The sequence below is a fragment of the Strix aluco genome, chromosome 2 (assembly GCF_031877795.1).
Source record: "Strix aluco isolate bStrAlu1 chromosome 2, bStrAlu1.hap1, whole genome shotgun sequence".
In the NCBI taxonomy this organism is placed as follows: domain Eukaryota; kingdom Metazoa; phylum Chordata; class Aves; order Strigiformes; family Strigidae; genus Strix; species Strix aluco.
Window position 1 is genome coordinate 36,218,632 of NC_133932.1, and position 220,684 is coordinate 36,439,315.

General features: G+C 39.3%; 3 protein-coding genes and 1 long non-coding RNA gene across 8 annotated transcripts; 2 read left to right on the forward strand and 2 right to left on the reverse strand.

Moving 5' to 3' along the window:
* Positions 1-10,014: 10,014 nt before the first annotated feature.
* Positions 10,015-73,453, forward strand: SIM2 (SIM bHLH transcription factor 2). Of its 2 annotated transcripts, XM_074814340.1 has the most exons (12): positions 10,015-11,814; positions 12,018-12,200; positions 21,245-21,327; positions 24,294-24,383; positions 30,720-30,828; positions 46,256-46,341; positions 48,562-48,761; positions 52,803-52,909; positions 58,523-58,670; positions 60,555-60,723; positions 61,887-62,295; positions 69,104-73,453. In XM_074814340.1, the coding sequence occupies exons 2-12, from the start codon at positions 12,026-12,028 to the stop codon at positions 69,829-69,831; spliced, it is 2,304 nt and encodes a 767-aa protein (XP_074670441.1). In that variant the 5' UTR covers positions 10,015-11,814; positions 12,018-12,025; the 3' UTR covers positions 69,832-73,453. The 2 variants fall into 2 exon arrangements, with proteins under 2 accessions (XP_074670441.1, XP_074670440.1); XM_074814339.1 differs by having other exon boundaries at positions 10,015-12,200.
* LOC141919217 (uncharacterized) lies at positions 12,017-12,285 on the reverse strand. The gene is made up of 2 exons (XR_012621893.1): positions 12,173-12,285; positions 12,017-12,056 (listed from the first exon to the last, which is right to left on the reverse strand). It is a non-coding gene; the product is annotated as an uncharacterized LOC141919217 (long non-coding RNA).
* A 48-nt stretch (positions 73,454-73,501) lies between the features above and the next one.
* HLCS (holocarboxylase synthetase) lies at positions 73,502-199,756 on the reverse strand. Of its 4 annotated transcripts, none has more exons than XM_074814334.1 (11): positions 199,526-199,756; positions 195,851-196,003; positions 190,180-190,342; positions 186,514-187,463; positions 183,006-183,188; positions 155,125-155,396; positions 86,670-86,737; positions 85,518-85,678; positions 82,321-82,435; positions 78,416-78,629; positions 73,502-77,900 (listed from the first exon to the last, which is right to left on the reverse strand). In XM_074814334.1, exons 1-11 carry the CDS (start codon positions 199,754-199,756, stop codon positions 77,732-77,734), a joined length of 2,679 nt encoding a protein of 892 aa, XP_074670435.1. In that variant the 3' UTR covers positions 73,502-77,731. The 4 variants fall into 4 exon arrangements, with proteins under 4 accessions (XP_074670435.1, XP_074670436.1, XP_074670437.1 ...); XM_074814335.1 differs by lacking the exon at positions 199,526-199,756 and adding an exon at positions 199,139-199,275; XM_074814336.1 differs by lacking the exon at positions 199,526-199,756 and adding an exon at positions 199,144-199,273.
* Positions 199,757-205,305: 5,549 nt separating this feature from the next.
* Positions 205,306-211,876, forward strand: RIPPLY3 (ripply transcriptional repressor 3). The gene is made up of 4 exons (XM_074814341.1): positions 205,306-205,883; positions 206,756-206,825; positions 210,272-210,339; positions 211,560-211,876. The coding sequence occupies exons 1-4, from the start codon at positions 205,765-205,767 to the stop codon at positions 211,702-211,704; spliced, it is 402 nt and encodes a 133-aa protein (XP_074670442.1). The 5' UTR covers positions 205,306-205,764; the 3' UTR covers positions 211,705-211,876.
* The last annotated feature ends 8,808 nt before the right edge of the window (positions 211,877-220,684 follow it).

Here is a 220,684-nt window from a genome sequence, read left to right on the forward strand (position 1 = left end):
TCTAGCTGATTCTCTCAGGCATTCATGATAAATAGTATTCTCTGTGTTCTTCATGCTCTTATTTCCCCTCACTTTGCTTTTATATGTCTTGGTTTAAAGTCTGTTCTGCTGACCTGCCTGAAATCCCATACGTTTATGGAATTAGAGTACAAACTTCCTCAGCGATGGGTCTCTAACAGTCAGTAAAGCACTGAGCAGGCAGTTAGGAGAATATTTATCTCATATTAATTGCACAAATATTCAGCTCAGTCTAAGATCCCCTCTGGTTTTTTTTGAACTATCTAGTCCACACTGCATGTGTTCAGAGGTTTAGAGACATTGGTGTAATCAATCCCACTGTGAGTATTTGCACTGTCCGATACTTGCAATCTATTCAGGGTAAACAGTTGTCTGCCAATCCCCAATGCAGGAAGGTTTCCCAAGATATGCTAATAGCATGTCTCCAGTGCTGGACAAACCCTGAAGTAGAGAAAGCTTGGAAAAAAATAAATACAGAAAAGGCTCTGAGTTCAAAAGGGAGGAAAGAGGAGAAAAGCACATTCAGAATTTGACTTTTATACTGGGTAGCAGGAGGTGAAGAAATAAAAGCCTCTCTGAAACCACTCAGGTGATAAAAGGAGTGTTTGGAGACAACAGTATGTACCAGTTTCTGTTGATAGAGGGTATCTGCTGTTTTCTCCTCTCAGAAAAGAAGTACATTGCATTTCTGGAAATGCAAGAAAATTCTGCACAGGTTTGGGGGAAAGAAGGAGTGGAGGGCAGATGTCTTTCTTTCCATTGCAGCATGTTGGCCACCATTTAGGAGACCTAAGCCCAAGAATCTTATCCGGCTAAGGTTGGTTTTATGGAGACAGCTATATAAGAACAGATGATCTCAGGAATTTTCAGAAATTCCTAATAAGTAACACCAGAAAACAGTGGAATAATTTACATATTGCTCCATAAAAACAGATTTCTCTTGCATTTTTTAGATAGGAAAATATCAAAAAAATTACTTTTGAGACATAAAGCTAGGTGTTATGGCTTCTCATAAATAATCCAAATCCTAGCATTATTTCCAAACTCAGTGTTAGCTACTCAAACCCAAAGAGAATGCATAAAAAAAGCTGAGCAGTGGAACATGTAAGCTAGCCACAGGGAGATGCTGAGGGAGTGGGCTGGTTCTTACAGCCTTCTTCCTACCTCAGACTTAGACATCTTCCTCATCATGAGGTTCCCTGACTGGGATTTTCTTCTAACATTTTCATTTGGTTGGTTTGTTTGTTTGGATTTGAAGTTTTAAGAGAAAAAGCAAAAGAAAACACTGTTTAAGCTGTAAGACTGGAGGCAGGCAGCAGTCTTCCTCATCTTTCTGCCATACCACAGAGTTGTCCCGAATTCATGAAATAAGGGGAAAGTTCAATTGCCTTTGAGAAAGTTCAAACTTTTATCTCCAGCTTTTCAACAACAGCAGGATATAAATGGGGCTGAGACTTGCAGTCCCTCCTGTTCACAGCAGGCTGCTCTGCCTAGAAAAACTACAGGAAAGGAAAAAAGGAATGTGATCCTATCCTGCTTGACAGGGCAGTTGTCTGGGAGAGGGAGTCCTGCACCTCATCCTATTCCAAAGACTTTTAATGCATTTATGTGCAATGTCTGTTGCCAAATAATATACATTTAAAACAAACAAACAAAAAACTCTTTGAAAAGTCATCAGAGGTTTGTCCCTTCGCCAGCAAATCTTGATTCTTCTATGCGCAATAAAGTCAATTCAGTAGGAGAGTACCCCACACACACTCAAGTGGACAATGGTCTGATACTTCAAATGTACTCTTCATAGACAAGTTTATTGGGTTTGCAATGGCAAGGTTTTGGTAGCAGGGGGGCTATAGGGGTGATTTCTGTGAGAAGCTGCTAGAAGCTTCTCCTATGTCCAATAGAGCCAATGACAGTGGGCTCCAAGATGGACCCATGGCTGGCCAGGGCTGACCCCATCAGCAACAGTGGTAGCACCTCTGTGATAACATGTTTAAGAAGGGTGGGGGGGAAACCTGCACAACATCAATTACAGCAAGAGAGAGGAGTGAGAACATGTGAGAGAAACAGCCCTGCAAACACTGAGGTCAGTGAAGGAGGAGGGGACGAGGTGCTCCAGGCGCCAGCGCAGAAGTTCCCCTGCAGCCCGTGCTGAAGACCATGGTGAGGCAGGCTGTGCCCCTGCACCCATGGAGGTTAACAGTGGAGAAGATCTCCACCTGCATCCCATGGAGGATCTCACACCGGAGCAGGTGGATGGAGCTGGAGGAGGCTGTGACCTCGCTGGAGCAGGTTTGCTGGCAGGACCTGTGGACCCATGGAGAGAGGATCCCACCCTGGAACAGGTTTGCTGACAGGACTTATGACCCTGTGGGGTACCCATGATGGAGCAATCTGTTCCTGAAGGACTGCACCCTGTAGAAGGGACCCACGCTGGAGCAGTTCATGAAGAACTGCAGCCTGTGGGAAGGACCCATGTTGGAGAAGTTCATGGACAACTGTCTCCCATGAGAGAGACCCCACACTGGAGCAGGGGAAGAGTGTGAGGAGTCCTCCCCCTGAGGTGCAAGGAGCAGGAAAGACAACATGATGAACTGACCGCAACCCCCATTCCCCATCCCCCTGTGCTACCGGTGGGGAGGAGGTAGAGAAATCAGGAGTAAAGTTGAGCCCAGGAAGAAGGGAGGGGTGGGGGGAAAGTGTTTTAAGATTTAATTTTTATTTCTCATTATCCTACTCTGATTTGATTGGTAATAAATTAATTTTCCCCCAAGTTGAGTCTGTTTTGCCCATGATGGTAACTGCTGAGTGATCTCTCTCTGATCTTATCTCGACCCACGAGATCTTTCGTTATATTTTCTCTCCCCTCTCCAGCTGAGGAGGGGAGTGATAGAGCGGCTTTGGTGGGCACCTGGCATCCAGCCAGGGTCAGCCCACCACAACAAGAGGCTTGTGGTTGAATCCCTTTAGGTAAAGGAGGGAACTGAGTCTGGATATTCACCATGATATCTGACTGATCTATCTTGTGTATGAAATGAGGACATCTCCTGTTGATCATGGAGAGGACAAAGTTTTCAGCACATTTTCACCGTGTATTCATTGACTGTGTTGGGCACAGATGGAAGGTGAGAAGCAGAGAAATATGTGCTTCTTAGGTCTGCATTAGGTACCACGCCAGTGAGGCTGAGGTGTGACTGGGGATGCATTTGGAGAGCTGAAATGATGAGAAATGAGCTTTAGATATATTCATAATTAGCCAGCAACTGAACAGAGGTGCTCAGCATTCCCATTTTAGATTTCAGCATCTGCATTCTTCCTGAGTCCCTTTCTGGATCTGACCTTGAGCTCCAAAACTGAGAGCATATTCAAATGGCATCCAGTGACTGAAGTGTCTAATTCTTTGGTATTGGTGGGTCTTGGGGATCAAATTTCAGGATGAGTGTCTAAAGGTCAAACAGATCATTTTAGAGGGCAGTATCTTCTGAGTATCTTTCTGATGTTAACAGAGACTGAACTTAGGTCATCTTTGTTCGGTTAAGATTGAACATATCCCAAGTTCCCATAACAAAAGCATGGAAACCTTGATAATATGAACCCTGACAAAAGGAAGAAGGCATGAGAAGTCGTAGCCAAAGCTGGAAACAATAATGAGAAATAGCAGCAAGTTCCTATACTGAGAGTAGCTCCGCTTTCAGATACGTTTGCTGACTGACTAGCAGTTTAGATACAAAACCTGCTGGTGTGAGTTTGTCGAGGGGTCAGTTATCAATACAAGCAAAAGCCTTGTTTGCCCATGCAGGGAGTTTTTGAAATGTTTCAATGGCAAATGTAATTGCATTGTGGCAATTACTATCCAAATGACATAACTTTTCAATCTCACTGCTACTGGGGAAGTTCATGGTGACCAGAAGAAAATGACTGGCTGTTTTTATATTGGAAAGACATGAGCAGAGGCAAGGGATACCTCTTGCATTCTGCCTTAAGTGAGGTCAGCTCATGTGGGCTCCTTACACACTTGCAAAGCCTTGACTCCACAAGCATGAAGGATGGGAGCCTTGCAATCCAATTCAAACCAGACACCATGGTATAAGGTTGTTCTCTGCTCTGCCCTTTGGACCAAAAGGCATCACATCCATTGAAACCACACACCAGTTCCCCAAGAGCTGAGCTTGTGAATCCTCACTTTTCCCATGTCCATGCTTCCTAATCAGCTTGACCACACTAGCAAGGAGACAGACCCCCCTCTTCCCACTCTTCTCAGTGCCTTGTTGTGCCTTGCTACGGCTACACTGCTATGAGTATTCCACATTGTTTTAAGCTCGTGGCTTGGAGAGTTGGCTGATTCATTTGCAGGGCTGAGGTCTTAAGTTCACAAAAGTGATCTTCACTAGAACCTTTGCTTCCCCTTTCCATCCCCTCTCCCTTGCAATAATGCGCCAGTCCCATGTGAATAGATTATTCTTGACTTAAATTTCTCTGACTGTACATGATAAAATACTTGTTTAGAAATAAGCTACTACATGTGTTACAAAGCATTCAATGGACAAATGCAAAAATATTGAATCAGGATGTTACAAAAAAATCAAAGGTACAGCAGTTAATGAAAGCACATACATTTGCTTATGAATGTGCTTAGAACATAGTAAAACATCACATAATTATGTACAAATAGCACTTTCCATTAATCATTTCAAAATCATGACTAAAGTATTTATAAACTTTACCATAAAGTATTACCAAAGTTCTTCTGACAGCCATTATATAATATATTGAATGCCAAGCAGCATAAAATACCACCAAAAAACAGAGATATGTTTTTGCATCAGAATTCCTCTATTCCTCACAGATCCATTACTCATCTCCACTAGATTAGTCACACTATTCATATAAGCTGAGGACCACTGAGAAAACAAGTTCAAGTCACTGAACATAACTTTAAAAAAGTAAATAAAAATACTTACATTGACTTTCATAATGTTCAAAGGGTTTCAAACAGATAGAGCAAAAATGCTCCACTGTGTGCTTTTCCTACTAGGTTTTTCCTATTTCTTCAGCCTAGAAGCTTCCTCTCTATGATTGATACATTCCCTCTCCTGTTCCCAAGGACAGCTTTCACCTTTTAAACTATCTACTGTAGTTAAAAGAAATATTGTTTGCAGCTTATATTAGCAGCAGCAAATGTTTGGTCATGAAAGTTCAGGCATCATAATTAACATCAATTATCTGAGTTTTATGAAAACACTTTCAGAAAATTCATCAAATTCCAGGTCTGATTGGGGGAAAGAAAAAAAAAAAAAAAAAAAAAAAAAAAGGTGGCCTTAACAAAATAACTTTATTCTTCTTAGAAAACTGAAATTGAAAACCTGACCCAAATATGAGCATTCGGTGTTTTTAACTTAGACATATTTTTTGCAAATGTCATCCATTTGGACCAGTCCATCAACTCTGACAGCTTGTGCAGTGTGGCATGCCTATATTATCACTGTACCTTATGTAAAGGCGCATTATGTACACCATGTACTTTATTCTACAACATGTACAGAAAAAAAAACAAAACAAAACAAAACAAAACAAAACCCAAAAAACAACACATCAAATTTAGTAGTTCTAAGGGAAAAAAAACACCCTCATTTATTTTTAAGCAGCAGGTATTTTTCTGGATAGTTAGCTCAAGCCACTTTTGCTAAATTCTAAAACCGCTATCTGAGTAACAAGAAAGAGCGCTGAGTTTCCCTTCCCTCCACTCTGATTAGAAATGGGATCCACACCCCAGCTGGATATTTCCAGTTCATGCCCACTAGAAATAATTTTCTGTCCGATTGCCAAACGTTGTCCCATGTGGCCAGCAAAGGTTGGACAATAGCAGTAATACAGCTTCAAGTAAAGAGCTGAAAACGATCCCTTGCAACCGGAGGCCTCAATTCTGCATAGTTTAATAATTCTAGCACCATGATTTAACTTCCTTTTTCCCTTTGAAGTATTCAGTGCAAATTAATCGTATTGTCAATGCTAACGTTGCCTACCTTACTTATTTGTAAGGACATGTTCAAGTGGCATACTAGAAGGTTGATCCTGTGGTCTATACTTAACTAGTAATCCTCATGCACACTAGTAACCCCATTGAATATCAATATAAGATTGCGGTGCCAGGGAAAGTTAAACAAATCCTGAGGAATCTGTTTTATTAGCATTTATAGGATTTGTGTGTGTGAGCGTGTGTGTGTATACATCCACACTTGGGAACAGTAGTTACAGGAAAAAAAAATATAAGGGATTCCTCCGGGGACGATAAGCGCTGCTAGTTCTTGAGCTCATACCAACGCTGATGTTGCAGCCTGTAAATGTTAAAATACCTGATGATATTTTCTTTCCTGAGGAACTTGGTGGTATTTCTCACAGTTAATACATTAGCCAAGCACATCAGACAAAAGTTAAGACCCGCACTGTGCTTGGCCCCACAGCCCTGTGCTCCTCAGCCTGCACCCGCCTGCCGTCGCGTGGGCTGTACGAGCGGGCGAGATGGAGGGATGCAGGAAAACGACACGAACGTGAGAGACCGAACCCACGGCCCTGCAAAGGTGTCTGCCGCAAGAGCTGACCGGCCGGCACCGGGGCCGCTTTCACGGACACGGGTGGGCGGCAAGCCCCGGCCTGCCTCCTGCCCCTGCCCGGGTCCTTCTCCCCCGCCACCGACCCCCCCGAAACCGCCACCGAGGCGCCCCTGGAAACCCCCCCGGTTCCCCGCCGCGGCCGGGAGGGGAGGGGTCGCGGGGCGCCGGAGGGGTTCCCGCGTGTGCCGGGAACCACTCCGCCTGCGAGACTCTATTTGCGTCTCCTTCGGGATTACCGAGGGGAAAAAAAAAAAAAAAAAAAAAGCTTTAAACCCCCCTCGTTCTGAGCTTCTCCTTCGTCAACTCCTTCCCCGGCATCTCGTCTCCGCGCCCGGCATAAAAGAAGCCCCTCGGGCTTACCCCCAGCGCCATGCGGACACGCGTGGGCTGCGCGCCCCGCAGCCTCCGCCACACGCCTCCCTCCGCGGCAGGCCGCGGGGAAATGCCCCGCGGTCGCCCACCCGCGTAACACCACCACCACCCCCCCCACGCCGTGGTGCGCGCAAGGACTCGGCGCCTCCGCGTAAACCCCGGCGCCTCCCGGCGCGCTGCAGCCGAGACACGCGTGACTCGCGGGGGGAGCCGCTGGTAGAGTTTGTGCGTGGGGTGGCAGAGTTGTCTGTCTGGGGTTTTTTTTCACCACACGTTTTCCTCTTTATTTCCCATTTTTAGTTTAAACCCTCGGGGATAAAAAAAAAGGCGAAATATTCCCCTGCAGTGGGGCTCACCTGAGAAAGAAACGCTCTCCCTTTGTGTCCCACTCGGAGAAGAGTTTCCCCCTCGCACCAAGGAAAAATGTTATTTAACAACAGCGCTTGTTGCGTGCGCCCGATTTGTGACTCAACAATAACGTTTCAGTGAAAATATGATCTGAATATTTAAATAATTAATTGTTTCATTTATTCTCCTAATTTATTTTCGTCCCCGGAGTGGAATTTCTTATTAAAACGGAGGGAGGGAAGCCCTTCCCCGAAGGTCCCTGCAGCCACCTCGGACTCACCGAGTTGGATATTGCGAATCCACCTCGATAGGTTTGGGCCACCCTTGTAGCAACGTGATTTTTCTTTTTTTCTGTCGGGATTATGTTGCAAACATTCGCAAGCCTGCCCTTTCTCCAAACCACCGTAATTTGTTAGAAACGTAACGTGTTCCCCTCTTTCCTTCGAGACACAATCACTCGTCCCCATATATTGTTTACAGGACACAGAAATGTCCCGTACAGTTTCCTTCCCGGGATTAGCGATAGCGGAGCTTGTTGTATGCGACCCGTTAGGACCTGACTTGAAATACAGCTACTTTTCCGCATATATATATATTTATATACTTATGTATATATTTTTCCCCCGTATAATTTTTTTTTTACCTCTGCTAATGAGTCCAGTTTCAGCGGCGGGCGGAGGTTGCATTGAATTTTGAGAATTTCCCCGAAAGGCTGCAGTTTCTTTTCGACTGGTGGGTTGAGTTTTGGGTTTTTTTTCTAGATTAATTTTGGTTTGTTTTGCTCGGCGAAAAGTCCCAGCCAGAGCATGCTTCCGTAAAAAGAAAAACATAGCGGCGGTTTTAATCGCCGACTACATCTGCCGTCCCCAAGCCTGCGCCAAGTGTCCCCTTGCGAGGGGTACCCCTGCGAGAGGGGTGCGGGGCTGCTCCTATTTTGCGGGTAAAAAGGGTAAAACGGGTCACACCGCCGGGGCTCCCCTGCGCGACCGTTTCGCTCAGGTTTCCTTGACCTGGAAGGCAGCTCTAGCCTAAATCCCACCCAGGGCGGCGGGGCAGAGCCTGTTCCCGGTCCCCGCCGCCCTCTCTGCAAAAGCCGCTCTCCCCCCGTCGCGCCAGCCGAGGGACGGACGCGGCACCGGGCACCTGAGCCGGGAGCGGAGCGGATTTGGGACGGGACGGGGCAAGAGGCCGTGCGGGCAAGGGCCCGGGGCCCGTCGGGGCGCCGCTTCCCGCCCCCCCCCCCCCCCCCCCCCCAGCCCCTCTCCTTGCCCCGCGTTTCAATCAGCAGATGCAGAAGGTGTCCCAGCCTCCCCCCTCGCCACCCCCCACCTCCCCCGGGCCCGGTGAGGGAACCGGCTTCCCCGGGCGGCGCGTCCCCGCGGGGGCGGCCCGGGAGGGGTGAGACGGGGCAGCGGTGCCGGCGCGGGGGTCCGCGCAAGTCCCGCCCGCGGAGACGGGGCCTCCGCCGGCGACGGGGAGGTTAAAGAGCGTGGCCTTTCCCTCGACAACGCCGGGCCGGGCCCTTTCTGGTGTAATAGGATAATTACAGAGGGGCGGGCGAGCTTAAGCAAACACACTCGCCCGCCGGCCAGGCCTCTCCCGGGGATTAATAGTAAGGACCGGGGCATTGTGTTTTGCAAACGGCAATCCCATCCCCCTCGGCGCCCTCCCCGCGTCCGCGGCTGTAGAGCCACGTCTCGCCGGGCTCTGCCCGCCGCCCTGCCTGGTCCCTCCTCTTCTTCGCGCCGACGGTTTTCTCCTCACTGCTTTAACCGCCGGCTGCAGCCCAGCTCCCCCCGCACGGCCGGGAGGCTGCTGGAGCCACGCGTGTCCCTGCGCAGCCGGCCCGCGGGCGGCTTTTTGCAAGGGGCCCTGGACGGGGCCGGTTCCCCGTGGGAGCGGGTGTATGTACGTGCGCGCGTGTGTCCCCACGCCTGTGCCCCTCGCAGCAGCGCGCAGGGCTCCCCTCGGGCCGGGGCCGCCCCAAAGCCAGGCTTGTCACGGCGCGGTCCTGCCCGGGCCGGGGTTAATCCTGTCGCTCGGGTCATGGCGCGGGCGGGAAGGGGGGACCTGGGCACCCCTCGTGTTTTAGCGGCCGCTGTGACAACCTCTGCAAAGGTGCCCCCCCCCCCCCCCGCCCCCTCCCCGAGCCCTACGGCTACAACCCCGTGAGCGCCGCGTAGCCCGTCTGTGCCCACGCCGCAGTGCGTGGGGCCGCCTCCGGGTCTCCGCCGCCTGGAGGCGAGGGGGGGGCGGGGGGGGCGGGGGGGGTGGGCCCGCGGGGAATTTCTTCACCTGCCCCCAGAGAGCCGGTTCGGCTGCTCCGGGGGTTAAGCCCCGGTCACCGGCGGCCCGCCGGGCAGCGGAGACTCACGTCGGGGGCTGCTGAGCAGCAGCGGCCGGTGCGGCACCGGCGGGGGGGGTCTGCGGGGCCGCGGGGTCCCTGGGCAGCGCCCGCCGCCTCCCCCCGGGCTCGGCCCCGCGCTTTCCCTCTCCCCGCACGCCGCAGTGCGAGGGGCCACGCATATACGTGCCGGTGCGGACACGTATATATACATACATACGCACCCGTGTAATGTATATACGACATATATATAATGTGTATATACAGTATAAATGTGTGCTGTGTGTGCATAGGATACACGCACACATATGTCTGCGTGTGCACAGGTACATTTTGCCCCTTCTACCCAGCGCCAAAACAACGGGGGAAGGTGCTCGGGTGACTTAATGGCGGTGCCGTGGGTCTGGTGAAGGAGGGCCCGCGCGTGTCGCCGCCCCACGCATGCCCGTGTCCCGGCCCCCGCCGGCTGCCGGCGGGTGCAGGGTGGGGGTGCGAGTCGCCCCCCCCCGCCGGCGCCGCGGGGTCACGGCCGGTGCAGCAAGCGCGTACGTGAGCGACAGCAGGTTACGGGGCAAGGGGGCCGCGGGTCCCCGCCGGCGCTCCGCGGTCGCTTAGGGGGCCGGGGGGAGCGGGCTCGGGCTGCCACGGCAAACGGCCCCCGCCCCCGGGTCCTCCCGCCCCGGCCTCCCCGTCCCATCGCCAGTGCTAATCGCGGCTCTTTTCTGGCTCCTCTGTATTTGGGTCCCTCGGAGGGCGCTGCGCGGGAGGACACGTCACGGATACATTATCCCCTCCCCTCCTGAGGCTCTCCTGGCTTGCTGCAGCCTTTGCTAAAGAATTATCCGAGGGGTCCACTTCAGAGCTCCTTCTGCCCCTGGAAAAAAAAAAAAAAGGGGGGGGGGGAGAAAAAAAAAAAAAAAGCGGAGATATCGGTGCTCTTAGACGAGGAGCGTGGCGGCTAGGATTTCCGACAGGAGGGGAATTTTACCTTCGATCCTTGCCGTATGGTGAGGATCGCTGCTCCTTGCGGGAGGTGAATGTAGCAAGCCCTCCCTTTGCCTTTGAAAAGCATGTCTATGCGAAAGAGCCACCGCTTTGCTCTTTAAATACGTGACAAATTAAAAAAAAAAAAAAAAAAAAAAAGAAGAAAAAGGAAAGAAAAAGAAACAATTCCCGATCTTGCAAATTCTTTTTCTTTAAAAGGAAGGGGGTGGGGGGGGAACCCAATAAATAAATCCGACAAAATCAATCCCGCGCCTTTGCCAGCGCTCGGACTTGTTTGGAAAGAGACAACGCTGAAGTGGCACTGGTCCCGAGGAAAACGGATCCTTTAATTTGACTCCGCATGAGAACCACATTTGGAGCTGGGCGCAGCGGCCGGAGCGGCGGGAGCAGCCCCGCGGCCGGCAGCCCCCCGGGCCCGCAGCCCCGCCGCCCGCCCAGCCCCGCCGGGCTCGGCGCCCCCCGCGCCCCGGCGCTGAGGCGGCCCCTCCTCGGGGCCGGGGGAAAGCGTCTCTCTGCCGCAAGACCAGCCGCCGCCCGCCGGGAGGGAAGCGCCTGAAGGAAATGCGAGCTTGGGATCTCGGAGCACCCCAGCCATCAGCTCCCTCCGCACCGGCTTTGACTCTCGTTTAGCGGGGGGCTGCCCTGCCGGCTCCCCGTCTCCTCGGCATCTCGGGCTGCGGGACCAGAGCAGTTTGCACTTCGTTAAACGAGCAGCGCGGTCTTTCCTTTCCTTTTCTTTTTTTCTTTTTTTTAAATTTTCTTTTGAAGAGACAAAGTATCCAAAAATGGTTCAGCCTGCTTAGCCCAATGATTTCTTGCGTGGACGCTCTATTTTTAATATTTTTTTATTATTATTTTTGGACGGGGAAGGATTGAGCAGAAGAAATCCTTCAGCGAAGGGAGCCCGGTGATTTGCTCCCCGTTGAGGAGAAGATCCGATCCCAGCTGCAGGCAGAAGACGGTGGTTCGTGTAGGTCTTTCAGTCTCGGTTTCGAAGCGCTAGATACGGCAGGGTCAGAGCAGCACTGCCTTCTCCCGAGCGGCTCGCCTGTCGTGGTCGTGGCTCAGAGATCGCCTCCCCCCTCCTCGCACCATTTCTGCTGGTGTTGTTTTTGTTTGGTTGGTTTGCCTTTTTTTCCCTCCCCTTTCCCCCTTTTTTTTCTCCCCTTTTAATTTTTATTATTATTATTATTTTATTTGATTTGGGTGAATTCCTTCCCTCCCTTCCTTAAACGAAAATACTAGCTCTGAAGCCGAAATCCATGCCCCCTGCAATTCGGAAGAATCGGGTCTAATATGCCAGTGTCATCTTCGCCTTGCAGTAGTCGCGATGAAGGAAAAATCCAAGAACGCGGCAAAGACTAGACGGGAAAAAGAAAATGGAGAATTCTACGAACTGGCCAAACTCCTGCCCCTGCCCTCGGCCATCACCTCCCAGCTGGACAAGGCGTCCATCATCCGCCTCACCACCAGCTACCTGAAAATGCGAGCCGTCTTCCCCGAAGGTAACGGGGGTCCCCGGGAGGGGCCGTTCGCCTCCCGCCCGGCCCGCACAGGGGGGACGGGGCAGCGCTGCGGCCCGAAAGGTGGAGGGGGGGGGGGCACATACTCCGAGACGACCCCGCGTCGCCTCGAGGTCCTGGGAGGGGGGGGTGGGGGTGCTTGCAGGGTTCTCAGCACCGGGTGGCAACCGAGGGGCGAGCGCGGGAGAAGCCGCCGGGGGTGGAAAGGAGCCGGCTTGCCTGGGAAGAGGAGGCAGCGCGGCGCTGCCCAAAGCCAAGGCTTGCCGCGGGGGGAGAGGGGGGGGGGGCGTGCGGAGGGCGGGCTGCAAGCTGCAGCTCTGGACCTGTGTGGCCTAGACCCGAAAACAGCTCGCCGCGGCTGCACATAGGAAAGCGAGCCCCCCCCCCCCCCCCCCCCCCCCCGAGCCACTCCGGGGGTACGGACTGCGCGGGGACCCCGGCCGGCGGCGGCGGGGCAGAGCCGTCCTGTTAATGGCCACCCCTTTTCTGTCTGCTCCGTCTGCTCGGGGGGACCGTCCCGAAGAGAGCGGGCTCCCCTGTGCCCGGCATCTGCGGCCCTGGGAGGCAGGCGCCCCGGCCCCCGGGGGAGGCCCCTCGGCACGGCCTCGGGGAAAAAAAAAAAAATAGTGTGGGTGTTGTTATTATTTTGGTTTGGTTGGAGATTTCTGGAGGTAGGGAAGGAGGCTGGGAAATAAGGCGCGGCGGCTTCTCAGCGAGGCCCCTCCGCCGTCTCCTGGGGCCGGGGAGAGCGGGGAGGGCCGCTCCGAGCCCACCCCGCCCCCGAACGGGGCCGGCACCCCGCTGCTCCCCGGCCGGGGCCGTGCGGGGCGGCTAGCGCCGGTGGCTCCTGCAGCCTCTCCGGGGAGACACGCAGCAACAGGCCTGACACCCATCTCTCCTTCCCCAGGGGTTTGGTAAAAAAAACCAAACCTCCCCCCACACACCCCACTGTCAGCCTCGCACCTACACCCCGAGCGCCGAAAGGGCGCCGGATGGGGGCCGCTTGGGGCGAGAGGAGGCGGCGGGGCGCACCCGTGGGGAGCCCTCGGCTGCCCGCCCTTTGCGCACCGCCGCTGGGAGCCGGTGGGAGAGGTGAAGCGAAGCGCTGGTTAGTGTCTGCGAGCGGCTGAATAAAGCCCAGCTCCCCGCTTTTGTCATTTGTTTGTGCCTCTCTGGACGGGGCGGCGGGTGAAGGAATTAGCAAATTCCGGAGTGGAAGGTCTGCTCTCCGTCGCGGTTTCTAAGGAGCTTTATTAAAAGGCTGCAAATTAAAAATAAATAAATAAATAAAAATAAGGGGAAAGGGGGTGCTGGAAAAAAACCCATTCCCAGACCCAGAAAAGCTTACCGTTATGGGCATCTAATTCGGTAATTTCGAGAGCAAGTACTAGCAGTGCTACAGACAGCCAGGGCTCCTTGAGCGTGCGCTCCCGAAAGGCGCCGGGTTAGAGGAGCAAGGGGACGCGGGGAGCGGCTCCGCTGTAATTTTCAGCCATTATCCCCCATCGGGAAATTTCCCGATGAGAAATAGAGCGTCGTAATTTCGGGGGGCCGCTCGCCGGCCCTGGCTGGGGAGCATGCCCCCGGATGGCTTTGGTTTAGGGAGGGAAGAAAAGTGGCACGTTTCGAGATGCTGCAGGATGTACCCCTGCTTTTCCAGCCCTACTGATCCTCAAGAGCAACAAGACGGCCGCGAGAGCAGGTTTATACCCTCAGCTCGGGTGTGTTTTATGTGTCTGTCTTCCTTAAACAGGCCGGGCGTGCGCTTCCGCACACTCTGCTTATTAAGAGCAACGTTTAAATGCATACAGCGAATTCCTGATCTTTCATCGTCTTAAGTACGGATGGAAATACATTTAAAACCAAAGCTATGCATCCAGGGATGACAGGCCGGGGGAATAACCGCCTCCGGTCCCCGAGCTCTGCGTTTAATGCCTGGGAGGGTGGAGGGCAGAGGGGGGAGCCGGGGAGAGGCGGCCGCGGGCAGTGCCCGCTCCCCCGCCGGCTGCAGGAGGGCGTTTGGTGCCGGGCGAGGGGGTGCTGCTTCCCTTTCCCTCGGGATTTGTCTGCGGAAGGAGGGGAGGGGGGGTCCTCTCCCCACCCCATACCCGCCTGGTGATTTCCAGCTGACCTTACTGGGAGTGGAAGGCGGGGAAGCCCAACAGCCCCGTAGGGCTGCCTGGCACGGCATCTTAAAATCTGGGGCAGCAAGACCTGGGGAAAGAGCCCCTTGGAGCACGCTGGACCCGATGGGGGGGACCCACATCCGAGGTTCTGGGGCTTGTAATAAGGGTGGGCACGTAACAGGCTCCCTCGCCCCGGCGGCCTCTGTTTGCGGGGCGGGGAGCCCCGCCGCCCGCGCTCCCCCGGGGGTCGGCCCCGAAGCGGCTGACGCCGCTGGTCCAGCGCCCCGGGCCGCCCCGGCCGGCACCCCCGTAGGGGCATCACCCCCATAAGGCTCAAGGGAGTTTACTTCTTCCAGCCCGCGGTGGCGAGGGGGGGACACACAGGCCTGAGACGCCTCCAGCGTGCGTGCTAGGCCCGGGGTAGCTGCAGCCAGCGTGATCTGAAGCGTCGTCCAGCTTCCCAACTGGCTTCCAGCTCTGTCTAGACTGGAAGGGGAGAGAGAGAGAGAGAGAGAGGGCTGTGTTTTTAAAAACTCCAGTGGATGTCTCCCCCCCCCCTCCCCCCCGCCCCCGCTTTATTTCCAGAGCGAGCTGACACGTAGTTTAGGCAAAGTTTAAGACCATCACCGAAGGTGTCTGATCCCAGCGCTTCGACAGGGCTTGTAAGGGGGTTAGGACAGGTCTCCCCCTGCTCACCCCGGCTTGGGTTTTCCCGAAGATGCACATTTTGGACTGAACTCACAGATCCCCCCGCGGAGGCGCCCGATCAGGCTTCAAGAAGTGAGAGTGAAAGGAGATTTATATTTCAACTCCTTTCTTCCCTCAAAGTGCAAGCACTGGAAGGCACAATTTCGTGCTCCGATATCACAGATTTTGCCGTGCGGTTTCGCTCTGACCTTCAGATTCATGAATTAAAGTCCAGGAGACAGCAACCTACAGCCTCCCCCGCGCCCCCGCTCTGTAAGATCGTCTTCTCTTGTGTTTTGAGTTTTTGCCAAGGCATTTATTACTGTAGAACAAAAAACCACCACGGGACTTCTTCTGTCTTGACTGTCAGTATTTTTTTTTTCCTGAAAATGTGCTAATGAAAGAAAGAGACGCGAGAATAAATTGTATTTAAAAACCGCCATTCTCTGCCTCCCGGTTATGGCAGGCTGGTTAAATTGTGACTCTCTCCCTCCTCCATCCCCGGCGCAGTTTCCAAAACTGCCTATAAAACTGTGCATTTATGGATGTTTAAACCGGATAGGAACGAACTTATCAATAAGTGACCCAAAAGATAATGTGAGCTATACAAAATAATCTGAATAAAGTGACTGAGCGGTAGATCTTAGACCTCTTCCTTATTCCGAGACGCAGACAATAGAAATTACTAGGAGCATACAGAGTTTTCGGTCCCGATTTAAACCTGGCCGTGAATGTATATTTTAAGAAATCCAAGGCGAATTTACAGCTATTTAATTTTCATACGCGCTCGGAAGAGCTTCATTAGTGAATGAAATAAATAAATAAAGCCCGAGCCGACGGCGCGACTTATCCCCCTCATCAAAACCTCGTGCCTCTATTGTACTAACCGCTAATAGTGGCATTAAAGGTCTTACTAAAACAGAAGTGCCATTAGGGCTTCCCTGGAGCTGCGCGGCCGCTGCCAGGCGGCGGGAGCCGGCAGCCGTGCGGTGCGGGGACGGGCGGCGGCGGCGGGGTGGCTCCGGCCTCTCCCGCCCCGCGGGGAGGGAGGGGGACACAGAGGGGGTCACTGCAGTGGTAGCTGTGGCTCTGCCCGGCACCTCGCTGTTTGGCGTGCCCCCGATTTCGGGCCTGTTGACGTGATCTGGTGTTTCTGGCTCGCTGGGAAGAGCCGGGTTTGAGTTTGTCCGGGCGTCCTGGAGGACGTCTTTGCTGGGTTTTTTTGTTTGGTTGGGTTTTTTTTTGATTGTTTGTTTGTTTTTTGTTGTTTGTTTTTTTTTTTTTTCCCCTGGGACTTGGCCTTTTCCTTTTTTCCTTTTTCTTTTATTTTTCAAAAAACAAAAACAAAAACAAAACCCAAACAACCTAAAGCCTTGCTCTTTACGCCCGTCGCTCCCATCGCCCAGCCCTCGGCTGCCTTTCCAGCCGGTGACGCCGAAGCCCGCAGGGAGGAGGCGGGAGGCCCGGCACATCCCTAGCCAAGTTAAGCTAACGCAGCCCTGCTCTTTCCCAAAGCGACCCCGGCGTGGGAGCCTCCCCCGCCGAGGAGAGGTTACCCCGCCGGAGCCGGGGGCTCCCCGGCGGCTCCAGACCCGGACCGGCCCCCCGGAGCCGCTTGTCAAGCGGAGTGCGCTCCTCTGCGCCGTCGGGGCTGAGATACCTCGCTCCCCGCTGCCGAGGGGGCTTAGGGCAAGGTGCCAGCTTTGCCCCGCGCCCAGTGCCCCGCTGTCTCCCCCACCTCACGGGCTGAGAGGCCACCCCCCTCCTCATCCAACCCGAGGCCTCGCTTCAACGAGGGAGCCAAAGCCAGGCGGAGGGCAGGGTCTACCTCCGACCCGTCCCTGGCGGGCACCGGGGCTGGCAGCTGGTCGCCCCCCTCCCGGGAATTTCTCTGCTGCTCTCCCGGCCGAGGGAGGCACAACCACGCTGGGGAAAGAAAATCCCCCAGGAGAGGCAGCGCTGAAAATCCCGGCGCTTGTAGTTGACCCAGGTTCCTTGTGAAAGGTGGCGATTGAATAACGCGGGGGGGACGGAGCGCTCCGGGGGAGCCGGGGAACAATACAGTAGACACAAAGGAAATACTCCAAGTTACAGAGCAATCCGATACTTAACATCGCTAAGTAATTCTTTTAGCAGAATCCCAAGCAGAAAAGCTACCGGGCTTTCAGATGTGTGTGCGCACGAATTTATATATTTGGAGAGCAAAGGTGGGAGTTGTTCCCAAATATTTCTAGATCTTATTACAGTTTAACTCACCCCCCGCTCCCTGGAAACTGGGAAATGGTACAAAGTGAATGTTGAGGTACTTTGAAAAACAGCCAGAGATGTCAAAATCGGGGGTGGGGGGTGGGGGGTGTGCGACGACGGACGGCCGTGCCCGGGTTTGTCGAAGGGAGGGGGACGCGTTCGTATGAGCACCCCCAGGTCTTTCAGTAGCACGTACTGTGGGGTGTCCGTGCAAAACCCCCACTCTGTCCCTGGGACGAGTTGTGGGAGCCGAACGTGCCGCCAGGTGCCCGGAGGGGCTGGCGGGCACAACGGCGATCAGGGCATCCCGCTGTGCCCGTCCCGCCTCCCTCCCGCGCACGGTCCCTGTCTCGGTCCCGCTGGGGACGGGACCAGCGGTCGTTAGAGGCGGGCGGAGAAGGACATCTCACCCATGTTTGCCGCCGGCGGGACGCCAGGAAAGAGGAGGTTGCGCCTGGGACCGGCGAGCCGCCCTCGCCGCAGGCAGCGCGTGGCCCTGCCAGCTCCTGCCCGCCGGGCAGGGCTCTGCCGCGGAGCCCGGCTCCGGTTCGCCCGGCTTTACGCTACCGGCAGCGCCCGGAGCCGCCCCGACCCGCTGGCTTTGGCGATCCCCTACCCTCCAGCACGGCAACGGGGCTGCGCTTGGGGGACAGGCCTCTCCCACGGGTGTCCCCAGCATTCGCAGGGAGGATGCGCCAGCTGCCAGCTCGCAGGGAAATCGCTCTCTGGGTCGGGCTCGCAGGTTAATTCGTGCTGCAATGGGGCAGTTTTAAACGTTTCCTACGAAATGACCCCTCCGGCACCGCAGCGGCGTCGGAGACCCGGCAGCCTCTCCCGCCGGAGACCCCTGCCCGGCCTGGGCCACCCCAGCAAACCCCCAGCGGGTCTGAGCGGCGGTGTCGGCTGCTCCGCTGGACTCGCTCCAGCCCAGGGAGTGAAAATGGGCGTTATTTACTGGCAGGGCAGGAGCAGCTCGGCGGAGTCTATTGCATCCATATGTTTACAGGACGTACGCCGCGCGTTTGCAAATCTCTCGGAAGACAAGTTAACGGGCGTTAGTCCTTTATCTGAACGTCAGGTTTTATTCGTTTCGTTTCCACCTTGAAAGCGATCTGCTGGTGGATTAAATGATAAAATCAACGGCTTTAAAATAAGCTTAGACGAATGCCAGGCTGATCCACCAAACGCGTTTACGTTTGATGCGTGTTCGCAACTGCAACTCCGATTTAAAATTTCAAAGGGAACAAATCCGCGCAAGTGACTTTTTTAGTTCGGGTTAGGAAAGAACCTTAAAAATAGTGGCGATTTCAGGGATGCTGTGAAGGCGTCCCTGGCCAGCTGTGACGGACAGGACGGAGCAGATTGCCACGCACGGGTGCGGCAAAGGCATGGTTCGTTCTTGAAGAGCTTCTTCGTGAGTGGCTCAAAGAGTAAATCTGCTTCGTCCTGCGGGAAGTTAGGGCTCGTTTCAGGACAGTTTTCACACCGCTATGCGCAACCCCCTTTGCGGAGTTACGATCCCGTGTTTCGAGGTTTGCAATTAGTAAACCGAAATAAGGGCAAGCCGCGCAGCAGCAGGACCTACTCTGTCGTTTGCGTTTGCTACCGTCTCGGGAAAGGGACTGCAGGATGTCTCTGAGGTCCTCAAACTTCCCGCCCCGGGGGAAGCGGCGTTTCAGCAGACAGAGCCTTTTGGCGGCTCCCTGGAAGTTTAGGAGCCTTCTCCAAACTGCGAATTTGGGAAACGGCGGTAGAAAAGTGCGACTTTTCGTTCGGCTCTTCAGAGCAAGTTTCCCACCGCGCGGCCGGGCGCCCCTGTCCGCGGCGGGAGGGGAGGTTCCTTCCCCTGCCCGCAAGAAAGCGCAGCCGCACGCCGGCACTTCTGCGGCTCCGTTTGGAGAGACCCGCCGGCGCGACCGACCCGGTGTGGGGAGACAGACGCCTCCTCTTGGGACTGGCCTTGGGTGCTGCCACTGCCTTGCGACGCCGGGAAGGAGGCGCCAGGGCCGGCCGAGGTCCCCGGGGTACCCCGCGGTTGCCCAGGGGGAGCGGGGCGCGGGGCCAGGCACCGCTGCTGACACCGGGGCACCGGGAGGAGAAACTCGGGGGGAGGCACGGCGGGCAGCCGCGCTTCGCCGCGCGTCCTCTCCGCCGCTCCCCCTTCCTCCAGTGGGAGATCCTGTTCCCCCCCAAGGGCGGGGAGAAAGGCTCCCATCGTTTTCAGGCCAGGGGTACCTGCGGACACCCGGCCAAAGGACACGCGGATCCGGGGGGGCTTCAGGGGGGGCGGTTAGAAACACGCTCAGAGCCGGAGCTCGGGGCCGGGCTCTCTGCCTGGGTGCCAGCTACTTCTCCCTCCCGGAACGGAGCCGAGCGGGGCTCCCGCCACAGCGGCCTTCGCCCCGGCCAGCTGGCGGCGGGAAGTTTCTTTGAAAGCAGCCGGTCGGTGAGAGGGCACCGGAGGAAAACGCGGCACTCGGTTTCACGGCTGCACATCGGTTTGCGACGACACTGAAGGCTGCCCGGGCTGAAGGGCGCAGGGCTGTGAGCATCCATCGCTCGCGTGGGCGCCCACGCGAAACGCCACAGACGGGACCCCCGGGGCCCCCGGCCGCAGCGAGCCAGGGCGCTTGTGGGGTCGGCGGCGCCGCGGCCGGCAGCCAGCACCGCCGGGCCGGCAGCACCGAGCGTCCCCGCCTTCCTCCGCCACCGGCCCCTCCGCAGCGCTTCTCGGCTGCTGTTGCCCCGAGGGCTGTCCTTTCTCTCCAAAAAGGGGGCATTAAATGGGTGCGGTCCCGTTCCCCTCCCGCGCCCCCCCCCCCCCCCCCCCCATCTGTGCGCTCTTGCGGGCAATGGCACTCTGCAGAGTCTGCCATCAGGTGTCGACGGGAGTCTCCAGCTCCTCGGCTGGCGCCGGTAGTGGTCTCAGCTCCACCGGGGAGCTGGTGCAAGCCCTCTTTTCATGGAGGAAATGAAAAACAAACAAACAAACCAACCCCAGACCACCACCACCCCCAGCCCACAGCTCCATCAATAACTTTTCGCTGCCACCGCGGCAGCGCCGGGCGCACGGGCTCCCCCCAGCCCGCCGGGCAGCGCTATGGCGGAGCGGCGGGGCCGAGCCGGGCCTGTCGGGTGAGCGGGGCCGGGGCTCGGCCGGGGCCGGGCCGGCCGCGGGCAGGGGCTGGGGAGGGGGAGTGAGGGGGGCAAATCTGTGCAATCGCGCCGGCAAACTGCTCGGTCCAGTCCGTGCGCAGGGGAAGAGGCCGTCGGGGCGGTTTCTCCCCGGCTGAGCCCCGCTCCTCTTTAACCTCCTCAGCCCCCTCCCCGGCCGGGACCCGCCTTGGCCAGCGCAGGGGTCGTCGGCACCGGCACCCCCGGCGGCAGGGGCGGGGGGACGGCGGGGCGGGGGGCAGCGCCGGGCAGGACCGCGGCGGGTGTCGGGGGCCGTTCTGCTGCACCTCCCGCGGGGAGCACGCGTGGTCGGGGCAGTAAATTGACGGCAGGCGAGTGCCCCGCAGCTCCTTGTGCCTTCCGTGTGGGGACACCCCCGCCTTCCGACCCCCGGGCTGTGCCTGGCCAGGCTGCGGGCAGGCCGGGTGCTCCGCGACGGGCGGCTCGTCCCTCGGGTCCTCAGTAGTGGGGCCAGCCTGCCCCTGCCCTCGGCCTGGCCGCGGGGGACGGGGGACGGACACGGTGCTGCCGGCATCGAGGGGAAGCGGCTGGGGCAGGCGCCTCCGGGGGGGCGGGCGGCTCTCCGGGGAGGCAGAAGGCGCGTCCGAGGGGGTGCCCCTCGCCGGTACCTCCAGAAAAAGAGCGATTCCCTTCCCACGCGTGTGTGTAGGAGGGATTCAACCTTTCCCACTTCCCGAGCCCCCACGTCGCGGCCCGACCCCCCGGGGGAGGGGGGGGGGGACGGGCCCGGCTCCTCTTCCCGCTCTAACCAGCTCCTTGGTTCCCTTGCAGGTCTGGGCGACGCCTGGGGACAGCCGAGCAGGATAGGGCCCTTGGATAACGTGGCCAAGGAGCTCGGATCCCATTTGCTTCAGGTAGTGGACGCCTTCCTCCTCTCGTACGCGCTGCGCACCGGGAACCTGGTGCTGCGGTGTGATCAGCCTCCTGCCTCTCCTCCTCCTCCTCTACCCGCACCGCCAGAGGAGCCTGGGTGAAACCTTCCTCTTACCCCCGAGCCTCACACCGGCTGGGAGGGGAGAAAAACCGAGACACCAACCGCTTCAGTTATTTTTTTTTTTTTTTTTTTTTCACCTTTGAGACTAGTAGGAGTAACAGTTTACCACGGCACTAATCGGCTCCCTGTGCACGCCAAGCGTCTCCCAGCCGTAAAAGCGATAATCAGACACCCCAGAGCTGCTGGGGATGTCCCACAGGCACCCCCCGGCGAGCGGCACCGGGGGGCGCCTTCGGGCTGGAGGGGTACCGGGCATCGGGGATCCCCGTTCTCCGCCCGTGACTCGGGAGGGGAAACCTGCGAGGGAGCGCGGGGCTCCCGAGGCGGGGGCGAGCATCTGGATTAGATCTCCCCTGGACGTTAGCACCTGAAAATACCGTTGTTCACAATCCCGTGGATCTGCTCTGGAATTCCTCCGAATTCCCCCCGCGTAGGGGGAGTTTAGGAAGTCGTAGCTGGGCGTGTGTGCCAGCCGGAGGGGAGGAAAAAAAAAACACCTCAACCCGCGTTTAGCTCCATTTTTTTATATGTGAACTTAATACAGCAAGGGTTTTTCTCCCCCGTTTTTAAAGACCTAGTAAACCGTAATCGTTTAACGGCCGTTTTTATTGTGGGAGGTTAATTCCTGGTCACAGAGCTGGAGCTGTTTTAACGGTTCGCTCGGGTGGGGATAAAAACCTCAACAGAAACCCTGTCGGGACTGTGCGGCCGCTTCCCCCCGCCGAGCCGCCGGCAGGGCTCGCCCGCCTCTGGCCCCGACAGGCCTCCGGGGGCGAGCCCCGGCCCTTGGGCCGCCCCGCGCCCCGGCCGTTGCGCCCCCCCCCGCCCTCGCCTCGCGCGCCCGCCTCGCGCCCCGGCCGTTGGGCCCCGGCCGCGTGCAGGCCCCTCACGGAGGTGCCGCCGCTCCCGGCCCCGGCGAGCGGCGCAGGCCGGGAAGGCGCGGGGTGGCGGGGCGGGCGGGCTGCGAGGGCTCCGGCCGCCGAAATGCCGGGCTCGGCCGCCCCCTTGTTACTCCCGCGGCCCTACGAAGCGCCATCCGCCTCCCTGAAGCCCAAAAGAGAGCGTGCTTTCGGAGGAGTGATTTGAAGCAGGCGTTACCGACCGCGCACAGGAAATGGAAATCGATAAAGTTCAAAATTATCTCATGTGGAGGTGTTTCTAGTCTTGAAAATTTTGTTCATAGAGGCGATGTCCTATCAGCTGTTTCAGAATCACTAATCTCCCTAGAAAATACTTACCTAGTTATACCACAAAAAACATTGTTGTTACACTTGCTCCTCCTCCCTGTTAGCTATTTCACATTTTGTCTGGCATTAAAAGAACTTAAGTAACATTATATGCTAATCGCCTGTAATACTCATTTTACAGTTCGGTTATTTCTGAATTAGGAGTGCTTAACATTTTAATAAACCCACATTTACTGTAAACTCTTTTTAAAGGGTTCTCAGACTGAAACTGTACATGCAAAGTTTCAGCTTCAATATGCTTTTCTGTGTAGGAAACATATAATGCAGTAATGGAAGCACTGACACGGTTTTAGTTATGATGCTACGTAGAGCAATTGCAAGATGACAGTATTTAAAAGCAAAGTTATGGCTAAGGGTGCAATAATTTATTTCCCATTATAATACTTCTACAAAATTTGATTTATGTTCCAAAAAAGGAAAAAAGTAAAGGCAAAGAGTAATCTGGTTTCAATTACATGCTGTAGAATCGTTAGTAGGCCAGAGAATAATTTGGAATATTTTCTTATTGGGGCAGCACTGTAAGAACATGAAGCATACAGGATTTTATTGCTTCTCTCTTGGTTCAGTAACTCAAAAGATGAATTAAAATAGGCGCTTGTTTTATCTGTGTACTGTAAAAATTATTTTTCTCTTCCAAATGTATTTTCCAATGATGTTTCCAATGATGTATGTCTTGATTGAAGCTTCCTAAATTGGTTAGACATAATGGATACTTTTTGACTGAAAATATCAGATACTTTTGAAAAAAATGCCTCAGGTTGGGCACTGAAGAATCAAGGTACTCCCAAACCGATAGTTTGTGTGTCCAAATCCTGGCCAGTTTTGGCTAACCTGTACCATTTGCAGCATATTATTTTTTCTTGTATGAATTGCATATGACTAAATTAATCTTCAGTTTTTACGCACACAAGTAATATTTCCCTTCCAGTCAATATCCCGTCAATAAGAATTTGTAGGATTGGATCTGAAGTTTGCACTGTGTATTACTGTTAGTCGAGATTCACACACTGTAGGGATACAGCTTAATGGGCATAAATATCTCTCTTCAAGTGTGATAAAGTTTTGAATGCTGATTTATTTTACTTTCTTTTTCTAAGTTTGCGTGGTTACATAGCAGACAGTCCTCTCTTCAGAAAGACATTATTAAAAATATAGTCAAAGACCTTTAAAGCATTGCTTACGGTATCATTAAATATATTGCAAATAGCGGTAAGCTGTGTCTGCCAATTATGCCATAAAAAATGGCTTGCATAGTACTAGACTTTCCCCTAAGTACCACATAGCTCAGGATTTGTACTAAGTGCTGAAATAACCAGAATCAACAGGAGAATGTTAACTTGAAGTGAAGTAGTAAAGCTAGCATCTGTAGGGGAATGAATTGGATTTCACAAAGTGTACGTGTGTCGTGGAGTTTGTAGGAACAACATCGGATGAAGGTTTCTGTTCTTTAAATTTTGCTGCTATTTGCTGCTGTTGAAGTTGGATAGCGATCTTCCTCCAAATGACTTTAAATTTTTTTTCACTATAAATGGTTTAAACAGAGTGCTTGCTTTTTACCCTACATTTTTCTCTTTTTCAGACTTTGGATGGCTTTGTTTTCGTGGTAGCATCAGACGGCAAAATAATGTACATCTCAGAAACAGCATCTGTACATCTTGGCTTATCTCAGGTATGAGTGATTTATTCTATCCATCTGTTAAATACAGATACTGGAGTTGGAACCTAACACTGGTGTCTTGCCATGTATATAATGTCATTGGTTTTTAGGGGTATTTGAAGCTTTGACTGACAAATGGCCTTACTTAAATATTCAAGTTTCCTTTACTTACAACCACATCGTGACTGTCTTTATATCTTTTCTCATTCATTGTATTTTACTCCTCATTACCTTTAAGAAGGGTAATAAATAATATGATATTGCAAATTGCAGATATATACAGAGCTTGAAACCCAAACCTGTTGCCCGTGTGGTAATGCTATACGTCTGAAATAAAGTTTAGAATTCACGTCTATATGTTTTAGATTGTGTAAGATATTGAGACTTGCTATGAAATAGAGAGGAAATCTGATGTGGAACATGAGTTTTATGGTAAATGTGCTTTAGGAAAAAAAGGGGGGCAGATTTATGAGTGTTCACATGGAATTCAGGGTAGTTTTTCCTGAGTTTTTCCAGCTCAGTGGTCTTTTCAGTAAAGCATTTTATATGGTTGTGATAGAACTCATAAAACTCAGTTTACTACTGTTCTGCACAAGAAGTATAAGGGGTTTTTATTGTTTTTTTTCTTAGAAGGACATTTCTAATTTTTTGCCTTCTTGGGATAGGCACAAGGGCAAATAGCCTGAATTTATTGCAGAGTGCAAGTTTCCATGCCTTTGTGCATAAATGTATTACACAAAGTCATTGGTAGCACCTGACCTAAAGCCTGCCAAAGTCCAGTAGAAAGACTCCTAATTAATTTCACTGAGCCATGGATGAGGCTTGCAAGAAACAGAAGTATTTCTTCAGAGCCAGTTACAGCTCAGACACTTGTCAGAGTTAAATAAAGTGAAATAAAGACTTAATAGCAGAGGGAAGAAGAACGAGGAGATCAAGGTGAGAGAGAGCAGGACGTTCTAAAAATGTCTGGGGAATATGTCCTGGGCTATTCCAATAAACAGAGAAGGGGCTGAGCTGTGGGGATGATATGTGTGGTTTAACTTTGGTGGCAACTAATATTTTTCATTGAAAAACTATGAAGTTCTTTGTATGTGTGTTTATAACAGTGATATTAGAAATAGTAGTTGTGAGAAAAATAGAAAAAATAGAAAAATCGAAAAAGCACGTATATAATCTCATAAACACTTCTGAATCTGAAGGCAACTACAATCTCTGGTTTTGTACTCTCTTTTAGAAAAAGCAATTTTGAGAGTCAATACTCTGTGTGGATACTTTTTTTCTGCCAACTTTTAAAAACGTGTCCAGGGAACATTCTTAGTTCAAGCTGTTTGTTCAACTGAGTCTGCTACCGCATAGTATTAGTTGTTTCATAACATTTAATGCACCTTCAAATTACTTCCAATATTGCTTTGTTTTAGAATAAACTTTCCTAGAGAATGGCCATAATTTCTACTCTGAATCGACGGTCTTATTAAAAGTTTTTCTCACACTAACTTTTTGAAAAGATCCACCACAGTGCTGACTGCTTAAATAGATTCATTTAGTCAGTACAATTATTCCAAAGCACTGAGTGTTCCCATCTGTCCTTGCTGAAGTAGACTTTAATTGTCTCGTGCTGCTTGCTGTTTGATAAGTGCTAACTGATCTTCCAGGTTTTGTCCAGAAATTATTTCTTTCTTTTCTTTCTTTTTGAGGAATATCAAGTCATCAGATCTTGTAGGTCTCAGTAGTATCCAGTCATCTGGTGAAATTAAAGAACCACGGGATCAGTAGGGCACCAAATAGACTTTGTCACGTTCAAGGAGAGGGGACGGAAACTGTCATACAGGCTTTAGTCATATTTAGCCCTCACGGCCATCTGCACAGTCTGAATTCCATGTGCATTGCACATTAAGTATCTATAAACCCTTAGTGCAAGAGGTGTCGAGGAAAACCAGAGGATTTGGTCATATTGCTTATTGAAGTCAATTTAATAAGCAAAATCACAAATATTTCACTTTAGCAGAGATCTGTAAATGAATGGGCTGTATCCTTGAACTCCCCAGAAAGCTATAGGTTGGAGGGACAGAGGGATGTGAAATTTAAGGGCATGTTTTAGACTATCAAAACATTAAGTGCTCCAGCAATTTCACAGTGCACAGTTTTTTATTTATAAATAGAACCCCCAGCTAAACAAGGCAGTGATTTTTCCCCCTCTTTCCTCATACTGTTTTATCATCTAATCTGTTCTTGCTATTTCTCAATGTTCTATTTTTGAAGGGACAATTTTGCTTTAAGTAGTACTGGCATTAATACTAGGCTGCTCCTACGTACTAGGATATTAATACATTAACACTAGGATATTCCTGTAAGCTTCCCAGGGCTCTAAAGGAGTTCTTGTTCCTACTTTGCTGGAAATCACTGGGAGTTTTGCCACTGACATCAACAAGAATGAGATTGGTCTGTAGAAGCAAATTCTGCAAGTCTCCCTCACCAAGTCATAATCCCACACTATATTTTCAACAAGTGCTCTTACAGAGCCCCAGCCAATACAAGCTGAGACCAGAGTGATGATGATTGTAGAAAATCTTTTAAAGTGTTCATAGAAAGGCCTTTTTATTAAATAATTTGACAATTAACTAGTCCACACATCAATTTCCAGTTAAAGTGCGATTTGTTTAAAAATATATTTTTAAACGAAATAAAAAGTCCATTTAAAAATATTTTGCAGGATATTCTTGGAGACCTGCTATAGTAGCCTTTATCTTCTAGTTGATCTTGCATTTAACTTAAGCAGAAAGAAATTAGAGCTTCTGAATAACCCTTCACTGGCTGGTGTAGTTAAGCTAGTTTAAGATTTAAAAACAACAGAAAGGATTGTGTTTTAGCATCACTTCATTCACTTCTGTCTGCAGCATCAGAGAATCAGAAACAATATTTCTGAAAAGGCTACATCTTCATTTGTGGACCTACCACTTAATTTGTGGCTTTGGATTTTGATCTGCCTTTGCTCTCAACTGTAACAGTAAATATTGTAAATACTGATGGTTAGGACCCCATCCTCCATCTAATTTCGATTGGCCTCAGACCAGTGTTGAACTGACTTGTACGAGCTGAGAGATCCAATTCCCTGTCTCTTCTTGTCCATGGATAACAAATAGGTTTGAAATCCCCAAATATTTTTTCCCCTTAGAGTCCAAAGACACAAAATGGAGAGGAAAATCCTCCTAGGAAACAATGGTGAAAGATATATATTTTTTAAAAATTTGAAAGTCTGGAGCTTATTCCAGCCATTTTCTGGGTCCATGAGGGAGCCAGGCTTATCTTTGACTTTTGATAAGTCTTGAAATATTTAACCACAAACATCTGAACTTTTCCAAGGGTTTATTTTACTTTCATCAAATAAGTATATGAAAGGCAAAATATGTAATTATTTGCTCTAGAATCCATCTACTTAGTCCTCTGTGTTTATTATGAATCGTTTCTTGGCAGGAAAAAAATGTGCAGCTGAGTTACACATAAAAAAGCTCTTAGTAGGAAACAGCGATATTGGGTAGTAAGCAGGTATTTACAGATATTAAAAAGCTGCATCAAGGAAGCTGGTTTAATAAGCCTGAGGCATGGGACTTTAGAAGGTTTATGAATTGAACCATATAATTTATTTTTTTAAGTTTTCAGTGTTTCATTGTAGGCTTTAAAATAGCATGCATGCACTATGCGTAGCAGGAGACTGTGGTCAGTTTCAAAATTATGTATACATATTTTGGTTATTTGACTCTCACATAGCCCCCATCTCTTTGCTGACGGCTTTATGTTTCCACTTGCATTTTTACAGTCAATTTTGGTTTCAGTGTTGTATGTTCGCCTCCCGCTGATTTTGCTGGGGTTGCAGATGCATACATCAGAGTAGAAAATATTCCTATGTGTATAACGAGAAAAACTAGTCATTAGTTTGACAAAGCACTTTAGTTTTCAAATTTTAGATATAAACTCTGGGATACAAATTACAGTTTGGATAAGACTGTGACCTTGGGTCCAGTCGTGTGAATCCTGTGAAAAAACGTGTATTTCTGTGAGTAATCTTTTTGAAATAGGCAGTGACTTTTGGAAAAGCAAGAGATACCCATGAGTTATACTTTGTAAGAGAGTAGATGCGTGTTGATGCGGTTATGATTATGCTCAGTAATAGCAGAGATGCAACAAGATCTTTTGGATTACTACAGTTGATGTTGCTAATCAGGTTGATTGGTGGTGTTTTGTAAGAAGGTCTTTATATTGAAGGGAGAGACTGTTTGCACATAGCCACCCATGAATGATTCTTGGGGGGAAGCTGTATTCTCTGATACAATCATTTTAATTTCAAAGGCAAAACATACTCTTCAGCGAAATCACTATTAGTATCATAAGTGATACTCCTTTTGGTTTGAACACTGACCACAGCTGTGAATTTTTTGCAATGATTATTTTTTTCATGTTCTGCTTTACTAAGCATATAGGCCAATGAAATGCCCATTACCATATGAATTATTAGAATTTTTAAAAAATCAGTTTTATGTGTCTGTTGGTGACTGATAGCTATGGACATTTACAATATGTTTTTCCTCATGTATTAAAAACAAACAGAAGCATTGAGAAGCATGACTCACAGTGAGATTGTATATTCTCCTTCCTCCCCTGCCACTAAATCTTGAATATGGGGTCCCCACCTGTTGCAATCCTGAAAAGTAACAGCCAGTGCTTTTAAAGGAGAACTTTTAGAGAAAATTATATAAATGAAGCAACGTAGATAACCCTTCCCTTCCCTTCCCTTCCCTTCCCTTCCCTTCCCTTCCCTTCCCTTCCCTTCCCTTCCCTTCCCTTCCCTTCCCTTCCCTTCCCTTCCCTTCCCTTCCCTTCCCTTCCCTTCCCTTCCCTTCCCTTCCCTTCCCTTCCCTTCCCTTCCCTTCCCTTCCCTTCCCTTCCCTTCCCTTCCCTTCCCTTCCCTTCCCTTCCCTTCCCTTCCCTTCCCTTCCCTTCCCTTCCCTTCCCTTCTTCCTTCATCTCTGTCTCTTTCTTCACCTCTTTCTCTCTGCCATTCTTTCTCTCTCTCCATCTCTCCTTTCATTTTTTTCTTTTTTTCCCTCTCTTTTTTTCCTTATTCAGTGGAATTTTATTGTGGTTAGAATATAAAATCAGTGTTGGTGTTTTTGTTTTTGCAGGGAGGGGCTGTTGGAAAGAAGCAGTGGGGAATAGATGGCTAGGAAAAAAAGTTAGTTTGCATAGTCTTGGGAAGAGACATTCCATGAATAATGCAGAAAATGGAATGATGAGAAACATTTTCAGAAAAACATTGCTTTGTGGGGTAGACAACTTCATTTATTCCAAAGAAAAGGCAACTCATACATCTTAGCAAATCAGTAGGATTGGCTCAGAATAATAGGTTAAATTACTTCACCTCTCAGCTGTCTCTGATCTTGGGGGCCCAAGGCACATCAGGCCACACCGAACAATTGGGCAGCCTGACACTAATTTAAAACACAGGCTCAAAGTATTGGTTCACTCCTTAAATCAATTACTGCATCTATCTGGAGACTTTTGTTGGTGAGTTTTATACGTGGCAAATAGAGTTAGCAAAAAGGACATACGGTGCACGCCATTCATTTTTTTGTGCAACAGTTATTATGGGTACAACAGTGGGAAAGACAGAAATACATTCTTGTGCGAGCAAAGTTCAAGTGAGAAGAGGGAATACAGATATTTAAGACAGATCTAGTCTTTACTGTGCATATTTACTTAAAGCAGCAAAGGCTCAGTCCAGTGCCCATGAAAATCTATGGAAGTCTGCCTTTTGAATTCACTGGCTACTGTTCTGAGCCCTTCACACTGCTGTGGATTGAGTGTGGTGGATCGTCTTTGAAAAGACACAAAGAAATTGTGTAAGTCTAGTGGTTTGGCTCTGAAGGCTCAGCTGCCAGCTGAATGCAGGTGATAGTTTCTGGGAACCTGTAGAAACATTATTTATTTGGATATCTGGCTTCTTGAGAGACATTAACAGAGTTCACAGAGATTTTATCCCATTTGGTGGCAATCTAACATTTCTACAGCTGCTCTAGTTTATCACTTCATTTGCCAGCTCTCTCTGATAGCAGCTCTTCTGTATCTGGATCATCACGGGAAATTCCCACAAAAGCCACTATCACTGCTGAAGAAGGAATTAATTCAGTTTAATGGGTGTTAATTTGGAACACAATTTTGATACATTCAACTTATGTTTTAAAAATGGTGTGTAGTTACCCAGATGCAGTGTATGCAGGTTACTTAAGAGCACTTTTGGGATAGGAAAAAAAATACCCAGCTGCACCACTTCATGTGTTACATGTCTCTTCACAGGTGGAGCTTACTGGTAACAGCATTTATGAATACATACATCCCTCCGATCACGATGAGATGACAGCTGTTCTTACTGCTCACCAGCCTCTTCATCCTCACCTCTTACAAGGTACTTGTGTGATCTGTGATCAAACTACCACTGAAAATTAAAAACAGTAACAGCCCTAGGCTGAAATGTGACAAGTTCATATTTATCCGATATGAAGCTAGGTATGTGAATGGAGGAGGAGCATGAACTTGAAACTGTGACCCAGAATTTTGGTTTGTTGTATTAAAGGGAATAGGGTATCCTAGATTAAATAATGCTTTTCATGCCATGGAGTCCATGCAGTTTTAAACAGATTTTTAGATTTTGCCCAGTGGCCATTTCTTTCATCTCTTATTTTGTCATCACTGCTGAGGTTGCAGGAATGTTGCAGTGGTCTAGCTGTGCACAGCTGCAGCTATGCGGTCTTAGCAGAAAAAAAAAAACCCCAAACAATACATTAGGAAATTGGGAGATAGGAGGACACTTCTAATGTTTTAAAAACACCTGTTAAAATTGAAGGTTGGACAAAAAGCCAGATGGAATACCCTCTGCTGTAGGAAGGGCAAAAATGGGTTTTCTAAATGACCTAGATTTAGAAACTCTCCTAAAAAAAGTGAACTCTCCAGGAAAATAATGGCTTCTTGCCTTGATACCGGGTCACTGATTCACCAAACCTCTCCACACATCCTGTTCAGGTGCTGCAGATGATTCACCCACACATACCCATACAGCATGATGCTAAACTGGATGGAGTGTCAGGGAAGACAGCAGAACTCTTATTGATTATGTGAACACCTGGATCAGACTGTCCACCCTGGCTGTGCTCAGCCAGCACACATAAATATTAACATAATCCTCTCTGTATTAAGCTGTTACTTTAGTGTTGTAACTATAACTAACACAGACTTGCTCATATTTATGCTATCTTTTTCAGTAACTTTTGTTTCCTTGGAGCCAATTCTTTGTACTTTAAAATATCAGAAATAGTCTGACTCCTTTGTATACATGTGCGTTCACATATATTTCATAATTGCTTAATCAGTTGGAGCTCACATCCTGCTAGTGTTTACTGGCTTTCTTAAGGCACAGCTCCTAAAAGCATGAGGAGTTTTGGTCTCACACAATTCTGTTCAGGATCCGGCATTTTTTTTGCAGTTTTGGTGCCTGTGCATTTTCTGTACTTGGTGATCTCACCACAGTTCTGACTGCTGTGATTCCATCAGCGCAGAACCATGTACCATTTTGCATACAAGGAAGTTTAATGTGCCTGGAACCGTCGGTGCTGCTCTGAGTGGTGTGAATGGAAGAATTATCTTAGCCTCCTTCTCTCTTCTTCCTCTCCAAACAGGTTGTCTTGTGTACCCCTTGGTGTCTTGAAAAACAAACTTATATTTCTTGGACTCTTCTGTTTCTATTTGTCACTTGACCATTACATGGTTTGCTCATTCCTCTGGCAGGGATTTTTTTTTTTAAATGTTGATATTTTTTAAAAACACAACTTTTTTTTCCTTTTTTCTACCTTGCTGATAAGCAGAGGGGATACCTCTGGTGTAAATCCATGACTTTTCATGCAGGTCTGCTGGTATCCAGAACTGATAGTAAGACGTTTTTATACCCTCTGTCTTGCCATAGCAGTAGTCTCCTGGTTTTGTCACAGTATTTTTTTTTTTTAAATTTTTTAGTTGGAGATTTTTTACAAACAAAGTCATGGGCAACTGGTTGGAATTAATTTCTATGTCAAATGCAAATAAGCCCACAGCTCTTCCTGTTCTCTGTTTAGTGTTGTGACTGGTTTACTAGAAGCAGTGAGACAGCACACTAGTACTGCAGTTCTGGAAGGTGGTGGGGTTTTTTGTTCAGAACTAGGTACTGCCCATTTCTTGCTTATGTTTGGATGTCTCTGGATGCTTATCTTGCCTAGTAGCATTTGTTTTCTGAAACAATCATGTCTCTCTCATTTTAGCAACTTATGGTCAAATTCTTTATTTCCTTAACAAATTATCATCACTGCTAAGTGTAATTCTATTCTGTTTGTGTTTGAAAAGATTTTACACACAGCTGAAACTGTTAATTTCAGTTTACTTGCAACTGTTTCAGTGTGAAATTCTGCTGATGGTATAATTAGCCCCACATATAACCCTTATTCTCTGTAGCTTTCTTTACCTCATTCTAATTAGATGCAGTTTGTTATTAGCATCAAGCTCTGGTTTCTCAATAGTGCAAATGTAAAGAAAAATTTACTTTGAAATGCGACCTATTTACGTATGTTTTGGTTTGTGTAAAATTTTGTGTAGCAGAGGAAATTGATAAAAACATCGAAAAAACAGGATCTTATTTGGATTCCTAGACTTGGAGAAGATAAAGGAGTTAAGCTGTGTTCTGGTTTGCATAGGGATTATTTTATGCAAATCTTACTTCTGTGTGTCTCTTCCCCATACAATGCATGGAGGGGGTATATTAAAATATCCAGAATCCATAGCTAAATCTTTTTAAAATTAACAGAGTGACCAAGTATTTATTTGCATTTGTCTTCCCTGTGCCTTTTTCTGCAGTGTATACATTTTATACATATATATCTTGAGGTATAACCTGAAACTACCTGGCCTACAGAAATCAAAGCAGGTTTTTTAGTTTTCTTCAGTGAAGCTCTGAACCTATTTAATAAATGACAGGAATGAAGAAACTTCTGTCTGTATCTTAGTAGAAATTTTGAATATTTAAATAAAACATGGAGTTCTACAAATAACTTGGGCCAGAGGGAAATTGAGTGAAAGTGGCTTTATTTTCTAATAAAAAGGAAAACAGACTTTTCAAAGAGCATTTTTTGTCATTTCAGTTTGATTTTTATCTCTTTTAATCTTTTAAAACATGCCTGAATCATCAAGTCACTGGGTCAAATAAAAACTTTCCTTTTATTACTTTATTACGTTATAGAACTCTCCAATCAGTGGTATTACTCAGGAGTAAAATCAATATTGCACTGCAGACAGACATTTATAACACAAATTTACAGCTTGGCTCATGAAACTTTGCTTGTTCAAGATGTGTTCTTCAGCTAATTCTCAGCTATGTATATACATTTTTAGTTCAGTTGCTGTTTCAGCAGTTGTAGCTGGATAAGATCTGTTATGATAGAAATAAAATCACAAATGTGAACATACATATCTATATTTTGTGGTATTCTGTTACTGGTATTGAATAACCCAGAGTACAGATTGGTTTTGACCTCCAGTTTTACAGTCTTTGTAAATTTTGATGCTATCCTTTTATTTATTTCTTCATTTGCTTTTAATCTTTCTCATTGTCCTTCATTATTCTCTTCAAACCTTCCCTTGTATTTTCAGTGCTTCATCAGTTCCATAGAAGCTTTTCTGAAAGACCAAACACCATGAGAAAGGTAGAAGCCTTCCAGCTGTTGAGCTCTAGAAATCTTATTTGCATGAGTTTTATTTCTCAGGGAAATGCAAATTATTGGTAACTGCATAAAATCAGACATAGTGTGGATTTCTTTATATCATGCTCACTGTCACATTGTTTTTCTTCAGATAACTCAGCCTAATACTCAAAAAATGATATATTAGTTTAAAAGGCATAAGTCTTCTTAAATTATAAATTTAAAATATTTTTAAGTTTGTCCTGGACTTCCTAATGTTTCAGGTACAACAAGGCAGATCTTCAAACATAGATGGTAGATACTTTGTTTTTTTTAAAAGACAGTGAAAATTCTTGAATAATCACATGCTTCCAGGAGCTGGGACTTCACAGCAATATTAAATGTAGTAAAATTTGGGAAAATGGATGTTGGTGAATTAGTTGTTTTGCCATCACTCTTTAGATAAGCCTAATGTGGCATTATAGCAAGTTATGGTAAGGAAAGATTTTGGGACAGGAAACTGGAAGGCAACAACACTGAGAAGCATTTAAATGTCATAAAGGACAAACAGCTTGTTTTGTTGTGAAGCTGTGGCAAAAAGGGGTCATGGAAAATCCTTGTTCATGTAAGCAGCGGAATAGTGAACAGGAATAGCAAGGATGAATAATTGTATTCTTTATACAGCATTAGTGAAACGGACACTGGCTTTTTCTGTATAATCCTGTTGTCCACTTCAAAAAAAAAAAAAAAAAAAAAAAAGGCAAATGGCAGAAAGTACAGAACAGAGACATGAAAATGATTGAAGGACTGGAAAGACTTACAGTGAGAGATGAAAGAACACCATCTGTTTGGTTTATCAAAAAGAAGATTGGGAGGTGACTTGATTACTGTGTGTACATACTTCCAAGGGTAGAAAATACTAGGAACTAAAAGGACTATTTTAGAAGAAAAAAAACATATCAAGGACCAATGTCTGTGAAGTGAAACCACAAAAGCTCAGATTAGAATAATGCATACATTTAGAACTAGGAGTTTGATTAACCACAGGAACAAAATACTGAGGGAAGCCGTGGTTTCTTCCTCTTTTGAAGTCTTCAGATCAAGGCTGTATGCCTTTATAGGAGATACGCTTTAGGCAAACAGAAGTTACTGAGCTCAGCACAGGAGTAACTGACTGAAGTTTAATGAACTGCAATGTGCAGGTTACACCTAAGATCTATTGCTCCTTTCTGGCCTTTAAAGTCTACAAGCTATGACTCAATGAAAGCCATAAGCCCCATGATCTGTGGAGGCTTTGGAGAATTTCAGCTTTAACTTACAAAGTCTTTAAGCTGCCTTTTTACTTGCATGAACAGCACTGAAAATGTAAAGCAATATGTACTGATCCCTTGCTATGACAGAAGTCAACAGCTGGACTCTCTTTCTGAGTGTAGGTGGGGTGGGCAGAAAGAATAATCTCTCTCATATACACATTAAAAGTAGGGTATGCCTCAGCGAATCACCTCACATGACTCTTTAGGCCAACTTTGCACCAGTTGTAACAAAATTAATCCATTATACTGGGATTAATCCATTACTGGGGCGGGTTAGCAGAAAAAGAAAAAAGAATAATTTGATATCTTTTCAAATGATGTGTACTGGCTGTGCTGAGATCTCATATGACTTCACTGGCCCTTCATACCTTTCCAAATATTGCTTAATGTATTTTTAGTCTGCAGCATTTTAGTGTGTTCTGGCTTAGTTTTGTACCTGTGAAGCCTTACACCTCAGTTTTACACTTCCTGTACCACCTCTATCTGTTGCATAGGCTGGTACCAGGATTCCTGGGCCTCCATCCTAAGATATGCAGTACTTACCTAACAGGAATATGGGAACTGTTTCATGGTGTAGGGCTCAGAAACTAATTTCTTAGGATGTAGAGAAGTGGTTTTGATGCACGTTGTCTTTCCTTGAGCACTTACAGCTCTCACAGCTTTTCTTTTGTGTTTCTTCAAGTAGTGGAACTAACAAACTGCATCCATTGGATGAGATTCTCCTTCTGGGGCAGAAGGCAGTCACCCAGCAGGGCAGCTGGGGTCCAAAATGTGGGGATGATGAGATAACAGTAGTTTCTGAATCCTGGAAGACAGCAAGTTTGTGTTTATGGCTGACTGTAGAGACTCGGTGCTTGCTGCATATCTCCCTTGCTTAGCACAGGAGGCCTAGTAGATTGTGGTTGTGGTGCCACGTAAAATTCTGCCTAGCCAATGATAGCTCCAGAACTTCATGGAGACATGTAAGGAGTCTGTCCCTTTCCTCACCTCACATACAGCATAAAACTAAATGTCTGTCAGGCTAGTAAGTCTAAGCTGCTACACCTCAGCGGCAAAGCATTTTGGTACTAGCATGATGGGAGGTACAGTGCTGCAGAGGCTTGTGAAGCGACTGTTACAAAGTCCAGAGGTGATAAGCATTTTGAATGCATCTGAAATAATGGCTGGCTTTCAGGGACTGAATGTTGAGGACTGCACCAGGATTATTGACTACACTCATCTCCCCCTAGCATGCTCTGTAGAGGAAAGAACACATGGACACAAGCTGGGATGCACATGCTATGATAAATCGGGACCTTAAACCCTCAAATGATGTTGCTGTCAAAACTGTGTCTGTACCACCCATTTCTGCAGAAGGTTTTCTTTAACAGTTAGCAGCATAGAGTGGTAGGCTTGTAGCAGGATGGTAACACTTACTAAACCACCTGGAGGTTTTGGGGAAATGCTGTACCTCCTGATCCATGTCTGTAAGAATAAAGAAAGAAATTTTTGTGTGAAATATCAGGGTAGTGCAAGCTGGATATGACTAGCCAGTTCATCTGTCATCATTGCAGCTGAACACAAGCAAGTGAGCGAGCGAAATGAGAGACACTTGCAATGCAAGCTAACTGAGACGAGCAATTAAGCAGTGCTGAGAGGGATTCAGCATTGCGTACTGCTCTTCCATGTGTGTATTTGGAGTCAGACATTGTGTGTCTTTTATTGGTTTCATATGCTTTTTCTGGGATTTTAATCCCTTAAAATGTCTATAGCTTCCTAACTTTTGTGGACTTGCACACCAAGGCATGGTGCACTGAAAGCAGTTTATTACCATTTCCCAGAACAGACAGAGGGAAAAAGGAATCCTGTAGATACTGTAGACATTCCAGTTGCCTGTTAATGACTGGATAATTCTTATATGATTAGTTATAAGCCTAATGTAAGTTACACAAGGAATGTGGAACACATTGTGTCAGGCTTTCTCCACTCTGGTTGACGTTTTAAGGTCACCGTTTTAGTAAGCTAAGAAGTAAATGCCAGTGCCTACTTTTCATCTCAAGGAAGGACATCTTCCCTACATACATTTTGTTCAATATTAAAAGAAGGGAATAGAAAATTGTACATCTGTAAAGATCCTTTCCATACTAAGTTTTAAAGAAATTTTTCTAGTAGTACATATGAAAAAGACAAATGTTGACAGGAATTTTTGTTTTAATTGATTTAAAACTGTTCTATAGGAGAACTGTTATTGAAAGATAATGGTTTAACACGATGATCCTGTTATCACTGTTTTTTAGTGTTACTTTGAACTTGAGAAACCTAGAAAATATTATTATTTTGGATGTACAAAAGTGGAAAAGAGGGCAGACTGCTGGCACCCCATTAAAAATATTTTTTTTATTGGTAATTAACAGTAAAATATACCAAAGAGAGTGTCTTAGACTGCAAAAGCTGTTATTTTCCTTTCTGCCTAGTGCCCTGTTGAGTTTCTTTTCTAAGAAATTTTGGAAGCATCACTTACAGAAGCAAAGGAAAATTTGGGCAAATGCTAGCAAACAACTGAGTTTGGATGAAGGAATGATAATAGAGACAAGTTACCCTCTGCAGCACTGACAGGATTCTGAATACGGTCAGGACACAGAACAAACTGTCCAAATGGGGAGGAAATTTTGGCAGCTTGTGCAAGCTTGGAACTCCAGGGCAGAAGCTAACAACAGAACTGACTGCTTTCCTACCACAGCAAGAGCATTATCAGGGCAAACCAAGTTAGCCCACAAATTTCAGTTTTCAACTTAGTATGTGCATAGGAACTTGCTCTCTATATATAATTTGCAATTTTGCCACGTGAGGCCCCTTTTCACACTGGCCCTGTTGGTCAGTCCTGGATTCCCAGCTTCAGGGACTACCTTAAAACTGTGTGTGCTATTGTGCAAGCATCTCTTTTGTATGTGCCCGACAGTCTTTTACCCCTTTTTTATTCTAGAAGTTGGTGTCACCCTCATTCAGAATTAAGGGATAGAAGTTGTGGCATTCTCCCTCCTGTGTCTCACAAAAGCTATAGCCTTGCTACGCTCACAAGAGACTAGCCAAGATATTCACATGCTCTTCTAGCCAGCAATGTGCTGTGTGGGACCCAGATGCTTTGCAGATTACACAAGAATAAGAGTAGAACATGTGCGACTTTATAGTATAGAGGAGGTAAGATGAAAATAACCAACTGAAAGGGCAAAAATATGCAGAGTGTTTGGGGGATGGGCAGTAAAGTGTTATCCAGACATGAACTTGTGGTATCCGTGTTTCCACCCTGTAAAACAGTCCAGCAGGGACATGGAGCGCAGCTTATCACACATGAGTGCCTTGTCTCCAGAGGAGTGTGCTAGCTTGAGGCAGGCACGTGTCTCTGCAGAAGTCGGACAGGAGGGAAGGTAGAAGCAGGTGACCACATGCACAGTGCTTTGGCCTAAATGTGCCCTTTGAGAATAGTTTTCATCTCCTACACTACAGATGAAATTTGACATTGCACCCGAGCTGCCATGCAGAGCGAACATGAATCATTAGATGTGTCAAGAGCTCCCAATTTTAATGCTGCTTTATATCTTTTGTAGTGACAGATGAGATGTACATTCTTAAAACAGCACATGGTGCAGCAGTGTGCAGTTTGCATGCTGATGTATATGAATTTACAAGGTGATTCTGCAACAAAACCATGCCACATTTTGCTAATGTCAAAATCTGGGAGCTTTGGGAAAGATCTATAGAATAGTAGCTTTTACCTTAGAGAAAATAAAGGCATGAGGGGTAAAGCTGTGGAAAAAACTATGATGATCTTTTTTCTCAGTCCACTGTGCAAGCAGCATGCAAACCACAGAATTTTGTGACTGTTTCCTTTCAAAAGAGATGAAAGATGGAGTGGAAAGCAAAGATGGATTTCATAGTTGCACCCCCAGGGATGGACAATTCTGGCTTCCATAAAGCTAACCATAATTTCACAGAAATGCTTGGAGAATCCTCTTTGGCAGTCATGTGCAATATGAGTGAACGAATGCACAAATTCTTTATCCAAAATAGCAAGTCTCATTTTCTTTGCCATGACATTTATTCTGTTTGTGAGAGTAAGAAAATACAAATCTGTAAAATGTAAACAGGCTATTTTATTCTTGGCTAGTGCTTGCAGAGAAACTGTACTGTATGATATACTAAGCTAAGAAAAGGGATTAATGGAGAAGGTATACTTGGTAGAAATGGTACTCAGTGTGGAGAGAAAGAAATACATCTCCTGTATGTCCATAGACAGCAACGATTTCCTATGTTCTCATCCACAGGTTGCTGTGTTTCAGCTCTGTGAGGATGTTAGCATACAGATAAGGTTGGGCTGGGATTTGAATGAAGCCATTTACTCTCTGCATCAGTTATAGCTTTTACTGGATCTGCTCAACTCCGTTGTAGTAGTGATTCAGGGAGGGAGCCTCTGTAAGATGATCAGGCAATATAGTAATATATTAGTAGAATAGAAAAACTTCTCTGAATCTGATAAGGGAAACATGGAGTTTGGCTAAAAAATAAACAGTGATGCATTTGAAATGGACATCTTGGACATGGATATGGACTCTGACTTGCAGTGCCTCCTCCTATAAAACTCATTATAAATGATACCTCAATTTTATTAAAATAACTGCTAGTAGACATATTGAAAAAGTCAAGATCTCAGTAACCTCAGTTACACCCTTCCAAAGAAGAGCAGCAGAAAAGATAAAGAAATCTTCTGAAAGTGTATAAACCTTTTAATCACAACTAGTATTTGATTTGCATCAGTTTTCACTTCCAACTATTACCAATCACCTAGTCAGGGAAAAATGGAAAAATTGAATTCCAGGATAAAAACAGAATCTCACAGGTCATTCTTAAAAAGATTTCAATAACATTTTGTGGAGCAGTGGGGAGCGGATAATCACTTTCAAATGTTAAACATTGATACAGGGCAAACAAAATCAGAAATTTACCATCATAAGAAAATCCAAGTTAGAACAAATATTGGAAGTGGCTGGAATAGAAGAATAGATCTGCAATCATGTTGCACATAACTGGATAAAGAAAAACACTATACCAAAAATGGGAGGTAAACATTTAGAAAGTACCCTAAAGATCTGCTTTTCATCTCTAATTCCTGTAGCAGATAAACACAACATCATTAAGTTCTGGGAAACGTTAAAAGCTGTGCTAAGATGGTTGGTGTGCTTTTCAGGAAGCTATCATCAGAGCCTTTCAAGATACTTAGCAATTTAGAAGTGGGGGTGGAGGTTCTTTTTAACCATAGCAGCTATTAAGACATTTTAATGACTCATCTTCTGAAAAAAAGCTTGAACAGAACAATGTACAAACTTTGAAAACTATTCAACTCACTTATGAAAAGAAGGATCATTTTCCCAATTATTTTAAAACAAGTCACATTCACGTAAAGAGGGAAAATAGATGCTGACGTAGAAAGTAGAGGGGAAGATGGGAAAAGCAAACTCATGCTGCAATACTTCTACCCGTAAAGGAAAACTGTGTTAAAACCTTTCATAGCGATACACAACTGTTTGTCAGAATTACAGATGTCTATGGCAAATGCTAGAATGCAATTACACAGATAAATTTCTTCATATGTGGTGGACTTGCTGCAATAGTAGGTATTTGAAAGAAATGGTGCTAAGTAAGAGATAGAACAACAGTGAAATTTAGCATGAGTTGCAGCAAAATTTGCCATCTCCATGTGGTGACTGCTCTTTTGAAACCTCAAGTGGCTGGGAGAGGAGTGGCTGGAGAGCAGCCCTGCAGAAAGGGATCTGGGGGTGCTGGTTGATGCTGAGTATGGCCCTGGCAGCCAAGAGGGCAAACTACATGCTGGGGTGCATCAAACACAGTATAGCCAGCTGGTAAAAAGAGGTGATTATTCCACTGCATTCTGCATTGATGTAGCCTCACCTCGAGTACTGTGTGCAGTTCTGGGCCTCACAATTTAAGATGGATGTGAAGCTCTTTGAATGTGTCCAGAGGAGGGCAACAAAGTTGGTGAAGGGGCTGGAGGGCATGTCCTGTGGGGAGCGGTTAAGGACTTCGGGCTTATCTAGTTTGGAGAAAAGGAGGCTGAGGGGTGACCTCATTGCTCTCTACAGCTTCCTAAGGAGGGGAAGCAGAGAGGGAGGTGCCGATCTCTTCTCCTTGGGATCCAGTGACAGGACAAAGCTGCACCAGGGGATGTTCAGACTTGACATTAGGAAGCATTTCTTTACCGAGAGGGTGTTCAAACCCTGGAACGGGCCTCCTAGAGAGGTGGTTGATGTCCCGAGCCTGTCAGTGTTTAAGAGGCAGTTGGACAATGCCCTTAACAACATGCTTTAACTTTTGGTCAGTCCTGAATTGGTCAGGCAGTTGGACTAGATGGTCATTGTAGCTCCCTTCCAACTGAACTGTTCTGTTCTGTTCTGTTCTGTTCTATTCTATTCTATTCTATTCTATTCTATTCTATTCTATTCTATTCTATTCTATTCTATCCTATTCTATCCTATTCTATTCTATTCTATTCTATTCTATTCTATTCTATTCTATTCTATTCTATTCTATTCTATTCTATTCTATTCTATTCTATTCTATCCTATTCTATTCTATTCTATTCTATTCTATTCTATTCTATTCTACCCAGCTTGTTAGTTTTCCAGTTTTTCAGCTTGCTTCTGGAAGCTGTAGTCAGTGGGGCAATATAATATATAATACCTCCTACAGTGACAAATGTGAGTTTATACATGAGAGATTATTTTACTTCAATCTAAAATATCCCCAATATAAGAAATAGATATAGTTTATACATAGATTTTTAACATTTTCTTAATGCTTAAAGGAAAGTTGTTGACATCACTTACAGTGATGCATTTATATAGTTAACAGTTCAGAATAATTAAATACAGTGGTTAAACTTTGGTATTAGATGGGATGAATATTCTCTAATAATTAAGAAGGCTATTTTCCTTCAGTGTTGTTTATATTCTGGTTCAGTCATAACATTCTACTATTCATTATTCTCTCAAGTTTCATATATATGTGCTTAACCCAGAGTTCTCTCAGCTTTAAGAACTGTTAGCACTCGATTGGTTTCCTCTCTGATTGAAACCTCTTTTACTTTCTTGATAGTCTAAGATTCTTTCTAGTATTTATATGTGCTGTGCTTACATGTGTGCTTGAAAGAATACTAATGATATCAATAATTACATCACTAGGTCTAGATGTTTTGTGTTGTTATATTTTTGCAGTTTTTCAGAACTTAATTCTGATTGATTCATTAAATCATTCAAGTCTTAAGAATAATTGGTTACATACACCTCTTTCTTAAGATGGAGTGTTTATTTTACATTTACTGTTTTTCTGTCTTCCCTAATTTGAGACTTTTGCCACATCCCTGGACATCTCCAGTCATTCTGCTTTTACAGCATGTGCTGACTATTTATGTTATGGGCTTTTTTCTTGCTTTATAACAGAGCTTTCATGCCTACTATCTCCTCACAATTTTGTTATTAACCTCTGCAGCAGGACAGTCAATTTGTAATCACTTTTCTCCCAGATCATCTGATTTCTCCTATTTGAATATTCAGCATCTCTCTCTTTCTTGCTAAACCTTTAAGTACCTCATTTACTTTCTACATTCTCTTAATCAGAGTACACCATCTTAATTGCATCAGGTACACCCTGGATGTGATATTTTAAGTTTTGCATTATATTGATGGATGTGTTAACATGCAGCGGGATACCAGGGCTCTTTGTTTCCCAATCAGCTTTACAATTACAAATTTACTTTAGTTCTTTTTGGCTTTGCTACCCCCTTCTGCTACTTTCAAGGGTACTGGGGAGTCACACTCGCAAAGGTATCAATTAATATGAATACTAACTCACACTGTTCACAGTCTTGCACATCCAGGTTCTTTATGTGAGGGTTTTGGTTTTACTGTTCCTTTATATTTTGCAGTCTCTTGATCCAGACTGGAGATGGTTTTATTCCCAGTAGGCATGCACAAACACACATATGTAAACAGAGCCCACCGATGACAGATCAACACGGACAGAAGAACACTGCTTTTACAGGCACCACATACGCACTAATAGCGCTTAATAAGCACGAACAACATGAACGGCTTGGTCCCGCTTTTCTTTGCCAGTGAGTCAGTCTCAGAACTTGCTGGCAGATGTTATACTCACACACACACTCACAAGAATCTCTCTCTGTTGGCTTTTGTATTCTTCAGCTCCAATCCTGCAAACAAGAAGCCGGATGCCATGTAGCACCTGCACATTATTCACTGGGCACCTCGACACAACCATCAGCCTTAACCTGCCATGCATCAATCCCAGCTGGCTGGTTAAAAATGCTGTCGCAGTCTGCATCCACCTGTACTATGGGACATGCTGCATTACTAAATAACTATGTTAACAGTTGTTATGGCCCCAGTCCATCCAGGAATGGTCAGGCTCTCCTTTTCTCCTTTAGACACATTCTGCTTTTCTGCCCCGAAAATGGCAACTCTCACAGCGACACTGGGCTCCCCCCCCCAAACACAATCACTCTTAATACACACAGGAGGAGGAACGCTTATCATCATGTGTACACCACTTTGGCCTCTTCAGGTAAAAAGGCAGTATGTCACTCAGGGCCCAGATTCTGGTTGGCCACATAGACCATCTCTCCTTTGCTTACTTAAGTCATCTTATTATGTGCTGGCTCAAGCCTCAAAAATGGAAGCTCCCAGAGGAGTCCCCAGTTACCTCATGGGTAACTCTTCCCTTTTTAGATTGCAGGCATGAGATGTAACCGATTTAAGAGACTAGTGTTTGTTGGTTCGGCAACACACTACTAAAACCCGAATAATTCAATGATCGATAATTAATAAACACATATCATTAAATTACAGTTATATAATTTTGTACTTGATTACACACAATGAGAAAGCTATAAGGACTGGTGTTCCAGGGTAGATTGCTTACAATCTACCATTGTGAAATCAGGGAGACAAGATCTCTTGTTAAATAATGAAATAATTACCAATTTTAAATAATAAAGGAAAAATGATATCTTACAGTCTGGGTACTACTCTAGTTTTATAGACACCTAAAGACCACACTGTACATCATAACCTATTCCGGGTGGAGTAGTGAAGTTAGAGCTGAGCGTTTCTGTAGCAGTGCGCTAGTCTGTAGTAACATTTCCAAATGAAACAGCAAATAGAAGGCTAACGAATAAGGTGCCTGGAAGGAGCTTCTTACTGAAAAAGACTCTTTTAGGTCTTGTGGCAGGACATTTGAGAAGTTTGAGGCATTACTTCCAATTCCACTAATCATCTCTTTTTATAGAAGAACGTAAGTCATTAAAATTGCTAGCAACTCAGTCCATGGCCGAAGATGGTCTTCGTCCCCTCATTACTCTGTGTTAATTACTTTTCTCCCTTGGCACCCTTGAAGGGATAAAGTCACCTTTATTTTGTGTGCATGGGACTGTGGCAGAAAGAGAGCAAGCTTTAGTGTTAGGTCACACAGAAAATCTATATCGAAGCCATGAATTGCACCGATGTTCCCGACTCCCAGATCCATTCTTTACTCATGAGATCATGCTTCAGCATTAGTAATCTGTGCTGTATGGCTTCCTCCCACCAAATTGTATACATTTGTATTTAAAACTCTATAGTAGATGTGCCAGTTCATTTAAGTGCCTGTTTTCCCCCATACGGATCTAATTTGCATTAGGAAGATAAATGGAAAATTCAAATACCCATGAAGGCTGATACTAGTTGAGATGCACTACATATTGCATTTCTTTTCCCTCCACACTAAATCCTTTTTCTGTAGTTGTATCTTCAGACCTTTAAACTCAGAACTTAATATAGAGAGTTTATTGGTTTCCAGGTAGTGGTCTGAGGCTCAAACCACTGCAGGTGTGTGGCTAAGGGGTGTTAATGGGGTGATGGATGCACAAAAATTGGGAACACAACTCAACAGTTAAATCAAATTAAAGAAAGACTTCAGCAGAATACAGTGGACTTCGGATCAAACTCTGTGGGGAGTTAGGAGATAATACACATTGCAACAAATCTGAAACCCCCTCTGCTTCCCTGATTTTCCTATTTACAGATGTGCCAAATGAGTTACCTTTTCCCAATATAGTTGTGTTCTGCCAAATGGCAACTTTCAGTAAAAAAATATCAGAACTATTAATGATGTCTGAACTGTTATTGAGAATAATTAACATTAAAGAGAATAGTAGCTTATTCTTAGCAGAAAACGTGTGTACCTGGGCAATATTTAACTTTAAAACATTTCTGGAGGTTATCCATGAAGGTATTTGTTTAAAAAACATCTACCAATATGGTTTTGGAAGTCAGTGAAACAGGTTGCATATGGAGGTCAGAAGTTCACTAGTCTGGGCATGACTAGCTATGTACACTCAAATTATTACAAAACCTATGAAAGTTCTTGTTTCTCATTCTGCTATTATTTTGGAGAGTACCTTCATTTACCTACACTCCAAAGGAGGTGTCTCCTTCCCTTTGCCAGTATGGGCTGGTACCTAGCTGTTCAGAAACAAGGTGATTGCCTTGTGAAGGGTGGCAAAAAAGGGAATTTGGAGACCTAGTCATGCTGACTTGTCCAACTTTCAAGGTGAAATAAATCCTGAGGGCAGAGATTGAATGGGAAAGTAGAATGGCTGGCTTCTATTGCTGCCTGAGGCTGAGACATAAACTCATCTGTCAAATCATGAGAGGCAATGTTATGGGCAGTTTTGAAATCTTCAGTAATAAATAAGCAGTGTGGTTTATGCTTTCAGAATATGAAATTGAGAGATCATTCTTCCTGAGAATGAAGTGTGTCCTAGCCAAGAGGAATGCAGGATTGACATGCAGTGGCTACAAGGTAATGTACATGAGCTTTCCCCTCACTCCAAGTATTCAACAAGTGACAGGTTTATTTATATAGTTTTTTTTACATCTGTATAGCTGAAAACAAAGTCTGTGGTGGAAAGAATCTGAACAGATGCAAAAAATGCCACTACTGATTGCAAATTACCTTAATAATGCAAGTCTAAACTCTCTCACAGTGAGTTGGAGTTTGCTTTGTGGCATAGTCCCACATCCTGATCTTCCAGGTTAGGGCACTGGTTGGAGCACACCCGTGTAGGTGCAAGGAAAGTGCACAGCCAGGTCTTATTTCCCTGTGGAACTGGAAGCAGGTGAGGCAGGGACCCAGACACAGGAACTTGGAAGTCTTCCCGCATTCCTCTGCCGCAGTGTTACTGTGCTCCAGCTGAGCAGCCATCCAGTTGCACAATTCACCTCATTGGCCTGACCAGAATTACCTCAACATTAATGAGACCGTAATGTTATCCTAAACAAACACTAATATCAACTCAGGGTTGAATTGTACTAAACAACCAAGTTTATTTATAAATCTTATCGCTTGTATTAATTTTCTATTTATTACGTGAAATCAGAAACCACAGCAAATGCTGAGATTCTATAATAACACCTGCCATTCAGGCAGTTCCTATTTTCAGCTTTACAGTTTGCATTTGATGCTCTTTGAGCTACACAGTATAATTCTATCACTTAAGCATCAAGAGAGAAGGGTACTTCACATACGGTCTGGTGAGGATGCATTTTGTTTGAGTCACTCAAAACCAAAAAGTAAAGCATACAAGAGAAGCAGAGCTCTTTTAAGGAATGTGTAAAAGGTCCAGATAGATATCTGTCTATTTACACTGCTGTCTACCTGGTTAGACTGATAATTCTTCATTATGTGGACCCCTGTTTGCTCAGCTGCTTCCCAGCAAAAAATGATTCTGTCCCAAAGCTGAATCTGAAATCAGGTAAAAGAGTAGAGCTTGCAGTAGTGGTATCTCTGTATGGTTTTTATTTTCCCCGTTTATGACTCCTAATCAGGGGGATCACCTTCTTTCTTCTTTTGCTCACTATTAAACGTTTATGCAGTGAAACATTTAAGAATGTATTCATCTAGAGAGATGTTGGCCTAAATTCCCTTTCTTTGTACTTAGAGTCAGGACTTAATTTCAAAAATATCACTTGAGTAGCTGAAGCACAGAAAAAACTCATGAATCAAATAGTATAGAAATTAGTAGGATCTGCTGATAGATCTTAAATAAGTTTTGCTTACTTCTGTACTTTTGCTAAACATACTAATCACATGGTGATTGAAGAGGAGGGAGGAAGGTTATACAGGAGGAGCCTATTTATAGGTGACTGTTTAGTAGGTTGTCCAGGAGTACTAAATACAGTGGAAATTATTTTCTTTCCATTGGACACAGTTAAAAGTCAAACAGAACCAGAAATTAAGCTGAAGGCTGTATAGTATGCCTGCTGTTTGGACTAGAAATTTGGTTAGGAGCACAAATTATTTCCAAACACCAGCACTACATTAAATAAATCTTATGTCATGGAAAAGTCCCCAGGTTACAATTTTCCCCCCTCTTTAGCTGACATTGTGAACTTTTACAGTCTAACACTGAAGTTACCACTCCTGTGATTAGGGATTGTATCTGGAGATTTAGGAATCTGGTCTCAAGACCCTGGGCTTGGTCACATGTCAAATGAATGCCATCTGAACTTGATTGGAGAACTTAAAACTCATTTCTAGTGAATTTACATATATAGCAATTAATCATTATAAATACAATGCATTAAACTGTCTGTTTTTCATCAGAATAATAACTCATTAAAATGCAAATGTTTATATATACCTGTGTGCGTGTGAGACAGTCATTTAAAAAAGCATCTTCCAGATTTTTTGACTAATGAATAGGAATTCTGGCTGTGTCTACAAGATATCTATATCAAGGAAAGTTTGAAGTATTAACTAGAAAGCAGTTTAGATAGTCCCAAAGAGCATGTGCTTTAATACTGAATTAATTGTGTTAGCAGTAAAACAAAAAAACTGCATTTACTGTGTTTTAATCTCCATTTATAAATTAACTGCACTTCTGAAGCCTTAACAGACTATGCAATATTTAAATATTACAAGGGTGTATTGCTTTATAACCTCACTGAAACTGGGTGGTCAGCTGACTTGCAGCCTCTTCCATTGCTATCAGATATTGAATGTGTTTTCTTCTCATGCCAGGTGATCCATTGCAGTGGCTACTTGAAGATACGGCAGTATATGCTAGATATGTCTTTGTATGATTCCTGTTACCAAATCGTTGGACTGGTGGCTGTAGGTCAATCTTTACCTCCCAGTGCAATCACTGAGATCAAACTTCACAGTAACATGTTTATGTTCAGAGCAAGTTTGGACTTAAAATTAATATTCCTAGATTCCAGGTAAGCAGCTATTTCACTTCTGGCATAAAATGTTTTCAAAGTCAAGTAGTATCATAAGCTACAGTGGTTTCCAAACAGATCAATATATCCATGAAAACACAAAGCATTCCAAAATAGATCTGGAACACAAAGACCATGTGGGTCTTCAAAGCCCTTCAGGTAGCTGGATAGATCATACTTTGTCTTGAATGTCAACATATAAGAGTCTGTACAATTTAACCTATAGTTACCTACAGCTTCAGAGAGTCAACTAAAGCCTTGTTGCTGTGAGTAATAGGCAGATGAGCAGTAATACATTTTTACCTTAGAGGACATAAATTTTAACATACAAAGGTAGTGAAAGGAATAAGGATGTACCATCATCCATAATTTAAAAAACCCCACAACTGAAATGTGGAGGTCAAATGACTTACTGGGGTCATCCGGAAATCTTTTTACAGAGTAAGAAAACAAAGAGTCACATCCCACTCAGATGAGGGAGACAAGTGACTCAGATTCGCAAATCCCCAATGGAGCGGACAACAAGTCTCCAAGTCCATTTATTAACTACCCACAATGTACTAATTGAACACACGATAATTGGCTAAGTATGTAGCAAGTTGTGGCAAGCAACTTGCTTTCTCAGGCCGTTTTTCTTAGTTTCTCACAGGCCTGGTTTCTTGTCTCTCACACAAAGTCTTCTGCATTTTAGTGTAATGTGTTAACAATGAAACCAACCCTACTAATGGGGTAGTTAGTATGAAAACTAATTCAACAGGCTACTACATGAAAACACAGCTTTTTTAAACAAAACTTAGGAAAATGGCTGTTGCTGAGGAAAGAGAACCCTGCCTCCACTCTCAGCCGATACAGCTCACATATCAGCTGAGAAGAGCACAAAACCAGAACCATAGTAGTTGTGAAATGATTCATTCCTCTCTTTCTGAAACATAGTATCTTTTAGTATACAATGATACTTTGTACAGTGCAGTTCAAGATACCTTGAGGGGAAAAGCTCAATTCCCAGACTGTATAACAGATTTGACTATTGACAAGATGATCATTCCTCGAAAATTCCTGCATGTGGAGCAGTCTGTCACATACTCTCTCATTTCCCTGGCATCCTGGATTTGCAAGAAGCAGAAATTATATTCATGTGTAACAGCAAAAAAGAGTCTGTATCCAAGACAGCGGGGAAGTTTGCATGGCAGGTCAGCCATGCAAGAACATGCTCTTTCTCCATGCTAAGTCAGTGAGATAGTGGGCCATCAGCTGCTAAAATACAAAGACCTAGCTGTTTCTGGAATATTTCTTCTTCTTTTTTTTTTCTTTTTTTTTTTTTTTTGGCATGCTTTACTTAATGTAACAGCTACAAAGAAGCACAAGGGGTTCAGCAACATGTCTTTGCATGTGGAAAAAAAGGAAATGATGTGCCTAAGAGGAACTGCCGGGAGACATAAATGTCTTCAGAGGAGACAGTATAACCAGAGGTGTTGACAGGAGCACAGATAGAACCAGCACTGTTGCATAGCTGTGTTTACCAAAGAGCAGATGGGTGTCATCCACACACAGGACAATCAGCAGTATTAAGCATTACCAAAGCCCTTTGCTCTCCCAGCTGAGCAAACCAAATTACATTTGCTCAGAGCAGCGACATATTAGGAATAAGGCAAAACTGTTTTCAGGCTTGCTTCTGGTATCCATACAAGGAAAAGGGTTGCTAGATCTTCGGAGGTAACAGTCACAGCAGACAGGCAAGTATTAAAGCCAGACGAAGGAGCAGTGAAATAAGCCTTTCTGGACACTTGATACAATGTAAAACATGCAAGAGTTCGTTTATCAAGATCACTGGAAAAAGGAGACAGTTACTTCTCTCCAAAGTGATCTGCTGCTTCTGGTTTTCATGCTGCATCCTATTTATTCATTGCTACTTTAGAGAACTCTAGAGGGCAGAACTGATCATTGGGGCAAGCCGTTTCCTTCTGTGTGCCCTGTGACACTCAAAGAACAATCTTTTGAGCCCGGGCTCCCTACAGTGGCTTATTGAGGAGTTGGGTTTATGTTAAGTCAAGCAGGTCAGTTTATTTCCAGAATCAAACTTTTCAAAAGTTTGGGTGTCCTTGTAACTGTTAATGATGTTTTTTCGGCCCATGGGAAGACCAGCTTCAAAGCGAGGCTGCACCTCCAGAAAAATTAACACCTGGCTTAGGTTTGCAGCATTTTGTTTGGTTTTGGATTAGCTGTTTCTGTACTTGCCAAGTGAGCAGGATGAAACTGCCACTCTTGTTTTAATTGCACTGAAGTCAGAAGGAGCACTGAAACCTGAACAGGACCTTTCACCAGTATTTCACCATACTGATAGGCCTAAGGGAGAATTTGGGCCCCTAGAATTGTAAGCCAGGAGAGACAGTGCACACTGCAGAGGAGAAACACAAGCATATATCCACATATTCTCTTGCAGAATGACAGCACATATGCTCACTCCACATTGGCAGTCCCTTACTGAGGCAAAGGTGTGCCAGAGTTTCCCAGATGAAGCATAGCTAGGGGAGGAATGCATGTATTTGTACTGTATTTATAATAAACCAGACTGTGAAACCTCCTTTTTTTTTTTTTTTTTTCCCAATTTCCTTCAGAAGAATCCCACGCTCCAACACTCTCTCTCAAGTAGAATGTAAAGTCCCTAGTCTCTGTGGGGTCCATATGATTGCTCAGCGTTAGGGTAAGAGTAAAGAAGATGCATAATAGTTACAAAAGAAAAAGAATAAATCAAAGTTTACATTATCTGCAGCCCCCAATGAAACATTGCTGGACACCCCTGTATTAATTTCTGTAGATACTACTGTGTTATTCTCTAATACAGCATATCCTCATTAGTGTTTAAGTTCAGATCAGAAGCATCCTTTTGAAGGGAATGTTCTGACTGTCCCCACTCAATGCACTGCAGTTCATGTCATGAAGAGGCCTTAAGCATGTGAACCGGATTCTTTCTGGATGAATCTAAACTGGAAGACAACCTCCAAGAGCATGTCTAAGGCACTCCAACTATTACAAAGCTTTCAGTCCACAGGCCTAAACTACAGCTAGTCCCAAGTAAAAGTCCTGAAATTAAAATATGCACGTGCATCTGCTGCTGCAGAAGTAGATCCTCAGCAGTAACAATCTCGCTCTATGGGTTGCCTGCTAATGGAGTGTTTTGCTTGTTAATGTAGACATGCCTTTGTATGGTACCTCTGTTCTGCCTTTTTAGGCGAAGAAAGTCCAGGCCAGCATAAAACACCCCCAGCAACACTAGGTAAACAAGCCATATTATGGCTGAGTTGCACAATGTACTTTAAGGAATTTTGTTCTCAAACAACAGTGCTAAATAAACAAAAGTCCATTTTGAACCATGAAGTTTGACTCTTCAGGTCTGACCCAGTGTAAGTCTGACCAGTGTAGACTGGTTCTTTAACATTTGCAGAGATGCTGCTCTTTCAAATTTGTTCCATTTTTCTGCTTCTCATCATGTGAGGACGTTTTTCTGAAGTCTAGCTTCAGTCTTCCTTTTCTTAGCTTGTGACCTTCCTAGCTCCTTGTCTTTCCACATTCTCAGCTGGAATAAGCTCCTGCTTACTTCTTCTGTTAGGTGTTAGCCTGAATTTATTTATAGACCATGATCAGAGCTTCTATGGACTGACATACATGCTACACTTGTATGTTTGCAAAAGCAAATGAAAAAGTGTCAGCAATCCACAAGAGTAGTTTTATTGTTTCATGAACGGCTCCTCAACTGAATCTTTGTGCAAAGGATCATGCATGGCAGTGGCAAAAGCCCAAAGTGGAAATAAGTAAAAGAACCCTTTTTCCTGCCTGTGTGTAAGGCTGGCCAGGGAATAGCTGCACCTTGCTTTGGCTGGGTTGAGAGAGTTTATTTTCTTATAAAGATGAGGATTCTGTTTCCAAAACTAACATTTTGTCCTGCAGTTTTTAGCACCTGATTTATTGGCACAATCAAATGTTAGGTTAATGAAACTGAATATTCCTAGAGATTTTGCTTATTATGGAATCTTCCTTTTCCAGGGTGACTGAATTAACTGGATATGAGCCCCAAGATCTGATAGAAAAAACCCTCTACCACCATGTTCATGGCTGTGATGTGTTCCATTTACGATATGCTCATCATCTGTGTAAGTAAAAAGAATGCTAGACTGAAATTTATTAAGTAGAGTGAGAAGTTTTGCAGACAACAGGCACTGTGCTGGAAAGTAGAGAAAGCTTTCCAAATCTTGACTGGAGCTAGATTTTCAAAAGTGCTTGGCTATCTCTTAAGGAAACCATTAGTTCTGCAAATAAGCTAGATACTCAATATACTGTGGTTCTGAAAAAAAAAAAAATCTGGCCACTTTTATCATTCTACTTAAAGGATCTAGGCTCTTTCAAAAATTTGGACTTGAATCTGGGTGGTGAACTCTTGACGGAAACAACCAAAAGAGCGAGTGAGTGAGAGGGGAAAACCTGAACTTTACTAGCCTCTGTTGTTAAAAGAAAAATTATGCAACAGCTCCCCATTCCTCTGAAATATGTTAGTAATAATCATCCCATGTTTGAAGTGAATACAAACCCAAAAAATCCTTAGATGGATGTTCATTAATAGCATGTGGATGAGGTTTGGAGAATGGCGTGTCAGGAAAAAAAAATTACACATTTAATAATTCCCCATCTGCCAACAGAGACACTAATCATATCTTCAAACATCTGGATTTGGGAAGTAGTTCATTCAGTAGCACATTAATTTGAGAAGCAAATTGCGGGAATAGCTGAACTCTGGATTTGGCTCAGTCTGCTGCAGCCCATACGATGCAAAGATGACATCCAAAAACCAATGTCAGTGGATTTTTTTCCAGATTGCTCCTGTGGGCTGAAGGCAGCCAGAGTCAAATCCTTCTCTTAGGCTTCCTGAAGGAGAAAGTAGTCAGTTCTTCACCTTAATATGTGCTGTTCATAAGGATCTGGAATATAAAGGAGGATGTACTTGTACTTGGCAAGTCAGTGCTGAAATTCCAAGTGCCGAATTCTGTTGATGGCAGTGTGTGCTACACCTGGGAAAGCAGAAACTGATCTTTACAGCAAATTCATATTTACCAAAACACCACTGAATACTCTGGGTCATTGTAAACTAAAAACTAGAATGACCAGAGTACACGGTAATGTTCTGTTGGGGTCATCCTCTTTGTAGTGTTAACATCTGGATGTGACTGTTGACTTGTACAAAATATCACTCATTATTTTCACAAGACTATTTGAAATACCTGGGTCAACCAGTATAGAGATGATTCCATTATAGCCACAATCAACTCTGGAAAACAGTTTTCCATTTTAGAGCAGAATGATGGATAATTCTGTATGCACGGTAGAAGACTTGTACTTTGGCTGCTAGTTTGAATTCTGTGTATGACTGGAGTTTAAAATAGAGACACATCATGTTTACTGAATTAACACCCCCCACCTCCTCCCACAAGGGAAAAAAACCCTCAACCAAACAGAATAACTAAAAGCTGTTCTCTAGATACTGTATCTGAATTACAAAGATAAATTATTGTAAAGTTTAAAAAGAGAAAAAAAATGCGAGACATATGCATAGAAATTTGTGAAAGTCTCAAAGCAAATAAATGCCAAGAAGCAAAAAACATTGGCTCATGCTTGGGCAACAGTGGGAATGGTGCAGAATCACAGTCAGAATACCAAGTAACAGGAATTATTAAAACAGATGTAAAGTGTACAAACTTCCTCTGGGGAGCACTGTTATAACTCCCCCACCACCCATCAGTAAACGTCTTAGGAACATGAACAGTAAAAGGTTGGCAAGTTTGACGCAGCATTCTATAAAGCAATTTGATGATTAAGTGTCATCTGATGAAGAAATCTGGAGAGAAACGTCTTACACCTAATAAGGGTATTAAGAAAAAAGAAAAAGAAAAGAGGGGAAAAAAAGAAGGCAACCCTAAATTAGGGTAACAAATTGCTTTTTCAAAGAGGAAAAAACCCAATTCCCAAACTGAAGACCTAAAGCAACTGAACTTTAAGTTAGGCAGCACAGAGAACAAAACAAAGGAAACAGTGAGGGGAACAAGTTAGAAGGGGCATAACAAGAACATCAGACTATGAGGAAAATGTAGATGTGAATATTTGCCTAAGGTGTGCTGGCAGCAAACAGTGTTTCCTGTTTTAAACATTTGATTAGCTTCCAGCTATATGAAAAAGCTTTGGCTTTTGAACTAGTGTTATTTATTTCTGTAGCACCATCAATATACACAGTGTTTGCTCTGCAACTGGGGAAATGTGGCCACACAAATAATGAGTCCCTGCTTAAGGATCTTGCATTCTAAAAGATGGGATAGAGAAGCTGTTCCAGTACAGACAAAATATTCCTCTGTTCCAGTATAGACAAAATATTTTTCTGGTCTCAGAGAAATCACTGCATTTGTACCATAGCCTCTCTGTGAGGAGGATTTTGTGCATCCCACATGTTCTAACATCATTGCTCTTCCCACATAAACTTTTACAAGAGCCACATCTCTGTGCCTTAGCAAGGCAAGTCCCAGCCCCAGCTGATGTCATCACCAAACTCTTCTGCTGCTTCCTGGAAGTCAACCTATGTATTTATAGAACCTATCTTATAGCAGAGCACAGTTTACACTGTCCATGGCACTGAGTCTACTTTTGCTCACCCAGCAATCAAACCTTCCAGCAGAGCTGCACTATTTTTTAAGAGGGCAAAAGAACTGTAGACTCTGCTAGGGCACCATTCACTGACCACGCCGCTTGAGGGCTGGACCGATGACATGTCAGGTTGTGTGCACCATGGAAGCTAAAACAGTAACTGCTGCAACTGAGGAACCAAGAAGTCCATTTCTCTTGATATCCTTAAGTGCAGGCTAGGAACTCCCAGCCACATGCCTGTGAGCCTGCTGGAGCCTTTCAAAATAGCCATCTGTGACAGACCAGAAGGACCAGCCCAGCCAGCCCAGTGCCTTTTTCAGCTTGCCTGCTAAACCAGGAGGGAACCACAACAGCGGAACACCCAGTTACAAATGGCACATCTAAGAGCCAAGGCTAAAGCCACTGAATCCTCCCCGTTTGATTGCAGCGGAGGCCACCAAGAAGTTTGAGCCTGCACAGATTGTCTTGGTAATGGATTTACCTCACTCCCATTTCTGAGGTTTCCCAATCAGCATCAAACAGGGTAATTTAACACAGAGCCAAATGGAAACTGACCTCATTTACTGTATCGGAAGTGCAGCTACTGTCCCCTAGCCAAGGTCAGACTTTCCCCAGATTGCTAAAAATGCAGGAGACACGGAGTCCTCCACATCCCAGGAGAAATATTGGTTTATCCATATAATTAGGAAGGAAAGTTGAACACTGTAGTCCTCAGTGGTTTTCACATCTTTTAAAATACTGTCCTAACTGGAGAGCTAAAACAGGGATTTCAAAAAAATCAGTGAGAGAGAGAGAAAATCACAACTAGTCCAAAAGCACCCGGAAGAACTTTGTTATAGCTAGAGATCCAGTACAGCATTAATTTCTCTGTTGGAAGACTAAGTAGTAAGGCATTTTGAGTTCAAGGAAAACCTGACCATCAAACTAGCATGAAGACTTAGCTCTGAAAAGCCTAGACCACATTACAAAAAATATCTGTTAGATGATCTAGGCCAAAATGTAAGCATCATTTCCTAGAACTGGGCCATTTGGATTATAGAACACCACAAAACACAGTGATTCCATGGCATATAGCTGATTGTTAACAAATATTTTTAGAACAGACTTATTTGGCATTGTTATACCGAATCTTTGAGTAACAGCTACAAGACTTTTACCTTAGAGCAATATATTGCACTTAAAGAGTACACATGCCTTTATATTTTGTAGGTGTGTTTACACACTTACACACATATTCCTTATGATTTTCTTAAATATCTGTATACATACACACCTCCACCCCGTAGACTATTCCATGTAGAAATGTAGGCGTGATAAAGGACACCAGTAAGCATGAGGCAAAAACCTGCTATCTAAGAGAGACTTCAAACTCTAAATACCAGTGACTTGGTGTCAGCGAGGATGGGTTTTTGAATGTCCTACAAGATCTTGTTATTTATCTTGTTGCTTTCTGAACAAATGGATACCATATCCTGCAATGGAAGGAGAACTGACACTTCCAGAAAGAATGTCAATAGCCATTTTGTAAGAGCCTGATTTTCTTAGGGAGATTAAGTGGATTTGAAGAAAAGTTGAAATATGCTGTGACATGTGCAGATGGATAGGAGGGTAAGAAGTCCAGAGAGATGACCTATATGCTACAGACTTAAGAGGACCTTTTAGCAAGAACAAAACTCTTGCTCTTCTATTTCTGTCAGTCTTACATTGGGCTATTCACATTATTCACATTATTGCGGTCTATGATTACTATTGAAATTACAAACCCCTACTTCCTCAAGTAACAACTGAAGAAAAAAAAGCCAACCCCAGTGATGACTGATAGCCATATAGTTAATTACCAAACAGTAAAGAACTCCCCAGAGATTATGCGCTCTTTAGTTCCCAATTTAATATTGGATGCCCTCCCTGTCAGAAAAATCTGCTATGAACACTAATTATAAGGTCATATATTTTCACCTCAGGAGGTCATTTGCTTTATTAGAGTTGGCTGAAAGAGAAAGTTGTTGTTTAATTTCATGATTATGTATCTGCTTCTCCACCAAGAATGTACAATGAGAGAACAAAATTACAGTGAGCTTTGCTACCAAGTTCAGTCTAGTACTAGCCCTATATTTGCAAGCAGTAATTCCATTTCTTAATCATGTATTATATGAAGGAATTGCTGCTATTGGTTACTTTTTTTTGGACACAGTTTGTGTAGCAAGCTCAGTTCCTTATTTCCTAATTTAAAAAAAAACCAAACCCCTGATTGTGTAGAAGAGTAAGAAGATGGAGTTTCCTAGAGGAATACTCCAGGATTACACAAGAGAAGAACCACCTTTGAAGGCTGGCCATTATCTTCTAGTGAATCATTAGATAAATGCCTGGCACTGAACCAGAAATATTTGTGGCTAGATTAAATATTTAGAGATTCTGCACAACTCCTATTATAGCATAGCCTTATGCCAAAACGTCTTTGTTCACAGAGAATCCAAACTGATGTACAGAGGATTACATTTCCAGTGAAATCTATCAGATAACGGATTCACCTCTCTGTTCGTATTTGTGTGCTTAAGAACCAAACAGCATTTTAATTTTATCCTTTTAAATCAACCTTCAAAATGTAGAGCTTACAGAGTAAAAATCATCATAGCATAAAATACATTGCAAAATTCACAATAATCTGTCAAGCTACGAATGTCTAAAGTGCTTCCAAATATACTGGAAAAATTCAAGCTAGTTGTGTCCTCTTCAAAATATTTTTGATGCCTCGAACTTTTATTTTTCAGTTAGAAGATTAGAAACGGTAAGTGTTTTTGCAGAATGTAAGCATAAGAGAGCAGGGTGAACTGGAAAAGAAGGAAGACAAACCTTAATAGTTTGCAACATACTATTTGTAAACAGTAATGTGACCTTGTGAAACAATGTAAAGGAGCAGGACAGATACCTTTGCAGGGGAGCTATTTAAAGTTTGCTGGGAGAAGGAGGAGGTCTAAGGGAGGGGAAGAAGGGTGAAAAGTCCCTTCCTTGCAAATAAATCTCTCCAGGAAATGGTCACAAGTCCAGGCGATGTGAAATGCTTTTTTAAATTGTATTTACAGTGTTGGTGAAAGGCCAAGTCACAACCAAGTACTATCGATTACTGTCCAAGCATGGAGGCTGGGTTTGGGTACAGAGCTACGCTACTATCGTGCATAACAGCCGTTCATCACGGCCTCACTGCATAGTGAGTGTCAATTATGTCCTTACGTAAGTCAAAATACTTTGTACCATTACGTGTTATCAGTAATAGATTCATTTAATGTGTTATCAGTAGTTGATTCATTACTAATTAAATCCCTTAAGTTTGCTTTACCAGTATTGCTTTTCCAGTATTGTTCTGTGCTTGCATGTTACAGCCACTTTTCTCTCCTCATATCCTCCCTCTTTTAGTCACATTGAGCTAAAAAGAGCTACTATTCCTGATGATACCTTGTACACCGTATGTTTGAATGTAATACCACTGGCAGACATTTGTGTTAGACCTGGACCCCAGTCCTGTAATTGGCATCAGAACTGCGCTGGGGCTGCCCAGACACAGTGAAAGCTACTGCTACCCAGCAGAGGTCACAGTGTCAGTTTGGGAGACAGGGACATGGTAGGAAGCATGACTTTTCAGGTGAATCACCAAGAACTCCCTCAGTTGTCTTGGGCTGCACGGATACTGAGGGAAAAACTACACTCTCACAATGGCAAGTAGCTCCCCCTGAGCTGGTGAACATACAGTGGTTTTGACCTGCAGTTTATGAATTCTAGTTCAAGTCATGAAGGTGTTACAAAATTCCTATCTCATCTAAACCTGAGAGAGACAGAAATCTATATTGACTAAGAGGGATAAGTGATAGTGAAAAAGACCGTGACTGAAAAGACTATCTGTGAGGGAAAAGAAAAAAAAGGGATAGTGGGCATCCCTTGTGTTGAATAGTGTAAAAAAGCAGGGACTATATGCTCTTTTCTTTTATCTAAACTGGTCCATTTCCTATCTGGTTTGAAAGTAAAATGTGTTTGCATAATGTGTGTGGTAGGATCGTGTGTGTTTGCGTATTACAATGTTGTGATACCTGCCTTTGGGGAGTTAAAGTGTATGAGTTGAGAAACCATAGGGTGTTTCTTTAAATTACTTGAAGTAGGTACTCAGCCCTAGACACACTGGCTAGTGCTGCCCTCATCCCTGTACGGATGTGAGAGGCAGCAGCATGAGGTAAAGACTGAGCCATGCAACCTGCTTGCAAACCATGAGCTGGGGCAAGTGATTTGAGTTAAAGAAGGACACTGTGCCAGGGATATAACAGCATATTCTTGAGTTGAATTTACTTCCAGGTTATTCACCTTCAAAAACTGATGAAAATGAGTTCTAGATAGAAATTGAGAGAGAAGTAGGTTTTTTTTCTAATTATCCTTTCAAAAATATGCTCCACTGTTGCTACTGTCAAAACCGGGGGAGACCATTTAATCACCAGAACTGTATCAATTAATGCTTCAAAATACGATGCATAGTCTGCTCTTGATTTGTTTTTTAGCCTCTTTTGTACAAAAATCTGTCCTGTCTGTAGGGCAGATAAAACTGAACAGAACAGAGCAGAAATGAGAGTCTAGAGACTGTCAGAAAAACAACATTGCAGCTTCTGTGGTGTAGTTACAAGCACATTGCGCTGACAGGAGGGGAACATCTCTCTTTTTCCTTTCCTCAGGACTAACTGGGAGAGCCAGGGCAGAGACCAAGTCCTGATTGAGGATGAGACAGATTAATTGATCTGTGTCTTTCTATCAGCTGACATGGCTGTGAGTCCAAACTGCAGGGTGCCACAGATGGCTGAGAAGAAGTTGGCACAGCTTAGGTTCAGAGAGTGGGGACACTTCAAAGATGTTAACACGGTTCCGAGTAGAATGTTTGTGACAGAGTTGCGCGGGGATGGGGTCAGACCATAAGAATCACTGCCTGCTGCCATCCCAGACTTGCACTGCAGACTCAGTGAAAACCTTGGAAGAATGAAAATGAAAACATTGTGAAAGCTAACATGTATTTTCAAAGGAGCTATTTTGGATTTGTGTGGTATGTTTGAGTATGTAATTTATTGGACTGTTCTTTTGCAGAGATATTGAGTATAAGGAACTTCAGTTGTCACTGGACCAGGTTACCATTTCTAAGTCACAATTTTCATGCAGAAACTCAGTATCTACCTCACAGGAAACAAGGAAAATTGTAAAACCCAAAAGTAATAAAATGAAGGCAAAACTCAGAACAACGCCTTACCCACAACAGGTAACTTTTTCAGCAATATTTACTTACCAACTGTTGTTGTAGATTGCTTGGGAGAGGACAGAGATCATCCAGAACTGAACTTATTATAAAACTGGCCATAGTATGCTCTGGTGCAGGAACTCCCTTGTAGGCTGGAACATAATTAGACCTGTTTGTTCTGGGGGTGGACAGCACAAGTAGTACAAACCAACTCCAGCGAGTGATGCAAACACAAAAACTTTTGGATATGGAGTATGCAAAGTACTTAAAAAAAAAAAAATGTGCTTTCTTGGTAAAAAGAAGAAAAACATGTACTAAGAATAACTGTTGTGAAAATTTGCACTGGTGTACAATGCATCTCACTCACTGGTGATATGCAGGGTTCTTAATGTCACATTGGTATTAGTGGTTTACTATGCTGAAGAATGTGTCATAAGGATGAATCCTAGCAAACAGAGCATTGGAGTGGGATTTGGAATAACTCTCACTGTCACTGGGTGGGCTAGAACCAGGTGTGAAAGGAAACTATGAAGATTGTCCATAAAACCGGGTTGGTGAGACTGACACCCACCGTGAGACATTCTGAAACTTTGCAACGAATATTGTTGGAAGGGGCTATTATTGCCTTAAAACAGTAGTGAATGTGGCTAGCACATACACTGCATTTAAAACAGTGAGAGCCCAAAAAGCATTTGGAATCTGGGGAGGAAGGTAGGAGCGAGGGGGAAGAGAAAATCATTGTGATAGAAGCTGATGCAAAGGACAGATTTTGTCTTCCTGACATTCTAAAGCTTGACATGCTAACATATGCTAAATCATATTCATGGTCTGCTACTCCATTTATCTGTGACTTCCAGTGCTTTGCAACAACATTCTGCCCTCTAGTATTTACAACTGTCTACACTTACTAGCTAAAATCCAACTGGCAAAATTATCAGATAAACCCATAACGTTAGGACGACAAAATAGTTCTTTGTTCCCATGTTAAGTGAAGTTATCATGAAGACAGGGAGCTTTAAATGCACTGGTAAGCCAGTCCCATTAGCCAGTGAGACTGCAGTTCAAGGAGGCCCAGCTCTGGGTGCCTGTATGATATGTTATGCAGTTTCATATAAAAGTTAGTCATTTAACTCTCTTCCCTTCCTTTTTTTTTTTTTTTTTTTTTTTTTTCTTCTTTCCCCCAGCAATACAGCTCATTCCAAACAGACAAACTGGAATGCAGCCAGGTGGGGAACTGGCGATCCAGCCCTGCAGTGAACGCTGCCACCATTCAAGAACAAAACTTCCATTCAGAAAACAGTGAACTTTTATATGCCCCATCATATAGCTTGCCTTTCTCTTACCATTATGGACACTTCCCTGTAGATTCTCATGTCTTCAGTAGCAAAAAGCAAATGCTGCCTTCAAAGTTTGGGCAGTCTCAAGGAGCACCTTGTGAAGTGGCTCGATTTTTCTTGAGTACACTGCAGACAAATGGAGAATGCCAGTGGCATTATGCCAACTCCTTGGTACCCAACAGCCAGTCACCATCCAAAAATCTTCCTGATCAGCCAGTGAACATCATTCGACACAATCTTGCACAGAGTTATGAAGGTGGGTATCATTTTAAAAAAAGAAAAAAAGCAAAGCAAAGGTGTCTAGAAAAGATTTGTAATTGTAGTTTGAAAACAGAAATTACGAGATGTTTAGGAAATACAGAAAACAAGAAACAGTGAAGGGTAAAAACCACTATATTTATAGTATTTACATGTTCATCCCTCTTCCCATTACCATCAACACTTGATTAGGAATATTATCAAAGCATCAGCTGCAAAAATGTATTCACCAGAATCACTTTTAGAACAGAGCAGAGATACCACCTCCTTTAACACTGGCACAGTTTACCTTCATGTTTTGCACTATCAGAGTTACTTAGTGCAATTGCTCAGGTAAGTAATTGCTGAAGTCAGAAAGAAACAAATGTACTTCAGCTCACATACAGAAATTAAAATAAACATGTTCTATTTCCATAAAAATTGAAGGTTGTCCTTCTAAGCATGAAGTCATTCTGAATGGCTTTACCTTACAGTTACTACAGTGAATGAGTAAATGAAATGCACCGTCTTCTGTTTTATTTGAAAATGCCTTCAGTGCTCCTCCCCAGTCAGCTGCATTATCTCTCTATACAGATGGTCAGCTCAAATACTTTGAAGGAAGCACTGAAGACATTGACTTCTCTGAGGTGGCGATCTATAAGAAATAACCATGCTAAACTATAGAGTAACTAAATGTAAACAAGCTCAGGATACACTCTAATCCTTAGATCCCATATATGTTACATCTATCTACATATACCATTTTGATTAGTTAAAAATTACTGATGAGGACTGACTGGTTGACAGACTGTTATACAATTAGATGGAAACATTCCTTTCTTTTAGCTTCATTGAGGATGGGACAGAGGAAGCAGTAGTGAAAATTTAAAATTAAAAATAGCTAGAAAAGACAGGCTCAGGATTCTTGAATACCAGAAACAAGCATTTATTCACTTAGGGACTTGACATCAGATATCCTAGATCTGAAGGGAATATCTGCAGATGTTAAAAGCTGAGCTTGCTACATCAGGCAGAAGATGGTACCAGACATCAAATGTGTCTCCCACAGAGGAGTAAATAACTTCTGCCCAGGGTTTTGTCCTTCACAGGATCGTTTGACCTCACCCAGCTGATTGACCTCACCCAGCTGACTGTAGCATTTTATTTTACTGTTCTGTGTTTAGGTTGAAAATGAGCAAGACTGAAGCACTTCTCACAGCTTAGTGCAGGTTAAATGCTTTTTCTGAGTTCATGCTCCTCTTAATGTGCTGGCTTCCTTTTGTTGCTGTTGTGAACGGGGTGTGAAAGGAGTAGCTTTAGACCAAAAATAAGAAATGGTTTTGTCCTTACTAAAGATGCTGTATCTTTGTGGAAAAGAAAAAAAAAAAAGCTAGATCTTTTGAGGATAAGTATAAAGATTGAAGTAAACCCTGCAGATCCCCAGTAAGTCTGCAGGAACAAAGCTGTTCTAGGCATACAGAAGTCAGCCCAGCTTTTCTTCTCTGCTTCCAGACTAACAGATGCCATGAGACTGATCAAGAAAGTAGATCCACCCCTTGCTGGTCAGAGGGTGCCATCAGATACACTGAGAGTGGATGTGGAAAGAACAGTCTGTTCAGAAAACAGTCTGTAAAATTGATTGTGGCCATAACATTTGCCAACAAAGCCCAATGAGCATAGCAGCAGACAAGCAATTTACCATCAGTCGGTTGATATGGGCAGATAACTCCAAGTAAATATATTAAGTCAGAAGGATTCCACAGGAATAGTGTTAAATATGTTAGGATAGAAAAAAGCCCAACAAAAAACTGCAAGCAACTGCTGGTATTTTTCAATTTCATCATGCATGCATACCTTCACCACTTCCTCATGAACAGGAAAGTGGAGCTGTGATACCAGTGGTTCTTACTTCTGGTTCTACTTCTGCTTAACATTTTGTTGTTTAAGTTGGAATATATTGGTTCTCTTTTGAGCACAGATATATTTTAATGGATGTTTAGCTATTGGGCATTTGATGAAAACTGACTTGGTACAATTAATTCTCTGCAAAAGCATTTACAATTGTACTATTTAGGAAGGAAAAAAGAATATGGTGGAACTCAGACCTGGTCAGAGATCATTGCTTGAGTTTACACACAGTGTTATAAGAGGGGAAAGAAAAATGGAGCCTCCACTGCAAAAAGGATTTATATCTAATTGTTCCAGAGTTTGTTTCCTCCTGAGGCAGAATTAGCCCTCTTGTACTTTTGCTGAGGTTGGTGGCAGAAGAGAAATCTGAAACTTTGGAAGCAGCTTTTTGCTTTGAATTGAATGGGGCATCTGATCTTCCTTACGTTGTCAACTGCTGCTTTTTCCAGCGGTTCACTGAAAAACTGACAGCCAGTAAGCTTCAAAGCAGAGAGGATCTGCTTAGCGTCATTATCTTCAATCCAAAGGCAATGCCAAATATGACATCTGGCAACCGGGTTGGATGGAAGGGCTATTCCACATCACATCCATAGAAACATCTGCCAAAAATGCCGTAGGCCAGAGACATTTTTCTCTATGGAAAATAGCTTCTTTTGGAGAGATCAGAGATTTTAAGATGATCGTGCCAAGCCATCAAAGCTCTGGAAAAGCACGTAGCAGATAAAACTGCCTGCCAATCAGATGCTGCCGCCTCAGAATCTGGTTTTGAAGCTTCTTCCACTTTTTTCCAGCTGACCTAGTCAGCAGAAAAGAAACTCACTTCAGAGAAGGCAACTGTATTTGGAGTCAGGGAAGTTTTCTTTTTACACTTGAATGGATACATTACTACTGTGGGTATCGCAGTACCCACTTCTCCTTAAGTTATGCTGTTGGCCAGTCTGTACTTAGTGCCACTAATCACACCAAAACTCAGGAAATTATGAAAATACTAAGAAGATCTGTGAAAAAGCTCTGGTTTATCTTCCATCCCCAAACAAACTCCCCAGGTTTCCAGGGACTACTGGAAGAAATACATGACATCTTTTGTGAAAAGTGTGTTCCACTAGAGACAAAGAGGGCTTGAAGATCATGTTGCCGTACTATTGTTTTTGGAGGGAGAATAATGGAGAACATAGTAATTACAACATCAGCTGATGCCTCAGATTGTTTGCAATCAGGGTTCAGATCAGGACACAGCACAGATATTGAGCTAATCTAAAAGATGTCTTTTTCATGGACATGGACAGTATTAAGACCTGTTGTGTCTTTGCCTTGTTTGACATGGAGGAAAATCAGCACACCTTTGTGACACAGGAGCGTGTGACCTGAGCAGTACAGGTCTGCTCATTGGTCTCAGCAAAACTCAGTGACTCAGCAATTGCTCCTCTAGTCTGAAGGCCCTCTTGTACAAAGGATCAGGAAACATACTGAAACATCACGGGCTACATGTCAACATTCAAGTGGTGGCATATTGTCTTTTCAAAACATAGAGTAACTGTCAGGAGTACACTCTTCTGAAATTAGTGTAGATCAGAGAGCCTGAGAAAAAACGTGCAAGACAAAGCATGCATGAAGAGGGTTTCAGTTCTGTCCTAAAAACAGACAAGGCTTTTTACAGACAGGATGTAAAACTCTGCTGATAAGGCCTACATACCTTTTGCACGAAGATGAGTGCTGAGTACCAGACTTTCTTTGCTTTAACCTGGTTCCAGGATGCCTTTCTTTCATTTTTACTGAAATAGATAGGGGCAATGGGAGAACAAGGAGCAGCTCTACCTACTAACGTCTTGGTACAGAAAGGCATGTTTGTGAATGAAATACCTTCTCTGCAAGCATCTTTCCCAACTGAGCACCATCTGATCTTTGACTGCACTATTTAAAGGTGAGGAGGGAATGCTCCTTGCTTCAGCACTGTTTGACAGGGAAAAGGTCGCTCTAGTATACTGTAACTATGAATAGACACGATATGTGTTAAACAAAGACCACTACCTGCTAGAGTAGCCTTCCCGTTCCCACTCGGATGGTTGGATGCTGAAATCTGAGCAGCCTGCCAGGTGATGGGGCTCTTATCTCTAGGTTTTCCCTCCACTTGCCCAAGCTGCACCCCGTGTGCCAGTGGGAAAGCAGAGCTACTTGGCAAGAATTACAGAGACATGATGCCTGAAGGACTGAGTTGACTGTTGCAGTTGTAGGCTGCTGTGAATGGAGGTGGTATAAGTAAGCATAAAGGGCCTTCTAGAAAGCTGCTGTCACTCTGGTATGATATAAACCTTGGGTGTGCAGTGTATCTACCTCACTTGGCACAGCTGAGTTGCTCTGGCAGAAGAGTGGTCTGGAAAGCACCCCAAATTAATGCACTGGCTTCGACGACTGTAAAGCATTTTCAGGGCTGGAGCAGTGCAGAACGCATGGGGTCCCCGTGCACCTGCTGAGGCAGGTACGCTGGCAACTGCCCACACGTCACATGGGTGGAAGCAATCCTGGGGTGCTGCCCTTCTACAGCAATACAAAGCAGCTGGTCAGCTTTCTATTAACTTCTGTATGAAAAACTCCCCAGGAGGAGTCTGTCCCAGGGCATCCTTGGGTTTCTGTCTGCAAAGGAAGACAAAAGCAGATTTAAGTCTAGCTCCAGTAACTGTTCTGAATGTCAGCGGACAAAAACAACTGTGCTCTGTTGCACTGCAGACATGACTTGCTTAACTGTCTGGTCTAACTCCATGAATGTGCTGACAACTTTAATGGAAGCCTGCAAACAATTAACCAGACGCTTACCTTCTTCCTCTGCAAAAGAGATGAAACTCATGTTTGAGAAACAGCATATAACAAAATGGATATCCTGTAAATCTCCCAAGTATGCAAATTACTTCTTGGTACCAAGAAGGAAGCCACCAGCCCAGCAGAATTTGAGATTACAGAAATAAAGATAACAAGACAGGGGTCAACTGTTTGCCATGATGCTTCAGCTTCTTACCAGTGTGGGCTCTAAAAATGGAAACAGACAATCTTTTGTCAGAGATTAGAGGACAGTCATGAAGTAACAATACTCCATGCTGCAGTAAGAGCACAAACGCATCGCTCCTGTGGATGTCTTAAGTGGGAAAAACACTAAAAGCAGTACACCAGATTAGTTAAACCATATTAGTTATGTGTCAGTAGCTCTTAGCATGTATACTTATTTCATAGTAAAAATGCCAAACACGAAGTTAAAATTATAGTAGTATAATTACACTGGTAAAATTTCCAAGTATCAAATCAAAATGGCTGAATCCCATTTTGATTTGTGATCTAAGAGGGCCATTTTTCAACAGCTGATGAGAATTCATTTTACTTAGGATTGCATATACTTCTTGGTACAAAATATATACCTGGAAATTAAAAAGAGTAACTTGAAAGGTTGTTGTTTCTGGGAGGGTGGTGGGTTGATCAAGAAGAAATTGGATCCAGATTCCTGTTTAAATTCTGGTGTTAATTATGTGGTGCAACTCCCTCTGAAATTAATGAAGCTCTGCATATAAAAAAAGGTACAATTGAGCCATTTCTGCTTCCTCTGTTATACATGAAGGCTTTGCCAGTCTACTATAGCACAGGGAATATTTAATTATTAGTGGGTACAGTTACATCAGCAACCACTACAGGGAAACTCCAAAACTTTTAAGATGTTGAATAAAATTTTGAGAAGAACAGAAAATCCCTTTTGTAAAAGGCACTTCAGTGTCCAGGGCTTTCAGTGAGCATAACACCAAATAGAGTTTAGGTTTAATTTGAGAAATTTGCTAAGTGCCTCATTTAACCTTTAACATAAAACTTTCAAATATGCCTTGGAGGAACAGTGTAACTGTCAAACTGTTCATCCTACCATTTGTACACCATTTGTACATAAAGGAAAAGCTGAGCAAGCAGAGCAGAAAATGATAAAAACAACTCAAATTGTTTAAGGGTTCAGCTACCATGCAGAAACTTAAGAGAAAACATAAGATTACTCAATATATTTTAGAGGAAAAGCCTGAATAGAAATCCTAGGTTCATAATCTCTTGAAAATTTAAGAATCTAGCTTCTGATCTTCCACGCACATCCAGCTTAGTACTTCTGCATTCAAACAAACAGTCTCAGTGTGTGTTGTAAATTACAATTATACATACAGCTTTATTACATGATAGTTCCTTAAAAGCAGAGATACAGCATTACTCAAGAAGTATTTATGTTGCTTTTCAATAGATGTCTTTAACATCTGACGCTAGTTTTTCAGAGAGAAAAAGCAAAGCCTTTAACGTGACACAATCTAGATATTACGTATATCACAAGTAGGTATCACAAATTAGATACTGACATGTCAGTATCTAATACTACACAGTCTCTTCTTTCCTTACAGGGGCAAGTGTCCAATACATTTCCACAGTGACAGGAAGAATAAATTGTTTTATTCTAATCATTGAATCATCGATATGTAATAAATATTACCCATCCTTTGGTAAATAATTTGATATATCTCTGAAAAGAGGTAACTTAAGGTCAATGTTTTTGATAGCAGGTCACATTTCCAAATATTTCTTTGGTTTAATTTCCCCCGATTTAACTACATCAGTAATGACTGATTTATAATTATTCAGTCAAACAAATGGGCATTTCACATGGAAAACCTTTCCAGAATTGTTCAATGCTGTTGGCCCTTCTGAAGGGGTTGGTTTGTTTTTACTTTTCAGCACTGTCTTAAAGAGACTTCTCCAAAGCCACTGAGGCAAATGGGAACGTCTCCAGTGTCTTCACTGGGACTCGGATCTGGCCCAAGCCAAATGCGTGTTAGAGTTCCGTCATAAAAAGTGTTAGAGTCTATTACATGAGCTCACTGTCAGTAATTAACATGTTTTCTCTTTCCCGCAAGTGCCCATATCAAACAGAAGATACAGCCAAGATGCTCTATCTGACAACTTTACAAGCTGCACAGCACCCATGCCAGGCAGCAGATACAAAGAAGAGATTTATGATTCTGGCATCACAAAACCCAACAAAATAGAAACCAGGATTCAGGCACCTCACCAACTCATTAAAGAAGAAAACAAGTTAGCTTTTAACAGAGACCTACAAGAAAAAATCAGTATTAATGAAAGTTCTTTTTCAAACTCAATAGCTAACTCCTTGCTGCCAAAATCAGAATGTTTCCAGTCTAAAACTATAGGACAATTAAGTCATCTCCTGCCAATGCCCTCAGTGTATGAGCAAACAAGAAGGATTTGTGTGAAAGAACCCAAATATGGGCATATTAGTCACCATGCTACAAATCTAGATGAACTGGACAGCGATGAAAGAATGGCTGTAAAGCTTGATCATGACTCCGAAAGTGAACGTGTGATGGATGTGAGACCCTCTGGACAAGTTCCATTTGTGCTTCTAAATTATCACCATGTTTTAGCCAAACATGGTACCTTTCAAACTTCATCATGTACAGCGACAGGACACGTAGGAGAAAACTACGGATATAATTCTGAGGAAGTAAATACCTTTATTTACAAAAACCAAAGCCCCTCCTCAGCTTCTTCTCCAGAAACCCACAAAGAATCTGCACTACCCCATTATATTGGAACTTCTGTAATAATAGCCAATGGAAGGTGACGTTAATAGAGGAGTATTTACATTTAATTAAGAAGCCAAACTGTAATGATTTTCAAAAAGCATGAGAAAACATGGTTACATTTACTGAGCATAGCTGAAGGTCAATGAGGGACAGACTCATGTGTTCCTGGCAAGCCATGTGTAACAGGACCTTCAAGGTCAGGAAAAAACCCTACATCTAGCTTCCGTGCTTCATTGTCACAGATTAAGCTCTGGTGCCAGTGAGAAGACATGTTACAGATCTTATTTTTGTTATTTTATAGTGTGCAACGACATTAAATGATAGGTGTTATATGCAGAGATTTATATGAAGAACATTTTTTTCCTTAACCCCTCCTTCTCAAAATACATTCAAGATTTTTTTATCATTATAAACTATGCACTCTAGTTTAGGTATGTTTGACAAACTGTGTGAAACCTTACATCAACTCTCCGCCCACATGTTAAACACCCTGACAAATTAACTTTGTTTAAAAAGTGGTGATTTTTAGTATCCGTAATACAGCTGTACTAACTAAGCAGAACTCAGTTTGGGAAAAGCTTATTTATTAATTATCCAAAAGTTTTTAAACTAAATAAATCAAATCTAAATTTGATTTATTTAACATAGATTTCAGTGTTCTCAGATGGTTACCACCACCATTTATCTTGACAAGGAACGATATGACAAATTAATACATACAAAGATATGTATTAAAGGGTTACAGGTCTTGTCATGGCAAATTGGGACAAATCACGTAGCAGGGACTACAGACTATACCCCTTAAAAGGTTGTAATAAGAAAAAGAAACTTCTAAAACGTGTGTTTCACCAAGTATTCTGGGAGAATGCTGTGCAGATTTTCAAACCAGCTAGTCAAAAATACATCTTAATAATAGCACCAGAAATGTTTTCTTTATAGTCAAGGGAATAATGAACATTTATGCTTTATTTTAAACTTACCAGTAGACTTCTGAAGTTTGAAAGGTTCAGCTTTTAACACACTGAACTTCCTTAAGCATAAATCTCATTGTCAACACAAAGGTAAGATTAATATTTGACTCATTCGTGCACTTCACAAATAATGTCAGTGGACAACCCGAATACGGAAAGTCGAAAGTCATTGCACAACCACAAAACCCAAAGTTGCACTTGAAGTAAAGCAGAGTTTGAGTACATCGGGGTTTGGAACGGATTGCTTTGCACACATCTCAATTTGGGCTGATCAACTGTAGCAAGCGAAAAGCATACAGCACACATTTACCTTTTGTCCAGACTATTAGGAACAGATTTCCCCCCCTTTTTTTACTTCTTTGTAAAGTTTATGAATGAGGAGATGTCCGGATCTGTGTGTGTTTAATTGACACAGCCAGTCCACTTTGCTTTTCAACCACTTCCCCAAACATTGTGAGCTCTTGATAAAACAACAAATGACTCCCTAAATAACAGCTGTAAATACCAACAGTATCCAAGTCAGCTATACGTAGCTATATTTCTTTGCCTAATTCAAGGCTAACTTACACTTTAAAAACTTTCTCTATCAGACTCTCTCTAAAGAGACCTTTGCTGAAGAAAATGCTTACCTGGCTTGTGCAATATTGAAAAACACTTGCTCATGGATTGCACCTTGTCAGATAAAAATGTAACAAAATACACACTTTTAAAAATTATGTGTTTTCCATCTTCTATATGCAGCAATAATATTCAGTCACCTCCTTGTATGTATGAATATTTATTGCTATGAGTACACAGAAATACTTTTAAAATGTATGTTTGAAAACAATTTTCAGTGTTTTTATTGCTTCTTATTAAAAGGTTAACAGAGAAGGCTTTATGATGAAGTTAAATTGATGTTCACTTGGAAGCTCATGGTTGTCTGACCTTTTCATTTGCTAGAAAAGCATGAAAAATATCTTTTGTGATAAATATAACAAAAAATACCTAATCAGCCATTACCAGAATACTGATTTAAAAAACCCCAGCAGAACCAAACCATCATATTCACTCACTCAGTATGACTGTGCTCCCTGGTTCGTCTAACGCTCGAGAAGCCAGCAAGCCTACAGAAATGTCATGAGTGAATGTTACTGTCATTCTGACTTTATAAACTGAAGTGATGAGACACAAGTTGGCTCTGGTTAAAAGCCTTCACGAAGAGACAGCGTTACTAATTAACGGGCCCAACTCTTTAAAAGATACAATTATGCCAAGACTTGTATGTTAATTTCGTTAAATTCAAACTACGCTCTCTAAAGGAGTAACTGTCACTCTTTGCATCATTAAAAAGAAACCTGACGCACAACTCTCATACCACCCTTTTCTCTATACCTCATTAGTGGCACTGCTGCACACAAAGTCAGTCTGGTGTATTTTCTGTTCTTGTAAGTACTTCTCACTATAAAAACATGTTTTCAGGAACGTACAAATTAGGCTTTGGTTAAAAAAAGCGCCATTGATATTTTTCAGAAAATACCACAAAATATTTTTCCAGCGTCTACCTTGTTATTCACACTTCCAGGCTTTATGCAATGAGCCTGAGCAGAGGAGGTGTTCCATCATTTTCCTGCAGATGTTTTACAGTATGTGATATTCAGGTACATGAACTTTCCCTGTTAGGCAATAATGAATCAATTATGCATTCACATATGATAATAGAAGGTAGGTTTCAGAAAAGACCTGTGATTAAAAAAGCAAACGTCTGAAACATTTTTCCTGCCATTCCAAAATAGAAACAGCAATTGCATGTTCACATCTGGAACGTGAGTAAATTACACTGAGAGAAAAATAGGACTTTTAGTCCGTTAAACTACAGATGTTCATAGTACACTCGTACTGCACAATGCGGCACAGCCACTGACAGTGGCAATGTTTTTAATAATTGGAAAAAATTATGTCACAGGAGTGGAGTGTGAATTGGAATATATTATGAAAAATAACCTCATTTCTCTCTACCGTACCTGTTTGAGCCGCTATAGATACCTTTGTCATGCAACTTGATAGGATTTCAACTCTTAGGGGAGTTCAGACCTGGCAAGTAAACAATACGGAGAATGAGAGAGAGAAAGAGAGGGAGAGAGGGAATATTCTACCAAAATGTAAAGTTTGAAATGTTAATCTCATACTGAGGCCTCAAAGTTTTTATCCTATTACTAGAAACACCACAGTGTAAATAAGGTGACAAGGGAACAGACTTCTCTCCAGGTCGCAGTAGCCCTGTAATCTGAAAAATGGTATTGAAGTAATTTAATGAAATTAAGCACAGTGGACAGTAGATGTAAAATCAGAGAATGTATCACTGAGAAAGTGCAATTGAATGGGAAACCTGTCCAATTATCAGTATTTCTCTAAAAATCACAAAACAGGAGGACACCAAGTATTTTTTCAACATTTCAGTCATACTTCAAAAACACCACAGAGAAAATTTCATTATTCCATTTTTTCCTGAAGATTAGATTTTGCTTTTTTTATATGATGCAGATAAAAGCTATTTGGCAAACGTAGGTGAAAAAAGCACGCAAAACAAACAACCTATTAATGCTCAGAATTATATATGTATTCCCTAAAAATGTAAAGCATTTTTGCTTATTTATTATGTAAAACAAAACTGTTAAAAAGTTAATAAAATCCTGTAGCCAAAGGAAAAGTGAGTTGGATTTCTTTTTTACTACAAAAGACAGGGTTTCACAAAGAATAATGTTGCATATTTGAAAATTTATTTCAATTGTAGTATGTACTATATTTGACAGTTAATGCACTATAAAATACAAGGATTTTTGTTTTATTTATTCTATTTTAGCCACACTGCATTTTAAACGAAGACTCTCAGAGAACTGAAAATAACACAGAATCACTAATGAAACGCGCTAATGCAAGATGCTCAAACACGACATCAGTTTACAATTCTTCCCTGCAGTTCTTTTTTCCCAGCTGTGCGTGACGTGACCGCAGCCTGCGGCACGCCAGCATTTTCTGACCTCTGTTCTTTCCTCAGTCCAGATTTAATTTCTTTGGTGTCTGATCAGCGCGGTGCATCACGGCAGTAACTTATGCATGCAAATGCTTTTATCAACTAGTTACCCCCAGGAATCAGCTCTTTGTGGCACAAATGTTTTTCATGACAGATGTTAAGCTGTACTTCATTTTTTTCTTTAAATATATCTACTGTATATTCCAATGTAGTTGCAGAGAGTGAATTTTTAGACTGCTGATGTCTTGTAGCAAAGAAATAAAAAAATGTTGTACGATGAAGCAGCAGCACAAAGGATTAAATGCTTAAATATTATTTCTAGATAATAGCCCTTGAAGTAGATTATATTTGTTGGATATATTTTAAAAAAATGCTCTGAAGTCTTATAAAACCTTTTACTAGAAGTGAGATGTACTGCTTGAACTCTTAAACGATAAGTACATTACTACTTTTTCAAATCTTTGGAAACAGCATTGGTGCTGACTGGACACAACCCGCCTACTCTTTCTGAACACAGACACGTGCCAGCACACCCGGCCCGCTCGGCAGAATTTTTCCTATCAATAAACAATCTCCACAAATATTTTCACAATGTGTAATGAGAAATGTTATAACAGAGTCCAGGAGGAAAAAAAAATGAAGTCACAGAAATACGGACACCGTAATAAATGTTTTTGAAAGCACTTCATCAAGAAAATAGTTTAAGATATGACATCAGCCTCACAGTGAAAGAGGTGTTTTACTAATCGGGACAGTTGAATGAAATTAAACATTTTCAGTGCATTACTTCTGGATCTGGAGTTGTCTGATTCTCTCTGTACCTATGTCCAGAGACACTCTATGCCACACTTGTCTCCTAGACCAAGAACAATAACAATGATTTTCATACAAAACTGTTGTGGCTTTCTGGGTGTGCCAAGTTTGGCATAAAAAGAGTAAGACCACCAGCTGTGCCCCCCATCTGCCCTCAGGTGAGTGTGGTACAGGAAGGGTCACTGGCCGCCTTGGCAGGACCACCTGCGAGTCAGAAGGACCTTACGCAGCTGCTCACTATACAACCGCAATTTTCTTTGCGCTGTTCTTTGGTTCTTCTGAAGGAAAAGTTGGGTTTGTAACAAACGCTTCACCCAACTCAAGGCTGTTTCCTCAAGACAACAGGTAGTTTTATATGCACAGAACAGGCCCCTAGAAAGTAGAGGCAAGTTGGTACATTCTCACGGCCCCCACCTATGCTCCAGCACACCCACACGTGGTTAGTTCTCATTTGCAGAAAGGAAGTTCAACGCTAAGTTTCTTTCCAATGCAAAAATTTTCAGGATAATCTTACAACTCAAGGTGAGAACAGAACAAGCTTTTCATTAAGAAGGCTATGATGAAATCCAAAAGGAACAATAGCAGCCAGGAAGCGTTGCAGCATTTTACTATTAAAAATTCCATCTGCCTGCTGCTCAGATGCTGTGGTAACGTAGCTGAGTGAAGGTCTGCAGGTCCAGTCTGCCCCTCACACAGGAACATGCGTTATCATTCCTTTACAGTACTTGGCCCTAGCAAAGGGAGAGCATGTTTTAAGGAAGCAATTCAAGTCAAAACCTGATGCATGACCTGGTCATTAAAAGAAATCTACAGGCACTCATCAGTCTAACCGGAATATGAGCGAAATCAAACGTGCTTCCTATAGGCACACCCTGCAGAGAGAGTGTTTTAGCTACAAATATCAGCTTGAGGTACAGATCTCAAGTTTTGTAAAACTCTGTGGTTGGAAAAACAGTACCAGAGCTACGCTTTCCACAGCTGACCTGCAGCAGCACACGTTGCTCGTAAGCTGCTTGAAGGAGAAAGTAGAAAAGAAGTGAAGATGCACAAGGAAGATGTGAGTGTGCATATGCACACACACGTTTTTTTATACATGCATATATAAATGGTTTCTTATTTTTATTTAAACTTTATTAACTGAGACTCAAGTTTCATTTGATTATAATATCCATCAACATTTGATTCTGCAATAAAGGTAGTTGCCAAAAATTAAGAGCCCAAAGCAGTTTTGAAAGCATCTGGTGAGAAAAAGCAAAAACTGGTGTTCATGTGTATCACCTTAACTAAGCCAATTAACAGCTGTCTACACTCCACTATAGAGTTCTATGAAATATTGATGTGCAGTTTCATATGATGCGACTCACGGGGGAAAAGAAAACAGCAGGCTACGGACAACCAGGCACACAGACAAATCTACTGTGATATGGAGCATAAAATCCTAAATGTAATAGGGACAACTTAATTTCTAGCACTTGGTGCCAAACCACCTAAACCCTAATATGTGAGGATTACTCTAAATTACCATTACAGACTAGTTTCCTTGTTTTAAGAGTTCTTGGCTTTGTAACTGAAACAATCTACTAACATGTTCAGATTGTTTATGAGGTGAACTTTAACCTAAAAACCCCATTTCTGGCTAGTAGACAGAAGTCCTTTGTGGAAACCAATTTGCCTGATCCACCTTCAGTAGGGACGAGGTAATGTAATAAGCAGTGCTGCCTACTTGAGGAAATGAAGCTGGCCACATTGCACCTATGACAAACTTTTCATTTGCAGAGAACTGTTTGAAGTGCTGTGGTGGCCCAGCCTCCCGGTGCAAATTTGCCTTGCCCGGGAGAAAAACCCGACAAGCTGCCATTGCACGGAAGCCCCCACGTGCCTGTTTCATGATGCTTTCCAATCATGACCAGGCTGTTACACCTAACCTGGCACTGTGCCGCCAGCCCCCAAAGCGGCTGCTTTCAGGTCAGTGCGTGTTAAACCTCTCACTTTTAATGGTTAGTGGCAAACCAGATGCCCTGCTTTGGGAAAGGGGGTGACAACAGAAACAATGGAGGAGAATTGGGACACGGGCTAACTGCACGCTTTGTCGTTTTTACTGTAGTAGTTGTTTATGGCAGGGATTTTAAGAGCTGGGCATTTTCTCTAATTAACTTCATTGCTTAACTTCATTGCTATTACAACAGAATTACTATTAAATTCTAAACTACTTAGGACTTCCCTCTCCTGACGTGGGATTCTACAGTAACTTGGATAAGAAGACTGCAACGAGGTGATACACTACTCCAGTGGGCTATTCTTACGGGGGCTAGAGACTCTTGGAAGATCACGACTCAAAGGAAATACGAGATGATTTACTCAGATTCAATTGACTAAGAAGAGCAGAGTACAAATAATTTGGATGACCAGCCACAGTTCTTAAGTGCTGATGGAAAACTCTTCTAAAACTCAAGGCAGCCATGAGAGAGTTGCAGACCTGAGACCAAAGCACAGGATGGTAAATGGTTGTACAGGCCCACATGGAGGAGAATGAAATCAGCAAGGCTCTACACTTAGACCCAAATTTAAACACAGCAGTAATCCCAGTAATTCAGAAATATAGGATGAGCTCTTCCAGCTGTTTCCACTGAAGACAATGCACTAACCAGAATTTAGTTTAAAAGAACATAGTAAAAATGTAAATATTGTACTGCACTGTGCTAAAGTACAATAAAACCGTTAGGTTAATGGTTGGACTAGATGATCGTCAAGGTCTTTTCCAACCTAGACGATTCTGTGATTCTGTGTAAAAACACAGAGACACAAAAAGGAAATATTTAGCCACTTCAGCTTCTCAAAGAGAGTGTAAATGAAGAGAAGGTTCTGTTCACTGCCAAGTATTCCTTCGCAATCAGGCTCCTTCTAAAGAACAGATGCTTATAAAGAATGGCAACCTAATGTGTTTTAAAGTTAATATGAAAGAATATAAAGGCCTTCAGCAACCTTGAAGTTATCCATGTCAAAGTACAAATATATCAGAAAATCAGAAGAAAAAAAAATAAAAATCAAGCTATCAACTACCCTTCCCACCTTTAAGCAAGTTTAGCTGTTTGGTGCCAAACACTGAAGAGCCTCCCTTTGCACTCTGAGCTCTGAGGACTATTAATGCTTTGGGACTATGAGGTTTCTCAGCATGTCAAAAGAGTTGCCGTCTGGGTGCACAGACTCTACACCCTTGCCTTCTTCATGAACTTGAAGGAATCCATAATCATCTATCCCAACTATCCATGCGATCGGGCCCTCCTCACTGTGGAGACGGACTTGCTTACCGCTGCAAACAAAGAGAACCAGATGGTTAGGAATGAATTGGTGGACGCTGCACAAACAATTAAAAATAGCTTAGAGGACTAATGTCTAGCGGGATATTTTTACTTCCCACTTCGCTGGTTCATTACAGAGAATCATCTTTAGCGGCATTTTTTACCTTCTTTAATTTCTTACTGTGGAATTAACAGAGTTGGAGTTAATCCAAACAGTCTATTTTTTTAATAAAAGACATGAGTACAGCAGCTTCATCACTAGCTAAACAAATCATTCCCAATTCCCTTTGTTTTGAGATGATACATGTCAAACACCTAGAAGCATTTTTTAACTCATGCTAGTCCATTGATTTTACTATGTGCTATTTTAACTTGCCCTTAAAAAATTACATCCTACTTGGGAGTATATTTTAATTAAGTTACTAGTATTGAAGTCAATCTAGTAGAAAAAGTAGGAAAAGACAAAATATCCATGAGTTCTCTCTAATTTTCTTAAAAGAAAGTTTGAGATGAACTTTATACTTACCTGTGTATCCAGTACTTGTAGTAACGGGGAAGAACTCCGTTGGGCCCTTTCTCCTGAAAAATATCTATAAGCCTCTCTAGCACAGTCACAGTTCTTGCAATAAGACAGTCTGCAGTTAAAGGCTTCAGCTTTGTCCCCTCTTCCTTATTAAATTTTGTGATGAGATCATTGATGCATATGGTGGGGTTGCTGTTATTCACATTAAATCCAAAGCCTGAAGAAGACAAACCAAAAGAAGAGGACAGGATCTGTAAATACGAACACTTGGCTACCACCAGAAAGTCAGTACTTTATTCAGCTACCTGATACAATTATCTCTAAGGATGTTTCCAGTAGCTGTTTTCCTTCAGTCTCTTACACCTTTAAATCTTTCTACTTGTGTAATTACAAATCTCAGTCCAGATTTTACTTGTTCCTTCCCCTTAAAATGCCTCCTCAGAATTGTAGAAGCAAATCCAGTGCAGTCTTTCAACAACACACCATCCTATCAATGAGGGTTAGGAAGATGTAAGTGGTAACTTGCACACTGGTTACAATAACATTAAAATCTCAGGAAGCTGACAGGTCATTAGCTAATTGAGAGTAAATCATCGACCATACACTAAGATGGGAGTTTTACCTTTCAGTCTAAAATTTAATTAAGAGACCTTTCTGTTTACTACAGTTAGCTGACGGCATTTTCTGAAAATTAAGCCTTTTTACTCAGCTGATAAGCCTTGTTTGGCTAGCTCTGAAAAGCCCAGAAGACTTAACTTTGCTGCATAAGACTCCAGTTTGTTTAATCTATCTTCCCACAGCATATCCTTTAGAAGCCTCAAGTCTCTTGCTGAGATTTCTCCAGCTAGAATAACGTTGGCAGAATGCCTTTCTTATTTAAATATGGCTCTCGGGGCCTTTTTTTTAGCCTGCTGAAACAGGCTTTGAGAGATGTAAAGAAATATATTGTATTACCTGTTTATTTTTTTCTCCTAATAATTTTGATTTTTCTTTCCTCAGACATTTGGGATAAAACCCCTGTCAATCAGGTTTAGACATGATACACTGCCATCTGCAAGAAGGTCCAGATGCACTGTTTGCTATTCCAGATGCATTAATTTGCTATTAATGAGACTATTCATAAATGGAAATAATTTGTATTAACTATGAGGAGAAGGATCTCTTCAGTGAAAAGGAGTTTTTGACTTTTAACTAGTCAGAGAATGCATGCAAAGAAAGCTACAGCGATACAAGTGCTGATACACTGATCCTATGGAAATGAGGCAAAATGTATTATTGGAAAGAAACAAAGGAAAATTAACTGGAAAATATAATGTGCCATGCCAGTAAATCCCAACTCAGCTGTTTAAACTCAAATACAGCACAAGTGAAGAGAGAGTGACTGTGGCTGTTAAGGTGTGATTGGTCCTGTCAGGGTGCATAATAGGGCCTTGGAGTCCACCTGCAGGCTCAGGGTGCCCAGGCTTGTTTGTATGGAAATCGCTACTGCACAATCCAAAAACTGCCACAGATACAAGAGACATACTGAGATGACAAGCTCAGCTGAGGCAGAAGCACCTGGGGATAAAAGTATTGGCAAAAATGTAGCCAGCTAATTTGAAAAATATCAGGTGCTCAGGACTCTGAGGGCAATCTCTGCATTGCCCACATAAGAAGAGTGAAAAATAAACATTTATGCACTGATCTTGCAGTGTGCTGACGTGGCTAATACATCTTCCAGTTCTAGAGCGAGCCCTGGCTTTGGCATCTGTGCACTGTTCGGACATGCCTTAGCTGCACACAGAGGCAGATGGAGCTCTTGGAGGTCAAGCACATTGGCTCTCCCTTGCATTCCACTTGTGTTTGGCTACCTATGTCTGTTCTGAGTCTGGCCCTTACATTAATGAAGCATACTCTTCTGCAGAACTCTCCTTCCAAAAGTCTCGCAACAATTAAGTTCTTTAAAAAGAAAAAAAAAAAAAATTTTAAAAACATGTTTGAAAGTATGTTCATGAACTTTGTCACCTGTGAGGCCTTGAGCATGTGGTACAGGTGAAAAGGCAGGTTTGTCTTTTGCCGTATTCTTCTGAATTACTTCTCAGAGCAGTGAAGCCAGGTAGATAATCTTTGATTTTGATCATTACCCCCATATATGGGATACTCTTCATGAGTGTCATGTAAACAGTGAGGTCTAGGTAAGGAATCTGCATGACTGTAGAAAGGGGACGATGCATCTGGCTTACCTTTCCTGTTGTGGAAGTTTGATTTCATTGCTTCTACTAATACGAGAAGTTAAATATCATGAGTCACCCCTACTACTCTCAGTGACATACATCACTGAATGATGGAAAAAATCCTTTGACTAGTATGTGGCAAGTAAGTTTAAGTCTCAGAAGCTTCCAGGTGAAAGAAAGTTGATGAAACGTACATCTTTGTATACACCTCAGACCTATCACCACCAAGATGACTCTGACAGACCTCAGAGAGAAGGCATACAGGAAGTTTCCATTTGAATTTGAATGTTTTGGTGTTTAGGGTAAGAAACACAAGGTCCAAACCAAATATGTAATGTCCAAAGAGATATCTGATAAGATGAACTATTTTTTGAGCCATTTTTTTGTGTTAACTTTTCTTGTGTTAACCAGAACAGGCTCTGCAAAAACATATGGAAGCAGTCAATGCTGATGTGACACAGAGAGACTTTTTAAGTGTCTCAGTGCAACTTCCATTCTGTACATGTAGATTATTTACAAAATGAGGAAATAACAATTGAACAGAAAATTCAATGGCTGGGCGTGTTTTACAGAAGGAGGTGATGACTACTTCAATTGTTTTGCTTGTTTGCGCCTTAAAATTTGCAGGACCTTGACAGAAACAGTATCAGGCCCACACTCTCTTTGCAAGATACTTCACTTATCTACTGTGCTACATTAAAATATAAACCAAATATTATCATCATCATCTTTAACCTTTCAGACTTGCTAAGGAACTTTCATTTAGAGTTTTAGACATATCGAAGATAATTATTTTTGGAACCAGAACCTAGAGCTTTGCTGGAAGGTTTCTAAGCATGTCTGACAGATCTGTGCTGCTGCTGGTTAAGGGAAGAATTTCCCTTAACAAATAGCAGGATGATTATCAGACCTGAAATGATAAAAACACCTCATACTTATTTGTGCACCTAAATGTCTTTCCCTGTTACAGCACTGGGACTTGCTGGAAAATACATGTACAGTCTTTTTCAGATTGACTGTGCTACCTTTATGGAACCAGTTTTCCAGGTACTGTTTGTCTTCACAATGAACAGATTGTCACTCTTTGCTCTCTGACCTAGCCTTCCCAACTACTTTGCAAATTTTACTTTCTGAGAGAACTAAAGAAAGTATCAATTAATCAAATAATTACTTCACTGCTGCTTCAACACCAATATTCCAGTTTCTATAAAGGTATCAACAGAAACAAGTTATGCGTATATTTTAGAAGGATAAAAGGAGAAATTAAAACATTACTATGTGTATTTAGCTCTTTTTCTCCTGATTTAAAAGGCATGTTCTTTATTTAACTATTTGTAATGCTGGGAAAAAAAAAAAAGGAAATTGAAAAATATGGATACATTTTTCAGTATATTCTAATTCTGCAATAGACCAAGGAGGACATTTTCCCTCTCCCCTATAATGCTCTTTCTTTGAACTCCACTACATCAGCCCAGATGCTTGCATTTACGTTTTCCTTGTCAAGCACATGGAATTATTAAGAAGAATGAAAACATTTACTTCTCGTGCTTCCTTTTGATTTAACATTGTGCTTTATTTCCTAATGCCTGATGTCATTATTTGTTCTTGTCCTTATCATTTGAACTCATAAAGACATTAATAACACATTTCTTCATAAAAAAAACACTACAGAAAAGCTTGAAAATAGACATTTACCAATAAGTATATGAAATGTTGTTTCAATAAGTGTAGAGGTTACCAGAACTCCACCAAGCTTCATAAGATCGCTGTAGTAAATATCATTTGGCCATTTTACTCGCAGATCAATACCCTAAAGAAACAAAAACATACATTTAGAAATACTTTGCTATTCAATACTGATTATAAGAACATGCTTATTCCTTACTCCATATTCTATATTTTCTGTACCGCTTTGCCACACCAAATGTGATACTGTCAACTTCTCTTCATAATGAGAACCTATTTGAGTGCTCCACAAATGTTACTGAAAAAGTCATAGTAACATGATTACATGATTTACTAAGGAGGTTGGCAGCTATCAAAGAAAAGTGTCTATTAAAAAAAAAAATTATGGCAGATAATAAAGGCTTAGAGCAACCAAATGGAGGACTAAAGATACTAGAGATTTTCAGTATCAAAATTGTGAGGTTTCATAGAATTAATTTCCTTCATTCATGAGTGCCTATTAAAGATGTAAAGGATCTATCCAAGAAAGATACAAACTGTGGCAGCCACTGTGGCTCACTACTGATAAACAATCAGGGTAAGCCCACAGTAACATCAACACTGTATTTGAGAATCCTTGCAGAAACCAGACAAGGAGACAATGACATCTTGAATTTCAGAAAGGAAATTTAGCAGACAGGAGAAATTCCAGTTCACAACTATGTAAATACTTCAGTAATGTCCTAAATATATTCACGTTTTCGGCAGCTACGCTCAAGCAACACCATGGAGTTGGAAACACAAACTGTGCTGTGTGACACCATTCCAGTGCAATAGAGAAGTTTTTGTTGAAACCACAGAACTGAACTGAACTTTGCACTGGCTACTTAAACACAAAAAGAAAGCAAATGTGCTTCCTGCAGTTTGAAAAACTGCATATGACTCTATCCCCAGAGGCAAATTATGGGAGGTGCTCCAGGACTACAAGAGTCGCATTCCCTCCTATTGTAGATTATGAAATCCCTTTACAGGATGTGTGAAAACTGCACCTGGGTCCATGTCTACTTTCCTGACAGATTTAAAGGCCAGAGAGGAGTCCATTACACATACAGTGACAGGAAATACTACCTGATTTTGCTATCAAAGCATTCTAAGAGACAGTATCACCAATTCATATTCATTACGGAAAACAACTTGACTCTTCACACTGGGAAAAGATTTATAGAAGACTCCTGAGACATGCGAAGTATAACACAGTTAAACAGTATTATCAGTGTTGAGATCTTCCCAAGAGCTATTCAAGTAGATCTTACTTAAGGAAAACATACACCTGTAAGACACCAAACACTAGCTCTGCAACTGAAGTGACAGCAAGCATGAAGAACAACCAAGTCAACTGGGTATTCTCATGATGTAAATTACACAGCAGAGACTTTGCCACAAAATGGAGTTAACAAGGTACTGCACAACTATCCGTGTGTCAAAGAAATGATGGGTGTCATGTAATATGCTGGAAATGGAGCAGGTTCTTATCTTCAATTACTAGGGAGAGATGTCTGCTGTTCTTAGAATGGGAAAGCAAAGCATTCTCTTGATATAAGGCCCATTTGCATTTGCAGCACTAATATCTGACAGTAAAACTTCCAACTGAGTGGTCAGATTTTCTCTGTGAGGACCCAGAACAAAGGCCTCAGTTGCTGCCTCCTTAGCATAGTCATCATTTGTGACAATCCTAAAAATAATGACTGGTTGATAAACTGAGACACAGGCATATCAGATTTTGAATGGAAATCCTGAAATGGGCAAAGTGTGCTAAAGTATTATTAAGATTCTGACATACACCCACAGCGGTATGGAAATTTGGAGGAGAGAATGAAACCTCATCTATAGATTAGCCCATTCTTTGCAGCTACTGCAGTTTGCATGGCACAGATGTTCATCTGACATAAAGCAAAGCCCTATGTTACCGAAGTCTGAAGGGGAAATTAAAGCAATGAGTTTACGATAAATCTTTGAACTTCCTTGCTTTAATGTATTTGAGTCCAGACCCTTAATGTTTGCTTCACCCACTGTCTAGGGTGGATGTACTATCAAAGAGATTCAGTAGCTTTGTCTTGGTCATAGCAAGCTATGTATTGTACGTGTGCTATGTACAATACATGTATTATTGATACATGCTATTTTTATATTCATATTTAGTACTTCAGTCACCTTTTTCCTCTTGAATGGAATAAAATAAAAAATGCAACAGTATACCAGGGTAGGCATACAGAAGCAAAACCACCTCCATTCATAAATTAACTCCTTTCCCAGTCTGACTCATATTTTATAAAACTAACTCTTGTCCCTCCTATTTTAAATGGTTAAATTATTCACTCTAGCCAAATATTTTATATTGCAAATTTTAGCCTGAAGCATTTTGGTTTTATAGTCAAGTTATGAAGCACTGAAGTTAGAAGGTTTTAATAGAAAGGCTGACAGACCCTAAACTACAGCAAAGCTACTGGGTGCCACTATAATAAAGTTCATGTGTAAATGTGTATAAGTCATTGATTTTCTGTAATATAGGAAACATATGCTTTAGTTAACTACTTCTGTAAAATACCAAAGTTTTATAGTTAGCAAATATTAGGAAATGGTAACATTAAAAAGGAGATATATGAGGTGATGAAGAAGACTGGTTCTTCATTTTAATACTGATGACAGGACACTTGATTCCCTCTTGAGAGCAATACTCCTAAGTTCTTGCTTTAGAAATCAGTTTTCAACCTTAAACAAGGGTTGGAAAAATCCTTTAAAAGGGATAAAGTGACCACTGAAACAGCACCAACAAAAAAAGCAGAAAAGGATTTGTCAATTTTATTCATTTTTCCCTCCTCCCTCTTCTCTAACTCCTTCAAAATCAAAACAAATTAACTCAATTGTTAGACAAACAAAATTGACGTTTTCTTTACTGCCAAAGACTGAGTCTTAAATTTCATAAGATTATGAGTGAAATGAGTGTAGTATACTTAATCAGCTCAGTAAAAGACAGTATTCATCATATGTATAGTAGACTTCTTAAAACATATAAATAATCAAGCACGTATGAAGGCTAGGTTTACCACTATATTAGTGCTGAAGAACTATATTATGCATTCAGTCATTCTACACATAGAAGACATAGTTAAAATCTGAATTTAGTGAAAATGGAAACAGGAATTTTGAGATAAATTAGAATGACATACCTCATATCCCGGTATTGATCTAACTGACTCTACCACTGCCAAGGACACCAGGTGTTGAATAAAAGGAATTCTCTGGCCTAGGTTGGAATGTAGAGGAATGGCGATATGTAAAGTGGATAGTGCACAGCCAACAGGACTGAGCCAAACATTTCCACCACGACCTGGGGAGGGAGAGAAAAAAACCTTAACTTCAGCTCAAGAAAAAAATATTTATAAAAAAGATCAGTTTGTTAATGTGGACAACTACAAAAGAAAAAGGTTCAATAGTGTCCATCCAAGAATCTACTATAAGTCCTGTAATGGAGTTTCTAAACTAATTTTGAAAGAAAAATGGTTTAAGTGCAAAGTTTTTTCTTTAAAAAAAACAGCGGGTTGTTCAATGGGCATGCTGCTTCTCAATTTCCTAGAATGTCCTAAATGACTTGCTTTCAGGATTTTCCTGGTATCTGGTAACATACACAGTTCAAAAAATCTTACTTTGTTTAAGTGAAGAAGTATTTGTGAAAATGGTCTGTGTGCATCTAAAATTCATCCACACTGTGAATCAACTTGACACAAGCTAGATCTGTGCTGAAAGCCAGGTAATCATCTTCATGTAGATCTGTGCTCAGAAGAGCTTATTAGTGTTCTACTAATGAAATGAATGTGGCTTTTAAATCAGCGCTAGCACCTTCCTGGGAAAGACACAGAACTTGCTTATACTTATCTGTAAAAGATTGTGAAAGTCCACATGACAGTTCAGGCACGTCTTGCAGACTCAAGAAACCTCTATCTCAGAGCAAGTCAAGACCCAGCCTTGTTCCAGTTCAGTCAAAAAGAAGTTCTGATTTGGAAGTCTGACTTGTATTACACTACATGTAGTGATGGCAGTTTCCATGACTGGGGAGACTTTTTGGCAGAAACTAGAAGACCTCTAAATCATTTCTGCAAAAGCCACCAAACATCCTGAAAATGTTTATTTTGGTCTCTATTAACTTAGGTTTTGAGTTTAAATCCACAGTTCAAGCAGGAGGAGAAGAGGACACAATTATTCTACAGATTGTATTATAAACAATACTCATAATGTTTCTTTAAGGCAGCTAGGTGACATTAGAATGTCCTGTTTCATATGTTTAATACACATTTATTAGCACTAGAAGGAAACTTACTCACCTTTCCCTTGTGTTTGTCGAACAGCAATTGCTATTAAACCCATCTCCTCAGGCAACTCGAACATTAACCTGCCAATTAGGAAAAAAAACCCCATGCTTATCAGCTGGAACACTAGGCTACATTCATGAAAATCTAGGCTTAAATATCAGGTAATATTTTACATTAACATTGCACTACCATTTATCCATTTTCAGTTAACATTTATTCTTGACCAAAAAGCATTAGAATATTAAAAAAAGATTAACTGAAAAATGATAATGTAAAACATTACTGTATCTATTACACTGGAAAAAGTTATAGTCATAGTTCATTTAAGGTGCCTTCTGATAACATACGTTTTGCATTTCTTCACATTTTCTTGAAGTGCTTACTTTTTGCGTGTCACTATCTTCAGTAAGTGACAACTAGCAATTCTACACATTTGTTTCTACTTACAGCAAATTTTTGTTCATACTACAGAATATAAGAGCAGCAGTTTCTGATTATTTAGAAAACCAATATGGTGGCAATAAAGCAGTTTAAAAGATACACTATCCCCTGAGAACTAATTATGATTTAACTACAGTAAATAAATCTACACCTTCTGAGAACTCTAGAGAACACTGGCTTATTTTAGGCTTGTGTTCTGCTTTTAGAATAGTTTCACTTAAAAGAATACTAACTTTCCTCTGGGGATAAGTAGAAAGTGCACTTTAACACCACCAAATGAGTCAATGCTAGATGTAAAGAAAGAAGAAAAAACCCCACTTTGAGAACTTCGTTCAAGCCACTTTAAAACAGATCTGAACTGTACTACAATCCTCCTCCATTTCACATATTCAGAAAGAGTTCTTTAACAGATAAAACAGATATTCAAGATGTTGCCAGCAAGGTAAACCAAGAAAGTGATATATAGCCTACAAATTTGCTTCTAACATGGGCACAAATATCAAGTTGTTCATTCATATAAAAGCAATCTTGTCTTGGAGATAAATGCAGTCCAAATCAGCAAAAAGCACAGTTCAAAATTATTTCCTCTGAATTTCAGATACGTATGGAAGGCGTTTCAAGTTCTACAATCAAGCAAGTATCCACAGGCAGCAAGGACCAGCTGCAAGCAAAAATGTCCCCCCCATCGCCCACAGACACATGCCTTTAGGCAGGTGACAAGCGAAGGAACTCTCATCCCTCCTGCTTCACAGGCTGAAAAGCTGGGCTTCAGTAACTCTTGGAGCTCTAGTGGTAGCAAAATGGAAGTAGGATTCCCAAGGTTTCAGAATATCTTTCAAATGGCTGACTTGCTTTCATGATGGTCAAAATGGGAGGTTATTGGAGGGCCCAAGAAAGTCTGAACCACAAATGTATTTGCTAATTAGAAATATTTGAACCCAAACTGACAGAAGCTGTAACAGGCTCCACAATGTTTTCCTACATTACTCCTGAATCAGTGAGACATTATCGAAGAGCAATAGCCAGAAGATCTCTTTGCCAGTCCCCTTCCAGTTCATGTGAAATACAGCTCGGTAATTCTTTCCTTTAGACCCTATGGATTACACATGAATCAGGCTCGCTTATCTACCAGCAACCTTAAACATTAAAAATATACCTCTTCTTATGCTGGGACCTAGGGGAAAACCCTCCGTAGCTCATGAGGCTTCAGCCCTGTCTTCTGGGAACAGCATGATTTCAGTTACACCACCAAGTTCATGGTTTTGCAACATGAAAATCTAATTTAAATTTGGAAGCACAGTTAGAAAGAGATTACAGGCTTTGTCGAAATACACTGATTTTTGTTACTTCTCCATTCACATATTTGTTTTTAAATAGGAAAAAAAAAAAAAGTCATGTGCTGCCTTGATGGGAGGAAAATAATCAGAGCAGGAAAAAAGTTAATTATGAATCCAAAACACAGGCTTCTAGAACAAAGAGATATGATTAACAGAACATATGAATGTAGCTATTAGAGGCTTGGCAGCAGGTAACAACATATTAAATGCAGAGACTGAGTTTGTACTTTTAAGGGTCATGAAGAAATTCTTTAATGGACACAACATGGGGAAGTTGTTAATACCCAGACTGATACAGCAAGAGACAGATAGATTTATTTTTACTGCTTCCTGAGATTGTGCTGGAATTACCATGAAGCCTATGATAATAAATAACCCCACACAACTGCCCCCCCAAACTTCGGAGCTTTGTAAATTGTGTGTGCTTGTTAGCTTTTTTCTGGGAGAAACAACTTGGATTTTCCCTACCAGAAAGAATAACTGTACGTGCACTTTTTTACATATTGACTTCCCTTCTTTTCTTTCAACTTAATCAGTTGCAGATTTAACGATTTCATTTTTCTGCAGAGTGACTTAATCACAGTGCTCACCACATTTTCCCCATGAAATTTCTTCCTTCAAGAAATTCTCTGTTCTTTTTCATGCCCTTTAACTAACTTGCTCTACATATTAAGTCAAAAGACCACACTGAGATACAAGAGTAGGGAAACATGAAACATCTGAAGACATATTTACTCATCAGGAAGAATATCAGATGCCACCTACACGACCATAGAAGATGATACTAGAATTTTATGTAAATTTTTCTTTTCTGCTTTGAACATTTTTGTGGTATTTTCCAAAACGTGAGCAAGGCACTTTTGGTATTCAAGAATATTAAACCAGCTGAAATATTAAGAGAGAGATTCTAGCACAATTTTTTATACAAATACCCTCCCCCTGCCCTGAAGTGCATACTATGAATGCTGTCAAGAATAATAAAAAATACTTAATTGTTTTATAGAAATTTCAAGTCTAAGAAGGACTCTGTCTTCATGGCTAGTCAACACAATGACTTTTCTTCCTACGTGAACATAAAATGGGAATTGAAACCACAAAAACTATGTTTGAATAATGTTAATGGCCTGACAACTATAAATTTCATTGATGTTGTGGGTTTAAGATTGAAACTCTCATTAATGCATCCTGCTGTGTTACAGTATTGCAGAGGTATTACAACAGGCAGCATTACATTCCAGATGTTAAAATACCTGGGCACAAGAGGGTAAGTTATGAACAGATTTCTCCCTTCACTTCAAGTTCCTTGTCTGAAAATCTCACTCTCAAATAGCTTGTTTATAGAGTATTATAAAAGCAACATAAAAAAAAATATCAATTTTTAGTCAAATGGAAAGGAACACACCTTTTGACCAGTTTCTTGTATTATTTTGGACAAAAAGGTGCCCTGAACGCTTGCTTTACTACTTTCTATCTACTGTTTCTGTCCATTCTGTCCAATTCGGAAGTGAGCAGTGTGCCTACTAATATTTTTCCTAAACTCTCCTCCATCTCCTTTTCATAGCCCTCAACTACATGATGCTGTGTGTGGTTCCAAGCTCTGTGTGCTGAACAGCCTGCCAGAGGGCGTGCTGGCCAAGCAGAACAGGTAACTCTTGAGTCCATGCTGCAGACTCCTTGCTGCCAGCACTGATCTGGGTTGCTCTCCCCTACCCGGAAGCCTGTTTTTATGAGAAGGTGAGTACCTGAAGGAGCTCAAAGATACAGAGCTCTTCTGTAAAACAGGCAGTACACTGATTGAGAGCTGGTGGGCCACGATCAGGGGAGAAGCCACCAAGAACAACATCATGGTGGGAGTCTTACAGACCACTTAATCAGAAGGAGGAAGTGGAAAAAGTATTTTTTGAGAAACTTGAGAACATCTGCAGATCACAGACTCTGATTCCTATGGGAGATCCCCCTCTCCCAATATCTGCTAAAAGGCAAACAAAGTGGGATACAAGCAGTCCAGCTGACTTGTGGTTGATGCTATGGACAAGCTCTTAACACAAATATCAGATGATCAACTGGAGTGACTGACTCGATCTGCTACAAACAAGGGAGAGATGACTGTGGAGGTGGTAATCTGTGGCAGCTTTGGCCATAGCAACCACGAACATGCTCAGGATCCTGAGAGGAACGATGAGGGCAAGTAAAAGAGTACAAAACCTGGATTTCACAAGAGCAGAATTCAGTTTATTCAGGGACCTGATAGATGGGATCTTAGGAGAAGCAGCTCTGAAGGGCAAGGTAGCTCAACGGACCTGGTCTTTAAAGACAAGCTCCCAGACAAAATAATGGTCCATCACAATACTGAGAAAAGTAAGTAGATGAACAGGGAGTCTGGTTTGGCTAAAAAGGGAATTCATGACCGTAGAAAGAATGTCCAAAAGAGATGAAAGCAAGGAGAAATGCTGCAAAGGAGAAATGCAGAAACATTGTCCAGACAAGTAAGGATGGTATTAGGAAAGCTGACGCTCAACAATAGTAGATATTGGCATGGAACATAGCAACAAGAACTTCTACTGCTACATGATAAGAATAAACAAGGAAAACATGGGCTCGCAGCTGAGGCAAAAGCACACCGGACACACCTAAGGCTGAGTTACTCAATGCTCTTTGCCCCAGTCTTCACCAACAAGGTCTCCCAGGCCTTTACACATACAGACAAGGCAGAGAGGAAATACCAACAGTAGAAAAGAGTTGATCTCATGAATCTCTTGAGAAATCTTGACTCATATAAAACCATGAGAGCAGATGGGATGCATCTGAGAGTGCTGAGAGAGCCAGCTGATGGCACATCAAGGCTGTTTTTTATCATCATGGTCATGGAGACCAGGGAAGTCCCAGATGAATGGAGAAGGGCAAATGTTGCAACCATCTCCAAGATGGTCTTCCACAGCACCCCTGTAATCCAAGTTTGGCCACTGTGGTCTAGATGGATGTACTATCAGATGAGTAAAAAGTGTCTCGATTCTGGGACTGAAAAGTAATGTTTGTACTCTATCTGTAGGCTGGACACAACTGCAGTTCCTCAGGGGTTTATCCTGAGACCTATCCTATTTAATATCTTAGTATCTTTACCATTGATCTGTAGGAGGAAATGGCATGCACATTAATCACATTTGTGAATAACACTCACCTATGAAGATAACTAAGCATTGGAATAGGATGCACAGAGAGGCTGTGGAGCATTTCCATCCTTGGAAGTTTTGAAGACCTGACTGGAAAAAGCCCTGAGCAAGCTGGTCTGAATTCGTTGTTGACCCTGCTTAAAAGAAGGAGGTTGGACTAGAGACCTTAAAGGATCTCTTCCAATCTGACTGATTCTTTGACTCCAGGAAATGTACAGTAACTTGGTATCTCTGCTGTGTCTGGCTGTCCTTTAAATTTGGTTGAAATCAGTCAGAAACTAGCCATTAGCTACTAATTAGTAGATTAACAATTTAGCACAAAGGTGGTTCACTGGAATCCCCTATCCCAAGTAGGATTCTAGATTAAAGTAATTTTCACACTCTCTTACTGGTCTAAATATTTAATTTTATCCATCTTCCACTTCCCATGCAGTATTTTATACATTACCAGGTGCAATATGCAGGCTCCCAAAAGACTGACTCCCACAGTTGGGACAGGTAGAACACCACCTAAACTGTTAATCCTCCTGAGGCTTATTTAAATGATAGGAATCTTACTGCTCTGCACTGTTATAACTTTGCCTATATTCAGCAGGCAAAATATGTGCCAGAATACACTATTACATGAAAGCACTCTTCTGTTCTATTGCAAAAATTCACAGTTTCTTTCACTTTATAGTGGGTTTCCCTATAGCAATGTTAGTACAGAAAGGACCATTTAGTGTCAAATTCTATTTGAACTCCTTAGATACATGAGTGAGAAAAAGCATTAAGGGATTGTCCCAGACTTGTGGAAAACTAAAAAAGTTCTGAAATCTTGGACTACTGGTTTCTTGTACCTTACTTCAATAAATACTACAAAAAAAAAGATTGTCCTATATTAGTCATGACGTTTTCACCAAGGAATAATCTATTAATACTATGAATAACATAGGTTAGCAACTTATATATACTTTTGCTAGTTGGTTAGTCTTTGAGAGCAGTGCACTAATAACAATACAGTTTCAGCAAAACTATCGTATATAGGAAGACTGTAAGCAGGGAAAAGGCATGTGAGTTATTTTTCAGCTGGATCAATGCTCTAATCTGGCTCACCATAAATGAACACTGCTGTTGGCAAAAGGGAAGCAACAGTAAAAGAGGCCAGTGGATAGAAGGGAAGACTAAATCACCTCTTTCTTACCACCCAGGTACTTATGCTTGATTTAAATTACCATATTATGGCCTCAGAATAGTGCATGCTTTGCCTGTGGAATTGCTTTGAGAATCAGGCCTGCTGAACAAGCAGGGTAAAACTCTGCCATTAAATGCTCATTTTTTCTGCTCACTGCGCTTTTCAGCTGGTAATTTTGTTGTCTCTCTACTTTCATACCAGATACTTTATAATTAGTCCTTTGTATATGTTTATAGGCTTTTCCTCTTAAAAAAAGAAAAAGAGAATTTTAAAACACAGTACCATACAGCCAAAGGTGTCAGGAAACATACCCAAATAAGAAAGGACTCCAAAAAATTGGTTTGCCAACAAAATGCCAGTAAAATTTGAAACCTGGGTTCAGACACACTGGTAATGTTCCAAAACTGAAAACTTAAAGAACTTCTTTATTCAGTAAATCAGGTTCTCTGTGAATATCATCAAGACCACAAACTTACAGTAAAGGAGGGAGTTTCCAAGGGAGATGTGAGGAGAGTTTAGGAGTTTAAGTTGTTTCAATTTTTAATTTGAAAAGCAAAAACCTCTACTGTTTTGAACAATTTATTTAATTTTTTTCTTATAATAAGTAATCTTTTCAATTCATGACCTTTCTTTATTTGAAAAAGCTACCTGAAGCATACTGAAAAGTTAACATAGGACAAATGGAAATGAAACAGATTTCATTAAAAAATGAACTCCAGTGCCAAGATTTAAGAAACAGAATAGTTACTGGAATGCAGTGAAACATATTTATCATAACATGTTAAGAATAGAATCTTCGGAGTGGAATAAAAAGTTATAAACATATTGATCAAACCCAGATCTAACCACTCTTGTCCAAAGTAAAGCACAGTATGGATGCTATAAAAAATTCAAAATATATAGATCAATGCAGTCTGTAGTGATGTCACTTTTAGCAGTGATTTCATCACACTTCATTAGATTCACAAGGTTGAGAAGTGGGCCCATGTGAACCTCATGAGGTTCAACAAGGCCAGGTGCAGGACCGGGGCGATGCTCATTATCAGTACAGGCTGATGGATGAAGGGATTGAGAGCAGCCCTGCAGAGAAGGACTTGGGGGTACTGGCGGTACCCCACCTGCAGTGCTGTGTCCAGCTCTGGGGCACCCAACATAAGAAGGACATGGACCTGCTCGAGCAGGTCCAGAAGAGGCCACGAAGATGATCAGGGGGCTGGAGCACCTCCCTTATGAGGACAGGCTGAGAGAGTTGGGGTTGTTCAGTATGGAGAAGAGAAGGATCCGGGGAGACCTTACAGCACCTTCCAGTACTTAAAGGGGGCTACAGGAAAGGTGGAGAGGGACTCTTTTATCAGGGAGTGTAGGGATAGGATGAAAGATAATGGTTTTAAACTGACAGAGGGTAGATTTAGATTAGATATAAAGAGGACATTTTTTACAATGATGGTGTTAAGCACTGGAACAGGTTGACCAAAGAGGTGGTAGTTGCCCCATCCCTGGAAACATTCAAGGCCAGGTTGGATGGGGCTCTGAGCAACCTGATCTAGTTGAAGATATCCCTGCTCATTGCAGGGGGGTTGGACTAGATGACCTTTAAAGGTCCCTTCCAACCCGAACTATTCTATGATTCTGTAAGAGTGTGCAAGTTTGGTCACTGTCTGAGAGGGAAACCTTAAAGTAACCCATACAGTATGGCAAGAAACAATAGCATTTCAGTAAGGCAGCAAATCTATTTTAAATCAACACTGGATTCACTAACTTACGGTGCGAGACATTGCAAACATTAGGATCTCAAAAGTAATCCATCGTGACTCTGAATTCATACAATATTACTTGAAGTCACCTCTCAGATAAAATAGGAAACCAAGAACTTTTTGCATATGCAGCGATTTTAACTTGATACTCTGGCCAATTTCTTGTCTGGATAATTACATTTCCTTACAAAAATTTCTCTGCAATTTACTAAGACAGCACTTAATTTCCTGTCTTAAATCATACAGGGTGTTAAATAGTTGCCACGTTTCACCAGAGAAGTGATGAAGTTATTCCCAGGTAGCCACTCAAACAGTTAGGGTTAATATAGAAGAAAAGACACTGGACAGATCACCTGAATTAAAGCAAGCATGAAAAAGAATTCTATGTGAGCAGGCACTAGCTGCCCTCCCAGATCCTTCACAGAGGTTTCCATTGCAAACCGGGAAGAAGTAAAGCATTTCAACAAAAACCCATCCATTCCTTGCTAAGCAACTGTAGAAGACCTAAAAAATTAGCAGTTACACTTATTTTCCTTAAATTCATAATTTTTCCTTTATCCTTTTAATATTGGAGTTTCATCAAACCCAATCATACTTCAAATCACAGGTAATTTATAGTTAAGAGAATATTCTAAAAGCTTTTGAATTTTCTTCTGTGATTTGCTTCTTTCTTTTATTTTATGCCTGCAACATATATTGTGCTTCAAATTTAGGCCCTGGTGGTTTATGATAATGGTAATGTGGTTGTTGCTATTAACCTAAGGATGTAGTAAATTTCAAGTCTTCCTAATGCAATGCTAACTGAAAAATAAATTTATTTCTTCTCCTCTTTCTACAGGTACACTCAATAGTTTTCCTACAAGAAAACAAGAGGTAGCATGTTTTTACACTGTTTGACATTTCTTGCGGTCTGTAGATTAGACTTTACCTTTGGGAGACCTGTCAGTTTAACGTTCTTTCTGAAAAATATTTTTAATGTGAAAAAGAAGTAACTAAAATTTCATGTAAATTTCTTTGTTACCACTGTTTTCCTTGGCCAAAAGCATCTGAGTCTCAATTTTAAAATTTCCATGTGTCTCTCACCATTTAATTTAAAAATACACACATAACTTGCAAGTTCTGAACACTTGTTCATACTCTTATTTCTATGATATGGGGTACACTGTACAATGTATGTTACAAGCATCGTCATGAAGACAGTAATTTGACACATTACTTGGCATTAAATAAAATCTTCATAATTTTGCCCAGGTGTTACAACTATTATAAAACAACTATGGTTTCATAAACTGGCAGGTAAAGCACAATCATTTCACTTGCATGTCTTTTTTTCCATTAAGCACTGTGAAATATGAAATGTTTGAAAAAAGCATTACTAACACATTTTTTCTGTGCAAAAGCAATCAAAAGCACTGTATACCTTCTATGTCAATAAGTCCAGAATTTAACTGCAAAACTCCCACAGACAAAAACGTCAGGTTTTTTCTTCTTTTCTATTAAAAAACCCTAGCTGTGTAGCATCAAGAAATTTCTTAAGTATAATGTAAGAGATTAATGCAAAAGGATAAATTTAATGCAAACCTGAGAAATAAGGTATTTTTTTGTTTAAGAAAAAGTGTTCCAGTGAGAGCCATTTTAAAAAGAAATTCTTAGAAAAGGGCAATTTAGCTCTGAAATTTTAGTTATCATTTGAAATACTTTGTTTAGCAAGTAAAGTTTATAATATTATTATTTTTTAAAAGGCATTATTAGACCTGATCAGATTTTCCCACACACATGACTTTTCCTAGAAAATTCAGATTCAGAAAAGCCATTATTCTCCTAGAGAAGGAGGAATTAATTTGTCTGAAACAATGTAATTTTTCCTTTAAAACACTTAACACTTCCTTGAGGTACTTTCAGCCTAGTCAAACATGTAAATTGCTTCAAATATATGGAAATGCTAAAGTTTTGAATTATTTAAATTTTGAAATGTATCTACCCATGGTACCACAACTGGGCTTTCAACTGCCTCAGTTTCCCCTGAAGCCTCAGGTTCCATTAAGGAGCTACATTTGCCATCCATCTTGCGGTTCCTCTTTGTCAAGCCATGTGATGCTTCGCAGGGGATGCACTTTTGGATGAGGAGTCTGGCCTACCAGCCTGAGTATCAACATGGGCTATCCTAACTAGAACCTTCACGAGGCATGAAAGTCCTGTATGCACTTCTAATTCATTGTTGAGCTGACCTGAAATGAAGCATTGAGCTGGCTTATAAATCCTGAACATGACACTTCAACATCCCTAAATAGAATTCCTCTGCAATTTCTTGTTCCCTGTGTGAAGAAAAAACTGACAATACTTCAGCTTTTTTTCTGATTTCAAGTTGCAGATCATGTTAAGAGATAGTAATCCAGAAAAATTATTGCTTTTTTGAAATGGTGAATAAAAAAAGGAAATAAACACAATAGCTGAACTCAGCTGGCTCTGTATTCATGTGTCTAATAATTAAAACACAAAAATGCTCTCATCAAGTACTGGAGTCTTATACTAGTTGCTTCCTCACAGTGCCAACAGAAACCACAAGATTTCTAAATTCAGTATTAAAGCATACAGCACTTTTCTCATGCAAGAGCCAACATCCAAAAACATATAAATAAAGAACAGAAAAGTTCTGTTTCCAAATATGTTGTTAAATATTTTTAAACCTCCTACTGTTAGACTGTGCCAACTTGAAGGCAGACTCCAATAGTTAATTTCATGGGTGATTAAGAATGGATTTCAAAATAAGGAAGTCACTTTATGCTGGCCACAGCATCCTCTGTAGACTCCAGAAACAGTCGTCATAATGTAGACTCTAACCGCAGACTCAACACAAAATGTAGCTGATGTTCAAATCCTGAAACAGTGAATTCTCTTCGTCAGGGTGGGTAGAAGAAAACACAAAGGTCCCCATGTAGCCTCAATCCTTCAAGTTCTTCAAACGCAAGAAAAGTAGTAACTTCCTACTTCTGTAAAGTTCAAAGGAATGCCCAGTTTAAAACAATAAAATATGTACAAATACCTCTTACCATGAGAGGTGGATGAATGGGTAAAGCCTCGAAGTGGAGAGAGCTGACATCCAAGTGGAAAGGGCTGCACAACCATCCTGCATTATGTATCCAGATCATGCCTGCTGCTTAAGCAGCAATTGCTAGAGGGCAAGAAACCTTACAGGTCCCCAGGTAAATCTATACTTGGATCTTGGCATCTTGCCACTTCTCTGAGCAATGACCACTGACATTTGCACATAGTGGATGATGAAGTTTGAATATACCAAATATTGTCAAAGAAAACATGCCTTTCATTCTTGCATTATCCTAGTAAACTCATGAATTACTTGCGAACACTGACAAATACAACATCAAATTCTAACTGTATGTAACTATAAACAGTATTTCAACTTTCTTGTATGAAAACCTTAAAGAAAACTGTAAGATGGCTCACCGCCTGCCATTTCTCCCTCTCCTCCATCTCTGCTGCAGCGTCACTCTGCTGCAGTTTCTCAACAGTCAGGATCTGGTCACAAGTGCTGTTGTCCATTACTAGCTTTCAGTGGACGTGTGATGACGTGACATTCTTGCTTTTGCTCGTCAGATATGTAATCAGCGCTCACAGAGTAATAGTTGAAATCTGTCATAAATAATTTCTGAAACTCCTGACAGACCTCTGGGTCCTCCTTCACCTAATTTTTTTGGTGCATTCTTTAGCTGTAATGTGAAAGAAAATACAGGCATAGAAAAGAAACTTTCTCATTCAGCTTTACTGGTACATTTCTACAAAACAGGTGTTCAGTAGACCCTGACACTTGAATTGAGTTGTACTAAATCTTAGTCAGGTGTGAAGCCTTAGCAGAGGTGTTCTGGGCTAGTAAGTGAATGAGCTGAACCATTCGGATCCCATGCAATAGAAGCAAGCATCAAAGAGAAGGAGGAAGACTTGGAGGATTAGTTATACGATACCATGACTCTTAGCAGTACTTAACACTAAGCAAGCTGAAATTGTGAGACAGACATGGTGGTATTTTATTTTAAATGAAACAGTAAGTTTCATCCAAGGTTAGGGTGGTCTGTAGTAAATAATTCCTTTGGCTCCAGAGAAGGAGAAAAATTGACTGGGTAGAATGTCTTAAATGGGAAGCATCAGCACAGACATACATATGGTACTATGCAAAACCACTCAGAGTTAGTCAGAAATTAATAAAATGAATAAAAGTGTGGAAGAAAAATAGCAGTTGTTAGCACATTTGTAGAAAGTAAAAATCCACCCCACCAGCAGAAGGCTATCTCCCCCTGCCCAGATTTGTAATCACGGCAAAATGAGCCACAGCTGCATGGAAACAAGCTGAAACCCTACTCGAACAACAGGTCGATGCTGACAGCTACAGTCTAAGTCTAAGATACAATTTTACATGACAGTCACAGAGGAAGGAACCTCAAGTGCTGTCTAAGTCTTTATCCCTTCCCTCTTCTTTGTCTGGTAACACTTTCTCTAGACTATTCATAAAAACTTACAGCAGTGGAGAAACAACAGATTACTTAAACAAACTACCTTTCTTTAGAAATTTTAAAGGAAAAATTACTGCATCTGCATTTCTGCATTTAAATGCTGTTCCATACCCACTGTAATGGTCCTGTAATGGACCACTGTCTTGAGTAAAGGTTTCTTTACACCAATCTTTTCTTCTTCTGATGAAAGAAACATAGTTCTTTTATACCCCACTCTCACCATCTAAGGAGTCATGTTTCCTAGACCCTGAACTATTCCCTTTTCTCTGCTTTGTACTGTGCCCAGCAAATCCACACCTTTTGAAGCCTGGTGCTGAAAACTGGACCAATAACTCCAGTTGTTAAGCACTCCCAGTGTTGACTAGAACTGGAAGGGTTACTTTGTACATTTTATGTGTAGCACATTTTTAAACAATTTTGTATGAAGTTCAGTGTCAGTCCTCGCCTCCTTTGTTACAACAGTAAGGTTTTTTTGAAAACCTATATTCAATTGCTGACTAAAACTTCCAGAACCCCTCTTGAAAACTGATATCCAACCACCCTATCTTCATTTAATGATTTGCATCTGATTATTACTCTGTATCGCACTGATCCCTGCCTCCTATTTATTTCAGGCCATTCTTTGATTCATCAAAATTGTTTTAGAGTTTGAAACCTATTGTCCTACAACCTTACAGGTCCTCCCTACAGAGTTTAGTTTTTGATAAGTATACTCTCAATTCTGTCATCCAAAATATTAATGAAAATGACTGAGTTGTGCTGAAGCATTGGCAGATATGAAGCCTCAGCAGTCTGGCCTAATAAGTGAATCAGCAGAACCACTAAAGTCACATGCAACAAAAACAAGTATGGAAATTGCTTAAGTAAAATCAGAAAAACACAAGGAATCTTCTCAAACACATATATCTGATAATGCTGAAGCTCCAAGCAGGGAAATCAGTAACTGTAATCTTCAACATCCCTTTAGATGCCATCCACTTTGCCTGAAGCAGATTAAACTAACCCATGACTAAGAAAGGAACAACTACAAATACAGTAGAAATGGAAACAAGCAAGTCAATTAAATAGGTCTTTGTGCTATAGTTAAAACAAGAGCCTTAGCTGTAGCACCTTAAATTCCTTTATTCCATGAAAAAGTAAAAAGAAATTGCATAACTAGTATATTGGCCCAGATAAAGTGAATTTAGGGAACTACTTTTCACTCTGAGTGCTAATGGTAAATATAGCATTCCTAGGCAAAGCATTTGGATTTTGGGAAAAGTCAGAGCTATTTCCCAAGCCCAAGAAGATCTAATGCAACAGGTAACCCTATTCGGTAAATGATCATGGATTTTGGATAAAACAAGATCCAACGGGTCATAACCTGCTTTAAGAGTTGGAAGATCTTTGGTAATGCACACTCCACATGGGTCTTAGGTTTAAGAAGGGTGTTTAAACACTTAGATGTGATTGATACTAAGGAGTTAAGCATCTAAAAGGAAGAAAAAATGATCACCTTTCCCTTTCTCCACTAACAGAATTTTAACAAGAAACTCTTCATAGAATTAATAAAGTTGCAGTTGTAACTGTCAGCTGTTTGCAGCTGTCTGTCTCCTGCACCTTCACAATATATTTAGTGTTGAATACAACTGAGAAAGAATAAGGTGAGGAAACACTTTTCCTTTTAGGTGTTTTTTTAAAAAGTGGCTTTTTCAACAAGTACTCCATAAATAATTTAGACTTTTTAAACATGGACATAAGACTAACATAACAACACTATGTTTCTATCCATCCAGAATAAACTTGTAAAATTCATCTTCTTATCACCCTTGTTTTCTTTTATGGGGTAACTTTTCTACTGCAGCAAACATAAGCTCCTTGTGTTCACTTTTGAGACCCTTTTCACTATCATTCAATCTAACATCCCACAGTCATCCTGTCTCTGTAGGTCTTATTTTCATTCACAGTTTGTAAGCTCTGGGTCAGGAACCATCATTTTGTGTTTGTATAACTTTTAGCCTCTGAGCCATCACTAGGGTGGCTCAAATGATTCAACAAGAGAAATTCAAATGGGGCTGGAGTTTACACACTGTTGGCTGACAAGGACAAGTACAGGTAAAATACAAGGCACAGACAGCAGTGGCACATCTTTTATCTTTGCCATATCTTAACCATCCACCACAGGGAAATTATTCTCCCTCACATATAAAATTCCCACTAGAATTAGCAGAAGAGACAGAAAGAACTGACTTTTGAGACCAGTAATTGAATTGACTATTACCCAACATATGGGTTCTTATCATGCACATAAACACACAGGTTTTCTGGAATTCTAGGGGCATTTCCCATGTATAGAGACTAAACTGTTTCAGGTATCGAGTTGCAGAAGTGCTACATTAATTCCATGGCTATACATCAGAATGTAAGCAGAGCCTGAAGTTTACTAACAGGCAAGATATATGCTAAGTGCTCAACTCAGGCAGAATACTTTTACACATCAGATACTCTTATGCAGCAAAAAATGGAACATTCATTCCAAAATCAAATGCAGACATGATCAAATAGACCTGTCAATAGGCAGGGCAGACCCTATTTCTCTGGTGAGGTTTTTCGTTCGACAGATCCTGAAAGCTGAGACATGCAGCAATGCAAGCCAAATACAACAAAATGAGCGTAACTCTCAAACTGAAAGTATGAAGCATATATTTACAGTGGGACAATACCTGGAAATTCTCAGTGGTTTAGCAACAACGAAAGATGAAAAGATGGTTTTTTTTAATAAACCAAAATCTTTGCATCTAATGCAGCAACTGAATGGTTGGATATTGTCAAGTTACATTTGCTTATTGCCTATTAATGTGTTTTTATTTTTAAATAAATTATGTATATGATTATCCATTTTTAAAAACTGCTATAAAATCTTTTTAATAGTAAAAAAATTCTTCCCTCAAGTTATATGTTTCAAGTGATAAAAGTTACATTAGCTATTCCGGTATCAGATAAAGCAATGTGGCTTCCAAAATCATTAAATACATTGTCTAGTTCTCAATTTTAAATGCTTTTTTAAAACTCTACTGTCAAAAAACTTCTTGGAAGTTAATATAAAATACATGTTTGATTATTTATTTATTTATTTGATTATTTATCACTCCATCCCTCCTCTGACATGAACATTTATTTTTGCTATTGAAGAGTTCCTATAATTCAATTTCCTTGTATTCATTAGCTTTTAGGATACTTCCACAAAGAAAAGATGACTGAATTTTAGAAAGGACATGATAAAATATGAAATGTGACAGCAGAAGAACACTTTACTTATTAAGCAAAACTCACTACAACTTAAGCAGTTCTTTCCAGGTGGAACAGACACTGTGAGGAGTAAATCCAAACAGTGCTTATAATATCCTATAGGCATACATAAACACACAAAAATTAACTCATTCCAGCAACTGAACAAAAACGTTTGCAGTCAAAATTAAGTTACTCCCTTAGCCCTTCTTTTGTTGCCAGTGCACATGCACATCAATAAAATTCTACAGGCCTTTTCTACTGAAAATTTTTTCATAATCCAGTTAAACAGCATTCACTGTAAATTGAAGGACTTGAAAGAAGTAATACAGAATTATAGATGTGCCTTCCCATATGAACGCAAAGTTATTTGCATGGCTGACTAACATCTCTGGACTATATTTTGATGGTTTTGGTTGTCTTGCAACTCAGTGAAAACATTATCTGCAAGGCACTTTGCCATGAGGCCTCATGAAATGCAGCTGTTCGCATGGCTGCTTCTTTCCCAGACAAACTGGGATTAAGTTTCTGTTGCCACAAAAGCTCTGCAGTCCTGACAAGCATTCTCCTACCCCAGTGTTAGGGCTGTGCATTGGGCTATCATATGAGGATGGCATCAGCATGGCAGAGTTCAGTTTAGACATCACTTACATAAGCAAATAATATATATATAAAATTAATTATTTTTTTAAAAATCACAGAAAAGAAACAAGAAACTGAATAGGATAAGTGATCAGTATCAGTCCACACTTAATAAGAAAAACTTTATGTCACTTACAGTGGGGGGGAAAATGACATGGAAATTTTGATTAAAGTCCCTCTCTTCTAATAGTTTTGAATATTCAAGATTGCATGCAAGGAATGGTTAAAACTTTGGTTTCAATCTACTATTATTAGATAAAATCAATTTGATTTGTCTAGACAGTCACTACTTGCTATTAAATCCTACTTTGACAGTATGGGATCTTCCCATAAACAATTTTTCATGTATGCCTTTGTAGGACCCAAAGCAAAATCATACTTTTTGTGGTTCTGTTTCCCCATGTTAGTATGCACTTAACCACTATTTATCAACAGTGTCCCCAAGAGATCTTGGAAAGCTAGATGATAACTATTGGCAAAGCATTTCAAAACCCACAGATAGATGATGCTATAAAAGCACAAAAAGCCTACTAGCGCCTTTCTGAAAAATGATACAGTTAGTGACTTAGACACATTAGGCACTACTGTTCTACTACTCTGTGTTATAATTCTGCATAAGTAATGTTATGAAGAGCTTTGTATGTTCCCCCATGTCCCTCATTTGGAGGAACTTGAAGGACGTGCTTTGTTCAGGCTCTGAACTTCTGAGTTTGCGCATGCCTATGCATATTATTTCTTATCCCATGGATGACACATATCAGTAACATGTACTTCTGAAAATCAGACACTATAGCATGATGGTCTAAGATTGAGCTGTAACTGTCATGTTTATTACATACCCCATGGTTGGGGATGAAAGCACTTTGGTGTCAAGAGAAACAATTCAAATAGTGAACTGCAAAAATACTGTAGGAAAAGGTTTTATGTAAAACCTCTTATTCTCCCACATCCACAGACATCGTGCCAGAAATACGACATTGTTGCACGCATTCAAATGTGCTGTACCTTTGCCTTAGAGTATAGTGAATGTCTGACAGCAGTTCTAACCATAAACTCATCTGCTGCTACGCATTGGAAAGCACTGTTGAAACAGCTTCAGAGCACTCACAAATTACCATGTCTAGTTCTAGGCCTCTGTATAGTAGTCATCTGGACTTTCATTATCCATCCACCTACTGAATGTCAAGGCCAACTAATATTTCACTAGTCATGCAACAGATGCACAGGAAAACCACAGCACTTCTTATGTCCAATAATCCAAGGCAAGACACACAGGAAATATTAGAAGGCTCTCGGACTCCTGGAGGTGGTGTCTATACAACATCCAGATCTCATATCCATGCAGTAGAGATCCAAGATTGACTACAGCAAAACAGCTTAAGCAAAACTATACATTAAACAATATGAAAGCTCAAAAGAAATTACTGACTCTGTCATGCCTTCCCACCTTTAAATGCATATGGTTCTTTGGTAGCTAATCAAATGTTCAATTATTTTCTTCAAGCTGAAAAATCAAATCAGTGAATTTCCACGACACTTTTTCCTTTTTTAAATATGCATTTGATACTTATCAAATCAAGTTCAAAAGAATTATTTTGACTTCTCTTTGTAATGATCACAGAATCACAGAATCATCTAGGTTGGAAAAGACCTTGAAGATCATCCAGTCCAACCATTGACCTAACACTGACAGTTCCCAACTACACCATATCCCTCAGCGCTAAGTCAACCTTACTCTTAAACACCTCCAGGGATGGGGACTCCACCACCTCCCTGGGCAGCCCATTCCAATGCCTAACAACCTATTCTGTAAAAAAATGCTTCCTAATATCCAGTCTAAACCTTCCCTGGTGTAATTTGAGGCCATTCCCTCTTGTCCTATCGCTTGTTACTTGGTTAAAGAGGCTCATCCCCATCTCTCTGCAGCCTCCTTTCAGGTAGTTGTAGAGGGCGATAAGGTGTCCCCTCAGTCTCCTCTTCTCCAGACTAAACAACCCCAGTTCCCTCAGTCGCTCCTCGTACGACATGTGCTCCAGACCCTTCACCAGCTTCGTTACCCTTCTTTGGACACGCTCAAGTGATTCAATGTCCTTTTTGTAGTGAGGGACCCAAAACTGAACACAGTCATCGAGGTGCGGCCTCACCAGTGCTGAGTACAGGGGCAAGATCACTTCCCTGTCCCTGCTGGCCACACTGTTTCTGATGCAAGCCAGGATGCCATTGGCCTTCCTGGCCACCTGGGCACACTGCTGGCTCATGTTCAGCCAGCTGTTAATCAACACCCCCAGGTCCCTCTCTGACTGGCAAATGAGATGCAAATACATCTGCAACCACCCTAGATATTTCAAGTGCATTCCAAGACACACAACTCAGTCCCAATATATTAATGCAAAAAACATGTATGTCTACTGCAAAAAATGCTTAAATTTAACTCCAGTCTGTGAAATTAACACACACAATTGAACAGAGGTTCACCTCTGTGCACAGCTGTAAGACTCTTCTAGTCGAAGTTTTAATTATTTGTGAATCTTGGGCATAATATAGCACAAATATCCTTTGAAGTCATCACTGGATGTTCCATCCTGAATGCTTGTCTGGCTCCACTTCTGCTTAAGGAATACCCTCCTTCATTTTAGAAATGTAGGCATCTCACTATTTAAGAGAATAAATTGTGAAATTTGCACATTCAGCACCTTAATTTTTAAAGGTACATTTTTTGGTGTGTATTTAAAAACATGAAAACACTGAAATTCAGAAACTAGGAAACAAAGCTCAGTGGGAAACATCATACTTCTACTCATTATATGAAATCACCTCAGCAACAAACTACAGCAACTGTTTGTCAGCAAAACACGGTGTTACCTTGCTCTTCACAGCAAGGAATTTGGAAAATATTTTCCAACTGAAAACTGCAAGAGAAGTTCAGGCAGAAAGTAATTACCCTCTCTCACTTATGAAGGAGGCCTTATTATGCAACTCATTCTACAGTAAAATTGGTCTCTGTCTCAAAGAGACTAGAGTTTAAGAGTAAGATGAGAAGATAGAACAAGAATAAGACGATGGGCAACAACACTGACAAGGATTAATTTTTTTTTCTGAAAGACTTCAAGGCTAGAAGAGGCCTCCCAAGACCTTGAGAGGGAAGAGTGGTCAAAACCTCAACACCATGTCCAATCTGAATACTCAAAATATTACATGTACATTTAGGCTCATAAGATGTACTTTGAAAATACTTTTTTTCCTTCTCCTTTCCTTTTTTTGGTGGACTGGTTAAACCATACAACGTTCACCATAATTAAGGAAACTATACTGCCTCAGGGATTGATATCCTCTTTATCTTACCACTTTCCATTCAATCTAGGCTTCAGTTCATAGGCTTGACATCTGAAATCCAGTCTTTCATCAAGAATTATTACCCTAATCTAACTGTCCTAGTTTACAATGACAGTTACAAAAAGAGAGCAAACAAAATGCACATAATTATTGTAAGACTCATGTAGATGCAATTAAGTTAAAAGTAGGACTTAAAATGTAAAGATTTACAAGGTTTCTTAGTTCAGCAGTGAAATTATTGTTTTCAGTTCTACCTACATCTTCCCATCCTTGTCTTTCAGAATTTGAACTTATAAAAACATACCGTTAGACAAAACGGCAACTGGAAAGGAAAAACAAACCCCAGAAGATAACTGTCATCCTACAAATAACAAGCTGACCGGCTTCACAAAGAGCCCAGCATTCATACTTCTCAGGAAGACAGCAGACATTCTTGTCGAAAATCCTTACTCAGCACATACACGGACTCTTCTGAGCTGTACAAAGCCATCAGAACAACGTATGCATCATGATAAACATACAGTAAGACTTCCAACATGTTTTTCCTCTGTGAAAATGGATGGTCTCTTTTTGCCATGACACAGCATTATGTTAATGCCTTAATGGCCAGCCACCTTTTGTAATTAGACACTGCTTCAGTAGTGATGGCAGATAGACAGTTATTTGTTTAAATTTTAAGAGCACAGGCACCTACAAACATTGCTGAAAAAGAAATACTGAATAACATGTCCCGGCACACTTCTAATCTACTTGATTTTACAAATCATTAAAAAGTAAAAAGGAAAATCCTTACTCTTTGAATGCTATGGATTCAATCCTATGTACAAACTTAAAAACAAGAAGTTGCATTTATTTGCATTTATATAATAATTTTTTATAGAAGTAATTCTTGCTTTTAGCGGCATTAAAAGTCCTATTTTCAACAGATGCAAATTAGATGGAAAAAAAAGTACAAAAATGGTACATACACTAAACTCTACTTCATCTACACATCTTCAGAAGTCTCTTTGGGCCAGGTTTTTCCCACCAAAGCAAAGATCTTATAAAATGGGCTTCTGGCAATCACCTGTCTTTTTTTTTTGTCAAAGACTCTTTTGTTCATATTGTAATTTCACTTCATTATGAATGTAACCAATTTCTTAGAAAGTTATTTCTGATACAGTTAAGACATACACTAGTACATATACAACTACCTGCACTGGAAATGTATTAAAAGGTTCTTTTAATTTAAACTATGCATAAAGTAGTTGGATGAACACTAATGCAGGCAGCTGTCCTAAAATTCCAAGGCTTTAAGTAAAAAAAAAGCTTCTACAAGCGTAACAGTCCTTTTTATTTCACCTGCGCATAACACTGCTATGTTTTTACACATGGTATGGTACACCATATATGCATCAATCTCAGAAATTAATCTAGAGAGTAATCAAGCAACGCAAACACTGAAACAACTTTTTCTTACACAGGTAGAAAATAGCTGTCAGACAGCTACACTTTTGCAAGATAACTATTTTAGCAATAATAAATATTTTTTGTATTCTGAGACTTTGTTAACATTAAAGCAGCAACACTGGAGAAATTACTTAGCTCATCTCAGCTCAAGTACTCATTTTCATCCTGAATGTTACTGTAAACAGTCACCATTTATACCTTCAAATTAAAGAGTCTTCTCAGCAGAAGAGAAAGTCAAAAAAATGCTCCCATTGTGTTTGTATGCATATACCCCTATGTATGTATGTATGGTTATTTCCAAATATAAAAATAAAAAAGGAATCATACATTTTAAACTCTGAAATATGTATTAAATAATAACTCCATATTTTCAGTTCATTCTTCCCATAGAGCAATACATGTCCTTGGTATTAATTCCCTTAAATTCCCGTCACTGTTAAACAACAAAAATATACAGTTAACCCGCTGACATTTCACTTATTAGTTGCTTCACATCCTAGTGAGTTTAAATTTTCACTATAATCTTTTCTATCTTGAAGTTTAAATAAATTGTACTATCAACGTCTTGCAAGTCTTCTTGTTTTAATGAGTTACTTCAACAACTATCTCAATCACTTAAAATAGGGAATTTTGAGAAACAAAGAAATAGTACTATTCTTCAGGGAAAAAAAAAAAAATCACACTATTAATCCTGCTCCTTATTAAATTAAGCTTACAAGTAGTTAGTTTCTTTTAGCTTAGTGTTTACATCACCTTCCCATGCTATAACAAACAAACAATAACTTCCTGGGATCTTTTCTTCCCATATTCAAAATTCCTCATATATTTCAAATAAAAAGAAGGGAAGGTTGAAACGGTTATAGAACTGAAAAGTCTTACACAACCTTATTAACAAGTTCTCTGCACACCTACAGAAACAGTAGTGATTTCAGTTTCCTCCTTCCCCTGATTTTCCTGTTAATCATCTGCAACTGCCTGAAATTGTACTATTAGAAAGCAAGATACTTTTCCACGTAAGCAGTATAATGACATCTTTAATTAAAAAACTGACACTCTTTCACTTTAAGATGGGGCCTCAGCTTTTCACTTCCCTTTTTTATTGGTAATGAGGTTTCATCATTACAGTATCATGTATGTCAGTTTTCAGTTTTTGAACACTAAGATGGAAAAGAAGTGAACGCATAAAACACTGAAAATGCCGCCCCCCTTCTCTCCCCTCTCGGTATTAATCAAAATCTTCCCAGTGGAGGAGGACCATCAAGTGAAATAATCAATATAAACTAAAAGATATAGATCCTTGGGATGTGGCTTAAGCATAACTTTGTTTGTTTTACTTATATTTTTATTTCAACTACTGATTGACACTGAAAAGGGCAAACAAGCAGCTTCATTGGTTCAAGTGGTAAGTTTTTTTGAAACTTTATTGTTGCTGATATTCTGGCATTTGCTGTGTTTTTCTTTAAAAATTTTTGTCTGTTAATGGACCTCTTTACTTGGAGTTGCTCCTACAGCAACAAGCTAGTCACTTTGGGCTCCTTGTTCATGCGCTCCTCATTCTACAAAATACTTTACATATGTAGACATCTAGCATTGTAATGTATATACAAAAATTAATAACTCAAGAATTTGACTTCTAAAATAAGTCATCAGCTCGCATGTTACATCCTGAGCTCTATATTACAGCTAATGGCCTCCAAGGCAGCCATACCACTCTCAGAAACTTCCCTCCAACAACTCAGAGACGTGCATTATACATCATTGGTGGTTAAGCAGTCAAATATCACAAGATCTGCTGATGAGAACAAAGAATGCATTGCAAAGCATCACTGCCCTCTGCTTTTATTTTTGCAGACTAGCAAATCTTCTACAAAATAAATAAAGTCTGGGGCAATGCCTCCCAGATCAGAATCAAGCCATAGGAAGTCCATGAATTTTCATCTTCTTCAGTACTACGATGAAAAATATTTTCCCCGCAAAAACCACAGAGCATTCTATGAAGAAGAAATCCCTACATCCTTCAAAAAAATAAAATTTCACTCTACTGATGGTAGTTTCCAAGAACAGATCATGCCTTGCCTTCCTTGCCTCTAGGAACCAAGTACATGTTTTCAAAAAAAACATTTGGGATCGGTTCTTGGGTGCTTTTTAGGCTGGCAGTGCATGAGGAAGGGACATGACCTCCTCCGCTCTGTGGCAGGTTAAGCAGTCTGATTGAACATTGCTGCTAATTAAGAGCTCTTGTTGTTTGGCAGGACCACCAGAGTACCTTCTGCACTTGTTCATGACAACAGCACCTCTTTCAGAAATTAACTCTTGATGAGTGCAGACAGGGGGCCCAGCTGGTTCTCCCAAATCCTCCAACTATATAAATGAAGCGTAATAAGAACACTGGTGACTACCGAGGGAAGAAAGGCTATTCGTGACCTCTTTTTAAAAAACAGAGTATACTTTTACATTGACTTAATTTTCTACATTGGGGGTGGATAATGCAGCTGGGAACTGTGTGAACAGAACTAAAAAAATCACAGGAGGTGATAGTGAATAATTTTGTAAGAAATATTTTATTAGGCAAGCTAAAATATAATTTTGTTCACAGCTTTCACAATCAATAAATACTATTCAGTAATCAGGCTACAAAAAGAAAGTTTCACAACAAAAGCTGAAGATGAAAAAGGAAAAGATTTTGTGAAAAAAGCATGTTATTAAAACTGAGTTGATATTTAATTTCTAAATCTTTAGGATGCATTCAGAAGTGCAGCTTTGTAATATTCAAAAGGGACGTTCCACACGTATAGTGTGTTACCCTATAAAACACATATAGAACTAAATCCTCCACAAAATACAACCCACTCCCATTCAATGTTAATATTACAGCATACAGTGTCAACAGACAAATTACTGGCATGTCTGCTGACATTTCCGCAGGTTAGCATGATTTTGCCCATCTGAAGAGGCGCTCCCTGAAGACATGGCATGAAACACACTAGAAGAGCAATGGCAGGAAGCTCACCGTTATCTTTGCTGTACTTGCTCTGCATGGGATTTCAGACTTCAGGACAGCTCGCTTCATAATACATCCAAATCAAATTCATAAGGTGAAGTCTACAGATTGACTTCCATATAAAACAAGCATGGATACCAAGCTGATAATTAAGTAACAGAAGTACTGTCTATTAATATGCTAAGATGCCACAGTCACAAAACAGTGATTTTTTTTGTTCCTTTGTATTGTTTCAAAATCTGATCTTTGTACAAAGTTCCTACATGTCTGTCAGCTTTAACTTGGTTAAGAGCTGAAGCTTATGGAAATGTAAGAATAATTATTAATATTTTAAAATATTTATATCAGTATAGCCTATTATATCAAGTAGCTATTAGAAATAATTACATACAGAAATAATTACATATGCAAAGTGCTGGACACTATCAGTCAGATATGACAAAAGAATGTGAAAAGCTATGATGACTGGAAACAATCACTTGCCTCAGTTAAAAAAATGCATTTTAAAACAATTCAGTCTTTGTATTTCTCTTCTCCTCCCTGCCCCCTACCTTGGGTTACATCTTGTATGAAGCCTTAATTTCAAGGTAGCTGATGTTAGAAAAATTGAGAGTGAGCAATATATATTTGCTAACTTTAAAAAAAAGTGAGAATAAGAACAATAGGAAAATGCTTTCATAAAGTGCCTAAGGAAAGGCATCTTTACATGTGTTTAACTGGCATGAAAAATACCACTAGAAACAAATATTTGGACACATATACATAAGATGTGAACTGTACAGGTTTTGTGTGACTGCAAAGTTTGTAATATGCATCCTTAATTATTATTTGCTTTTTTCCTTCTGACATTTTTTCTCCTTCAGAAAAGTAACCAAACATTCAAACTAAACTAAGATTAAGGATACCTCAGCAGTCAGCACAGTTGGAGACCATTCAGATTAATCACAATATTTTAGCCGTGGTAAGATGTTACTGCAAACCTCACACTGTGGTGGTATGTGTGTATTTTTTAAGGTGCCTCACCTTCTGAAACCCTGCAAATATGTACATTAGTTTAAAAAATCAAAACAGCAACCATGACAGGTCCATAGGTTAGTCAGAAAAACACAACCCGAAAGTCCAAATACTAAGTACTCCATACCTATTTGTTCTGAATTATTAGTGAATGTACAGAGCTAGTACCAACATAATTTCTGTTGTTTATATGCTGGTAAAAAATAGGAGAGAACTGACTCTCTTTTTATAATTGCATAGTTTCAACAGTCGTCTTCCAGCTTTTTCTAAATTTTTCTTATCTGTGGAACTGAGCATTGTGGAGCCACAGGAGGAGAAAAGCTGGAGGGCAAAGAGCAAGTACCTATGAATCAGCTGATTCGGAAAGGAAAAACATGAGCCGTTGTTAAGAGCTGCATCTATGGCAGAGGTGTACGGAAGTACAGTAAGTTTTCACTGGCTATTTTTAACTGTGAAATACAGCACGAAGAATGGAAGCAGCCTATGATGGTCATCTTTCAGTACAAGGTTTTCCACTGGATTAAGTAAGTATTCTCTCTCACATTCATATCCCAAACTAAACTCTAACGGACAATGTTTGAGGGCAGCAATAGAAGATGGCACGGAAGATTTTTACTTTAGTTTCTCAATAAACCTCCTTAGCTTACAGGATGGATAGTAATTATTATTAGTCCTGAGTAACTGTAGTTTAAGATCGCACATAAACTACCTTTTAACAAGTAACTCCCATTCACACCCTTTCCACTTTTCCACCACAGCTTTAGAAAATGTTTCCTATTCATATGACTCCTGTTCTGTCAAGTTATCTCTCCACCTTTTCTGAATCAGGGCAAAGGGGGAAGGGAAAGCTGCATACTGAATCTCAGGCCTTCAGTTAGGATCATAATTACGTGTTGTAGTGGGCTTCAGATTTCCTCAAACAAACCCTTTTTCCAAAATCACCAATTGGTAAGTGCTCAAAGGCAACACAGCCTCAATTAAAGGTATCTTTAAGCCATCTGTTAGTTTTGGGAAGAAGGCGATTCAAGTCTCCCCATACAACCAGTAATTCTTTTTGCGATGGGAAACAGCTGCATCCAGGCTACATGAAGGTATATTCCACAACCTGGAACTGTTAAAAGAGCGAGCAGACTTCAAACACAATTTCTGAACAAATATAAGAGGCAGGGAATTGTGAAAGGAAAAATTCAGAATCTGGCTAGAGTGGCAGACATGGAAAGCACAGCCCAGGGCTCAAGGAGGGGATTGAAAAATGCCTCTTATTCCACAAAGCATTCCAGACAGAACTATGGCACTCTGTATCATGCCGTATGTTAGAGCATTGTACTGTACACTTGGCACATACGCTACTTTACACAGTCAAAACACTAAGTAATAATTACAGCCTCAGTTAGTTCATTAATGAATTTCTACCAGAATGGATGGCCTTCAAAACAAATGCAAAACCAATGGCTCTTAATAGCAAGTGGGCAAATTTAATGATGATAACTGCATATATACTTTAAAAATTATCTCTCTAAAATTCAGGGAGGTTTTTTTTTTAATAATCTCTCGGAGAAAAAAATAAAAGACACTCTGAGGGAAAATTTTCATACTGAATCTTGTTGCACAGTGGTAACACCATAGTTAAAGGATTAGGTTCTGGTCTGACTGATTAAAGGTTCATTTCTTCTGGAAGGAGAAACTTAGTTACTTCCCACATCAGAAGGACCTCCCTGAGGCAGCATTTTGTCTTCAACTTTCATGTAAACATCCACCAAGAGCTACGCTAAACTGTGCTACATGCTGTAGAATAATTCTTTCAAACCGGGTCATAATACCTGCTGAGTCAGTAACATGAGAGACGATGCCATGTCAGAGCAAAGCTTCAGCTAGGTTAGCATCCCAACCACAACAGTGACCCAAAGCACAGCCAGTGCAGAATAACTGACCAGAGCAAGCACAAAGCCATACCCTTCCAGCACAGACTCCCTGCTTTTAACAATTCGCAGCTCAGAGGCTTCCTGAGCCAAAGGCAGTACCTTTCCATATAACAGCCCTCAATGGATTTCTTTTCTATGAACTCATCTTTGCAGACATTTTATTTGCATTTAAGGAATGACTTTTACATCTTTATATACTCTGTCATCGGAAAAGGTATACTTTATATGCATGCATTGCTCATTACTTATCTTTCATCTCTCGTTTGAAGCTGGTTTCTTTCACACACTGACAGTCCATTTCTCTTAAGTCACACTCCTAAATGCTGTCAGAACATTTAGCTGGGAGATGTGACAGAAATCTTAAAATCAAACAGAAAAATTAAATGGCTTTATTCTCCAGACGGAGGAAGTGATTAAACCTTGGATAAGACAGCTATCACCAGTTGGTGCCCTTGTGGGAGATCACAGTACAGGCTAATCTCAGAAGACCAGTGGTGGTGTACAAAATCCTGCTTTATGAATAAGCATTTTTTCTTATGATAACATGCCATTATTATACATAGTATAATTGTTTTATTCAATTATGTTTACCTAAAGAGACTCTAAGTTGCAAAAGAAAAGAGAGTTAAAGATGGAATGAATTAAAAGTTGAGAGAAAGCTGCTCAACAGCCAATACCACAGACACTTAGAACCCTTAATCTGCAGAGCACCAGCTGCCATCACCCAGGCACAGGAAGGGACACAGGATCAAGGGGACCAATGCTAAGAAGTTCAAGAACAGATGGTCTAACAAGAGATACTACCTTTCTTTGCATGCTGTACCTAACTTAAAACACTTAGGCCGTCACAACTAAGAACCATAACAATATTACAAATTATTTTTCTATACTATGCTTAATTTCTCTTCGAGACACCTTGGTTTTCTTTAGGCTAAGTCACATCTCTTCATACTATATGTAGATCCCTGAAGATACCATCATGGTCAACATGTAGCCAATCAGCTTGTGCAATCTTCCTTTGGTTTGAACTCATCCAACCTAATCACTGTATTGTTTTCTGAACATCTCCAAGTTTGTTTTCATCTTTTTCCACTCATGATTATTCAGACTGTACATAACAGTCCAGGAACATTTTTGCTAAAAAGGCACAGACAGGGAATATGGCCGATCAGCAAAGATTGGATTAGTTCTATTGCACAATTTAGTCCTCCAAAAAATGAGAGAACCATATCTCCACAATGTCCTCTCAAGTTCTACATACAGCAATGATGCTGCATTTCTTTCACAAAATTACTTGACCCCAGATTTCCTTGTTATGGCGACTCTTCCCTTAGTATAATACAAACCAAATAGATATACTAGGTTGAAATGCTCCATGCTTTTCGTGGCATTTTCAGAGAGTCAGTCCAGAACAGTATTTTCTATTTAAAGAATTTTCTTTACTTCTTTCTCAAATGAATCCACAAGTATATTTTCTAAAACAAAGTACTCAAAGATTCACACTACTGACTTCAATGTTAGTCAATATTACTGAAATTTCCTGTAAATACAAATGAATATTTAAAATCAAAGCATTCAGTTGTGGGTTTTGGCTTGTCACTCTCAATTTTTATTATTTAATTGATGTCACTGAGCATGTTATGAGAAATAAAGGAGGGAAAAAAGCCCCAAACTCAGAGGACTGCTTAGGTCTGCTTAATGTTTCTGTTTGCTTTTGGTTTATACAAAGAAATGAAGATTCAATATTAGTAGATTCCCAAAACAATAAAAGGGGAGTTCCCAAACCTTTTCTTTTCAAGAATGAGGACACATACTACTAACTTAACAATTCATTCTACATCTTACCGTGCACGAGCAGTCTTGCCATCACAAATGAGCTAACCAACCTGCCATCGCTGTTCTCTGTATTTATGCAGGTGTATATAAATATCAATTCCAGTAAGATGTGTTTAATGAATTTCTAACATCAAGGAGCATCCTAAGAGGTGGCCAAGAAGTACTGTGTGTGTATTTACAAGTTGTATTCAAGTGTAAACCTTTCATACTGAGTTTCACAGCCAAAACCTGTAACTTCTATTGATGTGAGGTACAGCTCCAAATAATTTCTTAAACAAAAAAAAAATTATTCCTTTCTCCAAAATATCAAGGCATGAATCAGTCATAAATAAGACTTATCTTCTCGCCTGCAGACAATAATTTTTTATTTTTGTACTCAAATGGAATACTTCAGTTAAAGGCATTTGAAAGTTTTCTAATCTGCACTGCTAGCCTTCTGGCAGAGTCTGTTACTGAAACAAATTGATAGCAAAAAGTAATTTTTGTCATATTAATACTTACTTAGTTGTATTTTCTAAAGGTTGGATGATAACATTAGATTGCCCAATTTCACATTATGATCTCTCACATTATCAAACTGAAGGATTTTGCAATAGTAGAGGACTTTTTTATTAAAGTATTGCATTAGAAATCTACTACAATACTCTCAAGCAAACCAAGTTTTATAGCCGATTCATTGTTTTAACAAAGAAACATGACCTTAAACTGATGGTAGACTTATATGTACTTGTGGTGAATCACCTTTAAATGATAAATAGAAATATGCAAGTCAAGAAAAAAAGGAGAATTTATTTACTCTGTTTTGGTTTTTGTACAGACAGATTCTTAATTCAAAAATTCTTAAAATCAGGTCTTAGTAAGTCATTTCCATTAGTGTCCCTGAATGCATTATTTGCTGTTTAAGTTTCACTCATATTTCTGGAAGTATCACACCATGAATTTTGCTAGCACTTCTACATAGAAAGAACATAGTTTGGAGTAACACTAAAAACCAAGCAAGAGACACCACCGTGACTTGACTTGCAGCACTGTACCTTTTATATATTGACACAACTTCCCCATTTAATATCGCAAGACCTTTTCTGCTATATATTTTGATGCAAAACTTGTTATTCTCAATTCACACTAAAAAAAGTTAGATGTTTTGGGCTAACAATTCCACTTTAAAATTTTATTTTTTTTTAACAAATGCTAATTTAGAATGTTTTTTCACATAACAGTATTTATATTTATAAGCAATGAGAGCTTTGTCAAATCTGAATTACAGTCCTAACTTTATCATTAACATTTTGTGCCATTTTGGGATTGACACTGTGTTCAACAGACTCCAGTGATGGAACTTGGTGTTTTACAGGCTAACCCTCACTATGGCTGCACTCAAACCTGCAGTTGTCAACCTCTGCAAAACAAGTTATGTATTAACTGTGGACTTTTTATTCTGTGAAATGCTAAACTGCAAAAATAATTCTCAGTGATAAATACCATTTTCCATATTTGTGTCCTGTGCTACAGAAGTGTAAAGACAAAGGCTTTGATTCCCCACTACAAACACTGCACCTGAGGTTTCGCCTTACCTGTTTTATCAATACATGAGCTCGGGCAGGATCTTTGTTACTCTATGTGCTCCCCAGTTATCAGTGGGCTTTCTGTCACCAATGTCTCAGAAAACTAGCCAATTAATTACCCTGTAAAAATCACAAAAGATGATGATCTGAAATGATTTTAAGCCTGAATTTATTTTTTCTTTTTATATTAACCTATTATTGGGTTAAGCAGCTTACACTTTCAGATCAAATATTACCAGGTGAATAAGGTCACTACATTCATTCCTGACAGTCCAAACACCTACATTCAAATTATACGTATACATAGTTGGAATCATAAAGTTCTGCATAAGGCACATTTTCTGAAAGAAAACCATCAAACAACAGACCTTTCTTGGATAAAGAAAGCCCTGGTACAGCCCACAGATCATGAAAGAAATATAAAGCATCACCTTATTCTGAAGCTAGAAGAGACCCACAGATTCAGTGCCAAATTTGACCCCTGGTGTGTGTATCATTGTACAGTAATATTCACAATGACTAAACTGATTTGGCATATATGGTGGGAGGGGTTTAAGGACCTTTAATCATCTCTGACCTTAAGAAAAAGATGTATGTGGATGAAGCTCAATTCACTATAACAGGAAAAAAAAAAGGAGAAAACAAAAATGGAGCACATCTGAACTCCATAAAAGACTTCACTACTCTTTCAGGGAGCAATGCAGTCAAATTTAGATATTTATAGGCTTTTGGGGACAAATTTTACCTGAAACAGTTTCAACTCTTGCAAACCAAATGTGAATCCAAATTTTTTTCTTGTAAAATAGTTATACGTACATTGCACTCATGAAAGTTAAAGTAGAAAAGGTGAAAATACAAACTGTAAAATGTTTAATTTCCTGGTATTTAATTGTGATGGTTTAATGAATCTACAAGTCATAAGTGAATTATAATTAAAACTTCTCTTGCATTTTAATATAAAATAGACAGTATGTATTTTTAAGCTAATTCACACAGTAAAGAACAATCCGTTTTTGTGCTTGACTTCTTGAAATCATACAAAAATACTATGTTGTTAAATACCAAAAAGCTATTACCACCCCATCAGAGACATTTGCTTTCAAATGAAAAGAATAATTTCACCAAGTTGCAGCTGCAAGTCAGTTACACTTTCTCAATATTTGTAATACTTTCTTTTATTAGATGTCCTTATCCTGCTCTTGCTACAATACTTTACCATTCAAGTCCCCTGCTCTTTTGTGTAGCTCCAAATAAAACATACCATTTATTCATAATGGTCCAACACCAGCATATCCCACAATGAAGGGGTTTTTCCACGTGTATTTATTTCCAGTTTTAGCAACTCTGAAATTTCTATAAATATGCAGTCAAATAAGAGAAAAAATACAAGACATCAAATTATATTACGCTGTGTTCCTGATTGCTCTTACTGTGCAGTTACGATGGTGGTTAAAAGAAGACAGGAATTTTTGTTATACCGCAGGTTTTCAAAGTATAGTTGTGCCATTTGCAAGCTGCAATTGGTTAATGAAGCTAAATTTAATTAGCTCTACTTCCTTGCAGATCCCATCAAACGCCACTATTTGATGTATTCTGTAAGATAGCCAGCTGTAGGAGACTTGGTCAAGTGTCACAATGAAAAGGCATCTATACTTATTTCTGGGAACTGAAATGAGCTGTTTTAAGTGGAGCTTTTCTTCCATTTTGTGAAGCTGCACTGCTCTGACCTTCCCAAAATCAATCCTTTGCGGATTAACATGTAAAGCAGTGTCGAATTAATTTCAGAAAGCGAATATGAGATCAGCCTGGGATCATACAAAACATCTAACTCCTAAATACACTAATGCTTCTAGCCGCTCAATGAGAAGCTGTCAATAAAAAGAGGGAGGGGGTAGTTAGAAGGATTTGAAGCGTGGAACAATCTATCAGGCTAGTTAGAGCTTTGCCTACTTCTGTGGCATGGCTAATGCATTCCTCTAGAAGTTAATCCTATTTCTAAAGACCCTCCCGTGAGGAGCACATAGGCCGTGCCGAATGAGAACTAAAATGCATTAAAATTCTCAACAACGTCACCAAAAGGCACACTAGTAGATTCTGAGAGTTGACAATAAGATGGTTCATTAAAAGTGCAAGGTCTTAAAGAACCGACTTTTGTTACAATATGTTGGATAGAAAACATTCAACACATCTTTTCTGATGCACCTGCAAACAGCATCATCTCTTAAAAACTGTTAAAAATTCAAATAAATAAAAGTAAATTTCTATTAACACTACCACTGCAAATAGAAATTGTCAGTTTCCATGACAGTGCAAATCCACTACAAAAGAAGACAGTCAAGCCTCCTTTAAGCAAATATTTATGTACAAAACTTACTTAGTATCATTACAATAAACATGCAAATAAATTTAGGTATGCTTGCTTGTGCTTCAAAAAGAAATAAAAGTTAATTATCAAGTTACTACCTGAAAACGTGGTGCTTCTAATACACCAGTGATGAGTTTTACAAATGCCAATAACATTGCCAAATGCAAGTTCAGTCTGTAGGCCATGATGCAGAGTTAGACAGTTTTCAGAATTTTTAACTGAATATTGTATTTAAGTCAGCAATTTAAGCATCCATGAGCAATAAAGCAAGAAAACCTCTGAACAGGCTAAATATCATCTGGATACCTCCTGCTCTGCAGGTAGCAACATTAAAAGTCTGAAAGGTCAAAACCAGAATCCTTATTCATCAGTAGAGGCAGAGAATTAAAAAAGATAGGGACCAAGAAAAAAATAGATGTAGTTCATATTATGAGTCAAATTTTCTTAGTAATTATGAGAGGATAGTGGAACCATATTATTTGAATATAGATTAGGTTAGTCTTCATGAAACAAAATTATCCATTTCCAGATGAAGAGTATACCAAAACGCAATACAAACTTGTTTACTGTTGCTGTCTTCAGGTTGAAGTGTGATTGGGAGAACCAAAAAGCAAATGCTTTGCCTTCTGTATACCTAGAAGCTTTTGGTGTTAATAATAGGAGCAGGTTAAGAAGTGTGCAGTAGTGTCACCAAAACTGGATTAAGCAGGTAATTTGATAAAAAGCACACTATGCACAAAACATTTTACAAAACTGCATTAAAAACATCTATTTTCTATTAGTTTCTACTCCTCAAAGCTTAGAAAGTGAAACACATGCCTGTCACTCCTAATTAAAGACTACGTATCTCATAAAACTTAACACTAACAGCGAACTATACTTCACAGACTAGTTCTTGATTATCAGATCCCAGAACAAATATTACAGTAAGAAAGATTCCATTCATCTGTAACCTGATAAAATCTGATACAGGATAAAGGAAGAAAACCCCATAGAGCTAAGAGTCATTTCCACAAACTCATTTGTGTTCCTCTCATCATTACATATATGCTGTCTAGCACAGTGATTAAAATGTGCCGAGATTTTGCTAGCACAACCAATCAAGAGTTATGGTATGTCTATCTCCTGGACTCCTTCAATCCAGAAAAGGAATGGAATTCAGTTTTTTAGGCCAAAAGACTCTGGCAAAAAGAATTTTATGACTGAGATCATACTTCATCTAGCTGGTTTTTAGTCAACACTATTCATTAAAATGCCTTGCCGACATCTAGGTGTAAACAAACTCAGAATATAACATGCAAGACAAGTGAGCAATTCAGCAGCGAGCAATTCTCACTCTAAGCAGGGGGAAATGATTTGCACCACCACATTTTGCTAAGTTGTCACACAACTAACTTTTGGTTGGGTCTGCTTTTGTGATATAACCCTGAAATCAGCACACAAACACCATCTTGAAGATACTTTAAGAGAAGGTGGAAAATCCAAACTAATATTTTCCACTATTTCTGACTACAACTGACCTACTTAAAGATGAAGAAAAAAGGTTTTAATGCATTTTTCCCCCTCAACAAAAATGATGTCCATTTAGTCTTTCAAAAAGGGAACTGAAGGGCTAGTGAAAGATTGCAATGTTGTCATTAAAATGTTTCACTAAAGTCACAGGAAATGAACCAAACTCATAGTTTCCACAGTACAATAGACTGGCACAAATTCGCCTAAGCTTAATGGGATAAAGTCTCTGCTCAGAGAAATAACTGAATCATGAGAAACAGCTACAAAAAAGTCCATTAAGAACAATTAAGTAAAAAGTGAAAACTAAATTAAAAGTTAATTTAGTACTCAGTGTTGCAATTAAAACCTAAGGACTGACTTCTCACTGAAAATCCTATAGCTGAATAGCTCTTAACACACACTTCCATCCAGAAAATAAGGTAATGGCTTTCTCATATTACTCAGAGCAACAGGGCTTAAAAAAAGTTATAAAAGTGACACAATGCTGGTAATTTTTAACAACTCTATTACAGAATCATACAGACAATTTAGTGAAGGCAATCTAAACAATATAGTGTAATTCCACTTCAACTCACCACTTTTTGTGCTGTAAGTATATTTGTGGCAGTATTTATGTTCATGTAGGTTTATAAATATTTATGCAGAAACTTAATGTGTCTCAGTCTTCCAGAATTATCAGATTCCATCCTTAATATTTTGTCAACAGAATTCTGAAAAAGTATTATTGACCAGCAGTAGATGGAAGCAATAAATGTAACTAATTTGTACAGCATAGCAAACACGCATTGGTTTTACTTAAAATAGTCCTAAAAAAGGAAGTTGGTAAGAATTTGGCTCTGCAAAACCTTTTATATCAATTTCTTTCCATAAAAGGTACAAAGCTGGAAACTAACATGTATGAGATGTAAATATATTTGTGAAACAATACTGTGAGAAAACCTACACAAATCTGCATAAAGAAAAGATGTAATAGTATTCTTCAGGACAGCACTGAAGCCGCACAATAGAACTCCTAGTACGAAAGAAAGCTTAAGTGAGAAGATTATAATTGAAGATTAGGAGCCTTTTATTCTGGAGTTTGAAATAAAGAGAAAGAAAAAGGAACAGAAACTATATCTTCTAATAAAACAGTGTTTAATCTGACCTTGATTTTTTTAAGGGAGAGGCAAAGAAGTAGGAAGGGGAACAGTATTTTGAATCACACATATTAAGATGTGCGTTACCATCATGCACTTGTGTTAAGTCTGAGATTACACCAAAACTACGCCATGTCCTTGGAAATACAGCTCATGGGAAATGCCTTATTTTCTCATAACCTAAAAGACACACACAACATGTGAAAATGTTCTTGTAGTTATAAAATAAGTTTGTGCTGCAGAAAAGTCAGTGACTTTGTACAACTGGACTGAAAATCAGATTTTGCAGGGAATGTTCCTGCTGCTTGGGAACCTGACAGTGCTTCCAGTTGCTAGACAATGTAATTTTATGTCCTAACTGTAAATTAGGGAGTGAAATTAAATTCCATTAGGAATGAAAAGGTTATGTTGCTCTACTGTAAGTAAAGACTACACTGATCAACAATATATAGTGGATCTAGAAGATACTGTCCACAGTAATGCACCATGGAAAAAGTCATGTATGTACAGAAAGACTCTAATCTTTTATAGCAAATGTTTTTGAGGTAATGCTATTGTCAAACAAAAAGATATATATAGAGAGATATAGAAATCCAACATAATTTTTTTTCACATTTATAATACTTCAGGGAAATTTAAGTTTATACTTAAAAAAGTATGTAGATGATGATACAATAATTTTCAAGACTCACCTTCCTGCATTGACTGCTATTTTGCCCTTACTTTCCCATACTAGAATATCAATTATTATCAGGTTATGAAGATAAGCCACTTATAGAAAACAAACTGCCACTATCACTATAAAGAAGAGGGTCATCACATCCTAGAAAGGGTAGCTATTGAACTGCTTTTGGTAAAAGCATGCTCACAATTACAAAAGATATCAGATGAGCCCATATGAAGGCACTTTGTTTATGCCATGCCTAGCAGAAATGTTACTGATTTCTGTTGCATTTTGATAGCTGCATACCAGAGCCTGTTCACATGTAAACCTGAAAGTTCTCTAAAGGGCAATGTAACTAGTCCAGACTCTGAATACCTTCCTGTAGGGTTCTTCCATAACCAGCTCTGAAAATCTCCCAAAGGCAGAAACCCTGGTGCTTATCCCTCAGTTGGCTCTAAGCATGACAATGGACTGCTTCTTCCCAAAGATATCCACACAGCTATGGTAAGGTGATATTATCAGAAAGACAGGTTCTATGCAAAATATCCAGCAATACGCAGCTGCCAACACACACAGCCATTTGTGCATGCACGCTGTGCCAGAAGAAGTTATTCTACTGCCTTTACTGCCCAAAACCTGCCCAGGCAGTTATTAGCCACCATGACTCTAACACAGGGTAGGTGTGTTAGAATGCATATAAGTGTTTTCACGCACCTAAGTGTATGAATTTTACAAGATACTGAGCATCTGAGCCACTCACAATGCCTAAAAGAATGCACATGCTTAAGCATTTTGGTGTATGGGAACAGTTACAAGTATGTGTTTATTATAATATAGCTAAGTGATTTTCATAATTCTTTCTGTTTAGTGTTCTTCAGTTCAAATCTAATATCAAAATACTAACATTGTCTAAATGCTCATTTTAAGGTCTGCAGCAAACACAGCACAGGAGGACCTGCTTAGACTTTTATTCCAAGTCATTTCAAGACAGACAGATGTTCAACAAGATCCAGAAAATGCTGCTTGATGGATTGAAAAGCATTTCTCTAAGTGGATTAAAAGACTACAAGAGTCAAGATGTTTCTATTTGTGCTCCACACAATTATGTTCTTTAAAGAGACTGTGTTAGAACTGTTACCATGGTGTCTATATTCTAAGGTTACATCTTGACAAGTATGTCATTAAAAAAACAGCAGACACTTCAGTGAGAATCTGCTCCTGATCACCAGTTAAGTTGTTTTAGAGAGATTGTTCTGACCATGTGTTTAGCACATTCAATTCTTACCTACTTTAAACAACAATCATGAAAGTCTTTTTTCCACACAATAGCATAAACCATATTAAAATGGTATCAGATTTTTACTGCTTGGCCACGCTGCTTTTTAATAATTGAGTACCAACAAACAGCTTCAGCAAAATGCATCCAATTCATCAAGAGCCGGACACTTTCACTGACTTAAATCCATCCTATAACTCCAGCTCTTACAACAGAACAAAAAAACCTGTTTGGTTTAGCACCCAATCCTGTAAAACAGCAAATTCTTCCAAGGGGACGACAATTAGTCTGTATCTGCAGAGGCTTCAGCAGCAAAAGCGTGCTCTGCATGTACCTCATAGTCCTTCTGTCAAAGCTGCACATGCAGACTCATTGTTCTTTGTCATATGCTGAAGACTACAATAGAGTGAAGGACAAGACAGAGCTGGGCAAACCCTCCACCCATAATAGCACTGCATATGCCAAGAGAGGAGTCTACAAGTGAACCAGGGTCCACTGAAGGCTTCCCCTTGACTATGAAAGGCCAGCATGTGCCTACTTCAAGTTAGCATGCTAAGAAAGGACACTGTTTTGTTTCCTTGACTCAACAGGCATTCAATTCACCTGCTAAATCATGTGAAAATGTAAGAGAACTACTGTGCCTTTACTACGATACTTGCTCTCTGTTAGCTAACAACTTATGGTTAAGTTTTTAGCAGTAACAATACCAATGACGATAGTGGACTTTGCTGTGTCTTTAATGTTCATCTGCTAGAGAGATTTTCTGTTTAACACATTAAAAGTGGGTAAAGAAACAATTTATATTATTTTATTTAATTCTATAAAATACTGTGTTTCACTTAAGGGAATTAGTGCCTTAAGCAATAAACAGAAGTATGCAATAAATGGCATATGTGGGATCTATTAACCTAAGTGCTTGACTCTACCGTCTAAATAATTCCCTTTTAGAGTTTCAGATTTAAAATTTTATATATAAATGATTGCTAAGAAAGTTTATTTATTAAAAAAAAAAGGGATTAAAACAGACTGTGTTGTTGCTGAGGATTTAGTGGTGATGCTGGTCTAACTTGTGATCCCCTGAAAGCACATTTTCCCACCCTCAGAAAAATTACTGGTAGTATGAGATGGTGTCACCAGATTAATTGCCAGATAAAGCAGGAACCCGTTTTAATCTCCTGCACAATCTGTTTCTAGCTCATGTGGGCAAGGCAGCTTGAAGGCCTTTCTAACTTACCCTCTCTCTCCTTCTGTGTTGCTACCATGTTTTGCTGTGCTGAGAACTTGCTGCCTGCCTGCTTGATCCAGCATGTCAGGCTGATCTAAACTGGATGCATGGTTCCATCTTTCTCCCACCTCCTTCCAGCATTGCCCTGGAATAGAAAAACTACCCAAAGAAGATCAGCCAACAGTGAATCATGAAGTTTGGGTTTGACAGACCTTTAGTCTGGGGGAGAGACAGGTGAGGAACTGGCAAAATAGCACACCTCCCTCTTATTCACAACCCACTCTCCAAAGAGACAAGGAAACTGGTGCCTCTAGTCACCTGGGGATGGAATCAGGAACCTTGTATTGGACACTGACTGTAAGAGATCCCATAAGTCACCATTAAGCCTGCTGTTTATCCTGTAAGTCAGCATTATTTCTTATCCACTGTTACAGTTAAGAGAGCGCACAAGTAGGGATATAAAGTTTACAATGATTTTGTCCTGTATTACATTTAATACCATCCAGACATAGTTAGCAATTCACATTAGAACATTACAGAATTGCAGCAATGGCTTACAGTAATCAGGACGATACTGATCTCCTTGATTATAGAATCACAGAATCATCTAGGTTGGAAAAGACCTTGAAGATCATCTAGTCCAACCATTAAATCACCTAGTCCAACCATTAAAATGAGAATAAATTCCCAGTCCATTAAATATTTTATTACCTTTCCCATAGCTTGTATATCTCTCTGTATAAAATGTAATACATAATATACATCTAACAACTATTACATCAAACATTAATTCTTTAGCTAAGAGCAGCATCCTCAATTATATGCAGAAAATGAATTGTTCACTTTTTGTCCTTTTCTTCCCATAAATGCCTTAATGGATAAGAAAGTATTTTTCTGCACCCCAAAAAAAATCAAATGAGCAGGGATTATACCAACAAACATCAATGTTAATTCAAAAATGGATTAACAATTGCAGATTTGAAGTACATTAGCATTGATCTCCAGCATGAAAAGTTGTGATCAATAAACTAATCTGTAAATTTGATTGAGTAAATCCTGTTTACTGAAGTATTCTATAAGCATAATTTACAAACACAATAAGATGAAAATCCTGCTCTTACTAAAAAAAAAATCCAGAAATATCATATCTGTGTTTAGACAGAAATGGAAAAACAAGATTTTCTCATTCAAGATTCTCACTCCTGCAGATACCAAAACTTCACTGGCAGAGTGCTGACAATATACAAATCAAGAAATGTCATCTCAATGCTACAGAAATGGGACTGACACACAGTGAGCTTGGCCAGTGAAACAAGGAATACGTAACAGGGCAATAACCTCTTCTATTGTGGTGTGGTTTTTTTGTTTTGTTTTGGATTGGGGTTTTTTTTTTTAAGAACTTGATCATATACAAAGTTTGTACTGCTTTACAACTATACTGCTAGACAGGAAAGGGAAATAGGAAAAAATTGGTGGAAATATATCCTCATACTATATAACTATATTTATTCTAGGAATTGTATCAATACAACTACACTGGTTAAAAAAAATAAATCATACCTCTGACTGACAGGTTTAAATAGTACAAAATTCTTTAGACCAAACCTGAGTATTGAATGTGAGACTTTAAACTGAGTAGGTAAGCACTGCTAATTGACAATAATTGAAGCATGAAAAAGACAAGTAGTGAGATATGGTATTTAACTGAAAAAAGAAAAGAAGTAAGGAGCTTTAATTAAGAATAAAGTGAACTTTTTTCTAGTTGTACGGTATCAACGTTTTACTGGGAAGTTAAAAGGCATACAAACTTTCATCTTCATCTGCAATTCTAAGTTTTGTGATAGGTCAAGTTAAAATGGTTGCACTTCAAAACTTATAAAATAGCCTTAGTGAAGACAGGTAACTGATGAGCACTAATGTAAGAAAATTTAGGACAACTCAATGCACTTCACACAAATGGAGAATTCTTTCCAATTCTTTTGTTCTCAATTATACAGAATTCTTCTGACCAATTCAGAGTTTACACTATGTCCCCAAATAACCTGCCAACTACAAGAGGTTAAATGTTAAAAAGTTCAGGTTTCATTAAAAATGTAGAAACAACTGTACCCTCCTTTAGACCCTTACAGAATATAATTTTCACATTATGATTTTTAGAACTGCTACTTTATTATAACAACTAAGCACAAATACAGCAGTGTGTTTACTGAATTTTCTTACATGCCATTTTTTAAAAGTTTAACCAAATTTTGGGTTAATTTTTAAAGACAAAAAAGCCTCATGGCTGGCACACTCAGTTTTAAATGGAATTCAAGTAACTGAGTTTTAGTGTCTTCTCAAAGATTGGTAACAGAAACTGGATTTGAATCTAACTAATGGATGCTGTTATAACTCTCTGAAACAATCTCCCCAAATCTCTGACAGAATGTAAGATATTTTAAAGTCCCATTTTTCCTCCCAGCAAAACTAGAACATATGAGAATAACTAAGAATTAGTAAGATCAACAGAGGTCAAAACTAAATAAAACGAATGGTAATTTTTACACATTGAAAGAGCTGTTTTCTCACAGAAGTGTAATTTTAGAGAAATTTGCAAGTCAACTGCAATCATGAACATTTTGTCAAACTATATAATGAATGCTACTGTTTTCCATACAGCCCACATGAAACCATGAAATTCTATACATTCAGTCAGACTTTCTACTCTGTACACTCAAAATTGCTGGTTATTCCCTCTACAGGGTTTCCTTTTTTTTTTTTTCTTTTTTTAGAAAAGCAGCATATAAATTCGAAAAAAAATTAGGTTTTCTCCCAAAAAACCTTGTCTTTAGCCATAATACTATACACTGCTTATTGATGTACTTCATCCTCTCCCAACTCTTGAAATTAACATCTTTTATTTTTAACTTTGGAGGAAAAGAAAGTTCAGGTTATTAGTTCATGTCACCTGATTTGATGTATTTGTAAATCTATAAAGGAAAGTTGATGCAATAGGACTGAGCCCATCTTCATCCCAAAGAGCTTTGCAACAAGAAAATGTTTCTGAAGAATAAATACATGTTTTCTCCAAGTAGCTTATCTGGTTTTCCTTACGCAGACCATTTGGCTATAAGAACGTGTAAATGTGCTGGTACACTGATGCCTTCACCAGGATGTACTACAGTGTTACCAACACCTCCGATTTGATAAAAAGCCTTGCAATATTTTTTAAACTTCAGTAACTCAGAATAAAACCCAATGTCCAGGGCTCAACATGTTGCTTATCAGACAAATAAGAATAGGAATAACTTTAAAGCCATCCTAAACTTAGTCTGTGTTTTGGCTTTGGTTTGTGGGGTTTTTTTGGCTGTTCCTTATTGCCAAAATTCCTAAGTGAAGTCATGAATTGTACAAGTATAGTTCAAGATTGACTAGGTGGGTAATTTTTTTGCCCTTGAGAATCATAAGGAAAAAACTGACCCACGACTATCAGGCCTTCCCAGGAACTGCATCAACATTACACATTACCTAAACAAGTGCTTAAATGACAGAGAAGAGAGAAGGGAGCAAAACATAAAGGGAAAAAGGGAAAACTAGCATTATCCCAAAATGAAGTGGTTTAATAATATGTACATCACTAAAGTAGCTCCTGTCAGATAGTGCAGAATAGTTAGCACAGTACAATGTGTAAAGTAAATGCTCAAAAGCTACAGCTGAAACAGATTTAGCACTTGTTAACTGTAGGCTGAACACTGTCATTATTTTAAGATAAACAGACAGGACAACTGATGGGTTTTCCTTAAAATAAGAAACGTGTTACATTCATCTTCAATGTCCACAGAAACTAGACATGGGGAAAAAAAATGTAATGGCCCTGGTGGAATCTTTAGTGATCTACACCATGTTCACAGATTATGTTCTCAATGTTTTTCAGGCTGCACAATGAGCTGTCTGAGAGCATGAATGATTTCAGATGACTTATCTGTAATCTAAAAAATAAAGCTTAAATATAAAAAAAATCTGATTCTCATTCAGGTTCAATGGAGGAAAAGTTGAATGGATGAATATTTGATCTAAAGGATATCTAGAGGATTTTATGTATTTGTTCACATCAAGAAAAAAATGTGCAATTTTTGAATTACAATCTGGTACATATATGGACTGTGATCACTTATTGATAGAATCTATCAAATGAGTTTAATATTCGAAGGGAGAAGGGAGAAGGGAGAAGGGAGAAGGGAAAAGGGAAAAGGGAAAAGGGAAAAGGGAAAAGGGAAAAGGGAAAAGGGAAAAGGGAAAAGGGAAAAGGGAAAAGGGAAAAGGGAAAAGGGAAAAGGGAAAAGGGAAAAGGGAAAAGGGAAAAGGGAAAAGGGAAAAGGGAAAAGGGAAAAGGGAAAAGGGAAAAGGGAAAAGGATATTTCTGTGTGTTGTTCATTCTTTTAAAATCTGATGATCTCTACAGAAGACTGACATTTAGAATGAGTTCCATTACAAAGTCACAGGTGCCAAGGACACTCAAATGAATGCGAAATACCAACTGCAAAACAGTTTCCCAATAATTCCTATGAGTAAGTCTGAATTTACTGAGGATTTAGTCTCCTATACCCCCTGGGCACATCCATACATCTTTCTCCCTTAAAGGCTACATCTAAAAGCTAAGAAGCACTACATAAACATCACACTGAATTCAAACCTGGCAAAAAATCATTGGTGTTTTCACAATAAAAATATTTCTAGTCTTATTTTAGGTATAAAGTTTTTTACTTGACAATTTTGATTAAATTTAGATTAGCCTACTTCAAAACAGAAGGCTGACAAAACCAAGCAAGTAAAAAGCGAGGCTTTTTCCAATGAAACAATGAAAAAATTGTTTCAGAAGCTGAACTGCACATATCATTTACCTATAGAGTACTAACTCTACTGCTTATTCTGAAAAGATATTTTAATTACAAAGGAGAGACATTGGAAATTACTTACGTGCAGCTCCTCCCTTTCATAACTCTAAGCATCAATGAAAGGATCTTCACCACATAAAAAAAAGAAGTGGTTTGCAGAAGTGCCTCTGTGTATCAGCTGGTTTTCATATCCATGTTCTGTATTTTTACATTTGTCTATATAAACAATGAACAAATGTCTCTCTTGCGATAAATCAAGTATGTTTCTTTTTGGCATCTTGAGAGAAAACCTGTTTCATTACTATCCACATGATTTCAGGTCCACATAAAGAATAGGAAATAACCTGGTTTTGATTTCGTCCTTGGAAGGAAAACAGGACTTGAGAGATTATTCAAGTTCTTTAAAAAAGTAACAGTACATCTGCACAGTCATTACAGAAACTGAGCTTAGAAAATTTTCTTGTGGAAAATGAGCTTTTGTAAAAAACACCACACTGGAACATTCTTGAGAATGGTGTTGCTAGCAGAAAATAAGTAACATATTCTTGTACTCTTGTCTTAATTTGTTACATGAACAAAGACTACAGGAAGGGAAGGTGTAAAAAGTTCCTTGATTTTTTTTTTTTTTTTTTTCAATCCAGAAACCCATAACACAAGCTGAAAAGTAAAGGACTATCATTAATGACAACCCTATATATTTCCTTGGATGGAAAAGGCAACAAGACCCCAGACTCTTTCTCCATCTGGTAGAAATCACCATGTATTGTGGGTCTGTGAGTCCCAAATCTTTTTCTGTAGCTGTCTAAAAAGTCTCTCTCTACTAATATTGCTGCTCCTTATAACCATAGAAAAGCATGGTCACAATAATACTTCTTAGTAATATAGCTTCGATATGAACAAGACTAGTGCCTCGATAACTTTGATAATGTTGATCTAAGCATTAAGTTAACATACAGGTAAGCTAGCAAAAGACACTTGGGCATATCTCTGTAATAACGCAGTCCTGCACCTCAAGTTATATTCCACAATTTAACCACAGCACCATCAGGGGATGTGACACTTCATAAGAATCCCCTTTCCTAAAATTCCTCCCTCCCTTACTCTCAGGAAGGGAGGTTTACAATCCTATACAGCCTGTACCTATGGTATTATCCAAATGACGTAGCTAAAATCCATTTTATTCAGACAAACTCCAATTGATGCATAATGCAGTCTTCATTTGACAGGTTTGAAAAGACACAGGGGATGTTGTAGAAAGCTCCTGTACTTTGTAAAGGCTAGCAGCTGCTTTGGGAGCTAGCAAACATTTCCAAAAAGATTCTTCACTTTGGAAGAGGGGCTATTCCTCTGTCAGTGACTTATCTCCAATGAAGTCCACATGGAAACAACTGGAGTGGAAACTTTACTGGCAGCTTTGCACAGCTCTCCCCCAGTTGCATTTTCCATATTACATTTTATAAAATAGGAGTTAAAGAATAACTTTCAAATTGTAGTTTATTTAAAAAAATGAAGCCATCAGAGCTATGAAGGCTGGCAACCAACACAAGGTTAAAGCTGAACCTTTACCCTTGCAGACTGTCATAACAATTTCTTTGAAAGGAGTGCTATATGAACTGAACAAGCAGACAGGTTTTTGTGTTCTCACATAAATGGAAACTATGTCATATAAAAGAACTTTAATGGGCAAATGACACTGGCTTTTTCTGCAGCGGAGTTTAAGATTTTATTCCTTTCATTTTTCCTTTTTTCCACTTGAAACACACATTCTATCATGCATATGAGCAGCACAAATGGACATATGCTATCAAAAGTTTCAACTGCACACAGTATTTCATATTCTATTTTTTCACCATCCACTGCATTTTGTCTAGTGTTAGTGGATGTATCGGTACTGTACTGCGTTTTTTAAGACTTCACAGGGAAAAACTATTTCATTACTCCACATTTGGTGAAAAAACTTTACTCTTTACAAAAGAAATGTTGTAGAATTTATTAAAACAAAAGTGCCAATAAGATTTTACTTTAATACCTGAGGGAGAAATATGATCATCTGCACCAATAAGAAAAAGATGCATGCACTAGGTGCTCCACTAATTACAACTGCTTTGGTGGGCAATATCATTGGTGAAACAGATGTTAGGGACCTATTAACAAAAGTTTTTCAAACATCTGCTTACAATTTTAAGGCAATTGTAAATACAGCACAGAAGGTCAATTGGGCTCATTAAGGTCTATGTGCAAATCTACTGCTGCAGGTTTCTTTTTAGCTAATACTGATTTTTTTTAACACAGGAAATAGAGTTTAATAGCAACTTGTGTCAATTTTGATTGTGATTTCATACAACAACAAACAACAATCGCATGCCCTATGCTTCACCAAATAACCCATTTTCCTTCCTCTTTTTCCTTTCTACCTACAGCACACTGCCATGGTTCTATGAGGTGAAGCACAAGGTAAAGGAAAGGCTATAAATTGGGCAATTATATAGAAATGATTGATTTTACTTTTAAAACACCAATTATGAATCTTGTGAGGAAATCTTCATTTGTTGGACCAAAGACAAATGAGTTTTGATTACAATGCATGGTTACAATATGCAAATTATCCTTAACAACTGGAGTCAGTAGTCCCTTTAAGTATCAGAACAAGAACACAGATGTTCAGTAGGTCTAAAACATGTTATTGATTAGAAATACTCTTCATCAGTTTTTCTCAAACTGGAACAACCCAGTAACACTGTTTTCTGCTAACTGCCTCAAGACATAACACCCTGACCCTAGTCCCAGGAACACCAGTAAGGAGCTACACTGTTTCCATTGCAGCTGTTAATCAGTGCTCCAAAATTCAGGAATGCTAACTTGCCCAGGAGTTTTCAAGATTGGTTCATTGAGAAGACATCCAGTGAACTTGCTATCTTGAGTTATGGCCTGAACTAACCAGGTGACTTTGCACTAAACCAGATCTGTAATAGTTGGATGTTCTGTGAAAAGGGCCCAAAGGTGAATAGCAACCTGCAGCTGAAAGGCTTCCTGAACCAATTCAGCTACATTCCCAAGAACCTGTTTTCTTCCGGGAACTATACCGGTAATACGCGGGAAAAAAATCTTTGTAATATACAAACCTTAAAGATTTTAACATAGAGAAGACATTTATGAAAAGGAGGAAAAATGCTGTGATGTAGAGACCAGTCACTATTAAAATCACAGCCTGCATCCTTATAATAAAGTTCATAAGTGTCATGGAAAGTGCTGATCTATTAAAAAGCAAAATTAATTCCTTTGAAAAAACTTTTATAAGCAATTTAAAAAGACAATTCTATTACTACCAGTTATAATTCACTACAGGAAAATTAATGATTCTACAGTTAAATTGCATTTGAAAGCTTCAGAATTTTTTGGCTTGCACCAAATGTGAGGAAGATTCTACTTTAAGTACTTTGCTGCACATTTTCCAGCAAACCCAGCTTAGGAAATAAACACTAATCACCACCTTCTACTATCAGTAGTACTAGTACACAGCTGAAATCATTAAAAATAAATTAAGTATAATATAGATGAAAGTATTCAATTTGTAAAAGTTCTTTATATCTGCAACCTTGAGGCTGTGCTCATATAGATCTGAAAAAGTAATATGAGTCCTTCTTGTCCAAACAACAGCTAAATCTGAAAGCAAACATCAGAGCTTTCAGAAAACATTCCCATCAATAAAGACTTGTCTTTACTCAGCTTGGCCCAATATTGCCTGCTTTAAAAACTTATCACCCTATCCATCTTCTCTGTGACTTACTAGAAAGGATATTTTCAATGTCTTACAAAATTTTTTCCAAGTCATTTTTCCTTCAGCTGGCATTTAGAAGAATCTAAATGGACTGCGGATTTCTTTATTTCATGTAGAGGAAGTGGGTAGCTTAATTTTGTAGGGCTGAGGAGTGTGGAGATTGCACTGATAATCTGTAAACTAAGCTTTTTGATTCCTGTGTTTTTTACTTTCAAGTTAAATTTAGCTGAGCAGAATGTCCTTAATTATATACTTAAGACTAAGTAGGTAATAGAGTTAACATTATTCTTTGTTTTTAAAAATCCACAACCCCATTGTGGCAATTCCAGAGACTCCAGGTACATTTCATACCAGAAAGAGAAAAGTTTAGTGACATAAATTACCCCACCTCCAACCTTTCACTCAGAATTCAAACCATTTAAAAAATGGCTTGGATTCACAGTGTAAAGCTAATCTTAGTGGCCTAACCTGCTTTTACTGAACTGATCAGGTATTTTTCTTGCCTGGGGAAGTGCAGAAGGAGGGAGAACAGAGGGAAAAGAATAACATTTCCTAATAAAAACAGAACTAGGGGCACCTACACATAAAGACTTAGAAGAGAAGCTATCATTACTACTTCCACCAACTTTTTAAATTTCCCATTTCAATACTGATTCAACTTCACCTATGCAACTGAAAATGGGATGCCAAAGAAGGTAAAATCCTTACATTTTACTAGGGCTTAAATGAAAAATGTGTCCCTTCATTATGCCACTTATATTCATTGGATATTATTCAGGACCACTTAATTAAAAAAAGCATATATTTCCACATCAAATCCCAGAAATCCTAAAGAAACTGGGTGTGGGAAATGCAAGGATCTAACTAGCAAAAAACCAGCACAAAGGTAACACTGATGATTAAAGTATTTGCTTTAGCTGAGGAGGACATAAAAGATGAAGTTGTACAAAGACTATTAAGTATTCACCAGCTCACTGCAAATTACACTAAACACTTGGTAAAGAAACATTTGGCAGATGTCAGCAGTATGTAAGCCAAACATGTTCCTTACATTGAAGGATAATGTAACTACAGAGAGGGTTTGTTTTGGAACGATTTCTATAACACAAAAATAATCTGGCCTCGTCTCCTGGCAAGGCTGGATTTACCAAGGAAGAAACAAGAGAGAACCATGACTACTTATGTGACAAATCCACATTTCTGCCATTTACATATTTAATATCACTCCTGAAATAAGATATCATACACAAATTTGGATAATAAAACATTTAGTTTTAAAAAAGACTGCAATAGATCTTTAAAAACTCAAATATTTATGTAACCTCTTGTTTTAACAAATGTAGTATATACACTACTGCATACACACAACTACTTTCTAAAGTTAAAATCTTCCATACTTTGGATTTTGCTATTCCACTATTACCTTTTGCAGGTTTGAAACTGCATTCCTAAGTGTGATTTACAAAGTTAAAACAGAACCTAAACCCAGTGAAATCTGTGGGATTTTCTTTGCCTCTCAATCTCCAAGTAGAAAAAAGTTTTTGCAGAAGCACATAGGTTCACCCATCCAGTTATTAGAAAGGGCAACTTGAACATTTAATGTTAAAATTAATGTACTGTTAGGTTCCACTTTAGGAAAACTATGCTTAAAGACAAGACAGAAAGGAAGGCATCTGTTTATAATTAGGAAAGATATCCTTGGCATTACTGACCAGGCTGTCAGTAACTATCATTGCTAGGTAGAGCTTTTAGATTTCTTTTGCGGTGTATGAATTTCCTAGAATCAAGTCACATCCATACAGCTGATGCAGACAGTATTCCAAGACTTCATGTGCACTGCAAGCTAAGAACAGCAATTGAGATTCATGTGGGATTCCCAAACTTCCTTTCCCTAGTGAGCTCAAGTATCTGTAAATAATTAGAAGGGCAGCAAAGCACAATACTCGAGCTAACTCAGGTTAGGAATCCAGGCTTAACCAGGTACAATAGTGTTGCATACGCTGGTTTGAAACTAGTTCAGAGAATCTATACAAGCTTCATATCCAGACTGACTTCACTGTACACCTACCTTATGCCAGATAAAGCATTCCCTCAGGTTGATATTTTGACTAGGAAAGTTAGCATGAATCTTTTTATTTGCTCTTCTCTTTTTCTTATAAATGTGTTTGAAACCTCTGGTTCTTCCCCCCCCCCCCCTTCTCTCCTCTAATGTCAGTAGGGCACCATTTGCATCAGCATACATTTAATATGAACTAAATCAACAGATTTTAAAATAGAGGGTCCACCATAAAGGAATAATACATATTTGCTCTGTTTCAAATTTTTGAAATAAAGTGACTGAATTTTAAAATTGCTATGTTATCTGCTACTGTCACCTACACAGCTACCAGGTTTCATGCAGCTTACTGAGACATTTAAAGAAAATGCTATAGACTTTTATCATCATAACACTGTTATTTTAAAATAGCATGGCTCTAATCCCAGTAAACAAATCATCTTGACAGCTCTGGTCCTCTGCTTATTATATGGTTGCAAGAGTGGCAGCTTCTTGAATAAAACTTCACAACTATGAGTTATCTGGAAATAATGTAAGGCAAAGCTCTACTGTTATACACAATCCTTTGCACCAACTCACAAACATGAGAGATGCAAATGACAGCTAAAACTACAGTGCTGGAACAATCACACACATTTGTGAATGCTGGAGAAAAGGGCTTTCCCCCACATACACAATGCATACAGTCCCTCATTTCCATCTCCCATATAGAGCAGAGAGTCCTTCACCCTCACATCTATTAGATGTCTGTTCAAGATCTAGTTCAAGTTTCCCAAAAAAACTCATCTGAGAACAAGATAACCGAGCTCTCAACAGCTGAAAATTTTACTCTTGTTGAGGTTGACAAAACTCAAGCAGGTGAAAGTCTCTGTAGCTAATCAGTTGAACGCCCAGCCAGGAATACAAACACTTGCAGAAGCTCATGCAAAGACTAGCCGTTCAAACAACTGAACTGAAATTACAGCCCAGAAATCTCTGTTGGGAAAGAATCATCAAGGAGACACAACATCTTCCAAACAGAACACAACCTTCTGCTGCAAAACACACTTAATTTAAGATAATGAAAACAGAATTTTAACTACAGCAGTCTGAACTGGGAGTGCAGCTAGCTGTTCATTACACCTCTTGAAATGGCTGATCATCTACCATCTTAGCGAACCTGAATTTCTCAGCATTAGCTCTTCTCACACACAACTTCGTCAGTGTCAGTTCTATGTATGTACCCACAAAAAAGGCATGCTGGTTGTATCTGACAGTTAAAAGACTTTTCTGTTCAGTTAGCTGCATTTTCCCAGAGAACTAGACAGGTGGTTTCTTTGACAATCTGCAATTTTTTCACTGGGCAGTACTTCAGAATGGTGGCCCTAATCTGTGACATTCATTCCGAAAAAGGACATGTAGTGTTCATGTCACCGTAAATGAGCAAGAGCTATCACACATCAACATTTAAATTATCTATCGGGAGTAGAAGTGCCTGAAAAGGAAATATTGCATCTCTAGCAAAACAAACCAATGAACCACCCACATGAACCGGCACAGTGCAAATGAAACAGTGGTCTATAGTTATCCAGTCACCTAACCACAGTAAGGAAATATTGTTTCCTCCGAGGAATTATTTCTCAAGGTCTCTGTTTAAGCACTTCATACTTCCATAATTCTGTCATAAGTACTTGGCAGAAGCTGTAATACAAACATAACGAATGGCAACCCTTACCAGACTACAAACTATAGTCTCTGAAACTTGGGCCTCTAGAGACATCTATTTTATGTAGCAGTTTCGTATGTGTAGAGATGTATCCAAGTGGAGCTGGAAGCTACACTTGCCAGAAGTACAGTAGCTGCTGACTATATTCCTAATTCTAGGCATCCCTGCTATTTGACCACATTTCAGGGGATATTGTGACAAGGTATAAAAATTTCAGGCAGCATTTCACAATGCCCAGAGAGTTTCCTGGAAGACCTGTTACCCTTTTCCTCAGTAGTATGTCCAAGGTGTTGTCTTGCCTGACTTGATGCATGAGGTATTCAGGGGATAATTTCTGACCACTATTTTAAAGCTGATGAAACCTGACCTACTGATGTTCTACATTTAAAAAGATACTTGGAATGACCAAAGATACATTTATAATATACTTTGAGAAAGCTTCATTTATTGCTGGCAAAACCATGCAGAAGGACTGCAGAAACAGTTCCAGTAGCAGTAGTTTTTTGCAACACTGCCGTGTAAGTAAATTAGAACCTGTTACCAAAAAACCCACTTCAGTTACGTGGGGACTAGGTCAAAGGGTGCAGTTTGTATTCCTAGCTGAGCTTCCAAAGCTTTCTTCTTGCTCATGCTTCTGTTGTGCATGACACAAGTATTTTATTTATATCAACAGAGCCTCTATCCTTTTGTAGTCACTTAAGTGCAGCTAATTACATACATTACAAATCAAAAATGACCTGTTTTACATCCTTTCTGTGCTATTTTGTAGGATCCACAGTACTGCAGGTCTGGAGAGTACTGTGTCCTATTAAGAAAAACTCAATATAACCCATTTTTCACCACCCTCTGCAGAGCTCTTCCCTTCACATTCACATAAACTTTTGGTTTCCAGAGGGACCGCATCTCTTATGGCATTCCTATTCAACACATGCAGCATAACAACATAAATACAATTTAGAAAGATGCTTATTGACCATTGCATTAAAATGTAAAAGGATGTACCGTTGGCATTCTACTTTTTCATTTCTGTGATATGATACTATGCAAGAAATAGATTTTCTTTCCACAAGCATTTATGCTCAGGATTATTTTGCAACTTCTATTCAACGTTCTGTAATACACATACAGCTACAAAATCTCCCACAAAGAAGGCAACTTGTCTGATATCACTTAGAATCTGAGAAGCAAGTTTCATTTTAGTTATTTTTTTAGCTAATTTTGAAAATGAAACCTGACAATTCAAATCCTCCTAAGTGTTGAAATGAAATGTTGTTTTAGTCATTCTCTCAATTACGTTCTGTCAACACAACAAGAAAGAGCTCCCACAAAAATTTTTCAATTTTAGCCCATCATAAACCTTGTGAACCAAAGATGCATGGAGTTATGAGAACTGAAGGATGAGGAACAAATTAAATTTTTTCTTAAATATGTTATAATCCAACTTTCCAGTAAAGTTGTCATTTGTCCCTGAAAACACACAGCGTAATAGTCGCATGTTAAAAAAGGGCTTAGGAAGATTCTTGAAAAGTATTCTAGCTAGTTTCCAGAACAGGACTAAACCTGCCCAAATCCCAAGCATAAAGAAATTGGAGTACAAATTTTTTATCAACTTACTCATATAAATGTATGAAAGGGTGCCTTAAAACATCACAAAACCACTTCATGAGATTAAAATTTGCCATATAAAGGACTAGAAGTAGATACTTGCTTCCTTTCAGAAGTCTTCACATGCTTACGTTATTAAAGCTCACAACTGCAAATAAATTCCATATACTCAAGTGTATATGAGTACATTTTAAACCAAAACTCTTCTATCAGGTGTATTCATTAAAAATATAATATCTACAAAATGAAAAGAAATATATTTAAATATGAAGCACATGGAAAAAAAAGAAGAAATTACTCAAGAAAGGACTGTTAAATTCCCACATAAGGTCAAATTTTAGTTAGAGTCTGTAGTCTTGAGCCTGCTGGAAACAACTGTAGATCTAAAGAGAAAAACAAAGTTGGAAAATGGCACAAATATGACGGGTAAATTTAAGCCCCACTCCTGTACCAAGTTCTACTTTATAAGTATTCTTAAAATCACACAAAGCCTCAACAAAGAGTTATGTGATTCTACATGCAAGTAAAAACATGAGCAAGTCAGTCTCGAAGCAGCAGCAAGAATACTGGAGAGAAAATATTATACAAAGTACTTTGTGGCTAGAACTATTTCTGGCCTTAATTTATGAGTTCACTTCCACACAGAACTGTTGTGCCACCTTAAAATCAAGGCTTTAAATTAGGATATGCAGCTAGATGGGGGGAGAAAAAGGGGGCAAGACAAGGGGATTCTAATTTCAGAAACAAACAAAAAAATGCAAAGCCAACTGGATTGATCACAGTCACCAAAGAAAGAAGCTGCTCTCCAAGGAGGACAGGATAAGGGCCTCTTGTTAGAGGATCAGATCAGTTATGCCATTTACTTATACAAGCTGCACAAGACTGACAAATGGTAGACTGGACTTGTGAATGATCAAAAGAACTAAGGACATGGATATAGTGAAGAGCAAAACAAAACATAAATATGTCATCATTTCCTTCAGGTAGTGACAAAATTTTGAGTTGACAGAGATGAACAAGTAGCAGAGAATTTATTTTCCAGCATAGATCATACTCACCTATTAGGTATGGTGAGTATGACATGGCAGAAGAGAAGCCATACAGAGAAGAAGAGAAGTTTAAGGACAGAAACAGGTTCTAGTCAGTAGATTTTGACAAAAGACTGAAATGGTTATATACTCATCATTACGGATTGACTGAATCTGAAAGAGAAAAATCTGTAGTAGAAGCAAATAAGGTATCCTGAGAATTTCTTGATTCTGCTTGAAACACAAAACCTTAATGTGAGCATCTGCCATACAGCTGGTGCTTTAAAACAGACGTAGGTAAAATCAGAATGGACATAAAACTAGCTCACATTTTCTGAAACCAAATCCAACTCAAATTACTGGCAAATAATGCAGACACCACACATATTCTAGTAACACGAATATCAGTGTTTCAAAACCACCCTTCAGAATGTGTTCACACAGAAAAAAACCTACATGTAAATGTAACTAATGCTAGGAAGACCTAATACACTATGTAATATGGTCCAGTGCAGAAATCTACACACAAATGGCATACACACCAATAATCACCTACTTAGGAAAAACCACATCTAGGGATCATATTCCTGCCCTTCTTGTAATGAGGTGGGTATGAGCCACTGCATAAGATGGAGAGATGGTTAATGTATTTTGAAACCTGAAAACCAGAACGAAGCACCTCAGATTTACTAGAACACATAAAACTGAAAACACAGACTAGGCAAATACTTCTGCCTTACAGCTAGTTCCCTTGATGATATTAATATCACACAATAAAAAAAGACCTTTAGAAATACTGAAGTACATGACAGATTGAAAACAAAACAATCAAAGGTTGTGACTTTTTTTTAAATCAAAGTACAGTTTATAATACACAACCTTCATAATTTAGCTTTTTTAATTGTTACGTGGTTGAAGCTTGTAAAGACATTCACAACATGATTTTTTGGAATTTGATGTTTAATGATTCTGTTAAATACAGGAAAAAGACACCCTAGTTTACTGAAGAGCAGTTCATTTCTGTCACCTAGCGTTGTACTGGATGTGACTGCCAGCTGACTCCACAGCACCAGCTAGAACGGGCAAGCAGTCCCTGCAGTCTAGCCTGAAAAGCTGCCTGGCATCTCTTCTGCGAAGTCCAGAGTAGGGTGTCTGGAGCACTGTTGTAAAAACAAACAAACAAAAAAACCCCAAACCAACAAAAAACAACCCCAACTTTCTCTTCAACCAAATTAATATGTGAAGTCTCCTGTGTCAGCGTCCATTAGAGTGTAACACAAACACATGCATAAAATGTTCATCTGAATGATCTCACAGTATAAAAAAAAGTGAAAAAGAAATTATATCATAGCTTGACTCTTGGTGTTATTTTTTATATTTTATTCATCTCTGATCTAGTACTTTATAATCTGAATTTAGCTTAGGCTCTCCTTGTATAGTTACCATCACTGTAAAAAAAATTTCCCTATTTCCAAGAAGGTTTTGATAGGTACTAGATAAATGCAGTTGCAGATCTAGCCAAGTAATTAAGAGAACCTGGTTCCAGATTCAGTAAATTTAAGCTCCATTTCTACATTTCTTGTTTTAACACCATCTAAAGATTTTTGTTTTAAATAACTGAATAAAGTGTGTGTTTAAAGTATGGGAAGAATTCTGCTGAGTATTTTAATTAAAAAGCTATAACCCTCCATCACTAGAAAGCCTTCCTGACAGGAGGTAAAGAACAGTTAAATAAAAGGAAAATTTACATCCGAAATCTTGAAAAATCTAGGGTTACCACACTTCATGAGCCATGTCTAATTTGTATGTGGCACATCTGGTATAATAGATATGATATACAAGCAGGCAAATATTTGAAGTAATAAGTGTTTCCCAGTGTTAAAATAAACAGCACTTCAGATTTTTGCTCAGCAATTTTTCCTCGGTGGGAGAGGAAGCTGGGAAGGAAGGCTACTTATCTACTTATCTACTGTTACACTCTACCACTTATGAATTATCACTTACTCACCGGCATTTTTGGTTTCAAATCCAAGTAGAAAGCATTCCATTTCACTTGGTTCATGTTCACAATATTTCACTGCTTAACTTGGCAAAACATCGAAGTAGAACATTTTCACCCGTCTTAACCTCTCCTGTTGGCACACCAGTTTATTAAGCTAATGCCTTATAGCAAATTACCATTTTCCCTCTAAACCAATATAATTCTGTTGTCATGAACACCCTGTATTACAGCTTCAGCCAACTGGAGAGTATTTACTCCTTCACAGGTAAAGGGCTACAGTTTCTATCCAGTTGTTCCTCAGTACTAGTTAAATTAATTTCTCACTGACTAAATATTATCTGTTCTGATGACCACTAAATGATGAAACCTCCAAAAAGTATATTAGATAAAAAACAGGTTATCTGGTAGAATCCTAATGTTCCAATTATCTGCACTCCCCAAAACACCATAACTTCTATGTCCATGCCCTGTTGAAATAAAACCCAGAAGAGTCTGGAACAGTAATATACCCTCAGCATGGAGCTAATGATGACCTGCAGACATTCTCCCAGAGTAAATTATGTTATAGCTAACAAGTAACAGGACTTGCTTATTGATCAACCTGGACTTCATAAAAAAAATCTTCAATTTTACTTCAAGTTTACTTATTCTTCCTCCTTCCTTCTACCCTCCTCCCAAAAATCTGACTGACTTGTATCTAAAATCTCCAGATCGAATGGTTTCTTGGTTCCCTTTACTAGCTGGTTTCCATAGAATTCTGGGTTGAATTTGCTGGTCAGTCTTGCAGAATAGTATCAATTAGCATTCGGTATACAATGTGTTACACCTATTCCTGCAGATGTCCCAGAAAGACATTTATGGCTATCTCTTCTTGTCTACTCCTATTCCTTCAGGAAAAAAAAAAAAAAAAAGAATTTCTGCAACCCATAGCTGAAAACAGTTCAATTTCATGAGTTCATTCTTTCCTTGTGGTTTTACTTTTTTTGAATTAGTGTTGTTAGTGAAAGAGAAGGTGGAATAGTGCTGAATTTCATACTTGATACTACTCTTTAGTCATCCTGTGAAAACAGTCAGAAGTTTCAATCCATTCTCTAGCGTAATAACATCTTAACTGGTTTTAGGAAGAACAAGCAGATGAAAAATAACAGAGAAGGTAGCATGCAAATTCCTGATGACACACATGAGAAATATGTGTAATTTACACATTTCAAGTCAGCTGACACTTACAGAAAAAGGGAAGGGGAGATTTCAAGTATTACTCACTCTTTTCAAAGTATTTAGTCATTACAACTTACTCATTTCCAAACCATATTCAGAACTGCAGGATTTAAAGCAGACCAATGAAGAGTTTTAAGACAACAAACTATAGGAAAAGTTAAATTCAATACAGTTTACCAAAACAAGTTTTTTTCCAGCATATACCAAGTCAAGATCTGAGTTCCTAACTGAAATAAGATTGATTTCTCCTAATTTATTTTTTATCAGCCAGCAACTATCAGAATTATTACAACATGAAATCACATTTGTAAAAAAAGACAGACATGAGGCCTGCCATTTCTAGTTTTAATAATTGATACTAATTAATTAAATTATAGTAACAGTGAGTTATATCTTATCCATCTCAAACAAGAAATCAAACCAACAGCTAAAAAATAAGGAAATAAAAATTACTGATAACAGCAAAATACTGAAAACGTGTGAGGAAATTACTAGAAATAGAAATAAACATAATATAAGCAGAAATCTTTTTATTATCCCCAAAAGATAAGCATGAATTTGCAATCCTTATCTATTACAGAGGTTAACAAATAGAATAAATTTGCCTAGAAGATTTTAATATGGTTTGTATACCTAAAGTTATAACTGCTTAGATAAGCTACTAGATCAAACTAAGACCATGTTTTAATACCATTTATGGTGCTGTGAAGGCCATGTTTGGCTGTTAAGGAAAGTAATTCCTCATCTTGCTTCATCAGAAGGGTTATAATACCCCTCAGAACATGGCATGCAGTGAAATACCTATGACAATATACTCTATAATCAATTTCCAGCTCTGTGGCTACAGGACATGGCTCTGGAAATCTGAGTTAATCAAAACAAACTTCAATTTCTAGGGACAAGATTAGCATAGTCAGTTAAATCTACTAGCAAAGGTGATATTCAGTGCCTGAATGTAGTTTTCTAGGCTCAATGTTTCCATATAGTATGCATTTCAACCAGCTACACCAAGAATCTTTAATTGCCATTACTTCTTAAAAGCAAGAAGCCTCTTGCGATAAGGATTCTTTCCTGCTTGAGGCTTCATAGCACGCTGGCACTGTGACATGCAAGGGCATCTTCCGTCTGTCAGCACGCTGTCAGTATTCTGATGGAGAAAACATGCCCCAGAAGAAGAAATCTCCACTTAGTTCCAAAGAAAACCACATAAACGTAACAACTGAATGGTAGCAGAATGCTGATGCTAAAATAGAAACAAAACAACAGGCAAATAAGCTGGAGTTACAGCACTCTACTGACTTTCCAACACCTTCTCATTAAAAATTCTGTGGTGCCTGCTACCACAAGAAATACCCAAGCCACTCACAGCTGCTTTTCAAAAACCTTGGCAAAAGGTGGTTATTTCACTTTTCTTTTTTCAAAGGGATGGATAAATTGTGATGGAAAATATTAAACATCTCACAAGCATCGATCCTTGCTAACCTGACATGGTCTACCAACTTAGAATTATTCTCTATCACATAAATTCTACATGACATAACTACCACACGTTTTAAATGTACATTAAAGCAGGTGGCCACCAGGAATTTCTTTTATATCTCACATCTGGTACCATACTCCATATAAAGTATACATGTTATCTTTTGCTAATAAATCAAGACTTGAGTGAGAACTCTTTATCTAATTTCCAGTCTTGAATCTTAAAAGCTGTAAGATAATAGTCTTTCTTTTTTTCTGCACCTGTGGACAGTATTTTAAACTATTTTCTTCTTTCAGAGAAGCCTGACAGATGGCTTATTGAGATCACATAAGCATTCTTCTGTATTACTTCATAAATGTATGATCTTGACAAAACTTCTGTTTCAGAAGCTAGTAGCACAAACAGAGCTTGGAGGAAAAAGGTTAAAAAAACCTTAAGAAAATAGATAGAAAAATGTTTCCTTCTCTTAGGAGAAGCATCTGTAGGATGAGCATCTGCATTCAACAAAGAAAGAAAATGTTTTTTGGTACAAGGTCACTACTTCATCAGAGACAATGCCAGTGATAAAGAGTTCTACAACAGCTTGTAAGTCTGTTTGATACCCCTGATACCTGCATTTACACGAGTATATCAAACAACTATTCATTCTGAGGGCATCAAGTCCTGGTTTACTCCAGTGAAGAGTGAAATATTATTTTTAGCCACTAAAGCATTATCTGCATGTTATTCCTTCAGTGTTCATAGATCTCAGTTTCACTGCAACAGTCATATTGTGCAATACACATCCTTAAAAGGAAGCTGGTTGAGTAGCAACTAGTTTGCAAGACCAAATTAGTTTCTCCTTTAGATATATGAGAAAATCAAGTCTTAGGTTTAAACAAAGCAACTGATTATATGGGTGAAATATGTTAGCTGAAAGATGATGCAGCTGTATAAAAATATGTTGTTCTCTTTCACTAAGCCCACAGTCCATCTAGGTCTACCAATTAAGTTTTAGGGGTTTAGAAACGGCTGAATGAAGTTGCATTTTGAAACTTTAACTGCCTATCCAAGGATTTGAGTAGAGATAGTAAATTAATGGATGGAAAACATGCAGTCAGGTAGAATGAATTCTGAAGCTTTTCTACTGTCATGTAACATGCAGTTTAATGAATTACACAATATCCAAAAAGTACAATATAGTATGCAGTAAGTCACATTTTTAAAAGCATGAAATGAAAGAAATTTGTGGGATTCTAATTAGATATTAAAAAGTTATGATGATGGTAGGAAAGATTAAAAGGATGACTAAAAACAAGCAAGCAAAGCAGGTCATCATAATTTGCAAATTCAGTTATGACTGTAATCAAAATTATTATTTAGCCTCAACAAAATAAAATGTTCCCTTTTCTTCATACACCCCAATTTTCAAACAAAAACGAGAAATGGAATCACCACATGCTTAAGTGGAGTTGTTACCAGTCTTTATGACTTCGGAAGTCATCAAACCCAAACACTTGTAAATTATCTTTCAGTAGATAATTTGCCATTTAAACAAGGGAGTATTGGGCTTTTGATCAGTAATTCGTTTGCTAAGCACTCTGACAACATGTAGATTTTTCCCCAATTAACACTGCAATCTTACACTAAGTTTAGCGTATTTGCTAAAAAAATATTCAGTAAATACAGATAAGATTTGTTTCCCCCAAATGCCATACTTTTATTTCCTCTTTCCTGTGTCTCAGTCTCCATCTCCCTACTTTTTTTACCTCTTGTTTTCTCTTCAGTATGCCTCTTCATTTTCCTCTGTGAATGGGCAGACTGACAATCCATTCAAACACAGATCAAATAAAAAACATCTATAGGACAGTTTATAGTTGTGTTCTGCAACTGCTTAATGTAATATGCCATAAAAGCTTTGTGTTTGCAAAGAATCCTTTAAAATGCTTTTGGGTTTTTTACATAAGATAGTATCATCAGTAAAAACAGTGTCAGTTCAAGTTTACAAAAAACATTTGGGAGTTCATCCACATTTAACAGTTAAATAACAAGAACAATGCCAGTAAATTCTTTTGAAAGCAACATGAGGTACAGCATTTTATAGCAATCCTGGGGATCACAAAACTGCAGTGGGGGAACCTCGGGGTTTTTTGGGTTTTGTTTTTGGGTTTGGTTTTTTTTTTTTTTTTTTACACACCATTCTACAGGCCATGACATTTTAGGCTAAATGATATGAGGTGTGATAAATGCAAGCCTTCGTTTGAATACAAACAGATTCTTAAAATATTTTAACTAGGAGTATAAGTGAAAATAAATTAGGCCAGTGGGATTTATGTAAAGAATTCAGATTCTGTGGGATTTTCTTAGTTTACTGCTGAAGTTAGAAATTACACAAGCTTTGAAAGTTCTTTGGCTCTGGAAACAATCAGGCAATTATTATGAAATTAAATCACTATCTTCTGACTGGCAGTATAAGAACTAACAAAAACCAGTGTATTTATTCTTAACACCATCAGAACAGGTGCTGTCTAAACTTCCCTAAAGAGACATGCTGTAAGTTTCTGAGCTCCTATCTTAACTCATACTGTTGTAAATCCAACCGCTTTCTCTTCTTTTTTTCTAAGAAGGGCAAAGAGAGAGAGATGTGCAAAATTAAAACTGAGAGCCATGATCTAACTTAGAGTTTCTAAGAAATCTGATTACACTCTTCTCCCTGTGTAGTCACAATGAGAAACTGGCATCTCCAGAGAATAATTCGGATTTTATGAGACTACATTTAGGTGTAGTTCAGCGTTCAGATCTTTATTGTAGTTTCAAATAAAAGTAGCTAAAGTCAAAATCTAGCACACAGCATGTTTTTCTCTATGGCTGACAACAGTGATTCTGCCCATCACCCTCCTAAAATGATCAGACAAAAATTACTCTATAGATGTAATTCCAAAGCTGAGGTAGGCCCTATGCATCACTCATCACTTAAAGCAAGTGTAATGACCAGAGGAGTTGCCAAAGCAATACATACTGGGCTCCACTTCTTCTCCAGAATTCCCATTTTCTGAAAAAATAGTGAGTTTGCCTGGAACTTGCATGTGCTGAATATCTCCAGCAATCTCCCTCATAGGTCAAGTGTAAGAAACATGTGCAGTGCCCAGCCAAGTGAATTCTTTATTAGTTCCTAAACCAGGGTTTCCTCAGCCACATATCTGAGCAATCCGTTAATCAAACACATTATCAAGTCACTTAGATACCTAACTGTTATTCTGTTTTATTTGAACACAACATCTTCAATTTATTCTTTTATTAGTCTGATAATGATAACAATTACAATAAAAAGGTATGGGGGAGAAATGCAGACCCATGACTTGTCCAAGCCCTGAGCTACTCAGTGAGGTTAACTAGGGAGGCAGGGAGGTTGTTTCATCTGACCACATTACCAACACACCTAGTTTTGCTATACCTTACCCTTCCCTTTTTACGTCAATGGGTCATGTCCTACACCCACTCATGCCGGTCTTTGAGCTTTTTAACTTATTAAAGCACATGACTTCATTAGAGGCTATATTCTGATCTGAGTTTGGAATGGTGGAAATAAGGTGCCAGGTCTCCCAGCACACAGAAAGCTATTTGATGAACACAAGGATAGCTCTACCTGATACAGGTTTGTACTGACACCACAGAACTGACTTAACAATATGCTACAAAATGATGACTGGAAAAGCATGAAAATCTCCTTCTGAATGAGGTGCAAACATTAATCTGTAAGTGCTTCTGGGTAGTTTAACCTTAAGCAAGACTTCTTTTTACTAAACAAAAGTTAAAATTCAAAGGTAGAATTGACAGTCACAGAGTTAGAAAATGAATAGCAATATATATATGTAATGTTGTAATTAGTATTATAAATATATATAACAATATATTATATTATGATATATTGTATTCTATTACATATATTATGTTATATACTTTAAGTTAATCCTCTTAAAAAAAATGATTTATAACTTCAGCATTCCATTTTTTCATCTTAATATGAAAAGTCTGTTTAAAACGCGTGCATGAAAACAGCACTGTGTAAAACAAAACAGAAATATGTTACTGAAACCCTTCCATTTCCATTCTCTAGCTCTCATTTTAACTGTGCAGTCTTACAGGGTTTCCTCTCACATTTAACAAATGATGAGTGCTCCAAGGCTACGTATATAGTCATACGACAATGCGAATTGTTCAGGAACTTCCAGCAGCAGGGTAATACAATATACTGTAAGAGTTCAACGTGGGTTAATTGCTCTGCAAAACGGGTATCTTTTTTTTATGACTCAATCCCCTTTGGGAACGCCAAACCTCCTCCTGCACTGACTGAAACTGCAAGCGGGGGGCCCACTTCATTAACAGGAAGAAAATCTACTAATTTTACATAACAAAAAAATAAAGAGAAACATATTTTGCCTTCAATTCCATGAAAAATCAGACACACAAGGTGCGTGACAGGAAAATAGGGACCTAATTGTTTAGCGCCCTCAAGAACTGTTCACAACAGGTGGAAAGAAAGGCACGGAAAATTGACGCAAAGGAGATGACAAATCCTAATACAGAAATCTTTCAGCAAGCATGTAATGAAAAATGGTATTGCAGAGAAGAGTCTGGGAATGGCACAGAACCAAATCAGTGCCAAAAACTTCCGAATTCCTCCCTTTCTACAGGCAAGGAAGGGAACAGACTCTTGGCTATATTACAAAAATTCCTGCATGATCTTTTGTTATCAGGCTGAAGGACAGATTTCTCTAACACTGGATGATGCAAAACACTACCAATAAGTGAATGGAAGAATAAAGTATGAAATATACATTTAAAAATAAAGTGGCAAAAACTACTGTTGAAATTAATTTGATTTAAGGGAAACAAACATATTCTGTTATTTGAGCTAACCTTTATCACCAAAGGAAGGCACAAAATATTGAATATAAAAAACCCCTTGAAGAAAGCAAGCATGGAAGCAGCTATTCCAACGCACTAACTTTCTTCTTTTGAGAATAAAAAGTCTTCAAACCCTATAAATACTAAAAAAATGAAGTTTAAAAGTTAGTAACCCCAATAATGTAAAGAGCAAAGGAAGAGGATATTATATCAAGGCTAAGTTAAATGGGGGTGATGTAGATTAAAAGCATAAAATTCCTTAAAGAGCAGATCTATCGCCACTTGTATCTAACTTTACTTTTTAGGTTAGACCTTCATCAAGCAAAGCATTCCTATGTCACACTACATTTTAATAAACAAACAAAACCAAGGGACTTAAGCTTTTAAAAGCAATATGAACTATTGTGAGAGCTCTCCGCACAAAGAAGTATCCAAACTGATAAAATATTTTTGGTCATGTAGCTGTAGAAAATATTATGTATAAAATACATATACCATTTAAATGCAACTGACCAATTTGTCAGCACACGTTTTTTAAATGTCCAAGAGCAATGCCTACTTCCTGAGAGAAAGGCATCTTTTGTGCCCACCACAGTATCTTCCAGCAATCCAGCATGCATTCTTGAGGGAGAAGGGTGTAGGGGGTTAATTTTTACAAATTTAATGTTGGTGATAAAACATCTATTTATAGCAGACTATTAACATACTGGGATAGTCTCACCATGCTAAAAGACAAAGATTACTCTTGGAAGATTTGGTACTCCAACAACCCATACATCTTCAAGACAGGAAACCACAAGGTCAGTGACGCAGCTTGCGGTTGGTTTTGACTATTACAGCAAAATGGCTTCCTCCACCCACCTGAGCCTAGATTATGAGACACAGCTAGCTAAAATAGTATTAAAAGCAGTAAACAATTTTTACAGCTTTTAAGAAAATAGTTGATCAAGTTGAGCCAACAGTTGTAAGAAGAGTAATTCTGGCTTGTAGTTACAGTCCTAGTAGAATTCTGAGGCAAGCATCTGAGATGGGAGGCTTTAAACAGGTACACATGATGATGGAATGAAAACAAGCACTGTGACTGTATGGCATATTTTGCAAAGGCTACATTAATGCCAAGTTTCTATCTTCAAATGACATTTCAACCCACTCCCCACAACTTATTTGATTTTAACTTGCTTTTTAAAAACTGTGGTTTAAACAGAGAATAAGGGAGATCACCGAGGTGCACGGAACGACTAAACACGAGGCCACTGTGTTTACATAGAGAAAAATATCGCAAGGTTTTGAAAAAAAACATTTAAAAAAATCACTGAGTACAAAATACAGTCTGTCAATCTCAACTTGTTTGCTTGTGCCTCTGAAGTGCCATTTCAAGCTCCTTCAACTGTATGCAGCTACTCTTCGCTAACTCATACCTGCATTAGCACTAAAATTCACCATTTTTGTGCCAGACTCTTCCTAACAACGGCACTTCGTGCTTCTTAAATATTGGGGAAAAAGGATCCACAATGGCATTTCATATAGAATATATCACATACTGGCTTAATCATGTATAAATCAAAACTTCTGCCAACTAAAACATTAAAACAGGATATAAGGTGCCAGTAAAGAATAAAACTGAAATGTGTATCTAATTAATTTATTTTTTAATGAAATGCTTGTGAAACCATTCCAGTCAATTAAAGTGTGCTAGAAATATTTCTTTATCAATCTCAAGTCTTGTGAGTCTAATAAGTATGTCTCCACAATATAACATTTGTATCACTGTACCAGATGCATCCTCAAAAATAATGATTTCATCTTAAATCATGCAATCCCAGGCATGCTCTGAGGAGAGGAGACAGAAAAACAAGAACTGTTTCTGGCAAGGATAATCTGTTCAGGTAGCATTAGGATACATATCATCAAAGTTTCTGAAATGAAACTTTCAGAAATAATTTCCTTTCAGAGAAAAAACAAGGGAGCCTGTAATCTCTGGTAAGGATTTTAAATTTTATCTTAAGAAGTAAAAATGGAAATGCTTTTAAAAATAGCCTCAAATGATTCAAATTAAAAGCTTTTAACACGAAACCATAAAAGCAATATTGGTCATTTAAAACTATATGACACTTAAACAAATCTTTATTTTACCATTAGACTAATGCCATTTAATTTTAGATACCTACGGGTGAATTCACACTTCCAATTGGTTACCTTAGGACACATAAATGTACACCAGTGATAATACAGTGGGTATGCTAATATGCAAACCACCAAGACCTGCCATCTGGAGAGCTAATGAACAATCAAGGGATCCCAAATTAAACTACAGAATTTTCCCTTAGAATCTTTAGGACAACACTGTCAAGTTCAATCTATTCACTTAGCCTCCAGAATCAATTTTTCAAACTTTATGACATGTCTAATAGTTTCCACCTGTTTCTCTTGCTTGACTTTTGACTGGCACATTACCAGCCAGGGTGGAAATGCAGACAAAGACCCCTATTAGGCTCCGGCTGTTTCTCTACTGTGAGGTTGCTCAGCCATTAAATTAGTTCCAGCCCACTTTCTCCTTCCACTTCTTAATTTTTGGGGGGTATGAAGGTTTGGGGAAGTGGAAAGGAAGAGAGACAGAAGTTTGACATTCAGTTGGTGGGAAAAGTATAAGAAAAATCTGAAGTCACGAAAGTTAAATGCTGAATTTATTTATAATTTACTAACTAAATTTACAACTAATCACACTAGCTCAGTTCTTGAGGTGTCTGTATCATATTTTCAATCATCACAAACTTAGTAAAATTTGAGAGACCCTAAGAGAGTCTGTCATATAACAAGTGCTTATTGCAATATATGATTACATAAACATGGTATTGCATTTTTTTTCTGGGAATCATGAATGATCAATAAGTACGTGTTTTTTGTTCAAGCAAAGAAAATCTTTTTTCCTGAGATATGCTTTCCTTTCATTAAAAATTGGCAATTAGAAAAAAGTGTCATGCACTCATCTTAACAAATTCGTAGTGGTTCATTTGGAAGTACCTTACAAACCTGACAACTTTTTTCTTCAATAAAAGTTACCAAATATGTATTTGCATCACTTTCTAGTGATTTATGAAATGCTGTCATCTGTGATGTTTCAAGGTACTTTGCTGAATTGCAAATCACATGGACTACATTATTCTACCATCCATGACAACAAAGTATTTACAGTAACATCAACTATAATACTTAAGACAAATATTTTAACTTACTAAAACCAAGGTCATACTGTAAGATAAATTTAATTGTTCAAATTATAATCTGACTAGGATCATCTTCCCAGTAACTATTTAAGACTAGGACTTCCAGTTTACATCTTACCTGAAAACTGACTACTCGAGCTGCATCATGATGGGGAAAATCTTGAAGACCTACATCTGTAAACATTTGGACTACTTAATGTAAAAAAGCAACCCGAGTGCTGACCACTCTGCTGGTACAGCACTTTAAAGATAAGAGAGTAAAGGTTCCACAGTCATTGAAAAACCAAGACCACTTCTCTTAGCTCCCCTGCCTTTCGTGGTAATATAATCATATATAAATTGGCCAGACATGATTCTATTTAGCTTGTGATATCGAAGTAAATTCACAAAAGTCTGAATTATATACTTCATCTTACTGAGATGTATGAATAATGTTACCGAGAACCACCACTAAAAACAACTGTCAAAGAAAGGTCTTGACCTATTAAATTATCACTTTGTCCATTTCTTCACAGTACTTCTGCTTTCAATCCATCCGGCTTAACATGCTGTGAATACTAAAAATTAAGTAGCAAATGCTAAAAATGCTTCTATAAAATAACTCTTTCCTGTGTGGCCTCTTATCAAACTAGCATGTCTGTCTATGTCCAAAAGCCACTGCAAAATCAGTTGCAGGATGAGGATGTAGATCTGGGGGAAGGGGAGTGGTAGAATTACACAGCAACATTTTTTTAATGTGCACATGAGCATATATGCACACACAGAAAATAGTTTGGAATTAAAAGAAATTTGTATTTGATTCCAACTATTTCTAAATTGCAATATTTTAGCACAAATTATCATTTGTAAATTCTACCAGTGTCAGCTGTAAGACTACAAACTGATTTACTTTAGTACTGTTATGATGAATCCTCATCTCCAGATTTTGTATGCATATATTCTAAAACAAATCATCTTTATTACTTGCAAGAAGGCATATTCTGTAACTTATATTGGTCCCACAGTTTAGGATCTCTAGCTGAGAACTAAAGCTATTATTGCTGGCTAACTAATCAGTTACAATAACATTCAAGATGATTTAACTGATGATGTTGATTTAAAAAAAAAAAATCCAAAACAAAATTCCTGATCTTATTTTCAACAGTAACAGTAAAATTCATCTGCAATTTCTGCAGATAAATTAACACTGATACTCAAAAGTAGCTGCCAAGAAAAGTTATAGCTGCAGGTAGAAATACACAGAGAATAATCTGTCCTGAAGAGCAACAACTTCCCAGAGACAGTTTTTTCCATCAGACTGTTTCATGAAACATAACAGTAGAGTCTTTGTACATAGACTCCAACCTAAGATTTAGTAACTGTGATTTTCATATCGCTTAATCCCATTCAAAACTCTAATGAGCTACCTTCTCAAAGGTATCCCACAACTCATTCACAAGGGTCATCTATGTGATGATGAAAGAATGTCTAGCATAACCCTAATCAATGTTTAAAAAAACCTCCAAACAAACCACTAAAGAGCATTTTTGTGAAATATTCAGTAAAAGGAACAAGAGAAAACAGTAATGTTAAAATTAAGGCCACAATCTACTTGGTATTACTTTTGTCAAATAACTAGCTTAGAAAATAACTTGTACTGGAAAATGCATATGATCTCCTAAATATCTATATTTAATACCTTAAACTGTCCTGTGGCGACGTTCATACTTCGCAAGAGGAATAATGATTAAACTCCACTGCCAAGTAAAAAGTTGTCACACTCACATTTTCTCACCCTTTATGGTTTAGCATTTTATAAATTATCAGTTAATATTCCATGAACACAAAGATCTCTATTTTGTGTCCTATCTAGAAGCTTTTTTTTTTTTTTTTACTTTGGCTAGCTTGTAGGCAACAAATAAACCAAAGAGAAAAAAGCTTCTTTCTGAACACTGTGTGTTACTATAATTGTGAATTCCAGATCAGAAAGTTTATTTGGTATGGTCTAGATCACTATCTTACCCATCTAGAAGATTCATTGTTGTTGTGGTAACTTCAGCAAAAAGAAGAATCTTTCCAAGCTTCTTTGATTGAAGATTCTGTTGATATGTCTTCAGGCTGAAATGTTCTGATGAGAAGCTTCCCATCTCAGTGATGACTGGCATGAGAGATGGAGTTATCTCCATTTTTGATTCAGAGGATGAAACAAATTTAAGAGACACCTTGCTGGATGCTCTTAATCCTTCAGCATCTACATTTCCCTCAAGCCATTTCAGAAAAGAAAGATGAATTTCCTGTGGGCAAGGAAAATAACATAAGGCATAGAAATATGGACGATCACATGTGAACACATACAAACATTCTTCCAAGAACATTTTTATTCAAGCAATCATCTTCTATTTCAAAATATGAAAATTAACTCAATTTCCTCTTCAAAGGTCAACTTCTGCAGCTTGTTCTAATCCAGCCTGGCCTGACTACTTGGTACTGCCTTCCTAGACTTGAGATTTAGATCCTTTGTAGATACTGAAGCATGAAGTGCACACATTCGTATTATGTAGGTTTTTCAACATGCTAAGTTTCTTTGCTGGAAGTCCTTCAGTCCATTGCCAAGGCTTGATTTGAAGGATAAAGCACCAGCTACCAAAAACATTTACTGGTTTCTCAGCAGTATACCTGCTAAAAGGGCTCATATCTTCAGCTAAGGGAAGCTTTGCTACTATTAGCTTAAATATAGGCAAAAGTGGCTGTTAATTAGCTAGCTAAAAGAGGAGCACGTAACTCAAGCATGCACACAACTAAGAAAATTCTACCAGTGTATAAAATGCAGTTGTATGCAGTCAATGGCACAGCTAACACATATTTCTGTGCAAAAGATTTCAATGTGAAATATACATGTACATACATATATAATTTTATATATCTACACATCAAAACTTTGATTTTTCTCTCAATTTTTTTAGGTTATTTAGAAATACTTGGAATACTTCGAAATACCTAAATTTTTGAATGTGAAATGAAGAGATGAATTACTGGGACTATTACCTGTCTGGTTACACCCTGAAACAACTGTTACACATTCACAGAACTCTTTCTGGAAATATCTGATTTTGAGATATTTGATACAAAACGTTTGCCATGTGTTTAGAAATCGTAAGTTAACAGCCCATGAACACAGATGCTGGGACTTCTTTTTGCTAAGTGTAGCTTAAATTCTGACGAGCTCTCCTTCTAGAGTCAAAATGGTCTTTTATATGATGTATGATATAAGAAACCACAAAAATTGTGGTTTCTATTCTACTGAAAAAGATGTCCTAGCAATTCTTGCCCTCAAATTTTTAAAGAGAAAGATATTTGACTTTCAAATTAAAAAATTCTAACCAAATATATGCCACCCCTTCCCTTGACTGCCATATCTGGAAACCAGAATATGAGTGTTTCCTGCATGAGTGCTTAAGACAGGACTAAGCTCTCTTGCCCTTGAACAAAATGTCTCTGAGCTCCAGCCCAACTCTTTAAAACCCACAAACCACAATTAAGAGCAAACTTCTTATAAATAGTTATCTATCCAAGGAATTACAACCATTTTCCAAATCCCACTGTTGTATCTTAAGAAGGAATGAGAAAAGTGGTCCTGTTCCTAACACCTTTCTATAGATTTTCCATCCTCAGAAACTACACATTCTCAAGTTTCACATGGACACTGCTACTTGTGTGACATTCTTTGTATGCTGAATGTCAGCAGACGTACTGGTTTGCAGCCTTGTAGTATGGGTAGCAGACCATAACACCAAGAAAGGAATAGTCTCTTTCCAAATGCAATCAGCGACTAGCTTCTAAGCCCCAGGACAATCTAAGAGTGACTTGGTAGCTAAATTTTAGTTACAGAGAAATTACTTCTCATTTCTTGGTTTTCTAAAGCTCCAGCTGAACTCTGTGCATCTAGCTTCTTGGATAAAATATGCTTTAAATATTTTTTCCTTTTTTTTCCTTGCATATGCATCGTAAATGATGATGTGGCATTAAGGGTTTTACGAGCACTTCTTTGACTTGATGATCTGCATGAAGCGCTTGTATTTTCACTTAATGTAATATCACAGCTTTGACAGACTGCTGCTAAATTCTTTACACACTATCCTACTTGTTTTACACGCAGAGTAACTTATTAGTGGTAAGTGATATTTAGAAAAATTATAGCTCTCATTCTTGTCAGGGAGTATATGGAAAAACTGTGCTTAATCAGAAAGTGCATTTTCCTATTGCTTTCCAAACACAGTAATTCACTTCGTATAACTGAGTGTGCAAGTCCTAGACACAAAAACATAATTTTAACTCACATAAGGATGGGTTTACAGACTTACAGAAACAGAAGTTAAAAAATAAAGGTGCTTGAAGCATTATTACATTCTAAACAAACAATGAAAGTGCTTGATACTGTGCATCAGAAAGTCTGGTGTACTTTTGCCACAGAAATAGCATGTATTTATGTGTGATGTTACATTATTACAAATATGCCACACAATTCCTACTATTTATCCTCTTGAGTATATACTTTCAGGTGATCTTCCCCCCATAGTTTGTAGGTTTACTTCTTGATTTAATTTTCTTGTTTCTAAACACATACTGAACCATTTAAGAATTGTTACATGTGTATAATTATAAAGCTAATTTTTCCCATAATGTAGACATGTTTGAGCTGATCAAAAATATAAACATGAGTAATACATAATCTAGAACAGCATTTGATTTTTAAAAATTCCTAAAAAATACATTTTTACATTAACATAGAAAAGTTTCATGTACTGTCCAAGTACACACTTGAAAAATTAACTTTCACTGTAAGAACCTCCTTCACACAAGGTTACAGAAACATGGATGCTGAACCAATGCATTTTGATCCCCACAATTATACTGGCACACAGTACATTCTTCTATAATTAAATAAACATATATAAGAAGTCAGGGTTAATATCTGCTTCAACTCCATTTAAAAGGAATACAATCATGTCAGAGCCTGAGCTGTGCAATTTGTTCCTAAATTCAGGATTCAGCTTTGAATTCAAAAATCTATTGCCAGCCGCGTCCGCCGTTCTGCAGCAACCTCTGGTGGCCGTTTAAATGAAAAGGTTGGTTCAGGAACTGTCTAGCCTTCCACACCTCTGGAACCAGATCAGGTGTGTCAAGCAAGGCACCCAACACAAAGGGAATACCCAAACTCTTGGCCACTGCCTACCCTGACCATTATCAAAACCCCAAACCATGCAGGTACAAACTTTAAATGAGTATGCAATGAAAAAAAGCTGTAGCTGTTACACATTTAGGCACCAACAACAATATCTGCAGCTACTTACACATACAGTCATACTAAAATCTGTGTTTTGTATATTATCAGTAACACTGTAAGTATAATAACTACACTTGTTTTAGGGTGGCACAAATATATTCTGAAGTTGTTACTCATCATTACTGCACCAGTTTTGGACAGAAGAACTGAAGTCAAGCCAAATTTAATTTCCTATAAAACTGTTGATTTTTTAAGATCACATTTTATATGTACATTCTCTAAAGCAAAGATATTGCTTTCTTTCTTAAAGTAAGAATGAAATTTGACATGTCAACCAAACAGCTTGGTGACAAGAGAGCTAATCAGCTTTTCACAGTTAAAATAATCAACTACAAGTTTAATATTTATAATGAGAAAATTTTTCTACCCATATTTTAAATGGTAAAAGCACTACATTTTTTCAATGCATTGTAAAAAACAATCACCAAAAGCAGAAAAGCAATATACCAACAGGAACTACCCACCACTTCTCACTACAAATCCTCCCACAGCACTCCAAAGCACAACTTAAATCCTCCCAGACAGAAGCATGGAGAGATACAGAATTTCAAAGCAGTGACGGCCTCACTGATTTGGTACCCAGGGACAAACAGATCAACCATCAGAATTTTGACTGTCAGACTGAAAGCGTCACTGAATAAGAAGTTGTTCTGAGTGGGTAGGGAGATGCAGTGGATGTTAATTCACAAAATTCATAGAAAGAGAGAGTTAAGCAACTGCATACTGCATACCCTCAGCTCCTCCACTCATCAGCACAAAGGTTTATTTAGGGGCCACCGTATCAAGGATTGCAAACACTGCAAGTTGTTGAACTGAAGTTTACATGGTAATTGTAACGTAAAGGAAGAGTAAAAGCTGTATTTTGCTTATGATTTAACATCTGCTTTCTATGATTTTAAGAGTTTGGTCAGGTGTGTGAAGAAACTGCTATGTAACGGAAGTTTTCTTTTGCTGTTTAAATTTCTTTTTATTTTCGTAATCATTAGTTTCAGATTTTCCTAACGCTTACTTAGTGGTTGAGATTGAAAAAAAAGGAGGAAAATGGGAGACATAGGAGACAAAAACCAGCTACATATGGACCCTTCTCTGTTGTAGTATAAAATAACAGAAAATTACAGCTCCTGATGGAGAAGATTTTATTTGCACCTGGGCTCTATCAACCAATGAGACTTACGCACAAAGCACATAAACTTTCATTTATAATGATTCAAAATAATCCCAAATCCAAGACTTTATTCTTACATTGTATTTTTATATATAATTCTGATGTATTTTCTTATTTTTATACGTATGTTCATATACACCCACATATATATGGAAGTATCTCTCTCACTGGGCATATCTGGGAGCTGCTCTTTTCTACCAAGCTCTGACGATAGGTCTTAAACCTATCAATGGAATTCTTTGTTAAGACAAAATTCAGTCACAGACTAAATTCATTTGGTTTCTATTAAAAACATTGAGGTGAAACTAAATGAAAGTTAAAATACAATGCCATAAAACAAACAAACATTATACATCAGTCAGCTCTCTCCTTTCTTGGAAGGAAAAATGAGACAATTTTAACTACTGATGCTCTACCTGATGACTCAATATTGTGACTGTAACATAATACTCTATTTTAGCTGTTTCTTGTTGAGTAAGTGAGGCCAGGTATTCACTTTCTGGATACATAGCTAGAACATGATTTAACAATTTTTCTCCTTCCTTTGCATAAAATGTAATAATTCCCTATAAACTACCTCTATTTTTGCTTCACTGTACTTTAAAGAAGTTTGCAGTTGATGCATGGATTCATATATTATCAGGTGATGTACTGATTAGATCACATACATATAAGTGTTTATTAACTGCTAACAAGTGAAGATTACACAGGCATAAAGCACTTTTAGAGGAGCACATGAATAGCCCATTTGGAGCATAACCACATTTATAGACATCATGCCTTCAATATGGCTAACCTGCTTTTTTTTTTCTGAATTGACTGTTTTCAAATGAGTGTTATTCAGTTCAGGTATGATCTCAAATGTATATATTTCATATGAATTCTATAATAGCACTAATAGAAAATAACATATTTTAATAAAGAGTGCATGGCATGTGGAATCAGATTTCAACCTTTGAATATAAAGATACACACACAAATACATATACACAAAAAAAATATATCCTCCCTGTATTACACAGCTTTACTCAACAGCCCTACAAGTTTAAAGGTGTTAAATTAGCCACTGGAGAGCTTCCATTGCATCTCTTGAATCCAATAGAAACAAACTCAAGTCCAACATGGTAGTAAGCAGTAGGCTGGTGCCAGCAAAAAAAACACATCTATAGTGGCAACTCCAGCCCCGAACGCTAGTGACTTAGGAGGCCAGCAGCTGAAGTCAGCTATTAGCACAAGAGGGCAAGGTTTTGGCAGACATTTCTGACTAATGAGGCACACAAAATGCTTTTCTGATGCTGCCTGTGTTTTTACTTCCTGTAATAATGCCATACTTGGAGATCTGAAGCACATGACAGTTTCATAACACAACCATAGGCCCATTTTAAAATCATGTTCTTACATAGTCAATATATAAAAATGCTTAAAAGAAAAGAATAAATATTAAATGGCACCCAAACCCGTAAATATTCTGTAAATATACAGAAGGTGCAGAAAAAATGTGCAGTTATATACTATCCTTATTGCTTTCAAACCCTAGCATGTATATATTACCTTTTACTGAGGCTTTGTAAAACATTTTATAAATACTAAATTTAGTACCACAATCACTCATATAAAGGTATTACTTTCTTGTACAAGGTGGGGAAACTCAGTACAATATCTTTCTTTTTAGGAAAAGATTGAAGAAAGGAAAAAGAACCACAAACTTGATAGATCAGATGAGGAAAGAAGATAATCTCTTAGCAATCACAGCTTTGACAGAGGAACCAAAGAGGATGAAGAATAGGCCTCCTGTAACCTCTTTCACAGAAATACTCAAAGATGGGAGAAAGGTTGCTCTTTTCTCCCAAGAAAAACAATACTGGCAATTAAGTCGTAGTAGCCATCTTCTACTAGTTCAGCAGGATTTAGGAAAGCTGTAGATAGCAGATGTATTATTTGTGCTTATGTGCTATAAAGCCAGTGTCTTTAACCAGACAACCAGGTTAAGAGACTTCATTAGATAGTCATAATCATTATTTCAATACTGTTCAGATATCATAAATATGTAATAACATTACCAAACTACACATCAGTGCCCGAAGATGGATTTTATAACAACTGAAACAAAAAGAATAAGCAGAACTTTAAAACACAAAGGCTATTAAAACAACACATTCAAAATCTGATTTGAAATATATGAGTACTCAAATTCATTTTCAGAAATCATAGATAAAACTTTTCTTTTAATACTAACTGCTTATAGTTAATTTTGAAGTTCAGTCCTTGTTGAAGGAAATAGATAAAAATTGAGTAAGCTAGATAGTTTCCCTCCACAGCCCCACTGGCTGATTTTAATCTAGCTTCAGATTACTTATAACATTTTCATTTGTTTTGCATATTTTACTAATAGAAAGACATATTTTAGCTGATGTCACTCCTCTAGGCTGAGTCAGGGGAGAATATGTGCATCTATCTTACTCTATTCAGCACGCAGAAGGCCATTGTTTTCATGACTGGTGTTTTAGTTCATAGTACAAAAACTTTAGGAAGGAGAGAAATCCCCAGTTCTCCACTCCCTCCTTTCCCCATCCCCCAAAGAACTTCATAAAGATTTTATTGTAGTACAACCAAGTTGCATTCTCATTTCATGTTCTCGTGAACTTCTGTAGTCACTTGGCTGGTATTTGCTATGCATTCTCGGGATACTACATAACTAGGAAATCTGTTTCAGTTTATTAATAATCTTTTTATATTACCTAAACCCAGATACAGTTCAAAACATGAATTGATTGCATAAAATATGGAAGGGCATTTAGAAGATGGCAGGGTTTGGTAACTTTTTTAATTCACAACCAACTGGATTTTTAGGAGTCTCTAGTGGTTTGGGTAGTTACTTTAGTCTGCGATATACTTTCTCAAGAGAGGCAGAAAAAGCTAATAATTTCAGAAAGATCATTCCAGAGACCAAGTTCCTTATTTTTGTCTCCACACTTCAGTGTGTTTTTAAAAACAAGTATTGCATTACATGAACAGTTACAGAGTGCATCATCTCAGCAGTATGGAGAGTAGAAAGTTACATATAGAAGTGGGTCCGTTTTGCCAACTGGTCTGTGGAATACCTAGTCCAAAAAAGGGAAAGATTTTTAAGAAAGTGTTGCAAAGTACCCTTCTCCTTTTTACTGCAGTTACATTTCTTTGAACATGAAGCATCTTGGATTTCAACCCATTGCCAGTCTACATGTCTAGCAACTGCTCATAAATCTGTGCCTAAATTTGAATTTAAAATTAGATTTAGCTTTAAAAAGCACCGTACGTAGGCAGAAAATTAATTTATTCAACGTGCAGCAGTTCATTCTAAACACAGGCAGCAGGGCCCAGGTCAGAATTCACTAACTAATGAAAAATATATCAGATGTTACCTTCTGTAGAGAAAAGAATTCTGTCAAGAAGGTTAAAAATAAGATAAAAAGCAATCAACTAGCAATGAAAAGGAAAAGGGGTCTTCATGTCAAGTTCTACATCAGTTTCTGTTGTGTTTAGCACAGTGTTACACTTAGGTATTAGGTTGCTAGAAGGCACATGCTATCATTCAGTCATGCGAAACAAATACAGGAAATGAGTCAATCACATTTTTTCTTTATTGTTATATGCAAAGAAAGTATCAAAAATTCTTAAAAGGATAGAACAATTAAAAAAAAAAAAAAGAAGAGTGAACACATACTGCCCTAGGCAGAACACATTTGTTTTGATTTCTCAGTTTTGATAAAAGTTCTACCATTCACGGTCCCTGCCTATGTAACAGGCTCCGCAGCCGCAGGACAAGGCTCACTGCAGAAGGCCCCGGTGCACTGTCCTCACCACCAACCACAGCTGAGCTGAGGAACAAGGAGGACAGCAGGAGAAATGCTGTAAGGTGCATCCCAGCTTTTGCTTTTTTTACTCAGCTGCAACAGAACAGTCTGGAAGCAATCTTCCCAGCAGCTGCTCTCATCAACAAACTGTTTATTGTAAGAAAGTGGCTGGGTCAAAGGCTAAACGTCATCCAGAACTGAAAGCATATCTTTTAAAAAAAAACCTCTGAAGCCGCCCATGCATACGAAAAAAGCACATTACATACGAAAGAGAACCATATTCCAATTCTGAAAGGCCAAAAGTCTACTTAAACAAAAACTCCTTAATTTGATGAAGCAGTATTTTATAACGTTGCACTAATTTACTGTGGCTCGTGCTGACTTTGAGACCTGTGCAAGGTTTCTAATAAAAACAGAAGTTATTTAAAATTAAATCTGTGTTTTATGTCAAAAAAAAATAGGTTTGTATTAAAAAATATTCTAAAACACTTTATTGACACTGAATAAGTTTGCTCCATATTCACATACAACAACAAAAAATGAGTACTCCTCATACATTAAAAATGCACCATCAACATGTTACACACGTTGAAAAAACAGGTTTAGGTTCAGTATCAGTTTAAAAAATGTCAGGTTTTATGATGCAGGTAGCAAAGGAAGACGCCATACTAAATGCATGTGTATTAAACGCTTTGCAAGCACTTGTCGAGTTAGTTTCAAAACTTGTTTGAAAACTTTTGAATGCAACAGCCCATATTCAGATGTCAAACACTCTTCCAGAATTCCCAGCTCTGTCAAGAATCACTAGAGGACTGAATTTAACCAGGTTTTAAACCAGACATACTTTAAAAAAAAATTGTAATCACATGTTACCATATAACTACATTTAAGCATATGAACACACACAAAAAAGAAAGGAACAAAGAATGTATGCATCAAAACCCCCTCGTACTTAGTATAATTTAGTAACATTCATAACCAAGTTTTAAACTAAAGGATACTAAAAATTACACGACGGAATCTCATTTAGTAATCCATAGCTTTTAATCTCAGAAGTTAAACAGTATATGACCACCTATGCAAGGTAAACTGGTATCATAACATAGCACAGTAATTGGGGTACGTTTGCTGCAACAGACTATAAAGCTGACTTTGAGGGTAAAAGATCAATAAGAACAAGGTCTACCTTTGACATAACATCACTACATAACACTTCACAAAAATGAGTGTTGCAATGAAAGGGCTGATAAATCAGAGGACTAGTTAGGTGTTGATTTATCCTACCAGAAAAAGGCATGATAAATTACAGTTTGACTATTTAATTCCTCATGACACCTACTTTGTTACAAAACTGTTGTTATTTTTTTTGAAGTATATAGTAAATTGAGCATACGTGCAACTGTGCTAAAAATAAGTATAGAGAAACCAGGCAGAAGGAAAAAGACATTCCACTTCTGCACTAAAATCTGAACATTATGCATATTAAAGTATTTTTTTAAAATAATAATTAAAATCATGTTTAGAAGAATAAACTAAGATATAAATCTAACCCTAAACACTGTACACATTTCTTTTAAATTACTCTCAAAAGTATTCTGTATTGACTAGAAAAAAAAATACAGAAGAATTTTGTTCTCAGCTAATAGGGCAATAAATTAGATGCAATATATTCAGCTGGTAAAACTGGCTCTGTTAAACAGCTATCACATAATAGTATTTTTATTTGGTACTAAAACTTTTTTTTAAAACTGAGGATAAAATTGTTGAAAATCTTGGAATTAGTAGTAGAATGAGTTAAGTAAATAAAACCTAAGAAAATATTTTTTCTTAGCACTGATAATACACAATTCTTAGTTTAAGGTTTTCCATCAGGTTTGTTTTGCCTTTCAACAGGTTTATATACATAAGATGTGAGTAAATTTAGTGTTCATGAACGTGAAACACTAGAACAGGAGCCAAAGATTCTCCTCTTAGCACTGCAAAGATGCATGAAACTTGAATGAGAAGATTTCAGCTGTACCTATTTTTGCCTCTTCTGAGCAAGAACTCCCAATTCTGTCACTCTGTAGGGGTTTTTGAGCTAAAGAAATGTCTGTGAAATATTAGGGTGAAACCACAACACATTTTCACATGTACCATAACTCAGAGATTACAATACAGTTATGTCCCTAAAGTTGCACAGCTAATGTTCAACATGTATCATATATTTTATAATCCTTCCTAAAACATATTCAGGTTGACATTACAGTTTATAAACAACAAAAAAACATCTTAGAAAATAAAAGTTTCTTGGAAATTATATGCTATAATGGCAAGAACAGGCTTGGTATGTTATTTTATAGTATACCTACTCCAAAAAAACATTAGCATGACAGCATGGATTGTTTAAAAAGAAAGCAAGCCAATGATTTTCATTTAGCGGAGTCTAATCAAAAAAGTTAAGCTTCATGCTTTGAAAATACGTTATACACATATACAGCAATGTAAAATTTAGATATCAAATTGAGAACTCTGAAGAAAGCCTCAGTAATATTAATTTTATCACAAATTAATAAGTTTTTCTTACAGAACAGGGGAAAATACCATCTTCACACCCATGTACTGTAGTGCTAGGTTGTAGAAATGAATGATACAAGCTACATTTACAGTTATCCGAGCCACACATTTTCTAACGCATTGTAATTCTTCTCTCCCCTTTTCAGCCCTTTCAGATTTAACACTTACTTTCTTCTGCTGAGACTGAAACCTTGTTCAGAACAAAAAAGGTAAATTTTTCTCCTCAAAGGAAAAACAAGATAGTAAGCAAATCATACACTATAGCTGTAAGGGTCGTGATACACAGGTCGCTTCAAGAACTAACTTCAGAGTCAACCTTCTTAGAGAGCAGCCATCTGAAAGCACTGCTGCAATTGTCAGAGATAAATGGGGGAAAACAACCCCAAATTTAATTTGTCCTTCAAAGGTGAATATACAACATACTTAACCCTCACAGGAACAAGGCCAAATGTTTATCTAGACATACCCTTTAACTACTCCAGGGCTGAGTTTCCTTCAGTCAAGTCATACGCACCACTAGCTCCTGCTCCAAAACACCATGTTTGGTATACAGAACTTACAGTATTGCAGACATTGCAGCAGGAATCAAAGCTCTTGACCGAAATTCAGGGGTTTATGGGAAACAAGGCACTTGAAGAACTAAACAAGAACAGACTCAAGACCGACGCAGTGTATGAGAAGTCATCAACAGAAGCACATACAGTCAGGAGCATTTTTGACAATGGCACATTCTTTATGCTGAGGGACTTTGGATTCCCTTGACTCGTCTCTGAGGATAACCACCTGTTTCTGTGCTTAGGGATATTTGCGCTCTATTACTGTTAAAAGAGTTGAGGGAAAACCCAATCTGTCATACAAAATTTCGCAATATTTGTTAATGCAAAATGGTAACACTTCATGTAGCCCAAGGAGAACTCATTTAATAAAATCACTTTAGACTTTTCACATTAAAATTTATTATTAACCCAGGTAAGAAAACGTCTTAGGGAGCAGCGGTCTGACAGGGACAACAAAATACAACCTTATGGAAATATTTGTTGAAAACTACATAAACAGTAAATGCTTGCTGCGTAAGGACACTAATGGTAGTCTGTTGAAAAGGTTAGTGACTGCAGTGCAAGCCTCAAACTTCTGACAAGGTGTAAAAGCTTTTAAGTGGAGTAACAGTAGAGCTTAACGTAATTTTTCATTCCAGCTCAGCAGCCAGTGAGTGAAAGGGGATTCCAGCTCCCAAGGCATATGGCTGTTATTGTGCATTTCCTAGCTCCTGACTGACCACAGAAAGTGGTAGAATTGAAACTTTTGAACCCTGCTGTAATACTAGGAAGAAAAATAGACAAGATCTAGGCAAGGGAATCTTACAGAAATGAGGACTAAGACTACAACATCCTACCCAGACTACACTTCTAAAGTCAAGAACCTGACCAGAATGAAGCAAAATTTTTGAAAGACTGAAAAACCAGCTCTGGACATACCCACTCCAAAGATGAACTTTTAACTGATTAAATATGAACACCTTTGTTGAAGGCCCTTAGTTATTAGTCCCAAACTAGAGGGTTAACTTCTAAAAACAAATTGTCTTGAGGGAAAAAGTTTCAGGGATTACTTCAATCAGTACTAAAATGCAAAAAATTGTTTAAAAATGCATGTCCAGAATAGTTCCACACAAACTAATGAACTCAAGCTACAAAGTCTGTATACTCAGTCTGTGACACCTAGTGATTAATTCATCCTTGGTTAAATAGGGACAATTTGGGTCTCTGTTTCTTGAATGTAATAGCCTGGGAAAAAGGAGACTGAGAGCAAAGCAATTATTATTTAATTTTGAGTTTAAAGTTTGATGTGTACTTTCAGTTTGTCAAGCTAGTGTAATTACACAAAATCAGGAACGTGACAGTGGCTGCAAAAATAATGTTCTACCAGCAAATTATCATATGCTTCTAAGAAGAGACATCCTTGAACAGATGGAGAAATTGTTTCGTATGGAGCAATAAGGAGAGCAATAATTGTAGAAGGTTTATTGTAGTTCAAAAATGTCTAATTTGCTGTTCCTGGACTGCTAATTGGAGACCATCATTGGACAGAGTGGATAGTGTAGGATAGAAAAAAGCTTGAAAATATTTGAAGAAGACTGAAGTCCACTCCCACCTCCACAAGGAAACGGTTGCTGCAGAGATAATAAAAGCATATCCTCATCATTGCTAGCTATTCATACATATCATTTCACTGAAACACCAAATTAAACATTGTTGCTTCCCAGATGTTGCCTATGGCTAAAACAAGTAGAAGGAAAAGCTTCCCATAATTGCAAGAGCTGATGAACTTCTCTTTCAAATGACAAAATAACACTTAGGATAAAGGGGCAGCTCTTGTCAAAAGCCACTACTACTCCAGTGATATGAATACAAGGACGAAGCAGCACTCATATGAATATAATAACCCCCTTTAAAATTGTACCTTTTCTCCAACAGTGGCCAGCAGCAGATGCACAAGAGAAGAACACAGCAAGCATAAGGTAACTATCTCCTTTTCTAGCAGTCTACATCATAAGGATTTGTGAGCCAAAGAGCATATAGCTCACAGCTCCAATGGAGTATTCTCCCATGAAAGACAAGTTATCTTTTGAACTCTGTTCAAAACTTTCCTGATATCACCTACACTCATTTAAAATAATGACGGAAGTATTCTAAAGACAAAAGTACAGCTTTAAATGTTTTCAGGTATTTCTGAGAAAACCTCAGGAATTCAAACAAGCGGCTCAAATATTTATGGTAATTTGCAGCTCATACTGCTGATGGTAACTTGGGGAAAGTGTCCTTCTCCCTATAGGAAGCAAAAAATAAGAATAAGCATTTGCTTTCAGATACTGTATTTTCTTTTCCATCAGCTAATACATTGTACTAATATACCAACATGTAAAATGCAGTCAAAAAATGGAAAAACTATTTAGATAACTTTTATCTCTGCAGCTCCTATTCCTGTCAGGTAGCTGTGGTACATGAACTAATCATAATACCAACAACTCCATTTTGGAAAGAAAAAAAGTACATATTCCAGACCAGAAAAATGCATGAATAATTGCTTATTTCATGTAATGAGTTGTAACGTCAAAACATGTCATATGTAATTCTTTATTTAAATCTTGACAATTATGCATCAAAATGAAAATATTTTTCCTTATCTTGCAAAAGAATTTCAGAAACACCTCCCAAAATTAATTTGCATTAATTTTGACTACATGGAAATGTTGAGACATGCTCCCACAAAGTAGTTCTCTCCACCTTAAAATTCAGAGGATCTTAAGATGTTTTTCATCCCTAAAAGTTGTCTTTATACAATAGATAGAGAGGATCCAGGCACAGATCTTTAAAGCAGAGATGGTGATAGGCTTTCTCCGACTGAACATTGCTCTTCCTTTCAAATAATTTTTATAATGACAGTGTAACTTACTCCACTGAAGTTATGACCTACTTAATCAGTTGAAAGGTAAGTCAAAAAAAGATGACCAATTACTGTGTTGCAAGTGTAAGATCAAAAAAGATATGACAAAGAGAAAAAAGGAAACATACACATACTATTCAGTAATACACTGAATAAATAATTTAGTAAAATAATTTTATCCATAACCTCCCTTCATATTTGGATCCTAGTAAATAAAAATCACCTTATCTTTATTTAGATTCTCTCACTGAAGTTGTTAAAACATGGTATTCACTTTATAGTAACCCTATATTGAAGGGCAAGAAGCTGAGCAAAAAAAAACCACCTAGATGTGGGTTGTTTGTCCAAAGAATGTTTCGAGAATCGGCAGTCTCTGCACCCACTTCTAAAGACTTAAGTTATTAAATGATCTACTGTTCTGTCTTCAAGTCTTAGTTAAAAGAAGTAGGGACAAACTGTACTAGTCTCCTCAACACTGATCCTGATAAGGCTTGGCTTTAACAATTATTTTAATTACACATTTATTCAGTTTTTACAAATTAAGAAGGATATTTTGAAGTGTTTTCAGAAGTAGTACTTAAAATATTTCTTAAATAAATTCAACAGTATAATTGAGTACACACTTGACAAACAATACACACTAGATAAGAAAAGTGATTCTCAATAAAAACAAGCTGTAAAAATCAAATGTTGTCCCATATCTTACATCCTAGTGAAATGATCAGTGCAAAGTAGCACAGATTTTTATAGCTAAAATTATTAGATACGCATTATAATAACTAGCAGCTGTAGGGAATGCTGGAAAATGCAGTAATACAAGTTGTTTTCTACACGGTCAAGTCTTGCTCCTTACCTCTACCTCTTCAGATGTTGCCCCATTTCCCTCTCTCCTCCTCTCACACTGTGTCCGTCTTCTCTTTCATCTGGTATCAAACTAGATCCACTAGCTCTTCCTCCTGAGGTTTTTCTCTCTCAAGAAGTTCTTACCCTCATCAGTCAAGGAGCATGCTCCAATTTACACACTAGATGAATAACTCCCATCTCAACTCTTCTCAGGGCTGGAGTTCTTCTCCAGGGCCAGTTGTCTTCTCTGGGCCTGTGTCACTTTCATAATTTCTACTATATCATGCATTTATCAAGGAAGGGATAAAAAAGATTTGGCTTAATTTCTAAAACTTGAGGTTGCCAATATGGCTAATAAAGTAGGATTATATACATATTTTTAAAACATATACATATTAACACACATATACACTTAAACAAGTCTGTATATATAATTACATACAGACATAGTGACATACAGAGCTTTATCACTGTTGTAGATCCTCTAGTGTTTGCACAAGAAAATGCTGGCACAGACAAAACAGTGACCAGCTGAAATTCTTAAAATTAAATCATGGAATCCTGTGAAGCACAGCTCTGTATAATCTAACTGTAAGAATACAGGTTGCCCCTATGCACTTAAATCACACAGCACTTTTACAGAGGATACTTTTACTAGCAGAAGAAAAATACATGTACCATGAAAACAGACAGAACAAGATTTATTCTGATTTTTTTTTCTTCTGAGAAAGCCTTGCTTCAATATTCATGTAAATCCTGTGTAATTAGTGTCACCACAATTGCCAAGTAACCGAGTACAGTGATTTCCTAAACTGGAACACATTCCACTTGTTGTGAAAACCAACTACAACCCAAATAAAAAGGCTTTCACATAAAAGTTGTAGAAGAAACTACAGCAAACTTTCTGACTTAAGCTAACAGCTGTTCTTTAATCGGCTTTTCACTATAAGAACTGGATAATGTCAGCCTGATAGTCACATGCCAAATTCCATTCCCACTGCACCTGGAATTTCAGGATTTCCTCAACATGACAGAAACCCCAAATCATTTCTTAAAATGAACCGTTAAATAATAAATACTACAGAATCTCTAAGTCAGTCCCTTCCCTATCAACTGCTGACACAAGTCAAACTTGATAACTCTTTCTGCAGTCTTCATCATCTTCGATGACAAACTCTGAGAATACCAGAGAGTCTTTTAAATCAATGGTAACTCTAATTACAGTCCCATCTTAATTTTCCAGAATAAATTCAGCTTGATAAACTTAAATAATAAACTTTGTGTTATGGGCAATTTTTTTCTGATGACATTATTGTGTAACTGAATTGTCAAAGAATTGTTAAGAGTCAAATAAATATATTCAGAATACCTCAATGTGGTAAACGTACTGTTTCAAAAACAGCTGAAGTTTGCAGTTTTATATTGCTCTTCAAAACAGATAAGGAGACACTTCTATTTCCTCTTGGTTATGTATTTTTATTCAACTTTTCCCTTTAATTAAAATATATAATCTTATATCATCTAGCCATAATTTGTTTAAAAGTAAAGAAACAAAAGAAGCACTAATTAAATTGTTAGATAACTATTGTAATGATTTCTCATTGTGGAAATGTATCGTCATTTCTGAGCAATGGTAACATGATAGCATCTCACAGGACTTCAGCTGATGCCAAGCCTGTTCTCATTTTCCCAGTCTCACTTACATAAATTAGCTACAGGCCCCACTGACAGTCAGAGAATCTCAAGTTTTTTGTTTGGAAATACTCCACTTTTGTCAGATCTTTACCAGTGAGGTCATAGTAAACGAATTGATGCCAAATTGCCACGGATCTCCAGAGCGTTTGTCACAAGTTATGGATTCTTGCTATCTAAAATCACCCATCTGCTCAAAGGCAGTACCCTGAACCCTGACTCCAAAAGGTTTATCAGTTACAACTTTTGAGTGCTGAAACAAAATCTAAGACCAGCCACTTTAATTACAGCCTTCACATTAAGATAGAATGTGTACCTGTGTTAGACACATAGCCAACATGAATTTGGATTAGTCTGACACTGTGAATTTTACTTTTTTTATTTAGATTCCTATTGCAAACTCCAAGATAAACTGAAACTAAGCAAACTCAGCCTCATACACTGGCTAGCAATGCTCTGTGCTAAATACCTATACTCAAGAAAGGGTACTCAACCCTGAATGCTATTCTCTGTCATTTCAGAAGTGAAAAGTTAGCAGAAGACATGAACATGAAGTTCACAAATGTTTTAAATATACATTACATAAGCCGTTCTGACAGGATAATAAAATTTTCCATTCTCTACAGTACAGAAAGAATATGCCTACTGAAGAAAGTGGTTGTGAAGTATCATGCACACTGACCTGAAGCAAGCCTTGAAACATGATAGAATACACTTCAATGAGTGGCACTTTGGTCAGATGCCAGCACATAATAATTTCATATCAGAGTTAACTCTACAATAAGATTAAATGCTACTCAGTACAAAAGGCATTAACTTTTAGTTCTCACAGCTGCATAAAGACCCTTTTTATGGAGATTGCCATAAACAAGATATTTTCTTTCATGCCTCAAAGCTTCTTGCATTTTCCAAATGATCGTCAAAAAACATTTATTGAATCAATATATAGCCAAAAAGTTGTTTACAAACCATAATGCAACATAAGTATGCTATTCATTATTACATGCCTACAAATGCTATTCATGGGTGTTTAACATAAACAGCATGCTTGCTGCTATCATGCAAGAAGGAAAACATATTTTTAACTAGAGAAGTGTAATATAAAGGGAACCTTTGCCAGATTTCTCTTTCCCTCTCCCACAAATATACGGTAAATATTCCCTGAGGATAAACAAGAGAAAAGCAAAAGGCAGCTTTAGCAACCACCTAGAATTGCTGGCTCCACATGTGGAGTCCCCTTCATCTCCCATCAAGATTTCATAATTGAAAATGTTTTACTCTATTTTGACACTACATACCATCGATCCCTGTGGAACTTAAAATGCCATTTTAAAATTAAGAAAATATTATACAGGGCAGTCGCTGCAAACATGCAACGATATTTTAATGCAAATCTATATACAACACAATATGTATAAAATGTTTTCCATCTCTTGTTTTTTGCTTTCCTGCGTGTTCTCTAAATCCAGTTCATAAGTGACCCCTAGTGGTAAGACACCTTCCCCTCACTAAAGGAGCTGTATAAAAAGCCACAACTGCATCCAGCTTTTGAGAGCAATAGAGATTCATGGTGATTTTAACATAATGCCAACACTAATACAGCTCAGGTGGGCAGGGACACTGATCAATACTGGAGTCTTATAGTGATGGTGAATGCACTGAAAATACCTGCAGCATGCCAGTCGTTCTTCAATAAACAGCTCCACGGAGAAGTCTGAAGAAACTTTTATCAGTGAACGAATTAATAGATAATTTAGCTTTCTAATACTTACAAGAATCATCATGAACAAAGCTCAACTATCAATCAGATCCTGAGCCTCAACTACTGAGTTAGCACTCAGGAAAAACATTCTCTATTGAACACTAATTTTATCTCAAAAGTTAGTAAAAAACCTTTTATAGTTTCATAGTCATTTTGCATTATGAGATTGGTTAAAAAAAGCAAAGCCAGGAAAGCCTAGTTGCCTGGAACCGAGTCTCATAGTTGTAAGCTGTAATAGCCATCATCTTTTTCTCCATGCCTTCTATGTACAGTCACTATTACTATTTCTGATATCAAGCACACCTCCTCTTCTCTCTCTCTCTCCTTTCTCAACAGGGCCAGCTAAGTGCTTCTCAGCAGCGTAGGCAAAAGTTAAGAATAAAACAACTTTTCAAGGCAAGATGTCAATTTAATGACCGTCACTGATCCAAGCAAGCTCTTTGTATTTAAAGAGAGACAGGAAAAGACACTCTTTTCAGCCTCTGGAGAGGGAGGACTGCTCCTGTTTCTAAGCAGTGAGGCCAGCAAGGCTTCGGTCAACAGTAGAGACCTAAAAATTCAGAAAGCATTGCTCTTCCCTGAGCAACTCCCTTATTTGAGGGTGGGGAGGTGTTATGAGAGGAAGGAGCCAGTTCAATACCACATTGATGTTCTTCCTGTGAGAGCAGTGTGCTGCTTCCCTTGTCATGCTCTCATCACCTCTTTCAGCTGTGGGGAAGAACACAGGTGTCAGGCAGCAAACCTATAGTTATCTGTTAGTGTTCGTGTCATTGCAGCTCCCCATAAGAACACCTACGCAGTTATACATAGAGCTGGTATCACTCACCACATCTACCCTCTATCTCCAAGCTCCCATACCTCAACCACCCATGACACCCTTTTTCTCCCTTCACAGCATTGCACTCAGTCTCTCACAAGTTCTGCCTCTTTACTACCGCTTGCCCTGTCAGCTGGGAGGGGAGCAGAAGAGGGTGGGTGTTTCTGTCAGAGCAGTGCTTAGGCAGACTGGCAGTCCCACTAGCACCTCTTTATTGCCAGGCAATACTGACAGGCTGCCTTGGCATATAACTAGCTTCAAAAAGCATCCTGCCCTGGACTGTGTGTTATAAAATTTGCTACAGAAACTCAACTTCTTTTAAGCCTTTACCTCTAACAAATACTTGGAACCCAAAAGTTTAAAAATTTTACTGAAGAACTGGCAGATCTATTAGGAAACTACACTGATACGGGTATGCAGAATAATAGAATACTGAGGAGAAAGAAAGACATGCTAAAATATACAGTACTTATTCCACCTGACTACAACATGACTGTATGAAAAGTTGTACAAAAGCTGTCCACTAAGGTACAAGAGGAAGTATCACTGAGAAACAAGAACCAGTATCGTGGTTCCTATCCGCAGATTTCATTCTCTTCCCCTTTCTATCCATCCTCTTCATGCTGCACCTACCTTCAAGTCCTGTAGTACATCCTCCTCTGTATGCTAGAGAGGGTAAGGACATAAACAGAGGAGCATCCCTCCTCTCAGTTACTCTATTATGTTATGACAGATTAAGAAATTACCCTGCGCTTGGGAAACCACACTAACTGACCATAATCATTCTCTTAGCCATTCGCAAGTAAGAAGTAAAAACACATCTTAAATCTCTGCAGTTATTCCACCATGCCACTGATTTCTCTCTTCTTATGCCCAGCACTACCATGGAGCTGGTGCCCAAAGCGCCCCACACAGCCCAGAGAATTTAGCTAGCAAACTTCTCGCCTCTGGAAGTGGGCACAAACCAGGATTCTGCAGTGGCTCACAGCTCAGTCAGGGTGGCGTTGGCTCTCAGAAGAATAGCTTTCTGCTTTCCTCTGACCAAGAGAGCTCTGAACTGTCAAAGCCAGAGACAGTCCCTATGTACCTTCATGACTTTTGAGTGCTGATGGAGAAAGAAAAAAAAAAAACACCAAACCCCAAAACAAACCAAAAAAGGAGCTAATGACTATTAAATAACTACCACTTCTTAGAGAGCCATTCCTTTCAGAACCACACACTTAAACCCCAGCAAACAGTAGAGGCTATTATTAGAATCCAGACATTGATACAAAGAGCTTTTCAATGAATGACAACAACATTGAAATAGTTTTGGTTTAGACTGGTGTGACCCCTCTGGGTTTGCAAGTTTTGTTATAAAGAAACAAAAGTTAATTTGAGGAGGGGAAGGGGAAGAACACAAAAAAAACAAAAGCAATCCCACCCTCCTTGTACACACATGCAACTCAAAGCCTTGCAAGCCAACAAATGACTTCGAATTTATTATGGAAAAAGCCCTAAACACATGGAGTGAAATAACAAATATTTTTTAATTCATAGTACTTTTTTATCAGTCCTTGGGTTAATTTTTACAGATAAACTCTTCAGAAAGTGACTTAAGAGCAAAAGCATACTACCTGTCAGAACCCAAATGGTTTGCCAAAAGCACTGCATTGCCTAACCAGCCTAGTAGAAGCACAGCTTTTAACAGCAAAAAAGACTTCCAAATATGGCACATATTAAATCCATTTCCCAAAAAGTATAAGGAGTTTCAGAAAATACCCATTTTTACTGGTACAGATGCATTTACACTGCTGTATCTACTTTTTTTTTTTCCTGAAACAACTTTGCCATAAAAGACATTTTCATTCAAGAGACAAACTGGCAAAGCTTTCAAAGACAGACAAAGACTTCTGGCAACAACGCACTGTTCATTTGAAGTAATACATATAATACGTTAACAAAAGTAAAAAATGTTAGACATGAGCTATTTATCAGTGATCAACAGAATCCTTTCAGATCTCTCACATGGCATGCTTTTTATTCAACATTTTTCTCAGCTCTCTGGTTACTTCAAGCTAGAGCAAAAAGCAAGTTTGCTTTCTGGAATAAATACTTCCAAAGAGCTCTTGCTTTTTGTCCTACTGACTAAAAAGGCAGCAATGATGCTTACACTTTGAGGATGATAGGAGAAAATAAGCAAGTCTACTATTTTGTATATTAAATATTTTTGGTTCACTTTTAAGCACAAAGACTTGAATAAAAATAAGGCTTTGGAATTTCAGTATAACTGTCCATGATTTTAGCACTGAAAATTTTTAGAAGACTCTGAAGTTTCACAGTGGAAACTCAAGTTCTACAATACACATTAATATGCATGGAAACATTTCAGAAACAATTGCCTTAAAATGCACCCTGAAATCTAGGTTCATTATAGTGTTAGCTGAGAGTTCAAATTTCCCATCCTCAAAGAAAGATTTATTCAGGATAAAGTAACTTCATACTCTCTTTGCTGACATAATGGACTTGGAATTTAAAAGCAGCCGATGCCATCACAGAACCAAAACTGCAGCTCAAGACATGTAAATTTGGTCTGACTGAATTCTGACTGTGCTGTAGTGTACTGAGTTATTCAAATACACAAAGTTGTCTTTGCACTGCATTACTCTTGTGAGTGCCGTATTCTGTATCTCAAAGTGTTTTTCAAAGTAAAGTTTGAAATTCACAAGGTACATTTGATAGTACTTTTTAATTATTCTTTCTTCCTCCAATAAACAATTTAAAACACCCCAACTTCAAGCTTCAGCCAATATGCTTGCATTAACTGTTTGCTATTCTGGGAGTATGTACTGTTCAAAAAAATATGATGGTTACTAGCTGAGCTGCAGAAATAAAGACTGAATACATTTCACGATTTGGCTGCCATCCATTTGGAAGATACTGAAAAAAGTGACTCAGCCTAACACAGCCTGAGGAGTTAGTAGACAAGTTTAAGAGGCTTCAGATCAGCAAATCTGTGGGTGTAATATGCATCCTAATGGAAATAATCACTATTCTGACAAATCTCTCTCATTCTTCAAGGAGTGAATTATTCTTTTGAAACTAGAAGATGTTATGCTGAAACTCTTGGCAATAAAATACAATCCTAATATTTATGTCTGAAAAATTATCCTTTAAGATGGCAATGTGAAAGAGTAAATATTTGAGCGTTTAAAGGCAAAGCTGCAGAAAAAATCAGATCTCTATGCTTGAAGCTGCCACTGAACATATGGGTGCCAGACAACAGGCTTACAGTGAACACCATTTGTTTCAACACTTGGAGTTCACTCTGCACCACAGTGACACAGAATTTTCTTTTTACAGCAGTGTACAAGTCTACAATTTGCTTAACTTTTTTACACCAGATCAAGGAAAGAGGAAAAGAAAAAGGTGCTGCATTTCAATATCAATACTTGTCTCTAAAATTACATTTAACACCAACAAGTTGTGCAGATTTAACTAAACTTTTAACCAGCAAGTAACCTGCCTTTCATATTACATTACTCTTGGTTCAAACACTGCCTTCATTGTTGTTGTAGCACTGTATCAATATAATATGGATTTTTCCCAGTTAACTGAATTTAAAAATGTCCATATGTGTGTATCTGAAGCAAACCATACTTGCAAGCCTTAGTGCAAAAAGTCTTGTGATGAAAGAGTTGCCTTAAATGCTGTTACTTTCCAGGCCCCCTACCTTATACCCTATTTACAAGAAAGGAGTAAGAAGTGCACGCTGTCACAACAATCATTCAACACCAACAGCAGCAAGCACTAGCTGAGGATTGACTAGAACAATTCTACATGGTAAGACCTAGACCTCTTAACAGATGGACATTATCATCCATTATTCAGATACTAGAGCTTTTATTTGATTTCGTAGTCATAACATTACCAGAATTTGAATCTCAGACTGGTAGAGCCCGTGGACATTCTAAGAAAAAGCCAGGTGAACAAAAGAAACACAGAAAGAAAAAAAAAAAAATTGAAACGGAAAATCCCCAAGATATGGGAATCAATCACAGCAGTAACATTATTTGAGAACTGCAATACACAAGAAAAATTTAATGAATCATATGTTCTTGTTTGACATCTCAATCTGGTATTTTAACTTTCTACTGACAATATAGTAATCTAAATATTGTTACCCCAACAGTGGTAACAACGCAATCTAGTTTCCGCTGTTTAGAAAGATATTCAACAGCTAAAATGGAGGCTGTACTAAATAAGCACGGAATCTCAATTCATGCTATCTCCAACTTGAATATAGCACAGCTGGAAATCTCTGCCTGTTTTAGAACAGTATTAGCAGTATAAATCTAGTCTGGCTAAGCCATATGCAGTCAATACATCACTTTTTTAAAAGCTTGACCATCCTGTTCCTAATGTAGTTTTCTTGAGTGATAAAATTAAATTCTGTAATTTTTGACATAACTACTGTCAAGGTTTAAATATTTCCTCCCAAGTCTCCTACATTCCACCCTAAACTAAAATTTTCTTTTCACATGCCAAAGGCAAAATGTGCATTACAAAGTTCGTAACTCCTCATGAAATATTAACATCTGCCTTTCCAAATCTTTTTTCAAAGAAAAATACAATATATTTAAATTTAATTATGTGTAAGTTAATTATACCTTTGCTTATTTTTTCATACACTGATTTTCAGAAAGCTAATGTCAGTTCTGCTCATATTTTATTGGCTTTTTTAAATACATGTAGTAAGACCATGATTTTAAGATCAATGATAACCATATAAACTGGAAACTAAAACTTCAAAATGTGAATCCTAAGGAGGAAAAAAAAAAAAAAAGTTTCTAATCCACCCCTCAGAAACATCTAAAAACTACATTGCAAAAGGCACCATCCAAGACCCAGAGAGTAGACAGGGAGATCTGAAAGTGTTAATAATCAAGTTTATATCAATCAGCATTAATAGATTTGATGCTATTATTAACAGCATCACAACAATGACATAAGACGACACAGATTGTTCAGGAATTGTAGGCAGAGGAAAATACAAGAGAAGCTATTTATTCATATAATAAAGTTGAGAAAGTTTTATTTATGTTCACAATGTAGTGGAAAATAGGTCTGATGAAAGTTCTGAAGTGATAAAGGAGGAAACTGGATGGGCAAGAGAAACCAAGAAAATAACACAGAATGGGGCACAGCTCTACTGTAAATTGAAGCTTACAATGAGAAAGAAAAACTAACCAAACTAGCACTTTGTATTTAAAGAATTTTGAAATGATAAAAAATCTACATTCTTTCTTAATGGAGTAGAAAAATGCAGAGCAAAATCAATTATTATTTCTTCCATATAAGCAAAAGGAGCTTGTAGTTTCTAAAATTAATTAGAAAAATCTAACAAGGTTAGTCTACCATCTGTTTTTAAACATAATGGTACAGATGCAATCTCCATTTTGGGGGTGAGAAATCATTAGTGAACTGCCAACTCTTAGAAATAAGAAGAGTGTTTGCCATTCTTCCACTTTTAGAACTACTAACAGGACACTGAGCTTGCAAGATCATCAGCTGACTCATTATGACTTTCTTATTACAGGGAAGCATAAGAAAATAATCTCAAAATCAGTTGTTGTCAATAAGCATTACTTGAATAATCTCTCAGGGAAGGAATATACTATCCAATACATCCATTCCCAGTGACCTGTACTGGACAAGCCCCCCATACAAATAGTAATAAAAAACCAAGGAAGTTCCAAGGGTACTAGAGCTTGCAAGACAGTTTCCTCCATTTCCAGTACTACTCACTCACTCTGATTTTAAATAAGTTTAAGTATTTCCTCAAATTATTTACCTGTCAGGTAAATTTCTGGTATCTCCTTGCTCTCTAGGAAAGCAAGAAGACCTGTGTAGAACGTGATGTACAGAGGAGAACAGATAACTTGCTAGAAAGCTGAACTACGACATACTCCTTATTTTATTATGCTATCTCTTCATTATTAACTGTAGTTTTTATACATAAGTCGCAACTTTCTTTCACACAATATTCTGGAAGCATGTCATGGCTAAATCGAAAGACAGTGAAACAATGACTACACATACCAGCACAGAAAAACTACCTTTAAAAAAAAAAAAAATTAAAAAAACCCAAAACCTGAGGAAAAACAACTTTTAAAAAAAACAGTTTTAGTATAAAGTTTAACTATACAGTATACACTGCAAAAATATCTTTAATAGATGGCCTGCAACCCTGTAATATGCCACTAGATGGCAAGTTTGGATAGAAATTAGTAACATTTTTATTCATGGCTTGATTAAAAATTCTAAGTGCATAGGAAGGAAACAATCATGAAAAAAGAGAGTGAAGGAGGACAACAAACAAAGGAAGAGTTCAACAAACTTCAAGTCTTCTGTACAGAGCACATTTAATATTAGTAAAAGAAGCTAAATGGGTTTTAGTTTTGTTTACACATCTGCCACACAAATTGATAATCAATTCTTATGAATTTACTGCTCACAGACAGGGAAGAACTTTTTATTTGGTCACAGACAGCAGCACTGACCATAGCAACCACGAGAATCCAAGATCTGGAGGAAGGCTGAGAAGGGAAGCAGCAGAGTCAGATCTTAGAAAAGCAGACTTCACCTTATGCAAGGAACTGCTAGTTAGGATTCCTTGGAAAACAACCACAAAGGGGTTAAGGGTACACAACATCTATAAGAGGATGAAGAAGCTGAGTTCATTCAGTTTCACAAAGAGGAGGCTAAGGAGTGATTTCATAACAACCTGTAACTACTTAAGAGAGTTAAAAGAATGACAGAGGCAAGCACTTCATAATGCCAGACAATATAATAAAGCATCAACAGCCATTAATTGCAGCTTGAGGGGTTCAGACTGGACATCAGGGGGGGAAAAAAAAATTTAAAAAAAAAAAAATCACTAGAATGGTACAGCAGCACTGGAATAGGTTGCACAGACAGGTTCTAGCCTGCACCCTTGAAGGTTTTCAAGATTCAACCAGACAAGGGCATGGCTGACCCGATCTAGTGTTAGCAACAGCCCCGCTTCAAGCAGAAGGCTGGAGAGAAGCATTTCCAAAAGTATTTTCACCATTGTAAAGCAGAGATAGATACGGCAGAGTTTGCACACATGAAAGGGCAGTCATTCAAGGGGAATACTAAAAAGCTCTCTGCATTTTGCCTAATTTTGATCAACTGTTACATGCAACGCGAGTTGCTGTTTGAGGGCATTACTTAATGCACCAGTAAAAGTTTTGGCGTTATCTTCAGAGACACAGAAAACAAATGCAGATTTGAATTTATAGATACATCTACTAATAGTGTTTTAGTCAGTTTGGCTGGATCTGCTACTGATGTGCCTGCCATACAATGAGGTCATATACCACATATTCCCAATCTATAAATTGTGCAATGCTTATCACACCCACCTTCCAGATTAATGAACAGTGTTTTGAAAAGTACAATCTAAATCTAAAATATCATCCAAGTTATTTAAAAACATTCACAGCTGTAATACATCACTTCTTGTCTGATTGATCCTGTAGCCAAAAAAGTACAATGGTATATATGATACTGCTGGAAACAGGCATCCAAGGAGGAGCTTCTATAGCTGAGTTCCCCTAAAGACAGACACCTCATTTCTGTGTTGATGTAAGGGTGGTACAGAAAAGCAGCAGGAATCAGACAAGCGTGCTAAGAGCAAGTACTGACAGCACTAACCTGGGTAGCCTGTATTGATTTTTAATCACCTACTGCTTCACCCCTTCAGTTCAATATAATACAGTTCTCATGTTTTTGAAGTCATGTTTAAACAATGAAGTTAAAATTACTGCTTCATATGCTCTTTACAATTCTTCATAGCAATGTCTCAAATTGAGAAGTCCAGAATAGTCAGCTGACTATTTGAATTACAAGAAACTGTTTGATTTCCAAGAAATATTGTAACATTCTCAGGAATAAATCTCTCCATTTGTAATCACACGCTCTTCCTTACTCACTCATGTCTTGGTCTGCCAAGTTTTGGTCTGCCACACCATTCTTCATAATTTGGGTTTGATCTTTTGTTGCCAGCCTATACAGAACTTTCTACCTTGTCTTAAAAGAAAAACAAATCCTGTCTTTTAAGTCAGCACTTTCTGTAGCTTACCACAGCCTCATATTTTGATATTGCAGAAGAATGCAAATAAGCATAAAAGTTCTTAACAGAAATATAGCAAATATATCTTAAAAGTTAACCCTGCAAAATTTCCCCATGGTTAAACTCAAAACTACTATTAGCAGGTAATAAAATAGTGACAGGGCAGAAATTAAACTTCTTGCTTACCTGTAATACATACATAAACCTCTCCAAACAAAAATACCACATAAGAAACAAGGTCTATTTAAGTGAACTCTGAATTTTTCTAGTAGGGTAAATCTCAAAAGAACTGAAATGTAAGCAGAAGTCTTACCTCATCAGAAGAGAGAAGGTAAATTGGTGTTAACACAGGAATTTCACTTAATTCACAATTCAGGCCAAGTGATATCAGGATCTCCTTGAGAACTTCATATCTCTTGGTATTGCTTATCTTAAGCAAATTAAAATCCTCTTCAGTTTGGACATCCATAGAATTGATATCCAGTTCCAAGTGTGCCTGTCAGTATACGTGTAAAAGCAATAAAAAAAATTATTTTGTTGGTATTACATATTTTAGCATGGCAGAGAGCTAAGTACAACACTTCCAAAAGCAGCTTTGGCCTGACTGTGGTTGCTGAACTATCCAGTGTCACTAGTGCAATTTAAAAGCTTCTCATGTCTTCACTGTATCTACACAAGCAGGGCTTTATTATCCTAATAAAGTAGAGAATACCTATATATTTATAGTTTCCAATTCAGGGATCACAGTTGCCAGTACACTACAATTTTCTCTGAAACCTACACAAAATATCCCTTCTTAATAAACTGGTCTTTTCCTGGAGGAGTTGTTCAAACTTATATTTACTAACTGAAACTTCTGCTTTTCCTGTCTGCTAGTAACCTAGAAGCAACAGCAACATTGGTCATATTCTGGCTTGCACAAGAGCAGAACTGCATTAAAACTGAAAAGCTTTATCAGAGGCTGCAAAAGATATGTAAAACTCAGGCCAAGCAAGTCCTTACTGTGTCACATGAATTCAGTAGCCATCAGTGCAGATAAAGAAATGCTTCTGTCTTAAAGAACTAAGAACCCCAGAGTACCACCTGGTAGAGAACCATTTCTCAAGGCTGAAGCAGAGGCTTAAAAGTAGAATTGAAATGCAGAAGAAAAGAAAAATCCCTTCTAGACCTTCTTTTTGGGTTTTTGTGGGTTTTTTTTTTTTTTTGTGTTAGGTGGTTTTTGTGGGGTTTTTGTTTGTTTTTTAAATAAGTGTTTGAAGATATTGAGAAGTCTTTGTACCATACTATAAGTATATTCATTTAATGAAAATGACAAGCTATTATTTTTCTTAATTTCTCCAATTTTGCACCTTTTAATGATGTTCTTCATCTTTCATGTATGATCTACTTTATAGAAATTCAGGGAAATATGCTGAAATGGGGGACGGAGGGAAACAAGCATACAGAAAAAAGGAAAACAATAAGTCTGTGACAGAATATTTAATGGCTGATGTCACTGTCAGTCCCCTGAAGTGAAAACAATAAGGCTTTTCAAATCCAGACTGGAAGTCATTTAAAATTATAAAATGACACGCTAATCCTTTTAATCTGATTTTTGAAGCTATACTGTAATGCCCTTTTTCTGGGGAAAAACTCTGCAGTATTAAGTTTTACTACAGCAGAAGGGTCAATTTAAACGGTACAGCAACTGTGGAACTTGCAGAAACGGATAGCAACAGTATCTAATCAATTTTCTAGTACAAGCATACAGCACATGGGTGGCAAAGCTTCCTATATAAAGCTATACACTTGCTACTATGTATAACAGAGTTTCCAAAAAGCTAGCAGATTTAATCTGATAAACTGATCAGAGACCAAAACACTTCTAAGAAACCAGATGAATATTTCTGAATTACGTAATTGCTAGAAGAGTGTATGCTACCTGATACGTAAGCAGTTAAATTTGAGTGCTGTAGGCTCCTGAGAAAGTTCTCCTGTAACTAAAATATTGGTAAAAATAGGTCCTAGAATCTATAATAAAGTTTGTTCAGCTATGTCTCCCTTATATTCCTCATCTACTTAAATACTGGTAAATAAATCTTGCTCTGCTTTTCTTAGTGTGCTGCTTGAAAGCAAAGACAGAGTTAGGGAAGTGATATAATTGTGAAGAGCCATGCTAAAAAGAAAAATGTTTACCTCTGCTCATACTGAGGCTAACTCAAAACTTGGAAGTTGCCTTCAGGCTCGCTTTAAAAGTTTTACTACAAAATGGCTGAAATCTCTCATATACCCAGGTAGATGCATGCTTATGGGGCACAGACTTTTCTAAACTTAATGGTACCTCTTATCAACCTGTCTACCACTCAAAACTTTAGACAGTTATCTGTGATTATTTAAATAATCAGTAACCAACATTAATCTTTAACACAGCCATGGAAGCTTCCTCACCCATTATGGAGGAAGACAGAGAGTAACAATAACAAAAAAAAAAATTTATGAATACTTGAATTTATCTGTTGTTTAACTTTTTGAGGGTGTGTGGGTTTTGTTCAGTTGTTGATTTGTTGTTTATTTTGTTTTTTTTAACAGAGATCACAATACTTTAACACTGGAGAGGTACCTATTTGGTGGGATATTATTATTCTTAAGTGGAATAAGATTTTAGCTCATTCTAGACTCCCCCACTTCTGTCCCTCACATGTTCTGAGCTATTTGTTAGGTGCAGAATGTTAAACATTTAAATGTTTAAACCCTGAAGGAAGACTCAGGAAACAAAAAAAACAAGTTTCTACCAGACTAGATTCTCCCTGCCCCCCCCCAAATAATTATATATTACTGACTGAAAACATGTCAAGGTTTAGAAAACAGAAAACAAGTTTTACAATTTTAATTTTGGTAGTAAATAGAAAAAATACATTCCAGTTGAATAAAGGGGGTTTTTAAATGTCAGACAGCAAGACCAACATCATAACCTAACACCCATCTAGAAATTAGTCATATTCAAAACACTGCTCAAGAAACCATAAAATGGTTCACTTCATTCACAACACTAAGATACAATCAGAATATAACTGAGAAAACAGTAGCAATACTAGCAAAAAAAGAACGAACAGACCTAAATCAACAACGGCATTTCAGTGCAAGCAGAGACTAACCTTCATTGTGTAGTTATTTGCTTAAGCAAGAATTGCACAGCAGTTTTTCTAGACATGGCATGCAACAAGTAATAGAGGTTGGGACTCTCATTCATTAGACAGATTTCCAAAAGTGCTGGGTACTTTAACCTTAAACCTTAAGAGGAGATGTCTTTTAAATTTCTTGCAAGGTTTATTTTATATCCTCTCCTGACTCTCTGCTTCACCATAGTTCATATTTTTGTAAGGATGTCTCTTTTTTATCTTGCCAGTATAAGCTTTCACCCCAAGCCCACTGACTCGGCTCTTCCTGTTCCCGCCTCCCAAAATCTGCAAAATGCACAGCTGTATAATCTGCAAAAGGCACAACTCCAAGCAGAACAGGATAGCTCACTCTTGAAAATGCTTGATTACTATGCAAATCTCCTCTACCACCCACTGTGATCTTGCATGATCTACACATGCATGGCTACATGGTGAAAACAAGGACGTGGAACAGCAGTGACAGTCTCTACCACACTTTAAGCTTCCTGAGGATCAAGTGAAAACCATTCTGCATTCGGAGTCCTTCATCTCCCACGGAGACATTCATCTATACCTCCCCTTGACAAGCATCCCCAAGAGCATGCAATAGGAACAAGCAGACTTTTTTTTAGCATACCACATCATTTAGCAACGAGCAAGTTAATGCTACTGCCTACACGGTACCTGAGAAAGAATGGCTTCTCCTCCACTGTCTCCGTAAGTCAGATGAACAATAACTGTATCTTTATCAGTATCATTTAATCGACTCAATGTCTTCACTTTGCTCGTATCTTCCTTCATCACTTCCTCAAAAATATAGCCACTGAGCAAAAGATTTAACTTAATTTCAGTGCTGTCCATTTTAGAGACCACTAATTCATGAACAGTCTTCTTCAGTTTGCTTTTTCTCTTTATTTGTATGCCATCAAATGTAAAAGCTGAAGAAAACCCTAGAATCTTTCCACCTTTAGATAAAAACTTCATAAATTGTTTATGGTTCTCCTCAGAAATAGGCTCCTCTGTGGCAATGATCAACAGCAGTGAATTATCAACCCACGGATCTTTGAGAACTTGTTCCTCATGCAGCTGGTAGATGGTATAGCTGTCTGCATCAATGCATTCCTGAAGGATTGATTTTACCTGCTCAAATTCCACTTTTGCAGTTTCAGAGCCAAGATAAATCAATATATTAGGGGGCTTTCCAGCAAGGTTTACTCTCTTTATGCCTCTTGCTAGACAGTCATCATTCTTCTCTTCCAGTTTGCTACTGCAATCATCAGGAAGCTCTGGAATGTTTTCTGCAGAGGCAAATCTGACTGATTCAATAGTACTGTTTTCAAGTTGAAGGCATTCATGACAGCTGGAAAGATGCAAGTGATGATGTTCTCCAGCACCTGTCTCTTTGTCAGATAGACTGTTGGATTCATCTTCATGCTCACTTTCTTTCTCTAGCTTGGATTTCTCCTCTTCACCTTGTCCTGCAGACTCAGCTATCTCTAACCCTGATTTAACAGTAGTCCCAAAAGTAGCAGCAGGAGTTACTTCATCCATTTGTGTACTGCTTACAATTTGCTCTTTTACAGATGGTGCCACCTGCGCCAACTCCTTCAGAGTAGATTCCTGTAAATGGACAGCTGGAAGAGTTAAAGAATAAGAAAAAGGGGTTATAAAAATGATATTAAGAGAGCTATGTGGAATATCACTACCACAGCAGGATTTATATTTAAATTTCAGTACAAATCATCTATAATATAAAGAATTTCACTTGTTCGACACAGCAAATCCCACCCCCCAAGAACTGTTTACTCTAGTGACTCTTTGTCAGGAAAGTCTGACTGAGAGCACAGCACTTGATATTTACAAGGCACATTTAAACAAACATTTATTGTGAGTGCAAAAGTATTTGCACAAAAGTAAAACATGACTACTACTGTACACAATGTGGGTATGTTCTTAGTGGAACAACAGTCTATGGGTGCAAAGGTGAGGAAGTTCTCATAAATGCATCACCTTGTCAGCTTGTTATTTTGCCTGTCCCTCTGTTCCCAGCAAGGAACAAAATGAAGCAAGGGAAATACCTTTGGAAGAATACTGGTCTTTTAAGGAGGGCAGGGTGGAAAACTACTTCCTGCTATTTTGAAATAAGCTAATAAAAAGTGATGATATTAGGTAAGATGGAGACATTGAACCATGTCTCTTGCATTGCTGCAGATAAAAGTTTAGCCCAAATAAAAGGGAGTAAAAAATTCAAACTGCTTTCAGTCTGCAGAGAGACATACCAACCCATAGCCAGACTTGGGAGCTAAAAATCCGAGGGAAAACTAGGAAATAGGAACAATTGTTAAATCTTCCCCTTTCTCCCCCCGAAAAGGATGGAAATGCAAAAGATAAAAAATTTCTGGCACATACAAATGAAAAAAGAAGGGCAAAGATTATTATTGTCAGCATGAAACTTGCAGAGCAAAACTAAATGTGAAAGAAGAGAGAAAAATACTCTTCATAACATAATTTTTTTTCAGCTCCTGAGCCATGAAAATACTTCAAATCAAAGTTTGCAAAATTTTACTGAATCCCTCTTCACTCCCGTAAGGCCAAATAAACTTACTATGTTTTTGTTTCTGATTTCTCAAAGACATTCAGCGAGAAACTCGATTAACAAAATAGTGAACTGGCACGCAAAACACCAGATCCAAGTTCAATCCCTTTCTTTGCTTAACAACACTTGCACTCCCTTGCAACTATATCCCCTTTGCCTAGTTTGGAGTAGAAATCTGAAACAAGATTTTTTCACATTCCAGGAGAATTTCACAGCTACCAGCCTATATGCTATTCCATCAACAGCCTCCATCAGCTGTTCTCATGGAGCAGTTCTAGCATGCACACAGTACCTGAAGCAAAATGAGTCAGAAAACATTCTGAAAAGTAAATGACGGGGGCACTCTCTCAGTTTCCATCCCCTCCTTGCATGAATATTTTTGCAGAACAGCACCAAGAGACAGAGTTTTGCATCAGATACATTTGTGAGCATATTCCTACCCTCTTGCACCCTAGCTAGCTGTTCTCTATTTTGTCATTCCCTGACTTCTGCAAATGCACTATGATCTACATAAAAAAACCCAATCAACCAAGCAAACAAAAAAACCCCCACAACCAAACATTAAAAAAAAAAAAAAATTTTTCTTTGGGGTGGGGAGCGCAGATTTTTTTGTAGCCCAAGTATTTTTTTATTATTCTAGGTGACCCACAGTTTTATCAACACAGCGAAGAAGACACAACTAGGCAGGCAGAAATGAGACTGTTGCCAAACAAACAAACAAACAAACAAAAGCAGCGTGGCCCTACCCACCGAAGTCCACTACACTACAATTCCCTACAGACTGCATATTATGGCACTTTTAGAATAGTGATGGAAACAAGAAGTTCAAATTTCATGCAGCAAAGAGAGGTGGAGCTTGGACCTCCCACAGCCCAGACAACAATTCCATTAAGAATGGTGTTACAAGTGCAACCACAACTACTTCCTTCTCCTCTCTGTGGAATTTGTCATGAACTCCCTCCCTGCCTTAGCTGAAACTATTAGACTAATGAGGACTCAACGGCTCATAGTTTTGCTATCATTAAAATCACCTACTAAAAAAAATAAACCATTCACCAAAAATTCAAAATTCAATTAACAATGACACCACACTCCTTCCCCTGGTTATCCTTCTCCCTGCATCTGTGAGCTTTTCTCTCAGTGATCTAAAGGATTAAGATGCTCAAGTTACAGCAAGTGTTCTCAACCTATGTTTAGCTTTCAATATACTTTTACTTCAAATCTGAAAAGACAGAATATTTGCTTAAAACCTTCTGTATTTTTTTTTCAGCTAGAGTAGTTAATCTAACAGACAAGACTTATAGAAACAATATTTTCTAACCTTTGTGATATACATTCATGCATTTGCAAAAGGTTAAACACTATCTTGCATACTTTGAGATCTCATCATACTGAAGTTAATTATTGGCAGTAGCTTATGAGGCATTAAAGAGGTGGTTTTATTCTGAAAATCTTTTGAACCATTTTTCTGTTACTTCTGTTGTTGGATTTGTAAGACATTCTGTAATTAGAGAAGCTCACTCAGAAAGTGGTCTAACTTTTCCAGGATCTCTGTATTTGACAGTATTCAGTATAAAAGACGGTAGTGCTACAAAGGAATGAACTGCCTAAAATGACAACAGAAAGAAAACATTTTGCCAAAGTAAAAGCATGTTTCTTAATGTAGGTATGAAGACTATCTGCACAGTCCTAAAATAACCATGAAACAAACATGCTTACTATTACAATTACAAACAATATATGAAGATACTTACAAACAATCTTGTGTGGCACCATTCCATTATCCATTTGAAGTCTGTCTTCCATGAATGCTATTCCAAGGTTACTGAAATTATCTACACTTGCTTCAGCAATTAATTTATAAGGTTCACCAGGTTTATAGGCCAATGGTGAACAATAGTCTGACCACTTCACAATCTAGAATAAAGCATACGCATGTTTTCAGTTTGAAAAGGTTACAGATCAAAATATCAACAGTATTGAGTCTGCAAGACGAACTGCAAATAAAAATAACCCTTCCTTCCCAAAGGATTCTGCTATTAAAAAGCAACGCAATAGGCAGAGCCAAAAGACAGACATTAATAAACCAAAATGGCACAACTGGCAAACCCAGAAGAACTGGAAGTAATGTTAAAGAAAGTAGTTTGTTGTTTGGTTGGTTTTTTTTTTTTTTTTTTAAAGTGTATCTACTAGGATTATAGAATACTAAATTGGTAGAATCACTTTTAAGACTTGTTTCTTTGATGCCTGATGTGTTTAAATCAACTACTACATTTAATCGTATTGTGAGACAACACATCTCAATGAGAGAAAGCTTTCAGTTGACAGTTCCTTTCACACAAAAGTGCACCCTTCATGACTACAAAGGTCAATGTATGAGACTGAATACAACCAAAGAATCTACCGAGGAAGGGTCCTGTTAGCAAGCAATACCTGCTACAAGATTCATTCCTGAGAGAAGTAAGCAAAGCAACATCCACACCGAGTGTTAAAAGCAAATTGGGAGTACAAACACATCCTTCCCAAAGATCCATGCTATAAAAGCTTCAAGTAACATACAAAATGGCAGGAGAGTATTATCACATTCTGTAAGTAAAATTCTGTCTTTATTTCCAAGGCATGGCTTTCAGCACAAATTCTAAGAAGTATGCTGATAAAAAGAGCAAAAGTAAACTACTAGGGTTTAATAAAAGTACATCCTGACTATTAGAAGCATTAACTAAACATGGAAGATTCAAACTGCTTATCTACATAAAAAATTCCATTCTCCAGAAAAAAAAAAAACCACAACATTATGAAAGTGACACACTTGGGTTTGTTTTCTTCAAGGTTTGTTAAACCCAGCCTACACAGCTGTATGGTCTTGGAGAACAAGTTTCAGTTTCAAGCTTAACTATTAAAGCCACAAGTGGAGGAAAAGTTAACAGAGTTTTGGTTTCCTTCAAAAAGGCAGTCATGTTAATGAAGACTACAAACCTGTCTGCTGACTCATAACTGAAAAGGATCCCTTTTAAACCTTACGTTTGTAAGCCAACAGTACCTAACAAAACAATATTCAGACAATTGACAAACACAGTGATTTAAGAGTCAATTCTGAAAGCAGAAACTGAGTAAGGCACCCAATTTCAATAAAAATTGTGTGAATGATACCACAGCTTTTATTCTTTATAGGATACACAAACCAACTGTTCTCCTGTCAAGGCATTTTTAAGAGACATGAAGCACCACCTGTTTTCACAACCTAAAAAAATTAGTCTTTGCCATTTAATATGATCCAAATACTGGGAGACAAAGTGCAATTCCCACATAGCAACTCCAGCACTTTGACACTGTCATCACCAAAGCACTTTGATGAAGTTCACCCTTTTATCACCACACACAAGATGTATCACACTGATTAAACACAGTAAGAAAAAAACCACTTCTTTTGAACACACAAAATGAGGGTTAGCTCTTGGATATTTTACTTGTTCATAACTTTACTAGATTATCAACTAAATTTGGCTTTTTACCTACTGCAGTTAAGTGGTTTACATAATATCCAAAAGAATCTATTTCCAGCTTTTGAATTTACAGTATCTCCCAAGGGAACAAGAAGAAAAAAGACATTCAGATTTCATACAACTGTAATGGTCACGTCTCCTTTCAAAGTCACTCTCAAAAACAGTCTCTGATTAGTGCAACCCACATGAGACCATCCATTCCATGTTCATATTGGTGGCCTTTGGATACCTAACAAGAAAACTGGCTGGGTATCTTCTGATACATCACCTACACTAACCATTAGTGAACAAACTCAGTTTCAAAAAGAGAAAAAGATAGCAGCAAGTGGATGGTGTGTTGGTGTTTACCACAAGGTCAGCTACATGCTTTAACATACGGGTTAAACTCCAACTCCGTAACAAAAGAACAAGTAACAGCTTTGAATCAGTCACACCAGAACACACAGCCAGAGAGGCAGCCCTCGAATTCACAACAGATGCATCACTGAGGTCCTGAACTCCTGGACATAACAACCACTCACTAGTTAAAGCAACACAGCGAGTTTCTACCTCCAGGACCTTCTGAAAGGTCATTTCCGTGACAGTACCACAAAGAAATACCAGCTCCGAAGTCACAGGATATATTTCTGGGCACACTAGTATTGACCAGTTCTGAAGGAGAACAAAATCTCCTTCTGGAAGACAGCCATACCAGACCCCAATAGATTTGAATCACTGTAGTTGGAGCATCAGTCCTACTTCACTGTCACTGGGTAGTCTGTGACCAAGTCAACCAGAATTGCCCCAACTAATTGCCTTGAGTGATGACCTGGACAACACCATCATTTTTCTGGTGGAAGGTATTCCCAACTGTGTTTACTCTATTAATAAAACATCCACAGCAGGAATGGAAGTGTCCAGTTACTAGCTTCCTTCTCTATTTTTCTCAGCATATGACTCTGGGCTACTCTCTGTGGTGGAGTGTAAGAGACTCACACCGTATTTAGATATCCTTCCTTACCCAGAGAACAGGCACAAGTAGGTAGCACCCACATGTCACCCGGAAACTGTGAGGAAGATGTATTGATGCTCTTGAGCTTTTTTTCATGGCACCAAGTGAAACATTAGACATGTTAACAAGCAAAAAGTAGTTATTGCTGTCTAATACTAATGAAGTGAATACACAAAAGAACCTCACAAAGTAAAGCTGTTGCCAAGACCTATGACCTGCTCACGCAACAATCCATTTGCTTCACAACAGAACAAAAATCCTCAGAGAATATTTTCAGTGGGCCAAGATTTGTTGCTACAACTAGAAATCATCAAAATTCTGTCAGTATATAGAAAGAAAGGCCAGCTCTTAGCAAGAGATGAGAAATTATTTATACTACTGCTTTGTGAGTTCACCTCAGTTTCAACAGAAACCAGTCACAGATCACTGACAGCCCTACAAAGAATGGCTTTTCTCTCTAGAAATCCTTATAGGTCACAGGAGCAATCTGTTCTTACAGTCCCACTCTATGTTGACAGCTGGGTGCCAGAGGTAGCAGAATTAAGAGCACTTTGCTAGAAGTGACATGTACACAGAAGAACAATAAAATAAAGCAATAGTCCTTTTCCTCTTTAGTTTTGGTCTTTTGCCAGGACTATTGCTTTTCAGCTTCGTAAGTCTAATTAATTACTAATGTCTACATAAGTAATGCAACCATTTTCCATTCTAAAGAAAATGCAAACAAAACCAGTAAGATTAAAAAACTCCACTGAACAATAAACTCCAACAGAACAACAAGCCAGAGCTTCAATGCCGATGGTTTTGTGGATCTCTCTGCTAGAAAGTTAAAGAAAAAAAAAAAAATCTCCATTAACCTTCTAGTTGGCCCAGCACTCCCCAGGTGTGCTCTGAGACAATGTAGAGAGCACAGCAGATATCCTACCTTGTTTACCTCCCAGAACCAGGGCCCACCTGGATGGATTCCAGAGTCTTACATCAAAGGCAATAAAAATATTTACAAACCAGCTAATGTGGCTACTTCTTGTGTGCTCCAAGGAGACACAAGGCCAGTGGAAGCAGGGTCAGAAGACTTCAGCAGAAAAGGTCTCAGAGCTCTGAACAAGCTTCCAGTGCCTTCAGTCCTCACACTCTGAGCTTCATGGAGATAATGATTTTGCCTGATGTAGCACTTCACCTGGACACCCCTCCTCTGGAGGACAAAGACTAACATGCTCCAAAACCATACTCTGTTCTAGAATTGAGAGGCCTCCATGGAGGGTAAAGGTACTAAAAATTTGATTGCAGGCACAAATCTGGAATTGTGCCCATTCCCAATCTGTCCTTCTGTTCCTGCAGTCAAGTTAGATAAGTCTATTTACCAACCACTCTGCTCTCAACGTTCACTCCAGCAGAGGACTCCTGGATCACCTCCTAGAACAAGCGGCCTGGAAAAATATATGTTCCTCACCCAGGGAAACAGACAAGTCACAAGCACTGGTGTATGTGACAGGTTTCCTTTTAACTCCAAGAAGGAGCTTGAAACCTGATGCCAGAAAGCAAGGATGCAGATGGCCCTTTAGAGTGCTAAGCAGGGGCTATTCAGGAAGACACCTTATGGACAGCCTCCAGCTCCTGGCATAGACTGGTTAATGAGAGGGCTCTGTCAATTTTATGGTAACCCAGCGACCAGGCCAGATGTTTTATTACTGCCTACCCAGAGATAACCTAGCATGCATGTCTTTCCATTTCTCCTCTTTCCAGCAGGCAATGAGGTCCATTCTGTCCCCTTCACTAAGGAGAGCATACAGCACACACAGTAACTGACTCCCTTAGGAAGGAACTACGATAACCTGTACCACGTGAAAGACTTTTCCTCCCTGCAAGGTAAGTTCACCTCTTGCTTTGGGTTACAACCTTTCTCCCCTTCAGACCTGCATCCAAGCTGAGATGCATAGGCAGAAAGCATTCCTTATGTGAGGAAAAAGTTACAAAACCAAAATTTAGGGGAGTGAGAGACATTATCTCAAGTTCATGGTAAGTTTTACTAGGGTCTGGATACTATTTTTATGCATAAACTGTTTAGAGATATATTCACTAATTCAAGCTTTAGAACATCACCTGCTAAATCCACATCTTCACACTTTCAATATGTGGCAAAGGCACTTTTTAGATTACTAAGTGCCTAGGACATGAGCATTTTGTTAGTATGCTTGCCATAAGGATTTCAGTAGTAGTTTAATTTGTATCTTTGGATGCCTCAAAAACATTTTGTAAGTATTACACATTAAAAGGCAAACACAATTTATAAAATTCCACCAAGAAGTAGTGCCACTCCCCCACTGTGTTTTATAGAAAAGCAAAGAGATAAACAGCTTGATTTTGGTCTTACTTCTGCAGACTGACAAAATAATCCAAACATATAATACTGTACTTACAAATCACAATGAAAGGAAGCTTCCAAGACAGACCTCTATTTCAATTACAACTTTTCACAACCACTTGGTTGAAGGCTTGAAGAGCTCTTCAGAAATCATAACATATACTTGTTTTGTATATTCTTACTGAGGCATTTGTTTCGGCTAATGTCAGAGACAGGATACTGAGGTAAATGGACTTCTGATCTGCCTTAGTATGACAGCTTTCAAGCATTTTTTTCCCTATTCAGCATATCTAATCATACATGCTTTACCCAAAGTCATGAGGGAATTCTGCAGTTCCCATCCACAACCAGAGGAGTGTGCTACTAAAAAAAAAAAAATCTCAGTAATACAGAACTAATTAACAGTGATTTATTTTAATGAAGAGATTACCTGTTTTTTCCCCAATAACATTATAAACATACAAAAATCTACCTGCCATTTATTTTTTTTTCCTTCAAGTCTTTTAGGTTTATACCCACCAAATGACCCATCTGTACTACTTTCTATGTAAGAAACAAAGAGAACTACTTACGTCTTTCGAAGAGCCAGGTACTTCCTGCAAGTTATCTGTCTGAGCTGAAATGCTTTCTGTCACAAAAGCTATATGCCCTGCTTCAAGTAACTTATCAGGACAAATAAAAGGAGAAATGAGAAGTAGACTCCATCTGTTTAAGTCATCAAGGAACTGAAAAAAACAAGAAAGAAAAATAAGTCTGTATAGCAAGCATCTGATTTAACAATTCATTTTCAAATTATGACCATTCTAAATTAAAATCTGACCCTCCAGCCTTACATGAAGGGTCTTTACCATTTCACACTCTCCATGAGGAAAAAAAAAAAAAAAAGGTGGGTAAAGGTCTGAACAATGAAGCAGGAACACATCAAAAGTAAAACTAAAAGTGACAACCCAAGCTTTTAAGCCAGTTCAGATTTCAGCTTTCAGCTCTACAGGAAGAGCACAAAAGCGAGTGGGCACAAGACCACTGTGTCATTGGCACAGTAACTGTTGTGGGCAACTTGCCACCGGCAACATCCCTCATTCAACCTGATCCTCCTCTCCCGTTCACGCTGCAGTTCACCCTGCCTCCTCCTTCTTTCTCTCTTCTCACCTGACTACACAAAGCCATGGCCCTGCTACCTCAGTTCTGGTGGCTGAAGGGCACTGTCTGCTGCTTGGCAGGGACTGAGAAAGCAGTCACAACACACAACCTGCCTTGGTCAGTCACTACAGTCCCTCTAACTGGACAGTAGTCCAGGCGGCATTCATTCTAGTTGGGTAACAACCCTGCAGGAAACATACAGCCCCACTGCTAAGTCACATACACTGTCTCTATGCTCATCTGTCAAAAGACCAACCAATTTGTGAGCCACAAGTGACTCAAGAACTATATACTACACAGGTCTAATTTTTACACCTAATTTACAAAGTTTCAGGACTTCCTTTGTAAAGCCAGTTATATAAAGACAGTTGCATTTTGTGGACACGTACAACCTTGGGACAAATTTAAAAAGTGATTTGAAAAATCTTTTAAAAATATTTGAAGTAAAAGGAGAGGGTACTTCTTTGTTTAAAATATATGAAGTCCTCATGCATTTGCACCAAAACTACTCATTCAGTATGTAAGTCTAAGTTTAAAGAAATAACTCATTCAGAAAAAATTTGTCCATAAGGTAGTCTATCCACTTAGCAGACCATTGTACAAACATTTCCTTCATTAAATTATAAAAATGGTTCCCTCTCTTGTCCTCACAAATGAGCAAATAAAGCTCAATAGCTGGAATCAGTAGACCAAAGAACAGTTCTAAGAACCTCAAAGCTTCTCAATACATAACCTGATCCCACACCATAATACATCAACTTTTATGTAGGTATTGCACTGAACTTTACTCTTCTGCCTTATTTTAAAAGTGGAAAACATTAGAAACAGGTATTTTGCTACTACTATACTAGAGACACACGCTTTGCACACCTTCAGTAATTTTTTGTGGATACAAAGAGAATTTCCCTATAGCACACTGAATGTGTACATTACTCCACAACTAAAACGAAACCGCGCAATATTAAGTCAATGGTGACAAACTGCCAATCCAGTCAGCTTTACTGAGCACAGAAGCTGCAAGAGTAAACATTGCTACCTTCCAGGGGAAAGTGAACTGAACTCATGAAGCTTTATATTATCTTAAGCATCCAACTTGATTAGAGATCAAACAAAAAACTTCACAGGTTACCATTTATGACTTGCTGGTATCTTATCTTGAGGAAGTTATTAATCACAGTCCAGAGGCAGTTATAACTACTCAAAAAGCAAAATAGCTCAGCTAGCCTCCTAGAAGCCAAAAAAACATGCTAGTTAACCTTCTCCACCACCACTACCCCCCGCAGTGTTCACAGACATGCGGAGAGCTCCACAGCGATGCTGCCTCTATCTTTAATGCATCCAGGTCAGAGCTGCCTACAGTATCGAGGTGCAGCTTGACAGGTGTCTTCCACAGGGATTCTCAGAGTCAAATGCAACTAGTAACTTTCTATACATATTTTTAAGAGACAAATATATTTTGAATAACAGCGTTGACTTTATGCCAAACTTCAAGACAAACTACAGTTCCCCAGAGGGCTTTCCAACTCCCAATAAACACAAATAAACTGACAAGCTTATAAAGTCAGTCTGCATGAATAACACTGCAGACAGAAAAAAATGTGCTTACTGTGCAGAGACCGAGGAGAAGTTATTTCAGAAATGAGCAGAAGTGGAGCAAACAGCAGCACAAGTTAGTTGAAATATGATTTACAAAACAATAATCCAGGCAGAACTCCTTTAACCACATGGACAATTATTTGATTTTGTTTTTAAGAGCTTTATCAAAATGTGAATTAAATATTTAACTTTCCCGTGAGAGATTCTGAGATTGTCACCATTGCTTTTAAGTACTAAATAATTTGCTCATTCGATAGCAAAAAGACTTTTTGAACAAACCCCGTTACTATTTGTGACCTTATTTTCACTGCACTGAAAACATCCTCTTTACCCACAGAATTTATGAAAAGCTTCTCTGCTTCTTGCAGGACCTAGCCAGCGACATGTTTCATAAATACATTTCAGTAATGCCCATTTAAGTAAATTCTGTAGCAACAGAAATAATTTCCACAAACACACATATAACCATCAGCAAAAAGGAGAGATCAAGAAGATTCTTATCCACACAAATCCTAGTATTTAGTGACAAGTTTAGCCAAATCCAACACTGATTTAAATAATTCAGATTATTTGGGGGGAGTGCCAGAGGAGTTCTACTTCTAAACCTGAAGGTCAGAAGCAAGCTTACTTTCAGTTTTACTTCATAAAATAGCAAATGAAACTTGTTCAGACACAGTATTTTTCCACTGTCATGGGCTACCACAGCCTCACCCTCCCCCCGCTCTCTCACTGCCCATTTGCAAAGAAGTGATTTTTCACAGATCGTGTTTTTCATGTTATTTTCCTCACTTGAAAGAACATTTTGTATCGGGTGCATGCAGCTCTCCGTAACCAAAAGTTCAATTCAGACTCCATTACAGATTTTTAAATCTCAGATACAATTATCAAATGCACAAATACCGCACATATTCTTAGACTAAAGCCCTGTACGTGCTAAAAGTATGTTACTAATGTGGAAATACTACCAAGTTCTCCTATTGCCATAGCTGTACTTAGAAAGCTGCACTTTACGCGCGTATAGTAAAAACCACTCCTCAGCCCACTCCCTAAGCCAACAAGGCATCGTAGTGAAGTAACTACAACTGTACTAAGATGTTCTACCGAGGCGATTACCCAGGTCTTACCTCACCCTTCGCAAGTGGGGCTGTGACAGACGGGGAAGCTACAAAGAGTTATTTCTGCAGTCACAAGCCCCCGCTCGCCGTCACACGCCGAAAGAGAAAGCACAGCCCCAAGCCCTGCAACCGCTGCTCCCCTCTCCCTCCGGGCTCGGCCACCTCAGCCTCCGGCAGCCCCCGCCCCCCTCCCCGCCCCTCCCGCCGCGGGAGGCGCGCCCGGGCGCCGCGGGGGAGGGGGCGGCCGCGCCGCTCCGCCGGCGGCCGGCGGGGAAGGCGGTTCGCCGTTGCCACGGTGACACAGGAGGCCGCTTCCCCGCCCCGAGCGGCCCCGGGCACCGCCGGCCGAAGCGCCTCCCAGGCTTCAGGCCCCCCCCAGCGGGCTCGGGCCGGTACCTGCGCCTCATCCGTGAAAAAGACTTTGTTCCCTATCCTGAGGCACACCCGCTCCTCGGGCGGCACCTGCCTGCGCGGCGGCCGAGCCGGGGCCGCCGGGGGCCCGGCGCAGCGGCAGAAGGTGAAGGAGCAGCGGGAGCGGTGGAGGCGGCGCACGGTGCGGCGGATGAGCGCGGCCGAGCGAGGCCCCCAGCGCGCCCACAGGTAGAGGTAGCAGAGCGTGATCAGCATGGCGCGCGCGCCCCGCCACGCCCCACCACGCCCCTCCCCGCCAACGGCCACGCCCCTCCCCGCCAACGGCTCCGCCTCCCAACGGTCCGCAACGGCCGCGCGGCCGCCGGTGCGGGGGGAGTGTGGAAACCCCGCCCCGCCCCGCCTGCGCCAAAGAGAAAGGGGCGAGCCGGTTGGACGAGCCGGCCGGCCGCGGCTCTGATTGGTCGGCGGCCTCGCGTGCTCGGCGCCCGCCCCTTCCCAACGCCGGCAGGGAGCGTTGCGGGGGCCTCGCGCCCCGCCCGCGCGCCCCGGGCCGGGCGTTTGGCGCACGCGGCGGAAGCGGCGGTGCCCGCTGGCGCGAAGGAGCGCCGTGCGCCCCCCCCCCCAAAATATAAAATTGTGCTTTGAAACAACGTGTCAAGAAAAGAATCATTGAAATGGGCCAGCCTGGGGAGTTGTCGCGTTGCGCCATGTCCATTGTCCCCAGGCTCCGGCGTAAGGGGCAGTGAGGAGGAGTGGCCTGTGTCCGCCTGCCCCGGGCGCCACGACCCGGCTCCTCAGGGAATCCCGCAGCTTCCGCTCTGCAAAGCCAACGCTGCCCTGAGGGACAAGGGTTTGGGTGAATGGCATAGACCGGTGTCGTGGTCAGGGGTGTCACAGGGCCGGCCGTGGTGCGGCTGCAGTGCAGGGACTGCACTCACGCTTCCACTACAGAAACCAGTTTGCTCTCCCGTCAGCTGCATTTGACGTTGCCGCTATGGGCCACAGAAAAGTATATAACCAGTAGGCAAAGCAGTGAGAGCCAAAGTATTCCTTGCTTGTGTCTGTGCAGCAACAGGGAAGAATCTCATCTTGTTCAGAAATGGCTCCCCACTGCCACCTGACCTTATTTCAGGGTCCGTGGTATCCTAGAGGAGCAGTATCCCCTCCACCACAGAACCAGATGAAGTCACCAGCCTCCAGGTCCGTTACCTGTTCCAGCGTAGCCACCAGAGGGCAAAGCAGGCACAAATGGATGCATTTGATTTCAGCAGAGTCCTTGAATTCACTGAACAAGAAAGATGGAAGACAGGGCTCGGCAGGGCTGGTCATTGAACCTGGAATGAAGAACAGCCCATCGGGGAATAAAACTGTAGGGTTTACATGTGCCCTGTGTGCTGCAAACACAACTTGCCCACTACAGAGAATTCATACAAGGTATTCTGTATTCCTCTGGTACATCTGTGCATGAAAGTTATTAAATAAATTAAATAAATTTTTACATTTTTATATGGAAGTCACAACATTGAGCTCTGTGAGAAGAACACGTATATCAGTCTGATCCCAGCAGATAATTAGTGAGTGAGTGAAAAGAGAAGGAAAAAAATAGGCAAGAGGAAAAATGCAAGAAGGCTAGAAGAAAGAAGCCGACAGCAACATTAAAGTTGCAGCCGACTGATACGTGACAATTGTTTCCTGAATAGGGCATGAAGCCACATTCTTTTTTATTAATCTGAACTCAAGGCCTCGTATTTGTTTGGAAATTTACGAAAATAGTTATTCTAAAAGAATTTCCTAAATGGATCTCCAGCAACAACGCGCTGACACTGTAGATAAACAAGGAAAAAATTGGCCCTGCACATTTTGAAGCAGGCATCAATATGAAAAAAACACCACCAGTACCATGACAGACATTTTTACTTCTTTAAATCTGCACCCACAGCAGAAGCTTATCCAAAATGGTAGGAATCCCTGACATAATTTTATTTGATTTCCACAGTGCATGGCAGAAACAGATGACAGTCTCAGTTGGAGGGTCAAGTGATTTAAATAATTCTCCTTCTCCATCTCAAGCTTAAGAAATACCAGCCTTGTGCTGCTGCTATACCCTGTACATATTCTACAGAGAGAGGAACAAAGTCTCCAGTGGTCCTAACTTGGCATTATACACTGTTTCTTTGTGTGACTTTATCTTATGCAGGAAGTCAAAATACTTACCCAGGCACATCAAAAGAAAGAAAACAAGCAAAGTATACAACCTCAAAAGAAAGCTCTCAACTTTGGAATTCACTTTCCCCGTAATAGTTCAACAGCACATGCATTGCTGACCTTCAGAGCACACCACAAAACACAACTGTTTACGTAACCTTTGCACGATGAGGAACATGCTTTGGTTAATCCTGTAGTGGCATCAAATGCAGTCAACTATATTATGATCCTTTTTCTTTCTAAGGTTCCCTTAACTGAAAAATGTTTATGAGTAGATGAAAAAATGGAATCAAAACTTCATGATGCAAGGGAACATAAAACAGAACAATATACAGGCAAAAACAGTCACCATTTTAAGACAAGTTTCGACATATGTTGGCACATTCTCAATTAGGATAATTTGAAGTCATAAAGTTGCTGTAGGTTTTCTAGTTTCTATTGTAGTGTAGCTTACCCTTAATCATGACAAGCTCTGATTAAAAGGTTAAGAATTTTAGATTGGGAAACACTCTTTATTATTGTGAAGCCAAGGCCTTGTGCGCACCAGGAAATTTACGAAAATAGGTATTCTAAAATAACTGTGTCAATCAGTTCCTCCTTATAGGAGGGTGGAAGGAAGCCTTGGAAAGAAACAGTGAGTAATATTAGCCCTCAGACTTCCCAGAACATGTGGGGTTTTGTCATAGAGAAAAGATTACAGAAAGATGTTGTAAGATGCTGGACACACACAGACATACATGAAATTGTTTAAAGAGAATTTGAAAAACCCTGGAGAAAGTGAATAGGCTAAATTTTTAATTTCTACACACACACACACACACACTCACTCACTCACTCACTCTGGGAGAGAAAGGCCGGCTTCAGTCAAGGGGGGTAGATCTCCCTTAGCTCTTCAAACAGCCCATGTGGGAAGGCTGCCAAAGGAGACTGCTCAGAACAGAGTGCTACCATATAACCTCAGCATAGATGAGCTTCTCTTTTTGACTTTAAAGGAATGAGACTGGCCTTGCCGTGCTTTGTGAATAGCTCAATTTCCTCCTCCCTCTATTCCCTAAAAACTTTTCCAACAATTTCTCTTTGGGGAGCTTTGCATGCTAGTGGCTAAGTGGCTACAAATGCCTATGTCATGCTGTTTAATACCAGATATTATTCAAAACTATAAATGCTGTAACGCTATCCTGTTCCCTTGACTATACCAATTTATATCGAACACTCTTTATTCTTGCAAATGCTCAAGTGCTTTCATGAGAAAACTGAGTAAAACAGGTTTCCCACAAAGATAAAAAACCTCTTCCAATTAGCACAAAATGATTATGGCTCGTCTCTTTGTAAGAATCAAGTCTGTCAAAGTTATTCTCAGGTAGTATCAGAAGTCTGAAAAATACTCCTGGCTTCTGGGAAAAATGGATGAGCAACTGTAACAGAATATGTGTTTTCTCATTCTGGGAAGTTTTCTTCACCAAATACCTTGCGTTAAAATTAAGTATATTGCAAAAAGTAATATAGTTCTTAAAATTAGCTAACTTCTGCCTTCTGGGTTTTTTTTAGAAGCTAGAGATCATACACTATTACAGCTGCTTATATTTTACTGGAATAAACCATTTTCCACAGAGCCGCAACCTGATTTTAGCTAATGACGTGCATGAAAATACCAGTTAAAGCTGTGTGCTTCAATTAATTAGTACAATAAGGTAATATTAACTTACATTTTTTCTACAGTGTTAGATGTAATTATATTAGATTACATTATAGCTTCATTAACAAAATTATATTTTCAATAATTTTGTAATAAATTTGGTCTTGCAGGGCTTTATTGACAGATTTAATTGAGGGTGACTTTGCATCTTCTGGAAGGCTATATGTTAGTAGTTTAGGCTTTAGTCCTGCAGTAATATCCATGTTGGCAGATTCTATCCAGAGTTATAAATCAATTATCCTCACATACGGATCTGATTGCAAGATCAGGGCCATAGAGATCAGTTGTGTAATGCATACTTCCCTTTCGACTATCAAGTTAAATTAGGTTTAAACAAAACTAAGCTGATGAAATTATATATGTGTATTTAAGACTGCAATTCAGTAAGATATTTAATTACAATTTGGGTTACTTAAAAAGTTTGCCATTTTTTCTCAGGACCCATGCTGCTATTTAATATATATTTTGTTATTTGAATATTATTCACCATATTCTTCATTCTAATAATTGTACTGATTTTGATACATAAATGTTTAAAGTGATTGAGACTTTACATATATTTTCTTCTCTGAGATACAGTATTATTTACTTAATTACAACCTTACAAGTATCACACAGTATTTAAACATGGGAGGGAGTAGATTTAGACCGTAAGAGCTCTATTACATATTGTCAGTGCTTCCCAGAACAGCATTTAATGGCTTTGACCATGAGTTTAAAATGTGTCTATTTATTACAGCAAGAAGGGATGTTTTAAAGAACAGAAAAAATTTATGTAAGAATTGGACCTCAACAAATCAAATCCTAGGTTTGTTACTGAAGACTATTTCAAAAACATCAGAACCTGTGTTACACTATTACTTTTAGCAGTCTTAGGAGCACCAAGTAGCTAATACAACCATACAACTTGCATCAATCTTGGAAAATCAGTCTGACTTTCAAATCTGACCTAAGCTCCTCCCTGTTGGAAGAATGCCATTTAATTTTAAGCAAAATCAGTCGAAAGCACAAAAAACCCCCAAACCCACATGCAAAGGTATATATACAATGTTTTCAAATACAGAATGATTTCAAGGGAAAATGATGTCTCCAAGGCAGTATATCCAGTCTTTACCTGTGAGTTCAGCTCCTTCTTGCTGGCTGGACGCATGCTACCTCCAGCTGGATCATAACTTGAAAAAGAGTCACAAGCCTTACCTCCGAGGGATTGGACTCCCACTGAGGATTTTCAGTGTCCTCTCAAACTGACTGTTTTGATGGTTTCTTCAGCTGAGTCAGCTAGAAGAGACCTAATTCTTACTAAATAATCAATGGACATTCCATCTTCACGAAACAAAATTATGTTTCTTGCGCTGGGAAGAAAGTTCACAGTAGAAACCAATTAAATTTGAGAGCTGAATCTGTTCCCTTTGATGTCAATGTGTAAACAGCACTGGTGGAAAGAGAATTCAGCTTTTGGTTCTTATAATCCTCTTACATCTCTGCAGTAGTTGGGAAATAAAGTGAACTTTAGCAACGAACCACAACAATGAAAATCAGATAATATCACCCACGAGGTAATAATTGTTCTTGTATAAGGTAACAGGCAATGAGTGACGCACGCTGCGAAGGAAAACAGTAGGAAGAAAGCTTGGAAGAAGTCTGTTTCTAGTCAGTCTTTGTAGGCTTAAAGGATATATTGCATACTTTGAAAGAAAAGATTCCTCAAGGCGATGGCATTCATAACCCTCATGCTTTGATAGACAAAGTAATCTTTCTTGGCATAAGCTTTCATCTCCATCCATCAAAGAGCAATCAAATTAAAGGAACATACCTGTAGTCTTGCGGAAGTCACTAGGCCTGTTTTTAAATTCTCTCGTCTTCACTGATTTTTGGTATCTTTTTCTCTTTTAAAGTTAGGACACGGGAAAGACTTCAGTCATTTAAAAAATTATTTTATATTTTAAATTCTCTTTGAGTCTTTGTTACACTTTATTAGGACAGGATGTTGATGAGTTTTCCCAAGACATGCAAAAAGAGTATTTACATCATATATTTAATATAGAACAAATATGTATTTTGTAGAACAGGGACAGAAAGATAAAGGGCGTGGATTGTTTTCCATGTGATTTGCTAACTAAACTTAACAAAAAGCCTCTGTTTCTCTAGCCGTGCTCTCCCCAGGACAGCCTGCCCACGTGAGAGCCCTATCTTTGAATTGTTTGGGGGAGTCAAAAAAAAAATCTCATTAAGGACGTTTCTCTCCTTTTACCTGAGGCCATGTTTGCTTTAGGTAAGTATTCCTTGGGAGTTAAGATAAAGGAGGGGCTGAAAGGCCCAGGCAAGCGCCCAGCCTGCGACAGGCTTTAGACCATCAAATGCCATGGAGGGTGCAGCTGCCGGTCTCCAGCTCCAGGCTGCAGCGGGTCGCATCTGTCATCGCTCCGGGGGCAGCTGGCAGCAGCAGCAGCACCCACCCCAGCCAGGGGAGCACCCAGAGAGGTAAGGCAGCCGCAGGGAGACTTACCTCAGCAGTATTCCTTTCAAAACTCCGACTGTAAGTATCCTTTGCATGGAACAGTTTCCGCATTGAATAGACAACGGAAAACAATTTCCATCTTCAGAAGTAAAGGGCAAAATATGTTTCTGAAAACGTTTCACTTGGAATGGGTATTTTATTTGTTTTAGCCTTTTCAGTCAAATGTTTCAGAACTTACTTATAAATGGAAGTAAATGAAAATTAAGGTGGTGATAACCAATTTATTATTATTTTTGAGTTTATTTATCTTTTGTATCTGAAAGCACTTTTCCATTTCCACAACTGTATGGATCTGTTACACAGCAGCAGAGATGGAAAGTGCTGTTAAAAGGAGCATCCATAATTTTTGTCCCCCGACCAAACAAAAGGCAGATGTAGCATCCACCACTGCATATGCTCTCTTAAGCTGATAGATCAGGTTGCCCATGTTGGTTTAATGCAGGAATTGCTTACTCAATAACCATTTAGACATACTGTCAGAGAGGGAGAGTTACTTTTTACTTTGTAGCAGTGCTGCATAAATAAAAAATTTCAGTATTAATTACATCTTCGTTTGGAGTTCAATGTAGTCACTTTAAGTCATGAAATCCTAAACTGAAATGACACTTTAGTTAAAAAAGTGCAAGCAAATGTCAAGTTTGTTTAATCAGAACATAGACAGAAGAGAGAATAATATTGCCACAGAAATCAGGCTTACCAAATCAAAATGCGTTGAAAAGAAAAAAATAATGTTATTTCAAAAGATACCAGCAGAATCTAACAAAAAGAGCTGTACTGTACAGATATTGCCACAAAGAATTAACTATGGGAGCGCTATTCTATCTTAATCTTTCAGCAGCCCTGCTTTATGGAGGCCCTGGATGCTCACAGCAAGAGACAGCGAAATGACAGAGAATCAACAAATGGTGAGACTAAATTCTGGAGAAAATAATCCTTATAGAAAACAGGTGCAGAAATTGAAACTATTTGAACACTGGAAGTGAGGCTTGGTCATCTATTCATTTGTTCTTTCAAGCATTTCTTCAGTGTTAGAAAATATGGTTCAAATTACAGTGTTCTGTACATGATAATGGTTAAGAGTATCTCTAATCTTGTATCAGATACAGAATCATTATCAGTTTTTAAAGAGCTGCAGAAAGCACTGCTTACTCAAACCAACCTGTATTTTAACAGTTTTTATTTGCTTAATTATAAAAATAAGAATAACCTCAGTTTGAAATTTCCAAGCCTAGTTTGTATATAGGGGTAGTTTGAGTGAAAATGACTTTAAGATGAAATTAAAAAGCCATACTTTCAGGAGCACAATTTTATTGATTGTTTCTTGGGAAAGATGTTGCTATAGCTAAACCAGCTAGGAAATCAACAGAAAATTCTTACTGCCAAGTGCCTTTGAGAGGCACCGTGATTATTGGTTTTACTTACTCGTGTAGGAAGATTTGTTAGGCTCAAGGAACAAAAATAAAGAGAGATTGAAGCACATTCAACATAGGTCCCAACACTGCAAACTTTAAAAAATGTATTGAAATGGTGCTCCTCCCATGTTTAGTTTTAAGCACCTGCATAAGTATTTGCAGCATCTGATCCACAGTTACATCTTCAACTTTTTACTAAAGGCTCAGCAGGTTAAGACAACAAGTCTCCTTAGTGCAAGTCTTTAAAGACTCACAATTTCTACAATGTTCTAACACATGCAACAGCTTTTTAACTTGTACTTTTTGTCTGCTGATGATGGAGGTTGTAACTGTACAGATCTGAGGGAGTGCCACATTCCTCCTGGCTGGCGCCTTGGGAAAGCCTGCGGAAAAACATCCTTCCAGCAGCGTTCCAAGCTTTGCCAGAGGTGCCTGTAAATTTGCTAAGGATGAGAGGAGTCTTACTCTCATGAGAGTACATGCTTGTAGTGATGAATTCAAGAAACTAAGGTTTCTGAAATAAAGGAAGTTGTGATTTATTATTGAGGTTTTTGTAGAAAATTTTATTCAACCAGCTCAAAAGTTTTAATTCACACTTGGGGTTCTGCCCACTTCTGTGAGAAAAACAAACCATACATGTAGTTTTCCACATTCGTGCTAAAAGCCTGGCATTGTTTCAAGCCAAGTATAACTGCAACAGTGGGTTTCAATTTTTTTAACATTTCTCCTTCCTGCCAGAAGCTTCTCATCTGTACCTTATGGCCCATCCACACTGCTTCAGCATCCTGTATGTCTCTGTAGCTTGGCACCTAACGAGGGCTGAAGGAGGGCTTTAGGGGCCAGTTCATATGCTTTTTAACAGGAAAGATGCTTGGATCCTTTGTGGGGTGCATAGGTGGGAAGAAGTGCTCGCTACTGCATACCTACATCCCACAGCTGCAGAAAGCAAGAGGTATCTTCTTCAGCAAAGTTACTGAGGTTTCTAGCAGAAGGCCTTCAAAGATGGATTGAGCACAATGTTTTTGCTAGTTAGCTGCATGCTGGCTACTTTTATTTTCTGCAATGTATACATACAACTGCCAGTGCTTTACAGGCCAGTAGACACTCCAAACACTGGAGAGTGAAGCAAATAAAAGTTTCAATATCTTCTGTGTAATTTAAAAAAAAAACCTTTAGGAATATACATATAAGAATCTAACCAGAGACACTGAAAAATGCAGAGCAAAGCACTAAAAAATAAAAGTACTGGTAAAAAAAATTAAACTAATAATTTTACATCTATTGCCAAGAATTTGTGTTACAATACACCCTATAGTTACCTATACATAACATACTTTTCCTTATATAAAAAGTAGCACTTTTCCTACTACCTAAATTTAATACGTCATTTATGCCCAAAGAAAAGCCATGAAAAGTAATTTAAAGTTGCCATTGCCATATCTACAACATAACACAAAATAACACTGAACATTTTCTGCTGTATACAAACTGAGTTAGATTTTGCAATTAATTGGCTTTTATCAGAATTGCTTTTTGAAAATGCTGTTTTATAGTCTGAAAGGAAAAAGCATATAATGTGTGTTCAATCAATACATATTATTACATATATAATTATTAAAAAATAATATGTATTCCAAAAAGAAGACAGTAGAAAATACAGGTCAATAAAGAGAAAAAATACTAATTTAATTTGAATGTAAATATGAAAGGAGAAAAATAATATATGGTATTTAACACATATGTTATGATCACATCTACAATGTTCAGCCAGATGAGGAGCCCATTTTACTAGGTACTGTGGAAACAAAGTAAATGAGTCCTGATTAAACACAAAAAAGCCATCAACAAAACCCTGACAGCCTGAAGACAAATAATTTTGGCTACAAGACAAACAGGTGACTATGAGAGAAATAGACCAACATAAAAGGCACTGAGAGAATTCTATAGGACCCCTGCCTCAGTCTGTAGCCCAAGGGCTTTTTGGGGCCCACCAAAATCTCCATGCCGAAGCCTACTTCCTCAGAAAGACAGATGAATTGCTCTGAAGTGGCAAAAGTCATCTTTGTCTGTTTGTGGCAGAGTGGACAGTTTCTAGACTCTTCACAAGAATTTCTAGTATAGCAAAGCTAAATCCTCCTATTTTATGCAACATCACGTTTATAGCAACAGGAGGAAAAAAAAGTCTTCTTAAGATATGGAAGAGAATACATGCCTACAAGATTAAGTAATAGAGCTCAGTGATTTTGGGAGATGCTTTCAGTGTTACCTTCCAGGTTTGTAGTCCTAATAGGATTTAGTAACATTAACATTTGCAAATTAAGGTTTTTTATTGTGACCTTAATTTGAAGGAATTTATTCTGTGCTAAATTTGAGATTTAAAATATATTTTTGCTACCTACTCTGTTGTATCAAAAATGCTTGCTGTTTGCATAGAAATATGAGATGCCAGTTGTCTCTTGATTTTACTGTTTGGACTCTTAACGTGCTTGTGTGATCTCTGATTGCAAATAAACTTACCAATTTGAACATTCCAACTCCAAACTACTGGTTAGTGTAGTTAAAGAGGTATTTTATAAAACCTTAAGCTTTCAATCCTTTAAACTGATTGAAAATCCTTTCTTCTTCCAATTACTGCACTTCCATATGGTGGTTTTATTAGCTCACCAGTCGCTATAGATATTCCATAAGAACTTAAGCAAAATGTACAACTTCATGACTTTACGGCTTATAAAATGTAGAAGTTCAAATGCTTTGATAAATGTGCAACTATTGGCAGACTGTGGGCACATATTTTCTCTGAAGTACACTTAGAGCAAAACAACATGCAGCACAGCAAACAAAGCAAAATTACTGTAGAATTTTACAGTTGCCTGTAAAAAAAAAAAAAAGGTGAAATCTTCATTTTTAACCTATTCTAAATAATAAATGTCTCTTTACAGTCAGAACTGGATGGTCAACTAATAAATTTTAGATCAAAAGGAGCTCTGGGGTTTCAACATCCAGTGAGGTGAGTTAAATCCTATCACTTGATACAGGAAAAGTGACACCTTCCAAGACAAGACATATTCCTTCTCAGAAAAAGTATCAGTTTGTCTCTGGAGTATCTCTTTTCAGTAATGCACTTTAACTACTCACCAGATTCCATAGATTTTTATTCCTCCACAAAGAAAGATGACCAGGCTGAACACAACCTGAAACAATATGCTAATAACGAAAATAAGAAAAAAGTAATCTTAAAAGAAACAATGTTCTTTTGCCTCATCTAATTTATAGTTACATTTATTAATATGATAACAAGCCCACAAGGCCCAAATAATTAATGTGAACAGCTGCTAATGGAATGTGACTTGTTACCTTGTCTTGAGGTTGCTTAAATCTGCTCTTGAATAAAAGTTTAACTCCAGGTAAAGCTTTCCCTGTGCTTGGGGGATTTATAAGGGTTTTCACCAACATTTGGATTCTTTAAGGCTTAACGATGTAGAAACTCCTGATTAGGACTTCTGTTTAGAGAAAGAAAATTAATGGGATATCCCCCTTCTTTACAAGCACTTGTTTTTATAAAAGCTGTAAAAGCTTGTGTGACTTATCACTGTCAAATTTAATGGAAAAGTGGCCAAAGTGGAACGAAGAGGAAGAGAAGTACGTACATATGCACACAAAACCACGTATGTATACAGACCACATAAGTTTTGCTTTAGTGGGAAAGCCGGTGAAAACTTGAAATGTAAATTAAGACATTTATGTTTTCAATAGAAAACAATGTGAATTTTGAAATAAATCTCTCTCAGTGTACACCTCCTCCTCCACCTTGAGACACAAAATCCACTAAACTCAACCTCTGTGCAACAGGCAACCCACCCCAATCTTCACCTGGTGTCTTAATCTTAAATCCCAGAACATTCTTCAAACTTCCCCCAGTTTCATGGGACGCTTCCATTCTGAACTGTGCTAAAAACCAAACCAAACCAAACCATCTCAAGCACACATCATTGCCCTGGAAACACTTTATCAGGGTATAAATCCAATACACAATATGCCCAGAGCAACTGAGGTAACTTAAAATCAACACTACCTTTCAGTTAGCAACTTTTATTTTAAAAGACAAGGAACCCTAGGACTTTTCTCTTTCCAAAGAAAGATAAAAATAGGTTTTAATATTTAAGCTAGCTTAGCTGGGAAGGAGTCACATAGTTTTACTTTTTCTCTAAAAATATGTTTTCTTATTAGACTTTATTTGCCCAAGTCCAAATCCCAAAAGTTTCTTAATAACATCGGAGAGAAGGTTCTGGCAAGTTTTCCAGTGCAAGCTACAATTCACTTCTACAATGATGACGCCGACTCTGAGGAAGATGAAGAAATCAGTTCAGCCTAATAAGGAACAGTGGTCAGCCTTGAGAAACACAAAATAAAAATTTAAAAAATCAAGAGATAAAAAAAGAACGTCAGAAACGTATGGACAAACATCTGACCGAACAAAGAAATACTTCAAAGCTCTAAAGAAAATTATTTATAACTATCTTACCAAGAAGAATGAGTCAATACAACTGGAAACTAAGAGGAAATCCTTTCGTGTTTTGAGAGGCTTTTAAATAAAATCCTGAAACCAAACAAAAGATTGTAAGGTTTAAATCAAGTTGGTTTAAGTAACATGGATTATAGACATTAAGAGCACTGTACTTAGTTACTTGCTATTTTTTACATTGCATTAAATGATAAAATGAAAATTTACATTGCATTTATATTGATAAATGAAAATAGGATTGATTATGAGGCAAAATAATATAATGTACAGCCCCATATTAACCTGAAGGCTTTGAAACACAATGTTAGAATTTAAGCAAGAAATAATTTAAAATGCAAAGCTTATTAGCTCCATGGGGCATGTTTATTTTGATATAAATGGTTTATGACAAATTGACCTAATCCATTTCTAGTATAACCACCTGTCAAGACAAGTACTAAATTACAGTCGTGATATTTTCTGGGGTCCTGTCATTCCGTTATTATCAGATTTCCCCCCTGTAATCAGAAAAGTGCCTTTTTGTCAGTCAGAAAAAAGTCAGCCTTGATTAAAAACTCTGGTTTAACTTAATGACACATTGAAACATGCATTATGTGCTACCTTTCTGTCTTCACCACAGTATTCAAATCTTATTTCTATAGCTTAGTGTGCTTGAATCTATGATTTTAATATAACTGACCTACTGTTGATTCCCATCTAGTGGGCTTTGGATGTGTATTTTACTACTTTGATATTTCTTTTAAATTGATGTTCAGGAAGAGTTAAGTTACAATTTTCATAAGCATCTTTATGTAATGTACAATGTAGACACATTTATTCCAACACTGTTACTCCATTAGGAAAAACTGCTTTTTCCGTACAGTTTGTTTCATTCAGAGAATTGGTATAATCTGTTCTGGTTAGCCTTTTGTTTGCATAAATTGTGTATGCTCAGAGAGTTTGTCAGTACTTCTCTTGCTATGCCAGCATCTTTTAATTAGCTAAAGGAGTAGCTGTTTGGCCCCACTGTGTTTCAGAATTACTATGTTTCAGGTATCTTATCTTGAACCAAAACTGACATAATTTTCCCAGAGACAAGGCAAAGGCAGAATCCAAGATTCTTGACCTTTTCTACACTACTGTCGGTGGCGTAGACAAGGTCAGACAGTTGTAAGAGCCACTTAAAGTGTGTGTCAGATCTTCCTCTTAGTACAATGTACTGTCAAACAAAGTGATAGTGTTATAAATTGTAAATCTAGCAAATTAGGATTCCAAATGAATGAACATAATAGAATGGAGGATTTTAAAAAAATCTCCATTTACAAACTAAAAAGTGGATCTATTAATTAAATTTACACAAGGAGAATGGAATTACAAGAACTAGTTGAAATTGTAAACTCTGGTGTAACATATGAAAATTCATCTTTTACATTTCACTCATTCATCATCTCCACATCTTTACTTCCCAACACATGGAACTAAAATACAGACATTTTAAAGGTCTTTCATTTCTCTCACAAGATATCCTAAAATTATTTATGCTGCAGCTTCATCATTATTCAGTCTGTAGCACAAACAGAAAAGCATCCAAGAGCACTTAACAGGTCGGCGATGACATATTCCCTACGATGGTCAAATTATTGTACATTAAGCCTCAATTTCTTCCTTGCAAGAAGCTCTAGTCTCCATCAACACCCATCTGAGTTCACTCCTAACATTTGGAGTTCTGCCCTCACCTTCAAGTCCGGAACAGGGTTTTTTCTCACCTTTTAAGACACCTCCGTGTGCATCTGTACTGCCATTTTAATCTGTGCTATGACACAAACCTACCTGGTTACTGCTGAATTGCTCAGGCCTTCACTGAGCATTACTGGAATCTGGAGGGATGTGTTGAGGGAACCATCTTCACACCCTGTGAAAATGGTGGTTACCACACAATCCCCCCACAGCCCTGTGCTCCCTAACACACACTACACTGAAGACCCATTTGCCTTACACAGATACTGTCACCATTTAAGGATCCATTATGTAAAAGGAACACTCTGTAGGTTCTTCCTTGCTAATCCTTACCTTTCTATTGAGACCACACTGCTTGTTACCTCCTCCTTTGGAGCTTCTCTGCCTGCCCTGCAGACGCCCAGCAGCGGGCTGTGGTTACTCTGCAGAAAAGCAACAGATGAGACCAGTGCGTGCTTGCAGACACAGATGCCCAGCAAGAGCTGGTGTTACTGTTGTTGCAGGATAGCAGTGAGGAACTAGTATCTGCAGGACCACATAACTGGAGGCCAGGTTTGGTCACAACTGAGACTGATCTTTCTGCATTAAGGAGAGGTTTTGAGCTGGAGGGATTAGCATCAACAGGTGAGGCTATGTGTTGATGCTGAGGACTAGTTATTAATTCCAGACAGAAATCTTCAAAAGCTCTATCTGAAAACATAGTAACTGCACGTTGGATGACCAGCAGAAGTTACCATGTTTTCAGAAGGAAAGAGCTTTTGAAAATCTGTGTCTGGAGTTAATACCTGATCTTCAGCATCAACGCATCATCTTCCAGGCACTCACTCCACTTGTGTGGAGCTTTGTTATCCTGTCCTGTACTCTCACTAGCTGGTGGGCAACCAGCCTGGAGTGGCAAGTGGCTCAGTGAGATCTGTGAAAAAGCCTCCTGGACTTTCTGACAGCAGCATGCTGGAACACTGTCAGGTTCTAAGTCGATTTTTGGTTGGTGAAGTTTATTGCGTATTTTGAGAACTGAAAAGAGTTGGTTTCAGTGTACTAACTATTTTTCAGGAGTGATGGTAAAGAACTTCTAGTCAGTAGAAGAAGCTTCAGATGGGGTAACTAGTAAAACACAAGAGAACAGATACAGTGTAGACAGTGGCCATACATACTGAACTACCACATCAATACTGCATGGGGGCATCTTATTCCAAGTTTCTTGGTAACATGTCCAGGCAGAATCTGAACATTTTGAACTTGTCCAGAATTTCCAGACCTAAAGCAAACCAAGTGGGACAGTAACCCCATAAAAAATATTTCTAGGCAGAAAAGAGGAGTAGTTTTAGACAAATGCTGGAGGTTTGGAAATGCCAGACAAGTGGCCATGGAATAAATGCAGATTGACTACCTAGAATATGAGCATAAGTCTGCTGTATCCTAGAAAATTACGTTCATACTTGACATGCATAGTCTTTAATATCTTGAGTGGCTTGGAGATGGTGGAGAATGACTGAACATCAAATGAAAATAGTGAGCAGTGAGTTTAGAACAAAAGGAAGCACTGAACCCAACTTGTGATTACACTGTGATGTTGCTGAAACTGAGAGGCTACTTACTTATAAAAATGAAATTATTTTCATAAGAAAAATACAAAGATACAAACTCATAAGTTTCGCATTGTTGCAGTCTGGGGAAACATTCTGGGGAAACATTACTAGCTTCTTGCCCTAATCTTTGCTCTTACCATTATAGCAGGCACTATTAGCCAGTGTTGGAGGCAGGGTATTAGCTATATTTATCTTTGGTCTCACATGAAACAGTCATTTTAATATTCATAAATGGGCTACAACCTGGATGCATCAGTTGTACATTTAATGACATAAGCAACTGCTGTTACAAATCCACACCTCTGAAAAATATCTTGAGAAGTGTTCTTTAAGACAATAGAACAGACACTGTTATTAGAAAAAGACAATGGATGACAGTCTTACCAAAGGCTGTTAGAAATATCAAAACAAATCATCTTGCACATCATCTTGCTGAAGTCTGTCACCATTGCACTGGCTTAAACTGATCCAATTTTTCAGTCTCTGCTACACATTCCACTTGGTTTCCCCTGTATTGTCAATTCCACTTTCAAATTAAGGTAATGTTACTGTACTATTTACCTGATTGGCAATATTTAACTACAGTCATTAGAGGAAGCCAAAACTGTATTATCCTTTTCCCCTCAAGCCAGCATTTCTTTTTGTTGAATAACTGTCTTTTCATGTTGGAATGTCAACATACCCTTATTTGCACACTTAAATAAAATATGCATTGAGATCCCTTACCAGTTTGTTAATAAATTAAGAGAAAACTTAAAGTGGACTAATATAGCATCTCTGGTTTTCAACTGCAGTTACTTTCAGTTTTCAATTCTGATTTGTTACTTCATCTGTGATTTGACCTTGCTAAGTTTCCAGTGACCTTAGAATCATCCATCATTTGCAGGAAAAAGATAACAAAGCATCCCCAGATAATGAGTTTATCATGAGTTTACTACTTCAAAGACAAGACTAGAAACATAGCAATTTACAGATTAAATTGTTGGCTCAGGATCTCTGTTCCACAGAACTTCCCTTAGCAGTTCAACAGCAGCAACATTTCCAGCAAATGCTACCCTTCGATTTCCATTGTCTAAAATTATGATAGTAAAAGATAAGTTAATGTTACACTGGTACATGAATGCTGGAGAGGTATCCAGATAATATCTACAATTTTGTATTTCTATTGTATGTATTCACGTGAAAAATCAAAATTAAATCTGTTCATAAACCAGTCTTGAACTACTTCCAAGCTCTTTTAAGACAAGCTCTTAAAGGATACATATCCAAGGAAAGCATATCCTCACATGACATTAAAGTTTGTTGAGTGTTCTTTCTAAATACGATGCAGTAATAATTTGGATTGAGAGAAAAAGAACTATCATGAGAACAATATTTTTTCTAACCTGCTTTTACACTGAGAGAATGACAACAGTAGTGGGACTAAATTGCCACAACTGAGAAAAGGCAATCTTCACAATAGTGGTTTTAGGAGCTCTAGAGACAAAATCCATCCAATTCACTGAAACATCTACCATTTAATTACACTCCACATAATAATGATTTCCAGACTGGGTTAATCTATCAGCTGCTTTTAGCAAAAAGCTGAGAATTAAGTTGATACATAATCTGGTATGCACAGCATACCAACAAAGTTTACTTTGGCAATCTCTAAGGAAACTGGCAGAACAAGACGAAATGCTTCCAAAACTTTCCCCCCAGAATACAGTTCAATTCATGAATAGAGGGAGAGATACAAAAAAACCCCATTCATCTCAGTTGTTTTAGAGCTGACTGGAAATCTAACAGTACAGCAGCAAGCAGGGCTTTGCATTAAACATTTTAGCCACGCAGACTCAAGTGCCCATAGAAAAGGTGCATTATGGAACAAAATATATTTACACAAAATCATTTATTAGCTATTCTGTTTGTACGTCAGAAATACTTTATCATTTACACCCGCAAATGAAACTGAACTCCATAGAAACTGCCTGGTAAAGAAATCAAGTATTTGAAAAGTTTTTTTCAAAAGAGCTTCAGTGGTGAGTTTCTCATTGTACCTGTAGGTGGGAGCTTCGGCATGAATGTGAATTAACTATCAGAAAAACACTGTATTAGGGCAAAGATCTCATAGCTTTGTATCACTCCTAAAAAAATGAATTGCTACAGATACACCCAAGACATTGTTTTGTTACACTCTCCTGGGACAGAAAGCTGGAGCAGGGGCAAAGAGGAAGAAGAGTCAAACACTGTTTAGACTATCTCACCATTGCCTCCATTCTCGTATTAAGTTTTGTCAGAGATGGAAAGTTCACTGTTTCTACAGTTATGATCCCATCATTAAGGTATCTTTTCAGCCTAACTTTTCCTGATTTAACTTACAGCATCTTAAGGTCCACTAAAAAGAACAACAAAACCTATTATTATTACTTCACCACTATCTTTCCTTGTGTACATTTTACTTGCCGCTGGTGGCAATGTTGCATTTTTAATGTTTATAGACCACCTACCACAGAAGTGTACCAGTGAACAACTGGAGTACCAGAAAGAGATCTGCACGATGGAACTGAAACATACATACATTTTCCCTGCTCCTGCTCTCAGAAAAGCTTCAGGCACACTACCTGCATTGCAGGCAGTATGAGCCCTCCTGATTTGGGCCCTTTTTTAACTTTACAGAAATGTTGCCTGCAGCAACAGTATAAACATTTAGTATCACAGCTTTTCGATGTATATGAGAGGGTCTTTGATTATACCTACTGATATCTTAACTTCTGCCATAAAAAAATCTAGACTAATAGAACTTGTTACTCACCTTTTAGCCTATTCTTCCCCCCCACCCCCAATCACAAAGTGGTTATCTTAGAGATCGTCAAGTCAAGCTGACAGCATTCCACACTATGCTCAAGATGGCCTGTACACTTCAGCATGCTTTAGGTAACAGCGAATGTATACTTGCATATCTCAAATAGAAAGACAACTCCATTTTAATACTGCTGAACCAAGTTTTTTCACTCGGCATTGCTTCCTGCAAGGACATCACTTTCATGCCTACAAACTGAAACAACATTTGAGATGCTGTGTTTTTCTTTCCTTTTTTTATTCCAGTCATCCTATCTGTAGGAACAGTAAACAGAAGCACAAGCAAAATTGTGCTTTTTACTCATATGTGGTGGCATATTCTACTTCACATGCTTTATACCTTTGAACTTCACAACAGAGCATTTACTTCTTTTACTATAGCTCCCTGTTGATCCCAATTACAGTGGCAAACCACTTTTGTTAATGCTTACAATAAAAATGAAATGGGGATACACAAAGAATTTAGCTCTTCTGCTACTTCATACGCATACAGTCTGTATTTGTGCTGAAGCCTCCAAGCTTACAGCAGCCAATACAGTGCAATGCAAGAGACTGAAATCCAAGAGTTTCCCTTTTTAGATCAATTGCATGACTCTCCGTTCCCTAAGTTTCTTTCAGTACTTCTCAATTTCATAAACGCGCCATCTGTGTTGTTACTACCCTTCCCTTTACAGCTAAGATGGAGACAGACATAATCTACCACCTTTACACAGATTTGGCAACCACAGTTCTATTATTTCCTTTGGCATACAAGCTTTTCATTTGAAAGTGTGCACCTTTGTTACTTTTTTTTATGACGTCTTTACATACACATTCATTCAAATACAATTTGAGGGGGAATGTCTTACAAGATCATGTTTCTAGCAAGATGTGTGAAAAGCCATCAGTCTCAAATATGACATAAACTGCAGAAGAATCCTACGTGTGTGAAAAACAAAGGCTGAAGTTCCATCAGTTGGTTTATTTCAGCAGGGGCAATGCAGTTGGTCTAACTCTACTGGTTACTACTGGTTGTGCTATAACAATATGCCATCAGTAAGTCAGAAGGGTGAAAATGGGGGCAGATTTAGGTTTTTGCCTTTATTTATTTATTTTTTCCTCAGTCTCTGAGAAGAATGGATACCTGATATCCAGTCTTTGAACAGGTATGTTTTGTAAAGAAAGGCACTACTAGCAACACAGTTCAATCATTTCAGGTATTTTTCTGAATAAGAGCTAAGGCAAAAATCTATAAAAATCCCACAAAATAACTGTAAGTGTGCTGTGTATTTACAAAAGGCAGAATCTCTCTTCCCTGGCAGAGTTGCATCTTTTCCTTAATCACAGTCATAGGCAAGACTGAGAAATGATGGATCCCAAACACCTGCAATTTCCTACAATATATTTATTAGCCCATATACATTGCGGTACCTGGTTTTATTTTTATCAGAGGCAATTTCTGAAGTGTCAAACATTACTCCTAAGTTGAAGAAAAGGTCACTATAGTCTTTGAAGCACGGCTACACAGCAGTGACAGAAAAGCAAAGATTGAGTTTCATGCCTGCAAGTTTTACTTAAACAAATGGCCCCAGTTTGCCTACTCACTTAGGTGCCTCTGTTAGTTTTCCCATAATTGTGAGGCCAGCAGTTAAATGAAATGGCAGATTCATCACTGATACAATCTTTGTCCAAGGTTTACAGTCCTTTAATTTGTGTGCTTTCAGGGCTTGAGGGCATTTTCCAGTAGCTTTTCTTTATCCTGAAGGGATTTGGGTATCCTTAACAGGGGACTAAATTAATCCTTACATCAAATGATACCAGAAACGTGGCCTTCACTTGTTGTCAATTTAGAATTAAAAATGAAATTGCTTTCTCGGAAAGCAAAAGGAACGTAGAACACAGGTAGAAATTACACAGAAAAAAAAAAGATTACAGTCAATACTTCAGTGTCTACAATGTGATTAGAGAATTGACAAAAGAGTAAACACATCTTCATGCCTGTTGATCATAAAAGCTTGAATTCACCCTATGGATGGGTGTTTGAACACTTAAAATTAATAGAAGGACAAAATCGTGGCAGAAGGGGAAAACAATAGCAATGGGGGCAAACTAAAAAACAAAACTTCACAAAGAAGTCCACAACTATCAAGGCTTAGATACAAATACATGCTCATATGAAATGCCCCCAACAACAGTGTACCTAAAATCTACTATTTCAGAGTGCAATGTTGAGAAGCACTTTCTCCCTCATTAAGAAGGTAGTTTTCTCCTACCCATAATACCTAGCATGGGTTTTTTTCTTCCAATGCAGGTGGAAAAATTAGCAAACTACTAAAGACTAGAGGACCAAGAAACTACAAATTTCATATTCATACCAGATTGTTACCAGGTGTTAAGACTTCCCACAGCAACTGATGGTTGTTTTGACTGATTTCTAAAGAACTGGCATAAGATTCTCCACACAAATTTAAAAAAAATTATCTTTTAATGAAAATACTGACATTTTTAACTAAATTCTCTTCTGGTCAGAAGTTGGCCTACCAAACAATAATGAGGCTCTATTCACTGGTCTTTATAACCAAACTAAATAACCTTGACTACTGAAGATAACTGGGTTTGTGACTCTTGGAAGAAACGAAATAAAAATTCTGTCTCTGCTCAGTTAATGCATGCATGAAAGAAAATTCACTGTTTAAGAAACATCT

What these genes read in the sequence shown, in the direction of transcription:
- RIPPLY3 (XM_074814341.1), top strand. Translation starts at nt 205,765, where the DNA reads ATGGAGGGTGCAGCTGCCGGTCTCCAGCTCCAGGCTGCAGCGGGTCGC. An exon ending in CCAGGGGAGCACCCAGAGAG is followed by an intron (nt 205,884 to 206,755) that starts GTAAGGCAGCCG and finishes TTAATCTTTCAG; the next exon opens with CAGCCCTGCTTTATGGAGGC. An exon ending in TGACAGAGAATCAACAAATG is followed by an intron (nt 206,826 to 210,271) that starts GTGAGACTAAAT and finishes GTCTCTTTACAG; the next exon opens with TCAGAACTGGATGGTCAACT.
- SIM2 (XM_074814339.1), top strand. Translation starts at nt 12,026, where the DNA reads ATGAAGGAAAAATCCAAGAACGCGGCAAAGACTAGACGGGAAAAAGAA. An exon ending in TCATCCTCACCTCTTACAAG is followed by an intron (nt 30,829 to 46,255) that starts GTACTTGTGTGA and finishes TTATGCTTTCAG; the next exon opens with AATATGAAATTGAGAGATCA. An exon ending in AGTGTCAATTATGTCCTTAC is followed by an intron (nt 58,671 to 60,554) that starts GTAAGTCAAAAT and finishes GTTCTTTTGCAG; the next exon opens with AGATATTGAGTATAAGGAAC.
- HLCS (XM_074814334.1), bottom strand. Translation starts at nt 199,756, where the DNA reads ATGCTGATCACGCTCTGCTACCTCTACCTGTGGGCGCGCTGGGGGCCT. An exon ending in ACCTTCTCTCTTCTGATGAG is followed by an intron (nt 155,397 to 183,005) that starts GTAAGACTTCTG and finishes CCTTGCCCACAG; the next exon opens with GAAATTCATCTTTCTTTTCT. An exon ending in AACATTTCATATACTTATTG is followed by an intron (nt 78,630 to 82,320) that starts GTAAATGTCTAT and finishes TGTCTTCTTCAG; the next exon opens with GCTTTGGATTTAATGTGAAT.